Below are 279,753 nucleotides of genomic sequence, written 5' to 3' on the forward strand. Positions count from 1 at the left end.
TGCCCTTCAAATTCAGGCTTATTGTGTCTCTCAAAACTTAGGAACTTAACAAGCTATATAAACTTATCCCACAAATTCCAGAAGAAATAAGTTTTATCTCTGACTCATGAGCCAAAAAGAGTAAATGATCCAAAATGTTTTGTGACTGTTCCTTTCCTGGTACCCATGAGTTGATCACTGAAGCCCTTCTAGAAAACTATCCCTCATGCCATGTTAATACTTGCAGAAAGGATTGAACATGGTTGGGATTTCCCTGTCATACATGTATTTCATCTACATATTGGGAGCCTCTCAAGTGACACAGCCAAAATGCCAGCCCTGGGTGCTGGAAGCAGGACACTTTGAAGCCTGAAAATAGAATGTAGTTCTGGAAATCATCTTGTTCTTCCTATTTGCTTCCATATTTAAGCATCCCTAGCTCCTGAGTCTCTTTTAACTTCCTCCCAAGCGTCACTTCAGTAAAATATGTGCTGGTTCCTGGCATTGGGGACCTATCATGTGTGGACCTTATTAAAATTGTAGAGTCTAGGCCTCCACTCTAGACCTACCCAAACTCTCTGGCATCTGATTTTTAACACACTTTATGGTGAGTCAAGATTCTTAGGCCAACATTTGAGAACCATTAAAATGGTGGTTAAGGATATGGTGTTGGAATCAAGCCCACATGCACCTCAGTTATCTCATCTGTAAAATGAGAGTCAAATGCCTTGTAGATCAAAGAGCAATTATGAGGGTGAAAGAGAGCACACAGGAAGGCCGTCGCCCCATACCTGACACAGAAGTGCTTGTTAATTTCATCGGTTGTTATCCTTGTCGTCCAGGCTCCCGAGTCCAGAGTAATCACAGGCTGCTGACCAGACCTGGGAGGAAGGAGGAAACAGCTTTGTCATCACAGTCTCAAACGTTAGGTAGAGCTCGAGGATTCAGAGCTCCTTTCTTATCAAAATGGAAATGACCCAAGGCTCTGGTTATTTAAAGAAATCTAAAGAAAGGCCCCGTGGAGAGACAGCTGGGCTCCAACATCCTCTGGCCTGACAGTCGAAAGTAGCTTTGTCCTCTCAACATGACTCTGGCATCGGATCAGTTCAGTGGAAATGAATTAGTTAAACCAGACATGTAGCACACAGGGCACGAAAAGGTAATTTAACTGAATTCTCCCTTCTTGGCCCATTGGGCATTCACCATGAGATATGCTGAGCACCTCCAGACAAAGATTATTAAACCCAAGTCAGGTAACTGTTGTTCTTCATTTCTGGTGCCCCAGATCCTGTTGTGTCCCACATCCCGTTAGGCTGAGTTCTGAGCTGCAACTGGGCTTTGAGTTTGTTTTTCTTTTGTTTTAGAATGACATGTCACATTGACCAGCTGAACACTTGGTATGATATGAAAACTCATCAAGAAGTGACCAGCAGCTGCCTCTTCTCAGAAATCCAGACCACGCTGGGGACTTTCAGTCTGAATGGATTAGAGAGGCTTCTGTGCTTTATGATTGTCAAAGAATTACAGGTGAGCCTTTTGGCTTTTGCACAGGTTTTCTGCTACCCTGGGAGAGACAAAAGTAGATGAGTTAACTGTTCCTTCATGCTTTCTTATACTGACATCAAGCCCATGAATATAATTCTTATTAGGTAGTGAGAGCTGGGAATAAATAAGAATTTCTTTGGCCAGTGTACTATGGCAAGGGGTAGACTGTTTTTATGAGTTTCATCTTAAGACTCTTTGAAACCAACAACTTCTCCTGGCAGGGGATGTTTCTAATAGGAACCAGAATTTGCTTCTTCCCTGTCATCCTATTTGTAGAGTTGTGTCATTTAGACCAGTCTGTGTTCTACATAGCAGTTTAGATAACTGAAGTATTTATTCATTTTATTCATTACGTTTTATTTTCTTGTTCTAGAATTTCCTCAGTATGTTTCAGAAAATCATCCTAAGAGACAGAACTGTGCAGGATACTTTAAAAGCCCTCATGACTGCTGTCATCCCCCTAAAAAGCATTGTAGGTAAGTGTTCTGAAACTAGCCCGAGGTAGAGAGAACACTGTGGCCTTTCCCAATTTACTAAATAGAAAACTGTATTTTACCCTTTCAGCAAATTCAAATAAAATTTATTTTTCTGCCATTGCCAAAACACAGAAGATCTGGACATCTTATCTTGAGGCTATAATGAAGGTATGTTGTGGGAGAGGGTGATCATCAATACTCTATTTTTTAATAATTATTTCCTTATAACTTTGTTGCTCAAAGAAAGCCACTCTTTGTTTTGTCATCAAACCAAAAATACAATATTTCAGTTTCTCATTATTTCCAAATTGATTTTTCTTTAGCTTCCTTTCTGGGGCCATTTTTGATTATGCTTTTCATTGGCCTAGTGTTTTTCTTTCACTAAAGAAAACTTCTTAAAATGCCTCTTGGCAAAAGATGCTTTCATACAAAGAAGTAGAATCCTCCCTTAGTGATCCTCCATCCTTACATTCATGTAATAAACTGCTCTGTGAGCTTTCAGCCCTAGGATGCTCTGAGGAGCGGTTAGAGTACAACATTTGTCTTCCTCCCCTCTTGCACCTGCAGATATTAGAAAGACAGGTTCTTTGGACATAAATTATCCTTCACTGTGAATAGAGCACTATGTGTCTTTGGGAGTGAGTGAAAAAGTGCAATGAGGAGATTAATTTGTTGGATGGAAATCCCAGTCACTTTAGAACCCGCTCATCTCCTCTCTTGCCTTTACACCCTGCATTGGCTCCTGGGGACTGTCTTCTAGATACAGGGGTTATTAAAAATGTGCGTCTTTCCAAGACATTCAATAAGCTTTGTTGAACACCTGCTGTGTACAAAGCATTGTCAGTTGGTGTGAGACACAGAGTTAAAGGAAATGTTAACTGTCTCCTCAGAAAGGCTCCTTACAATCTGATAAGAAAGAGTAGACTTCCTGGTAGAAAGCTGATTCTTGGTTACAAGTATCACATACCATGGAAGAGTCTGGGCTGCAATGGGGATTTGGAGAAGTTCCGTTCTCCTATTCCCAATTAAATGTGTCACTCATTAGGACAGTACTCATTGGTGCCTCAGCCAAATTTACAATGTATTTCCTATAATTTTAGTGAGTTTGGGGGCTTTATTTCAATTTGGAAACATGAATGGAATAGGTAACACAAGGAGCCTTTGGCCCTGCCCGATGTCTGGATCTTGTCATATATGCCTGGCATTCCCTTAGCCAGGTGATTTTCAGAGATTGAGAGCTTCGCAGGCCAGCTTTCTAACTGCTGGGGAACCATTAGGGGAAGATTGAACAGTTGCCTGAAGTTGGACGGGCCTGAGTCTCACCTCTCTAGGAGGCTGAAGTTGACGTCAGGGGTGCTTTGAGGAGGCGTGGGGTTTCCCAGTGGCTGTTACAGGCCTCCCTTAGTTGTAATTGCTGGTAATTCAGTAGTAGCCAAGCATTGGGTCTAAGTCAATTGTTTTTACATGAAACCCCAGGGACAAATTTGTCTTGAATTAGGGCCCTTGTAATCACCAAACCAGTGCTAATGGCCTGGAACAGCAATGGAAATAATTCTGCATTATTAAACAGTGACAGTAGCCACATGGAGTTACTGAGCACTGAAAACTGAGTTTGCGGGCATGAGGAAGTGAATTTTATATTTATTTCACTTTAATCAGTTTAAATCTAAGTGGCCATTCGTGGCTAAGTGGCTGCTGTATTGGTCAGTCAGACTCTAGAGAAAACATGGAGAAAGCAATCGAAACATCTCTAAATGGGCAAACAAGTAGGTAGAGTGAGATTATCACCTCCAGGCTCCTTAGCCACTCCAGAATCTTTTTAAAGGCTTGTGGTAAAGAAGCCTTAAAAAGAAAATCTTGGCCACCAAGGTTCAACATGCTTTAAATAAGAACAAGGTACATTAAAGTGCCTTTGTTTCTGCTTCCGTTTCTAGACTGGTATCTTCAAGAGAATTCTTGACCCAGAGTATCTAGAATTAAGCAAGGAGTTATATGGGCAGATACAAGTTCAGAGGAACATTTTTGAATGGTCTAAGAGAACCCACTATTTTCTTGGCCTTGCCCTATTCCAGTATTTAAATAGTGTTTTTCTATTAATAAAAGGTTTCTTACTTAGAAATAGCATTCTTTGGATTGAGTTTTATTTTCTTCACATAAGTAGAATAATAGTCTAGTAAAAATGGTAATCAAAGGTCCTTTGAGGCCATTTAACACTTATAAATGTTACGCTAAATTTATCCAAATACCTTTTCTTTGCTCTTAGAGAAGGCCACTTTTTTTAATTGAAGTATTATTGGTATACAATCTTATTGGTTTCGTATACAACACAGTGGTTCAACAATTACCCGTATTATTAAATCCTCACCCCCTCCAGTGCAGTTCCTATCTGTCAGCATAGGAAGATGTTATAGGATCAGTGACTATATTCTTGCTGTGCTACGTGCTACTCTCCCTGTGATCAACTTATTTGATGATTGAGAATTTTTGTAAGGCCACTCTTTTCTTCCTTTTTTTTTTGATCTGCTCCCAACAACTCACAGGAAATGTGTTCATTTCTACCTCATTGTTACTGACATTATCAAACAGCCTTGCCTCCTATTCCTCTTCTCCCCCTTGCTGACCTTTTAGGGGTAGCTTGCCTGGAATAGAAAAGGTGAAATTTACTGGCATAAAAACTTAGAGTATACTAATGGCTTTATGATGCCAACAAATTCAGCTGGCTTCAATCATATCTCCAAAGTTTATGCTCATTACTACCTGGAAATTATGGTGGCTGAGCCATCAGAGTCACATCACTGTCACAAGTCTGTTTTCTTCATAGTTTGAGAATTATATTTTGTTACAGTTGGCTCCCACTATTATGTATGTTTCATTTTGTATATTTAAAAGAATTACTCTAAGACAGTCTCCACCAGACAGGCTTTGAAAGGAAAGGAGTGACACATAGCAGCGATTCACCGGAGAGTTCCGCTTTATTAGGGAAAGGTGCTGGGTTATACAGGAGGGGGCATGAATTGATTGAGGTGTCACTTCTACGGGGCCAGTGGCTGTTGGCTAGGTGCTGGGATTGGGAGGGGGGCGAGAGGTGATTGGGCTTCAGGTGGCGCCGGCGGGAACTGAGGACCCCGAAGAGAAGCTGGAAGTTTGCCATCTTACTGGTGGGGACCCTTCATTCCCCTTTCTCCTCTATGGGTTTGTGGACGTTGCTTTCTCTCTGGCTGCTTCTTGCTGAACAGGGGTGGAGAAGGGAGTGAGGGCTTGAGGATTGGGAGGAAAGGGTTGTTAGGACTTCCCACAGTAAGGATGAGTAGATGTGGACTTCTTCAGGTTTGGAAATCAATGAAGGTTCCTTGTAACCATAGGTTGGCTAAGAGGATATGGGTGTCAGGAGCCAGGTGTCTGCGGCTATTGTTTCCAGGAACAGTTTCCAGTGGAGAGAGGGGTCCATCTCAGCGTGTGGTGAGGAGGTCACGTGAGGGTGAGGGATCTTCTGTGGCTAGAAGCTGGTAGTTCCTGAGTAAAAGCTGGTTGAAAGCTTGATTAGAGATTTTTCTGACTTGGGATTTGATGAACTTTATTATACAGGGTAAGAAGAGACAGGCGAGAAGAATGATTATTATGGGGCCTGCAATGGGCCAGAGCCAGGTGAGGAGGGGGTTTGTTAGTATTGAAGAGAATGGGTTGGAGTTGGAAGCAGAGTGGAGACTGGAGGCAAGGTCAGTGAGTTTGGTGATGTCAGTTTCTACAATGCCGGATTCGTTGATATAATAGCAGCACTCTTCCCGGAGGAAGACACAGGTGCCGCCTTTCTCAGCTGTAAGTAGATCTAGGGCCCGCCGGTTTTGAAGGGTAACTTTAGCTAGCGAAGTGACCTGTCTTTGGAGAGAGGCTAGGGAATAGGCAGTGGATGTCAGGGCTCCCTCAAGTTTGGCGTCGAGATCTCTAACTGCCCATAGAGAGTGACCCAAGGCTTCTCCCGAAAACCCTGCCCCAATGGCTGAGGTGATCAAAGAGCTACTGACCATGATGGGAAGGAAAGCAGCTCTTTTTGTGCGAGAGGGCAAGGGAGGTTGGAGCTCAAGAAATTCTGCCATGCTGTAAAGTGTAAGCTGTGGGATTAGGGTGACAAGAATGCAGGGTGTATCGGAGTTGAGAGGCAGTGAGTTGAAAAGACTGCCATTACACCAAAAGAAGTGTCCCGGTTTCATAAAAGTCTTAGAGCCGGAGGTAGGGGTGTAGATAGAGAGGCAGTGAAGTGCACTGGAGGGGGGGTGGAGTTGGGCCTACACAGTGGTGGATGGTGAGATTATCTGCGTATTCTGGTTCCCATAGGGGTATGTCTGCCAGGGGGCAGAGGGGTTGTCTTTCTGCATGGAAGGAGTAGTTGGAAATATTAAGGGGCACGGCGGCCAGCAGTGGGCGCTGTAGTGATGCGCACAAGAAACAACTGGCTGTGTTAAGGGTATGGTTGAGAAAGATGGTGGTGTCTTGAATGAACTGTAATGAAGAGTAGGAGAAATGGGAAGAGGGGTGGGGATAAGAAGATGAAGAGGCGCCGTCAAGAGTTTGGATAATGACTTTTTCGGAATGTCTGCTATCTGATGCAACTTGAGAGATCTGGGAATGAGAGGGAACATACTTTTGAGAGATATGAAGGGTACCGTGGGGGGTCGAGGACCCCCCCCCCCCCATAGTAAACTGAGGCTGTGACTCTGGCAGCTCATCAAGAGTCCCAGGGATCTGGGATTGATAAGGAGAATGAGCCGTTGGGATATTTCATGAAACGGTTGGAGGAGTAATACTGTGGGTACTGGAAGTTACTCATGTAGTGAATGGCACAAGACCAGTAGGGACATCTCCTGTAGGTGTCTGGCCATCGCCTGCAATAGGCTTGTTTTTGGCTATAGAGGAAGCAGAGGTAGGGAGAATAAGGGTAGCTGCTAGTGAACACTTGGGTGGAGGGAGGAAAGTGGAGGTATAAAGGCTCAGAGCAGCTTTTCAGAGGGCAGTCTGGTGTGGCAATGAGGGCAGTAACTTTTGTTTGATGCTGTGTGTAAGTCTGTCTGACTTTGAATCGCCATACAAAGGAGGCTGGGGTGGCGGGGAAGACAATAAGAATGAGGAAAAAGCGAGAGAGCAGTAAAGGGGGAAAAAGTCATGATTCGGGTATGGATGGCAAAGGGGGTGAACGGGATTTTGGAGGAAAGAGGACAGTAAGGTGAGGAGTCTGGAGGGAGGGAGAGTCTGTAAACTTTTGTAGGTTAAGAGATCTTTTAGGTGATGTGGGGACAGAATGGTAAGGGGTGCCTTGAATGTCAGTTTATGAGCTTTTTTCTGCAAGAGCTGTCTAGCGGCTAATGCTCGTAGGCAGGGGGCCCATCCCTGAACTGTGGGGTCTAATTGCTTGGAGAGATAAGCTACTGGGGCAAAGGATGGGCCATAATATTGGCTTAGGAGTCCTAGAGCTTGACTGGACCTCTCATGAATGTATAATGAGAAGGGCTTCGACAAATCAGGAAGATGGAGAGCTGGGGCTTCCACAAGGGCTTGACGGAGCTTAATGAAGGAGTGTCGGGGTGAGGAGGATAATGGTTTTTTAGGGGGGCTCTTGTTGAGGTCGTATAGGGGTCTTGCCAACAGGGAGCAGGGAGAAGTTAGGGATCTATGCTCTAAAATATCTAGCTAGGCTTAGAAAGGAAAGAATTTCTGTCTTGGTTTTGGGAATGGGCAGGTCAGAGAGGAGCTATTTTCTGTCTAAGGTAATGGACTTTCTTTGTTGAGATAGAAGGAATCTGAGGTAAGTGACAGAAGGGGAAGAGATTTGAGCTTTGACGGGGGATACTCGGTAACTTCTGGAAGCTAGAAGGTTAAGTAGGGAGGCAGTGTCAAGTTGAGACTGTTCCCACGAGAGACTGCAGAGTAGAAGATTGTCTATGTATTATAAGGTGGACTTGGAGTGATCATGATGAAACTGTTTGAGGTCCTGAGCTAGGACCTGTCTAAAAATATGGGGACTATCTCGGAAGCTTTGTGGCAAAACTGTCTAAGTGAGTTGTTTAGAATGTCTTGTGTATGGGTCCGTCCAGGTGAAGATGAAAAAATCATGGGAGCAGGGGTCTAGAGGAATAGAAAAATGGGTCTTTGAGATCTGGGACTGAGAAGTGGGATGCTGAGGCAGGGATCTGCGATAAAAGGCTGTATGGATTTGGAACTAAGGGATGGATAGGGACAACGGCCATGTTGATGAGGTGAAGGTCTTGGACAAGGCGGAAAGATCCGTTGGTTTTTTTAACAGCTAATATGGGGGTATTAAATGGGGAGTGAGTGGGTCTGAGGTAATTTATGTTTAAGAGATCTTGAATGATGGGTTGGAGGCCTATGAGGGCTGAAGTGGTTAGGGGGTATTGGGCCTGACAGATATACTGAGAGGGGTCACATAATTTGATAGAGGCAGGGGGACATAGGGCCACAGAGGGGCTTGTAATGTCCCAAACTTTGGGATTTACAGGGTGTTTGAGGGCGGAACCGGAGCTTTCATTGGGTAGAGGGGGGTTGTCGGCTATGAGGGCCATCAGAAAGGGAGTACTGGAGGCTGTGGGAGTGGATATAGTTATGGAAACGTGGAGGAGGGAAAGGTTGTCTCGTCCTAGTAAAGGGATGGGACACTGGGGCATAACTAGGAAGGAGTGGGAGAAAGGTATGGGACTGTCTAGGATTGTGCATAAAAGGGGGGGAGGTTTAATGGGAAAATCTGTTTACTTCCTACCCCGACTATAGGAGTAATGGCTGGCATGGTAGGGCTCCGGTATTCTCACAAGACTGAGAAGGTGGCTCCTGTATCTAGGAGGAAGGAGATGGGGCGACCATCTACTGTTAAAGTAACCCTGGGCTCTTGTTTGGTGATGGAAATGGTCGGGCGAGAAGCCCCCGGGCCCCGTCAATCTTTTTCTGCCAGTCCCAGTACGGCGGGCTTAGGATGGGGGTTGTTCGTCCAGCCTCCCCTTTGGGTGGTTGGGCAATCAGACCCCCCAGTGGCCCTTTTTGTGGCATCTGGGGCATGGGGTGGTAGGAGATCTGGGGGAGGGGCACGCCCTTGACCAATGTCCCTCTTTTCCGCACTTGAAACAAGCTCCTGGGGGGGGCTTGTCTGGAGAGGGGAGCCCAGGTTGTGGTTTTATCAGCTGGGCCAACATCTGGAAATTGGCCTGATCAGCCTTTTGTTTACCGCGTTCTTTCTCCTCCTTCCGGTTATGGAAGACTTTAAAGGCTACTGTTAGGATCTCAGTCTGTGGGGTAGTGGGGCCCTGTTCTCACTTTTTGAGTTTAGCTTTAATGTCGGGGTAGCTTTGAGCTAGGAAGTATGTCATAAGGACATGTCTTCCTTTAGGTGTTTCTGGGTCTAGGCTGGTATGCTGTAATAGGGCTTGAGTGAGTCTAAGAACTCGGAGGGGGTTTCATCTCTCTTTTGAATTGTCTTGGAGCTTTTGAAAATTGACTACTTTACGAGCTGCCTTTTTCAGACCTGCTATTAAGCAGGAGGCAAAAATATCTCGAGAGCGGAGACTTACGGCGGTGTTATAATTCTAGTGTAGGTCTTGTTCGGGGACAGCAGTGGGGCTAGGGGGATAGGTGGGGTCAGTCCTGTGGGTTTCGGTAGCGTGCGTTTGGGCGAAGTCCTAAACTCATCTATGCTCTTCAGGGAGAAGAGTATTGGCCAGGAGCATGAAAATGTCATGATGCGTGAGGCTGTAAGACTGGAGGGTCCATTGAAACTCCCTGATGTATGTCGTGGGCTTAGTGGAAAAGGAACTTAGGCATTTCTCTAGTTGGGCTAAATCTCTTAAATGCCTTTGGATCCTGCTACCTCCAGGAGGGGGGCGATAATTTTGGCAGGCTCTCGGGACCAAGTCTGAGGGGGACTGAAGGGTTCTGGCTCAGTCTGTGGGGGAGTGACGTGGTCTAGCTGCGCCTATTCAAGCAGGTCCTGAAGTGTGGAAGGGGGGCAAAGAAAATAAAGAAAGATAGAATCAGACCCACGTGTTGCCAGCCTGCAGCCCAGCTGCTTGCCTCTGTTGCTTTAGTTGGGCTTGAACTCATGACTCTGAGGTTAAGAGTCCCATGCTCTACTAATTGAGCTACAGCAGGGCTTCAGTTAATTATTTATGGAATGTGTTGTTTTCTATTTCTGCCACATTGGCAAGTGGGGGAAGGGCATAGCTAGAAGCAGGGGCGGTGTTTCTACACATCTTCAAGGTCTCCCTATTTTCAGAGTGAGGAGTCTTGGCAAGATATGTTTTTGTGGACAGATAACTTCTAAGGACTGCACCGGTTGTTCTCTAGCTTGTGCTTTCCCATGCTGCGTTCAGACATGGGGGGAGGTGCTTTCCCATTCTCCCTACAAACATGTGAGAAGACAAAGGCGGTCCCTAACAGGGGAGAAACAGGTGATGAGGGCAAAGACGGAGGAGGCCCTTGGGACCTAGTTAAAGGGGGGGCTGAAAGGCTCAGGCTTAATCTGCGGGGGACGAAGGCGGAGGAGGTGAGATGGGGGAGGAGATGGTGGGGGAGGAAGGGAGAAGGGCTGTTGTAGGAGAAGAAGGGGAAGGGAGTGAACAGGAGGCTTCTGCGGGGGCAGCGGCTTGCAGGCTAGGAGAACTTGGGAGGGGGCTGGGGGAGGAGGAGGCGGAAAGCTTCGATATAGGGAATCTCCTTCCATTTTTTCAGGCGGTGGCAGTAGTTAAAAAGATCGCGAGTGATGTTAGGATCAAGAGTTCCCCCTGCGGGCCATTGGTTGTTATTGTCTAGGGGGTATATGTCGGCCAATCTTGGGAGCAATATTTACGGAGAAGTTTTGGTTTTATATCAGGCGTCAGGGAGAGGGTAGCCAGATGCTTAAGCAGGCATTCAAGAGGTGAACTTTCAGGGAGGGATGAGGAGGCTCCCATGGCTAAAGGACAGAGAAGGAGACAAACAGGGGAAGATGAACGGAGATCCTCGGACTGGAAGCAGACCGCAAGGAGACAAAGGGCGTCCCCGATGATCTTTGGTGGTCTGCAGAAACTCATATATGAGTCGGAATTTCTTAGGAAGTGTGGGTCGTCACCCAGACTTCCCTAAGAAGGCAGAGTGCCAGAGTCACGAGGTACCTAGCACTAGGCATTTTCGGCGGACGGAGCAGAAGGAGGAGGGTGGGAAAAGGGAGCGTTCTCATCCACAAAGGAGTCACCTCATTTATGGCTGTTGGAGAGGGGGTGCCTGAGAGTCGGCCGCAGCCATGAAGGCCTGAGGCGGGGAGCGTTGCCTCCTCATCCCCGAGCGTCAGGGCCTTGCCGGACGATCACGGTCAATGGCACTGCGATAGCTCGGAGAAGAGTGGCCCACTCCGGGGGGAAAACTTACCTAAAGGCCAGAGAGGAGTGGTGAGTGTGATGAGCCAGCGCCGGAAAAAGAGGATGAGGGCAAGCTGCTTCTGGTGTCGGGGGGAAGATGGGGCCCAGTTGGGGTGTCCCGTCTCCCGGGTTTCGGCACCAATGAAAGGAAAGGAGCGACACATAGCAGCAATTCACCGGAGAGTTCTGCTTTGTTAGGGAAAGGTGCTGGGTTATATAGGAAGGGGCATGAATTGATTGAGGTGTCACTTCTATGGGGCTGGTGGCTGTTGGCTAGGTGCTGGGATTGGGAGGGGGGCGAGAAGTGATTGGGCTTCAGGTGGCGCCGGCGGGAACTGAGGACCCCCGAAGAGAAGCTGGAAGTTTGCCATCTTACTGGTGGGGACCCTTCAGGCTTCACCAGGTTTCCAAAGAGGTTCAAGGTCAAAAAAAGAAAAATGGGTGAAGAACCCCTAGATTAAGGGTTATCATTAAAAGGCCTTCTTGGAAGATTTCATGTAGACTATTTTATAACCCAGATTATTACATGATCTGTAATCCTGAGTGATTTTAGAATATTAGAGTAAAATGGCAACCTTAGGACTTAAAGAAAATTCAGTTTAGGACAAAGCAAGTGGGACTTCTCATTAGCAGCTACTAAATTTGGACAACTTATTCCAAAAGATCAAGAGTTTCAAAACAGACATCTTTAGTACATGAACAGCTGAACATTAGTGGACCCACTTTGTAAAATATTTGATTTTGGGGAATATCTTGAGGTTGGCCGGAGTCTGTCCAGACGTGCCTTGAAGGGTCTCTTGGGCTCCAACAGGGATGATGCTTGTCTTAGCCCTGGATCCAGTCCAGGAAATCCTTAAATTTCTCTGCAGTGTTGTAATCCTTCCAATAGAAATGATCATTTTGTGTCTGCCTCCTACAATCACTTTGAAATGCTTATGTTCTCCATGTTCTTTCTCTTGCTAATTTGTAGGTTGGGCAGATGCAGATTCTGAGACAACAGATTGCCAATGAATTAAATTATTCTTGTCAGTTTGGCTCCAAACATCTGGCAGCTGCTCTGGAGAATCTCATTAAGTAAGTGCTAGTGTTTGAAATGGTCATCTGTGGGCCTGGATTGTTATCATAAATGGCACCCCAGTTTCTTTAATACCTACTCTTTTACATTCTTTTTGAGTAAGAAGTCTTTCTGAATTTATAGGCTTCCTTCCCAAGAATTACCAAATTGGTCTTTAAAAGACTCCTTCCTCAGTATTGTCCCTTGGTGCCTCTCTCTCCTTCCCTCCACCCCACGCTGCTGATGTATTCATTTATTCAGCCAATATATTGATCACTTAATACACACCAGACACCGTGCAGAGAGTTGCACTGACTGAGAGAGCAATTATTACCCATTTCCGTAGGACAGTCACTAGCCATCCAGAGGGCAGTTAGAGGTGTGTTAATTACCTGGAGTGGTTGGGCATGCAGCCTGTGCCTCACCAGCAATTGCTCTCATTTCAAGCCTTCTCCTTAAATAGTCTGTGCTTCTCGGCACAGGACAAAGTCAGTGTAAGCAAGTCAGTGCTTTTGACAAGCTAGGTATTGAAAACAGTAAGTCAATTCATAAAAATTTGAATGGTGAAAGCACTTGATTTAACTCCAAAAGACAAAGTAATTCTGGATCAGACTTTCCACTTAAAGCCAATCACAGGTACAGAAATTGAAAATTAGAAGGATCAAGCCCTCATTTTACCGATGAGGAAACTGAGGCCCTGAAAGATTCTTTCATAGCCTGTGGTAACTGCTGTCTGAATTCAGTTACTCTCTAATGCTTATCACTCTTGTTTTTTCTCCTTCGTTTAGGGCTCTCCTAGCGGACATCGAAGCCCACTATCAGGACCCTTCACTGCCTTACCCCAAAGAAAATAACACACTCTTATACGAGATCACAGCCTATCTGGAGGCAGCTGGCATTCACAACCCACTGAATAAGGTTCATAATTAAAATACATAATGGTGTGGTGGGGAACCGTGTGGCACAGAAGGTGATTTGGCCCAGGTACATGAGACACTGGGAGAACCTGGGTCCCAGTCCCGGTCCCAGAGGCTCCATTCTCCCAAGTCCCCCCTTGCTGAGTTCCAGTTTCCCTGGTGGAATATGAGGGTGATCTTACCTTCCCTGTGTGATTCAGAGCTGGGAGAATCAAGTGATACAATGTTCAAGCTCCCTAAAAAGGAAAAGGCACTGTATCTGTAAGAAATTAGTTTTAGGTTTGTCTGGCATTTGGTGTTTGAACTGCAACTGAATGGTGGCCGTGATCCTTCTTGCCCAAAAATGCTTCCACTGGTGACTGGCAGCAGTCATAATCATAATCTGGGGCTAAATACTCTTTTCTGCAATTCTGATCTCCACAAACCTCTGAGAGCAGAAAGATTTTTCACAACTTGGTGTTAGGTCTCATTTGGTGGCAAAACTTGTCATGACATAAGACTCTTTGTACTTCTGTGAATATTCGTGTTTTAATGCAGCAGTACTGGTGACTTTGATTATAGGGTGAGACCCTGGGCCCTCTTTCCCTTTTCACGAACTAGGAAAAGTGAAGTTCTGAAATCTCTGCCATCCCCTGGGTTTTGGGTGAAGGATTATGAGCCTGTGTAGCAGCTGACGTTATTCTGAGGGCTTATTACATGCCAAGCACTGTGCTAGCCCTGACCGTGGGTGATTCCACCTGAGCTCACAGCAGCCGCGTCAGATGTGCCACTGTCGGGTTGGCCCGGAGGCTGGGAGGCTGGCGACTCCCCCGGGCTCCACACTAGCAAGCCTTGGAGCCCGGCCGTCACCCTGGACCCGGACCGGTGTCCACACCGGAATGCCCTCCTGCCTCCCAGGGAATTGGGGCTGGCTGGGTAGACCCTGACTGCCGCGGGAACCGGGCAGGAAGCTGCTCTGTGACATTGCCCAGGGGTCAGCAAACAGCGCCCGAGACGTCACCCGCTTTTCATGACGGACTCCTGCTCACTACTCTGTGGACTGCCGCTCCTCCTTTCTGCCTCTGCCCTCCCCTCACTTTGCCTTGACTGTGGCATCTGGCTTTCCCCCCCTTGCTCATCACCCTTTGTCCCCATCCCATTGTTATAATCATAATCATAATCTGATTATGAGGATTAAGAGGATTCAGAGGGAAAGTAACTGCTAATCTCTAAGCAAAGTTGTTCCCTTCCCAGAAGGGTTCATTATTTTATAGGTATTTATGTTTGGGAGGTCAGTGATGTTACACAAAACTCAGAAGTCAGTAAGTCAATGGAACCATTCTAGTCTTAGGTAGTGTGAAGAGTAAACTGAAATAAAATAGAAGCTTTCCACTTGAAAATGTGTTCTGCAGTATTGTGCAATAACTTTTCTTACCTTTGTCTTTTTAGATATACATAACAACAAAGCGCTTACCCTATTTCCCAGTTGTCAACTTTGTTTTTGATCTCCCAGTTGCCAAAACTTCAGTACAACAAAAACCTAGGTACTGTATGACATTTATTCTTTTCTGTATTGAATTTATTCTATCCAATAAGTAATAACAGGTTAATAATCTAACCAAACAACTCTTGTATAGAGTGCTATTCACATATGAGATCTTTGTATAGAGTGCTATTCACATATGCATTTAGTTAAATGCATGTTTATAAAATCCATGTCTTTGGGCCTCTGAAACATGTATCCCTTCATGAAATGTAGATAGTGGATTTAATAGCAACAACGTATAATCCACCTTTAATTTCCAACAGATTAATTATCCAACTTGTAAAATGTGTGGAAACTTTGCTTCTCTCCTTTCTTTAATGTATGAACAGCTGATTTTATATAAAAGAAACTTCTTTTGGTTAATATCTTATCCACTTAACAAGTGTCATGTGCCTACGGTGAATATGGAACTGTGGTGTGAAGAGTAACAGTACAGCAACAATACAGGAGTGAACACTAAGACAGGAATATCTAGGACTTTAAGATACATCTGATTACATGCGAAAATAATACGAACAGCAGATAACAAGACTTCCAGTGTATTTCTGTCCAGGAATATAACCCTAATTGTTTTGTCATTAATCAGTTTATCCTGAACTCTTTTATAATCACTTTTCTAATAGATTCCCAAGTACTTCCCCATCTCCAAACTTTTTATCTGAGTTTTAAAAAACCCACTGTAGAGTGTAATTTAGCTTAAAAGCATTATAAGAGGTTTCCTGTAAATGTAACCATGTAATTTTTTTTTGAAGTATAGTTGACATAATATTATAATAGTTTCAGATGTACAACACAGTAATCCCAAATTTATTACATTACAAAATGCTCACCACTGTCAGGGTAGTTACGTGACACCCATCTGTCACCATACCAAGTCATTACAGTATTACTGACTGATTCCCCGTGCTGTGCCTTCATCCCCGTGATTTATTTATTCTATAACTGGAAGTTTGTTCCTTTTGATCCCTTCATCTTCACCCTCCTGGCAACCACCAGTTCGTTCTCTGTATTTATCTGGGTTTTTGTTTGTTAGTTTTGTTGTATCCATGTTATTTTTTCAATCAGCAATTTCAAAGTGTATTTCTTCCTTGAAGTATTTCCCTTGCTATTTCATAAACCTTTTAAGGATAAAGATGTAGAGTCTCTGTAAGGTTCTTACTCTCTCATATGAAAATGTTTCTTGAAAAAATAGCTCTCATAGCAACCCCTGTTGGTGCTACAGAATGCAAAGCCCAGGACTTGCTGTAGGAGGGAGGGAACAAATGTGTGTTTGGATTCTGGATTCACCACTTAATCACCTATGTGACTTTGGCCAAGTTCCTGAACCTCTCAGGCTGGTCAGATTTTTTAAATGCCTGATACAGTACCTGGTACAGAGCAAGTGCTCAACTGATGCTAAGTCCTGTTCTGTATATTGGTCAAAATCAATGTAAAGAACCATCCCAAGGTGAATTTAAGGTTTCATCTCAAGATTCAGAGAACCATGCTCCCCCTCTGTGGTCCCTGTGTTATTACTACATAAGAATATATGATCCTTTATAATGATGGCTTGTCAGTGCATAAACATACCTTGTTTTTATTAAAGGCTAGTCATTTACTGGTGTCATTCTTAGGTAATATATCTTTCATTGTACATATGGTTAAGATCAGGCATGTCACAGGAAGCATGTCACTATTCCATGGAATTGCCAGATCTTTAAATAAAACAAAGCTTTTAAATGTCTTAGAAATGTATCTGTACCTGACTATAGTTCTTTTCATGGATTAGTCTGCTGTGGTAACTTGAGAATCAGATTAACAGTAGAACTGAGGAAGAAACATCAGCATGTTTGTATACCCTGAACACATGTATTTAACCTTGTGAGCATTACTCTCAAGAATTGCATGCCTTCCTTGGTCTGTCTTAAGAAAGAATCTGTGGTGCTGCATTCATAGAAGTTTTTGTTGTAAACGTAACTATTGCTCTCTACCTGGGAAGGATTATTCCTCAGTGTTCTGAGTACTGGCAATGCAGTGGGCATTAAATAATTCAGAATTTCCAAAACCTATGTTGGGTTAATCAGGATAACTTGTTTTGGCATCCTGATCTAAGTAGAGATCTCCCAGTCATCACAAGAACCCAAATGTAGGATATGGGGGGTCTGTCTGACCAGTTTAACTTTAGAATAAGCTGCCAATCCTTTTTCCAAAGTCGTACCATATTACACACCCATCAGCATTTGTCAATGTCCATCTTTTAATATTTAACCATTCTAATGGGTATATATGGCATCTCATAGTTAATTTGCCTTTCCTTGATGTTGAGTACTTTTTCATGTGCTTTTTGGACTTTATATCTTTCTTGGTTAAGTGTCTGTTCAAGTCTTTCACTTGTTTTAAAATTAGGTTGATTGCTTTTCTCTCACAGTGTCATAGGAATTATATATTATGGATATAAATCCTTTCTTAGATTTATGAATTATGTATTTTTTCTCAAGAACTGTGACTTACCTCTTCATTTTCTTACTGATGACTTTAATGAGCAGAAGTTTTTAATGCTGATGATGTCCAATGTATCCATTTTTTCCTTCACAATTAGTCCTTTCTGTGTCCTAAGAAATCTTTGCTTACCCCAAGGTCCTGAAGATATTCTCCTAGTTTTTTTTCCGGAAGCTTTGTAGTTTTAGCTTTAACATTGAGATCTGTGGTCCATTTCATTACTTTTTATGTACAATGTGAAGTAGGGGTCAAGGCTTATTTTTTCTTCATGGGATATCCAGTTTCAGTGACATTTGTTGAAAAGATATCTTTCTCCATTACATTGTTTGAGTATTGGTGTGTAATGTAACGAATCACACAGAAGTTTCCACATGATACAAAGCTTGTAAGCCTTTAATTCTCCCCTCCTCCTCACCATGTGGCTTTTCTGGGACAGAAAAAAAAATGTATTTACATGAGGCGATGGGTCCTGAGCCTCCTTCTCTTTTACCCTGAAGGGTTAACCCAGCTAAGTAGATTTTCCTGTTGTGTTACATATTCAAAATGTCGAAGATTACCACTTGGTCATTTTTGTCAATATAACTTAAAGACACTGCTAATCAGACATGACTTCAGAGGCCATTGAATTTACCTCCCACCAAGGGCATGAACAAGCTGTCAGATGACCCTGGCAGGTGGTCATCCAGTCTCTGCAGGGACGAGGTACTCTCTGCCTCTCCAGACAACACAGAGCACTGGTAGAGTCGTTCTCATTGTTAGAAAGTTCCTGGTTGCAGTGAATGGAAAATTTCATCCCATCTCTGAAAATTTCACACACGGGCCTGTTTGTAGTCTTTGCGGTGAGACGGAATAAATGCCGCCTCCTTCCTCAGCACCACTCGGCGCTCTTCGAGTTGGCTGTAGTTTCTAGAGCTCTCTTTTTAAGATAAGCCCCTCCAGCTGTTCTGCGGTGCAGTGGCTCAGAAGCTGCTCCATATCAGGGGTTCCAGTTTGTTACCAGCCATCTTAAAAGTGTTCTCTCAAACTTGTACCAAAATTCCAAATACAGCCCTCCCCTTAGAGTGGAGGAGTTCCTATCCTCCTTCGTTCTGAGTCCTAGGGAGCAAAGTACAACGAAGGCTGCAGTGCTGAGATCTGATGTCCATTGTATAGGAGTGGCTCTGAATGATTTTGCATCATCTTTAAATCCTGACATCTCTCTCCCATGAGCCTCAGTCAGGCCAGTTCTTCCCCATCTTAATGAATGGATTAAAGATCAAATAAACAGGGAATTTTCTTTTTTTAGGACATATGGTCCAATTTGCTTCAAAGAGTAGATTTTCTTAACAATTGAAGAGCTCAGAAGGAAGGGGAAGTCTCAAAATGAAATTGTAATAATCACGAAAAGGTCAGTTGCAGAGGAAAGCAGTAGGCACCTAAAAATCTGGTGCACCTGCTCGGGACCAGGGAGAGGAGACCAAGGACTCCAGTCCAGGCATATGAGGTGGTCAGAGAGCAGCTCCACACCTGGCCACCCCCAGCCAGTGCTCCCCATCTGTCAAGAGCTGGCAGGTCCTTCATCCTCTGTTTTTCCTTCTGCAAAGGATTTAGTGTGGCCTTAGTCCAGGATGATAGTGGCAGCCCTGAGAGAGGCCGTCGGGGTATAGGAGTAGAGCAGAAGCTCGGGTTCCAATTCAGCTAAGTGAAGGGTCATAAGGCACCTGAGAAGCATGGACACTGCCTCCTTCCCCTCGTCCCAAGAAGAGCAAATATAAATACAGCCGTGGTCACACAATGACAGATGGAGAGCAGTGGAAACTTTTCCAGGTGTTATCACTCGTAAACCCTTTCAAAAGCAAGAAGTTACTAGAGAAATAGATCAGTAATACAGTACCATCTTATGGTACCATTTGCTAACTAGAGAATGCCGATATGTAAATTGGAAATAGTTTTAACAGTTAAAAATTCATTCTGATATAAAGTAAGAGTGTAAACTCCATAAGACTATTGTATACTTTGTGGCATTCCCAGTTCTAGAACAGTGCTTGGCAATACAGTTGTCATACAAATGAATACCTGAGTGGGATCCCGTGTGGAAAATTGCTAGATGCTGATTTTATTTGATACCCTTAAGTATACAGTAATGTGCCAGGCACAATCTCAGACGCTAGACATAGGAAGATGCAGGTTTGACCCAAGCCCTCAAAGAAACCAGCGTACAAGCAACTGAAAGTTTAAGAGGCGTGGAAGAAGATCCTGAGGCTAATGAGAACATGAGAAAAGGCCACCTGCCCAGAGTATCAGGGAGGACTTCACTAGGTTATGTGCTGAAGATGTGCCAGCAAGATAATGACTTGCTATGAAGCAAGAAGTTGGTCTATAGGTTTGTTTCTTCTCTGACCTCATTTAGAAATCCGCCATTGATTTAGTCTGTCAGCATGTTGGCTGAGGGTCCGATATGTGCAAAGCAGTTCATTGATCCGGACTGTTCTTTGTTACAGCCAGAAAATACCCGAGATGCCTGCAGATGTTGTGGGTGCCCTTCTGTTCCTGGAGGATTATGTTCGGTACACAAAACTGCCCAGGAGGGTAAGCAGCAGATAAAGACAGTGTTGATGCCCTTTTTATAAGGCCCTTTGAACTTGCTAGGAGTGAGTCCAGCAGCTCACTCACCTTGGCTGCCTCCGAGCCCCTTGCCGGGGCTCTGCCCCACAGCTCTAAAACTCCCCATCCTCCCTGGTAAGTGCTTTGCAAGGAGACGGTTTAACGCACCTTCCTTGCTCTTCTCCCTCTTTACCCCACCTTCCTCCTGTCAGCAGCTCACCCAGTTCAGGAGTTGGGATGGGCAGTCCAGGAGAGAATTTCTTTAGTGGCAGGGATAGAAAGGTAATTGTGTGGTTGTTTCCTTTCCCCAGTAATGGTTCTCAAGCAAGTTTGATTATTTTCACAGCATGGCGAAAATTATACCATCCATACTACTGTTCCCAAAAATGACAGACTGCTTTTTACCTTCTAAGATATTCTTCCCTTTTCCTTTCTTACTAGTGAGTCTGCTTTGGTAAGTTTTAGCTGAAAGTGGAAAGCTTGATACTAAAATATAAAAGACTTCCAATAGATGCTGAACAGCCATGCCGATTTTTTAAAAATTAGCTTAGGAATTGAACATCTTTGTTTATAACAAAAGCCAAAGATGATGTTTTAAAAATTAACTGCCATGTCATACTTAATAGTGAAATACTAGTGGCATCCTTATTAAACTCAGGACTGTAGTGATCATGCAGCAGTACTGATACTTCAGTGCTACTTTTGTTGCACAGGTTTGTTAAAGAGAGCAGTTGTATATTTTCCTTGGTTCTTGTCCCTGCTGCAACAAAGAATTGAAGGGCAGAGACACAGTAGTGAACCAGAATAAAAGTTTTATTTAAAGTTATGCACTTAAAGAGAGAGAAAGTGCAGGCGACCTCAGAGAGGAGGTTCCCAGAAAGGTTGAAAAGTTTTATTTAGTTATTGTGAGTTTGTTTTGGAGACACAGGGAAGTCCCAGTACAAGATGAGGAAGGGATAGATTAAAGCAAGAGTGTCAGGGAATGACAGAACAGAGTGATAAAAGAAGTTCAGTAAACTGCTGCTCAGCATGGGACCCATCCCCTGCTAACTCCTTAAGCCAGTGCCAGCTGGCATCCAGTGTCCACTTGGATCTGCAGGGTGTGGGAACTGAGTCCCTACCACCCCAGGATTTCGGGAGCTGCAAAGCACTGGATGGAGTGAGATTACATTCTGTGAACTTCCTCAAGGCAAAGAAAGGAGACTTTCTGGCAGGCTACTAAAAAACATGACAGTATAGCTGCAGTTTCATCCGGGTCACCCAGGCCATGGTAATTTGCAAGCCTGGATCTGAGCTCTCAGCAGCCCCTCCCTACTGACCTGAAATAGGACAGAGTGAAGATTTGAGCTTAAATCCAGAGTATTAGAATGAAATAGCAAAGTAACGAAGACACTACTGGAAAAGCGCAGAGACAAAACATTACAATTTGAGCAGTGAGAAGTTTATTTAAGGCAAAAAGATGCACACTTGGAGAAAGGAAAGTGTGGACAACCTCAGAGAAGAGGCGTGCTAAAAGGTTTAAGTTTTATTTAAAGAGAGAAAGTGTGGGTGACCTAGAAAAGGAGGCCTGAAAGGTTGAGAAAAAGTGTGGGTGTCCTCAGAGAGGAGGCATGCTGAAAGGTTGGGGGTTCTCCCTTTTAAGGATTTTTCAGGAATGTGACAAAAGGCTACAGGGTGTAGACTTGTTAAGTGGTCTCAAGATATTTATCTTTGGTGAGAGACATTAAGTTTCTTCTCTTCTATTATCAGTTCTCTAGGTAATTCTGCAAAATTAACACAAGCAGTGTACTGATCCAGTTCTTCCCCAGGATAGCAGGTTCTCTCTGGGACCATATCAATCAAGACAGCCTGCCCTGCCTCCAAGGTGGGCTGAGTTATTGTCTGTTTCCTAAAGAATAAGTTAAGAATCTTATTTCTTAACTTCATGGGTTTTAAAATGCAATCTTAACTTTAAGATGGAATCTTTCCTGTTTTTACTATGCTGTTTATATCTGGGCTTGTTTGCTAAATTAATCATAATGCTTGTCTCCTGCCCAGGTTAAGGATTACTTGATTAGGGGCCAGAGGAGGAAAAAATAGCATATACGTCAAGTTAAATAGTAAGCTAGGCCTTTTAGCAGACTAAAGTAAATCTTACAACGGCATGATCTAATTGACACAATGAAGACATGGGCTGCGCTCAGATACTTTTCTTTACCTGGGAAATATTTGGGCTTTCCAAGTTACTCCCCGCCTTCGGAGCTTCAACTGATTAACTCATTAACTCTGTGAGTCTTTTCTGGCTCTCTAGTTTTAACTGGTTAACTCTTTGAGTCCCTTCTAGTGGGTTTTACTGGCCTTATTCTCCCTCCACCGCACTTATATCTATCCTTCTACCTAATATGTTCAAAACAAATAAGAAATGAAAAATTGTAAATGTATTTGCAAAGAAGACAAATGTGTATTCTTTATCAATGATGTAATTGCCTACCTTGAGTGCCCAACAGAATCATGTGGAAAAGTGCTAACATGAGAGTTTATAAAATAAGCTGAGTACAGGATGTACTAAGTAAATCCACAAATAAGATCCTATTCACAAAATTAACAAGGAAATGATAATAATTAACAAGGATAATCTACAAGAAGTTATTTAAAAACAATTTGAAAAACTTTAGGAAAAAAACAAAACTTTTTAAGTCCATGTTTCTGAATGAGAAGTCAAATATTTGTTCTTCCTAGCTTATAGTTTTATTGTAATTATGATCAAAATCCATTATAAAAATTTTTCATTAATAATCATTAATATTAATAAAATGTTATTTTAAAATACAACATTTTTTAAAACTTCACAGAACTTAGGCTAAAGCAGAATTTTTAAAAAGAAGATATTAAAACTATCAAATATTAAAATATATTATAAAACTACAAAAAACAAAATAGTGTGGTAGTGGTATGAAAGTCAATAGATGGGTTGAAACTAAAATATGTAGCCTAGAAACAAATACCAGTACATAAAATAGTATATAAGGAAAGGTAGCATCTCAAATTAGGGGAGAAAGGGAATATTAGTCAATAGTGCCAGGACAGTTAGTTCAATATGTGGTTAAAAATAAGAGGCAAGTTTGTCTTTTTATATTTTCCATGTATCAAAATAAATTACAGATAGTATAAAAAATGAAAAAAATTAGCAGAAATTTTAGACAAATACTTTCAGCTCTCAGAATTTCCTATATATTCCAAAAGCAGGAAACATAAAGGAAAAGATTTAGAGATTTGATCTCTTATAAATGTCAAATGTAATGAAAGAATTCTGTCAAATGTCTCTTGATTTAATAAAATGGGGGAAAATTACAAAGGGAAAATAACAAAGATCCGTTTCCTTGATTTATAGGATGTTCTTTTAGATCTATAAGGAAAAGATAAGCAATCTAACAGAGAGGAAAAAAATAGGCAAAGGCTATTAACAGGCAGTTATCAGGAAAAGAAATACAAATGGCTGGTAAATTTGTAAAGATGTTCAACCTTATTATATTCAAGGGTCACAATTCAAAATACCTGTGAAATTAGTTTCAACACATCAGATTGATAAAACCTACAATGCTGGGCCCCCAATGTTTAGAAGGGTTTGGAGCAATAGGACTTTTCAGTACTGTCAATGGGAATGTAAATTGCTTATCCTCTGGGGTGTGCAATTTGGCTTATCTATTAAAAAACTTTTGTAATACACTTTCCCAATCTCAGCAATTCCACTGCTAGGAATCTACCTGCTGGGTATAGGTGCAAAAGTTCAAGATATGTTTGCAAGGATGTTCATAAGATTTAGCAGGACACAAGATAATGCAATCCTAATTTTGAGGGTGTGTGTGCATGCAAACATATGTGTATAAATTGAAGGAATTCAAAGCAAAGTAACTATCAATTTTAGATTCTCCAAGGGACAGGGACTAGACTCAATCTCTGTTTTTGCTGAATTTCCTCTAATTAGGTGATACCTTTATAATCAGAAAAAAAAGAAACACTGCTTTTAGAAAAAAAACTATTTTCAGCACTTGGAGATCACCTCGTTCTACACCCCATCCTTCACCCCCCTTTCCCCCAGCGCTTCCCCTAAGAACAGTGAAGGAATGAATGCCTTTAAGGGTCCTCCTCTCTTCCCCCTCTGGCCTGAGTCACTTGCCAGACATGCTATTATGCCTAGGTTATTCATCAATTAACTGTGAGGTGACCTGAGACTAACCTTCGTACTTCCCAGAGGCATGTGTATTCCTAGCCGATCCCAGGGCCTTTACGAGCCAAGGAGCTCACATGTAGAGATAGGTGGAACTGAACAGCATCCCCTCAGATGTCAGCAGTGCCAAGAAATTAAGACACCAGTACGAGGAACACCAGAAACAGAAGGTGGTGGTTCTAAGGAGTGTTCCACCCATGGGAGGCCAGCACTTCCCTGTGATACACCTTGCTCCAAGGTGGTCTTCATCTCTTTAATTTTCATGTGGCAAATGTTGAATTTGTTCTGAATTATGACACCATGAATAATTAAACTATTTTGATTTTTTAGGTTGCTGAAGCACATGTGCCTAATTTCATTTTTGATGAGTTCAGAACAGTCCTTTGAGTTTGATTTCTACTTCTTCAATGAAAAGGATTGTCCTTCTACTACCACTAAAATGAATTCAGAAATGAAAAGAAACTCAATGGCCCATAGAAACTGCATTTTTTCCCTTCATTGTGGGAAACATCAGACATTCTGGGTAAGATGTATCTCACCGCACTAGTTAATATAATTGTTTAAATCATGGTGTTATATACAATTTTTTTTTTTTTTTTTTTTTTTTTTTCAAAGTTTACTTTTTAACTTTATTTTTGATAAATCAGTAATATGAGAGAAATAGAAGGCCAACTTGCTGGTATATTTAAATACAAACTTGTCCCAAATAGACAAAACTAAAGGAATATGAACTAAGTTGAAGCATGTAATCGTATCAATGCTTTCTTAATAAAACAAAATTGACCTTTGTGTTACACAAAAATTTGAGCTCTACTTCATTTGAAGTTTAAAAGTCTATGTTTAATCTCAGTTTACTGATCTTGAGATGACTGGTACTGCTCTCTAAAAATGTAACCTTCACAAAACTGATGCAGCATCAGATTTTAGTTAGAGTTTTCCAGAGACACATCTCACTATCACAGGTGACATTTAGAAACATCATCTGGATATTCAAGATAAAAGTATGTGCAAGAACACTGACCCCAAAGTACAGCATCAAATTATAAAATCTGCAGATGTTGTGCTTATAAAATTCTGTGTTTCACATTTTTGAAACAACTAGAATGGGGTCAATCAAGTATTATTGAAAGTGGTATCCTGGTAACGGACCTTTTTTTTTTTTTTTTTTTTTTTTTTTTTTTTTTTTTTTTTGAGAGGGCATCTCTCATATTTATTGATCAAATGGTTGTTAACAACAATAAAATTCAGTATAGGGGGGTCAATGCTCAATGTACAATCATTAATCCATCTCAAGCCTAATTCTCGTCAGTCTCCAATCTTCTGAAGCATAACGAACAAGTTCTTACATGGTGAACGAATTCTTACAGAGTGAATAAATTCTTACATGGTGAACAGTACAAGGGCAGTCATCACAGAAACTTTCGGTTTTGATCATGCAATATGACCTATAAACCATCAGGTCAAATATGAATATTCATTTGATTTTTGTACTTGATTTATATGTTGATCCCACATTTCTCCTATTATTATTATTATTTTTATTTTTAATAAAATGCTGAAGTGGTAGGTAGATGCAAGATAAAGGTAGAAAACATAGTTTAGTGCTGTAAGAAGGCAAATGTAGATGATCAGATGATCAGGTGTGTGCCTATGGACTAAGTATTAATCCAGGCTAGACAAGGGCAGCAAGACATCCACGGATGCAGAAGATTTCTCTCAAAGCAGGGGGGGTGAGGTTCTGAGCCTCACCTCTGTTGATCCCCAAATTCTCACCTGATGGCCCCCCTGCGACTGTGCCTGTCTTAGGTTGTTCCTCCCTTGAGGAATCTTACCCGTCTCTGGCTAACCAGTCATCTTCCGGGGCCATACAGGGAAATGTAAAGTTGGTAAGTGAGAGAGAAGCCATATTGTTTGCAAAGGTTAGCTTTTTACTTCTTTGCAGATTTATGCCCTGTGGCTTCTATGCCCAGCACTTGTCTCGAGGTATCTTTACCACCTGGAGGAATTATGATACTCGGTAAATTCGATATGAGGCACGAATTCTATTTAAAGTTTGTAATTAGGAAGGAAGAAGAAAAGCTATAGATGTAGCATATGAAGGAAACTTGGGAGGATTGATTATTTCTTTGACATATCTTCTTGTATAGTACCTTAAGTATGTATAGGTTTTAAACTACTAACTAATTTGCACACACATATTGACATAATAGGAATACGGTGACATAAACAAAGCAAATCTATAATTACCAGCCATCTCCAGTGAAGCCAAGAAAACCATTTAGGCACCCTAGGCATTTGTGAAAATTTATGTATGATATGATGGATATTTTCCAACTGTACTTGAACCATCAGACAAATTAAAGCAGCCCATTTCTGGGATCTGTTCACATCCCATATGTTCTTTTAACCATAGATAGTCTATATATACAATTTATATCATGTAGAAGCAGAACATATTTCTGTACTGCCTCTTATAAATGCTGAATGTAATTGTTATGTATAAATCCATTTAGTTTTATGTTCTAAAGAACTATTTGTGCAACTCCAGATTTTCAGTAAAATAATATTGCCAGTATCCAAAGTTGTCCTTCTTCCTGTGATTCAAAAACTATATATTCCCCTGCAAAAAACCTTGTCTGGAAGGTAAGATTCATATGGTAGGTCTGCTGTACATACCCATGACAGACTGGCAGGTGTATGGCGATAGACAAAGTAGCAGCGAATGTAAAGAACATGTACCATAGAAGGTAATTGGATTCGAAGGCTTGCCATACTCTTACAATCCCGGATATTCTGGGATTCCTAGAAGGGTTTCTAGCATCTCTTCTATAGGACTTATTTCAGCTGCTGCATCCACCCTTTCCTTCCTTCCTCAGCAGCCCGATCCTCACCCCAGCAGCCCTGCCTGGTCGAGGCCGAGCAGAATTCTAAAAGTGATGTTGCCCAGCACCTAAGGAGTTTGGAAGTCAACTTTGGAAGTTCAGCAATCCTATATCCACATGTCAAAAATATCTTGCTATTTTCCATTTGTAATCAGGTAACAGTAACTGCATGATGAGATCTTTAGATCTCTGTGAAAATGGCTCCCCAAAGAAAGCCAGCTGGTAAAGAGGCCAGATCTAGGAAAGTGAGGAGTTTTTCACCGGGAAATAGAACTGCGGGACAAACTAGGGGAGAAAGTGTCCACCATACACTGTGCTATAACAAGGCAGCTGAAACAGGGCAACACATACCAGTTGGAATAACTGCAACTGATTCCACTCGTGATTTGGCTAGAGAAACTTAAAAGCTGAAAAAGAAATTTCTACTATGAAAGCTTTATAAGTCATTTTAGCCATAATCATTAGAATCTGAAGTAGCCCTTTAATATTTCAGGTTATGTATTACTACTCTTTCAGGGGGAACAAATTACTTCAATGGTATTACAGAATTTTCTGAAGTCTTATGATACCTTCTGAATGTCCATAATCCCTTCAAATATACTGTAAACTCAGTAAATTCAAACTGATTTTAAGGCATGGTGGCAGATACTGCAAGTGCTTATTTGTTCATTCACTGTTCCTTGAAGTAACCTTAGCCTGGGTTGTTAACATACAGAGTGAAACTTGTAAAGCCCTTGACTGCTTTCCTGTATGAATGTGCTATTTTCAGACAACTCAGAAAAGAACCTTATCAGATTGCCTCACTAGAAAGATGAGGAAAGGAAGGTCCAGAGACATTAAGGCAACTTCCCCCAAAGTCAGATTTAACAGAACAGGTTTCCCTGTATATTTTGAAATCCACTTTGGTTTTCTTTTCCATTATCATGAAGCTATGTCAAGAAGTCCAGAACAAGACAAAAAGACATGAGAGTCCATTCTTCATTTTATTGAAGTGACCCACCCACAGTGACTCATCCCAACTACTGAATTTCAAAAGATAAACTGCAGGTCCTTGGTGTTAGCACTAATTTATGGTAACAGTCATTTCCTTTAAACAGTTATTTTCCTTTGCCCTTCATTTTAATTTGCAAATAAAAGTATATATTTACATGTTTATATACAAATAACTTCAAAAACAAATTAATTCCAATCTTAGTCCAAGAGTTTCCACTTTAGAAGTGGTATAGTACTATGCTATATATACCCTTTCCAAAAGTCTCTCAGGACTTGGTGAGTTCCAAATACTCATCCACAAACTGTTCCCCTTTAATAAACCAAGTACTTCATTTCTGAGTAAATTAGAGGAAATATTACAGAACATGCTTTGTACAATATAATACCACTACTGAAAATGGCTCTGGGTTTTGTAATCCAAGGTTCTGATTTAAAGCAAAAATATGTGGCATGGACTGCAACGGCAAAGAAGTGTCCAATTACAACTAGAGGGTTAGGAGACAATCTGTAATAGAAGAAAATATATATGTATTAGTAAGACCCAGAAATTAAAGTTTACTCATAAAAAGACATCCCAGTTATGTATCATCTACAAAGCTAAATACACAGTCTGCATTTTAGAGAACTTTACAAGCTTGTGTCTTCCTGCTGAATTTGATGGCAGGGACAGACAAAAAATGTTTTTTACAAGACACTACTTAGAATATACCTCCGTCAGAGAAGCTAGTAACTCCTCTAAGTATAGTTTATATAAATTCTATGTTTTGAGCTGTTTTCTTTCACTACTCTTGACATCCAGTCCGCAGTACTAGATGGCCTGGCACAGTACTGACATTCAGATTATAGATGAATGAGGAAACACAGAATTTCAATTTTAGACTTTGCCGATAATTATCACTCTACATACATCTGTTTGTCAGAACTATTAGCAAGTTTCTTGAGTCCCTAAACTTCAACCAAATTAAATTTTAAATACAAATTTCTCTTATCCATGGGTTCCATATATCAGAACATTTATTTAAACCCACAGGCCCAAAACAAGTTTCTATTTTAATGAAGGGTTTTAGCTTCACCTACCACCAACTTCTAATCAAAACTGTTTCTCAGAAGTAAAACAAAAGATGAAATACTGCCTTTTTTTCATTTCTCTGAGCTAGTGGATAATAAAAATGGTAGAATGTATATGAAAGATTTGCAGTAATTCATAAACTGAACAGTCCTAAGAAAATTTGCAATTTTTCCCTTGTCACCAAAGCAACTTACACAGAAAGCAGCCCAATGGGACCAGTAACACATTCTCTACCAAGTTTGAAATTAAAAAAAACAAGCTTTTCTTAGTTGATGCAGGGAATCTAAAATAAAAATTTTTTAATTACTCCCAGTCAAACTGTTCACACATTTGTGTTAGGGTGCTAATGATATGTCAGAAAAAATGAAGCTGTAACATATATCAAACTTCATAGATAATTTTTAAAAAATCTAGTCCTGGAATTTTAATGACCGAAAAATTCTTTTAAATTCCATAATCAACATTATGGACAGTAGCTTTACTATGAATATATATACATTTTTATTAATAAATAATTACTATACCAAACATGCAGGTCCTGGAAGTTGTTTAAAAGCTATTTCCTTGATTATATTGTAAATTCATTAAATGATACAAAATATTTTATAAACTTTTTGTTTAAAAATACAATTCTAGAAACCAAATTCCCAATCACTCAAATGCCCAGCTTGTATCTCTGAAATAATAATAATGCCTTTTATTGGTATAGTATTTTAGGCTTTTCAAAGTAATTCATTAAACCCTCACAACATAGCATGATCGATCAGTAACCTTTTTAATAGTTAAGCATTAATGTTCTTTTCAGGTATGCCTACATTTGTATTTACAACAGAAAGAAAGAGGTGCGCTAGGCAAACTTTTATTCCAATAAAGCTCTTCCCTCCTCTAACTCTCATTATTTTCTTTATGTTGTTTTGTTGGCAGATTCAAATTCATAATGTAAGACACTCAAGAGCTTACAAAAGCTTAGGAAGAAGAGCTTAGAAAGACTCAAAACTTAGTATTCTTTTTACTTCCCCAACCAACCGTTTTAACTTCCATTCCAAGTAGCAAGGAAGGAGTAACTGGCAAATCACAATCAATGAGTTGTTTTTTTAGCAAGAATGATGGTTATGGAGGCTACCGAAGGCATTTGTACAGTATCATCCTTTGTAATCAGATCACCAAAGGGTGGATCACTAGGGCCTCATCTGGGTCACAGAAATAGCTTTGTTGTCGATATATGAAGTAATGGGATTTGAGTTACATGTTTTCTTGGAAACCTAAAGGTCTAGCTTCATTAGCCTACCATTAACTAATTTGTATGCTGCTGTAGTTGTCTTTTTCTCCATCTCTAACACTGCTTCTGCTAGGTCATGTTCTCCTTAATACACAGATCGATTATCAACTCACTACAATATGTTAACAAAAACAAAAGCATGAGAATATTCAAATGACTAAAAGGTGGATGCATTTTGCTTCTTGGGCATGGTTATTTTATAAAATGTAAGCTTCACATTCATTTTATAAAATACTACTTTGAGAAGAAATTGAAACTAGTATCAGAAAGAAATATTAACAATGGCATTATATTTCAATTCATGGCCAGAAAGATCGATCCATCACAACCTTATGCATTTGGGGATATGTATGGTCCGATTGGGACCAGAGGAATTAATAACAGTGAATTATTGAGGTATTGTTATTAAGGTTGTCCAAGAGAAGACAATAGCCTTCCACACAAAGTAGTGGATATATGATGATTAGAAGCTAAAAATCTTACTCAAGGATGGAGTTAAAGGACTATGAACTTGTGAGTCTGCAAACTCAGGAAACATTTCTATTTGACCTAATCACTAACTTTTGAAAATTAAGTTCCCTCCCTGTGCTAAAAATTTGCAATTCAGTAATGTTCATTAAAAAATATCTACACTTACCATCTGGAGCAGAAAATAATTCATAAAGAGCCTGAGCAAGGATATTCACAACAAAAGAATGAGACATTTTTCTTGTCCAATAGAATGATTTTTTGGCCAAAAAAGAAAAAGATCACTTATTATATGGTAACAGGGGAAAAAAAGAACAAACTGCTGTTTACCTTAAACTGTTATTTACCCTATGCCTTATGTTCAGCATTTACACACACACACACACACATTTCCAGAGCAATGAGTTATGACTCTGAAACTAAATTCACAATCACTATGGGCAAAGCGAGCCATGCAAGCCAATGTTATATAACACCCAAATACAGAAATTGAGAAGATCTGTGAGATTCACCAGTAGCAAGTCAGGGTCTGTAAGCCTCAACAGACTGCCTAAGAAGCATTACTAAGGATCAGACTCCTAGGTACTTTCCTCCAGCAAAGTCCCATTCCTCTGAAGGTCCAGAAAGAAATCTGTTTTGAGACATTTTTGCCAAAGAGTAAATTTAGTATCTTACCTGGAAAACAGCAGCATCATTATAAAGGTCAGGAATACCAGTTAGCGTGTTTCTCCACAGCTTAATGTCTTTAAAGACAACAGTCATCTCACCCCTGTAAGAGGGTGCCTCATGTTGTAGGCATCTCCCAAAAGAAGAACCCCTGTAAAGAGAATGTCTGGGTCATGGCACCATCTGAGTGCATCCCTTAAGGCAGAAGCTGCTCTACTAATTTACAAATGTTACGAATGAGAGCTAGACAATTAGAGTGTGAAAACACAAAGGAACAAATGATAAGTTTGCTGAGGCAAAATTTCCAAGGGTTGGCTCAGTTAATAGTTCCTGTGTACCTACCATGCGCCAGACAGTGGGAATACAGTGAGAACAAGAGCATGTTTCCCACCCTTATGAAACTCACACATGAATCAAAGGGGAAGTCAAAGTCAAAATGTTTGTTTATAAGGCCTTTCGTGACAAAAAAAGTACCTATAGGCAGCCAGGCATAAAAAGCAAGTCTTCGAAAGAAAAAAGCAAATCAAAAGATCTCTAACATTTCACTTCAAAGGTTATACTTCAAACTGAAAAAAAAAACAATAGGCAGCTATTCCAAACCCATCAGAAGTTAATTTAGGAGAATGTAAACCTGGACTGAATCTTATCCGAAATCTTACCCTTGAGTCAAAGCAGAAGAAGGAAGCTCCCAGTTTGACTCAAGGTGCACCTCCTGACTGAGCTGCCTGACACTGAGATTCCCAGTCTGTTGTCAGACTGGTTAGACCTAGGACTTAGATTTTAAAAAGCACTTAATAATTTTGTCTGTGAGAGAAATTAAGACAACAATAATAACAGTGCTGAGGTGGTAAAATTATGGATAATTTTGTTCTGTAATGTCACAATATACTACATAACTACGGAATATGTTAATATGTATTAATTTACAAAAAAGTAGCTTCTAAATTTAATTCAATTTTTTACATATTACTTGAATACCTTCACTAAAAAACCATAAATTATAACTAGCTTTTATTCCTCCTTCTCCATGGAACAGTCCTCATCCCTCCAACTGGGATATGTTCCCACAGCAGGTTGTTAATATTGTTTTGGCATTGGCTTCATTCCCCTTTGCATATGGTTTATTGACATGACTGAGAGTTCATTATGCTTGTTTTTATGCAGCAAATTACAATCTGTTTAAGTTCAGTAACTACAGCATATTGACAGCTCCCATTCAGACCTCTCTTTGAAGCTCCCCACTCAGGTTTTTAATGGTGCTCCCTCCACATGACACCTCCAAATGCCTACCGGCTCACTTCATGCCCAGTATGTCCAAAAGTGAACTCACCACTTCTCCCCACACTTCCCTAAACTTACATTCTTTTTCCTTTCTTTCCAGTGGCAGCAAATAGCTGGCCAAATTATCTAAGCTTGAAACCTGGAATCCACTAAGAGGCTTCACTCTCCCTTATTATATTATCCAGTTAATCATGGAGTTTCATGCATTCTACGTCCTAGATATTTCCCAAATCCATTCCCTACCTTCCATTTTTATTGCCACATCCTAGTTTAGGCCTTTCATTATCACTGATAGAGAGTAATTAAATAGTCTTACTATTAGCTTTAGTCTGAATGAACTTTCAACCAAATGACCCTCCACAACATATCAGAGTAATTATCTCTAAAATAAAAATCTTACCATGACACTATCATGTTTTAAACTTTTCAATGAACTGTTAGAACAAATGAGTTCTGCAAGATTTTGAGATACAAGATACATATGTGAAAATCAATTTTATGTCTATACACTAGCAATGAAGCATCTTGAAATTAAGAAAACAAGTTCATTTACAGTAGTATCAAAAGGAGTGAAATACTTGGGAGTAAATTTAACAAAAGAAATGTAAAACACTCTGAAAACTATGGAATGTTGTTGAAAGAAACTTACATTTATAGTCAACTGAATTTTGACAAGAGCGCCAAGGAACTCCAAAGGGGAAAGAACAGTCTTTTCAACCAGTGGTGCTGGGACAACCCTGGACCCCTTCTTCACACCATACACAAAACTTAATCCAAAATGGATCAAACACCTAAATGTAATAGCTAAAACTATGGAAGTCTTCATAGGAATCAATCTTTATGACCTTGGGTTAGGCAAAGCCTTTATAGATAATAGCATCAAAAGCATGAGTGGCAAGAAAAACAAATCAAAACTAGACCTCATGAAAGTTAAAAACATCAAGAAGTGAAAAGACAGTCCATGGAATGAGAGAAAAGTTTTATACATCATATATCTAATAAGGGACTTATTTCTTGAATATATAAGGAACTCTTAGAACTCAACGATAAAAACTTCCAAATTTGTCCAGTTAAAAAAATGTGCAAAGTCTGAAAGGACATTTACACAAGTGGCCAATAAACACATGAAAAGATGTTCAAAATCATTACCCATCAGATAAATGCAAATCAAAACCACAAAGAGATATCACTTCATACTTACTAAGATGGTTATGAGCAAAAAGACAGATAACATGTGTTGTGAAAGATGTAAAGAAATCAGAACCCTCATATATTACTAACAGGAATGCAAAATGGGCAGCCACTTTGGAAAACAGTTTAGCAGTTCCTCAAAGAGGTAAACAGAGTCAACATATAACCCCAAAATTCTACTCCTAAATACACACCATGAAAAATGAAAATATATGTCCACAAAAACTTGTACACAGATATTCACAGCAGCATTGTTCATAACTATAATTGGAAACAACCCAAATGTTTATCTGATGAATGGATAATCAAAACAAAGTATATCCACACATGGAATATTATTTGCTTATAAAAGCAAATGAAAGGCCGGGGGGGCTGGAGCGGCGGCCCGGGCTCCGCCGGGGCGGGGCGGGCTGGGTCCGGGGAGGCAGGAGGTCCGGGCCTTGGCGGGTGCGTATCGGCCGCCGGCAGGGCTCGTGCCTGCTCGACCAGGCTTGGCCTCGGAGCCCCGGGCCACTTCGCCAACCCGACCTCCAAGCCAGCCTGCGCCTCCCGGCCCGGCCTCCTCCCCGGGCCCGCGCATCCTCCGGGAGCTGAGTCCGCGCGGAGACCGCCCGTCCGCAGTGGATCCCGGGGAGCCTGACGCGAGGGGCCCGCGCGCTGCACACGCGCCCGGGGTTTGTTGTTTATACCCCATGTTATCCCATCACCAGAAGAGTCTGGGCAGAGACTGGACTGCACCGTGGGAGAATCTGCAAAGGTGTTGCTGGAACAGACATATTTCTAGTTGTGTAAGGTGGCCTGGACATTATTCTCGTGCTCCTTACCCGTACTTCAGCAGTAGGCACTTTTCACTAAATTGGAGACCACCTTGTCTGTTTGAGTCTAGAACTCAGTTTCCATACTGGAACTGGAGACCTGACAACCTGAGCCAGACATCTTTGATTCATCTCTCTAACGGCATGCACTCTGAGGGAGATGAACCTTCGTCAAAACGAAGAAAACACCAAGGCGCAATAGAATGGCATTGGGAATACATATGTAACCATAATAAAGAAAAAATGACGATCCTAGGAGACAAAAATGTTGACCCCAAATGAGAAGACAGTGACAACAAGTTTGACTTTTCCGTGATGTCCTATAACATACTTTCACAGGATTTACTGGAAGACAATTCACATCTCTATAGACACTGCCAGCGGCCAGTATTACACTGGAGTTTCAGGTTTCCCAATAGTTTGAAAGAAATTAAACACTTTGATGCAGATATACTTTGTTTGCAAGAAGTTCAAGAAGATCATTATGGAACAGAAATCAGGCCAAGTTTGGAATCATTTGGTTATCACTCTGAATACAAGATGTGGACGGGAAGGAAACCTGATGGCTGTGCCATTTGCTTCAAACATTCCAAATTTTCACTCTTTTATCAGTGAACCCAGTGGAATTCTACCGCCCTAATGTTCCTCTGTTGGACAGAGACAATGTTGGATTAGTGTTGCTCTTGCAGCCCAAAGTTCCTGGTGCTGCGTCTCCTGTGATGTGTGTAGCTAACACACATCTCTTGTATAACCCAAGGCGAGGTGATATTAAGCTGACGCAGTTGGCAGTGCTGCTGGCAGAGATTTCCAGTGTTGCCCATCAGAAAGATGGTGGCTTCTGCCCTACTGTTGTGTGGTGACTGTAATTCTGTTCCTGGTTCTCCACTCTAGTTTCATAAAGGAAGGAAAATTGAACTATGAAGGACTTGCCATAGGAAAGGTATCTGGCCAGGAACAGTCTTCACGGGGACAAAGAATTTTATCTATTCCAATTTGGCCCCCAAACCTAGGTATCTCACAGAACTGTGTGTATGAGGTACAGCAGTTACCAAAAGTAGAAAAGACAGACAGTGATTTGATGCAAACCCAGCTGGACAAAGCAGAGGTCTTGGTGACAACTGAAAAATTATCTTCAAATTTACAGCACCATTTCAGCTTGTCGTCTGTTTATTCCCATTATTTTCCTGATACTGGAATTCCAGAAGTGACTTCCTGTCATTTCCGAAGTGCCATAACTGTGGATTATATTTTCTATTCTGCTGAAAGGAAGATGTTGCTGGGCAGCCAGGAGCTGAAGTTGCTTTGGTTGGTAGTTTGAAACTTCTAGCTAGACTGTCACCTCTTACAGAACAGGACTTATGGACTGTTAATGGACTTCCTAATGAAAATAACTCTTCAGGTCATCTGCCTTTGTTGGCTAAGTTCAGACTTGAGCTCTGACTCTTCTGTGATTACATACTGTATTCTCTTTCAAAGAACCTTAAGTTCTTAAGAGTTTGCATGTTGCTTATTTTTGTGCTGTAAGAAAACATTGTTAAATGTTTGAAACAAATACCAGAAGAAAAACGTTTACATAATTTTCTTTTTAATAATGAAAAAATATTTTCAGGACAAGTGTGAGATCTAAATGCTCTTTATTGTAAAAGAGTTGTATTTTTTATTAAATCCCAGTAAACTGACAGTGATTTTTAAATATAATGCAACTTCTTTAAAAAAAAAAGAAAGCAAATGAAGGACTAACACATGTTACAACATGGATGAACCTCAAAAAAGCCACTTACAAAGGACCATATATTATGATTTCATTTATAGAAAATGTCCAGAATAGGCAAATCTATAGAGATAAAAAGCAGATTAGTGGTTGACTAGGGCTGGGGGTTAGAAGGAAATGAGGAAGGCTGCTCATGGGTACAGGACTTCTTCTTGGGGTGATAAAAATGTTCTAAAATTGACTGTGGTAATGGTTGTAAATACCTGTGAATATACTGGAAACTAATGAACTGTACACTTTAAATGGGTAAACTATATAATTTGTGAATTATATCTCACTAAAGTAATTTTACTGAGGTATAAAACTTTTAAATGGCTTCTAGAAAAACCTTTTCAATGACTTTCCATCGTCTATAGTATTAAACTAAACTTTCAGTAAGTATCTTACCTTTCTTCTACTCTGACACCTATCCTTTGCCCCAGCCATGGGCAACCTGAGTTCACTGAAAGTGCCACCATTCCTCAGTCCTCCTGGCCTTTGTGGATACTATCCCACGTACTCAGAAGTCCCTCATCTCACTGTGCAACTCATGAACTCCCACTCGTCCCTCAGGCCCCAACTCCAGCTTCACTCCCTGAGCAGTATCTTCCCTCACCACCCTTCCCAGGTCACAGGCTCCCCTCCCTGCCTTGCAGCTCCCTTCACGGTGAATCAGTGGTTCTGAGAGCAGGCTTCTATCATTACAGCATTTATCAACGGTGTTCTGAAATTACCTTCACTAGAAAACTGCGTTCTCTAGACTATATGTAACTGTTGTAGCCTCAATAGCTAGCACAGTGACTTGTATACACTCAATATTAAATAATAAAGATATAAAATTAATCTTGATTATTAGTAACATATTAATCCACAGTAACCAATTCTCTGTCCCACAAGTTATTCCCAGCAGTATAATCACATATGGCATTTGGAATACTGAAATTGAGTATTTGGAATATCCTTTATAAAATCAGTCCAATAAAAGAATACCTCGTTTGTTTACTGGTGAAGAAGGAAGGAAGCTTGCTGGCATAGCTCTCAAATGAGAATCCTGAGTGGCTTCTAGGAATGGTTCTTTCAGGTGATCTGCAAGAAATCCCACCCCACCATATAAATGGCTTAACATTTCAATATCAAATTATCACATTTTCTTATCAAGTATAAACAAATACCTGCTATATGTCTGTTATGGTTGTCACATATATCCTTGGTGACAAATCAAAAACTAATTATTTCAATAATAAATTGTTCACTATGTACCTAGTTATTCATGCTGAAAAAAAAGGAATCTAAGAGAAAATTAATGTAAATCAATATATATCCAGTTGAATGAACAAAAAACTAGAGAAAGAGTGAAGCAAATTTAGATGAAATGGGACAAGGAGAAAAACCACCTGCCCCTCCTCCGAATGTTAACTGATAGGTGTCATATTTAACAATTTATGGTCACCACCATATTCAGATTAAATATACCACCAATTCAGAAACAGCAGGAGAGTATGTACAGTAGAAGAAGGATAAGATGTAGAGAGCTCTACCTGAGCTTCAATTTCTTCATCTATAAAATGAATGGATTGGATTAGCTCATCTCTGAGATACTTCCCAGTTTTAAAGTTTTGTGCTTCTACTTGTATAGAAAATGAACTTTCTTTTCATATAGTTCTCATTGTAATCTGGGAATACAGGAACAGAATGCCTAGTACTGAAATTATTCTATTCCTTAAGGAGTAGAATTTCAATAATCTAATATTAACATAAACCTGTAAATGGTTTTTCCTTCCATGATCTTAGGGCAGTCTGCTCCAACTAACCTCTGAATTGGAAAAAACAATCTATAGTAAAAGAAAAAAAATGCTAAGAATATCATGATACTGACTATCCTTTTCCTAAATATGCCTAACTCATTTTTCCATCTGAAATCTTCAAAAATGTCTTAACTGAGTGAAAATGTATTGAAATGTTGAAAATGTCATTATTAAAAATCTAAATTGATCCATCTATACCTTCATTTCTGTTAATACTCTGTTATAAAAGAGTGCTTTTGCTTAGTTAAAAAAAACTTGAAAAAAGAACATTTAAAAAAAATTCACTTATACCAAGGATTGTTTCCTATTACTATATTACTATAATCATATAATTAGCAAGCAGGACTTCCCTTCAATTTTTCCAATATTCTTAATAATTTTTTACATTCTTTTCTTACCTGCATCTTCCCATTCTCAAAAAAAAAATCAGAATATAATTTTTGTGTCTGCAATCTCATGAAGCCTTTCTGTATTCAACTCAAAACTAAAAATCATCTTAAAGACTCCTTATAGCTTTCATGTTCTGAGGGCAAGGATGTATTAGCCAGGCAGACCTGGTTTCAAACTTGGCTGTGCCACTTCCTAATAGTTTGTTCTTGGAGAAGCCAAGTAATCTCTCCAAATCTTAGTTCCCTTATGTGTAAAATGGGGGTAATGATAATGCCTACCTCGGAGGGTGGTTGGTAGATTAAATGAAATTGTGTTTTCTTAAATAGTACACATTCAATAAGTGGTAGCTAGCGTTTCTACAAAAGCTAAGCACAAAAATAATTAAACATAAGACTTTAGGTTGCTCTTCAGACTACCTTAAAAAGTACCATATATGCCAATATTAGTATTCTAAAAACTATGCTTTGTTAATATGAATAGATTGAAACTTTTTTTTAACTTTGCAATTTTATGTGCTAAATGGTTCAGCTCAGAGTACCTGACTGACTAGATGCATTTTTTCATGCGCCATCCTTACCTCTGGCCCAATTTAGACACAGCTTTAGTGAAAACTGGAGATGGAGAACCTTTTGTGAAATTTGCTTTCAGGCTGTAGATTACAATGGGAAATGAAATCTTTTCTTACCAGGTAATTGTGGGTAAATTTTTTCGACCATGTATTCTCTTAAATTCCTTGGCATTTCTCCTCGAATGTCAACAAGTACTCGAGTTTCATTAGATGAAATCTGGTAGATGAGAACTGGGCTTGGGTTAGCTAAAATAAGTTCAGCATGATGTGCCTTAAATTGTGGTGCATTCTAGGGAAGAAATAAAATATTTTAACAATTTTCAAATTTCAAGTTGCCTTTATTTTTCTATAATTACATTCGTACAGTACCTTCATAAGAAAGCCAACAAAATGAGATAAAACAGAAACTTTATTGGAGGTCAGGCTTTTCCTGAACTTGGAAAAAAGTCCATCTGCAACAACAGTCAATGGAGCGTGCAGTTCCTACAGCAAACATAAAGCATATTCAGCTAAGTGGTTAGAAATACAGAGGAAAAGGACTGTTCCTTCAAAATGTGCATGAAGAAATTTAAATATATAATCAGACAACATTATAGAGGCTATTTGAAGATAATGCTTTGAAGAAACTATTTTATGGGCTTAAGTTAATGCATGACCAATCTTCAGAGGTGCGTCATCTGAATCCCTAAGGATCACCATCCTTCAAAGCTCTACCATTCAAACCATCTGGGATTAAGCTACACTTTAATAAACAACTACTAAGCAAGCATAGACCTTGAAAAACTGAATATCATTACAAATTTCAAGTACAAGCCAGATATTTTTATTCTAGAATTTTCAAGCCTCATACAGTGCTTTCAATCAGTGGCTAGGGCTAAGAGAATTTTGTATATATGGACTATGTACAAAATTAAATATACAATACAAATGATACAAAAACATATTGGGCAGTTAAAGCCCATTTTGTTCAAGGGTAAACTGTACTGGAAACTATTTAATTCTAGTATTTCCCCAGAGAATCTCTTACTTGTACCTTTCTCCTTTAAATAATTGCGTATTTTATCCTAATACTTTCTTTTATAGTGAATCCTTCCTTTTCCACCTTCCAGTTCCCCTCTGCTTCTCTGCTAGGGTATATTTCTCATGTCCGGTTTTAATACTGTTAATATAGTGGGGTTTGCTTATGAAGTTATTTGTATAGCAATGTGTTGCGATCTAAAATCCATCTTATTGCAGAGGGCTTGGAGGGAACTCAATCCATCTGAGAAATGAGAAATTGCTGAGCCTACTTTTTTAAAGGAGTAGAAGAATAAGAAGGAAAAGAACCTCTTAGGAAGAGCTATCATTTGATATATCGCACCCTGACGTCTCCAGTTTCTTTACCTTTGTACTGAACTCCCACCACAGCATCATCTTCTTCTAATAACTGCAGCACAATGCCCTCGATAAACTTTGTACTAAAAGGTAAATAGAAATCAATTCTATAAGAGCACATTTGAATAATTTAAATGAGGAATCATAAACTCCTTAATTCTTATCTCCAGTTTGCTCTTGTAAACTGGACACACATGCTTTGTGAACACATGTCCACAGAAAAAGGTCTAGAATGACAAAAAGCAAAAACATCATTAATGAATTTTAGAATTATGTGTAGTATTTTCTAATTTCCTAAAATTGAAGACATGTTACAAATGTAATGATTAAAAGAATACTTTTTTTTTCTGAGACAAAATCTGTAATAGTGTGTCTGTAGGTAGGTATTTGATATGCCCTGCTTAATTAGCAAAAAAATGATATCCAATGAAAAGTTACACAATAGAATCATGAAATAAGGGTAAGTGATTGAAAGACTATGGATGACAATAGACTAGAACAGATTGAGCATGCAGAATTACATAGTCATTATGAATTCTATATTATATATATATAAATATGTAAAGCAATGTTACAATGATATAGTATATTAATAATATATAAAAATAAATATATATTAAAAATAATATAGTGCTCCTGGGTTGAGAATCCTTGTAAGATCTTTCCAACAGTAATGGAATGTTATTTTGTATTTCTCTTTCTATTCTTTCATTAATTTGAACAAATATGTATGCGCATTTAATAATATGTTATTCAGTGATTTTAAAATATTTACTCTGCAACCTAAGTAAATGTCACCTTTATAAATTCTTCATTATGCCACAGCAATGCAAATGTGCAACTAATACTGGTTCTGATGATTCCAAATGTCTACGTGTACTTAAGTCACTTAGCAAAATTTTGATTTTCAAAAATGTTGACATCCAGAAAGAAAAAAATAGCCAGTTTCAAGAAACCTTTGTTACTCTATTTTACAAGTTTAGTTTTCCATTCTCAAAGTCATTACCTACTCAAAACTGTTCAGGGTTAGGGCACTAATAAAATCTGAATGTAGAAAAAATTCCATCATAAGAAAGAAAAATCACTTTATGTTGAAAATGTTTGACAGTGATTAACCCTGGATATTCATTCCTATGAATTCATTATCTCTGGTCATAAAGTCACTGGTTCTATAAGTATTTTAGTGGACTAAATTGCATAATGCCAGCCTCTAGTTTATAAACATACCTAATTTATGGTGAATGGAATCTGTGATGAGTGAGCTTTTGAGCTAAAATACAGAGTGCTCAGAGCATCCAGAGAATCGAGGGCAGCATGTACACATTTTAAAGAGAAAGAATCCTATTTTCTTAGAAAGCCTAAAGCCCTCCATGGCTAACATTTCCTTATAAAAAAGCAAGATCATTTTCTAAATGAAAAGTAACTTCCATTCCCTTTACTACTTAGCGTCCAAATGTAATGGGCCTGCAGGTACAGAGTTCAGTAAGATAAGGCCTGTTTCTTCAAGGCCTTAGGATCAAATACGGTATTCAGCGGGAGAGATGTCAGCATCTCTAACCCAGTATTTGGTAATACATAATAATGTTGTTGATGAGGAGAGGAGTACTTAACAAGCATAAGCTTATCACAACAGTATGCATGTGGGTGTGTACATAAGATAGTAGCAATATATATAACCTTATAATAGTAATGATTAATATTTTCATTGTTAGTGACCATAGTCTATGCTAGCTTTAAAAAATGTTACTTTTCCAGTGTTTTAGAAGTTTTTGTTATAAAATATATATCTACTTCCTTTTGATAAAAATATAAATTCCTAGGTCTACCTCCTATAGACCCTGATTTCTGAGTTCTTCATCGCTGGACAGGTATTGCCTATGACTCAGATCTCTGGGCCACTCTCTCAACAGCATTCCCTGTGCAGTGTGTTCTGGGGTGCATCTGCCAGGAACTGTGAGGCTATCTGTTCTCCCCACTGCCGGCTATTTAAATGGAAAGTTCCTCTGAGTCTTTCGTCAATTCAGTAGGCTTGGAAAGATGACAACATCCTCTTACAACAGTTTTCCACATTAGACGTAAATGTGCACTTTTTTAAATTCTCTCCTAGTTGAACATAACCTTCTGCTTGCTTTCTTCAGTATTTTTATCACGTTCCAATTCTTTCTTCATGTTTCATTCTCACATATTTATTCCTACGTTTAAAGAGCAGCAGTCCTCTTTAATCTTGGCCTCGCCCGCGTCCGGGAGGCCGGGTCCCGGCTCGAAGGCGGCGGGCGGCTCGCGCGGACCCGGCAGCAGCGCAGCGGCGAGCAGGGAACACGCCAGGGAGGAGCCCAGGAACTGCGTGGTGGACGGGCGGCGGCGGCGCGGGCTGCAGCGGCGGGGCGGGGCGGGGCGGGCCCCCTCCGGGCCCCTCCCCCTCCCCTACCCTCCCCCTCCCCGGGGTCTCCGTGGGCCCGGCGAGCTTGGGCGGCGTGAGCGGGTCCGGCCGGCGCTGCCCACGCCGCGCGTCGCGCTGCAGCCAGGGCCTGGCGGGCGCGCGTCAGGTGGCGTCGCACAGGAAGCCAGATGTCCGAGCGCCCCTCATGCGGAGCCGCGAGGTGAGGCGCAGGCGGACGCTCCTCGGGCCGCGCTCCCGCTCGCTCTCCGGGAAGGGGGACCCCGCCACGACGCCCCGCGTTGCGCGGCCCTCCGGCCACCCCCCGACCCGCGTCGCCTCCCCGCCCCCTCCCCGAGGCGCGGCGGCCGGGGGGGGGGGGGGGGGGGGGGGGGGGCGGGCGCGGGCGGCGGGGCCTGGAGAACGGGGCGGTGGCGGCGAGGGGCGGGCATCAAGAATTTTTTAAAGTAACAGATTTTTATCTCAATTCATTAAAAAATAAAATACATGCAGACAGTTTTACATACCCACACAGATTCATACCCAGATTGGAAAATACAACCGGACTTTATCCACCAAATATTCATACTAGTTACTTCTAGTGAGAAGGATCATGGATAATTTTTATAGTCTTCTTTATGATATTCTTAACAAAGGCACTGAAGATCTAACATTCTTCTAACTTATGGTTAACATAATATCTATATTCCAGCCTATACCCAAACACTCACAAAAATTTATAATAGTGTGTTAACAAAGGCCAAGGTTAAATGTGTTCTTTAACATTACATCTTTGAAGCTGGAGTCTTACTTGGGCTCTGCCATGGCTGCTTTCCGAAGACTCATGATCAATCCTCCACGATGGAAAGCTCTTCCGCTCTGCACTTGATTGTTTTCCGATAGAGGGTAAGGAATTTGAACCTCTGACTTGCTTTCATGATCATGAATTATGTAGCCATGTACATCCTGGGGATCAGTACCTTGTACGTCATCTGCAAAACTATTCAGTTCAAAAATACCGATTTCATTAACGTGCCCAGAATTCTACTAGGCACCAAGAGGACAAGGAGGCATTGAAAATGAGTCTCTGTCTTCATCAAGCTATGAGACCGTTTGGAAGACTGGACATTAATGTATTTTGAAATCTTAATGCTTCTGGAAAAGTACACAAATATCCTAAAAAGTTGCCAATTAGCAATATCTTCCATTTGGATCTCAGTAAATTGCCAGTCTTTACTCAGATGTTAGTAAAGTTTGTAAAAAAAATACTATATGCTTGAAGCCCATCTAGTATTTCTATAATGTTTTGTCCAACTACTAAGATAGCTTGTTTTTCTCAACCCGTAACTGTATTACAGATGTACTTTATATGCTAAAACTGACCAATTTAGAACACACCAGAAAATGTAAAAAGGATAGCAGCATAATAAAATTTTGCCTTGGGTAAACTATCTTAAGTACATAAATAAGGTCTAATTTAAGATTTCTGGGACATGTCTCTATCTCAACTTTATTGATGGAATCAAATACGACAGACTTTGGACACTTAAACAGGCAGAAAGACAGAACCTTAAACTTCAATGAAATTCATGCTTCAAGAATAATAGATATTAATAATTTAGAAGCCAGTGACATTAACTACAGTTATCACTAGCCATTAATCATAGGGCTCCATAATTGTGATATTTGACTACTTACTGGTTAATATATCAGATAAAGTAACATGGAAAACACTCTTCCACATTAAAAAGTACAGAACTGCTTTCCATTAAAAAGCAAGCGAAAAAGCAAAAACAAAAAACCATATATGCAAAACATGAAGAGCAACTTCAAAGTCAAACCAGTAAGCAAGTTTTAAAGGCAACAGCATAAGGGTATCAGAACTACAAGCCAAGAAAGCTAGAGTTGTAAAGGGCACTCCTGGAAAGCAAGTAAGGGTCTCATATGCAAGGGACATTGGAATTTCACACCATATATAAATTTCTTGTCAATAAAATAAAGATCACAAAACTCAATTCAATGACCTGAGACATGACATGGAATTAAGCCATCTACCCAGGACATGACCCATAAGAAATCCAAACATAACTTTGTGCTCAAACTGAGTATATAGTGCATATTAAAATATGTATCATTTATGAAAGCCCAAATATAAACCAGAGTCAAGGAATAAATATAAGAAAAGATATGGAGGATTTATGAAACTTTAAATAAAGACCTAACTGAATGCAGGGTATACCACATTCATGAATAAGAACTTCAAATCAATTTTTCAAAATTGAGCTATAGATTCAGTATTTTTTGAGTCATAATCTTGACAGAGTTTTTTAGTTTCATGGAAATTGAGAACCTAATTATAAATTATATACAGAAAAGCAAAAAGACCAAGTAAAGTCAAGATGATCCTATAGAAAATGAGGTGAGGAGGAGGTCCCCCATTAATTACTGAGACTTCGATACATAAAGATAAAGCATTTAAATTATAATATTCATTTTAAGAGTTCTAGATATTAATCTTAAGCCAAAGGACAATCAGTTCACTTAATAAAAACCCACACTCCATGAGGGATAAGGTCCATATTATATAAAAAGTCCATGCTCCAAAAAGTAACTATTCAAAGTGTTTCTATATTCCATATCTCACACCTGAGGGGAAATTAATAGCATAAGGAAGATTAAAAGGACTTGATACTAAAGGATTTATGGTATGTGGACTAGCTAAAATACTTCATAGGTTCTCTGACACTTGATGAACTACATATAACAATCCATTGAGGCTTGTGCCATAACCTTGGAGTTGTCTCCTGAGGCCAGATCTCTAAAGAATATAGTTGGAGAGCATTTCTGGTTGCCTCATGGTCAACTAGAAAGGTAACGATCCTTCTCAGCAGTGTGTCACCCTGGCCTCAGGAAATCTCTTGTAAACTGGTGGTTTGGAAACCCATAAGGACAGAGATGGAATCTCCCTTCTTCATAAGGCACTCTCTCCACATGGGTCCTTACCCAGTAGTCTTTTGCTTTTCCTCCTCACCGACTGCTCCTTCTCGGTCCCCTTTTCTAGTTCCTGCTCACCTCACTGATCTCCAGATAGTAGAGTTCCCCAGGGTTCATTCCTGGAATGGTAATGTCTTCTAGTCTCATTTAAATTCTAGGACACCTCTCTCTCATACCAAACATTGACATCAGTAAGTCCTGCTGACTCTTCCTTTAAAATACATTTCCAGAATGTACTCACTTCCCACACCTCTACTGCTATGACCCTGTTCCAGTCTAGCAACTCTCATTGATTCTGCAATAACCTCCTAACAAGTCTCCTTGCTTCTGACCTTGCCACTTTATGATCTATTCTTTTTTCTACACAATAACAAGAATACTTGGAATATTGTTAATCATCCTTCTAAAATGTGACATTGAATAATTCTTCTTAAAATTCTCCAAAGGCTTCCATGTGGAGTCAAAGCCAAATCCATACAGTACGTTACAAAGACCTTTTAGAATCCAGCCCCGATAATCGACCTGACCTTTTCTCTAACTATTCTCACTCCAGTCAACACCACTCTCTCTCCTCACTCTTTTAAGAGGCCGGGCTTGCTCCTCCCCCAGGCTTTTCCCTTGATATTTTTTCTTGCCCCATATATCAAGGGCAACTCTCTTACCTCCTTCCATTCTTTACTCAAATATCATCTCTCAAAGAGGCTTTCCCTTCCCCAACCACATTATTTAAAATCACATAGCTCCCTATCTCCCTTTTTTCCAAAGTCCTTATAACCATTAACATATATTCTTAATTTTATTTTTACCTTTTATCACCAGCCTCCAAACTACCCACTAGAATGTGTACTTTCTGATGGCTGGGATCATTTTCTGTTTTGTTCACCACTGTAGCCTCAGCATCAAGAACAGTATCTATAATATGATCAATGCCTAATAGATATTTGTTGAATGAATGAATGAATGTCAGTTCTTTAGTCACCTCCCTCTCTTGCATTATCGCGTTCTGCCTCACTACTTTCAACGTCACCAAACATCCTGTGGTATCAAGATGCACCTCCTTTGCCTTCACATCCACATCTCACTACTGCCCTATTTCTGTTTTTTATTAGTGAAAAACTCCTCGAGAGTAGTTTTCTATTCTCCAATTTTTTAATCTCCCACTCACATCAGTCTGATTTTGTCTCCACAACTCCACCACATCTCAATGTCACAAGCAAATTCCAAGTTGCCAAATCCAATGGCTGTTTTTCTATACTCATCTTACCTGACTTTGAATAGCAAACCAGGACACATCTGTCCTTTCCTTTATTGATACATACCCACTCCTCCTACTAGAAACATTCTCCTCTCTTGGATTAAGTGACACCAAACCCTGTGGCTTTCTTCTGCCATTCTGCCAGCTACTTCAAAGTCGCTTGTACACTGTCTTCTTCAAAAGTCAGCCTGGATTGGTTTATTCTGTTTTCTCTTTTCTCCCTACATGATCTCCTTAAATGGTTTTAATCATTGCTGTGGCTTTTAAGTGCTACAAGTATGCTGACATCTCTGAAATTTCTAACTCCAGCTCAAACCTCTCCTCTGCACTCCAGATTCATATATTTAACATGTTCACTTGATCTCAATGTCCTCCAAATTTCCTCCAACACCTGTTCCTCAACAGGTCATCTTCCTGTCAGCAAATGGTACCATTACCTACTGGTTGTTCAAACCAGAACCTAGGAATCATTTCTAATACCTCCCTCTTCCTTCTATCTCACACCAATTCTTCAGTGACTCTTGCCATTTCTGCCTCTTAATTTTATTGTGAATCAGTCCACTTCTCTTTATATCCTCTGCTACCTTGCTAGTCCAAACCACCATTATCTATTGTTTGAACTTAGCAATGAGTCCCCACTAGACTCCTTGCTTTGATTCTTGCTACTCCCACTGCCGCAATCTTAGTCTACTCACCACATCATATCCATGTATTCTTTCAAAATAGCATTCTACAAACTGCAGGGTATGATCAGTGATAAATTGTGAAATGAGTTTCAACCTGTGAATTGTATACTTGGGTAAAATGACAAGTATTTATAAAGTAAAATAAGACAAATTTCATTCCAATTTAAATATTACACGTATGTACTGAGGATGGTCGATGTGTTTGTTACTGTAAGTAGCTGTCAAAAGTTTAAGCCACTTTATAGAGGCATAATCCAGATCACATCACCTCCTACTCTACCTACAAAACTGTACAAAGCGGTATCTGCTTACCTCTCCAACCTTAATCTCAAGCCACTCTCTGTAACCCATCACTCAGTACTTTCTACCTACACTGGTGTCCTTGTTGGTTCCTTGAATAAAATAGCAAATATTTACACAGTGCCTACTACATACCAGGCACTGTTCTGAATGCTTTGCATATAGGAATTCATTTAATTCTCATTAACAACCTATGAGGCAAGGACTCTTAGTATGGCCATTTTACAGATGAGGGAACCAATACACAAGAGTTTCAAAACTTAGCCAAGGTCATACAGCTTTTTAAGCACCTGAGCTGGTATTCAAAACAGGCAATCTAGTTTCAGCATCAATGCTCATAATTACTCCAGCATTCCACCTACCACATATGCCAAGCAAGCTCTTTCTCAGTTCATAGCCTAGACATATCTTGTACTCTGATCCTCAAGAGTATAGTTGATCTGTTTTGTTCCCCAGTATAAATCTGGTATTCAGTACAGCACCTCACAAAGTGGACAGTGAATAAGTATACCCTAAATAAATAGTTAAGGGCTTAAAAAGCATTGGCTTAATGGATGAATGATGCTTAAAAGATTCTACAACAGGCACATAATAATATGCAGTCTACACATGATAGTCCCCTTCACCTTTCCCTAAAGTTTATGCCCTCATTCTATTTTTCCAGTCCTTCATTTTGATTATTACAATTTTTCAGCCACTTCATTGTATCTCACTAAGTCTACTTCATGTCTTCTCATACTACTAAATGCTTTTTTTCTCCTTTGCTCTCATTTTCATGGAAATTTGTTGGTAAACGAGTACAGTAACTTTTATAAAGAAAACAGAATACATTTTTACCATCGCAGGATAGAGTACAGTGCAGAGTGCTTGTTTGCAGTCATAACTCCTAAAGATCAATATGAACCTACCTTCAAGTCCAAGGTCTTTAAGGACGGGATAACCACCTGGCTGCAGAAATTCTCCAACTATCCTGTCAGGCTCTTTTAAATCTCTCTCAATTACTGACACCTTTCTTCCATCTCTGGAAAGGACTGCTGCCAAAGCAGAGCCAAGGACACCAGATCCCACAATGATAACTTCTGGATCATTTTGAGAAGGTGTTGATGCAGAGGCTGCTGCTCCTATCAAGGCTGTTTCTGAAATACCGGCTCCTTTTTTGCGCTGGTTAAAAAAAAGAAAAAGTGAATTACGTATCCATATGTGTTATCCTTAAATCATACTACTACTATATAGACACACTGGACTTTTGCATCTTGAGCAAAAGCTTTACCTTAAACAACAGCAAATCAAACGAACTATGAAATCTTTAAATACAGGTCATATATAAAAACCAATGATATAAAATACTGGCTAAAGAAAAATGTATAATATTATCCCAATAAGAGTAAGTTTAATATTTTATATAATAATGTATTACTAATAATATGTAATACATAACATATAGACTATATAATTATATATAATAATATATTCTGTTTTCTCAATATATTTAGAAAATGCTGTTCTACAGACGTATTTAGAAATCCACACCAGGCCAAATATAAAAAATACTTTTAAGGGGCTTCCAGGACTATTATAGGGAAAATTCCACAATTAATTATTCAATTCTTCAAATACATACCGAAGATCTACAAAATGCAAGCCATGTACAACTTCTGATACGACTTCACGTTGCAAACTATTCAGCACCTTTTAGGTACTTCCACTATTCATCTTAATTTTCTCCTTCGAGGTTTTCATCTGAACATCTATCTTAACCTAAAATCACTTTTATATAATGAAAAGACTGTCAAATCCTGGCTACTAATCTACTAATTGGGAATTATTTAACACAACAAAATTCCAAAGGAGTAAAATGACTATTTATCCTTTGGAATTCAACCTGATCACAATTTTATTTCCTTAACATATAAGAATATATTTAATTTACCCTTTCCTTTTCTTCTGATACTCTAAAGAGGGCCTGATCTAACATCTGGTCCTCCAATGTATAAATAAATATTAAACCTATTCCTTGCTGGGCTGACAGTAAAAACTTTACTTGATCATAAGATGACTTTTTCATGAAAAAGGCCTGTTTTGAGAGATTTATGCCCATTGAGAGTAACAGCGAGAGTGGGTTTTTCTTTTCAATGAATAATTCAATATTGTAATAAGTATTTTTTTCTTGGTATATGGATTCACAAGTGGGAATGTATTTCAGATACAGAATTCCAAGAAACCGTCTTTCTTGAGTTCTCTGACCTTAACGATTAAAATAAGATCAAATGCCATTTTCAAAGGGTTTTAATAAGTCCCAAGGCAAAAAGCTGAAACCATTTAAATAAAAGACTTAACCTTCTAAAAGATAAAACCCAAAACCTTTTAGAATTTTAATTCTCTGTGATTTTAATATCCATCCAGTCTTCCTTTATCTCTATAATGGACTGGGGCATTGTCCACTCCATTTTTAATAATTTCTCTTGGAGAAATCACCTTTTTGTCCTTTAAAGAGAAGATAATAGAGTTGACTCTTCCCATCACTATTTCTTAATGACCAGAGCTGATTATCCTTAAATTACTGTTCACAGAGCAAAATAAGGCCCTTTTCTCCTCTTAGCTATTTTTTAATAGTTTTTCTTCCTAAAATTTCCCTGTTAAACACACACACACACACAGACACACACACACACACACACACATACACACTTGGAAGGTCAGAATGGGAAGCACTAGTGGGAACTCAGTACTCAATACACAGCCTACCAACTCTGGTGTTTAGAAAATGAGCATAAAGTCTGAGGCATTCACAAAGTGAAACCCATTACTGACTACTGGTGATCCAATTCCCAAGTTATCTCAGACAATACCAAAGTATTCAAATTGAGAATTAAAGATTCCCTCCCCTTCCTTTTCCATTCCTCCAACCCACACCCATCATGTGTCACGGAATTCAGCACTACTCAAATGTGCCTAACAGATGTGTACTACCTTTAGACTAGTATTAATAGCTGCTATTTATTAGACAGTTATGAACCAGGCATTTTCCAAACATTAAATCATTTAATTCCCTAACAGCAGGCTATGCCACCCCCATCTAACAGAAAAGGTAAAAACTGATTCTTACAGAAACTAAGGTCTTCCAAAGGTCTGACAGCCAGAAGTGATGGAGCAAAAATTCTAGACCAAGTCCTCTGTTCTGTAAGCCTTGCTCATTTGTGTAAGTAATGTAGACACAGAACCCTAAGAGCAAATTACTTGCAGGCCACTCACCCCAACTCCAGATCATCATTATCCCCACCTGGCCCACTATTTGGGCTCTCTGACCTGATATCCCTGCTTCCATTCTTGTACTCCTACAATCCACTCTCCAAACAGTAACCAGAATGCTTTTAAAAACTAAAAATCAAATATTGTTACTCCCATGCTTAAAAATCCCCCCAGTGCTCTTGTGGAAAATCCAAACATCCATGGCCAACAGGCCTTATATATTCTGGCCTCAAAGATCTCCCTCATCCTTTACCACTGTCCCCTTCGCTGCTGTCTTCCCAGGGATTCTCATACTAAACATCACGTGAAAAACAGCCTTTGATTTAGGAACATGACTGAACTCTGGACAGTAGCCAATTACTCACTTGATTTAGTATATTACTACACCGATTTACTCCAATTATTCACTTGATTTAGGATATTACCACACTGATTTACTCAAAGCTCCGTTAATGTGGGGAGAGGAGGGTGTTTTGTCCAAGACTAAAGTGCTGAGCATTTTTACTGTGCCAGCTCTTCCAACTGTTCTGTCACTTCCCCCAACAATCACTTCTTACAAGCAGCAAACTTTACCTGCAGGTTTCTTCTCAGGTACAAACACAATTTTTACCCTAAAACATTTGTTTTTACATCACAGAAAGTGATTCTGTCCTCCTTCAAAATGAAATTCTAACATTTCCTTTCACCTTTCAAAATCAAATCAATATTCATAATCAATTTCATTTAGGTTGGCCCAACCAAATGAAACAAATGTTTTCAATCATCCCTAACGGTGTCAAGGATGCAGCCACAAACAGTCAAAGACTTAAAAAGAAAAACTGAGAATTCGTATCACTGTATCTAAATTATTGCCTTTTCCCCTTAAGGAGAGTGACCCCAATCCTAATTTAAAATAAGATACTCATTTGTTTGACCACTTTGAATTCAACCTACCCGCCTGGACTCAAGCTGCTCTTTATTTTCTGATCCAGGAGGGGATTTGGCCCAGAAGAAGCCAATGAAGGGCAAGGCTGACATAATATCCGAGAAGACGGCAAACTGGGACCCGCTCCGCTGGCGCCCGAGGGAGATCCCGTTTCCGTAGCGACAAAGGTACGAGAGCACCAGGCCCAGCGAGAGGAACACCAGCACGCACAGCAGGAGCTCCTTGTTGGCCAAGGAGACGAAGTCTCCGCATTTCTTATAAAAATAGGTGAAAGTAGCAATGCCAAGAAAAGTGCACATGGTTCCAAGGCTACTTGGGTGACTCTGGGTCCGTGTTGGGATCCTTTTTTTCCTTGTAGGGTTTGGGTGATGACAGGTTTTCCCCGAAATGCTACCAAAAGGAGCACAAGAAACCGGCCAAACTCCAGTAAATACCGTAAAAAAAAACCAGGATTGCAGTTCAAATCAGAGCTATTTACAAAATCATATAAAGTTATTACTACAAAAGTATCTGAAGACAGGAAAGTTGTCCAGGACTTAGAAAGCAGTATTTAAAAATCGCCTACTCCAACAGCACCCGACCGGGCTCTCCTCTTTCAGCCAATCCATTTATTTCCTTTTCTCTTGTTTCCTGGATGGGTTTTTCCTGGGGGTTATTGCAGGTGCTGTTTTTAATTTTGATGTTGGCTCCTAGTGCTGAAAAACCTTTCTCTCTAACCAGCAGCAGGTGCCCTTTCAGAAGACGGTGAGGGGTAAAAAAAAAAAATCAAAGAAATCTTGGCGCTGCGAGAAAGGTGGCCTCGCCTCCTGAGACCGCGATGCCCGGGCCGGGCTGGCAAGCGCGGAGTACGACTCGCCCCCCTTCGGGCGGCCAGGCTACGCGGCCCAGGTGGAAATTCTGGGCTGCCGTCTCCCACCAAAGATGGCCTCGGCTTCACCACTGCGGCTCCGGCGCAGGGAGGGGCAACCCCTGCTGAAAATCTCCCCACATCGGCCTCCGATACACCAGCCCCCGAACCTTCCAGTCCGCGATTCCGTTTCCCCGCAGGTGAACGGCGATCTCCAGACAACTTCCCTTAGAGGGCGGCGACTCCCGATGGCCTGTTCGCCAACATCCCAAGCTCCGGCGCCGCCGCGCTAGTAACCAGAGTAACCAGCTGAGCTCCGGAGGCCTGTCACCCACCCCGCGCGCCCCGCGGCCCAAAGGCTCCGCCCAGGCGAGGGACCAGGGGGCGGGGCTAAAGGAGGAGGGCCCGCCCCGCCCTGCGCGCAGGCCTCGCCCGCCGCCGCCGGCGGCCAGTGAGGGCGCCCACCGCTCATATGCCGAGAAGGCGCAAATCGCCGTTTGGTCAATCGCGGACGCCGTTGCCAGATCGGGGACGCCAGGTGAGGCGCTAGGGCGATGTTGCGTGATGGTGTAGGGTGGGACTGCGCTCGGGGGGCCCTGCCACCTGGTGGGCTGATCGGAGGGCTTGAATTGGCTCCGGCGGAGGTGGGGTTCGAGGGGTTCGTGCCCTCGGGTCCGCCTTCAGGTTTTTGGCTGCAGCTCCCGCTGCTGGGGTCCTTCCTACACAGGGAGAGGCAGAGTTGGTGCCGAGGACGCCCCTGCGCCACCTAAAGTCGAGATGTTTCCATTCATTCCGTGGACTTTACTGAGCGCTTACTACAATGCCATCCCGGGGCCACAGGGATGAATCAGACACCACCTTTTTGTCCGGTGCCTAGTGTGTGTAGAACCTAGACGGCGGTAGAAAGAGCTACCGGTGTGTGGAGAACCGGGCGCTCAAGCTGAATCTGGAAGGACGAGTAGGCAGCAATTGCCAGAAGAAAGGAAGAAGAGATGGTGTGCCGGGTTTTCCCTTCCTCTTCCCCAAATTGTCAGGCAACTACGCACTTGTCGTTGTGCTCAGGCTAAAGACACCCTGATGCTCTTAGCCCCGTTCTCTCAAGATAAGAAACGTGGGAATGGGCGTGGGAGGACGAACGTGAAATAGAGATGTGCCTTAAGTGCCCGGAGAAACTGGGTAGACAGGGAACCATGGAAACCGGAGGCTGTCTTTCACTCGCCCTGGAGGGAGGCTGGGAAAGTCTCCGAGGAAGTTGCATGTACCCAAGACAAGCATTCTGGAGGAAACAGTAAAAGAGTGTGAGTCAAAAGGTGAGAGACAGCCCTTGTTATGAAACGATGAAACCTCCCCAGGATTTACTGACTCCTGATAACAGTGCCTTTGCTGACCTAGACTGCCTTGCCTACTTTAAACTCTATGACTTCATGTACAAATTCTGCCCTCTGGAGCACTGCTGAATTGTCACCTTTTCCATCAGGTCTCCACTGACCCACACCAAGTCACATGATAGTTTATTGATACCTATTATCCCAATCTCTGACTACACCTGTAAATTAAGCTTTATCATCCCACTCATCCTTGAGGGAAGGCCCTCTGTCTAATGAATCAGAATCACCCACAGCACCTAACACGTGTTGCACTTAATTTATCCTCCGTAACAAAGTTTTGATGAATGATGAATGATAGGTAGTAGGAAGACCAGATGACTTGAATCAGGAGAACTAGATTCTGGCAGCCACTAACCAGCTTTGTGACCTTGGACAAGTCAAAAGTCAGTCAGCCTCTTGAGGGAAAGGTCAGTATCTCCATGAAATCTAAATTCTTTGCAATCCTGAACCTGACACTTTGCTGAGTTCAAGATAGTATGGCACCTGCCATCATTTTTCATCCCAAATATTGTATGTTTTATCTGCTAATAAAATATTTTACATGTCAAAACATTTTCTCAGGTGTCATTTGACTCTCAAAATCACCTTGATTTTAAAAAAATACCAAGCATGAAACTTAAAGAGGTTAAATGCCTTGGCCAAATCACAGCTTGTAAGTGATGAAACCAAAAGTTAAACTCCTACTCTCCAAATTCATGTTCCCCAATACTCTTAACTATCAATAACTGCTTTAACTTTCCTCTATCATAAAACCAAGACTTTCTCTCCCTAGCAATATTGCTCAATGTTACCAACAAATTCAGCTGTTTGAAATATATATGTAATTCAAAAGCATTCATGAAATAATCAGTTTAATGTGTGGGAAATCATTTTCCTGAAGACAAATCTTCAATACACTGCTTGTTGGTACCTTGAGTTCCTATATTGCTAAAATTCTAGAAGGCATCTGACTCTTACCAGATGAAAACACAGTATCACCTGGATGATTGTTACTTGATTGTCATATTTGAGATTATCATAGGATTGTTTCCTTTTTAAGTAATTTAAAAATCTTTTGAAAGCCACTTCATCTGTTTACAGTCCAAGATCCACGTCTGTACTTGGGGCAAAAAGAACATTTGTAATGCCTAGCATAGGGCGCACCCTGAATGCTTATATTGCCTGGGCTTAATTAAAGGCTATATAACCATCACTCAAGTATGTTTTAATCTTTGCATGGCTCCACTTCTTCAAAAACAAAAATCTGTCACTCAGGCTAGCAATATGACACAAAGTTAGCCACTTACTGACTGAAAGTAATAAACTACAGAGTAAATTCATCAGAAATATTTTGGTAGTCACGACAAGAGCTAATACTTATATAGTACAGGCAGTGGTCTAAATGCTTTCTTCATATATTAGCTCATTTTGTCCTCACAATCACATTATCAGGCAGGTACAGTTTTAGCCCCATTCTATAGACAAGGAAACCAATGTGCAGAGAACTGGTCACATAGCTAGAGACTGAATCCAAGCTGAGGACTCTAGGAATGTTTAAGTAGAATGTGGTTTTTTTCCTCCGCATACAAATATCGTACCTTAAAACAAACAAAAAAGCCCATGTGCTCTTTTCACTACATTGCTTAACTGCTTGTCATCTCTTTTGACATAATTTGGCATGCCAGGCCTCAACTGTGTCTCTTGAAGTGCCATTCTCAAGGCAGGAAGAAGCCTTGCCCTCCTTTCTTCAACTATCCGTTCTCTAAAATCCACATTAATCATCATCTCTTTCTTTTCAAGTTTTCATAACTCCACCTCTTTGTCATACCAGTCACCAATTCTTAATTAGCAATTTACATATAACTTTTTCAAGAGATTCAACTTCTTAAGGGAACGACTGTCTTATTCATAGGTGGATTCTCAGCACTTAGTATATGGTAAGCATTTTTCAATGTATTAAATGCAACCTTTCCTTTCTTCATTTTATCCCTTTTTGTTGTTGTTTTGATACCAAACTGAGTAATTTCTTTTTCACTCTTTTTATTTGTTGCACATTAGAAACACATACACTGAAACCCTCAAAACTTTCTTCCTATTGTGTTGTCCAAAAAGACTTTTAAGACCAGTTATTTGTTCTAGATCCCCCTCAGTACTTATGTAATCTTTTGCAAATTCTAGTTGCAAGTGGAGACAATTACATTAATTTTGAACTTTCATTTTCTTTCTCCCCTTCAGTTCTACTTGTAAAGCCATAATTAGCATATACATCAAAGCAATTCAATGTAATAATATGTAACAACTGTCCACTTTGTAACAGGCATTATGCTTAGAGTTGGGAGTAAAGCAGTGAACAGAGCAGACAGTACCTCTCATTTGAGAGTTAGTTTAATGGAGAAAACAGCAGCAATCAGGTCAAGATGACATTGTCCAAAAAAGAGCAAGTACACATTGCTCTGGAGGGTAAGGGCAGATAAACTAACCGTGGGGTCAAGGACGGCCACCCAGAGGAAATTATCCTTACACTGAGGTTTGAGAATTCATAGGAGTAACCAGGTGTATAACCTCTGATGTCGCGTGCCCTGTCCTCGCCGGCAAGAACAGCATGCAACAACAGCAGGATTCTTCTGCAGAAAGCTTTATTCTTCAGCTCTTTGTGAAACAAATGAGTTGGGCAGGACCCAGAGGGGAAGGAGAGGCTTGCTTATATAGTTCTCATGCTCTGACCTGGTTGGTGCGGCTCCATATGCCTTATTAGCATAACCATTTGGTGGGTCTCATTGGTCCTTATGCCAAGGCGCAATTAGCATGTAGTTTAGTGGTGTGGGATGATTTGTCATTAGGAAGTTCGGGGCCTTCCGGCTGCCCTGCATGGGGCGCTATTTTCTGAGCGCGGCTGCCAACATCTCCCCCTTTTTTGTCTAACAGAAGCTCAAGGCGGAACTTGCCAGCAGAGGCGGAGACAGAGGCCTGACCTCCATCATACTTCCTGATGCCCCCTTTTTGGAGAGGGGTTCTGGGCATCTACCCCTATGCAGTCAGGCATGCCTCTCAGAGGGGTCCAAGACCTCTTGCAGTGCTTTGCCTCGCATCCTCTGGCTGGCGTTGGGACCGCTTGGTACAAAGGGTTTGGACCCTTTTTCTCAACCCTCTTGCACCATGAGCTTCTTAAAGAAAGCTGTGATTAAGCATTGAGGTACTCGGGCCTGGTGCAGTGCCACATGGGCTCAGGGTGCAAGAGCTACCTCAAGCTAAAGCCGAGCTTCCTTCTTAAGCATGTTGAGCCACACTTGGGGAGAGGCGCCAATGTCTATCGCCATTAGGGCTTGAGCAAGGATCACCTTGTCCTGCTTATGTTGGTTGCGGAGTCTGCATAACAACCAGAGTAAGAGCATGAGACCTCCAAGCAGGAACACGCCCATCCCAGCCATGCCCGCCCACTCCTTGACGTGGGAGAGAGCTCTGAGGAACCAGGAAGAGAGTCTTTCCGCTACGGAGATATCTAGACGGGTGGAGTTGATGTGGATAATTTCTCGCCGCAGCTCTTCTAGTGTCCCATCGAAGTCTTGGGACCAGTTTCCTGAAAGATACTGGGACAGGTCTCGTGACAGATTAGCTGCCCGTGTAAAATTTTTATATTGAATGCTAGTGATGCAGAGGGCACGATATTTCCGCTCACATCCCAACTGGGCCATTTGCCAGAGCACCTCCATTTGTTCCTCCACGAGATCTATGCGTTGATTGAGGATCATTATTCCTCCTTTCAGTTTGCCATCAAGTGTGGACTGTTGGTCCAGGGCAGAAGCTACTGAGGCTGCAAGGTTATTGAGCTCTGTAGCCGATTTGATGGAGGTGTCTAAAGCTATACCAGCGGCGGTGGCTGCGACCGCGGTTGCGGAGATCAGGAGCACTATGGCGGCTGTAACACCGAAATCGCGCCTTTCTCGAAACAGAGTCATGGTGTTAGGGGCGTCTACGGGAACAGGGACCCAACGGGGGATGCGGACTACTAAAGCATTGGTAAAGTTACGCGCATCCCAACACTGAGACAGAAAGCAGGTTTCATTGGAGCAGGAGTCAAAGCTACTATTGGATAAGATAAACAGAAATGGGGGGTATACGCATACTGGAGAAGGTGGAAAAAGGGAATTAGGTGACTCTGGACCTGATTTTGCTGAACACGTGTAGTTCTCGTTGTTATGGGTCATGATCATGTTCCAGTGTGCGCGCATGTGGTTATTCTCGCACCAAAAGGTGATATTTTTTACACCGATTCCCCCACCCTGGAGGGCGGAAAAGGGGGAGAGGTCGGTACACGAGCCATTGACTCCACACAGCATCCATTTATGGAAGGGGTTCATGCTCAGCTGCTGACGAAACTCGCCTTCGAGCACCTTTACTGGCCACCAAGCCTCATTGGCTGGCCGTCCCTCCATATCTGGGGAGATGGTAAACTCCTGCCTCTCAGTTGCCCACGTTACTACAGTTGACTGACAGTCAGTCCAGGGCCACAGCTCTCCCTCATAGTCGCCCACACAATGGGAGGCATATTTGGGTTGACGAGGCCTGTCGGTGGAATTGTTCTTGGGAGAGTGTACAAATGTGCCATTGATCCAGAGAACCATCTGGTGGATAGTCATGTTCTTATAGGACGGGCTCCCTTCCTTATTAGGCCCTTCAAATTTAGCTGACATAACGGGGAGGCTACTGGCCTCTAGAATTATGTCACTGAACCATCCGTATTTCCTCCGTTTCAGGGAGATACAGCCAGCTAGATTCTGAGTGGTGAAGCATAATGACCCATTAGTTACGAAGGATCGGTTTTCTCCCAGGGGAGCTACTAGGGTGTCTTTAACTAAGTAGGGCAAGTTCATACTAGAGTTGGTGGTGAAAAAGCGGGGAAAAACGGCTGCATTGAAATGGACAGGCATAGGCTTAGGAAAGGCAGACAGGATTCCCCATCTCAATACTCCCTGAGTCGGGGTCTCCAGTGTCAGGAGCAGGGTCAGGAGGTACAGCGAAGTCATCTCCTTTGTTTAGGACTTTCCTCGTTAGGCGCTCCGGGATCCAGAAGGGATTTTCTTCACCCTGGGGGAAAACACACACAGCTCCCCTGGATCTGATTATGATTGGATCCGGGCCCTTCCATTGGTTAGATAACACGTCCTTCCATTTTACTAGTTCTTGTGGGTCTTTTGGCCACTGATTATGGCGATCCGCTGCTGTATGGTCTTGAGCATCCAGATTCAAAAAATTTATAGTGAAAAGTGCTAGGGCTATGGCAGTTTTTGGTGTGGGGGGTATATCTTCAATTCCCCCTTTTTGTTTAAGTAAATAGGATTTGAGCGTGCGGTTCGCGCGTTCCACAATCCCTTGACCCTGTGGGTTGTAGGGAAGGCCAGTGATATGTTTTATCCCCATGTGATGACAAAATTGAGCAAATTTTGTAGAGGTATAGGCTGGGCCATTGTCTGTTTTCAGAATCTGTGGTAACCCCCATGCGCTCCAAGCTTCAAGGCAGTGCTGGATGACATGGGAAGCTTTCTCTCCTGACAATGGGGAGGCAAAGATGACTCCTGAACAAGTATCCACGGATACATGTACATATTTCAGTTTCCCAAAAGACGAAATATGCGTCACATCCATTTGCCAAACTTGTAAAGGCCTAATACCTCTGGGGTTGATCCCAACATGAGGTGTGGGAAGGAAGCTGCAGCAATGTTGGCAGCTAAGGACAATGTTCCTAGCTTCGGCCCTGGTTATGCTAAACCGCTTGCGCAGTGTTTCGGCAGTGACATGAAATTGTGTATGGAATTTTGAAGCTGTGGTGATAGGGTCTAGCAGGGGAAAAGCTATATTTCTGGTTGCGAGGTCTGCCAGGTGGTTGCCTTGGGTCATAGGCCCGGGAAGGCCTGAATGTGCTCTGATATGAGTTATATACAAAGGAAATTGCCTATGAAGTAGTGCTGATTGTATCTGTTTGAACAAAGTGGCTACTGGGCTGGACGCTTTGATTAGCCCGGCCACTTCTAGAGATTTGACTGCATTAACTACATAACAGGAGTCAGACACAATATTTAAAGGTTCAGGAAAGATTTGTAGGACCTCTAAGACTATGCGACATTCCACTATTTGTGGAGTGTCAGGCGTGTAGCCTATTGTCACAACTTTGCCATCATGGACATAGGCACCTGTGCCTGTCTTAGACCCGTCCGTGTAAACTGTTTTTCCATGAGGCAGCGGGGTTAGGCTAGTGACCCGAGGAAATACTAGGAGATGATTTTTGGCGAAGTTGATGAGGGGATGTTTAGGGAAATGATTATCAAAGGTTCCTGAGAAACTGTAAGCAAGTATGGCCCAATCATCGTTCATAGCACATAATACTTGTATCTGTTCTACGCTGTAAGGGGTTATAATTTTAGCTGGAGCCTCTCCGAAATGTGTCATGGAGGTTTTTACTCCTCTCAAAGCAAGTTTGGCCACGGCTGCTGGATAGTACTCTATTGTCCTAGCCTGAGAGGCTTGGGGATGAATCCAGATCAGTGGGCCATGCTGCCATAAAACTGCTGTTGGCAGCTCCGGGGTGGGAAGCACACACAACTCAAAGGGTTCATTCGATTGCACTCTATTTAATTGTGCTGTCATCAAAGCCTGTTCTACTTTGCGAATGGCTTGTAATGCCTCAGGTGTGAGGGAGCGCGGTGACGTTAGTTGTGGGTCTCCTTCTAGGGTTTTAAATAGTGGAGTCAATTCAGTGGTGGGTATCTTTAAGTATGGGCGCAACCAATTAATATCCCCTAGGAGTTTTTGGAAGTCATTCAAATTTCGCAATTGATTATGTCTTATCTCAAGCTTTTGGGGGCAAATTACATCTGTGTAAATGGTTGCTCCTAGGAATTTGCTAACACTAGATTTTTGGACCTTCTCGCTTGCTATATTCAGTCTCCAATTTTCTAGGGATCTAGTGAGATCTATATATGCTTCTTCTATTTCCGCTGGTTGTGGGGAGCAAAGAAGGATGTCATCCATGTAATGGATGATCTTTAGCGTGGGATAGGTCTTACGAATTGGGTCTAGCGCTCGCTGAACGTACAGTTGACATATGGTGGGGCTATTTGCCATTCCTTGAGGGAGGACCTTCCACTGAAATCTGGCATCGGGTTGTTCATGGTTAATAGCTGGCAAAGTAAAAGCAAATCTTTCCCTGTCCTTGGAGCTTAGAGGTATAGAAAAGAAACAATCTTTAATATCTATTATGAGCACTTTCCATTCTTTGGGTAAGGCAGAGAGGAGTGGCAGTCCCCGTTGTACGGGTCCAAGCATTCTCATTTGAGCATTTACTGCTCTCAGATCATGAAGCAACCTCCATGATCCTGACTTTTTCCTGATTACAAATATGGGTGTGTTCCATGGGGACACAGAGGGTTCTAGGTGTCCCACTTGGAGCTGCTCTTGCACTAAGCAATGAGCTGCTTCTAATTTTTCAGAGGATAGGGGCCACTGAGGAACCCATACGGCCTCCTCTGTGAGCCAAGGTATGGGCATGGCATCTTCAATGGCCCCTATGAAAAACCCAGGCCGTGACGGTCATTCTTTACTTTGGGCAGGATGGGCTCTATGTGTCCCTGTTGGTGTTTCCCCAGCCCCTTGCCAGGGATGTATCCCATGTCCATCATCATGCCTTGGGCGGGGGTGGAGTATTCATTAATGAGTTTGAGGCCTAAGTGTCTCATGACATCCCTCCCCCATAAATTGACCGGTAGAGGGAGTACATAAGGGGTGACTGTACCCTCTTGTCCTTCAGGGGCTCGCCATTTCAATGGTTTGGCACTAATTGAAGGGCTTGACTCATATCCTAAACCTTGTAATGAATGTGAGGATTGGGTCACAGGCCACTTGGAGGGCCACCAGGTTGCAGAGATAATACTTTTATCTGCTCCAGTGTCTAGGATTCCCTCAAAGCTCTTTCCCTCTATTTGAAGAGTTAATTTTGGTCTGTCTGCTAAATCTAATACTATGAAGGCTGAATCCCAGTCAGAGGAGCCGAAGCCCCTTTCTCCCCTCTCCGTGTTGGTAGCAGGATAATTGGCGTGGAGACTAGGTAAAACTAAGAGCTGGGCTATGCGGTCTCCCGGGGATATAGGATAGATTCCTCTGGGAGCCGAACACATGATTTTTACCTGTCCTTCATAATCTTGATCTATGACTCCGGGATGAACTACCAGGCCTTTCAATGCAGCAGAAGAGCGCCCTAGGAGTAACCCAATGGTATTTGGTGGTAGGGGGCCTTTAAAGTCTGAAGGGATAGGCTGAACTCCCATCTGTGGAGTCAACACTATTCTGGTGGTGGCACGGATGTCCAATCCCGCGGAACCTGAAGTGGCTCTCCTTGGGGGGCCTGGTTGTTCCCGAATGACACTTGCGTGCTGGTTGCCCCATATATTTGCGGGCCCTGGTGACGGGGGCCCCTCTGGGCGTTTTTTGGCAACTCTAAGGGTTTCCCTTCTATATCTTTAATAGACCGGCACTCATTAGCCCAATGCCTGCCTTTCTTACACTTAGGGCACAACTCAGGGGTCTTTTGGGTTGTTTGTTCTGAAGCTGGGCTCCTACACTCTCTCTTTATATGTCCTAATTTCCCGCATTGAAAGCATTTGATACTTCTGTTAGTGATCCTGGCTTGTTTGTGGCTCTGTAATATGGCCGCGGCTAGGCCCGCATTGGTGAGTGGCCCTCCTATTTCTCTACAGGCTTTCAACCAGGCATGTATCCCTTTTTGTTTCCAGGGTGTTATCGCCTGTCTGCATTCCTTGGTACATTGTTCAAACACTAATTGCTCCACTAGGGGCATTGCTTGTTCCTGATCTCCAAATATTCTGCCTGCGGCCTCTATCATACGAGCGACAAAGTCAGAAAATGGCTCGCTCAGCCCCTGAATAATTTTTGTCAAATTGCCTGATACTTCTCCTTTGTTGGTGAGGGCTTTCCATGCCTTGGCGGCGCACATGTTTATTTGTGCATATACCTGTAAGGGGAAGGCGGTCTGGTCGGCTACCCACTGTCCTTGGCCCGTCAGCATATCATATGACCATGCAGGCTGTCCTTCGGCCGCGTTTGCGCGTGCCTGGGTCATGCTGATATCATGCCACAATGCCTTCCATTCTATGTATTGCCCCATACTAGAAAGGCATGCCTTAGTTACATATTGCCAGTCTGCGGGTGTCATGGCTGTCTCTGTTAATCTCTCAACTTGTGCTATGGTATAGTTAGCACTGACTCCATAAGCCCGAACGGATTCTGCTAACTCCTTAACTTGTTTATGGCTCAGGGGCTGGTGAGAGCGTACACCGTTATCCTCAAATACAGGAAACATTTGTCTAATTGCCTGAAGAGTATCTGGGTGGCAAAAGGAGAGTGCGCCACTCACGTAAGGTGGCGGGGCAAAGGGCGTCGGGGGACACCCTGCTTTCATTTTTTCCTTGGTCCGCTTTTCAACTTTGCTGGTTCCCTTACTTCTACACTCTGCGGTTTTATTTTCTTCCCCTTCCTCTGCGGACGTTAATTCCTCCTCAGATTCCCTATTGGAGAGTTGGAGGTCCCTCAACTCTTTCCAGGGGTATTTACTATTTTCTCCGAGGCGATTGTCACTCGCTTCTCGGGGCTCTTTCGCTTTTGCCCTAGGCGGGCTTTCTCCCTCACTCTGAGGTTTCTTTACCTTCGTTTTTGTGGCCTTTTTTCGGCCGCGCGCGCTCTCTGTTTCCCGTTCCGTTTCTGACATGCTCTCTTGGATATCTGTCAATGCTCTCTGACCTTCTTTTATTACCTTTTCACATCTCTCATCTTGCAGACAAGCTCTAATCAGTTTCCAGAGGGGCCTGGTGCCTCCCCTCAGGCTACCCTCCTCCTCCTCTCTATCAAGATCTTTCCCCAGTTTGTCCCAGCTCGGGATTGAGAGGGACCCTGAACAAATGAACCAGGGGGCCACACGGTCTATCTCCTTCACAAAAGATCCTAAGACTTTGCTGGAGACCTTCAAGTTTCGCTCTTTGAGAGCTGTCTGCAGCGCCGTGACTAATGACGGTGCATTCCCCATGGTGCCTCCTTATTTACAGAGAACCATCAACCATCATCCTAAAAAGCAGGGGCCTCTCGGAACTTACCCCTCCGGGCTTTCTTCTGACCTGCAGTTCTGAATCCTCTCCAGATGTCTGAAGGGTCCTCCCTGTGCCGGTGATGTTCTGGTTCCCGGGTTTCGGCACCACTTGTCGCGTGCCCTGTCCTCGCCGGCAAGAACAGCATGCAACAACAGCAGGATTCTTCTGCAGAAAGCTTTATTCTTCAGCTCTTTGTGAAACAAATGAGTTGGGCAGGACCCAGAGGGGAAGGAGAGGCTTGCTTATATAGTTCTCATGCTCTGACCTGGTTGGTGCGGCTCCATATGCCTTATTAGCATAACCATTTGGTGGGTCTCATTGGTCCTTATGCCAAGGCGCAATTAGCATGTAGTTTAGTGGTGTGGGATGATTTGTCATTAGGAAGTTCGGGGCCTTCCGGCTGCCCTGCATGGGGCGCTATTTTCTGAGCGCGGCTGCCAACACTCTGACATGGCAGTGACCACACCTGACATATTTTTTCCCTTTCCCAAGTGTTTGTGTCTGTGGATGTTTGTTTCCTTTACCAAAACTCTAAAGCCTGCAGCCAACAATACAAGTTTTTTATTGAATTGTTGATGACAGTAGGATAGGAAAGATGAGGATTCTAATCATCTAAGCAGTCTAACCTGATAAGCCTCCTTCCAGCTTTTCCCTCAACATAAGTTGTAGAAACATTTGCCAAACCTGAATTTACTTTAGTCATTTGGTGTGCCCTTCATTTTCTGACTCAGATGACAGTAGATATTGCACTAGCTAGACAGCCCTTCCTCTTAGCACTTCCCAGGCTTTGGGCCTCTCTGCATTTCCCCAGCTCCTTAGAACAGCTTCCAGCACCACCTACTGCAATTGTGCCCATGGCCGCACAAGGAAAAGCCCAAATAGTTCTTAAAATCAATGATTCAACCCAAGTGACTCTCAGCGGATCCTAACCCAAGACAGGGGGAAGGAAGGCTTAAAAAAACAGGAAAAAAAATAACCAAACAAGCTACCTTAAAAGAGATTTTCATCATTTAAATGTATGGGCCTCAAATCACCTTTTTTCCCCTAGCCCCTCTGAAAGGAAAGGTGTTTAACAAAATTATTTCACTGAGGTAATTTAAATTGATAACTATCTTAGGAAAGTGATTAAGCAATATGCCTTTAAAAACATTTTTGCCCTTTCACTCAATATATCACTTCCCTGAACTCACTCTAAGGAAATAATTTGAGATATCCAATAAGACTTGTGTACCAACAAAAATCAAAAAAGCAAAACCAAACAATCAGAAGCACAATATCAAAACATAAGCATAACAACCAAAAACACATTGATCACAGTAATGTTATTTTAAATAGCAAAAAATTAGAAACAATATAAACATCCAACATCAGAACAATTAAATGATTATCATACACCATTCAGTGTATTATTATGAAGATATTAAAAACCTCCTAATTTAAAACAGATGAATGGACAAATGATGTAAGATTGGGAAAAATCAAAACACAATACTATATATTTATGCCATACGATCCAATTTTTAAAAAATATTCAGATAAATCCTTAGAAAAGAGGTTATAGGGGAGGATCTGCAAACTTTCTGGTGAGTGAGCTGTGGAAAAAATAGTCACAGTTCATTTTTATTTTAGTCTTCATACTTTTATGTATTTCCTACTTTATACTTCTCTATATTTCACAGTTATCAAGCATTACTTGAATGATCGGAAAGTAAGCTATTTGCAAAGGAAAATCTTTCGCCTGTGTTTGTCAGTATAATTAACTGATATTTTCTTTAATCTGCCCGTTTGTCCATATGACCCAGCGTGGCTCAAAATTAATCATGATCCTTTTTCAACCAAAGCTCCCACTTCATCCCTCACTGTGTCAAATCCTAGAAGATCTAATGATTTGACCAGTCAAGCAATATTGTATCAGCAACCTAGCTATCTTAGCACCAACAAGCTACCTGTTTCTCAGTGGCTATGTGCCCATGGAGTCATGATTGCCAGGCATCCTGTTTCCATCTATATCTTTGTAAACAAGCATTTGGACCAGCCTTAGCCCTGACTTGATTCCTACTTCATTGGGCAGGGAAGGAGGGAGGACAAAGGAAGGGAACAAAATAAAAGGTAGAAGAAGAAAGCCTAAGTTTAGGTTAGAATATGGATGGACAAGGCAGAAGAGGTTAGGGCCAGACAGAGTTATGAGAACAAAAATGAAATAAAATACATAGGGGAGTGAAAGGAAGGGTAATTTTTGATCAGAAAAGGCAACTATTTGCCATATTATAATAACAATGTGCTACATTATTAGCCTACACACTCCTGGTCATACCTCTTCATGTTAATGGAATAAACGATAACAAAGGATTGCACCATTTTAGTGGCCACAGAGGACACCCAGGTCTCTGAGGCAAAGATCCATGGTTGTCTAGAGCCTTCAAAGATGATGCAAAGATCCATGGTTGTCTAGAGCCACTGTGTGATGGTGATAATAGCTAACATTGAGTGATTACTAGGTACCAACAATACTAAGCACACGGCACACATTATCTCACAACAAACCCATCAGCTAAATGTAATTAATATCTTTATTTTAGAAACCTAGAAATAATTGACCAAGAAATAACCAAACATTTCTGTACCTAGAGTGTATCCTTAGCAAAATTATGAGCAAATAAGGGTGGACAGGTAAGAAAAATAGTATTTCCTTAATGCCTATGATATGATGGGTACCTCACCTCACTCACCACTTACCAAATCTTACAAAGTACAGAGTCCAAAAACAGTGACTGAAACATGAATTCGAAACAGGTTTTGAACCTGTCCTAGATAGTCTGGATCAAAAGCCCAGGGTCTTGCCTCCATCCATGACTGAACAACTGGGACATTGTAGGAGTCCTCTAGGGTTAGTGTGAGGATAGACCTAGCATCCTAGGGCAGTGACTTCCACTTCCAACCAGCCCAGCCTCTGTGGACTGGACAAGTAATGGCGTTAAAGAGTCCTGCGGGGACACTGAGGCTATGTAGCCTAATCCAGTAGGCTTCATCCATTGGTGAATACCCCTCAACCAAAACCAATAAACACTTCACACACCAGGCTTTGTGTTGGGATTACAAAAATGGAATCCATTCTCTGCACTCAAGGAAATGACTATCTACTAGGAATGCACATCCTGTAAGGACATACTCTTGGACGTTAGTGTAAATCATGTAAAGCATATTTCACCCATTCAATAACTATTGAGCACCACTGTGTGCAAAGTATTGTGTCAAACCTCACCAAGCTTGCATTTTCAGAAAGCAAACCTAACCACTTTAATCCTTGGTGAATTCTAGCTCCTTGGATTATCAAACTATTAAAATTTGAAGATGGAAGGTTAGCATGTTAGTATAGTTCAAGAACTGGCAAGGAGGAAGTAGTCATCTGAAAAGCTGCACATTTCCCTACTACCAGTCCATCCTTTCCTTAGCCCTTCTTACTGTCACTGGACCTCTGCTAAACACAGATTAGGCATCACGTAAACTGTTGTTGAATGAATGGATGACTGTATTGTTTGAAAGGAGTTATATAAACCCAAATACAGAATAAAGAAGAAAAGATAATTTTCCCATGGCCATGATTTCAGAAAGTGAGAGACTGGCGAAGATCGTGGAGTAATGTATTAGGGGCAGAAGTCACAGACCACACTCCCTACCTCTCACCATTAATGAGGGAACTTCTACAGCACTGAGAAGAATGTCCATTTGGTAGATCCAACTTGGATGACTTGCAATGATGGGAGTACCTTTACCTCAGATACTATTATACATTTGTTTGTATGTCTTCCGGCAAGCTATACAGCAGCTAGGGAGTGAGTTCCCTGCTATATTGTGAGTATATGCATCGACATGGATTTCCCTACTCCACTGTAGGAAAAAAACATATAAGCCCCTTCTTTGAGTAGTAAAAAATGAACATAGGAGTCTTTCCTTTAGTTAAAAAGAAACTGAAACAAATCACTTGTAAGTAAGAATGCTTTATTTATTCAGTTGCTGAATCCTTTGTGACGGCAAGAGAAATAGAGAATACAAAAATACTTCTTGGGGAGCTAAACAAGGAATGTATTTGCTGATCAATGAAATAGAGGCAAAGGCATCAAATATGGTTAAATTTCACTATGTTATGCTCTCCACCATAAACAACAAATGTCTTTTGTTTTCCTAGTTTTCAATCCCAAGAGACAATGAATCTTGACAAATTGTTTTACTAATGAAGCCCATCTTAACACACCTAAAATTTGAATGTCTATATTCCCATACACATCAATGTCTATGAAATAGGTTTTATGTAATTGTGGGCAATAGTGTAGTTGATGATGACAGGACATAAACTACCTGTTGTTAAGCTTTTCAGTTACAAATTAACTTAAACTAAACTTGCTATTTTGCTCTTACCTGACTTAAAACTGAGTCTTTTGTTTCATGAACAATAAAAATTTTCAACACTCTGAATCAAATAAAAGTGTTTTAACAATCTGCCAATGTGACACACAACACAGTCTTGTGCTTTTACATAACTTATTCCTCAGTGTTACTGAGGTTGGTCATAAAAAATCTGCAATAGAACAAGTTGCGGCTGTATTGCTACTTAGAAAATACGTGGAGGACGTTTTTCAATTTGTTTCAATTAATAAGGATCAATGACAACTTATGTAGACCCTTTTACGTTTTAAGCACTGTGCTAGCTGCTTTGCAAACATCTATCTAATCCTTACAGAAGCCCTGCGAGGTCCTCATTATCTCTGCTTTACAGATGAGAAAACAGGGACAGAGTAGTTACTTGCCACACTTAATGTGGCTCATATTGGGCACCCCCCCACCCCAACAGCAATTACTGCCTTGAAATTGAATATCAGCCCCAACAGCAAACACCCAAATTTAATTTTCAAACATCAAACTCTTAGTTCTGAACACTTGTCCTCAGGTATTATAGGTTAAGACAATTTGGGCAATGCTACATAATATACAAAGGTAAAAAGATGCTTAGGTGAGGGTCACATAAAAGCCAGTGATGCCCAATAAAGTTCTCCCAGTGTTTGAAAGCAGAAAATCACCCCAAATACTACTTAAATACCTTTATCGGTTAGCTTTTGCATTACTTTAAAATTTTGTAACAGTAAAAAAGACACGATTACCTCGCCAATATCAGGCACACTACAATCATGAAAGAAGAAATAATCCCATGCAGTTCAGTTACTGGCCAGATCTCAGCCTTTGCAGCAGCTCCGCATTCCTAATTTGTAACTACATGTTCTGCATATGATACACTTAGAATTGTAAAATGAAAAAAAATCCTCAACAACTCAGGAGTCTTGACCTTCCTACACATCTACCTTTTGCACTGGCAGAAAAAAATAGAGGCTGGGAGTATAGGAAATATCTTAACATTTTACAAACATATTGGACAGACGGGCAGGGAGAACAGGTCTGAGTTATCAGATCTATACACCACATGAAAGAGACAAAAGAAAACTGCAGAGACTAGAACTAAGGAATCTCAGTTTCCAATGCCAAACTGTCCCTGCACACTGGCTCAGACTCAGTGGGTGGATTATTAGAAAAATAACCCAGTTTCTGATCTGACAAGAAAACATGTAATAGAAAAACTGAGGGGAATGGACAATTTATCAACAATTTAAAAACAAAATTTACGAATCCTACCTCCTAATCTGGCTTTGGCCAAGACAATGAACGGTGTATCACTAGATAACCAAGATGGGTTGAACATAAAACATACAATCATTAGAATAGCCAATCTCTAGACCCAGTGCCTTCAAAACTCTAGCCTATTTCTACACTATATTGCAATTCCTCTTAGAAACCAGAAACACCATAGCACATTTCATACAGTCTTATAGGAAATTTTTATGAATCTGCCAAGAACGATGACCTTGGAAGAAAAACTTTTTTGTGATATCCAATAAAGCAGCCACTAGTCATATGTGACTAGTATAAATAAGGAAGTGGATTTTAAGTTTCTTTTGATCTTAATGTAAATTTAAATTTAAATAACTATCATTGGACAATGCAGTTCTAGATATTAATTTTCAGCAAATAAAAATGCATTTTTAAAAAAAGACTCATTTCTTTAAGACACAACAAAACAGCCAGGAAATCACATTATTTGTTCAAAAAGAATCTTTCTCTGAGTAAATCCCTGAGTAGTAATGATTTATTGCCACCAAATCAGGCATGAGGAAATAAGGGAATTCAATGGCAATCTCAGCTTCAACCTCTCAGGTGTCTGCATTCCCAGGATTTCTCATGTATTCCTTTGAAGCTATTCCTATCTTTCTTAAAAATAAAAAAATAAAATCTTCTCCATCTGTGGCAGTACTCTCCCTGGGCAGATCCAATGACCTGGTGATCTGGGCCTTCCCATCCTCTAAACTTCATAGCACCATGATCAGAGAACACCTTAATTGTCATGGTTCAATAAAAAAAAGGGAAAGAAAACAGGCTTTGGCACTAAGAAGAAGAAAAATCAGGAACTGAAAAAGAAGAAATGAGGGCCATTCCCCCTAAACAGTTTTTCCAAGTCCATTTATGAGGAAAATCTTCAACTTCAGGAGACTCAAAAAGCTTTTCTATATGAATTTTCCGATGCTGGGATAGGCACTTCTGTTGAAACATTTCTCACAGTCAGTACATTTTTAAGGTTTTCTCCTAGGTGGGTCCTCTGGTGCCTGATAAGGTTAAAGCTTTGACTGAAGCATTCACCACAATCAGGACATTTATAAGGTTTCTCTCCTGTGTGAGTCCTTTGATGAATCACCAACGTGGAACTCTGACTAAAAGTTTTCCAACACTCAGAACATCTGTAAGGTTTGTCTCCTGTATGTGTTCTCTGATGTCTAATGAGATGGGAGCTGAGGCCAAAGCTCTTTCCACATTCCCAACATTTATATGGCTTCTCTCCTGGTTGGATTCTGCATTCTCCTATCATACTGCCATTTTGACTCAAATTTTCTTCAAATTCAGAACTTTCATAGAGTTTCACTCCTATATGCATTTTCTGGTGTGTAATAAGGCTTAACTTCAACTGAATTTCTTTCCGCATTCTGTACATTGATAGGGTTTTTCTCCTATATGTATTCTCTCATGCTTTATTAGAGTAGAATTACAACCAAAGCTTTTTCCACTCAAGACATTTGTAGGGCTTCTCACCTGTGTGTGTCCACTGGTGGCAAATCAGGCTGGAACTCTGACTAAAACTTTTCCCACAGTTGGGGCACTTATAAGGCTTTTCTCCAGTGTGAATCCTCTGATGTTCTATTAGGACATAACTATGGCTGAAGCATTTCCCACAAACAGGACATTCATATGGTTTTTCACCTGTATGTGACCTATGATGCTGAATGAGGTGAGAGCTGCTACTGAAACTCTTCCCACAGTCAGGACACTTACAGTTTCTCTCCTGTGTGAGTTCTTTCATGAATAATAAGATGTGAGGTATTGCTGAAGCTTTTCCCACATTCTCCACACCGGTAGGGCTTTTCTCCTGTGTGTGTTCTCAGATGCTGAATCAGGTGAGAGCTGTTACTAAAGCATTTCCCACACTCAGAGCATTTATAAGGTTTTTCTGAGTGGGTCCTCTGGTGTGTACACAAATGAGAACTATTATTGAAACTTTTCCAACATTTGGAACATTTGTAGGGTTTGTCTCTGAAAGAGGAGATCTGCTGGACAGAGGCAATGCAGTGTTCTGGATCCCATCCCCAGTGGCTGGGTTTCTCCTCCTCTTTTCCTGTTGAATTTCCTTGATTCTGTGGGTTGCCATTGTTCTCATAGGAATCATCACCTCTTTAAGTTGATCTCCTTTACAGTTATTGTGTTGAATGGTTTCCAAATTATCCTTCCTTTCATTTCCTGCAAGAATAAACAAATATTCTAACATATTCCCTAATCTCTGCCAGGGGAAGGAAATTCTAAGTTGCAACAGAGGAGAGGAAATAACAAAGTAGAGCTTCATAAATTATTTTATGTTCATTATTTTAAAGCTAGTTTTTACTTCTTTTACTCTGTGTTCATCAGAAGCAGGTGAATTTTTTATACTTAGTAACAATACTAATGAAGTTTTGTATGATTGTCAGCAATTGCCAAGGGGGATACCAATCTAAAAATAGTTTCCTTAAACTTTATTAGAAGACTGAAAAGAAAAAAAGGGATCTGAACTAGGGGAGAAACTGAATAAGCTACATTCTGAGATGAAAAAAGACAATACCTTAGTTAAAATCTGAGCAAATATAGGAATAACAATCATGCCCATTATTCATTAAGAAATAAATAAATTTGTACATGGTATCTCATTAATCCTGAAAAATATGTGAGACAGATATTAACATTCACTTAAACATGAAAAAAGTGAGGTTGTAAGAGTTACTCTAGCTTGTAAGTGACATAGCAGGGACTCAGATTAAAGTTTCTCTCATTCTAATGTCCTAGTCTTTCTATGTACTCTGTAGCACATCTTAAGATGAATCTCCAAAGGATTCATATCATCTTCTTGACCCCTCACCTGTAAAAGGGCTTTTCAAATTCTCCCTTTCCATGAAGCCATTAGAATCTGAGACCAATAGCTTTTGTTCTTTCTCCATCACAGTGATCACAGCCAGGTTAGGGATCACAAATCCTGTGGAGGGAAAGAGGTTAGGTTTGCAGGCATTTGTTAAAATTTATTCTTCCTTCCTTCCTTCCCAACCATTGTAACATAACAATTGTAGGCACACAATGGTTTGTGAACCATCCTCAAAATAAGAAACACAGTCTTTAGAAGTCCTTTTAGAAAATCTTATCTCAGATGCCAAGTGTTTAGAATTAAGGGTTAATCCAATTTACCTTTTCTAAGGAAATAACAATAAAAAATTCAATCTTCACATTAAAGTCTGAGGATCAAGCTTCAAAACTAGAATGCTAATATTCACTGTCCACTCAGAGATCAAAAATATTTATAATTGACGAAACAAATCTGTTTTGTGGATAAAGCACCAAGAAGACTTTAAAGAATCAATATGCCGCTATAAGCAGCAGCTACAGAGAAAGCACACTGTATAGAAAGAATAACTTCATCCTTGATGGAGAACAAAAACTTTGTCAATTTCAAAACTTAAGATTTATATAACAAGAAATTAGGACAAAAGAGGGCTGGAATAATCACAGCCAATAACCCCTAAATACAAAAGGGGGGCTAATGAAGGATCTTTTCCTTGTCTCTGACTCTCTAAGTTCATAATCACAATGTGTCTTTCAGCCTAAACTTTAGCTTTTGTAGGTAACTACAATCCCTGACCTACTTTAAGAGACTGAAAAATGTGATCTATTACTGAAAGGCAATATATGGCCTTGACATCCATTTCAGGATATAGAGACTAATATAATACAGGAAAAATGAGAGTCTAAAAGGATATATAAAGGCACACATATGGAAAACAAACAAAAAAAGGTATATTTATCATTTTCACCCTACTACTGCTTCTCATGTGCCAGGCACCGAACTAAATATGTGTATTTCTCATTTAATTCTCACAACAGCCCTCAGAGGTATATGAACAATAACCAGCATTAGGTGAGCAAAAAAGGCATTAGGAACCTTCCCACGGGCAAACGGCCACAAAGTGGGAGAGTAGTACTCAGTCCCAGGCCTGTTTGGACATCGTCTTTCACACTTTGATCTACTACAGTAAACTTAGAGCAGGAAACAGAGCGGGGAATAAACCCAAACTGCAAATGATCCTTAAGGAGGACCCTTACTTTGGAATATATTGACTGGATTTCTAAAAAACAGATTTACATTCCAAGACGTTAGGTCAAAGGGAGCTAGCATTCCCTAAGCACCGTCAGCAATTAGGGATTTGTTATCGGAAAAGGTGAAACTAGTCTAAATCACAAATATCCCCAGGGTTTGAGTAGGATAAAAAAAAAAGAACTATACATATTAATTTTTCAAGTGTTCGAATGGAATAGTGTTCCGCCGCCCGAGTTACACGTTTCCATGGAAGTCTTTACAAAGGAAGCCGCGCCATCATTTTCCCTAAGAAACCATTAATTTTGGTAGTAGATGAACCCCCAGGAACAGTGGCTCAGCAAAGCGGTAGCCTACTCAAGGCCATTAACAGTATTAAAAGGCTGTCATTCCACAGAGAAGGGCTGCTTTCAGTGTCTTCAAGCAGAGTGAATAGGATGGGGCCATGCTTGGGATGAGAATGTCTTCCAAAGATGCGCTGCCTGAAACTTAGCTTTAAGAACCATTGACAGGAAGCACAACTGGGGTACACTGCGGGGTAAGTTCCAAGAGACCAGATCCAGCCGACAAGATCCTTTAGGGACCCCGCAGGCGCGGCGGCCTCGCGACGGGTGAGTCTGGGCCCGCGCCCCTCGCAGCAGGGGGTCCCCCTCCGGGCGGACACCGCAGCCTGGGCGCTGCGGCTTCCACTCCTCCTGCCCGCAGCCCTCGACCCGCTTCCCCCCGAGATGGAACTCACTGTTCTGGGCGCTACCCAAAAGGCGCCCTGCACCCCCAGCAGGCCCAGCGCTCCGGGAGGAAGGAGCCTCGGCTCCCTCTGACCCCACCACCCGAGGGTCCCACACTCCCAAACCCGGCGCACGGAGATGGGAAATTTCCCCACCTCCCCGGCTTGGCCCGAGCCTCTCTAGGAAACGGTGCAGGCTCGCTCTCGTTGATCTTAACCCGCAGGGTCCTGGACCTGAAGGAGCGCGCTGGTGGATCGCCGTGCCTTGCGCCCTCTGATGTTGGCGCGCGGTGATTCTCATTCCTCACCCAGAGTCCTTACAGTAGGGGCCCGACTGGAGCTTGTACTTTCCCTTGCCATCAGAGCATCATCGGATTTATCATCACCGTCAGAATAAAAATGAATTATTTCCTAAGCGCCTGTTGTTTCTGTTCCCACCGCTGTGAACCGAGATACACACACACACACACACACACACACACACCTGTCTGTGAAACAGGCATCCTTCCATATATAAAGCAATTAGTTTACAAGACACCCTTATTAGTAACACCCAGAGAAGCAAACTCTCCTCTTTCATTACAGAGAAAATAGAAGCCAATCCCTTCATCTCCCCCATATCAAATATGCAAATCTTAAGACTGCTGCCCCGCCACCCTCTTTCTTCCCTTCTGTTCAAAAGAGGATTGGTCCTTCCTATTTAAAACAAGCCCTTCTCAGGTATTCACTTTCCTTCCCACCTTCTTGGAATTCCTACACTATCAACTAACTGCACAATTCTCTCACGCCCATCTCAAAATAGTCCTTCAGCTTTTCTTTTTTTTTAAATCTCACAAGGTTTCCATTTTATCTCTTCCCACCTGCCTTTTAATCCATGTCTCCTGCAGCAAAAACAATAAATCACCAGGATCACCAATGACCTCTGTGTAGTTAGTGCAGTTGGTATTTTTCAGTTCCCTAGTCCTTTTCCAGGAGTTTTGACACTGCTGAGAACTCCTTTCTTCTAGAAACACTCTTTTGAAGTGACACCACACTCTTCATTCCCCTCTGATATCTCTAGTCAGTCCTGTTAGTTTCTTACAAGCTTGATCTTCGCTAAATACTGAGGCTCCTCAAGGCCATTCTAGACCCTCTCTATCCTGGAATGTTCTCTAGGAACCTCTTTCATTCCCACATTTTACAATATCAGCTACACAGACAACTTGCAAGTGTTTATCTCCAGCCCAGGCTACCTATCCAAGTTCTTCACCATATAACCAATGGTCTACTTGACATCTCATATCAAAGGTCTCAACAACACCTCAAAAACAAAATGTCAAAATTCAAAATCTACTCTTACTTCTCCCAAATATACATTAAACACAAAATAAAATAAACCTGTTTCTCTTCCAATATTCTCTCTCAACCATCCATCGTTACACAAAAGTCCCTCCTTTTTCCTTACCTCCTGCATACAATCCATAGCTAAGCTTCATCTATCGTGTACTCGTACACAATTCTCAAATCCAGGCCCTTCTCCCAACCACCAGGGCCATCCTGAATTCAAGCAACTATCACCCCTCATCTGCAGGATTTCTGTAGCATCCTAACAATCCTACAGCTGTCCATCTTTGCCCCTTCTCATCCAGTCTCCTCAATGAATCCAAAGTGTTCTTTTCAAAAGATAATGTGATTCTGCCAGCTCCCTTTACCAAGTTAAAGCCCATTCATCCTTCAGACTTCAGCTCAGACATCACTTCTTCATGTATGTCTCCTCTCCTTGAACCTGCATAACCTTGTGTAACTGCCTCAAACAACAGAGTGTGGAGGAAGGGAAGAAATAGAACTTACTCTTCTGCCTGCTCTTAGAACCAGCCACCGGGCTGCAAGGAAGCCCAGGCACTCGCAGAAGCCATGTGAGGCGCTCTGGCTTGCGTGAGAAAGGCTTCAGAGGACTTCAGACCCCAACCATCATCAGACTGCAACCACGTGGAGTCCAGAGTGAGAACCACCTAGAAGAGTCAGTCTACCCCCAGAACTATGAGAGAAAATGCTAAAATGATTATTTTATGTTCCAAGCTACTAGGTTTTGGAATGAATTTGTTATACAACCACAGACATATTTAGTACATTGATGTGTGGTGCTGCCTTAACAAAAACCTAAAGAAAGTGTGGTATTGCCTATGGGAACAGGAGGCAGGCAGGAAAGAGAAATTCCTCGAGTAGTGTTAGTGGAAGACTAAGGACCTTAAGGAGCTTGTGAGTGACACCATTCTGTAAAGGTGTAGAAAGTGATCATTTCATGCTTGTAAGCTATACCAACTACTCAACTCTGCCGTAATTGCACAAAAGCAGCCATCTGCAAAACTAGCAAATAGGGGCTGGCTTGTTGCAATAATACTCTATTCACAAAAAATTGGGCAGCAAGCCCACCAGAAGTATTTTGCTGACCCTTGTTCTAGCTAAAGAGGTTTCAAGATAGAATAATAAAAGTGCCACATTGCTTCTTCTCACTGCCTAAGATTAAATGCAAGAGAAGAGAGACAAGCTAAAACAACAACCCTTGAATATATGAGCTAGAACCTGCTCCTTTGAAAACAAATTTTTTTCTCTCATCCCAGCCTCTCCAGATAGAAAACAATGTTAAAATTAAGAAATGGGAAAAGATAAAATATCAGGCACTTCTAGGAAATTTTGGTTTAAATAAGGGTCAGCAAATTACCAAAGTCCTTTTACAGGTCCTAAGGATGTGTCTTGATGAATTTCTATGTTAAACAATAGGCAACTAAAAACTCCAAAGGATCTTGTCCCATAACAACCGCACAAAGAGGCCAAGGCAGAGAAGGGTTATAACATGAAGATGTGTAGGCGTCACTTCTATCTAATAGAGTGTCAAGATTTCTGAAAGTATTGTATCAGCTGGGACTGAGAGAGACAGACACTACAACATGATAAGACGTCTTTGGAGTCCCCAGATTTTATTGGCAGGAAACAGGTGTTGAAAGCTACTCAGTCACAAACATGGGTCACTGTTGAAGAAAACCAGAATGTGTCATCTCAAGATATGCCTCTGGAACAGAAAAATTATTTTAACCTGAAAGTAATTACGAAGCAACAAATGAAGGAAAGCTCTCTCTACCCTCCTGCTTCCCTGCTTAAAAGCAGGATATAATTTCTCCTTAACTGGAGATGATTCTAGACTATTCCTATCAATACGACAGGAACCTGCAAACAAATATCACTATATGAGTTTCTTTCCATATATTTATTTTCTATGGTTTGCTGCCTTTGGAAACCTAAAACTGCTTTATTTTGTCTTCACATTTCTCTACAGATTTATTGTTTGTCAAAGATGCAATATAAACCAGACTTCTAAGACACCTCTTTGAGTTACTCTTTCCCTGAGTCTCTTGCATATAAAACTGAGTTATACATGTTAATAATCTTGCTTGTTTTTCTTTTGTCAGTCTGCTGTTTGTTACAGAGGCCCCAGCTGAGAACTTCAAAAGGCAGAAGGCAAAGAATTTTTTTCCTTTCCTACACTAGCAAAAGGCTACCTAAATTTCCAGACCTTTCTGTTCAGCCTTGTTTTGAGCCACCATGCTCTTCCCACTGGATGCCAAGCTGTTTCGCTTCTCTGAACACAGCTTGTTCTTTCCTATGCCTGTGCCTTTAGTTTCTCCTACAGTGTCATAGCTTCAGGCACCCCTACCCTTCTCCCTCTCCCCTACCTTCCCTCTGTCTGTATAGAACTCACCCACTCCTCATTTCAGCTTAAGTATTATTATCTCCCTGGTTTAGTCTCCCATGACTCTCCCAGGAAGACTTAGGCTGTTTTCCTTCCCAACTTGCACCACGCTCATCATACTGTATTCTACACCCCCATAGGCCCTGACCGATTAAGAAATGGATACGGGTATTAGATAAGGTTCAAAATCACCAGCTTGTCGCAGGCAAAGCTGGAGTGGAGAGCTGGTTTTGTGTCCAGGGCTTCCTATGCCTTCTCATGCATTAGACAGGCTTTGCTCTCCTGGTTGCAGAGCAGAAAAAATTTGCCCCAGAAATTCTAATGGCCACATTCACAAGAAGCAGAGAGCAGCTGAGAAATGTTCTATGGACAAGAAGACCTTACAGAGCCCAAGGGGGGCTGAACTACACACATGCGTTCAGCATTGTCTACCCCATCTCACCTACCAAATAAGTTGCTTTTCTTCACCCCATAAATGAGTATGGGGTAAGGACTGAGGCAGAGGGGTGAAGGATAGAAAGTGCCTTCCACCAGTTACATAAAAATAGAAGTCCTTATTTTATGGGGTTTCAGGAACATGAGGAGCAGGAAAGAACGGCTTTCCTTTACATCTAAAAGCTTCCTGAGGATGGCATTCAATAAACATCTTCGACTGGACTAGAAAATGAAGCCATGAGTGAACTTGTTCACCATATTGTCTTCTATTATAGTGGCTATGTAGACATGTAATCCAGGTTAGCAGGAGAGCTCTCTGAACGCAGGAACCTCATCTTATTCGTACAGTCCAAGTACATAGAACATAGCAGCAAACAATGTGTAAGTCCTGGGAGAGGAAATCCCAGAGCAAAATACCTCTGAAACTGAAATAGCTCAAAGGGAGAAATAAAGTTTAAAATCCGTTTATTGCCTTCAAACTGCAGTCTGGGGCCATCTCTCTTTCTTGCTCAGGCAGAAGCAAAACCAGCCGTCCCCCTCACCTCTGAGGTTCAGATAAGCCCTCCAGTTGCCCAGGTAATTACCCATGGATATGGAGATGAACAACTCTCCTCCCCTGAGGAATGCCTATTGATATGCAGATGCACTAAAGCCAGGTCACATCTTCTGGAAATATTACAGTTTTACTTACACAGTGAATATTGCATAGTTAAATAAACTCCTAGGATAAAAGATCTAGTATGCTTTGGGGACATATTCAATTGTGCAGCTTGGAAAATTTACCAAATACTATTATTTTTCCTTCTATTTCCTTGTCTCCTTTGTTCTTTCACTCACTTATTCAACAAACATTTAGTGTCACCTGCTATTGACTTCCTGAACAGGTCAACCTGAGCAGGAGTTTGGATGGTGTGGGTAAAATTGCAGTATTTCCAGAATCTCTTGCCTGGCCTTAGTGCATCTCCATATCAATAGCGTTTCCAAGGGGTGGAGAGAAGTAGTCCATCTCCATATCAATGGTAACTACAAGGGTCAGCAGAGAGCATCTCTGGACCAGAGAGATTGGGTGGGCCCCCAGGCCCCCCAGGCCCCCTCTCTGGCAGCCAGTTGGGAGAGACAGGGGAAAGCAGAAGTGGACGACTGCTTGTAAGCAATAAATGCGTTTCTCCCACTTTATTTCTCCTTTTGACTGATTTTGGTTTCAAGGGTATTTTGCCCCGGAATTTTCCCCCTGAGTTACAGATAGATTGGCCTGGCCCCTGGCTAGCTGGTACAGGGTACTGATAGACTGAGCTTCTGCCTTTCTCCAGCCATGACTGCTTCCAGACATCAGTGCCAATGAGAGAAACAGCAGAAACTGTCTGCATGTGGGATCCTCCGCGAGTGTTTTTAGCTTCACATTACAGAAGACCTGACATACGGTGCTTTAAACCATAAGGACTTACTATTGACTTAAGAAATGTCTAAGGCAAGCAGTCCTGGGACGGTGGACTGAGCAGCCCAGGAATTCTGGGTCTCAGAGATAGTGGGTCTCTGAACCGACCTACCCCAACAATAGTACTTGCTATGGACTGAATTGTGTGCACCCCTGCTCCCCCCTACTCCCCTTCCTGTTCATATGTTAAAGTCCTATCTCCAATGTGATGGAATTTGGAGGTGAGGCCCTTGGAAAATAATGAGGTTTAGAGGAAGTCATGAAGGTGTGGCTCCATGATGGGATTAGTGGCCTTAATAGGAAGAGCCACGGAGGACTTGGCTTGCTTGCTCACTCCCTCTCTTTCTCTCCCATGTGGTGACTCAGGTCAGAAGGCGGCTGTCTGCAAGCCAGGAAGAGAGCTTCTCACCAGAAGCCAGCAGTGCTGTCACCCTCATTTCAGACATGCAGACTCCAGCCAGAACTGTGAGAAAATTAATTTCTGTTGTTTAAGCCACCCACAAGTCCATAGTATTTTGATATGGTATTTTGCTACTCAAGTTTACTAATAGAGTTCTGGTCTGACGACATGATCAGAACACCTTGCACTTGGTTGTCAGTTGTCAGGTTTTATCCTTTGCAGGGATGCTTGTGTTTTGCAACAAAGGTGATTAAAGTGGCAGGCATTTCTCCAAGCCTCAGGAATGTGGGCACAGTGATGCCCATCTCCCAGAACTCTGAGGATTATTTTGATCACTTTGAGTGGTGGGCTTTCTGGTGCTTTCAGCAGATCTCTGGCTCCTTTTCTTCATCATCCCCCTGCCAATTCTCCCTGCATTATTTGGCCTGGGACTACACACAAAGAATTGTTACTAAAACAATCGCTGCTCCAAATTCCTGTTTGACTGACTCGGCACCTCCAGGGTGGAGTCAGAGAAGAGACTTGGCTTAGGGAGGGCATATAGGCTGGCTCAGGGCAGCAAAGATATCAGAAACCCAAGAACCATAGATGCCCCAGTGCAAAGGATCACCTGTATCAAAATTGATACCAAGGAGATTGCACCATCTTTTTTGAAGGTGGCCAGGGGAAGCAGGCGTAGAGGTCGGAGGGAAAATAAATGTCCAGGATCATTTGATTCTGGGACTACAGCAAATCAAAGAGATCAGCAAAGCAGAATCTAGATTGTGCCCATCTCATACCAGCTTGGATGGCTCTGTTTTTGTCATATTAGATGCTCAAGATTCTAAACTGTGTCACAGGTGGCTCCAGAGACAGCCGTTTGGTGAGACTGCTGCAAAAGGTACATTATGCTTCTCAGCAACCCAACCTTCTATAAACTCAAACACTCTTTAGGCAAACATAGAGTGATATTTGTACCAATTAGACTGAACAAGTATGAACCTGGATGTAACGGGATTATGAGCACTGATACTCTCAGTGTGAACCATTTGGAATTAACTATCGGAGGAGGGAAACAGCCAGGTACCACTCTCCAGAATCTTAAGGGTCACGCCTCCTCCTTGGCCACATATTTTCTTTAAGATTAGTTGTCTTCATATCTGCTCATCTTGGCCCCCACCCTATGTAAACCAATCTTCCTCCAGAAGACTAAAGATCAAGATTGGGCAGGCCTCATTCCTGACTATGGAGAAGTCCAGTTCTCAGGGCCAGTTCTAGCTCTTGCAGCCACAGAGCTGTAGAAACCTACAAAACTGGACTCAAATTATGCAGGAACCTGTAACACAAGACACCATCTGGAAATTTGAGTCCATGTTACAAAGCATGGCCCAAGGGCTCGATTCCTTTCTAAATACACCAAATGCTGGGAAGCAGAGTAGTTACCGGTCAAAACTGTGAAAACAGCAAAATTTCTCCAAGACAATTTCACCTGCTTTCTCTTACCAACCCCCTACCTCCAACTCTGCCCCTGCCCTCTAGTTTCAAATTGATCTACCATTAGTGGGCACCTACCAATTGTTCCCTCATTCAGCGCCTGCATTTTATCCTTTGTCTCTTAACCCATCCCTGTAGATAGTGGTATTCTCAAGGGCCAGGTTGAACTGCATCTGTGGAATCATAGGCCCGGAGTTGGAAGCAGGAAAGTAGGTGAAGAAGAATAGTATCTGGTGAGGCCTTCCTGGGCCCAGACACTGTCAAATATATTCACCTCATCCCCACAAACCCCTATATGATACAGGGCTTAGTATTCTAATCTCACATTTTGAGGACACAAAGAATTTGAGGATAATTACAAAGCCTCTAGGAGGTAGAGGGATTGAAGGCCCTCAATAAAATCTTTTCATGCCCTGTAGCTCTCTTTTGAATTCATGAACCCATTCCTTCTCCTGTATTTCCTACTGCAGTGGATGCCAGCCCAGGGGACAAGTTACCCAAGTCACACCCTGGACACCATCTTTGACTATTCCCTTACCCCGTAACCAACCAGTCACCAAATTTTGACCCACCTCCTAAATAAGTCTCGAATATGTCCATTACTCCTCACTCCCACTGTCACTCTCCTAGGTTAGTCCACGAGCATTTCTCATTTAGGTGGATCTCTGTCTCCAGGTTGGCTCAAGAGGTACGTGTCTGCGTGAAGATGAAGAGCTGCAGAAATATACTGATATTTTAATTGCCTTTGAACAATATTCAATTAAATTATAGCATATATGGAATATTCATATGACTGTGCTTGGTAGTAACATGGACTAGTATTAATAAGGAAATTACATGCAAAATACTTCCTGGTTAATAACGTGTTCCATATCATAATGGCAGCTTGGCTGGAGAGTCATACTTTACTTCTATCCAGAACACACCTTTAGTTCCCCCAGACCCCTCTTCCCCAAGACTCTAAATTTCTCATTCAATATTTTTTAGTTTAGATCTCAGCACAAAATGTTATTGATTTTTATGATATTCAGTTGTCAAAAAAGGTATTCAATCTAGGTAGGCAATTGTATAAATAATATTTTTAAGTCTGTCGGCCTGAGTTTCACAGTATATTGCTTTAGGGCAAGCAAACTCTGAAAGAGAGATGATATTATCAGCTTTACCTAATGGGACAAGTAATGCATTGGATTTCCACTGAAGTCAGTAAAGGAAGCACTTTTCTCAGAGAATCATCACACCTGTCATCAGAAAATAATGGCCAAAATTGGCAGGCAGGCAGGGGTTTGTAACTATTTAAAGTAGATGTGGAAATTAATGAATCTGTAGAACAGCCTTAGCAAATGAACAAAGATATCAAGGAACAGGAATGCTAAATGCCCTGCAAAATACAGGGCAGCAATTCTGCAGACTAAAAAATTGTCCTGCCCCAAATGCAAACAGCGTTTCTGGAGAAACACCGATCTGGTCCCGACTCTTCATCTTACAGATGACCCCATTAGACTTGCCTTTCAGGGAAGGTGCCACATATTCAACTTTGTTCTGCCAGGAACCATCACAGAGTCTGGCACTCAAAAGAAGCTTAGTAATTGTGAGGTGTGATATCTTTAAAACAATTCATGTGCTTAGGCATTTTACCTTTTGTCTCAGTTCACAAGAGCCAGTCATCTCCTTGGGGGGATATCAAGACTCCTTACTGAAGGACTGCAAAGTGACAGACTAGGCTGATATTTAGCTTTTGTCATTCAAAAACAAGGTTTTGCTACAACAATGCTGACATTCTTTGCCAGGCTCTTGTCCTGAGAAACAATTATTTCAATTTATTTTCTTAGCATATCAATGGCCTAGTTTGGTGTTTAGAGTTCTTGCTATGGGAGTTCCAGAAAGATGAAGCCCTCTGTCTGAAAGTGAAGAGTTTTAGATTTAAAAAGTGACCCTAGGGGCAGAGGGGAGGTACTATTACCCCCTCATCTCTTCTCTGCCCACCTAGTCTCATATGATTACCTGACATTCCATTTTATATGTCTTTGTTTTTTTTTTATTGTTTTCTTCTTTGACCAGATTGTCAACTCCATGAAGTTCTTTATCTATTTAATTACTGCCGTGTTTCAGTCTCTACAACAGTACCCGGCAGCTCAATAAATATGTATTGAATCAATGAATGAGTTTTCTTTTTTCTTCATTCTCTTCCACGTCAGAAGAAGGAGAGCAAGAAGTAATTTAATTAGAGAGGCTATCTTTAAAGCTTGTGAGCTCATTCACTGGATTTCCCCTGCTTGCAGAGGAAATCCCAAAAACTGGTTCCTTAGAATCACATCCTGAAAGGTCTAAGGACAGGCTCATCTCTGACTTATTCCTCGTTGTTCTGCACTCCAAGTTTACTTCCTCTGCAAAGTTTGTAGGGTGGCAAATGACATCTCTCAAGACACTGAGCCACTAATTCTTCAGAAAATGCCCAGATAAAATAGAGCCAATGCTCTGGGTCCTTGCCTGTTTCTGGCAAACAAACCTACGAATTTTTGCCATGGATGCTGACCCCTTCTCAGTAGTGGAACCTAATGGGTACTAGATCTTTGCAGACCTGCCCAGAGAAGCACATCACATCATTACAGGAAGTCAGAACTCCTTTCCTATATGGTGAAAAGGTGAACACAGGATTTGGCATTAGAAGACAATTCTATTAGGAAATTTGTGCAGTCAGATCCCTGAGTTTTACCGACCAATGTTCAGACTTTTCTTAGCCACAGAAGAATAAAGGTCCTAGAAAACTTCAGGCTCAGTGACCAAGAATGTACATCTTCACAAAGCATTTGGACCATCAAGTTCTTTGATAGTATGCAAAAATATCAGCCATGTTGTTCTGGGATGAATTCCATGGTGACCCTTTATTAGGGTGGGAATGGGAAGGAGACAGAATTTGCAAAAGGTGGGAAACCTTACAGTATGAGATCTGCACAATGTCAGGTGTAGACAAGTCATTTGTTCCCGATGGTAGTCTGTATTCTAAAATGGATTCTTCTCAACTGCATAACAGAAAAACCTCCAAGTAAGTTATTGGATAATAGAACGAAATTATGGGCTCCCGATCTATAGTGTCATCCTAAAAAGATCTTTCATCTAAATTTAGTGGTCCAAAGCTGATCAAGTGCTTTCACACCAATATGCCACTTATTTCTCACCACAAATCTGTGAAGACATCAGCCGGAAACGTGTCCATTTTGCAGACAGGAAAGCTGAGGATCCAAGAGGGGAAAGGAGTTGCCTAAGCCCCTGGAGCCAGTGGTGGAACCGGGTTTAGTGCCCTGCTCCTCCAGCCCCCACTCTCAGTGTGTCTGCACCACCCCCGGATGCAGCATCCCAGAGAGGATCATAAATGGACTGACCACATGATTTATCACCCAAACCACAACACTTTGGAGAGTGGGAAATGCTCTGTGGATAATTATCTTGAGACAATAACTGGACCCCAGGACTGATGAATAATCACCTTAATCACAGGGCAGAAGCCTGGGGGACAGGCGAGTCTGCACCCTGCTCTGCTCATCTCTTTTCTTTGGCAACAGACATAAATCTTCAGCTCTCCTTTTGAAAGTGAGTGACTTTTCAGTCTTGAGCCATGCAGTTCAATAAACAGACTTGATTGAGTCAAGTAATGAGGAGCCAGTTCTCTTTTGTTTGGTGCCACTGTGTCTGATCAGTTTGGAGACCAAAGCTTGGGAAATATGGTCAGTACTTGGGACATGCAATCAAGAATAAAGGAAAGATAAAGCCATGTGGCTTCCGTAGGACAGAGAGTAATGGGCTGATGAGAGTAGTCAGAAATGACAACCTGGGCAATTTAAGGTCTGACAGCTGTGCATTAGGCAGCTTGTCAGTGTCGTGTGCTTCTGCTGGGGAAGGCAGATTCTATCATGTGGGGAAGGCCACGAGGCTTCCTAGAGTTAGTATAGCTTGTCCCATCTGCCTGGCTAGATCATTTGTTTCCTGGTCACCATTACTACCTCAGTGGTCACTGCAATGTCTTGTTATAGCAAGAACCTGCTCTGGATATAATTTCCCATGCAAAAGGGCATGAGAACAATAATTAGTAATTTTATTTCTAATAATCGCATATTACCTTCACAGAATGTTTTTTATAAGTTTTAATGTTTTACCACTGTTACAAGTTTATGCATGTAAAGTGCTTAAAACAATGCCTAGCATGTATTAAGTTCTATGTAAGTATTTTCTATTATTATTATTTTATTTGATTCTTACAAACACCCTACAAAATAGTTTGAATAGGTGAGACAAGGAGAAAACTGCGCATGACTGACTAAGTTAGTTTTCCTTCATTACTCAGTCTGTCTGTTTCAGCAACATGACCCTGGTCAGAGTTCTTTTGGTTCTGCTAAGAGCAATGTCTTCAGTCCCATGATCCCATAATTTTATCATTTAAATCCAGACTCCTTCCTGGTCCATGTCACAAGGTAACATATTCCAGGAACACTTGGATATTTGGAACCTTGAAGCAAGTTCTCCTGCCCCCCAAAGCTCCTGGGCACCCTGAGGCTCCAGTGCCCCTGGGTGATTGGCTGTGTTGGTATACGCTGTGCCCTGTCTAACGCCTTCTCCATCACCGGGTGGTAAAGCAACATCTAGTCACAGGGGCCACGTTTTGAGCAAAGGCATCAGAATACATTTTTGCTGCATTTCCAAAAATGCTCAATGAGCTAGAGAAGAGTTGTCCTCTCTCAGTCACATAGCAGGACAAGGGCATTGTCAATCTCTATCAGCTTCCAGCGCTGAAGGTGAAGTGAAAACAGTACACAGGCAAGTTGTAGTTGTTTCTAGGGTATATATGGAGAGTTTGCCAAAACCATGTCTTTAGAGTAAAAGAAGAATCAAAGGGGAAGGTCACTGTGGGTTTGCCCACTGAGAAAGGTCAGATCTGAGTAGGGCTAAGCAACATGGTAGCCAGCCCAGGGTCAAAGCCTTTTGAGAACTAGATGTGGAAACCAGAGTAGTGAGTCTTGTGTTTGATTCTGATGAATTTACAAGGCTGGTGACATCTTCTCATGGAGTTTTTCTGGAAAGGCCCAGTCCTTGGGCCTGGAGGTAAACCTTTATTGGTGTATAAGCTAGTGTTCTGCAGAGAAGAACAAACATATATATAAGTTCTTATGAGGAATTTGCTCATGCAGTTACAGAGACTGACAAGCCCCGAGATCTGCAGAGTGATTTTGCAGGCTGGGGATCCAGAAAAGCTGATGGTTTAGTTTTCAGTCTGAGTTCAAATACCTGAAACCTAGGAAAAGCCAATGTTTCTGTTTGAGTCCAAGACAGAAACAGCACTGATGTCCTAGTTCAAGACTGTCAAACAGGAAAATCCTCTCTTACTCAGGTGGCGGTCAGACTTTTTGTTCTAAGTAGACCTTCAACTGATTGTTTGAGGCTCACACACATTACACAGTCTGCTTTATTCAATCTACTGATGTAAATGTTAATTTCATCCCCAAAGACCCTCAGAGAAACACCCAGAATAAGGTTTGCCCAAACATTTGGGCTCTCCATTGCACAGTCAAGTTGGCACATAGAATTAATCATCACGGTTGATATCAAAGGTGCAGCAGAAATTACAGTCATTTGGAAACGGCTATAAGCAGAAGTGGATGATCTTGATACACACACCCAGGGAGATGTGCAGCTAGCCAAGGCCCCTGCAGAGTGCTAGAACTCAGGGAAGGTATAAAGGAAATGAAGAACCACACATCAGCCCACCAGGGAGAAGTGGTACTGCCAGAGAATATTGCTAGTATCCTTGGGCTGAGAGCTCTTCCTAAACTGGACTGTTTAGAATGCACATCTTAAAAATGCACTGTGTTTACTGATAAAATGATGAGAAAATTGAGAAAAGAAATTGTAATCAGAATTCTATTAATATGGTGTCTGGAAGCTGCTTCTGGTGAGGTTTCTCCCTGAGTACTAGGTGAAACCTCAACCTGGACAGGGGGGTTTTGGAGGGAAAGGAGGTTAGGGGTGTTGGGTGGGGAGGGCTCTTGACTCTGAACAAGAAAGAATTCTCAAAGAGGTCGAAGGAGTGTAGGTAAGGAAAGAACTCATTAAAGTGAGAGTAATAGTGAATGCAGCCGCCCTGCAGGCAACAGAGATCAAGGAAGAGCAGAGGGAGGAAAGGGATACTCACTGAACTCCTGCTCGGCATAAGGAAATTCCCTTGCTAACTCGTGAAGCCAGACTCTCCTGGCGTCCAGTGTCTACTTGAATCTGCACAGTGTGGGAACAAAGGCCCTACCACCCCAGGTTTTGGGGGAGCCACAGAGCATTGGTTGGACTGAGATTATGTTCTAAGAGCTTCCAAAAGTCAAAGATTTTCAGGCAGGCTACTCAAGAGCATGATCATACAGCTGCAGTCCTGTCCCGGTCACCCAGGTGATGGTAACTTGTAAGCCCAAATCAGAAATCTCAGTAGCCTTTCCTTTCTTGTCTGGAGTAGAACAGAGACAGAATGAAGACATGTACTTCAGTCTGGAAAATAGAATGAAATAGCCAAGTAACAAAAACACTTACTACTGGAAGAGCATGAAGACAAGACACAGTAAGTTGAGCAGTGAGATGTCTTTATTTAAGGCAAAAAGTACACACTTGAAGAAAGGAGAGTGTGGGCAACCTGAGAGAGGAGGCAGACTTAAAGGCTTAGGATTCTGTCTTTTAAGGCTTTCAAGATGGGGGCAAAGGGAGGTGGGGGGAGGTGGTGCAGGCTTGACATGTGGTCTCATGATGTCTATCTCTGGTGAGTATCCTCATCTATAGTCTATCTTCTCGATATTCTGTAAGATAAACTTAACACAGGGAATTTCTTAATCCTGTTCTTCTCCAAGGTAGTGGTTACCCTCAAGCAATGGGGACACATCATTTAGGACTACTTGCCCTGCCTTAAGATAGGGTCGGTTATTGGCTGATTACCATAAAATATGTTAGGAATCTCACCTCCTAACTCCCACGTTAAAAAAAAAAAAAAGGATCTTAGCCTTAACATACAGTTCCTCCTGTTCTTACTATACTATTTCTATCTCAACATTTTTAGGAAAGTTAATCATGATGCTTGTGCCACTTCCCTGCCCTACCTCAAATAATTATAGCAAGTAATACTTCCTCATTGTTTCTCCCCATTTTTATTCTTTTCAATATTGGTTTTTACATAGTTGTAGTCAAACTATATATAGAATATTGTGTTATATGTCAAATACACAATATACTTGACCAAAGCAAGCCTGCCCCTCAGGGGACATGTGGCAACATGTGGGGATGGTTTCAGTTACCAAAACCAAGCAGGAGGGTGTGCTGGCCCACTGGTGAAGGTCAAGGAGGCTGTGAAATATCCTGCAGTGTGTAGGACAAACCCCTGGCCCCCATGGAAGCATTACCTGATCCAAAATGTCAGTGATGGCAGCAGTTGAAAAACTCTGTTATACTTTTTGCAACTTATTTTACTTCACATATAGAGTTCAATATTACTGCAGGGTCTTTGAACTAATTTAGTCTATGTGCTAGCTTGTTGGCACATTGTGGGTACTGAGGGAAACTTAATAATGGATGCATCATAGTCCATTGAGTTAATGTGAAGAAATTTCCACAAGTATTCCCCTATTGTGGGACATTACGGTTAAGAGATTTTGCTCCTAAAAATAACACTGCAATGTACATTATGAAAGTATCTTAATTTGAATTACTTCCTTTGGATTAACTCCCAGGTGTGAGATAGTCTGCTGCAGAAAAGACTCTAAATGTTTTGTGAGTAATATCACATGTTTTAGGTTCTTCAGAGCAGGAATTTGCTTTATTTAATGTTTGAATCACTAAAACATAACACGATGCCTTGCATATGCTGTTTCTCAATAAGTGTTAATTAAATAGAAATTTTTATCATGCAAAGGAAGTACTCCTCAAGATTCAGTTTACTAAGACCTTAAAAACTAGGATGGTCCTGTTTTTCTCCTCTGATCCATGAAATATACTTCATTAATATTAACCAGTTTTCTAATCATCCTTCTTGATAATTCATGTTATTCTTATTATATATTGACTGATTGGAGCTGTTATTATTTCATCTAACTCTTGCTCTCCAAAGAGATTGGTTTATAATTTTGTGTGTGTGTACTAACTTTTCTTAGGCATATAAAAAGGGAGGGGTATGGTGGCAAAATGTCCACATAGTTGGAGTGGGGAATTCGCAGAAGAAAGTATAGGAGAAAATCATATGGAGAGGTAAATGTATGGGGAGAGAAAAAGCAATAATCATAGCCTCAACACCTGGCTCCTTTTTCAGGATCTATAAAGTAACAGCAGTATTCACAACAGCCAAAAGGTGGAAACAACACAGAGGTCCAGCAACAAATAAATGGATAAGCAAATGAGGGTATGAGCATACAGTGGGATATTATTCAGCCATAAAAAGGAATTTAGTACTGATACATCCTATACAATATGGATGAATCTTGGAAGCATGCTAGGTGAAAGAAGCCAGATACAACAGGTCACATATTATATGAAACATTCAAAATACATAAGCCATAGACAGAAAATATTTTGATGGTTACCAGAAGGAGAGATGGGGGAGCAACTGCTTAAAACACACAGGGTTTTCTTCTGAAATATTATACATGTTTTGTAACTAGATATGGGCAGTCTTGCAAAACATCATGAATATACTAAATACTACTGAATTGTTTACTTTAAATGATTAATCATACATTATGTGAATTTTGTCTCTAACAATCCAGTTTGTACATTTTTTTCATTATAGTCAGTGTTTTTGTGTCCTACCAAGAAATATTTGCTGACCCCAAGGTCATGACAATATTCTGTGTTTTATTCTGCTGTATGACTCTGGATTTTAGGTTTAGGTCAAGTGACTTTTCAAATTAATTTCTATATATAGCATGATTAAGTATTTATTTACTTTGAATACAGAGAACCAGTTGTTACAGCAGAATTTGTTAAAAACTTTCCTTTCTGGGAACCCTCCTACACTGCTGGTGGGAATGTAAATTAGTTCAATCATTGTGGAAAGCAGTATGGAGGTTCCTCAAAATGCTCAAAACAGACCTACCATTTGACCCAGGAATTCCACTCCTAGGAATTTACCCTAAGAACACAGCAATCAAGTTTGAGAAAGACAGATGCACCCCTATGTTTATCGCAGCACTAGTTACAATAGCCAAAAATTGGAAGCAACCTAAATGTCCATCGGTAGATGAATGGATAAAGAAGATGTGGTACATATACACAATGGAATAGTACTCAGCCATAAGAAGAGGGAAAATCCTACCGTGTGCAGCAACATGGATGGAGCTGGAGAGTATTATGCTCAGTGAAATAAGCCAAGTGGAGAAAGAGAAATACCAAATGATTTCATTCATCTGAGGAGTATAAGAACAAAGGAAAAACTGAAGGAACAAAGCAGCAGCAGAATTACAGAATCCAAAAATGGACTAACAGGTACCAAAGGGAAAGGAACTGGGGAGGATGGGTGGGCAGGGAGGGATAAGGGGGGGGGGGGAGAAGAAAGGGGGTATTAAGATTAGCATGCATGGGGGGAGGGAGAAAGGGGAGGGAGGGCTGTACAACAGAGAGAGGACAAGTAGTGATTCTACAACATTTTGCTATGCTGATGGACATTTACCAACTTTTTATGCCCCTTCAAAATATTGGCTATTCTAGGTCCTTTACATTCCCATTTAAATTTTAGAACCATCTAGCTTGTCTGTTTTTTCAGATGAAATTTTATTAGAAGCTGTTGACTGGGATCTCCTACATGAATTACCTACTTAGTTGATAGTAGACTGGTCTAAGATGGTTTTGAAAGAAAAAGGTTTTGCTTTGTTTCATTCTTTCCTCTCCATTGTTGTAGGTTACAAGGCAAATGCCAGAACATGAGCAGGAAACTCAGCTCAGAGAACAAATGTCTGGATACTAGAGGGTGCCACATACAAATATGAAATGTCAAAGGAGCCTGGTTCAAACCCAAATCCCCAAAACACATTACAAAGGGTCAAGTGAAAATGAAATGAACTCATCAACCTTCCTGAAATATATTCCAAAAAGATCATAAACATGACCATGGAGGTACAGAAAAACATTCAAGAACTCAGGAAATAAATCAGCACAGAGATCCATTCATTACAGAGTACAAAGGGGGTATTTAAAAGTGGATTAGATATGGTGGGGGAGAGGATAAATGAAAAAGAAAGTGGAGAAGAGGAAACAAAGAAGCTGAGGCACAGAAAAAAGGATCTTTAGGAATGAAAGAATATTGAGAGAACTGTGTGACCAATCCAAATGGAACAATATTCATATTAGAGGGGTACCAGAAGAAGAGAGAGAAAAAGGATGGAGGAGGAAAAAAGGCAGAGAGAAAAAAATAACAACCTTAAGATTGTGTTTGTAATAGCATACTAACTGAGTTTAGACTCTTAGATAGTAAGGAAGTTACCCTTGAACCTTTGGTAACCATGAATCTAAAGCCTGCAATGGCAATAAGTACATACTTATCAATAATCACCCTAAATGTAAATGGTTTGAATATACTAATCCAAGGACATCGAGTCACTGAATGGATAACAAAACAAGACCTGTCTATATGCTGCCTACAAGAGACTCACTTCAAGCCCAAAGACATACACAGACTGAAAGTAAAGGGGTGGAAAACGATATTTCATGCATCTAATAGGGAGAAAAAAGTAGGAATTGCAGTACTTGTATCAGACAAAGTAGACTTCAAAACAAAGAGTCACAAGAAACAAAGAAGGACATTACATAATGATAAAGGGATCAGTCCAACAAGAGGATATAACCATTATAAATATCTACGTACCCAACACAGGAGCACCTACATATGTGAAACAAATACTAACAGAATTAAAAGAGGAAATAGAATGCAATGCATTCATTTTAGGAGACTTCAACACACCACTCACTCCAAAGTACAGATCAACCAGACAGAAAATAAGTAAGGAGACAGAGGTACTGAACAACACATTAGAACAGATGGACCTAATAGACATCTATGGAACTCTACACCCAAAAGCCACAGGATACACATTCTTCTCAGGTGCACAGGGAACGTTTTCAAGAATAGACCATATACTAGGCCACAAGAAAGAGCCTCAGTAAATTCAAAAATATTGAAATTGAACCAGCTTCTCAGACCACCATAGTATGAAACTAGAAATAAATTACTCAAAGAAAATGAAAAAGCCTACAAACCCATGGAGGCTTAACAACATGCTCCTAAATAATCAATGGATCAAAGACCAAATAAAAACAGATCAAGCAATATATGGAGACAAATGACAACACTAACTCAACACTGCAAAATCTGTGGGATGCAGTGAAGGCCGTGCTAAGAGGGAAGTATATTGCGATACGGGCCTGCCTCAGGAAAGAAGAAAAATCCAATATGAACAGTCTAAACTCACAATTAACAAAACTAGAGAAAGTAGAACAAATGATGCCCAAAGTCAGTAGAAGGAGGGACATAATAAAGATTAGAGCAGGCCTAAATAATTTGATGAATGGAATCATGACATTATGTAATGTCTCTCTACTCCTTGTAATTTTCTTAGCTCTGAAGCTCTGAATATTTCATGTAGTATTAATACAGCCTTCAGCTGTCTTTTGTTTGATATTTTACATTTCCCTTAATGGAGGTCAGATTCTCTTAGCTTTCCTTCATCTAAGTCTTTCTCTCTCTCTGCTTTTTGCATTCATTCTACAAGACTTTTGCTTAGATAAAGGATTCTCTTCTGGGTTGGCAGTTCTTTCCTTTCCTCACCTTAATCATTTGACATTCTGTGGCCTCCACTGTATTTTATGAGAAATCTGTGATCATTCAAATTTTAGTTTATCTTTGCTTTTTAGCATTATGACATGTCTAGGCCTTATCAGGCCTAACTGTTTGTTACTGATTTTAATTTTAGGCCTTATCAGGCCTAAACTCTTTTGAATTTGCTCTGTTTGGGGCTTGCTGAGCATCTTGAATCTCTAAATTTATGTTTTTGTCAAATCTGGGCTCTTTCCTGCTTTGAGTAAGAATTATTTTCTCTAAAAAAATAAAATTCTCTCTCTTTTCCTTTATATAACACCTATAATGTGAAGTTTAGACAGTTTGATACTGTCCCACAAGTTTCTAAGGATGTATTCATTTTTTCCAGTGTTTTTTCCTGTCTTTCTTCAGTGTAGATAATTTCTGCTGCTCTGTTATCTTCAAGTTTACAGACCCTTCTATCATCTCTGTTCAGCGGTTGAGCCCATGCAATTTCTTTTGTAATTTCTGGTAATTATATTTTTCAGTTCTAAATTTCTCGATGTGGATCTTCTTTTATAGTTCTTATTTTTCTGCTAAGAACTTCAGTCTTTCCAATTATTTTGAGAGTGTTAACCATTACTGCATTTACTATGGTTATAATAGCTGCTTTAAAGTCTTATGTGACAATTCCAACATTAGGCTTCTCAAAATAGGCATCTGTCCTTTCTTTCCCTTGATAATTTGTCACATTCTCCAGTGGTGTGTGTGTGTGTTGTTTGTTTTAGCATGTGCAGTAAATTTTGGATTTTATTCTGGTCATTTTGAATATGATATTGTCATTTCTGAGTCATGTTTGCATCTTCTGGAGGTTGATTTGTTTGTTTTAGCAGACAGCAACCAGTGTAGATGACACGTTCTGTCTCACTTTCTGTGGGTGGCGGTTCTAATACCAGTTCTACTTTCAAAACTTTCCCTGTGCTCTTTACATTTGGCCTGTGCTATGTCTCTCAGTGATAGTCTAGGACTTAGGCAATAGTACATATCGTACATTAGTTCTCTTTCTCATAGCCTTTGCTATACTTTCTGAGTCTATTTTATACAAACACAAGTTACTTGTATTACTTTATACCCAGGATAGGCATGTCTTTTCCAGTTGTTTCCTCTCCATGATTTTCCCCATTCTCTTCAGATTCCAGTGGCCTTTTCCCAGTTACTTTGGTCAGAAAGACACAGACGCCCTTAGACTTCTGCATTGTACAGTTCCCCGTAACTGGGGCTGTCCTTGCATACAGTGCAGAAAGGAGAGAAAAGGAAAAAAAACATAATGGCAATTCTCCTCATACTGTTTGGGCAACAGAGGCCCTGTTTCTAGCTTTTCTGGCCTGAGAGAAAGGTTTTTCTCACAGGGTTTTTCTGTTCCTCTGGCACTGCAAGTCTAGGGCGAAGAGGAAAAAGAGTAGGAAAAAACCCCAGCATATTTCCTCACCATCTCCAGGTCACAGGGTCCCCTTGGGGATAGAAGAAGGGGACTCCTTTTAAGGGTTTTCTTGTCATCACCACTATCAAAATAGTTACTCAGGCAACTCTTAGGTCAAAGCCAGGAGATAGAGGAAAACAGAATCAGAAAACTCATGACTACACCCATTATGCTTCAGGTTTTGACTTCTCCCAATTATCTCTATTACCTGTTTATGGAATGTTGAAATCCTTTGGCCATTTATATATTGGCAGATTAGGTACTTTCTGAGTGATTTGAATGATATGTATATATTTAAGGAACATTAACCCTTAATCTGGATGTTTCTGTTCTTGTGTTTGATTCAAATTTTTTGACATAGTAATTTTTTAAAATGTGTTAGTCTTTTGTGGATTAAAAAATTTGCTAATAGCCATTTGGGTAGTCTTCCTAATTAGAGTATGTGTTGTGGTTTTTAAAATATTCTGTTTTATTTTTCTCAAATTTAGAACAAAATTTCTTAAAATTATGAGCGATTGCTACAAAAATTTAGGTAATACAGATGTCTAGGCTAACAGGCAATGCTCTTCACAGCCCTACTTACTTTAAGAGAGAAATATTAGCATTTCATACAGATCCTTCCATACGTTGTTCAGAAGTTTGCACTATATATATATATATATATACACATATATAATTGAGGTATGACTTACATGCAGTAAATGCATGTACAGTTGGTTTTGAAAAGTGTACATTCGTATAATTCACTATCCCAATAATATGTAGAACATTCTATCATCCTGTGAAGTTCCTGTGGTTCCTTTTGTTCTCACATCCCCTTTTCTGCCCCCTACTAGTCCCAGACAACCGTAGATCTATTACTTTAGACAAATTTTGCCTGTTAGAGAATTCAGGGAAATTGTATAGTGTGTGCTATTTTGTTTCTGGATTTGGCTGAACATAATGCTTTCCATAGTCACCTGTGTTGCTGCCACGTATCAGTACTCTACTCCTTGTTATTATGATGCATAGTATTTCACTGTGTGAATATACCATAATTCTATAATACATTAATTTATTGATAGATATTTGTATTATTTGCAGTTTTTGGCCATTATGAATAAAGCTGCTGTGTGCTAGTTCCTGTGTGCCAGTGTTATAATTTCTTTTGAGTAAATGATAACTAGTTAAGGACTTACTCTATCCTAGTAAATGTTTATTTAACTTGATAAGCATCTGTTAAAGAGTTTCCCAAATAGTTGCACCATTTTACACTCCCATCAGCAATGTAATGAGTTTCAGTTCCCCACCTGGCACATTTATCATTTTTTTTTCTATTTTATTTTTATTATTTTTTGGTATCATTAATATACACTTACAATGAACAACATTGCAGTTGCTATACTGCCTTCCCCGTGGCCCCCACCCACCACATTATGTGTGGTAATCATAATGCTTCTTTTTCCCCTTATCCCTCCCTTCCCACCCATCCTCCCCAGTCCCTTTCCCTTTGGTAACTGTTAGTCCATTCTTGGTAACTTGTGATCTGAAGACTACCATTAGGCCAAATGGTTTCTCTTCCCTTGTATGAGTGAGATTTTGTAAATCTGAATATAAATGAGGGAAAAATTAGGCCATGTGACTATAAAGAGGGCTACCAGAATCCAGTAGAAATTATAAATGCACAATAAAGGAAGAGTTCAGAGCTTCAATTTCTTTTTCTAGACAGTGTTCAATAAAATTAGTTTTTCACAAAGAAGCATTTCCAATGCAGACCTATTGTAATGATTTCATAAAAGTTCAGACAACATAACCAGAGACACAGCAAAATACACTTCAGTCAGAGTCCTTGTGCACTAGAGGCAAGTCTGCTACATGTACAGCACACTCTTCATCCTTTTAAGGAATCTGAGCATGGGAAACTTCCAGTTCTTACCAACTTAGAGGGCCTTTTCAAAGGCAATGCTACAAACTGGTGGGAGCCCTATCACGTTAGATGAGGCAAAACAGAAGAGCGAATTTGTTTTTCTTTAATAATGACCTGTATTTTGGTAAGCAGCTCCAAGATGGCAGCCCAAGATGTGACTTTTCCCCTTAGAGGAAGAAGTTTATCTAAAAAACAGAAACCTCCTTATATCACTAATAGCGATTCATACTTATATACTTAAACATATTATTTCCTGAATTGAATACACACTAGACACTTTACATTGGGAGAATGGGACAAAAATATGCAGGACCATATAAAATTCCTCGGAAAGGGCTGCTGTGTTGGGCCAAATCTGTGCTTATATAGTAGTGGCTCAGAAGGGGCAGAGGTGCGGGAAGAACTATTAGCAAGCAGGAAGAGGCAGCTGGAGAGAGAAAGCCCCCTGCCAACCCCATATCCCTCCCCCAGTGGCCATGGCCTGTTGACTTTAGTTTAGGAGAACCTTAGATGCCATAACCGCAACTCCTTTCTTGGCTATTTTGGTCCTTAGCAAAATTAATAGTTATTAGTATTAATGGAGTACAGAAAGTACAAGGATCAACGGCATCACTAAGAAAAATGTAGAGATAGCGCACATGAAGATTATGTGATTGGCTATCATCTTTGCAGAGGTATCACCACCAGTGTTTTTCAATCTCCATGGTTCGTTTCTCTCCGCATCACTTATTTTTTACTGTATCACGACACAGACCCATGGAAACACTAACTGGCTCCATCCCCAGTACTTTTTACTGCATTGCATCTTATGGATCCACATTTTACCCAGTTTTCTTCCCACCCACACAAGTGCTAAGAGGGTATTAAAAAAGAAAAGATAGCATCTAATGACCATCTTTTCATAAATATCAACCCAGAGTACTCACTCTTAAGAAACACATGCATTCTTGCCTTAACTGAGGACTGAAATAACCAAGTAACAGAACCTTAAGTGCCCTGATGGAAATGTACAGTATGAGATACATCCACCTATCTATACACACATATGGGCACTCATGTGTATATACAATATATACATACAAATGATAATAGCTATACCAAAAATGTGCATACTTAACAGCTTTTTAAAAAGCCAGTAGATCATGGTATAATACAATTCATCTCCACTAGTGAATGGCACAAATGGAGAAATGCAAAAGAGGTGTTTCAAGTACAATAAAGTCATATTTCACAGGTGAAAATGAAGAGTATTATTCCAGTGTCCAACACAATGTACTCTATGAAAGTTTAAAATGCCAGATACTTAGTACTTAAAGCAGAAAGTTACTAAAGTCTGCCTTATGGTCTGAAAAAGACACTCATAACAGAGGTTTTGGTTTTTGAAAAGGGGGTGAGGAAACAGGCGGGAGTGGGAAGGAGTGTCAAGGACAGTTTCTTAGTTTGCTGAGTGGTGTTTATCTGATGTCTAGGCAGCTGAACATCATGATGGTTATGCTAAAAAGTTCAATTTACTGGTAAATCCTTGGCTTAGAGTACTAAGCGTATTATACCTGTGGGTGTGGCTTTAAATGCAGGACTAGTCATCTCCAGGTATAGAGATCACTGAAAAGAATGGCAGTTCTGAATAAAAATAATATAAATACATTTTCCAGCTAACCTTATATATCAGTGAAAATACCTGTAGATACTGTAATTTGGGGATACAGCTGATTTTAATAAACAGAAAAAAATATGTATGAAAGGAAGGGAACCCAATTAAGAATTATCTCAAGGTATGAGGTTTTACATTTTCAAAATGTTAACTTAAAAGAAGGGAGAGACAGTGAACACAGGAAACTTTTTACTGCCAAGTTCTGGATACCAGATATAGCATTTACAAATTTCTGATATGCTGGACAAATTTCCCATATTTATTATTTTCTTAAACACATACATATTAAGTGAACACCAGCACTGGGGAGGAGGTAGTATTAGTTTAATCGAAGGTTGACATTTGTACACTGATTGAGAAAGTGCCTGCTTCTTTCTTTAGGATCTTTCAAAATCCTTCAGATTTTCCTGCTTTTACTCTTTGATGATTCCTACCATGATTGAGATTCCTCAGAAGTTAATCTTACAAACACACACAAACCAATCTGAATGATTAATCTGAATTAATTTGAATCTTTTTGCAAACTATATATATTTTATTCATTTTATTTTTTTTTCAAACCATATATATTTTAATTCAAATTAACTTAATGGAATAATTCAGGTATAGTGATGTAAAACTGGCTCGGGTCCTGTGGCAAAAACGAAGCCCTACTGGACAGACATTTGGAGTCAGTGTTCAATCACGATTTTACAAGTACATGTAGTCTGCATGAACTCAGTAATTCAGTTTGACTAATTTAAGTCCATTTCGATTTTAGAGTTTTATATGCAAAACTGATCTGCTTCAGTAAAGGAGCCAGATCTAGTAAGAATTTTTTAAAAGGTATCAAATTCCATTATATTTTTGGACATTTTATAAATTCTAAAGGTTGGTCCTATCACTTTCCTCTAAACATGTAGATATCTCAATTTGTCTGAGATACTGTACAATATTTGAATGCAGAAGAGCTATTGAAATAATTAAGTCCCTTTCAGTAGAATCAAGTACATGTTATGTCCACCTAAAAACTGGTGATCTCAACCGTGGCCAGGAGGACGACGGACCAGAGCGCTACATGAAACACTGCCTATGACTGTGTGTGAATTCTACTGCGATCTTGGTTTTAAAAATATTTACACTGAAATATTAATTTTTCTCCCAGTTCCCATTAAATGAATGCTAGAAAGTCCTAAAGGGGTGGATTCAGGCAGACTGGGCTGACGTACCTGGAGAAGACTTAAATTGGTTGAGAAAACCAAGATTTCAATGGTGATTGGTCTGGTCTAGGCGGAGAGCATCACTGAGAGGCCGTGGAGAATGCTACCTTGGAGCCCTCTGTGAAAAGCAGGAGTCTGTCAGCAGCAGGGCTCCTGGTTCTTCAAGACAACTGGGGAGAGGGCAGGACAGCAACCTAAAGGAACTTGGAGCGCTCACGGGGAAGGACATTTTTTCCCTTCAAGTCATATTCATGGCTCCCCACCCACCTGCAGCTCAGTCTCCACACTGGCGGTGGGACCCCAAGTCACATCTGTCAGCATCAGGTGGATCCTTCATTACAAAACAAAACAAAATAAAACAAAACACACCCCTCTCTGGAAAAAAGAAGTTAGCTTTCTGTTGGCAGCCGCGCTCAGAAAATAGCGCCCCATGCAGGGCAGCCGGAAGGCCCCGAACTTCCTAATGACAAATCATCCCACACCACTAAACTACATGCTAATTGCGCCTTGGCATAAGGACCAATGAGACCCACCAAATGGTTATGCTAATAAGGCATATGGAGCCGCACCAACCAGGTCAGAGCATGAGAACTATATAAGCAAGCCTCTCCTTCCCCTCTGGGTCCTGCCCAACTCATTTGTTTCACAAAGAGCTGAAGAATAAAGCTTTCTGCAGAAGAATCCTGCTGTTGTTGCATGCTGTTCTTGCCGGCGAGGACAGGGCACGCGACAAGTGGTGCCGAAACCCGGGAACCAGAACATCACCGGCACAGGGAGGACCCTTCAGACATCTGGAGAGGATTCAGAACTGCAGGTCAGAAGAAAGCCCGGAGGGGTAAGTTCCGAGAGGCCCCTGCTTTTTAGGATGATGGTTGATGGTTCTCTGTAAATAAGGAGGCACCATGGGGAATGCACCGTCATTAGTCACAGCGCTGCAGACAGCTCTCAAAGAGCGAAACTTGAAGGTCTCCAGCAAAGTCTTAGGATCTTTTGTGAAGGAGATAGACCGTGTGGCCCCCTGGTTCATTTGTTCAGGGTCCCTCTCAATCCCGAGCTGGGACAAACTGGGGAAAGATCTTGATAGAGAGGAGGAGGAGGGTAGCCTGAGGGGAGGCACCAGGCCCCTCTGGAAACTGATTAGAGCTTGTCTGCAAGATGAGAGATGTGAAAAGGTAATAAAAGAAGGTCAGAGAGCATTGACAGATATCCAAGAGAGCATGTCAGAAACGGAACGGGAAACAGAGAGCGCGCGCGGCCGAAAAAAGGCCACAAAAACGAAGGTAAAGAAACCTCAGAGTGAGGGAGAAAGCCCGCCTAGGGCAAAAGCGAAAGAGCCCCGAGAAGCGAGTGACAATCGCCTCGGAGAAAATAGTAAATACCCCTGGAAAGAGTTGAGGGACCTCCAACTCTCCAATAGGGAATCTGAGGAGGAATTAACGTCCGCAGAGGAAGGGGAAGAAAATAAAACCGCAGAGTGTAGAAGTAAGGGAACCAGCAAAGTTGAAAAGCGGACCAAGGAAAAAATGAAAGCAGGGTGTCCCCCGACGCCCTTTGCCCCGCCACCTTACGTGAGTGGCGCACTCTCCTTTTGCCACCCAGATACTCTTCAGGCAATTAGACAAATGTTTCCTGTATTTGAGGATAACGGTGTACGCTCTCACCAGCCCCTGAGCCATAAACAAGTTAAGGAGTTAGCAGAATCCGTTCGGGCTTATGGAGTCAGTGCTAACTATACCATAGCACAAGTTGAGAGATTAACAGAGACAGCCATGACACCCGCAGACTGGCAATATGTAACTAAGGCATGCCTTTCTAGTATGGGGCAATACATAGAATGGAAGGCATTGTGGCATGATATCAGCATGACCCAGGCACGCGCAAACGCGGCCGAAGGACAGCCTGCATAGTCATATGATATGCTGACGGGCCAAGGACAGTGGGTAGCCGACCAGACCGCCTTCCCCTTACAGGTATATGCACAAATAAACACGTGCGCCGCCAAGGCATGGAAAGCCCTCACCAACAAAGGAGAAGTATCAGGCAATTTGACAAAAATTATTCAGGGGCTGAGCGAGCCATTTTCTGACTTTGTCGCTCGTATGATAGAGGCCGCAGGCAGAATATTTGGAGATCAAGAACAAGCAATGCCCCTAGTGGAGCAATTAGTGTTTGAACAATGTACCAAGGAATGCAGACAGGCGATAACACCCTGGAAACAAAAAGGGATACATGCCTGGTTGAAAGCCTGTAGAGAAATAGGAGGGCCACTCACCAATGCGGGCCTAGCCGCGGCCATATTACAGAGCCACAAACAAGCCAGGATCACTAACAGAAGTATCAAATGCTTTCAATGCGGGAAATTAGGACATATAAAGAGAGAGTGTAGGAGCCCAGCTTCAGAACAAACAACCCAAAAGACCCCTGAGTTGTGCCCTAAGTGTAAGAAAGGCAGGCATTGGGCTAATGAGTGCCGGTCTATTAAAGATATAGAAGGGAAACCCTTAGAGTTGCCAAAAAACGCCCAGAGGGGCCCCCGTCACCAGGGCCCGCAAATATATGGGGCAACCAGCACGCAAGTGTCATTCGGGAACAACCAGGCCCCCCAAGGAGAGCCACTTCAGGTTCCGCGGGATTGGACATCCGTGCCACCACCAGAATAGTGTTGACTCCACAGATGGGAGTTCAGCCTATCCCTTCAGACTTTAAAGGCCCCCTACCACCAAATACCATTGGGTTACTCCTAGGGCGCTCTTCTGCTGCATTGAAAGGCCTGGTAGTTCATCCCGGAGTCATAGATCAAGATTATGAAGGACAGGTAAAAATCATGTGTTCGGCTCCCAGAGGAATCTATCCTATATCCCCGGGAGACCGCATAGCCCAGCTCTTAGTTTTACCTAGTCTCCACGCCAATTATCCTGCTACCAACACGGAGAGGGGAGAAAAGGGCTTCGGCTCCTCTGACTGGGATTCAGCCTTCATAGTATTAGATTTAGCAGACAGACCAAAATTAACTCTTCAAATAGAGGGAAAGAGCTTTGAGGGAATCCTAGACACTGGAGCAGATAAAAGTATTATCTCTACAACCTGGTGGCCCTCCAAGTGGCCTGTGACCCAATCCTCACATTCATTACAAGGTTTAGGATATGAGTCAAGCCCTTCAATTAGTGCCAAACCATTGAAATGGCGAGCCCCTGAAGGACAAGAGAGTACAGTCACCCCTTATGTACTCCCTCTACCGGTCAATTTATGGGGGAGGGATGTCATGAGAGACTTAGGCCTCAAACTCATTAATGAATACTCCACCCCCGCCCAAGGCATGATGATGGACATGGGATACATCCCTGGCAAGGGGCTGGGGAAACACCAACAGGGACACATAGAGCCCATCCTGCCCAAAGTAAAGAATGACCGTCACGGCCTAGGTTTTTCATAAGGGCCATTGAAGATGCCATGCCCATACCTTAGCTCACAGAGGAGGCCGTATGGGTTCCTCAGTGGCCCCTATCCTCTGAAAAATTAGAAGCAGCTCATTGTTTAGTGCAAGAGCAGCTCCAAGTGGGACACCTAGAACCCTCTGTGTCCCCATGGAACACACCCATATTTGTAATCAGGAAAAAGTCAAAATCATGGAGGTTGCTTCATGATCTGAGAGCAGTAAATGCTCAAATGAGAATGCTTGGACCCGTACAACGGGAACTGCCACTCCTCTCTGCCTTACCCAAAGAATGGAAAGTGCTCATAATAGATATTAAAGATTGTTTCTTTTCTATACCTCTAAGCTCCAAGGACAGGGAAAGATTTGCTTTTACTTTGCCAGCTATTAACCATGAACAACCCGATGCCAGATTTCAGTGGAAGGTCCTCCCTCAAGGAATGGCAAATAGCCCCACCATATGTCAACTGTACGTTCAGCGAGCGCTAGACCCAATTCGTAAGACCTATCCCACGCTAAAGATCATCCATTACATGGATGACATCCTTCTTTGCTCCCCACAACCAGCGGAAATAGAAGAAGCATATATAGATCTCACTAGATCCCTAGAAAATTGGAGACTGAATATAGCAAGCGAGAAGGTCCAAAAATCTAGTGTTAGCAAATTCCTAGGAGCAACCATTTACACAGATGTAATTTGCCCCCAAAAGCTTGAGATAAGACATAATCAATTGCGAAATTTGAATGACTTCCAAAAACTCCTAGGGGATATTAATTGGTTGCGCCCATACTTAAAGATACCCACCACTGAATTGACTCCACTATTTAAAACCCTAGAAGGAGACCCACAACTAACGTCACCGCGCTCCCTCACACCTGAGGCATTACAAGCCATTCGCAAAGTAGAACAAGCTTTGATGACAGCACAATTAAATAGAGTGCAATCGAATGAACCCTTTGAGTTGTGTGTCCTTCCCACCCCAGAGCTGCCAACAGCAGTCTTATGGCAGCACGGCCCACTGATCTAGATTCATCCCCAAGCCTCTCAAGCTAGGACAATAGAGTACTATCCAGCAGCCGTGGCCAAACTTGCTTTGAGAGGAGTAAAAACCTCCATGACACATTTCGGAGAGGCTCCAGCTAAAATTATAACCCCTTACAGCGTAGAACAAATACAAGTATTATGTGCTATGAACGATGATTGGGCCATACTTGCTTACAGTTTCTCAGGAACCTTTGATAATCATTTCCCTAAACATCCCCTCATCAACTTCGCCAAAAATCATCTCCTAGTATTTCCTCGGGTCACTAGCCTAACCCCGCTGCCTCATGGAAAAACAGTTTACACGGACGGGTCTAAGACAGGCACAGGTGCCTATGTCCATGATGGCAAAGTTGTGACAAAAGGCTACACGCCTGACACTCCACAAATAGTGGAATGTCGCATAGTCTTAGAGGTCCTACAAATCTTTCCTGAACCTTTAAATATTGTGTCTGACTCCTGTTATGTAGTTAATGCAGTCAAATCTCTAGAAGTGGCCGGGCTAATCAAAGCGTCCAGCCCAGTAGCCACTTTGTTCAAACAGATACAATCAGCACTACTTCATAAGCAATCTCCTTTGTATATAACTCATATCAGAGCACATTCAGGCCTTCCCGGGCCTATGACCCAAGGCAACCACCTGGCAGACCTCGCAACCAGAAATATAGCTTTTCCCCTGCTAGACCCTATCACCACAGCTTCAAAATTCCATACACAATTTCATGTCACTGCCGAAACACTGCGCAAGCGGTTTAGCATAACCAGAGCCGAAGCTAAGAACATTGTCCTTAGCTGCCAACATTGCTGCAGCTTCCTTCCCACACCTCATGTTGAGATCAACCCCAGAGGTATTAAGCCTTTACAAGTTTGGCAAATAGATGTGACGCATATTTCGTCTTTTGGGAAACTGAAATATGTACATGTATCCGTAGATACTTGTTCAGGAGTCATCTTTGCCTCCCCATTGTCAGGAGAGAAAGCTTCCCATGTCATCCAGCACTGCCTTAAAGCTTGGAGCGCATGAGGGTTACCACAGATTCTGAAAACAGACAATGGCCCAGCCTATACCTCTACAAAATTTGCTCAATTTTGTCATCACATAGGGATAAAACATATCACTGGCCTTCCCTACAACCCACAGGGTCAAGAGATTGTGGAACGCGCGAACCGCACGCTCAAATCCTATTTACTTAAACAAAAAGGGGGAATTGAAGATATACCCCCCACACCAAAAACTGCCATAGCCCTAGCACTTTTCACTATAAATTTTTTGAATCTGGATGCTCAAAGCCATACAGCAGCGGATCGCCATAATCAGTGGCCAAAAGACCCACAAGAACTAGTAAAATGGAAGGACGTGTTATCTAACCAATGGAAGGGCCCGGATCCAATCATAATCAGATCCAGGGGAGCTGTGTGTGTTTTCCCCCAGGGTGAAGAAAATCCCTTCTGGATCCCGGAGCGCCTAACGAGGAAAGTCCTAAACAAAGGAGATGTCTTCGCTGTACCTCCTGACCCTGCTCCTGACACTGGAGACCCCGACTCAGGGAGTATTGAGATGGGGAATCCTGTCTGCCTTTCCTAAGCCTATGCCTGTCCGTTTCAATGCAGCCGTTTTTCCGCGCTTTTTCACTACCAATACTAGTATGAACTTGCCCTACTTAGTTAAAGACACCCTAGTAGCTCCCCTGGGAGAAAACCGATCCTTCGTAACTAATGGGTCATTATGCTTCACCACTCAGAATCTAGCTGGCTGTATCTCCCTGAAACGGAGGAAATACGGATGGTTCAGTGACATAATTCTAGAGGCCAGTAGCCTCCCCGTTATGTCAGCTAAATTTGAAGGGCCTAATAAGGAAGGGAGCCCGTCCTATAAGAACATGACTATCCACCAGATGGTTCTCTGGATCAATGGCACATTTGTACACTCTCCCAGGAACAATTCCACCGACAGGCCTCGTCAACCCAAATATGCCTCCCATTGTGTGGGCGACTATGAGGGAGAGCTGTGGCCCTGGACTGACTGTCAGTCAACTGTAGTAACGTGGGCAACTGAGAGGCAGGAGTTTACCATCTCCCCAGATATGGAGGGACGGCCAGCCAATGAGGCTTGGTGGCCAGTAAAGGTGCTCGAAGGCGAGTTTCGTCAGCAGCTGAGCATGAACCCCTTCCATAAATGGATGCTGTGTAGAGTCAATGGCTCGTGTACCGACCTCTCCCCCTTTTCCGCCCTCCAGGGTGGGGGAATCGGTGTAAAAAATATCACCTTTTGGTGCGAGAATAACCACATGCGCGCACACTGGAACATGATCATGACCCATAACAACGAGAACTACACGTGTTCAGCAAAATCAGGTCCAGAGTCACCTAATTCCCTTTTTCCACCTTCTCCAGTATGCGTATACCCCCCATTTCTGTTTATCTTATCCAATAGTAGCTTTGACTCCTGCTCCAATGAAACCTGCTTTCTGTCTCAGTGTTGGGATGCGCGTAACTTTACCAATGCTTTGGTAGTCCGCATCCCCCGTTGGGTCCCTGTTCCCGTAGACGCCCCTAACACCATGACTCTGTTTCGAGAAAGGCGCGATTTCGGTGTTACAGCCGCCATAGTGCTCCTGATCTCCGCGACCGCGGTCGCAGCCACCGCCGCTGGTATAGCTTTAGACACCTCCATCAAATCGGCTACAGAGCTCAATAACCTTGCAGCCTCAGTAGCTTCTGCCCTGGACCAACAGTCCACACTTGATGGCAAACTGAAAGGAGGAATAATGATCCTCAATCAACGCATAGATCTCGTGGAAGAACAAATGGAGGTGCTCTGGCAAATAGCCCAATTGGGATGTGAGCAGAAATATCGTGCCCTCTGCATCACTAGCATTCAATATAAAAATTTTACACGGGCAGCTAATCTGTCACGAGACCTGTCCCAGTATCTTTCAGGAAACTGGTCCCAAGACTTCGATGGGACACTAGAAGAGCTGCGGCGAAAAATTATCCACATCAACTCCACCCGTCTAGATATCTCCGTAGCGGAAGGACTCTCTTCCTGGTTCCTCAGAGCTCTCTCCCACGTCAAGGAGTGGGCGGGCATGGCTGGGATGGGCGTGTTCCTGCTTGGAGGTCTCATGCTCTTACTCTGGTTGTTATGTAGACTCCGCAACCAACATAAGCAGGACAAGGTGATCCTTGCTCAAGCCCTAATGGCGATAGACATTGGCGCCTCTCCCCAAGTGTGGCTCAACATGCTTAAGAAAGAAGCTCGGCTTTAGCTTGAGGTAGCTCTTGCACCCTGAGCCCATGTGGCACTGCACCAGGCCCGAGTACCTCAATGCTTAATCACAGCTTTCTATAAGAAGCTCATGGTGCAAGAGGGTTGAGAAAAAGGGTCCAAACCCTTTGTACCAAGCGGTCCCAACGCCAGCCAGAGGATGCGAGGCAAAGCACTGCAAGAGGTCTTGGACCCCTCTGAGAGGCATGCCTGACTGCATAGGGGTAGATGCCCAGAACCCCTCTCCAAAAAGGGGGCATCAAGAAGTATGATGGAGGTCAGGCCTCTGTCTCCGCCTCTGCTGGCAAGTTCCGCCTTGAGCTTCTGTTAGACAAAAAAGGGGGAGATGTTGGCAGCCGCGCTCAGAAAATAGCGCCCCATGCAGGGCAGCCGGAAGGCCCCGAACTTCCTAATGACAAATCATCCCACACCACTAAACTACATGCTAATTGCGCCTTGGCATAAGGACCAATGAGACCCACCAAATGGTTATGCTAATAAGGCATATGGAGCCGCACCAACCAGGTCAGAGCATGAGAACTATATAAGCAAGCCTCTCCTTCCCCTCTAGGTCCTGCCCAACTCATTTGTTTCACAAAGAGCTGAAGAATAAAGCTTTCTGCAGAAGAATCCTGCTGTTGTTGCATGCTGTTCTTGCCGGCGAGGACAGGGCACGCGACAGCTTTCGTCAAGAGATTTCCTGACCACCATAACTCACTGTAGTGTTTTTTTTTTTATTTGCCAAACTTGCTGGTTCCTTTTCAGTAGTACGTTAGCACCGAGGCTTTAGACTTCTGCAAGTGGTATTTTCTGTCGTGTGATGTTAACATGATGCCAAGCAATCACTAAGTCTCAAGAAACTAGAAGTTTGTAAAGTATTGCAGCAACAAAAACAGCAATCAACAACAGAAAAAAAAAAAAAAAAAAAAAAGGAAGAGGACCTGCACATGCAGCAAAACCTACAGTGGTGCTGAGGGTTAGTCAGCCCTGGTAAAGTCACAGGCTCAGTGACTCCTGGCTCACTCGGCAACTAAGCACTTAAATAACGGGCTATTCTACTTGTAAACAGGAAACCCCATAAACCAAAAGGGGGTAATCGAATTATGTCTAAGTAGTGTGATGAGAATTCCAAGAGATGGTGGTCTGTAAATACGGCATCATTCAAATACCTCTGGCCTTTGATTTGTATTGGCTACATGTCTTTGTTTTTGTATAAACAAAGTAAAAGTACTGTTTGGGGTCTTGGAAGTTAACAGAGCTTAGCTCAGCTAGGATGACGTATCACAGCATAAGCAACAAAACATCAGGATATACATAGGCTTCATCTCCTCACTCTGCTACTGAACATACCCCTCATATGAGCTTTCAGGGGCCCCTCTCACCCTTTTTGTCTTCCCCTTTGGAGGCTTACAAGTTTGACAATGTAATTTCCACAAAACTTGGGATCTCCTGAAGCACCTCCATCTCACCATACCACAAAGAAGGCACAATAGAATAGACCAAAAAAAAAAAAAAAAATCCCTGACAAGCTTGCAGCATTCAGAAAAAGAATTAGGTTGTCTTCTACTCTCTGAAAGAGTCAATGCAACCCTTTAGTGTTCATGGATTTCCACTTTTTTCCTACTCCAAATGAGGCCAATTTAATAAATAAAAGTCAGACAAAATACATTTATTTAATAACCAAAATACATTGGTGAGGGGATACAGGTGTGTTTCCATAATAACTTGTTTTAGCATATGCTGGCTGCTGTGAGCGGCTCATAAGAACCTGGGGTATACAGAGAAAGGCTTTAGATCTTTGCACAAATTTCTTAGGATAGACTTGTCCAAAAGTGATGAGTCAAGCCACGTTGCTGAATTGTTTTTGCAGTTTTCAGAAAATACCCCCTATCTAACCAGTTTCTTTTTACCACGTGCACTGTATGTGTGTGTGTGTGCATATTTAATAAACACACATACACACCAATTCCCCTTTATATAAAATTTCCCCAAAAGTTAAAAACAAAACAAAGCACAAAACCTGACAGCTAAATACTATGACATCCCAATTAGTAAACACAAAACAGAACGCTTTACAAAAATGAATAAAATATACCATCTGTACTCAGCTTCCACATGGTAGCACCCAAGCGAGGAGGCTGCTTGTGATGATGTCTACAGGGAGTTTCCTTTGCTGGACTGTTCCAGCAGAATGGCCATTCTCAATTATTTTGATTTGGTTGTTGATCCATTGATTATTTAGGAGCATGTTGTTAAGCCTCCATGGGTTTGTGACCTTTTTTGCTTTCTTTGTGCAATTTATTCCTAGTTTTATGCCTTTGTGGTCTGAGAAGTTGGTTGGTAGAATTTCAATCTTTTTGAATTTACTGAGGCTCTTTTTGTGGCCTAGTATGTGGTCTATTTTGGAGAGTGCTCCATGTGCACTTGAGAAGAATGTGTATCCTGTTGCTTTTGGGTGTAGAGTTCCATAGATGTCTATTAGGTCCATCTGTTCTAGTGTGTTGTTCAGTGCCTCTGTGTCCTTACTTGTTTTCTGTCTGGTGGATCTGTCCTTTCGAGTGAGTGGTGTGTTGAAGTCTCCTAAAATGAATGCACTGCATTCTATTTCCTCCTTTAATTCTGTTAGTATTTGTTTCACATATGTTGGTGCTCCTGTGTTGGGTGCATAGATGTTTATAATGGTGATATTCTCTTGTTGGACTGAGCCCTTTATCATTATATAATGTCCTTCTTTATCTCTTGTGACTTTCTTTGTTTTGAAGTCTATTTTGTCTGATACTAGTACTGCAACACCTTCTTGTTTGCATGAAATATCTTTCTCCATCCCTTGACTTTTAGTCTGTGCATGTCTTTGGGTTTGAGGTGAGTCTCTTGTAAGCAGCATACAGATGGGTCTTGCTTTTTTATCCATTCTATTACTCTGTGTCTTTTGATTGGTGCATTCAGTCCATTTACACTTACAGTGATTATTGAAAGATATGTACTTATTGCCATTGCAGGATTTAGGTTTTGGTTACCAAAGGTTCAAGGTTAGCTTCTTTACTATCTTACTGTCTAACTTCACTCACTTATTAAGCTATCATAAACACAGTCTGATGATTCTTCATTTCTCTCCCTTCTTATTCCTCCTCCTCCATTCTTTGTATGTTAGGTGTTTTTTTTCTGTGTGTGTGTGTGTGTGTGTGTGTGTGTGTGTGTGTGTGTGTATGTGTGTGTGCTCTTTTGTGTTTTCTTTGACTGCTTTTGTGGGTAGTTGATTTTGTTTTTTGCCTTTAGTTAGTAATTGATTGGTCCGCTTTCTTTGCTGTGATTTTATTTTCTCTGGTGACATCTGTTTAGCCTTTCCCTCAATTTTTGCTTTTCTGGGAATTGCTTAATCCCTCCTTCATATTTAAATGATAATCGTGCTGGGTATAGTATCCTTCATTCAAGGCCCTTCTCTTTCATTGCATTAAATATATCATGCCATTCTCTTCTGGCCTGTAAGGTTTCTGTTGAGAAGTCTGATGATAACCTGAAGGGTTTTCCTTTGTAGGTGACTTTTTTTCTCTCTCTGGCTGCCTTTAGTACTCTGCCCTTGTCCTTCATCTCTGCCATTTTAATTATTATGTGTCTTGGTCTTGTCCTCCTTGGGTCCCTTGTGTTGGGAGTTCTGTGTGCTTCCATGGTGTGAGAGGCTATTTCCTCCCCCAGTTTGGGGAAGTTTTCAGCAATTATTTCTTCAAAGACACTTTTTATCCCTTTTTCTCTCTCTTCTTCTGGTACCCCTATAATGTGGATATTGTTCCATTCTGATTGGTCACATAGTTCTCTCAATATTCTTTCACTCCTGGAGATCCTTTTATCTCTCTCCCTGCGTCAGCTTCTCTGCGTTCCTGTTCATTGATTTCTATTCCATTAATGGCCTCTTGCATCTCGTCCATTCCGCTTTTAAATCCTTCCGGAGATTGTTTTATTTCTGTGTTCTCCCTCCTTAGCTCTTGCATATTTCTCTGCAAGTCCATCAGCATGGTTATGACCTTTATTTTGAATTCTTTTTCAGGAAGATTGGTTAAATCTATCTCCTCAGATTCCCTCTCAGGGGAGGATGTCTGGGTTAGTCTGGTCTGTATCAAATTCTTCTGCCTTTTCATGGTGATAGAGGTAGTCGTAGGCACTTGGCATGTGTGTCAGCTGGGAGATCAAAGTCCCTTTCCACTTGCTCCTGACCTTTCTTTCCTGGGAGAACGGTGACCCCTAGTGGCTTTTACTGGGCAGCTGCGTGCAGATGGGGTCTCTGATTCTTGCCCCGCTACTGTGGAGTAAGCTCCATGCGGTTGCTGTGGGCGTGGCCACTTTTAGGCTGCTGCTCTGCTCTGGTGGGGCCGCGCCAGAGGGGGAGTGGGCGGGAGGCTGTTTATCACTGTGGGGGGCCGCCAAGCTATGTTGTCGCCCATGGGGTTGGGGCACCTGGAGTTCCTGGGGATTCCCAGCTGCTGGGCTATATGCCGGGATGCCTCCATCCAGCTGTGAGGCCCCTGTCCCTTTAAGACCTTCAAAAAGCACATGCTTTTCTTTTGTCCCAGGTGCGCTGGCCGTGGGGACCCGCTCGCAGTTTTTACTGTTCAGTTTCCCTAGTATCCAGCACACCACGCACTGTGTGTCCATGCTCTGGTGCGGATGGCTAGGGCTGGGTATTTAGCAGTCCTGGGCTCCCTCTGGTCCTGCTAGGCCATGGCTTGTATCTTATCCCCTTCGTGAGGCACTGGGTTCTCGCAGATGTAGATGTAGCCTGGCTATTGTACTGTATCTTCTGGTCTCTGTTTTAGGAATGGTCGTATTTCTTGTATTTTCAAAAATATATATGTTTTTGGGAGGAGACTTCTGCTGTCCTACTCACACCGCCATCTTGGCTCCTCCTCACCATTCTCAATTATTAGGTCACGTGTAAGACATGTGTGACCCATTGGATATTTGTCAAGTGACACTGGTGCTTCTGTTCATGCCCTGTTCCGTCCATCCCCCGGCAGCTGTCTGCCTCAGAACCCGAAGGCTATTGCGAACTCACATACTGCTACCTCGGGGTACCCCATGCATTGGCTCAGAAGGGTGACCTGCATCGCTGGGGACCCACCTTGTATTGGATGGCCCCAGGCTTGTGGTAGGCCACCTATGGGATGCGCCCTGTGAGGAGGTCCAGGGGGGGTTTGGCTGAATGCCTCAGGGGCAAGGTTAGAGAGGTCGTTTCCAAAACCTAGTCCCTCGCTTTCAGATTTGAAAGCTTTCATCTCTTTTGCTCGACGCTCTAGCAGGCTTCGTATTCTTTCACTGCACTCATTCTGAAATGTCAATATCTCTTCTTCCATCTGTTGTGGGTTGGTGGGGGGAAGCAAAAAGAAAGCTCATTTATTTTAAAAAATATATAAACTACAGAAGCAATAATTATTCTGGTTTAAAGTGAATCATAAAAATGTCCACTCTGGCTATTTTAAAGGATGTACATTTAAAAATCAAAGAGATGTACTGTAGGAATCATATATAACTTATATTGCTAAAATGTGTAAAATTAAGTTCTTAAAAGCAAAGGTAATAATCTCTATTGAAATAATAAATCAAGGCAATTATCATGAATGGCTACCAAAACCATTAGGTAAAAAGATTGAAGAAGAAAATGTGTAAGGAGAATGTAGCCTTATTAGATACACCATAAGGTCACTCTAATGTAATAAATATGGTATTGGTGTAGGAACCAGTAATTAGTAAAACAGAAACAGAATGAAGTTTGTAAGTTTTTAATGCAGGACAAAAGCACTAATTAATTTAATGGGAAAAACAACACAGGCACAAGTGGCTAACCACCTGGAAGAAAATAAAAATGGAATCTCATCTGATACCATATTCCAGAAAGATCAGAGCATTAAGTGAAAAACAAACAGAAACCATAAAGTTTCCATTAGAAAGTTAGGAGACTCTATGTACTTAGAAATCAGTGGTTGGGTAGCCGTCAGAATCAGTTTTGGACAACTCAAAGGTTTACAAATATATATAGCTGACTAGAAATAGTTTTAGTGTGAAAAAATACACAATAGTCAATGACAATGGGAAGAAGTTGATGGAGAAATTGTTGATGAATGAGAATATCTGAGCCCACTCATCAAATATGACTTCAAAGTGGGACAACTAGACATTATATAGCTTTTGATGTGATGCAAAAGGAAGTGTAACACAGTAACCCTTATGAACATTCCTCGCAAAAATTTTTAAAAGGAAAAAAATTAATGTAAATATAATCATGCCCCTAGATCTAATGACCAGTTTACAGGAAATGCAAAGTAAAGAGGAATGCATTAAATGACACCATGAGGTTGGAATCAGCCAAATTCAAATGCGAGAATTCCTACAAAGCAAATGACCCAGTCCACAGTAATAAAAAAAAGGGCACAGGAGACTAAAAGGCTTAAAAGACAATGAAATGCAACGTCTACACCATGTTTGGGCCCCAATCTAAATAAACCAAGAAGACCTTTTTTTAGATAGAAAGGGAAATTTAAGTATGGACTGAGTATTAGGTAATCTTAAACATTTATTATAATTTTGTTAGTTAACACAATGGAATTATGACTATGTTGAAGTAAAAGAGTCCTTATTTCCTTATCTGTGTTTGCAGTGAAATGATTCTATGCTGGCATTTGCTTTAAAATATTTCAGATACTCTGCCCCCTATCCTGCTCCCCTAAAAGGCTGCATGTGGAGTTGGGAAACAGACGAAATATAAGCAAGATACTGATAGCTGTTGAAGTTGCGTAATGAGTATTTGGGGACTTCATTGTACTAGTTCTTAATAATTTCACTAATACTTTTTGTTTGAAAATTTCCATGATACAAAGTTTTTAAAAAATAGGAAATAAAGAGTATTTGTAAAGAAGTATTAAATTAGGTTTTAAGATATTTGAGGACTTAAGCCAATAGTCATTGTTCTCTACACAGAAATCTAGCTCAACAAATGTGCTTAATTTTTATGTATCTTTTTTTTATACTAAGTTATCATTGATATACAATCTTATGAAGGTTTCACATGAGCAACATTTTGGTTACAACATTTACCCATATTATCAAGTCCCCTCTTATGTATCTTTTTTAAAGTGCCCTTTTAAAAACACACAATTTAGCATGGAAACACCTGGAGGACCTGGAGGACAATTCTTGTTTCATTTGGACGCTGAAAGCAATCTTCAAACAGAATTATTACACATCTAGAAACAACTAACATTCTCTCTGCTTCCACCTCTATTTTCAGATGACTGTTTCTTATCTGTACAACCAGTAGGCACAAAGTACAGAAAATACAGATGTTACAATGTTTTCAAATCATACCATGGGTATATCACTGCCTTGGTAGTTGCCAACTGACTGACCCCAAAGTACTTTATAGTCATGCACTTCACTTGAAATATAAACATGAGCCCTAAAAATCAAGCAGCAACTCAAAGCACTGTAGATTTATTCCACTGTTTCTTTTATTATTTTTAATACTAAATCTTATGCATGTCTATTATCAAATACAAACCACCACAACCAATCTACCATATTAAAAGAGCCATTATAAGTATTAGTTCAACTCACTTTAAGTGTGATTTGTCTTTATTTTATTCAACACCTCATAAGCATTTTTCCACATTAATACTATTTTTATAGGCATTATTTAAATGGTTGAGTAAGATTTTATTAAGTGGCTTGGTCATAAGCACTTAATTATTTTAGATGGTTAGGTGTTTAAAACCATTATAACTATGCTATAATTAACATATTTATGCATATTGTTTTTCCTGTATTCAGGATTTCTTTTCTCTAAATTCTCTAAATTCTTTGCTTAACATTTTCAAAGATCATTGATATACTTCCAAATTGCTTTCCAAAATGCATTAACAATGTATGAGAGTGCCACTGCACTTCTGGCAATGGTATCAGCCCTATGCCAACATTTTACCTGGTTTCGTAGAACATAAAGGCCTTAGTTCATATATTGAAATGACTACACCTAAGATACTAATTAGCACTCTTTAACTCGGAGCCACTAGGTGGAGCTAAAAATACAAATAAAACAATACCAATAATTCTCTCATGACACTGTTACTGAAATACTATAGGTTTCTCTTTGAGTGATAATTTTGAAGCATAAGAGATGGAACTTTAGATTCAATTTTAAATATGCAAGTTGAAATCAGGCAGATTTATGAATTCTGTACATGGGACAACTACATTTTTCTAAAAATTTGTATGTGTTTCTGTCTTCCCACCTTGAATGAGAAACACAATTGAGATAATTTTTAGAGGCAAGTACCTCTTAAAGGAGCCAGTAATGAAGACAGCTGTGCCAGAGAAATAGCAACACCTTCTTTTGGTGGAGTTTTTAAGAACATTTATTTTTAATAGAAATGAGGTATTCTATTTTTATCACAAGAACTGTAGAAAGTAGAGGAAAATCTATGCGCCAATTAATGGTCCAGAAGCAATGACAATTTTTAACAGACAAAACCATTAGGCATGTGTTAACTTACAATGGACCTAAGACATGCCAGCTGCTGGGAACTTATGGCTCAGGAATTCTGGAACAGAGCATTCAATCCTGGATACAAGTGGTATTCTACTACTTCTCAAAACAAATGCCTTTCCTCTCTTTCTTTCTCAAAAGCTTATACCCTTTGTTCTTTCTTCAACACACACACACACATACAGCCTCAGTACCTTAAAGGACACAAGTGAATTTAGGGATTCTACTTCTAATATATATGACAAAGAATAAGTAAAATAAATAAAGCTACATCTAGAAATATTTTCAGCCTGACACTTCATCTGTGTAAAACTGGTCTTACCTTCTCTTTTCTAGTAATGCATCAATCTGTACAGTTTCAGACCAGGAATGAATGAAGTATATTCCTGATCCCTTTTCCTTGTCTCTCTCAAGCAATTACTAAAGTTTTTTCCTTCACTATCCAAGTTTCTCTCCAATTTCTTTAGGTACAACTAGGTACACAAAAGAAGGGAGGAAGACGGAGCCAGAGCTATCCTTTTACAATTCAACTGTCTTCACATAACTCCACATCATTCCTCTAGTAATTACTACTTAAGTATATATATTCCTTTAATACATCACACTCATTAATTTTAAGGTTCATTACTGAATCAGTAATTTTAAAGAAAAAGAAAACACTACCAAAACTAGAATTAAGGAAATATGGTATTGTGAAAATAATCTAATGCCACCTCTGTCATCACAAAAATATATTTATGAAATGATTTTGATGAAAGCAAATCCTGGCACAATTACTTTTTTCTATTACGCATACCTGTTGTTTCAAGAGTGCCTTGCGGAGGGAGACCCTCCGTTTCAGCTCCCGAAGCTCTTGAGCGTGTTGTGCCTCAGCCTGCATTTTGATCTTGCTCTGAAGTTCAGTCAACAGCTCCAGTTCCTGCTGCAGCTGCGTTTTCAAAGCCTGGCACTCTGCCTCCTGCGCTTCATCCAAATGCGGCTGAAAGAGAAAGAAAACATACATCCTCCTGTGAGCTACCTTCTCATGACCTATGGAAAGGAGGACGTGTAAGTTAAGGCAGACTACTCTTCTATAGGGCACAACTGTTCTCTTTTACATCTTGGGGTAAACATCTCTGGAAAAGGAAAACACAGCAACCAATGACGGCATTATAAGAATAAAGCTATCATAAGCTATTTGGATGATGCCTAAATAATCATTATTTTTTAAAGGAAAACGGAATCTGACTGATATAAGACTGGGAATGTCTTCTCTCCAATGGAAATAACTACAGAACAGGGACAAGCATGCCACAGCTTATGGGCCAAAGCTGAACAGCTACCTGATTTTTTGTTTTTGTTTTTCAATAGTCCACTAATTAGGAATGGTTTTTTACATTCTGAATTGGTCACATTTTAAACGGCTATGTAAATACCCACATAATAACCTCAGTTTTTCCTCCTAAAATATTTACTATCTGGCCCATTAAGAAAAAGTCTGTAAACTGACATAGCAACTATTTTGTGCCTGCACTCAAATGTGACCATCTGGATTCCTGGTAAAGTGCTACTTTTTGAACCCTGCTTAACAAAGCTGCTTCTCCAATCTTGATGCACTGTTGGTATACCTACTAAACCTCTGCAAGGCACCAGCAGAGAGCCTATGTGGAACCTCATGACCAAGTGTATCAAAGAGAATTACATATGCATCCTGCATATTTCCAAGCAATGCTGAGAACAAGAAGAATATAGACCACCTTCACTATTTCCCAAGGTACAGCAGCATTTTCATCTCCAACTTAATATTTCAATTGTTGGGATTTTATTCGGGTGGTGGAAGGAAAGGGGCACTAAATTTGTTTTGCCTAAGTAAAATAAACTTACAGCTCGAGTGGAGAGCATTTCATTAATGTGGTCATACTGCTCAGTTAAGATGGCTAAGTTTTGGATCTGCTTCTCCTTAGGCTTTACTCTTTAGCACCACAAGCAAAAACCTGGAAGTCAGCTAACTAATCTTTCAAAGGTCAAAGAAAAGTTATGAGGCAAGAGAAGGGACAACCCTTCTTGTGGAAATGATAACAGACATGAACTACATAAACATTTTTGAGATAAAATAATTTGAGTTCAGAAACAGAATAACTCTGGCTTTAAATCACAGGTTAATTATTCTATGAACTCAAGTTTCAACAAAATGTAGTAAGATGAGATATATTTGATAAGGTATAGCCATCAAGCCTACAAGTAACAACACTCATTTGCTACACAAAGGCAGAACCTATAGTTGAAATTATTTACCTCAATATATATACTGCCAGATATTGAATGGTTGACTAAGTGTGCAAATGCATGTATGACCAAACACTCTTGTCAAGGAACTAGTTCCCACTCTTTGCTCCCATACTACAAAATCAAATATATATCTTTGTCAGCATTTTACACCAATTGAGGTACTAAGTCATAGTCATGTACCTTTATTCTGTGAAGGGTCAAGAAATGTCTAGCTAGAAAGACAAACTCTTGGTTTAGTTACACTTAGCACTGCCCTTAAATACTGCCCTTGGTTAATAAAATTCCTCCAAGTTAGCCAGAAATGGAACAGTGAAATTTAGAATTCTCTTCTGACTTTGTGTAACCACCTCCATTCTTTAAAAAACTTTTAAGTATTCAAATATATTGCCAAGAAAACTATAGACACTCCATATCACTAGCTAATGACAAAAAGGAATGCCCTGGAAAATTTTTTCAAGAAGATTAATACTTATACCAAGAATAAACTATATTCCTCAATGTTTCCCCCAAGTGAAAGCAGGATTAACATGTTCCAGTTGTTTCTTAATCACTTAATACTGACAAAACGTCACCTAATGGCAGATGAAGAAATGGCAGATAAACAATAGGTGTTTACCCAAGTCATTCCTCAGAAATGGTGCCCCAATGTCTACAAATACTGTCAGCTCACCTAAGTGTGCAAACTGAAGTCCTCCTATCCCCCTTAAAGTCTTGGAGAAAGTTGGAATAGTTGCAACTATTGAAGTTGAACTACTACATAGTAAATACAAATTTATCTTAAAAAGTTGCAACTATTACTTATGTAAATGAAATGACATGATGTTAAAATAGTCTGTTTTCTCCAAGAAGGGACTAGGGTTACCAAAAAGGACGGGATTGGGGAGTATGGGTGGGGAGGGAGGGAGAAGGGGATTAAGGGGCACTATTATTAGCACTCACAATGTAGTGGGGTCATGGGGCACGCAGCACAGCGCGGAGAAGACAGTACTAACTCTATAGTGTCTTACTACGCTGATGGACAGTGACTGCAGTGGGTTGGGGGGGACTTCATAGTATGAGTGAATGTTGAAACCACAACGTTGCTCATGTGAAACCTTCTTAAGATTGTTTATCAATGATACCTTAATTTAAAAAAAAGAGTCTATTTTGTTCAAATTGGGCAAGTAGATACATATATACAACTAAGAGGAACATGGTGATTTTCTTTCCCACTGAAGTAACAGAACAATTTCTTTTACGGAAAATCTTGAGCTTATGTATCATGAGAAGGACGTTTTCTATCTGAAGTCTGCCTATGACTGTGAGACATTATTTTTCCCCTTGATTTTTTAACAGTATCTGAAAATCAGACTAGTGTCTCCAAGCTTTCAAACGGAGAAGGGGGCCACAACAGGGAACCAAAAGGAAGGGTTAAACAGCAAACAACTAACCTATTCCAAGCCCCAGAGAAATGAAGTCCTATCAGATTCATGGTCTGACCAAAGAAAACTAAACAAGCTTTCAGTTCGGTTTACTTCTGGGTGCTGCTCACTTTAAAACTGTAATTCATTTTATAGACATGCTTTAAATATCTTTTGGTGAGAACCTCTACTATGTAACCACTACAAAGACAAAATAAATCTGGAAAATCATTATGAATTCTGATTGTGATAAGCATTAACTAATGATGGTTATGAGGGTAGTCAACGTACGAGCCACTCTGTAAATGATGTTCATTAGCTGTTTTGAAGATACAGCAAAGTATAAAATTTTACTTAGATTCACAAGAAAGGATAAATATTAGCTTTGCTTCTGTGTTTTGTTCAGGACAACTTGTATGAATGGAGTTGAATAGGAATCAGAGACACCACTAGGTAAGGTTTAGCTTCTGGTTTGGACACAGATTACTTCTGTGAGTGAATTTCACTTGACTTCAGGAGAGTTATTCAGGTAAGTGTTACCTGATAGTTTTATAGTTAAATTGTCAGAGATCGAAAAAGAGGGTAAAGGAGATACCGTGGAACCGGGCTTCATTGGATGTAAACACAAGTTTACAATGTGCAGACATGTACAGATTAACTGAGGTACTACTGTGGGTGACAACATATATAGGGGGTCATTTTGGTTTTTTGTTTATTAAGATTCATGTGATTATACTTCACGTATTTATTACAAGTTATAAAATTAGAAAATTCCTTGGAATTGTTAACTCTGGTTGATTTTGGTAGAGGGGGCTGGACCAGGTGGCCTAAAGAACAAGGAGAGGGAAACCTTTAAGTTTATAATACATACACTTTGGCATCTTTTGAATTTTGTATCATATAAATAAATTTCTCTATCAAAGCAAATACAAAATTTAAAGTCCTTTGATATGATATATCACCAACACTTGTCTTTCCTTATTTGTCTACAAGAGAGCATGTAGTACCTTCCTTAACTCTGATGTACTAATTAAAAAAATACACTCCAACTACACATGCCCTGGTCTTACCTATGTTACCAAACACAGAAAGAATGGGAGTAACAGTGTGATAATTCCACTATTCCTCTAAAGATGAGTATTGACAATGAAGGGAGAGGGGGTAAAAAGGCGTTTTTCATTCACTGGTTTCTGTACTAATTAAGAACTTACCGCCTCTTTTGGATACAAATCACATTCAGAGGAAATAAGATTCCAAAACTATAAAACTTGGAACAACAGAGAGAAGCCAGCAGGTTAGGATGTTGATATGTAGATTGCAGTATCAACACTGGACATTTGGGTACACTTAAAATGAGAATTTCGAATCTTATTTATGACACTTTCTACAGTTAAAAAGTTCTGGCCATTTTTTTTGGTACTCTGCTGAGAAATACACAAGCTGAAGTCTGCAGCTATAGACCCTCTACACCAATACTAACCAAACATGCTTAAAATGAAAAGAAAAAAGCTTATTCAATTTCTTTATGACAGACATCTGGCTTAGACTTTTACTGTTTACATGTGCCTTTTATGTGTTCTCCTTTGCCAAGAAGCTTAGGCTAAAGGTACCTTCAGACTCTTAGGCTGCTGTCGAGCCTGCATGACGTGCTTCCGCCTTAGTTCTCGCTCTCTCCGCTTATTACGCTCCAGCTGGTCAGTGAGCTCGGCTTGATGCTGCAGTCTCATCAACTCACAGCGCATCTTCTGCACTGTGTTGAGGTGGCGGAACTCCAGTTCTTGCGTGGATTTATGCTGTCGCAGTAACATTGCATGCTCTAAGTCCTTTTGAGCCTGCCTTTTATTTAATTCCTAATCCATAAAAAAAGACAAAGGCATAATTTGATGATGTACAATGCCAGGAGAAAAAAAATCCTAAGAAACAGAATAACCAGGATATAGATGTAATTCTCTGATTCAGTAATGGCTGCACAGTAAATATTAGAGTTTTATTACTGGAACTGTAGAAAATGGGCAATTAGTAGCACAATTGCCTTATCTGTTCATTTACTATTTATACTACTTTTAGCAATAAGCTTAAGACATATCACATCTGTCCCAAGAGACTTAATGTCCTTTCTACTCTCTTTCCGTCATTTATGTTTCCTAATTTTGTATCTGAACAGGATTTCTAAGTCATCCTTTGACTTTCTTCAGAGTATACATTCAATTCTACTACATGCAGTGTACCCAGTATAGTGCAGGGGTTAGGAACACAAGACTCTAGGGCTAGGCTGCCTGCTTTCGAAATCCTGGCTCTGCTACTGACAAGCAGTGAGTCCTTGGGTTAATTACTTAAACTCTCTGTGCTTCCATTTCATTACTTCTCAAATGGAGACCATAACACAGCTGTTTCATAAAATTAACGTGAGGGTGAAATGAGTTCATACGTGGAAAGCTGTCAGAATACCTGCCTCATGATCAATAAATGTTACTACAATTTTTTTCAGTTTAAAAGATCAAATGTACAACACACACACATACACTCACACACTCTCTCTCTTTTACTATGTAGAAGGAAGTCAGACGTGCCCCCTTTGCCTCCGCTGCCCCTTCTCCAGGGGCCAACATTTGGTGCATATGTTTCCCAACCTTCCCCACGCTTATCGTGACACAACCATTACACAAAAACATACAGTTTTAAAATTGAATAACAATATATATTATAGGCATATAATATGCTTGCTTTACCTAAAAATATAATGGACAAATACAGATTTTTAAAGAAATTTTTATTGGAAGCTTCTGCTTTCTGATGCCATAGTTTTTCTACTTTTTGCTTTATGACAAATTTTCAATAAACATCTACACATGATACACCATATAATTATGTTACTATTTCTTTAGGATAGAATTCTAGAAGCGGATTCGATGGGTAGAAGATACATGCAAATTAAATTGTTAAAGCTGCTGAATTATGCTCCAAAATGGCAGTATCAATTTATATTCTTACCAACATTGACCACTTTCCATGCCACTACTAGGACTCATCAATTTTTTAGACCGATCTTATCTAATTGATGCAATTGTCTTAACTTGAATTTCTTTATTAGTGAATTTGAATAATTATGTTATACTTGAAGTTTATTTTAGGCCACTCTTGAAAATAAATTGATCTATGCTCATAGGTATACCTGATAATGAGTACCGTTGTTTTCATTGGCATAAGTTTCTACATATTCCCAATGAATAATTTAATGTTTATAAAATTATGTTAAATGGTAGTATATACCTCATGGCACCCATTTTGGATGAAAAGGCATAAGTTATCCAATTAATTTTCTCATATTAAAAATTAACAGTTCTTTCATTCGTGGATTTAATATTCATTAAATATTTACTTAATACATATTTATTGAATACCTATTATGGGCCAGCCACTAGCTACAAGGCCTGGATATACCTAGCCACTGGATATAAAAGCCCTGAACAGAACCTGGGACTTGATCTAATTTCCATTCTACTTGGGGAGAGAGAGATCCCCATAAAAAGTGTGTGCACGTATGTGTGTATGTGTGTGTGTGGTGTGTGTGTGTGAGAGAGAGAGAGAGGAGTGCAAGAATATTTAAAGAAGGGAGGAGGATTTGGAGATCAGAATTGAGGAGATATGAAGTGAGGGAGAAGGTGAATCGTGTGGGTTGGGTTTCCAGGGAAGAAGGACTTAGGCAAAGGCAAGCAGAGGTGCTCTAAGGCCCTGAGGGTGGGATGTGACTGACATATTTTCAGGAAGATTCTGATTTCACACCATTTAAACATACCTCCTTGAGAAGGTCCTGCTCCAAGTTATGGCTCCCAAGTAGCAACTTTCTTTTTAAGCGACGGCATTGCAGCTCTAGGTACCGTTTCTGATGTTGAAGAAGATTGGTCTTCTCCTCTTCTTGGAAATGCTGTATGTTCTGTTTCTGGCTTGAAAGCCATTCCTGTTTTTCTTTTCTTGGGGTGCTCTTGTTTTCATTCAGCTCCTGGCAAGATAAAAAACAACTGAGTTCAAAATACATAAAAATTAACTACATGAATATACTATTTGGTAGCTGGTAATCTTCAGTAAAAATACTTAATTTGTGCCCTCTCTCATGGGCAGGCAGGGCAATGACCTTAAAGGAGGTAGGTAGTATTTTTCTGTTTCTGGAGTTATCCATGAAGTAGGACAGAAAAGAGAAAAAATACACTAGAAAACATGCATATTTTTAGCTTTGCACAGCTATATTTAGGATGGCTCGTAGCTTTGAAAGCACGCAATGATTGGTGAATGGAGTAAAACATCTTTGTTTGAAATCCTCCCAAAAGGGGGAAGAAGACAGTGCTTTCAAGTAAAAATCACACATGAATTAAAATTAAGGTTAAAATATAGTTATGTCTCACTTCTTGGCTTTCAACAATTGAAATACTAAGTTTTTGGCAAAGTTAAGGATGGGCTCAGTATAAAAGACCAGAAATTAAATGGAAAATCAACAAAACCACAGGAAAATAGAGACCGTTTAGAATAGATTTAGTCTTCAGCACTGTAACCACTGAACAAGGCAAGACCAATGTTTTTCTACAGCATTTTAAACATCATCTCACAAACTACCTAAAAAATTTATTTATACTGGATAGGATGAGAATACTGACAATACATTCAATGATGCAAACCCAAGGATGCTAATCAATACTAGTATATTTCAACCTACAATGCATCAACCTTGCAGAGAATATAAATCAGCCATCTTTCCTAGGTCTAAGATGATTTTTTAGAGACTGTTAACCTTATGGTTCTTCATCTGTTGTTCAAGAAAGAAACCGATGATTCATTACTTTCATTGATAAGATATTCAAACACATAAAAATAAAAAGCACATAAGCTTGTAGTTCTCAACTTAAGGATGTCAATGAGAAGACAGGGATAATACAGGCATATACAGAAAGAATCACTTGCCTATGTTTTTCAAAATCTTTGGCCAAGGAAATTTCCCACCCACTAAGACTATAGTAGGTCCCTTCCTCTATACTGATAATAATCATTCTAAATGAACACACACACACACACACACACACACACACACACACACACACACACGCAGACACAAAACTACCTTCTAAAAGAAAACGAGCTTATTAGTTAGACTATGAATTATATGCTTAAAGGATTATCTAAACCAACACATTCATTTATAAAACTAAAACCTGATTTCACTAGGAAACAACTATAGAACTGCATTTTGTTGGATATTTATTTACAGTTGGGAATCCTGTTTACCATCTTTTCAAATCCCATGTTCTGGGTATTGAGTTTAGCTTTTAGATTACAGTAATGGGAATACATAGCAGGTTACACTCTTCTAAAGTTGGAAAAATTTTATCAATGAACCTCACTCGGCAGGGTATATATAGCAAGGCTTTGTGCCACCAATATCCTTAATAAGACTTAATATATCTAATTATAGGTCAAATTCCTATACACAAGAAAGCACTGTACCAAAGAGATTATGGTTATTTTATCAAGATTAATTTATCTGCATGCAAATAATTAATTACATGGACTAAAAATTTCAGTCCATCAGTCTGTAAAAGAGGGGTGTAAACTGGGGAAGTCTCGGTGGGTGGGGAATTTCCTTGGCAAAAGATTTTGAAAAACATAGCCAAATGATTCTTTGTGTATACGCCTGTATTATCTCTGTCTTCTCATTGACATCCTTCAGTTGAGAACTGCAAGTTTATGTGGCTTTTTATATTTATGTGTTTGAGTATCTTATCCACAAAAGTAATAAAGAATTGGTTTGTTTCTTGAATAACAGGTGAAGAACCGTAAGGTCAATAGTCTCTGAAAAATCAATCTTATACCTATGAAAGATGGATGATTTATATTCTCTTGCAATATAATAAAGATACTATAGTTGACACAAATCATTTTCCTGTCCTGACCACTAATCCTGAATAATAATCCCCTTTCAGAAATTGCCTTAGGACAACATGGCTTTCCCTCACAGTTAGACTAGATCTGCGATAAAAATAAGTTCAAGAAAGCAGCACATAAAGGGCAAACACACATGAAATCCTGTAGCCATAAAGACATAATTAGCATGCTTTCCTAGTAAAGAAAATGGGATGAGAAGAAATGTCTCTTATCCTTATTCTGTGTTAAAATCAGAATAAGAACAAATTATTGTAATCTGAGCCCAAAGTAAGAAGGTATGACTTACTTTTAAAGGAAGAGATGTATGGCTCTTTTTCATAGCTAAAATATTTTTATTTCTAGTGACTCAGTTTCTTAAGTGCTTAGGAAAGCTACTATAAATAAAAGCTTTATAAAATAATTCACATTTTAAAGAGATCACTCTTTGTAGATCCCACTCAACTGAGGATCTCAGCCATTGAAAAGTAATAGGTTATAATCAATGTCCTCACTTAAACTGGTATATTGTTAGTGGCCACAAACAAAAGAAAATTTTATCTTAATGGTTCTACGAGTAGATCAATATTTGGATATAATTCAGTAAGCAGGCAAGTGGCTTGAAAATTTTTATAAAGTAAATACCTCCTTAAGTTGTTCCTTTCGAAGTTTGTATTCTCTCTTCTGGGACTTCAAAAAGGCTATTCAGTTCTTTCTTCTGCTCAGCCTGAATACGTTGTTGAAATTTGTTCTCCTCACTGGACATCAGTTCAGCCTATAGGAAAATTTTTAAATGGATCAAATTAGCTAAGCAGATAAGCTTCAAAGCAGCAGTTTTAATACACATTAGCAAAGATATTTCCCTCCACCTAAGAATATAAAATCAGCAGTATAATCATTACCAAAACAAGAATATCCAATAAATTATTAACAAATATTACTCAGCATCCTTATGATTTGAATTTCAGAGAACCACTAAAATGGAACTCATCTTTAAAATGCTGATCTTTTACAGGGTCAGTGTTTTCACCGTTCCCCCCCATTTAACTAGAGTATGCTGCCCCGACCCCCCTCACTAATAAAACAAAAACAAATGTAATTAAGTTTATGACCTTTTATCTAGCTTGACTTGTGTATTAACTACTAAAAGCATACTGCTGACTGGCCAGCCTTACCAACAACATGAACAGATATTCACACATATTCTGTATGTTTGTATAAATTATATACTGTATTCTTACAATAAAGAAAGCTAGAAAAAAGAAAATGATCTTTTAAACTGTCTCCCAAAACATTTTCCAAGACCTTTATTGAAAAAAATATGTGTATAAATGGGGCCTGTGCAGTTTCAATACCTGTTATTCAAGGGTGAACTATACATATTCATTGTAGAACATTTAGGAAATACAGAAAAACACAAAGAAGAAAAATCTTGCAGGGATTTTACCACACAGAGATAACCAATATAAACATTTTGGTGCATACCCTTCCTAATTTTTTCTAGGCATGTATAGATATTGATATAAATACTATAAAACAAATCTAAAGATCATATTGTACATCCTGTTTCATGAATTCCTTTCCTAAAAATGTTAGTATCTACCTGTTTACAAAGTATTCAAGAAAGTACAACACCAAACAGGAATCTAAATATTTCTATTATTCTTTTGCCAAATTATTTCAAAATCAAATATTCATTTACCACCAGAAATTATTTTGCTAAATTCTCTATTACTGTGAGACGGTGATTCTTCTTTTTTTGCAGACATATTTGAAGATATGGTGTAAATTTATTGAGAAGTTTACATTTTACTTGACAACTGTGATTATCAAAATAAATTGAAACTAAAGGGACACCAAGGAAATTAGAAACCAGTTTTCACAAAAGACTCCTAAAAAAATGCACCTTTATCATACAGTAGAATGATACTTATTTGTAGTAAACAAATGGGCTAAATGTGAATCTGAAACCCTCTTAATTTCTCTTAATGTAACATTCTCTGTATATTACAGTACTCTTCAATTCTTCTGATATAAAAATGCTACTATAAATTTAAGGTTTCCAAAAAGTACATAGAGAATGATAAATTTTTTTTAGAACCTGAATCACCTACTAACTGATTTATCAAACTCCTCAGATAGCCAAAGTACCCAAGGCCTAGAACAGAATACTTGACTTTTTTTTTCATTAAGGTATCTTTGATATACACTTATGATGGTTTCACATGAAAAATAATGTGGTTACTACATTCATCCACATATATCATCGAGTTCCCCCCATACGCCATTGCAGTCACTGCCCATCGGTGTTGTAAGATGCCACAGTCACTACATGTCTTTTCTGTGCTACACTGTCTTCCCCATGATCCCCCCCAACACCATGTGTACTGATCGTAATAGCCCTCAATGCCCTTCCATCTCCCTCCCCAACTGCCCTCCTGCACACCTTCCCTTTGGTAGCCGCTAGTTCCTTCTTGGGAGTTTGTGAGTCTGCTGCTTTGTTCCTTCAGTTTTGCTTCGTTGTTATACTCCACAAATAAGGGAAATCATTTGGTACTTGTCTTTCTCTCCCTAACTTATTTCACTGAGCATAATACCGTCTAGCTACATCCATGTTGCTGCAAATGGTAGGATTTGTTCCTTTCTTATGGCTAAAAAGTATTCCATTGTGCATATGTACCACTTCTTCTTTATCCATCCAACTACTGATGGACACTTAGGTTGCTTCCATATCTTGCCTATTGTAAATAGTGCTGTGATAAACATAAGGGTGCATGTGTCTTCTTCAATCTGACAACTTTTTTCTCTGGGTAAATTCCTAGGAGTGGAATTCACGGGCCAAATGGAATCTCTATTTTTAGTTTTTTGAGGAACCTCCATATTGCTATCCACAATGGTTGAACTAGTTTACATTCCCACCGGCAGTGTAGGAGGGATCCCCTTCCTCTGCATTCTAGCCACCATTGTTGTTCCTAGTCTTTTCGATGTTGGCCATGCTAAATGGTATGAGGTGATATCTCATTGTGCTTTTAATTTGCATTGCCCTGGTAATTAGTGATATGGAGCATCTTTTCAAGTGCCTCTTGGCCATGTGAATTTCTTCTTTGGAGAAGCATCTGTTCATATCCTGTGACCATTTTTTAATTGGGTTATTTGCTTTTTGGGTGTTGAGGTATGTGAACGCTTTACATATTTTGGATGTTAATCACTTGTCGGATATGTTGTTTACAAATATATTCTCCCATACTGTAGGATGCCTTTTTGTTCTGCTGATGGTGTCCTTTGCTGTACAGAAGCTTGATGTAGTCCCATTTGTTCATTTTTGCTTTTGTTTCCCTTGCCCAAGGAGATGCGTCCAGGAAAAAGTTGCTCATGTTTATATTCAAGAGATTTTGCATATGTTGTCTTCTAAGAGTTTTATGGTTTCATGACTTACATTCAGGTCTTTGATCCATTTAGAATTTACTTATGTGTATGGGTTTAGACAATAATCCAGTTTCATTCTCTTGCATGTAGCTGTCCAGTTTTGCCAACACCAGTTGTTGAAGACACTGTCATTTCCCCATTGTATGTCCATGGCTCCATTATGGTATATTAATTAACCACATTTGCTTGGGTTTATATCTGGGATCCCTAGCCTGTTCCATTGGTCTTTGGGTCTATTCTTGTGCCAGTACCAAATTGACTTTGCAGTAGAGGTTGAAGTTGGGGAGCATAATCCGCCCCCAGCTTTATTCTTCCTTCTCATGATTGCTTTGGCTATTTGGGGTCTTCCGTGGTTCCATATGAATTTTAGAACTATTTGATCTAGTTCACTGAAAAATGCTATTGGCATTTTGATAGGGATTGCACTGAATCGGTAGATTGCTTCAAGCAGGGTGGCCATTTTGACAATATTAATTCTTCCTATCCATGAGCAAAGGGATGTTATTTCCATTTATCGCTATCTTCTTTTTATTGAATGTCTTGTAGTTTTCAGGGTATAGGTCTTTCACTTCCTTCATTAGGTTTATCCCTAGGTATTTTATTCTTTTTGATGCAATTGTGAATGGAATTGTTTTCCTGATTTCTCTTTCTGCTAGTTCATCATTAGTGTATAGGAATGCAAGAGATTTCTGTGTATTAATTTTGTATCCTGCCACTTTGCTGAATTCAGTTCTAAGTACTAGTAGTTTAGGGGTGGATTCTTTAAGGTTTCTTATGTATAATATCATGTCATCCGCAAACAGTGACAGTTTAACTGCTTCTTTACCAATCTGGATGCCTCTTATTTCTTTGTGTTGTCTGATTGCTGTGGCGAGGACCACCAGTACTATGTTGAATAAAAGTGGAAAGAGTGGGAATCCTTCTCTTGTTCCCGACTTAGAGGAATAGCTTTCAGCTTCTCACTGTTCAGTATGATGTTGGCTTTGGGTTTGTCATATGAGGCCTTTACTATGTTGAGGTACTTGCCCTCTATACTCATTTTCTGGAGATTTTTTACCATGAATGGATGTTGAACTTTGTCGATTGCTTTTTCAGCTTCTATGGAGATGATCATGTGCTTTTTCTCCTTATTTTAGTTAATGTGGTGGATGATGCTGATGGATTTTCAACTGTTGTACCATCCTTGCATCTCTGGAATAAATCGTACTTGATCATGATAGACTATCTGTTTGATATATTTTTCACTATGATTTTGTTGAGTGTTTTTGTGTCTATGTTCACCAGGGATATTGGTCTATAATTTTCTTTTTTTGTGGTGTATTTGCCTAATTTTGGAATTAGAGTGATGCTGGCCTCATAGAATGAGGGTGGAAGTATTCCCTCCTTGTCTACTTTTTGGAAAGCTTTAAGGAGGATGGGCATTAGATTTTCACTAAATGTCTGATAAAATTCAGCAGTGAAGGCATCTGCTCCAAGAGTTTTATTTTTAGGTAGATTTTTATTACCAATTCAGTTTTGCTGCAGGTAATTGATCTGTTCAGGTTTTCTGTTCCTTTCTCGGTCTGCCAAGGAAGGTTGTACTTTTCTTGAAAGTTGTTCATTCCTTCTGGGTTATCAAGTTTCTACGCATACAATTTTTCACCATATTCTCTAATAATTCTTTGTATTTCTGTAGTGCCCATAGTGATTTTTCCTTTCTCATTTCTAGACACTCTTTTTTTCTTGATAAGTCTGGCTAGGGGTTTTTCTATTCTGCTTATTTTCTCAAGGAACCAGCTCCTGCTTTCATTGATTCTATTGTTTTATTCTTCTCAATTTCATTTAAGCCTGCTCTAATCTTTATTATGTCCCTCTTCTACTGACTTTGGGCCTCATTTGTTCTGCTTTTTCTAGTTTTGTTAATTGTGAGTTTAGACTGTTCATATCGGGTTTTTCTTCTTTCCTGAGGCAGGCCTCTATTGCAATATACTTCCCTCTTAGCGCAGCCCTAGCTGCATCCCACAGATTTTGCATTGCTTGATCTGTTTATATTTGGTCATTGATTCATTGATTATTTAGGAGCATGTTGTTAAGCCTCCATGGGTTTGTGGGTCTTTTCATTTTCTTTGAGTAATTTATTTCTAGTTTCATACCTTTGTGGTCTGAGAAGCTGGTTGGTTCAATTTCAATATTTTTGTATTTACTGACATTCTTTTTTGTAGTCTAGTATATAATCGATTCTTGAAAATGTTCCATGTGCACCTGAGAAGAATGTGTATCCTGTGGCTTTTGGGTGGAGCATTCTGTAGATATGTTAGGTCCATCTGTTCTAATGTGTTGTTCAGTGCCTCTGTTTCCTTACTTATTTTTGGTCTGGTTGATCTGTACTTTGGAGTGAGTGGTGTGTTGAATTCTCCTAAAATGAATGCATTGCATTCTATTTCCTCTTTTAATACTGTTAGTATCTGTTTCAGATATGTAGGTATTCCTGTGTTGGGTGCATAGATACTTATAATGGTTATATCCTCTTGTTGGACTGATCCCTTTATCATTATGTAATGTCCTTCTTTGTCTCTTGTGGCTTTCTTTGTTTTGAAGTCTACTTTGTCTGATACAAGTACTTTAACTCCTGCTTTTTTCTCCCTATTGTTTTCATGAAATATCTTTTTCCATCCCTTCACTTTTAGTCTGTGTATGTCTTTGGGGTTGAGGTGAGTCTCTTTTAGGTGGCATATAGATGGGACTTGCTTTTTTATCCCTCATATTGACTCTGTGTCTTCTGATTGGTGCATTCACTCCATTTACATTTTGGGTGATTATCAAATAGGTATGTACTTATTGCCATTTCAGGCTTTAGACTCGTGGTTACCAACGGTTCAAGGAAAACTTCCTTACTATCTAAGAGTCTAGGCTCACTTAGTGTGCTATTACAAATACAATCTAAAGGTTCTTTTTTTTTCTCCTCCTTTTTCTTCCTCCTCCATTGTTTATATATTAAGTATCATATTCTGTACTCTTTGTCTATCCCTTAACCTACTTTGGGATAGTTGATTTAATTTTGCATTTGCTTAGTAATTAATTGTTCTGCTTTCTTTAATGTGGTTTTATTACCTCTGGTGACAGCTATTTAGCCTTAGGAACACTTCCATCTATAGCAGTCCATCCAAGATACACTGCAGAGACAGTTTGTGGGGGGTAAATACTCTCAGCTTTTGCTTATCTGGAAATTGTTTGATACCCTCCTTCAATGTTAAATGATAATCTTGCCAGATAGAGTATTCTTGCTTCTGCTTCATTGCATTACATATATCATGCCACTCCCTTCTGACCTGTAAGGTTTCTGCTGAGAAGTCTGATGACAGCCTGATGGGTTTTCCTCTGTATGTGATCCTTTCTCTCTCTCTGGCTTCTTTTAATACTCTGTCCTTACCCTTGATCTTTGCCATTTTAATTATTATATGTTTTGGTGTTGTCTATCTTGTCTCCCTTGTGTTGAGAGATCTGTGCCCCTCCATGGCCTGAGAGACTATCTCCTTCCCCAGATTGGGGAAGTTTTCAGCAATTACCTCCTCAAAGACACTTTCCCTTTTCCTCTCTCTTCTTCTTCTGATACCCCTATAACACGAATATTGTTCTGGTTGGATTGGTCACACAGTTCTCTCAATATTCTTTCATTCCTAGAGATCTTTTTTTCTGTGCCTCAGCTTCTTTGCATTCCTCTTCTTCAATTTTTTTCATTTACCATCTCCTCGACCATATCTAATCTGCTTTTAAATCCCCACATTGTATTCCATAATGAATGTATCTCTATTCTGGATTTGTTCCTGCATTCTTGAGTATTTTTCTGTACCTGCATGGATGTGTTTATGATTTTTTAAATCTCTTTTAGGAAGATTGATGAGTTCATTGTCACTTGACCTCTTTTCTGGTGTTTTGGGGATTTTGGTTTCAACCAGGTTCCTTTGACATTTCATCTTTGTATGTGGCACCATCTAGGACCCTGAAGGTGTACTCCCTGCAATTACTTAGCCCATGGAGCCATGTCAGGGGTCTCAGAGGAGCGGCGCTGGTGACTGGGGGTTGGGAAGAGCTGTTTCCTGCTTCCCAGATACTGTACGTCTCTACACAGCCAGACTAGTCAACCAAACACACAGGTGTAACCCTCTATGCTTTGCATTTGTAACTGCTGTAGGCAGGACCTCCCTCTGGCTGGACTGATGCCAGGGCAGGGGCAGATGGTTTGTAAGCCAGTGCCAGCCTGCCAGAAGGTGCAGCAGGCTGCATATCATGGAGGAAGGCCTCGGAGCTGTATAGCCACCCAGGGGGATGGAGTGCCTGAAGTTCCTGAAAAGTTCCCAACCTGCTGGGCAGAGTGCACCTGAACAGTTTTGTCTACCTGTCCTTTTTCCTGAACAGCAAGCCCTGTGCAATATTTGCCCATTTAGTAGCCCTCTCACTGTTAGGAAGTCTCTCATACTGCCTGCCTTTCTTTTCTCCCAGAGCAGCTGGATGTGAATCCCTGTTTTCCACAACAGCTGGAATCTCAGTCTGTCCAAGTATTCTTCCTGTCTTAGCTTTCCAACCCCACTGATCTCCAGAGGACCATGTAATATAAGTTCTTGCTCCCACAGCAGATCTCCAGGGCTGGGTGTTCAGCAGTCCTAGGCCTCCACCCTGTCTCCACTCCATTTCTCTTCCTTCTGCCAGTGAGCTGGGGTGGGAGAAGAGCATGGGCCCCCCAGATCATGGCTTTGGTATGTTACGTTTTTTGAGGTCTGTTCTTTTCTCCAGGTGTAAGAAGTCTGGTGCTGCCTTCTTTCCTGTTGATCTTTTAGGGTTAGTTGTATTAACAATATTTTCATATTATATGTGGTTTTGGGAGGAGGCCTCTGTCTCACCTCTCACGTCGTCATCTTTAATCTGATCTACCTGACTTTAATCGCTGTTACATGATAAAACTATCAAGTTATCAGGACATAATTCCGTACCTACTGGTTCCCGACCCAGCACTTGATATTTAACCTATTATGTACATATTTTTCCCTTTCCCCATTTGATTTGCTTGGTTCTGGGGAACAGATACCCTAACATCAAAATGCCATCTTGGTTAATTTTGAAATAGCCACAAGTTAGAATAAATACATTAGTAATACCGGTCAACTACCTCTTTTTCCACAGCAGCCTGATGTTTCTTGATCAGTTTCTTCATTTTTGCAGCAAAGTTGTTACGCTGCATTTCAAGATCTTTCTCTAACCTGAGATGATGCTTATCCATCTCAGCCTTCAGCTTATCTTTCAGAGACATCAGCTGTTTCTGATGCTCAAGTTTTCTGAGCTCATGTTCTTCCATTTCCCTTGTAACCTACAACAATGGAGAGGAAAGAATGAAATAAAGCAAAACCTTTTTCTTTCAAAACCATCTTAGACCAGTCTACTATCAACTAAGTAGGTAATTCATGTAGGAGATCCCAGTCAACAGCTTCTAATAAAATTTCATCTGAAAAAGCAGACAAGCTAGCTGGTTCTAAAATTTAAATGGGAATGTAAAGCACCTAGAATAGCCAAAATTTTGAGGGGATATGAAAAGTTGGTAGATTTAAATTCAGTAATCAAAACAGTGCAGTATTGGTATGAGGACAGGCTGAAGAGAGCAAAGGAACACACTGAAATCTGGAAACAGACCCACATATATTCAGTCAATTGATTTACTACCAAAAAGTCAAGTTAATTCAAAGAGGAAAGGAAAGTGTTTTTAACAAATCCTGCTGTAACACCTGGTTCTCTGTATTCTAAATAAATAAATGCTTAATCATGCTATACACAGAAATTAACTTGACAAGAGTCACTTGACATAAACCTAAAATCCAGAATCAGAGAGCAGGAGAAAACACAGAATATTATCATGACCTTGGGGTCAGCAAATGTTTCTTGGGTAGGACACAAAAAACACTGATTATAATGAAAAAAATGTACAAACTGGATTCTCAAACAGAGGCAAAATTCAGATAATGTAAGATTAACCATTTAAAGTGAACAATTCAGTAGCATTTAGTATATTCATGATGTTCTGCAACCACTGCCCCATTGTAAAGAAAAAAATGTACAAACTGGATTCTCAGAGACAAAATTTATATAATGTAGGATTAATCATTTAAAGTAAACAATTCAATAGTATTTAGTATATTCATGATGTTCTGCAAGACTGCCCGTATCTAGTTACAAAACATATATAATACTTCAGAAGAAAACCCTGTATGTTTTAAGCAGTTGCTCCCCCATCTCCCCTTCTGGTAACCACCAATCTATTTTCTGTCTATGGATTTATCTATTTTGGATGTTTCATATAATATGTGACCTGCTGTATCTGGCTTCTTTCACCTAGCATGTTTCCAAGGTTCATCCATATTGTACAGGATGCAACAGTACTTCGTTTCTTTTTATAGTGAATAATATTCCACTGTATGTCCATACCCTCATTTGTTTATACATTTATTTGTTGCTGGACCTGTGTGTTGTTTCCACCTTTTGGATATTGTGAATACTGCTCTTGTGAACATTTGTGTATATGCATTTGTTTAAGTACCTGCTTTCAATTGTTTTGGGTATATATCTAGGAGTAGAATTGCTGAATCATGGGGAAATGCTATGTTAAACTTTTTGAGAAATCATCAACTGTTTACCACAGCAGCTGACATTTTACATTCTTACCAGCAATATATAGCAGGAGTTCCAATTTCTCCACGTGCTCTCTAGTTGTTATTTTCCATCTTTGTTTTTGTTTTTCTCTCTTAATAGCTAACCACCTAACAAAACAGCAGCAGACTCACACAGTCCAAGAAGGGACTAGCAGTTACCAAAGGGAAAGGGGTGGGAAGGGTGGGTGGGAAGGCAGGGAGAAAGGATTAAGGGCCTTTATGATTAGTACACATAGTGTAGAGGGGGGAGATGGGGAAGGCAGTAATAGCACAGAGAAGACAAGCAGTGATTCTATAGCATCTTATTACGTTGATGGACAGTGACTTCAATGGGGTGTTAGGTGGGAACTCAATAATATGGGTGAATGTAGTAACCAGTGTTGCTCATGTGAAACCTTCATATGATTGTATATCAATGATACCTTAACAACAACAACAAAATAGCTGGCCATCCTAGTGGCTGTAAGGTGGTACTCATTATAGTTTTAATTTGCGTTTCTCTAATGACTAATTATATTGAGTATATTTTCATGTGCTGTTGGCCATTTGTATACATTCTTTGGATAAATGTCTTTTCAAGTCTTTAACACATTTTTAAAAATTGAGGTATAGTTTATATATTAATTTGAATAGTTTTTTGGTGGAGTCTTTAGGGCTTTTTTTATGTAGCATCGGGTCATCTCCAAACAATGACTGTTTCACTTCTTCCTCACCAGAGTGGGTGCCTTTTATATTTGTCTTGCCTGATAATGTAGCTAGGACTTCCAATACTCTGTTGAATAAAAGTGTTGTGAGTAGGCATCCTTGTCTTATTCCTGATTTTAGAGGAAAAGTTCTTAGCTTTTTCATGGCCTTCACTCATTTTTAATGGGTTGTTTGAATTGGATTTTAAAACTAAAAATTTTAATTTATCACAGATGGAGAAAAAATATTTGCAGGACATATCAGAGAAAAAATACCTGTATGTTTCTTATGAAAGTCAAACATACATATGCCCTATGACTCAGCCATTTTATCCTATGTATTTGTCACAGAAATTAAAACATCATGTTCAAAGACATGTACATGTTTGTAGCATCTTACTATGCTGATGGACAGTGACTGTTCTGGGGTATGTGGTGGGGACTTGGTAATAGGGGGAGTCTAGTAACTGTAGTGTTGCTCATGTGATTGTACATTAATGACACCAAGATCATAAAATAAATAAATAAATAAAAGTATTTATTTCATCTTCCACTTGCCCCTCAGAAACCTCTAATCTACTTTCTGTGAATTCGCCTATTTTAGATATTTCGTATAAGTGGAACTCTAATAATATTTTTCCTTTTGTGTCTGGCTTATATCACTTAGCATTTTTTCAAGGTTCGCTCACATTGTAGCATATATCCGAACGCCGTTCCTTTTCACAGCTGAGTAATATTCCACTGTAGATATATATATATATATATATATATATATATATACACACACACACACACCACACACACTATGGTTTGTTTATCCATTCATGTGTTAATGAACACTTGGGTTGTTTCCATCTTTTAGCTATTGTGCCTAGTAACTTTTGGTAATACTGAAAGCAGTGAAGTTAAAAAGGAAGCATTCCTATCAATTGTGAAAACGAGTTACCTGACCTTCCAATGTTTTCAAGAAAATTTAAAATCTTACACATGAAAGTGTAGCAAACATCCACATTTCCTAAACTGAGAAGTTGTAATTTCTACAATTACACCCAGTTTTATTTAAAAAATGTAAACATTATGGAAAACACAAAAATCACTTTCCATTATCACCCACCTTAAACCTTTCTCCACGTCCCAAAGGCAACCATTATCATTAATATCATGTTGAATAGTTACTATTTTTAAATACCTTCGTTTTCATCTAAGTAACTTCAATTAATACATTATATGGTATTTATTGATTTAATTATTCTAAGATTTAAAAAATATTCTTTTTGCATTCTCAAAACACGTTTCCTAAATGCAGACATTAAACTGGGAATTAAAAAGCCTTTTGCCATTTTAAAATAAGTTGCCTAAAATTATGTTCCAAACTTCTGATACATCAAAGGAAAAAAAACCCCAAACTCTTAAACAAACCAGACTAGGAAAATTAGTTACCAAAGTTGAATTTTTTTTCACTGAAATCCAAATACTTACAGATTCCGGATGGATGGCAGAATTATTAGACATGACTGTGTGGATTCCCTCCGTCACGTGTAGCTCACTCTTGTAGCTTTGACTCCTGGTCTTGTTGGACACACGGGGAACAGACTGATGATTTCCAATATTCACTGCTCCTGTCTGTCCAACACCGTGATCTTGGTCCTGAGGGAAAAGAGTATTAGATTCAAATATCTTTATCTCCTGAATTCTTGATTATTAGCATCTAGCACACCGCTTGGCACACACAGTCTTCAGAATGTTAGTGGTCTATTTTGAGAAATTCCTTGTATTTGCCAAGACCAGAAAGTTTATCAGTTGTTAGTTGACAGATTAAAAAAATGACCGACAGTAAATACCAAAAAGCCCAACCAACTAAGTGAAAAAGTTAATCAATTCAGAGTTATTTCCAAAGGGTAGTCTTTTCTCTAAAATTTTTGACATTATTTTGAAATCCATTTCTACTACACATCTCATGGGGTATACACAGAGATGCTGCTCATTTCTCAGTGATTCCAATGGTGAAACCAAACCCCAACCTTTTTTTTTTAATCCTATAAACATCCCTTTTAGTTATTTTTTATTGAAGCCTTTTATATTTCTTTTCTTCTCAGAATATAGTCTTTAGCCTAAACTTCTTCCACTAAGTAATTTAATATTAATTCCTACCTATTTTTATGTAAAATTAAAAATTGTATATATATTTAATCATAATTAGAAGACTGTTCTTCCCAAGAAACCCGGCAAACTTTGGTATCTGGGCACCAATATTACAGTCTTACCATACCGAAACTCTGTCAGATATGCAGAATAATAAATACAGACCCACAGTATATGGAGGATCTTTTCTTACATCCACAGCCTTAAACTGGGCACCAATATTACAGAAACTCTGTCAGATATGCAGAATAATAAATACAGACCCATAGTATATGGAGGATCTTTTTTTACATCCACAGCCTTAAAAAGTTGCTGTTATTCTAATGTTTAATGACATTAGAATTTTATTAATTTCACTTTACTAAAGTAATTCATATACCTAAAATAGCCCCAACTTTCTAGTGACTAGTGTTAGAACTAAAAAACAATATCAAAAATACCAAAACTGTATGTAAGAAAGTCTTCTATTTTATAGTTCATTAATTATGTAGTGTTATTAAAAAGAAAAGTAACTACTACTGTTTTAAGAATGCAGGGATCTTTCTCAATAGAAAGCAATAAAAAAGAATCAAAGCTTTGGCATTGAGACATGAGCAAAGAAGAAAACAGAAAATACTTAGACTAAAAAAGATAGCTCCACAAATCATAAGCTTTATATTTTCCTTTGAGGAAGTTTTGTAACATTTCTACTGCAAACTTGGAAACATGGTAACATGGAAACAACTTGGTCTCAAGAGTAATATATGAATCTGAACCCATATGCTTCTACAGTAAGTTAGTTAACCACTCTGAGCCTTACTTTACTCACCTATAAAATGAGTATTTTAGAACCATGTAGAGGAATGAATTCCTATACACAACTGAAAAGAATGAAGTGTTCTCAGTAACAGAATAAGAATCCTTGGTAATTTTTTTCCCCCAGGATAAATTTAACTAAGTCACATGTTTATTTCATTCATTCATTCATTCATTCATTCATTTATTTATAAAAAAGCAAGAAATTTCCAATTTAATAAACATGTATCAAACATTACACAAAAGGCACTGGGGGAGAGGTTTATACAATAAACAAGATAAGGAGAATGGTTGGTAATTCTAATGACTTCTCTGTGAGCACCGTCAACTTCCAAAACGCGTAATTTCAAATACTTCCAAAGCGTGTCCCATGCCATCAGACAATCAGGCAAAAAAGTGTTCAGTAGACCAGAATTTTGAGAGGGACTAGATTAAATAAAAGTTGAACAGGTTTCTCTAATAAAAGACTTCACACAGCTTTACTATGCTGATGTCCACTACCGAGAGTTTGGTTTAAAGAATGCAAAACCTTTTTCTCCACCTGGGACCTCAGAGAATCACTGTGAAGACACAATCTGGAAACCACTGATATAAAAGATTCTTGGCAAGAAAAGTTCCATAAGGAAAGAAGCCAATAAAGAGACCCCAATACTTGAGCCGTTTCTAAGTTATTACCTTTCCTTCCTGTGCTTCTACTGCCGGCCCTTTATGTGCCTCCTGGGAAAGGACCTTCTTGTTTCGATTGTGCAGATTGTCCAGCACTCTTTTTTTTTCTTCCTTTGCCCTTTGAAGGAGATCTATTAACACCGTTGTAGGGTGCTCCCGAAGCACAAAGGGGTCCTGGTTAAGAGTAGAAGGCAAAAGTCAGGTTGAGACCTATATATTTTTTCATTCAGAACAAATGAATCCCTTCTTGGACCCTAGAGTTACTATCCTAAATAATTATAGATAATGCATGTAATCTATGGTTATCTAATTCTGCTATGCTTTTTACTTCTTAGATTTATAAATTTTAATTTACATGTATACACTCTGTGCCTACATAACTTCCCCTGTACTTTTTATGAAAACTTTGAACATATGACACCTTTGTTGGCCAAATGAAAATGCAGAGTTGAAATAATCAGAGTCTAAGTAAACATTAAGAATTAAGTCCAATTAGAGCTCTAAGTAAATGCTTACAAATTCTTAGAACTGGTTTCATAGAGGAGACACTATCAGTTCTGAATTACATTAGATTTCAACAGGAATGTGTTTACTGATGGTGAATTACATAACATACTACTTGGGTATAATGGGCTCCTTTATGTTGCTTAAATGAAACTTCATAAAACACTAGCAGTTGATTAAAAGACGTTATGTATTAGTGATTTTTACCATTAATATTTAATAAAGCTTAACATTATCAAATACAGAAAAGTAGAAAGAACAATTCTACTATAAGATTATCATCATTACATTTGGTATTTTTTGGATATTTATGTCTTCTCAGAAATTTTCCAAGTATAGATTTTGTTTTGTAGTGAGCACACAGATTGCAGAAAGATGACTTGTGCGCTGGAGTTCATGAGATGATCTTGAATTCTTTTAAGACTTTTACCCCCTTTATTAGCTCAGATTTATTTCTTCTCTGAAGAGTTGTAACTATATATTATTCTCTTTTTATTGCTGTAAGTATTATGTTATTTCAACTCATAATGCCTACAGACTATTTCCTCAAATGTTCATGCCAAAATTACATAACCATTATTTTAATTCTGATAATTATTTTCAATTTTTCATTCTGAGATAAATAGCTTCATACAGTAAGTCACTTTTTTCCATTTTATTCTTTTTCCTTATGACAGACTGCAACAGAAATGTGGTTAGGCCAAAGGGAAGGATGCACTTGACAGATTCTTCCTATCACTTTCAATAATGGCAATATACAAAATGGACCAGGTAAATGAATACATATGCAGGTTTGGCATCACCCAAGGTCAAGTATGCATTCCTGGTGGGCTGGGTTATTACCAAAAGAGCTTCTTTTGCCTTCATTAGGCAAATGTAAGAAGCCAGACACATTCTTCCTTTTCCTGAGCCTTAGCTTGGTATGTACCACTATTTATAATATTCGGTCATTTTTATCTGAAAATAATATATCTTGTAATTCTAAGTTATTTAATAGTTTTCTACAAATGGATCCTGCTTATTTTTCACTTACATAATTCATAGCTATACTAAACCTTTTGTTGCTATTGTGAATACCTAGTTTTTGGGCTTGAATTTGAGACTGTAAGTGTGCTTAGGGCCTAGAATTCCCTAAGTGTTACTGAAACTTTATACTGCTCTTCTACATACTGTAGTTGCAAATAACCCTACCTAATATGTACATGATCCTTGCAATATCCTTGTGTACTGAACTGCGTGTTGGTGAAAATAAACTGAACTTCTTTGAGATTCTAAAACGTGCATGCTGAAAGTCTAATTTTCTAGTGAAAAATCCACAAAATTCCTTAGGGTCACAAAAAGATAGTCAACTGCTACTCACGAATGCCTTATCTAGATGTTTTAAGAACTATATTAAATTGAACAATACTATTATTGCTATTCATAAAATGTGAACCTCTAAATGAAAACATTTTTGAGAACAGAAAGCATATACTAAGAATTTATTTAAATTAGGTAACCAAACCTATTGAAAAATGAATAGAATTCACATTACTTTTAAAATACTTTCATTGCTAAGTTAGAAAAACATATTTCTCAAAAGGAAACAAAAATGTGATATTCATTTTTAACAGTTCTTTTGCAATCTCTTTTCTCCCACAGTGTTTATATAAATGTATTACACATCATTTCTCTTCCTTTCATATTACTTTATATAGGACAGAAGGGTATATAAAGTATGGTAGATACAAAAATTAAATCCAAAGTTAAACTATGCTTTGCCACCTCTGAAATGACATTGTTCCATATGAGTTAAAATTTGTAGCTGTAACTCATGAATATATTCTTGCACATATAAAAATTAAGTCATTTAGTACTACTATATTGAATATTTAACTATATATTCTATTCAGACATGGTAAAAGCAGTTAATTTTGAAAAACAAAATGAAAAAACTTAGCAACTAAGAAAATTTCCAAGAAAGAATGGTATTATGAAATTAGTATTTTAGCAAAACCCAGTACAGCGTACTTAATACTGATTCGGAATCAAAGAAGAATAAAACACATTCTTTCAAATAATTTCTTAGGTGTACAAAACAGAGTATAACTGACCTTTAAAAGTTTCTTTGATGTAGGGCGATCTTTAGGGTTTTTCTGGAGGCAAGACTCTACAAAGTTGCGAAAAGAACTGGACCTATTGTAAAGGAAAGTATTAAGTGAACATATTGCTATTTCCTTTAAAAACACATCCACAAATCAAGGCATGTCCCTATGGGTGGGAGGGAGAATAGAAATCATAAAAAAAAGCAGACACAATACACTATATATTTCATCATGTAAGTCTATAAAAAGCTATGCAAAGCAACTAATGAATCTTTCCCATTTTCCAAAGATAGATGTGCACACATTATTTTAAAATCCTGCTCTCACATACTTAAATATCACAACTCATTCTACGTTGTGGTAAATTAGGGAAGTCAATCATTTTCCTTTTTGCATTCAAATCTAAGATAATATTCTTCTTAGTATTTTTTTTCTTTTCTCTAGCCACATCTCTTTCTTGCTTGACCCTTGGATCATCTTCCATATAGCATGTTTCAGAATATCATGCTATTTGTTTTGGAAAGAACATTTTTTATACCTAAGTATTTAGTGTCCTTGAGCAAATGGACAAAAGTTCCAGAAAACAGTAAAATTTTTTTAAAATTAGAATTCTGTAACCTACTATTATATAGTGTTACTGATGAGAGTTCAGTAAGGCAGTAAGTAAAAAATGTTCCACCAATGTTTGTCATCAATATTCAAATAAGATTTAATTCTTTTATACAAGAATTCTTTTTTGAATCCCTAAAGTATCAACCAGTGTAAAGACAGCCTGTGTTTAGTGTATTTATTATTCAGATGTACCATCATAAACTGTGCCAAGATTTCTTCGAAACATCTCTACAGAAGCAGCAAAGACCTGTGAACTTGCCTTAATAATGTAATGATAAAAAATAAATTATTGCTAATTTATGCATCTTGTGAATTTTAAAGTATTTGTTAAGTACAGTAGATAGTCTTCTCGAATTTTTCAAATGCTAGATACACCTGAAGACTTTCCCATTAAAATTTTCTATCACTGATAAAAATCCTTTCCTAAAATTGTCCATCTGTTCTCAATAAACTTCTTTACATGAATAACAGTATTATCAAAGAAGCACTAGGAGATGCAACATCAAAGCACATTCTGAATAATAAATAATAACAATTAGAATCATCCAAAAATTATGAATTATCTGGTAATTCTGATAAATTATCAAATCATTTTTACCTATGTTTTATACCATATCAATTATAAACCATTCCCCAATTAGATATCTATACAGGTTGTGGCAATCTATATATTGCAGTTTTAAAATATGAATGTTTAAATCATGCTATTTATTATATAATCAGGGTTCTATGTGTCGCTAAGGTACAAAAAGTATATTACTTTTTATACAAAAGCCATACTTTTTGCTCCCATGTAGCATCACCTATCTTTTATTTCTGAACTGAGTTATATATATGCTATGAAAAGTAGAGATAATAAAGGATAAACATGATGCAAGGATAAAATAAAGCTATTTTAATATTTCTTCAGGTTATATACACTTCACCTCATTGAAATGAAATCATTTTGATAACATTATGAAAAAGTATTTAAATTTTACCATGTTGAACAATATCTCTCTCAGCCATACTCACCATTCATTAGACTGCAGTGTAGGGGGGTTATTTCTGGTAATGAGATATAAGGCACGCCTTGCATTCATATGATATAAAGGAGGGTCTCTTTCCGCTATAAAAGAAAGAAAACTTCCTGTTAAATATGTGCCTGTTATATAGGAGCATGGATGCACTGTTAGTTTTTTTTTTTTTAAATAAACCCCAACTTAGGAAAAAAGTTGCAAGTAGAGTTCAGAGAACTTAGTTAAGTGAGTCAATAGAGAGGAAATTGCAGCCCTGATGCACATCTCTAAATAGTGTATTTTTCCAATAAACAAGAACATTCTAAGAGAACCTAATACAGTCATTAAATCAGACCATTAATATGAATGAATACATGACTATTATCTAATCTTCAAGCTCCATTGTAGTTTCTATCAAATGTCCCAATAATGTCCTTTGTAGCAAAAATGACCTTCAATCATCTGCATCCTTAAAGGAAATTGTCCATTTTTTCTAAGTTTTAAACTTACATAAAATTGTTCATAAAATATCTCTAAAATCCTTCTAATATGTGTAAAATCTGGAGTCATGTCCCCTGTCATTCCTGATATTGGTTGTTTGTGTCTTCTTTCTGTTTGATCTAGCCAGAGGTTTATTAATTTCATTAATTTCCCCAAAGAACTAATTTGTGACCTCATTGATTTTCTCTATTGTTTTCATTTTCTATTTAATTGATTTCTGGTTTGATCTTTTCTGGGTCTCTTTGTTCTGTTTACTGTGGATTGAATTTGCCCTTCTTTTTCTAGTCTTAAGGTGACAGTTGAAGTCATGACCTTGACAATTCACAAGTATACAATTTTGACTCTCGAATATCCCTAAGTTTGGCTTTGTGCTGTTATTAAATTTAGTTTACACATCTCTGGCAGGAATATCACAGAAGCAAGTGTCACGCTTTTCTCAGTGTATTCTATGATGATCCTATAGAACAGGCCCGTGGTTTCAGATCGTCTTGTCATTGATGGCGTTCACTTTGATCACTAAAGGCCATTCCACAAGGTTTCATGGTGAAGTTTCACTTTTTTCCTTTGCAATTATTAAGTACTTGTGAAAAGGTACTTGAGTCTATATAAATATTCTGTTTTGCATAAAGATCATTTTATTCTCTTATTGTATAGATTTAGATTCTTCATTTAATAATTTATGACTTGCTACTATCATTTATTTTGATGTTGAAATGGTTTCATTTTTGAGCAGTTGAGAATCTTCTGAAGCCGATGTCTGCCTTTCCGGCATGGCTCCAGCATTCCCTGCTCAGCTCCTTGCTCTCTGGCCCACTAAGATGTTCCAGGATCATCTTATGCTTTCCCTACTGCAGACACGGCTCCAAGGAGCCGTGGCAGGCAGTGTGCTCACTGCTACTGCCCGTGTCACTTCTCTTAGATCCTGTCAGTGGATAAAGGAAGGGAACACACACGTCCCTCATATATTTGTATTCATACTTGCACATTAAATATCTTTAGTTGTTTATTGAAAACAACTGAGTTCACTACAATATCTCAAATCCAATGCTATGGTACTATTTATTCGAGCCTTCTCTTCCCGTTGTTTGTAGCACCCTTCTCTGACAGTAGGAAACCTCACTCTCATTATCCTTAATATATTTGATGAATCGCCCCTGTACATAGCCAGTCTCCCATCTAGGCCACACCCTTTCCCCTTTTCCCCATCAAGTTTTCAAACACCATTCCAAGCCTGTCTACAGTGTGAATGTCCACTTCATCCACTCAGGTTCTGACACCCCATCCAAACTGGATCACTTTAGGCAGTGACGCCCCCCTCATCAGCCCTCAGGAGGGAAGCCCCCTTCCTTTCAATCAGGCACTGCCACTGTGTCAGGTGACCCACCCCCAAATATGGACGTGCTCCTTGGCCTCTGACACCCCATGCTGGGCTACTTCCAGGTCTGAATGCTTTGGTTACCCCACCAGGACTCTGAATCCCCAAACTTGACTGCCGCCCTCCCTGCACAGGTTCTGCTTCCACATACAAGGCATTCTGTCTGTGGGAACTCCCTCCTCTCCTCACAGGACTCTGACACACCATGCCGGGCTACCATGGCTCAGCAGGTGACATGGAAACCTACTTTATACTGTCCTCCCAACAGCTTTAAGAATGAGTAGTTTGATCCAGGAAGGAGAAGGGATTACTGAAGAAATTCTTAATGAATAAAATAACTTGTTTCTACTGTGATTTATTAAAGTATTCAAAAATTCTAAGTGGTGTACCATCAATATATCAAACCAGAGTATGATTTTTGATCTGTCATTTACTATAAAGCTGAACATCTCTATTTAGTCAAAGAACACTGAACTTAGCTAAAAACCATAGAGATTTACTAAATCTAGAATGCGGTAGCCTTCAGTGGATTCAAGGGATATTTTCCATTTCAAATACGTTTTTAATTGAAGTATCATTGATATTCAATCTTATATTGGTTTCAAGTATACAACACAGTGGTTCTACAGTCACCCATATTAAATCCTCACCCCCGCTACTGCAGTTACTGTCAACATAGCAAAATGTTACAGAAGCAGTGCTTATAGTTTCCATGCTATTCTACTATCCTGGTGACCAGCTTATGACTGAAAATTTTTGTGCCCTTTTACTGCCCTCACCCTCAACTACTCACCCCAATCCCTCCCCCACAGTAACCACCAGTCACGACTCAGTGTCTATAAGTCTACTGCGATGGTGTTCCTTTTGTTTTGTGTTTAGATTCCACAAATAAGTGAAATCATATGGTGTTTTGTCTCTGCCTGGCTTATTTCACTTAGCATAATACCCTCTAGGTTGATCCATGTTGTTGCAAATGGCAGGATTTCTTTTCTTCTTATGGCTGAATAATATTCCATTGTGTATATGTACCACCTCTTCTTTATCCACTTATCTACTGATGGACAGTTAGGCTGTTTCTATAACTTGGCTACTGTAATGCAACAATAAACAGAGCGGTGCATCCATCTTTTTGAATCAGGGATTTTGTTTTCTTCAGGTAAATTTCTAGAATTGGAATTACTGGGTCATATGGCATTTCTATTTTTAGTTTTTTTTAGTAACCTACGCACTGCTTTCCACAGCGGCTGGTCCAATTTACATTCCCAACAAGAGGGTAGAAAGGTTCCCCTTTCTCCACATCCTTGCCAACACTTGTTTTTTCTTTTCTCTTGGACAGAGGCCATTCTAACCGGTCTGAGGTGATATACTATTGTCGTCTTAAGTTGCATTTCCCTGATGATTAGTGATGTGGAGCATCTTTTCATTGTTGGCCATCTGTATTTCAGCTTTGGGAAAATGTCTGTTCTGGTCTCTGCCCATTTTTTAGTCGGGTTTTTTTTTTTTTTTTTTGGTGTTTAGTAGTATGAGTTCTTTATATATTTTGGATGTTAACCCTTAATAGGAAAAATCATTTACAAGTATACTCTCCCACACTGTAGGTTACATTTTTGTTCTGTTGATGGTATCCTTTGCTGTACAGGAGCATTTGGGTTTCGTATATACGCCCACGTGGTCATTTGTTATTTTGTTTCCATTTCCTGAGCAGTTGTGTACAGGAAAAAACTGCTCACACTTATGTTTGAGAGATCTTTGCCTATGTTTTCGTCTAAGAGTTTTATGGTTACACGTCTAACATCTAGATCTTTGATCTACTTTGAGTTTACTTTTGTGTGTAGAGAGTCATAGACAGTAATCTAGCTTCTCTCTCTTGCATGTAGCCATCCAGTTTTGCCAACACCAGCTGTTGAAGTCTGTCCTTTCACCATTGTATACTTATGGCCTAAGAATGCAGCACCCCAGTTTGAAAAAGACAGATGCACCCCTATGTTTATCACTGCACTATTTACAATAGCCAAGATATGGAAGCAACCTAAATGTCCATCAGTAGATGAATGGATAAAGAAGATGTGGTACCTATACACAATGGAATATTACTGAGCCATAAGGAAAAAACAGATCCTACCATTTGCAACAACATGGATGGAGCTAGAAGGTATTATGCTCAGTGAAATCAGCCAGGCGGAGAAAGACAAGGACCAAATGATTTCACTCACATGTGGAGTATAAGAACAAAGGAAAACTGAAGGAACAAAATAGCAGCAGAATCACAGAACCCAAGAATGGACTAACAGTTACCAAAGGGAAAGGGACTGGGGAGGATGGGTGGGAAGGGAGGGATAATGGCGGGGAAAAAGAAAGAGGGCATTACGATTAGCATGTATAGTGCGAGGGGGGCACGGGGAGGGCTGTGCAACACAGAGCAGACAAGTAGTGATTTTACAGCATCTTAGTATGGTGATGGACAGTGACTGTGAAGGGGTATGTGGGGGGGACTTGGTGAAGGGGGAAGCCTAGTAAACATAATGTTCTTCATGTAATTGTAGATTAATGATACCAAAAAAAAATCAAACTGTACAATAAGCTATGCAGCCTGATAATCTAATCCTCATACCTAACACAAAGTATTAAGTAACCTAAGTAGCGGTAAGTAATTCATGAATGCTTTAGAGACCCTTCATAGATGGTAAATTTATAACCACAGACATATTCTAGGTGTTTAACAAATACTCATTAAATGTTACACACAGATACCTCAAAATTAATACCACAGTAGAAACTATTTTAGACCTAATTTAATACAGCAAATGTAATATGCCTAAATTTACATATATATATATACACACACAAAATGCCAAATAACCAAAGTGACAACCTTGATAGATATATTGCTCCCCTTAAACACTGACATAAAAATAAAAATCTGTAATTTGGTACAGAAATTGAGATAAAACATTGATCAAAACTTACTACGCAGTAATAAAGAGCAATGCTTACCTAGTTCAATGCATGTTATTCCAAGAGACCATATATCGACTTTGTTATCATATTGTTGTTCATTCCTGCCTAAAATTATTTCTGGGGCCATCCTAAAACATAAAATGTTACTTAAAGTTAAAAGAGAAATGAAAAGTATACTGTTCTATAAAAACGTAATGACCATCCACATGGAGAATCCCTGTGTGAATTCCAGATGATATATCTGGACATAAGAATTCTTATAACGGGAAATGCATTACAGGTTGTGAGGTAAATATTTACCATTGCGCACACAGTGTTAGACTTATTCTCACCATTTGTCATGATCAGGTACCAGCATCCTGGAGGAAAAACTCCCCAGAGCAGGGTTGTATTCTGCATCAATTCAAGTTTGCAGATTGTAATATTGTATAGCCTTTATGCCAGCAGTTCTCAAACATTTTGGTTTCAGCATCTTACTATAAAAGTCTAAATTTTGCTCGAAAGAGGGCATTTTATCACTGGCACTTGTTTTCTTGAAGTAAACAAACTCACTACATTTAGCTGAGAAAATATCTACCACAATAAGCAACCATGAATAAGCCATTTGTCGGTCTTTTTCGCAAATAAGAGTAGTGTTCTGTGATAAAAGTGGCTAGGACAGCCACTCATAACTAAATAAACCATACAATTATTAACTTTGGAGGCGTCTTGGTTATAAAATGAAACGTTAAGTCGCATCTTCAGGTAGACTCTAATGTTCTCACTGGTGCTTCACCTTATCCTTCCTTTGTACTTGTTAAGCACAGACAAACATTTAGAACAGTTTCTGACTGCTTAATAACATTGTCACCAGGCGTATGTGTGTTCCTGTGTGTAAAAGTATGTAAATACATAGTGCTGTGTTCCTAATATACCATATACAAATTAATACATCTGTAACTTTCAATTGCCGATAACAGAGGGCTTCTAATGTGTTAAGATGTTGAAGTAAGCTTGGGGAGTCACTAAGTTCAACAAAGTTAAAAAAGTAGTTTTGTTTTTAATGCACAACTTTCTAGCTCCTTTCTAGTATCTAATATTGATCACTGATTTGTAAAGAGGGGGACCATTAGTAAGCATTATTTGTCCAAAGAACCCTTTTTTTATACAGGGGAAGAGGATTCTATCTAAACTAGGGTTCTACATAAGAAATTTTTGGTCATACAGAACAGTAGTCTTCAAACTTTTTATTTTCTTACTTCCAATGAATTTATTTTAAAAATGTATCCGCTTATACATTTTTGAGTTGGTATCTAAATTTTATAAACTTAATAGTTGCAAAGGATATAATGCACACATATGTATATACATTATTTTGTATATGTGCTTTACAGATATTTACAACTTGGAGCTGAGGACTTCACTCATTCAATTCATTAAAAACACTGCTGTATAATAACCTAATTAGCAAACCCAGTCTGCATGGTCATATCAGCCATTCAAATCAGAATTATTTTCTGTCAGGAAATGCCAAACTTCATTTTTCATTGTAAATAACATGTTAGTGTGTCCTCACGACAATTGTCCCAGTTATAAATGAGATCATTTTTGATTCCCTAGAAAAGAAGATGGGAGGAAGGATAATTGGGGAAAAGAAAGAGCAAGGAGCCAAAGGAACTGAGGAGAGATGACTGTGAAGGCAGAAGGCCCTGTGTCAAAACTTGGTGTCCTAGCTCTTCAATATTTCTGATGCTATATATTCTAGATGTTACGTGTTCTCAAGTTGTCCCTCTGGTGACGGTTTGAGGCTTTTAATTCTCAGAGCAATGCATCACTCTACTATTCAGGATGGGTGAGAAGCCTTTCTTTAACAAACTGGGAGTTGGGAGATTTGAAACGTAGGTGGAAAAGAAGATGCAGTAGACCTGAGACACTTCTCAGCATGTACAGAGAGAGGACATCTATGGAAGTTGAAGATGTGGAAAATTATTCCCTTCAGACTTGCTGCCATTAATATGGAATTATTTATGAATAAAATTAGATGATGTCTAGAAGTTGCTTCAAGTAACTGGAGGTGGGAGGGAGGGCAAGAAGATCAAGTACACAGGGCAGCCAGGCCCTGGGGTAGTGCTGTTAGGCTGAGCTGACCGCTGTGTGAGCCTTCGTTATATTTTTGTCTCTTTCCCTGTATACTAGAAATTCTCCACAATGAAAAATGAAAACAAAAAGTTCCTGATCAGCTACCAGTCTTCAGGGACTCTTATTCAGAAGATACTGACACACAGTAAGTACAAATCTAAAGAAAATTTCCACTTAGCATTTCTATCTTCTCCCTTCTTAAACAATTAAATTTTTTCACTCCTACCCCCAATACATGATGTAGATGATAACAGGAAAGAACCGTAGGGGGGACAAATGATACAATAGGAGGTACAAGGGCAGCGCCTCAAATCTGTATCTGAAACTACAGTGCTTAGAGGAATATCTAAAGCAGCCCTGTATTTCCAAGAGAAACATAAAGCACCTGATAAAAGGACAAGCACACACTGCCTATTTCAATTATGAGGATCAATACCAGATAGGACTACGCTTACCAATGCGGCGTCCCCACAAAAGACTTGGCAGAAGAGGCCATGGAAGCAAATCCAAAGTCAGCAAGTTTCGCCTGGCCTCCTGGTGTCAGAAGGATATTTCCTCCTTTGACGTCTCTGGGTTTAAGGAACACAGAAAATTATTTGTCTTTCCTTTGTAAGATTCTACTGAAAATGATAAAGATCATATAAAAATGTATAAAAGAGGGAAGGAGAAATCAGAATCATTAAGGCCTTGGGTAATCTCTCAGTTGGGATAACGAGAGCTAAGATCCCAACTAAGAAATGAGATACACAGAATTCCTCTAAGTATATAGTAACAAGTTTCTAAAAGAGAAGATAAAATACCAGTAGAAACAGAAGAAAAAAATTAGCTAATTAATAGTACATACTCGATATTTGAGTGCCTGTTTATTGGTACAAGTAATGGTTTAAAAAATTTAGCTGAACATTCTTATATGATTGTAAGATTTCTGAGTATACCCTTAACAATAAAATGGAGTAAGAAGAACCTGATGCCCCAAATTTGTTTTTTTTTAATTACTCATATCATTCCAAATTTTAGCATAGTTCTCCTACCTAAATATGAAATGAAAACTGAAAACACATGGGTAAGGTAATATCAATGATCCCAAATTTACTTTTAAGCTCTTTTCTAAATCAGCAACGTACATGTGAAATAAGAAAATTATAATGGGATTGCATGCCCAATGGGCACCATAACATTCAAAAAGAAAGAACTTTCTAAGCACTTGTCAATTCATACTATATAGAATTATAATGGATGTAATATTAAGTTAATCTATTTTCTTCCATTTGTTTTTATAAAAATGAAAGGTTCTTTGAAGTTGAGAAGACCTTAGGTTCTGCTTCCAACTCTTTCATTCTCTTATTTACTATGCATGTGGATTTTTCTCTTGGACCTTACTATCCTCATCTAAAAAACTGATACCCATTAATTTGCAATGACTCTACTATATAAGTTTACTTTGTATTGTCTGGTTCACATAGATAATTTAAAAAATGCTAGCTTCCATCTAAAAACAGGCAAAACCAATACCAATGCTAAAAATGTACTTTATGATGGTTTAATCTTTAAATTACTATCCATTATCAAGGATTATCTCAAAAGCATAGAATGCTAGTAGCTTTCACTTGTCCCTGTCATGGAATCAATGGAACAAATCCGGCATTAGGAGTCACCAGGAGGACAAAAGATCTAGGTTAGTTCTAGTCTAATCTATCTTGCTTCATCAGCTTTGAGAAGTGAGTCACAAATTGGGGCATCAGTTTCTGCATCTGTAAAATGAAACAAGTAAGAATACATAATCCCTATCGTCTTTCCCACTTCACAAATTCAACTTTTCTATAATTAAATTTCTATCACAAATCTCTAAAGTGCACATACTTTGGAAAGCCCAGCAGCATGTGTAGAAAAAGATAAAAATTATTCTCAACCAAGAGATCAAATAAATTAGTATATTCATTTTAAGACACGGATAACCTAAAAAAATATGAGTTTGTAAAACTCCAGAATACTTTTATTTAGCTAAAACCAACAAAGCTTTCAGGATTAATAAATTCTAGGTCTGATTTGCTTATTAATGTATGGTAATTTTTAAGGTACTTACCTATGGATCATGGCACGGGAATGTAAGTAGGCTAATCCCTGAAGAGCACCATGTATAATTGCTGCTATTTCCATTTCTTGTAATGGCTTTTGGTAAACTTGAAATAAGATTTTATTTGAAAATAATTATTCTATAGAACATTTCTATTTTAAAATATATATACACATATCTAATATATGGGCCAGTTTAAAAAAAGTAACATTTAGCAAGAAGGAATTTTTTGCTTTCCAAGATAGTAAAACAAAGCAATTGAACTTAGTAAGTGCACAGTTGTGCCTATTTATTAGAGTTCACAGCCAATTTTCCTCTAAGTTAACATTTAACAATTATTTCATGATTATAAAAACAATGAAAGAGCTTTCCCTTTTTATATTCCTACATATCTTCATTCTGAACAGAAGGAACAAATTAAGTTTAATGATAAAGAATGCAGAAAAATGCCTGTTAAATCACAATGAAAGAAAACTCATCTGTTATGCTAAAACGTAGTATTTAATGAGGACAGTGCATACCACGCTGAGAATCTAGAAAACACAACGGTTTTACTCTTACGGGAAAGTTTTAACATTATTTTAAAAATCTCTCAGTGAATGAATTCTCATTTTATTATACTAATACTTTTCTTTTCTTAATAAATAAAGGAGGCTTACCTTTCAGCAAACCTGAAGCAGATCCTAAACAATATTCCATTACAAGCTACAGGGGGAAAAAATGATAAAAAACATTAAAATACACTATTAAAATAAAAAGATTCTATATGAGATAAAATAAATTCACCAAGGAGATCGAGAAGATAGTTTGAAGTGAAAAAAACTCTAGTTATCAATTACCTTTAAATATAAGTATACATTTTGGAACTTGTTAAATGCATACATGAAGTTTAGCCAATGCTACATTAATATTTTATAATGCCGACCTATAACTGCTTGTAGAAGATGTGTGTTTCATGTAATTACTAACTAAAGCTATAAAGGAATATACATATTCCATTCATATTAACCTATAGTAGCAATACTGGTATTGTTAGGAAGCAGAAAGTCGTCCTCTGGTTCTATATATACCAAGTTTGGGTTACCGTTTAAATCTTTCCTATAAAGCAAACACAGAGCACCTCGTATGTGCCAGGTATGTTATATATATTAACTAATTTAATCCTCATAACCACCTCTGGAAGGAGACCCTATTATCATCCTTGTTTGACAGATGGAGAAACTTGGAAGACAGAGAGGCAGCCTGCGCTCTCTGCCACTGTTTGTGCTTCAACCACAGCCTCAAATTTAGGAGTACCATCACCACCAAATTAAAGCAAACATTGCAAATCTAAATAAATCTAAGTTCTGTATACTAAAATGATAATCAGCTGTAGCTTATTAAAAATAAAAGGTCATTCCTGTTTAAAGAAAAGTTAGCCTTTCTCTGAAAAGACATAATTACTGTGCCTATACTGTTGTAAGATTACTACCTTATCTTAGTTTCAACAATGGGGCAAAATTAATTTCCATTTTTCTGCAATAAAATGTCCCAATTTTCTACCCTTAGTATTATTCAGCCAAAGAATCACAATCAGTTCAGATTTCACCAGGATTCACCACCAATATTCCAACCAAGGTACTTGTGGTTAAATAGCTTACAATACATTTATGTCAAAAATATATGCTGATTTTCATCCTTTGATAGGATTGTTCTCACACAAATGTTTGATAAAGCATTTGAAGAATGATACCGCTAACACACATCAGAACATTCTCCCGTGCACGTAACGGTCAGCTGAATCTCTAGTCAATTGGCAAAGTTCTATTCTCTCTCACTGCCTGAGAGTTTCAGGTAAAGCTGCTCCTTTCTCAGTGTGAACTGACATTTCAAGGTGTTTGCGCATGGCTTTACACAACTATTTTGAGACATTTTTAAATTAATCATAAACCAAACCTACTAAAATTACAGCAAGGGGAGAGCAGATACCTACCCATGCTCGGTGCTCACGTAAATAGCAGCCTTTGTATTCCACGATGTTGGGATGTTTCAATGTTCGGAGAAACCTGACTTCCTTAATAATACCCTGCCATCTCTGTGGGGAGAAAAAAAAGAATAAAGGAAAGAATTAGGAACAGTTGCCTTTCCTTAGAAAACTATATAAGTACAAAAGTAATTATTAGATTAAAAAGTTAACAAGAACATAAAACTTTGCTTCATTTGTAATATTTAAATGTCAAACTAATATATTTTAAAGAAATTACATTCATATAGTTTACAACTCAATAACATAAAATTCATTCCAGGTAGTACATATTTTCATTTTCATAAAATTTATTATCAATGAGTCTTATAAAAATTTTACAACCACACACCAAGTCTGTTGAAAGCTATATACTACATATAGTGGTTTTTCTTCAAAATTTCAACCTCCCCCTTCTTTTTTGCAGCTTTATTGTTGTATAATTTACATACCTTAAAGTTCAGCTGTTGTGTTTTTGGCTTATATTGTCTACCAAATGTTGTTTTTTCTGCTGTTTAAACTCAAATCAATTAATTACCTAAATTCCTAAATGCTCATATTCTAAAATGCTAGTGAACACTTAGGTTATAACAGAGGGAAGTTCACAGAAAAACCAAGCAGCATGGAAACATTTTCCTACAGGATTTCACGAAGAGCCTTCCCACTGACGCCTACTAGTAAATAACAGATAAACCTTCAGCAATAAAAGCTACTCTATGACAACTTCAGAAACTTAGGCCATGTCCTAAATACAGTTACTTGTCAGAAGCAATCAGGGAACTCTGAAAACACAGGTACTTGGGTCCATACCCAGAGACTCTGGAGGCTTAGGAGATGGGGGATGGGAACGTGGAATCTGTTTTTCGTTCTTGTTTCAGTTTTTCCAGGCTTTACCGCTGACTTGTATCATATTTCTAAAGGTAGGGGAACTAGAATACAGAACTTTAAAAAATGTTTTGCACTAGAATTTAAGATCCTATATCTCCTATGTTATTTCATAAGCCCTCAAGAAAATATACCAAGATATTCACTGTGTAAAATGTGTAGGCTGTAAGATGCTAACTTCAGAAAGTGTCATATGGGCTTTACATTTCAAAATTGAGTGCTCTGGGAGGCAAACTCTCAAAACAAAACCAAGCTAAAACCTGTATTCTTCAATGAAAAAAAAACTTCCAGGAAGGATACACTATTAGATGAGAGAAGATGATGCCCTAGGTGAAACTTTTTGTTCTAGGCATGACTAATTAAACAGACTCCAACACAAGTCTGCTATGAAAGCTGGTTTTAAAGTTATACGTAGAATGGCAAATAAAATTAAACTTGTAAAAAATGGAGGTGTTTTAGGGGTTTTAGAAATTATTAAGAGTTTTTTTAGGTATCGACATAATGAAACAGTGATCAACCACAACAGTGTTATCATACCCATAAGTATGATTATCACAAAAACAGTATTTACAAAACAGAGATTACAGAAATGTAGAAAGCCAAAACCTTTAAAAATTAAAGACTGATCTAGCAATTCTACCTCTGGGCATATACCTATGTGCATAGCAGCATTATTCACAACAACCAAGGGGTAGAAGCAACTTAGTGTCCATTAACAGATGGTAGATGGACAAACTGTGGTGTTTTTACACACACACACACAGGAATATTATTCAGCTTTTAAAAAGAAAGGTAATTCTGACACACTACAACATAGATGAACTTTCAGGACACTATATTAAGTGAAACAAGCCAGTCACAAAAGGGCAAATAGTGAATAATTTCAATTACATGAGATACCTAAAGTAGTCAAATTGATAGAGACAGAAAGAGGAGAGGTGATCTCCAAGGGCTGCGGGGAGGAGGGAATGAGGTGTTACTGTTTGATGGGTGTAGAATATCACTTTTGCAAAATGAAAGAATTCTGGAGATGAATGGTGGCGATGGTTGCACAGCAATGTGACTGTCCTTAACACTACTGAACCTACACTTAAAGTGGTTAAGATGGTAAATTTGTTTTGTGTACTTTATCACAATTAAAAATAAATAAAATTTTTAAAGAATTAAAGAAAGACAAAGAGAACAGACTTAGAAAGTAATTTTATAAACTTATGCAATTAAGGAAGAACTAATCAGAATACTGATGAACTAAAGTACATGCAATACAGTATCAGTAATTTTATTTTTCAGATTATTACCCACTGCCTTATTTTTCAGACTAGATACACTGCTGCCAATGATTATTTGCAACAGCCGTTAAATAATTTCTCAACCATTAAAAATTTATATCCAGTATACTTACTATTAAATGTACCTTATTCTAGTTTACTTTCTCAGACATGATAATCCCTCTATTATAGAATAATCTGCTAAACAACAATTTAAAAAATTAAACTCATGTCAGCAGCACATATCTAAAAAAATTAAGAGTAAGGGACGCAGTTGGGAGGTTTCTGGGATGTCATGAATGTTGTTTATGGCTCTAGGTACAGGTTAAATGGGCACACGGAGTCTGTGGAAGAAAATTCACTGAGATAAACCTTAGTATTTGTATATTTTTCAAGATTTTTTGAAAAAATTCCCACCTATCCCCAATTAAAAATGGTATGGCTTTCTTTAACATGCCAATACGAACATATATATTTCACCTACCTCCATAGCCTTCTTTCCACTGAAAGGTATTCTCTTGATAGCCACCGCGTCATTGGTGTGCACATCTCGTGCCTAAAAAAGACAGAAGATCACTGTAAAACCTAACATTTATAAACTACCATGTCCAAAAAGATACCAAAACTGCTTTTAAAGAACATTAAAAACATAAGTAGTAAAAAGCATATCAAATTATCAAGGAACTGGTACTTTAGAAATAAAAATAATGCATGTTTATCTTTGAATGAGCTAGTTGAGAGGAAAAATATAGAAATTTGAACAGAACTATAAACAAACAAACAAATGACTAGTACAAGTCTATGCTAGGCCTGTAAATGTCAAAATTTCAATGAAATGGATAATTCTCTAGGAAAGAACTACTAACATTGATCTAGAGAAGAAAATCTGAGTAAAACAGTGGTGGAAGATTGAAAAGAATACTAATCATCTTTAAATTAGTTGTGAGGGGAGCAGTTTCACCAGGGGAACTTCCCAGGATAAAAGGGGAGGGAAAGGAAAGCTGTCCCACTAATCGTATGGAGGCGGTCTGACCCAGCAACTAAACCCTCACAAGCAGCACAAAATAGAAAGTCAGGGACCAATCTGACTTACAAATGTAGACAAGGGAACTCTAAATAAAAATTTAAAACCAAATATTACAGGGCATTAAAAGAATATTTCATTTGGATAAAATTTATTACCACAGAAATGCAAAATTTTGATACAGGAAAACATTTCATAATTTGCCATATTTTTTACAAATCAAAGGGGAAAAATATATACTTATACATATAAATGCTGAAAATGCAGAAAGAGCCCAACTCCAAATGTATTTAATGCCGGGAAGACCAAACTTAGAAAACCCACATGGGAAAGGTAATTCCTCAACATGATAAATCATGCCTATTGTAAACAACTATTAACTAGAATTAAGACAAGACAGCTAAAATGCTATCACCATTACTATATTTACCACTGCTGTGGAATTTTCATAAAAAAATAAAAGCATAACAGAAACATGAAAGTTAACTCTTTAGAAAGTAAGAGCCAAATTGTCATTATGTGTTTAAAAAAAAAAGATGCTATATAAAGAAGGCACAAGAGGATAGCTGCAAACATTTCAAATGAGTTCAGTAAGAAGGATTAATCATCTCTAGACATCTGTGGAAGAATTCACTGTATTTAAGATAGCCATTAAAATGAAAAAACTAAATCTGTAACACTACCAAAATATTAAACATCTATACAAACTTGTTGCTGAGAAAAAAAAGCAATCTTAATAGGAAGAAATAATGAATGAATAATCATAAAATGTGTGTATGGGACTTCAAGTAAGTCAGTGTTTTGCAATATTTGATTCAATAACAATGTAAGTCATAAAACTGCTCAAGTAGTGGAAACAACATGGAAATTAAAGCCGAATATCTTTCCCATTTTTTCAATAATCTAAGAAGCTCAATAAATAAAATGATCTCTTTTTATGTACCTAATGCAAGTGACTCTAAAATAGACTACTGCATATGTCTTTTTGTACTCCTGATTTTTACTCTGCCAGGACTGGATATTAAATAAATGCTGGTCACTGACATTAAGCCTTTAACACTTACAAAAAACACTGCTCCAAAGCCTCCCTGGGAAACTTTTTTGAAATCTGTGAAGCACTTCTCTGGATCTTCTTTGGAGAAGAGCTCTGCAATCTCAGGGTCCTTCAGGCTCTGTGCTTGGATAGTTGACGACATCCTGCTGGGCAGTCAGCAGTCGGATTCTAATTTTATGCTGCTCTCCCAATCCTTGGGAAATCGGTATGAAGGAAGCCACGGTGGCATAAGCAATTGTAGAGAAATGAGAAAAGAAAAAAGGAAAAGCAAAAGTTGCTAAGAATAATTAGTATATCATTTTCTGACTACATATATAAAATTATCTTAGACGTGGAATTTCACTGAAAAAGTGTTGCCTACTAGCACAGGAGTCTTTAACCCAGCTCATCATCACAATCACCCATGCTGGTTTAAAAAAAAGATTCCCACTATACATAGTATGTAAGTACATACTATAGATACACTTCTAAAAATTACATAAATCTATATGTACTGGAAGGCTTTCTGTATCAGTACTTAGAGATTTATCTAACTCTGATGCAATAAGCTCATCAGCAAAAGAGATAATATAGAAGGAAGACCATTAAAAACGTGCCCAACAACTCAAAATGTACCCATAATATGTTTCTAACAACAGGAAGATTCCCATCTATTAAGGACCTTCAAATGCAAGAAAATAGATAATAGATTTAATTCAGTAAGATTTCTTTTCCTTTCAGATACCACATGGTAGTGTTTAATAAACTCAACAGACATTCCTAAGAAAAATGCAATGGAAGAAAATAATGAATTTAACATAGATAACTGTTTCCTCCATAACCTAATTCATATTAAAATATGGCCTTATCAAATCTGCTTCATTATGTAAGTAGACACACTACAGAATTCCCTGGTGATTCTGGTATCAGTTCCTTTATATCAGATTACCAAATTTCAAAAATGGCAGCTATAAATGACAGGCTTCAGAACCTGGTTCTGGAATGACACTGCCTAGATAGGAATCCTGACAACAATTATTTGCCAACTATGAACTTGGGTAGCCTCATTTCCCAAATCTATAAAATGAAAGAAATAACCTACCTCCCAGAGTAGCTGTGAGGGTTAAATGAGGCAATAAATTTTAAGTGCAGACCAGCACTCAGGAACAGTAGCCAGTACACTAAATGTTAGTTATCATGAACTCCCTAAATTTACCAATTAAAATTAAAAATTCCAAAAATTGATTTCATTAAACTGATAAGGGAAAATAAAGCTCTAGCGAGTGTTTTCTATGCCCAAAGCATATTTTTTAAATTTTTGAATGTTTTTAATTTTATTAATTTCAAAAAATTTGTAAACCACAGAGAATTTTTTGAGCCTGTCTCATTTTTAGTGAAGTCAACTGAACCAATTATAATGCTCGTTATTAAATTTCTAACAACATAAAACACATTTACATATCTTTTGCACTTCCCTAAATTAATACTACATTGCAGTAAAAATTCAAATTACTAGTTTGTATTCCTTTTCTAACATTTTTGAGGCTACATCATATTCTTCACATCTACCAATCACTCTGATCTGGAAGATAGTTCCCTGGAACAATGCTTCAATAACAATTCTTCCAAGAACATGTGACGACAGGAAAGTCATTTAGCTTATCACTCCTAAAATGAGATCGAACTAAATTCTATATAAACTGTTCCTATTCAATTTATACACCTGTGTAAAACAAACAGCCTACTATGTACCTAAGACCTTATTTAAGAACTTTCAATCATCAAATTACAGTACCTTTATTACAAGCATGACTTTATATAAAATTTTGAAAAAATTTTGAAAAGAAAGAAAAAAAACATTGTAAAAAATGAATACATCCATAGAAACTTCTGGAACAGTATGCGATTGCCTATATTTCAGATTAAGGTGTTATACAAAGGAAAATAAAATTTTACTTTTTTAGAAAAAGAAATCTTACTAAAAGCAGAAGAGATCCCAGATTTCACAAAAACATAAATTTAGAGAAACAAGATGCTCATTCTAAAGAACAGAATGGAAATCAATGAAACTAGACAACAAAATCTGTAAAATCAAAAGCTAGTTCATTGCAGGGAAAAAAATGTCAATAAAACTGAAAGAACTCTGCCAAGCTAACCAAAGGAAACAAGAGGAAATTACCCAAAAGAGGGCATATTACTATATTCCTAAAGACATTGAAAGGATAAGCAAATAGCATAAACAGCTCTAAGCTTGTAAACTTGACAAAATAGCGGAAATAGACAAATTAGTTGGTAGTGGTGCTTATAAAATACCAAAACTCAGTCAAGAAGAAATAGAGAGCTGCCTCTCCCACCCAGACAGAGCAAATTCAAAGAGTTTAGGCCCAATAAGGCGTAAACTCAAAATCAGTAACAAACACTTACGTCTGATAAGGCCTAAACATGTCATAATGCCAAAAAACAAAGATAAGCTAAAACTTGAATGATCACAGATTTCTCATAAAATACAATGGAGGCGACAGAATGTTCAATAGTATCTTTAAAGTGAGGAAAGAAAAGAACTGCCAACCCAGAAGAGAATCCTTATCTAAGCAAAAGTTTTTTGGAATGAATTCAAAAATAATAGAGGTGGGGGGGAGAGAGAAAGAGGGAGAGAGACAGAGAGATTTAGATGATGGAAAGCTAAGAGAATCTGACCTCCAGTAAGGGAAAAGTGAAACATTAAACAAAAGAAACCTCAAGGCTATATTACTACCACACAAAATACTCAGAGCATCAGAGCTAGGAATATTACAAGGAGTAAAAAGGGGCATTACATAATGTTATGATTTCATTCATCAAATTCTAAATGTATACTCACCTGATAAAAGAGCTCAAATTACACAAAGCAAAAATTGATACAACTGAAAAGAGAAAAGTCTGTAACTGGAACGCCACCACCATAGACCAACACTACCAACCAACAGGTCCTGATGACACTCCAGTATGTAGCCTGGCCACAGAATGTACAGTCTCCTCAAGTGGGCATTATGACATACACTGTGAGATCACATACTGGGTCATAAAACTAATCTTAACAAGTGAAAAAATTTCACTTAATACAAAATGTTTTCTGTTAAGAGGGTAATAAACTTAAAATCAGTAACAAAACAGTTAAAAGAAAAACAGGACCTCAAGCGTGGAAATTAAATACACCTTGAGATAACCCATGGGTTAATAAAGACATTTCAAGGGCAAAGAGAAAACAATATGAATTGTGTGAAAATAGAAATACAACATGAAATTTACAGGATTCTTACACAGAAATTAAGGCACTAAATCACAGTAGAAAGAAAACTCCAAAGAATAATCTAAACTCCCATCTTAAAAATCTAGAAAGAGAAAAGCAAATAAAACCAAAGCTAAATATAGAAGGAAATACTAAAGAACAGAATGGGAATCAATGAAACTAGACAACAAAATCTGTAAAATCAAAAGCTAGTTCTTTGCAGGGAAAAAAATGTCAATAAAACTGAAAGAACTCTGCCAAGCTAACCAAAGGAAACAAGAGCAAATTACCCAAAAGAGGGCATATCACTATATTCCTAAAGACATTGAAAGGATAAGCAAATAGCATAAACAGCTCTAAGCTCGTAAACTTGACAAAATAGCGGAAATAGACAAATTAGTTGGTGGTGGTGCTTATAAAATACCAAAACTCAGTCAAGAAGAAATAGAGAGCTGCCTCTCCCACCCAGACAGAGCAAATTCAAAGAGTTTAGGCCTAATAAGTCCAAAATTTAAAATCAATAACAAACACTTACGTCTGATAAGGCCTAAACATGTCATAATGCCAAAAAACAAAGATAAGCTAAAACTTGAATGATCACAGATTTCTCATAAAATACAATGGAGGTGACAGAATGTTCAATAGTATCTTTAAAGTGAGGAAAGAAAAGAACTGCCAACCCAGAAGAGAATCCTTATCTAAGCAAAAGTTTTGTGGAATGAATTCAAAAATAATAGAGGGGGGGAGGAAGAGAGAGAGAGAGAGAGAGAGAGAGAGGCAGAGACAGAGACAGAGAGACTTAGATGATGGAAAGCTAAGAGAATCTGACCTCCATTAAGGGAAATGTAAAACATTATACAAAAGAAAGCTCAAGGCTATATTACTACCACACAAAATATAGAGAGCTTCAGAGCTAGGAAAATTACAAGGAGTAAAAAGGGGCATTACATAATGTTATGATTTCATTCATCAAATTCTAAATGTATACTCACCTGATAAAAGAGCTTCAAATTACACAAAGCAAAAATTGATACAACTGAAAAGAGAAAAGTCTGTAACTGGAACGCCACCACCATAGACCAACACTACCAACCACCAGGTCCTGATGACATTCCAGTATGTAGCCTGGCCACAGAATGTACAGTCTCCTCAAGTGGGCATTATGACATACACTGTGAGATCACATACTGGGTCATAAAACTAATCTTAACAAGTGAAAAAATTTCACTTCATACAAAATGTTTTCTGATAAGAGGGTAATAAACTTAAAATCAGTAACAAAACAGTTAAAAGAAAAACAGGACCTCAAGTGTGGAAATTAAATACACCTTGAGATAACCCATGGGTCAATAAAGACATTTCAAGGGCAAAGAGAAAACAATATGAATTGTGTGAAAATAGAAATACAACATGAAATTTACAGGATTCTTACACAGAAATTAAGGCACTAAATCACAGTAGAAAGAAAACTCCAAAAAATAATCTAAGCTCCCATCTTAAAAATCTAGAAAGAGAAAAGCAAATAAAACCAAAGCTAAATATAGAAGGAAATACTAAAGAACAGAATGGAAATCAATGAAACTAGACAACAAAATCTGTAAAATCAAAAGCTAGTTCTTTGCAGGGAAAAAAATGTCAATAAAACTGAAAGAACTCTGCCAAGCTAACCAAAGGAAACAAGAGCAAATTACCCAAAAGAGGGCATATCACTATATTCCTAAAGACATTGAAAGGATAAGCAAATAGCATAAACAGCTCTAAGCTCGTAAACTTGACAAAATAGCGGAAATAGACAAATTAGTTGGTGGTGGTGCTTATAAAATACCAAAACTCGGTCAAGAGGAAATATAGAGCTGCCTCTCCCACCCAGATGACAAACTGTGGCGGCTCAGGCTCAGACCTCAAGGAGGCACCGGCTTCCACTGCCTCAGCCCCTACAGCACGGCCATCAGCGCACTGCTGCCAAAAAGAACAAGGCACAGTGACAGTACGGGTGTCTGGGGCTGGAGGCGCAGCAGGGGGCATGGGAAGCAGGGTGGCGCAGGCTGGAGAGCTGGCTGAGCTGAGCGGGGAAGCTGTCACTAGGCGGTGCGGCATCCTCAGAGGGGGCCGTGTCTAACGGGGTTTACCCGCTGCTCAACACTGCCAATGGAGCAGTGAGGCCGACAGTGTTCAGCACACCTCCAGTGGACTTCCTGATTGCAGCTGGAGGATGCCACATCTCTATTCCCAGATGTCATGACTGGATACTGCCTGAACCATGCTGGCTTTGAGGCCTTGAACACACATGGAATTCAGCTCATCTCCCTAGCTGCGCATAAATTCATCTCAGATATTGCCCACAATGCTCTGCAGTACCACAAAATGAAGGGAGTACACTTAACCATGGAGGAGTTGACCCCTGCCCTCAGTGAGTACAACATCAGTGTAAAGAAGCCACACTACTGACAGGATTGGTTTGAAGATGGCGGCATGAGAGGTGAGACAGAGGCCTCCTCCCAAAACCACATAGAGCATGAAAATATAATTAACACAACTAATCCTGAAAGAGCAAAAGGAAAGAAGGGTCTCTAGGAATGAAAGAATATTGGGAGAACTGTGTGACCAATCCAAACGAACAATATGCATATTAGAGGGGTACCAGAAGAAGAAGAGAAAGAAAAAGGCAAAGTGTCTTTGAGGAGGTAATTGCTGAAAACTTCCCCAATCTGGGGAAGGAGATAGTCTTTCAGGCCGTGGAGGTGCACAGATCTCTGAACACCAGGGACCCAAGGAAGACCACACCAAAACGTGTACTAAGTAAAATGGCAAAGATCAAGGATAAGGACAGATTATTAAAAGCTGCCAGAGAGAGTAAACAGATCACACACAAAGGAAAACTCATCAGGCCATCAGCAGCCTTCCCAGCAGAAACCTTACAGGCCAGAAGGGAGTGGCATGATACATTTAATGCAATGAAGCAGAAGGGCCTCGAACCAAGAATATTCTACCTGGCAAGGTTATCATTTAAATTTGAAGGAGGGATTAAACAATTTCCAGATAAGCAAAAGCTGAGAGAATTTACCTCCCACAAACCATCTCTACAGTGTATTCTGGAGGGACTCCTATAGATGGAAGGGTTCTAAGGTGAAATAGCTGTCACCAGAGGTAATAAAAATGTACAGAATGCGATACCCAATATATAAAGAATGGAGGAGGAAGAAAAGGAGAGAGAGAAAAAAAGAACCTTTAGCTTGTGTGTGTAATAGCATACTAAGTGAGTTAAATTAGACTCTTAGATAGTAAGGATGTTACCCTTGAACATTTGGTCACCACGAATCTAAAGCCTGCAATAGCAATAAGTACATACCTATCCATAATCACCCTAAATGTAAATGGTCTGAATGCACCTGCACAAACATGACTCACAAATGACATGATCATATTCAAAATGGCCAGAATAAAATCCAAAATTTACTGCACATGCTAAAACAAACAACACACACATACACACGCCACTGGAGAATGTGACAAATTCTCAAGGAAAAGAAGGGACAGATGCCTATTTTGAGATGCCTCATGTTGTAATTATCACATAAAGACTTTAAAGCAACTATTATAACCATATTAAATGTGGTAATGCTTAATACTCTTATAAACTGGAAACACTAAATTTCTAGCAGAAAAATAAAAACTATAAAAAAAGTCCACATTGAGAAATTCAGAACTGAAAAATATAATTACCAAAAATGACAAAAGACATTGCATGGGCTCAACCACTGAACAGAGATGATAGAAGGGTGTGTAAACTTGAAGATAACAGAGCAGCAGAAATGATCTACACTGAAGAAAAGACAGGAAAAAACATTGGAAAAAATGAATACATCCTTAGAACCTTGTGGGACAGTATCAAAGTGTCTAAATTTCATATTATAAGGTGTTCTATGAAAGCATAGAAAAAATCTTATTTTTTAGGTAAAATAATTCTTACTAAGAGAAGAAACTTTGACAAAAACGTAAATTTAGAGATTCAAGATGCTCAGCAAGCAGCAAACAGAGCAAATTCAAAGAGTTTAGGCCCAATAAGGCGTAAACTCAAAATCAGTAACAAACAGGTAGGCCTGATAAGCCTAAACATGTCATAATGCTAAAAAGCAAAGATAAACTAAAACTTGAATGATCAGAGAATTCTCATAAAGTACAATGGAGGCCACAGAATGTTCAATAGTATCTTTAAAGTGAGGAAAGAAAAGAACTGCCAACCCAGAAGAGAATCCTTATCTAACCAAAGTTTTGTGGAATGAATTCAAAAATAATAGAGAGCGGGGGGAGAGAGAGAGAGAGAGACAGAGAGAGAGATAGAGAGACTTAGATGATGGAAAGCGAAGAGAATCTGACCTCCATTAAGGGAAATGTAAAACATTATACAAAAGAAAGCTCAAGGCTATATTACTACCACACAAAATATTCAGAGCTTCAGAGTTAGGAAAATTACATGGAGTAAAAAGGGGCATTACATAATGTTATGATTTCATTCATCAAATTCTAAATGTATACTCACCTGATAAAAGAGCTTCAAATTACACAAAGCAAAAATTGATACAACTGAAAAGAGAAAAGTCTGTAACTGGAACGCCACCACCATAGACCAACACTACCAACCACCAGGTCCTGATGACATTCCAGTATGTAGCCTGGCCACAGAATGTACAGTCTCCTCAAGTGGGCATTATGACATACACTGTGAGATCACATACTGGGTCATAAAACTAATCTTAACAAGTGAAAAAATTTCACTTCATACAAAATGTTTTCTGATAAGAGGGTAATAAACTTAAAATCAGTAACAAAACAGTTAAAAGAAAAACAGGACCTCAAGTGTGGAAATTAAATACACCTTGAGATAACCCATGGGTCAATAAAGACATTTCAAGGGCAAAGAGAAAACAATATGAATTGTGTGAAAATAGAAATACAACATGAAATTTACAGGATTCTTACACAGAAATTAAGGCACTAAATCACAGTAGAAAGAAAACTCCAAAGAATAATCTAAGCTCCCATCTTAAAAATCTAGAAAGAGAAAAGCAAATAAAACCAAAGCTAAATATAGAAGGAAATACTAAAGAACAGAATGGAAATCAATGAAACTAGACAACAAAATCTGTAAAATCAAAAGCTAGTTCTTTGCAGGGAAAAAAATGTCAATAAAACTGAAAGAACTCTGCCAAGCTAACCAAAGGAAACAAGAGCAAATTACCCAAAAGAGGGCATATCACTATATTCCTAAAGACATTGAAAGGATAAGCAAATAGCATAAACAGCTCTAAGCTCGTAAACTTGACAAAATAGCTGAAATAGACAAATTAGTTGGTAGTGGTGCTTATAAAATACCAAAGCTCGGTCAAGAAGAAATATACAGCTGCCTCTCCCACCCAGATGACAAACTGTGGCGGCTCAGGCTCAGACCTCAAGGAGGCACCGGCTTCCACTGCCTCAGCCCCTACAGCACGGCCATCAGCGCACTGCTGCCAAAAAGAACAAGGCACAGTGACAGTACGGGTGTCTGGGGCTGGAGGCGCAGCAGGGGGCATGGGACGCAGGGTGGCGCAGGCTGGAGAGCTGGCTGAGCTGAGCGGGGAAGCTGTCACTAGGCGGTGCGGCATCCTCAGAGGGGGCCGTGTCTAACGGGGTTTACCCGCTGCTCAACACTGCCAATGGAGCAGTGAGGCCGATGGTGTTCAGCACACCCCTAGTGGACTTCCTGATTGCAGCTGGAGGATGCCACATCTCTATTCCCAGATGTCATGACTGGATACTGCCTGAACCATGCTGGCTTTGAGGCCTTGAACACACATGGAATTCAGCTCATCTCCCTAGCTGCCCATAAATTCATCTCAGATATTGCCCACAATGCTCTGCGGCACCACAAAATGAAGGGAGTACACTTAACCATGGAGGAGTTGACCCCTGCCCTCAGTGAGTACAACATCAGTGTAAAGAAGCCGCACTACTGACAGGATTGGTTTGAAGATGGCGGCATGAGAGGTGAGACAGAGGCCTCCTCCCAAAACCACATAGAGCATGAAAATATAATTAACACAGCTAATCCTGTGTGACCAATCCAAACGGAACAATATTTGTATTAGAGTTGGGGAAGTAATTAAAATGGCAAAGATCAAGGGTAAGGACAGAGTATTAAAAGAAGCCAGAGAGAAACACCTGCTTGGGGATAAAGCTCAGTGAAGAGGAAACACGTATTTACCAGGTGAAGGAGGCCTCGAGTTCAATCAAATGCGTTCTCCTCTGGATTTACTCAGCATGGCAATTACAAAATGTCACAGAATCTTGGTATTAATTAAATACGTTTTTTCCCTTTTTACATGTGTTTGACAAAGAGTATCAAGATTTGTTTTGACCCATTGAAAACTACTTCTTTATGGTGGCACAATGTCATCATGTTAATGAAAAAAACAATCTCCAAACTACATTCAGTATGGAAGGAGTTTTAAAAAGTCAGAGCCTGAGCGCCCACATCTTGTAAGGCTTGGTAATACTATCAGCAACACAGTCAGCAAGGCCCCCCAGAGGCAGCTCAGCAGCCCCGCTGGCAAAGTGCTCAGAGCCAGTCAGGGCTGCGCTACCCGGACTTCAAGGATAACGAATCTATAGACGCTCTGCCATCTGTTTTCCACTTTCAGGGTCGTGTGAGAAGTTATCCTAACAGGAAACAACCCCAAAAGCCCCTTGCCGACTGGAAGGAGTCAGTAAAATGGGGTGTATGTATGTAGGAGAAGCATAGAGAGGGGGAGGGAGGAGGAGGAGGAGGAGGAGGGAAGGAAGGGAAAACAAGCGGGAGGGACAGGGAGAAAGAAGGCAGAACGTTAGGAAGGAGCTAAGGATGTGGGGAGCCTTCACCGGCACAGAGCCCAGGAGGAGCGCCAGACTCGCACACCCCAGAGCCAAGTGTTCGTCTCTAAACTGCCACCTCCTCCACTCCCCACCCTGTTTGAAACCTTCCCCACATGCAAAGGAAGACACATGACTTCAAATCGGGACCAGCTTAGGACGGAGCTCTTCTGAATGTGTACAATAGATCTGAGTCATTTGTTCGTTTTGTAAACATGAAGAAATCACACTTTTAAAACTTCCTCCTTCATGACTTCACAGTACTTGATAATATGCTTAGCATGGAACATTTACCCTTTTCCTTATCCATACCCAAAGATGTCAAGAGGTACAGATTTTTTTCACTCATTGAGACAGGTGACAATTAAGAGAGAGCTCAGTAGGGCGGCAGAAGCGGGAGGGACAGTGGCCGTGGTGTCTAAAGCCTAGGCCGGGCCACACAGCACTGAGGAGCAGCCCAGGAGAGCATTTCACCAAGGCCGCTGCCTTCCTCTAGGAAACCATCCCACTCAGCTCCCCAACCCCCAAGTGCCCACTCAGTCAATCAGTGGTAATGACCTGTTTATGCCACTGTCATCCCCCCCCGATCTGTAAACAACTGAAGAACAGGGACCATTTTTGTTCATCTCTGTGTCCCATGCATGGCACATGGTAGGGGCTCAGTTTCAGTAGCTGGAATCCAAACTTGTGGCGTCTTTGGTGGGTTAAAAATTGCTCCCTCGCTTTTCTGTGGAAAAGGAGTTCTGCATAAGACCTAGAGAAGAGTTCTGGGAGCCATGGATTCAGGAGGGTGGGTCACCTCTAGACCTAGGTACCACTTGGCTCTATCATAAATTGGGGGATACATGCTAAATTTCCTGTTTCTTCCCATTTATTTCATTAGGATAATTAAGATGAGATAAAATGAGGAAAAACTTAATGTATGTATCAAAGTAGTAACAAAAACATCATGAGTATGGATAACCTGGCGGGTGGGGTGGGGGGACAGTTTCTGAAAAGGCAAAGCAGGATGACTGGTTGATCTTGTTTTCATCTGCAAAGCCTACGGGTGTCCAAGCGTTAGCACTCGTGTTCAGTCCACACGCTTCATTCATGGGCGCCAGATGACAGCCCGGAGGCAAGGGCAAGAAGAGACTGGAAGGCAGGGACAAAACAAAGTAAGCATAAGGAAGGCGTGGAGAAAAGAGGGTCTCAGAACTTATTTTACAGACTCGATAGGAACATAAAAAGGTCTCAAATCTCTGCCTTTATGAGCTTGTGATGAGGATGATGCGGTTGGGTCACAGCTACTTCCCTTTTCTTAATTTTGCTCCATTTCCCCTACTCTAGACCTGGTGGTAAACAGCGAGATGCCACGGGACAATCAACACACGACGCCCAACGCTGCAGGACATGGCCAGCCTCCGCCTCCCCAGTGTCTCTGACTACAGCTCTCCTCCGTGGCTAGAAATTCCCTTAAGACGCAAGAGAAGCACGGTGAGGGAACCGGATGGGGGAGGCCTCCCTCTCTGAGGCCCTCAGCTGCGAGCCCTGTGAAGGAGAAGGTAGGATATTCATATCGAAATTTCACAACAGTCTAGAGAGCGAATAAAGGAGGCAGGCCAAAAATACATGAAGGGTGACTATCAAGGAGGTAGGGAAATTATGTAGGGGAGGTAATGAGCACACTAATTATAATAGTCCTAATTAGGGGAAAGGGAGCAAAATAAAGAAAAGGGAAGTTTCAGTGTTCAGGAAAAACTCTGCTGGGCCCATTAAAGGAGCGATGAGCTCCTCAGCCTCTTCACACAGACCGAAGGCCATTCAACTTGACCAAGTTGCTTCAGAATGAGCTAAAATTATTTAAAGGGAATTTTATTTTTGTTACCCAAACTAGACTAGGTTACTTGATGACACACAGAAACCTCTTGTATCTAATTTTATCATTCTGTTCTCAATTCTAAGTTAAACAGTACAGTAGCTCATGATAAAAAGCCTGTGACTATTTCATTCCAAAAATATGATTTGACATGTAGGGAGATCAAAACTGGCAAAGCGAGAACAAGGAAAAAGAATGAAATATAGTCAAATATGCTTCAATTCACAACAGATTTACAGATGAGAGCTAGCAAAAAGGAATATTAAAAGTAGGACTTGTTTCTCTTATTTTTCAGAACTAATTCAATTTCCTTATTTTTCAGTTAATACATAGATGGCAATTAAACTTGATCCTTGTCAGTAAACAGTAAGGAACATTAGCTTTCAAGTTTTAACCTAATTTCATAATGACAGTCTAGAACAACTCTCACACCAGTTGAATAACTGACTTGGTTAACCTTCATGTTGTACTAAGAGACTGCAGTATTAGAGTTTATGGTTTCTTTCCTAGCATCAGGAGTAAAACTTTAAGAAAATGTATTTTTTCTTCCTCATTAGCCCAAGGTATGATTCGTGCCACTTTCATTTGGTGAATGTTTGCTGACCACCACTATTTCTGAGGCACAGAGGATATAGAGGCTGGGGACTGAAACATACAAGTAAACCGGTGACTACAGCCTAGCATGCGGGGCACCAGTGTAGACATGAGCTTAGGAGGCTGTGGGAGCTCACAGGAAGGCTCTAAACAGGAAGGCAGGAGGGATGCTGACACTGGGAGGAATCTTGAAGGAAAAGGAGGTAAGATGAACAAAGGCCAAGAGTGAGTGAGAGAAAGCAGGCTTGCACCCATCATCCTCAGCGGGCGTTCAAGAGCAGCAACTCCAACACGTACAGATACAGTTACATACACTGTAATAAGTTAAGTAATAAACACCTTTTAAAGTGGTTTTCTGATGTTACTTGGTATTTTAATCCATATAATTATTTAAATGTCTCCTGAAATGTAAGCTATATACAGGTGCTTGACTGCTTCCTCTTCCACCCACCCACCTACCACCATTAACTGAGGGTTTATCATGCCTGGTGGGCCCTGCATATACCAAGGTCAGAAAGACATAGCCCCTGATCTCAAGGACTAACTGTCTAGTGTTGGAACAGAAAGTACCATTAAAATACAGTGTGGTAAGTAATATGAGTTTCAGCAGTGGGCTCCAGAGGAGAAAGATGATTCTAAGCAGGGTAGGAGGGCTGCTGCTGGGCCCCTGGGTGGGAGTGATCAAGATGCCTTTAGAGACAATGACTAAGGCTACTTGCCATCTCTGTATTAGTTCTGAGTGTGTGGCTCAGGAATGCCAGGGGAGGATGGAACACAGCTAGACCTGAATGACACCAGATATTGCTAAGTGATGACCCTTCCATAGCAGCTAAAGTGACAGGGCACTTAAAGAAATTTATCCTCTCTGCATGTGAATTACAAACATACAACATTTTTTGACAAGATTTCTTAGGGTAAATCATATCTTGTGAGGAGGTACTCGGAGCTCTCCCCAGCTTGTCTGCTCATGCTTGCTCTTTATGTCAGTAGTAAATTCAGGGCTAGAGCTATAAATAAGTTTTCAGAGAATGCTTTAAAAACAACCTTTGGTCTGATTTCAGATCCTAAGATGTCTTAAAGCACCCCGATGGCCTGATTCAGTCTTTATCAAAAAACCTTTTCCATAAACATGCAATTTCATCATACATATTACTCCTGTAACAAATTTCATTTAAAATCCTACTTCTGACAACAGGCACTATATTTTGAAAGGATAGACAGCCTGCAGGCAGATTTTAAAGCAGAGTTTACAACACTCAGGATTTTATAATGCAGGTTTTCATCTTGTACAAGATTAACTATATACTTGCTAACTTGATTTTTCTTTTCTTTTCTGTATTGCTTCTGAGGTTCTGATGAAATGTTTGCTGCCACTGCTAATGAAATTCAGAAAAGGACCATTGGTTTTTTTACTTTGCTTGGGAATTTTGATGCAATAGATGTTTTCACACTGCTGTCAGAACAAATAAGATTTGTTATTTCTAAGTGTAGAAAGAACATAGCTTTTCAAAAGAAAAGTGAAAAGAGAATTCAAGCAAAAGGGACTTAGGGAAATCTGGCAGGAAGAAAGTTTTGTGTTCTGTTGATCTGAGTGCATGAGAAAAATGTTTTTAAGAGCTTTTATATCAAAGGCAATTTTTTTCAACCACCATCTAGAAGAGAAAAACACAGTGCCTTGAAGTCAACTGTTTGTTAATTATAAGAAAATAGTGCTTTGGTGGAAAGTGCACCAGAATGACTGAAAGTTCCCAGCTCTGCAAGCAAACAGCTGTGTGACCTGGGAGCGGTGCCACTTAACACTATTGTTCTTGACCTTGCCCTTCCTCCAATCTGAGAAAGGGCTGAGAATAGGAAGGAGGTAGACTCTGTAGTTTCAAAAACCATTCAGTTTTAAATCCTCTATCCTTGCAGTCATTGTCAAAATTATGCCCAGAGAGGAATCAGGGTACAAACAAACAAAGATTTTCCTGAATATTTAGGTAGTTGCCTCCAATGACTTCATTTGATCGTAAGGGAAACCCGCTGCCTTCAAGAGTCAATCTATTTGCAAACCAAACTTGCACAACATCCTAATTTGTTACAGAAATAAGTGGCCATTAGTAACTTAGGCCACTCGGCTAGAATCTCTCATGCTCTGCAGTGGATTAGAACCTTAGCTCTACATCTGCAGGTCACTGTCTTAGCCACAGACTGGAACTTTCTAAACCAAGTCCAACAAAGGAGCTGTGAGTAAAGGGAATATTCTTTCTTTGGGGAGTTTTATTTTTTAACAAAGTGAGAGTACCAAAAAACAAATTTTTACTCTCTGAAGTTTTATTTTAGTCATTTTTAAGCCAATAATATTCCAATACTGTGTTGTGGTTCAATGTTGTGAGCGGAAACTGAGAGACAGGCAATTCAACCTTGGATTCCTCTATGGTCCACATGTTAATTATGCTGTGTCATGAGGGCCATGTTCCATCCCTGAGCTGTTATGCTGACAGCCCTCCTTGACCATCAAACCATACTTTTCATCTGTGCATCTCTTTATGTATTGTAATACATAATTACATTTAATTGTCATATTATCCTAACCTTACTGATATTCACAGAGGTTAAGTGCTTTTAAGTTGATCACAGTTACTACACAAGCAGAATGAGTGTAAACCCAGTTCTCTTTATTCTAAATTCAGTGCTTTCCTAATGAAATGCCAGAGGACCAGTGGTTAATAATTACTGTGCATTTACTATGTGTCAAACATGGGCTAAGAGTTACATGTCAGGTTATCTTATTCTATCATGATAATAATTCTATGCTGTAGATATTATTACTAACCCCACTTACAGATGTGGAAAGTGAGACCACAGAGAGGTTACATAACATGCCCAAGGTCAGAGAATTATCAAGAAGCACAATCAAGATTCAAAGGCAGGTGGTTTGCTTTACCAACTTGTCTTTCAACAATTAGGCCAGAGTGCCTTCCTACGATAGCATAGCCACCCTCATCAGTTTCCGCCCATAATTTAAGTGAAAATATCTGCAAGAGTCCAGGCCTGCCCAAAATAGCTGGACACTAGAGCTCCGAGTCATGTGTGACACAGGTCGCTGTGTCAGTTCATCCTGTTTTTGCACAGCTGACGATTACTCACAGTGCCCAGGCACAGTGCGCTACATACAGATGATGCACAGTAACTGTGCTGAATGGAACCCAGTGAAAATTACCAGGTCATCATCAACAACGACTGACCTCCTGACTTTTGCAGGCTTGTATCTGTTTTAAAATTAAGAGACAAACACCTGAGATCACATGTAAGTTCTGACTCACAAATCAAGGGAATAAGTAGAACAGAGGTTAAGTGTGTGACCACCAACTATATGTAGCCTGCAGACAGGTTTTGTTTAGCAACACATTGCTTTTAAATTTTCAATCAATAGCTAATATTTAAAATTTAAGCTATTTCATTAAAAAAAACAAATTTCCAGTTTCTATAGAAAAGTTGGAAGCTATAAGACACTAGACAAGGGCATCTGTTCTCTAGAGCATCAATTTCAATGGGAGGGGTTTTTATCCACTTACTTTCTTCCTTGTCCCCAATACGATCTGAGTTTGCAAGCTATGAGCTATAGAGAATGTGCAAGAAGACTTCTAAGTCCATCTGAGTCTTCTATAATTCTTGAATCACTGTTTCAAAACACGCGATAGCCTTGCAGCATACATGGCACATGGAAATTTTAGTCACTTAGCCCCTGAGCTTTCATTTTTGCCTCAGATAGCAAAATAAACAGACAGCTCACACTTAACTTGGTTTAGCCGTCTCTAAAATGAGAATGTCTCCAGTATTAAAGCACCACCACAAAAATGACAAACCAGCTTCGTGTCCTTTCACTGGCTCCAGGTCAAATGACCTACACAGTTTTTTGCCGTGCTCTGCACAGTTGGGGCAAATAGCAAATGGTATCTCACTGATGTGTTTTAAGGGTGAAATGCTATCATTAGCAAAAACTCTGAATGTTTTTTAAAGTCATCTTCATCTACTTATAACTGTCAGAGTTGTTGGCAAGAAGTTGACTTTGCATTCACTGACCTCTTTGGGGTAGGTGGGCAGAGCTCCTGAACAAGTCCGTGGTCTCTGCAGCTATGCTACTATTCAGGAAGACTGGAGGTCTGTACAGCAGCAGCCAGGTAGGTAAACATGAAGGTGAGAAAGTCTTAAATTACTAAACATGTTTATTCAATCCAAATATAGTCACAGACAAACTACAACAGTATAAAACGAGATTTCCCTTACCAAATTTTAGATTTTAGATGTAATAAAAATCTTTTCTCCATTAGTCAGTTAATTGCTATTGAATCCTGTGTCTTAAATAAAAACATCTAGAGACATTTAAAGGCTTTCTCCTGTCTGGGTCCCAAACAAAAATGTAATGAAACATACTAGGGGTCAAAAGCATTGCTGCAAGTATATTCAGTATCAGTTTATATTATAATCAGCTATATTATAATCAGACTTCAAATAATAGAGACTTTCTTTTTTTAAATGAGGTTAATAGGATCATTCTGAACAGGACTATTTGTGTTACTATCATGTACGATGATAGGGAATATGCAGTGTCTTCATTGTTAAAAAAAATTCCTGCTTGTTAGAAAGTCTGCAGTCAACTTAGCTTTATTGCATGAAATAAGCAGTTTGCACACACAACAATAAAACTGTTTAAGAGAAGAACGTAATAGGCTTAGCAGATGTTGCAATCACAGAACATTCTAGATAAACGGTTTTAAAAGACATTTCCTCAGTTTAGAAACTCTTTGGAAAATCAAATTTAGTTGCTGAATTTATGCACACTCTCTCTGAGGTAGTATTTGGGCCTGTTTTTCTCTAGTAGAAATACAAGACTAAGTTTACAATGAACCAACTTCCAGCAACGGTAGCTCACATTACCCAAGTTCCTGCTTGTGTTACTAACAAAGACATCTTGGTGGTTTCTTCCAAAAATCATCTTTACCATTTGTTTGCTGAAAGCTTTTGGAGAGTTAAACTGTCACTTTCTTAGTTATGAGTGCTTCAACGTTTATTCAACAACCACTAAATGAGGACATAGAGATGGTTCCTGCCTGCAAGAAACTTATGCTTTACCAGGAACACCAAATACGACAAATAAAATACATGCTTGTTGTTATACAGTTTAAGCCATTTCTTGCTAATCTGTAGGGAGTGTAAAAGACTGTGCTGGGTTTATTACGTTCATCCTCTGCTAATAAACAATGCAACGTTCAAAAGGACAAGTTTTTTAAGGCTGATGAATGAAGAAAAGGATTTTAGCTCAAACGAAAGAAAAAAGTGTTACAATTTTAAAATGTGGCTTAATGCAAACTATCTACAGGCAAGCATGGAAATCAGCCAACATTTTAAAGGTACATGCTTCTTTCCTAACAACAAGGTTGGATGATGTGTTTGATTATTTTCATAAATTATAAGTTATTATTTATATGTCTTAGTGTCTCAACTATTAGCTTCGAAAAAGAAAAATATCAAGCCATCTTTCCATCTTAATGCATCCGTTCTCCTTATGACCACTACATGCACTTTACCTAAACATTCATGCTGTATCTGAAACAAGTTTAGGCAGACTTTACTTACTCCAGTCTACCAGTTTGATTCTAATTATTACTCTTACCTAACAAAATGCTTGTTATCATAACATACTCCACTCTAGTTTATTTGTGAGGGAAGTCTTAGAATGGTCATTACCGTTCTTAAATAACAAGACCATTTCTCACATGGAAGTTATTCTTCTGACAGTGGCATAGAATATGTTAATGTTCACACTGCCATAATCAACCACTTGCAATATATATGCAGAAGGGGGCAACCCCTGATATGTCTCAGTGTTCCATCTGTGCTGCCTCAGGCTCAGCCGTGTTTCAGCTCCCAGGCGCAGTGACCCACAGCTATCAAAATATTTACCCCTAAAATAGCTTTGTAATAAGAGTGGAATGTCCTTTTTCATGATTTCCTTTGAGAAATACATATGTATTTAACTGGCAATTCTAAACTTTTGGAGATGATAAATCACGTAAATCTACTTATTAAAAAAAAATCCCTTCATGGTGGTTATGGGTGATGTATTATAATACCCACACAAATACACAATATGTTTAACATGCTTTACATTTTCACCTTTGATGATGGCCCTATCCTCCAGCTATGCCTCAATTGCAGTCCCATCCTGGTTCTCACTGTGAGCTGAACCGTCCCTGATAGATGGTTAGTAAGCCGACAACATTAGGTATGAACCTTCCTCTTCGGTCATCAAAGGCATACCAACACTATACATAGCTAGTGAAAGGTGAAGGGTGACAGAGGATTTTGACCAGATATAAAAGCAAACATCAGTAGTGGAACTGCAATTTACATTACAGAATGAAAAATGAAACAACACCCAAAATAAGCAAAGGGGAAACATCCCTCCTGATTGAAGCAAAAGCATACCCAAATCTACCCAGGTTACAAATAGCCAATCCTCACTGCTGAGGAAAATACCTCTACCATCTGTATACATGGTCACTGCATAATCAGTACCTAAAAACAATGGGTGGTCACTTTGGGTTACCCTGAATGTGAAGGGCAAGGGGAAAGGTCAGTTCCAGCAAGGCTCACACACACACTGCACTTGCCTTTGTTCCTGACTGTTCCCAGGGCCCAGCCGGGGCACCCCCTTTGCTTCACCTGGTCTAGCATTCTGCCTTCAGGGCTTCTTTGCCATCCCCAACTTCCAATCCTTGGAAGAAACCAGACAGGGTGGCAAGGAAACCTGACAGTAGGCCAGGACAGGGCATTCAAGAGCCTCTAACTGGTACCACCCGAGGGCCCCAAAGATTTCTCAGTATCTCCACGGGAATGTGGCACTTGTTCTACATAAATAGGAAGAATTCTCTTAACTTTTTTCTTTTTAACAACACAATAGAAGTAAAATAACAAAATATCCATGCTTACTTCTCTCCAAAACAACGGAGACCACCATCATATAATACAATCAATGAAAATCCAGCAAATATTTGTTGGGCTATATGCACGGCATTGCAAACCCAGACAATTTAAGAGGTCAAATATGTTTAATTTTTGGAGTCCCTCACCCTAACATCGTATCAAACATACTAAAAGCTATACTCATAACCCACACGAAAAATAAGTTTATGGCCAAAACATTTTTGAAAGAATTATTCTATTTTTGTTTTTTAAACTATTTGGCTATGGGTTACTCATTTATGTTTGCTATAATTTCGCAGTAATCACTCCCAAGTTTAACATTTAATGAAGATAACATAGTTAGTTTTATATTTGTTTGCTTAAACACTTATTTTTGATCCTATACTTTTTTTTTTTTTGAGAGGGCATCTCTCATATTTATTGATCAAATGGTTGTTAACAACAATAAAATTCTGTATAGGGGAGTCAATGCTCAATGCACAATCATTAATCCATCTCAAGCCTAATTCTTGTCTGTCTCCGATCCTATACTTCTTTGTGTGTTTCAGCCAATCATTTTTCTTTCAAGATCTCCAACATTTTTGAGGTTTCTGAAAAGTATGATATCATTTGGTCATTGTGCCCCTACTGCCTAATGAATACCCCGGTGGCCTTGACTGTGATACCAAGAGAGAGGCAACTTGAAGGGGAGATGCCTTCCTCAGGAACTGGCAGGAAAGATATTGAGCATCAAGAGCAGGAAACCGAGGTGAGGCAGAGGATGGCTGACAGATCTCACGTGACAGAGGTACAGGTTCGGCCAAACAGCAAACAGGATATCCAACCATTCAGCAATCACTCTGTGTATGCCCATCAAGAGACACAGATGAAAAAAGCACTTTCCTCCCCTCAAGGAATTCATAACCTAGTAGGGGCAACAGGACTTTAATGTAGAATGCAGGGGCACAGTGTGAAACCTGATGTAACAAAGACCTCAAGCACCACAGAAATACAGAGGAGGGAGCTTTCACCAGGGCCACCAAATTGCACAACTGCAGGGGTGTCATTCACACTGTCATCTATGTGAATGGTATTCCCCATAGTTGTGCAGGGTGGTGGTCATGGCTGAAGGGATAATAAAAGGTTTTCCAGAAGAGATGGAATTTGGGCAAGTCTGTGAAAGACCAGATGCTCCTCCAATTATAAGCAGTGTAACCTCCACGAGTGTCCATTTATTCATCTCTAATAGGGATAATAATACCGACTTCATTGAATTATTACGAGAGAACAAAAAGATGTATACAGTATACTATCCATACCAACTCCATCCCTCCTTCCATTTTCCCTCCTTTCTGTACTTGAGCTTCTACCACATCTGGCACTCTACCAGGCACTTTATTTTTTATTTATTTATTTTTTAAAATTCATTTTATTATCATTAATCTTCAATTACATGAAGAACATTATGGTTACTAGACTTCCCCCTTTACCAGGTCCCCCCATACAAACCCCATTACAGTCACTGTCCATCAGCGTAGTAAGATGCTGTAGACTCGCTATTTTCTTCTCTGAGTTGCACATCCCTCCCTATGCCCCCCCTCACATTATACATGCTAATCGTAAGGCCCCCCTTTTTTTTCCTTGCCCTTATCCCTCCCTTCCCTCCCCTCCTGCCCAGTCCCTTTCCCTTTGGCAGCCATTAGTTCCCTCTTGGGTTCTGTGAGTCTGCTGCTGTTTTGTTCCTTCAGTTTTTCTTTGTTCTTATACTCCACATATGAGTGAAATCATTTGGTACTTGTCTTTCTCCACCTGGCTTATTTCACTGAGCGTAGTACCCTCTAGCTCCATCCATGTTGTCTACCAGGCACTTTATATATGAGGGACGATACACACAGTTTGTCTTCATGAAATGTACAGTAAAATGACGCTACTCTATTACTAATTATTCTACAGAGAGTGGTAGGAGGAAGGTGGGTCAACTAAAAGCATAAGCAAACAATTAAGTCATCCACTTTTTCAGGAGAAAGAAAGAGGGTTTCAGGGTGTTAATAACTCTGCTGGTGGTAGGACTGAGAGAGAAGCAAGAGACAACTGCTCAGCAACAGCAAGTTAGGGGGTACAGCAGAGTGGCAAATAAGTGTTATCTACTATCTTAATTCTCATCAACTGATTACCTGGAAGGCTGTGAATGAACTCATGACTGTCCGTATTCACGATGGGCACTGCAGAGGCTTGGGGTGCGATGTGAGTGGTAAACCAGGCATTCTTTGTCTAAATGATATTATGTTGCCTGTCTTTGTAAAAAGCCATGTCTGGAAGATCTGTGTCATTTCTTCAGCAGAGATCTAGAGCACTAGAGCAGGCAGGAGACCCAGGAGGGAGGGGGGTAGACTGCTGGTCAACTGCTGGCACAGTACCAGGCCAAGAGATCAAAGGAATACAGGTTTGTGGTGCCTGCTGTAATGAATTGGTTTGGTATGGAATTCATACTGGGCTGAGTCACCAAAATGGAGCCAATGGATTGGAAAAGTGAAAGAGACCGAGTTTTGGAGGCAGAGAGTCTTGTGTTCAAATTCCAGCTCTTCCAATTACTAACTTCTTATGGCACTTCATCTTTCTGAACCTTAGATTCTCTTGATAAAACATGTGGATGTTAATACTTACCCCATAGGGTTACGGGAATGGTTAAAACACACTGTGCAGCACCTAAAATACACTGGAAGTTCAACAAATAATACTTCTGTTTTCTGAAGGGACTGGAGAGCCATACATAGAAAATTCTATAAGGAGTGAAACTCTACTGATGGAGTTCATAGCTCACTGGGGAAAGGTAATTTTTAACCAAAAGTTTTAATGTAAGATGACAAGTGGAGGCAAGAATTAGGTACAAACGACATGGGATCAGAAAACGGGATGGGAGAGAAATCAAGGGAAGTTTCACAAAAGTTGCTTCAAAGGACATCAATTTTTTTCCAAATGGAGTGAAAGAAAGACATTATTCTATGAAGAAGTAAGAGTAGGTAGAAGAGATGAGAGGTGTGAAGTGTTTTAGGGGCTTTTCAGCTGAGATGTCAAACTCATACAAGACAAAAAGCAAGAAAGAAGATGGGAAAAAGGAATGAGTCATGTGCTGAAGCCAGTGAGCATAACTTATTGTTTGTTGTATTATTATTATCATTATTTTTTATTTTGGTATCATTAATCTACAATTACATGAAGAACATTATGTTTACTAGGCTTCCCCCTTCACCAAGTCCCCCCCACATACCCCTTCACAGTCACTGTCCATCAGCATAGCAAGATGCTGTAAAATCACTACTTGTCTGCTCTGTGTTGCACAGCCCTCCCCGTGCCCCCCTCGCACTATACATGCTAATCGTAATGCCCTCTTTCTTTTTCCCCACCCTTATCCCTCCCTTCCCACCCATCCTCCCCAGTCCCTTTCCCTTTGGTAACTGTTAGTCCATTCTTGGGTTCTGTGATTCTGCTGCTATTTTGTTCCTTCAGTTTTCATTTGTTCTTATACTCCACTTATGAGTGCAATCATTTGGTCCTTGTCTTTCTCTGCCTGGCTTATGTCACTGAGCATAATACCCTCTACCTCCATCCATGTTGTTGCGAATGGTAGGATCTGTTTTTTCCTTATGGCTGAGTAACATTCCATTGTGTATATGTACCACATCTTTATCCATTCATCTACTGAGGGACATTTAGGTTGCTTCCATATCTTGGCTATTGTAAACAGTGCAGCAATAAACATAGGGGTGCATCTGTCTTTTTCAAACTGGAGTGCTGCATTCTTAGGGTAAATTCCTAGAAGTGGAATTCCTGGGTCAAACTGTATTATTATTTTTATTATCTTCAGATTGGCCCAAAATTTCAAGACCAATCAAGAACAAATAGATTAATACACTAGAATTCTAACCTTAGTGAAACTAAAGATGCATTTATCCTGCATAGAAAACAACCTAATTGGCAAATAAATAGCGTAGAATTGGAAATGTCATGGCCCATATGAAAAACACCTGCCCAACTGAAAACTGGTATGTGACATCCAGTTAAATGAGAGAAGAGCTTGACAACTCAGAAAGCAACTAGTTTTTGAAAGCTAGTATTGTCTTTTAAAAATTCAGTGACAGAAAAATAAAATCACTAAACTGACAGGAATTACAATGAAATTAATACAAGGAAATGTCATTTAATTTTAAAGGGTCCTATTTTGCTCATTTACTTTGGGACTCCTTATTTTAAATAAGTTAAAACTTTTTTTGTTTTATTTTATTATTTTGCTGTTTTAAAATCCTGAGTGCTTGAAGCTTTCATTTGTGTTTGGGATCTCCAATCCACCACACAGTATGTGTTGCACTTCACCTGTACAAAGGGGGTGGGTGGGGAGCAGGTACAGAGCAGATAGGCCTTAACACAGTCTGAGAGGTCCTTATCTCAGGAGCACTGGAAGGCCTCTGAGAATGAAATCATCAATGAGGTGAATCATCGGCAACACATTCCACCTTGCAAAAGGAGACGCACCTGAACTCAGCGTGAATTGTGCTGAAGAGGGCAGAAGAGGTACCTAGCGGGACTGCTTTACAAAACCGAGGCACCCACTAACTCCGGGTTTCTCATCAGGAGCAGCAGATTATCAAGGAATGATCACATTCCTAAAACTCTCACACTGACCATCCAGCGACCCCATGTCCCACGTACAGAAACAAAGTCATGGGAAAGATACCAGCTGACCCAACCTGCCATCTGAGCCAGGAATGGGGTCAGAATTTAAAAACCAGTTTCCAACTTCACCATTCATTTCTTAGCTCACCCTACTAAACTGAAAGATACAGTTCAGAGGATCATCTGATAAATCATGATCATACTGTGGTATAAATAAAGAATTAAATAAAAACCAATTGTAACCTCAAATGTGCCCATAAATTGTAAGTTGGATAGGTAGTTTTGAATAACACTTTCCAATTCTTTTGAATTAAAATAAAATTTAAGATGTTGTAGGAAGGCAGTTCAAACAAAAGCTAATTTTGTTTAATGAACTAACCAGGAAGGCATTGTGAAAGTACTGTGCAACTAAATGCTTAGCTAATTACTGTGAGATCAAATAACTGTTACCATAGTTACTGGACACTGTTTTCCATAATAACTTTTATCACTTCAATAAATCTTTGTGATGCAAGAAATATAAAAAGTTTACTGTAACATGACTATAATGTTTTGGAAGGCACACACTGATGACTGACCTACTGAAATTACCTTCCCATATTTGTCAGTGAACAAGGGGTGATACTGTATCTAGTTGACTCAATATCAGAATGTTTCACTGGCTTCTTTTATAGACTGTAATTCCTCAAAAGTTGAATCTACCTGGTCCTGTCATTCAATGGAAAAAATCAGAGTGCACCCTCAGTGTTATATCTTCTCTTTGAATGAGAATAAAAATAACAGCAACTATTTATGAAGCAATAATTGTCGGGTTCCACACTAGGAAGCTGACATACATCATCATCTAATCCCTCCCACACTGTTATAGCCCAATGTCATTTCAGTTCCCTCTTGGGAGTGATTTCAAATCAGGTCTCTACAGCTCCAAAGTCAGTTCTCTTTCCATTATACCACAGAGCCTTATAACACAAAAGAGACAATTTCACTAACCGCTTTCTTGCTGCTAGTTTACAGAGTTAAAAGTTATACCAAACTGCCACTGAAGTCTCCCTGACATAATGACTGACTGCTCTGCTGGCGGAAATGATATCATCGCTCCACTGGAAAATGGGCATTCATTCCCTGGATATACTGGAGTGGAGACTTGGTTATACTGCTAGGGTTATATTACTATTCCTGGCTCCACCTGCTCCCCATCCACATATGCAGGGCTTAGTCATTTGGGCACTTTCACTCATATCCTGCTTGCCCTTTTCGAGACCTAAATGCAGAGATTTTTGAGTAAGTGAAATGGTGAAATGGTCTAATAAGTTAAGACTAACAATAAACTTGTAGTATGAGTGTGATAAGAAAAAGGAAACTGCATATTCCAAATCCGGTTCTGTCAGTGTGAGGCTGGATAGCCTTGGGCAAGTCACTGAGGATCTCTCTGGGTTTTCCCATCTGAATAATGGGGCAATAATCTCCACCTACTAACTCACAGGGATATTAGGTAGATAAGTTATTTAATGTCGTTGAGTTCTTTGAAGATACAAAGTACTAAGCATTACAATCATTATCAAGGTGAAATGAAAACCATACATATGATTACAGTTATTAAAAAGAATAAAAGGGCGGAGCCAGGATGGCGGAGTGAGTACAGCAGTGGAAATCTCCTCCCCAAAACACATAGATCTATGAAAATATAACAAAGAAAACTACTCCTAAAATAGAGACCAGAGGACACAGGACAACATCCAGACCACATACACACCTGCAAGAACCCAGCGCCTTGCGAAGGGGGACGGGAAGGCCACAAACCAAAAAGAAGGGAAGCTCTTCCAGCAGTCACTCGTACCAGCTCTGCAAACTATCTCTATCACCATGAAAAGGCAAAACTACAGGCAGACAAAGATCACAGAGACAACACCTGAGAAGGAGACAGACCTAACCAGTCCTCCTGAAAAAGAATTCAAAATAAAAATCATGAACATGCTGACAGAGATGCAGAGAAAAATGCAAGAGCAATGGGATGAGATGCAGAGAAAAATGCAAGAGCAAAGGGATGAAGTCTGGAGGGAGATCACAGATGTCAGGAAGGAGATCACAGAAGTGAAACAATCCCTGGAAGGATTTATAAGCAGAATGGATAAGATGCAAGAGGCCATTGAAGGAATAGAAGCCAGAGAACAGGAACATATAGAAGCTGACATAGAGAGAGATAAAAGGATCTCCAAGAATGAAACAACACTAAGAGAACTATGTGACCAATCCAAAAGGAATAATATTCGTATGATAGGGGTACCAGAAGAAGAAGAAAGAGGAAAAGGGATAGAAAGTCTCTTTGAAGAAATAATTGCTGAAAACTTCCCCAAACTGGGGGAGGAAATAATTGAACAGACCATGGAATTACACAGAACCCCCAACAGAAAGGATCCAAGGAGGACAACACCAAGACACATAGTAATTAAAATGGCAAGGATCAAGGACAAGGAAAGAGTTTTAAAGGCAGCTAGAGAGAAAAAGGTCACCTATAAAGGAAAACCCATCAGGCTAACATCAGACTTCTCGACAGAAACCCTACAGGCCAGAAGAGAATGGCATGATATACTTAATGCAATGAAACAGAAGGGCCTTGAACCAAGGATACTGTATCCAGCATGACTATCATTTAAATATGATGGCGGGATTAAACAATTCCCAGACAAGCAAAAGCTGAGGGAATTTGCTTCCCACAAACCACCTCTACAGGGCATCCTACAGGGACTGCTCTAGATGGGAGAACCCCTAAAAAGAGCACAGAACAAAACACACAACATATGAAGAATGGAGGAGGAGGAATAAGAAGGGAGAGAAGAAAAGAATCTCCAGACAGTGTATATAACAGCTCAATAAGCGAGCTAAGTTAGGCAGTAAGATACTAAAGAAGCTAAACTTGAACCTTTGGTAACCACGAATCTAAAGCCTGCAATGCAATAAGTACATATCTCTCAATAGTCACTCTAAATGTAAATGGACTTAATGCACCAATCAAAAGACACAGAGCAATAGAATGGATATAAAAGCAAGACCCATCTATATGCTGCTTCCAAGAAACTCACCTTAAACCCAAAGATAAGCATAGACTAAAAGTCAAGGGATGGAAAAATATATTTCAGGCAAACAACAGTGAGAAGAAAGCAGGGGTTGCAGTACTAATATCAGACAAAATAGACTTCAAAACAAAGAAAGTAACAAGAGATAAAGAAGGATGCTACATAGTGATAAAGGGCTCAGTCCAACAAGAGAATATAACCATTCTAAATATATATGCACCCAATACAGGAGCACCAGCATATGTGAAGCAAATACTAACAAAACTAAAGAGGGAAATAGACTGCAATGCATTCATTTTAGGATACATCAACACACCACTCACCCCGAAGGATAGATCCACCAGGCAGAAAATAAGTAAGGACACACAGGCACTGAACAACACACTAGAACAGATGGACCTAATAGACATCTATAGAACTCTACATCCAAAAGCAACAGGATATACATTCTTCTCAAGTGCACATGGAACATTCTCCAGAATAGACCACATACTAGCTCACAAAAAGAGCCTCAATAAACTCCAAAATATTGAAATTCTACCAACCAATTTTTCAGACCACAAAGGTATAAAAGTAGAAATAAATTCTACAAAGAAAACAAAAAGGCTCACAAACACATGGAGGCTTAACAACATGCTACTAATAATAATCAATGGATCAATGAACAAATCAAAATAGAGATCAAGGAATATATAGAAACAAATGACAACAACAACACTAAGCCCCAACTTCAGTGGGATGCAGCGAAAGCAGTCTTAAGAGGAAAGTATATAGCGATCCAGGCACACTTGAAGAAGGAAGAACAATCCCAAATGAATAGTCTAACATCACAATTATCAAAACTGGAAAAAGAAAAACAAATGAGGCCTAAACTCAGCAGAAGGGGGGACATAATAAAGATCAGAGAAGAAATAAACAAAATTGAGAAGAATAAACAATAACAAAAATCAACGAAACCAAGAGCTGGTTCTTCGAGAAAATAAACAAAATAGATAAGCCTCTAGCCCAACTTATTAAGAGAAAAATAGAATCAACCCAAATCAACATAATCAGAAATGAGAATGGAAAAATCACGACAGACACCACAGAAATACAAAGAATTATTAAAGACTACTATGAAAACCTACATGCCAACAAGCTGGAAAACCTAGTAGAAATGGACAACTTCCTAGAAAAATAAAACCTCCCAAGACTGACCAAGGAAGAAACACAAAAGTTAAACAAACCAATTACAAGCAAAGAAATTGAAACAGTAATCAAAAAACTACCCAAGAACAAAACCCCGGGGCCGGACGGATTTACCTCGGAATTTTATCAGACACACAGAGAAGACATAATACCCATTCTCCTTAAAGTGTTCCAAAAAATAGAAGAAGAGGGAATACTCTCAAACTCATTCTATGAAGCCAACATCACCCTAATACCAAAACCAGGCAAAGACCCCACCAAAAAAGAAAATTAGAGAGCAATATCCCTGATGAATGTAGATGCAAAAATACTCAATAAAATATTAGCAAACAGAATTCTACAGTATATCAAAAGGATCATACACCATGACCAAGTGGGGTTCATCCCAGGGATGCAAGGATGGTACAACATTCGAAAATCCATCAACATCATCCACCACATCAACAAAAAGAAAGACAAAAACCACATGATCATCTCCATAGATGCTGAAAAAGCATTTGACAAAATTCAACATCCATTCATGATAAAAACTCTCTGCAAAATGGGAATAGAGGGCAAGTACCTCAACATAATAAAGGCCATATATGATAAACCCACAGCCAGCATTATACTGAACAGCGAGAAGCTGAAAGCATTTCCTCTGAGATCGGGAACCAGACAGGGATGCCCACTCTCCCCACTGTTATTTAACATAGTACTGGAGGTCCTAGCCATGGCAATCAGACAAAACAAAGAAATACAAGGAATCCAGATTGGTAAAGAAGAAGTTAAACTGTCACTATTTGCAGATGATATGATACTGTACATAAAACACCCTAAAGACTCCACTCCAAAACTACTAGAACTGATATCGGAATACAGCAAATTTGCAGGATACAAAATTAACACACAGAAATCTGTAGCTTTCCTATACACTAACAATGAACCAATAGAAAGAGAAATCAGGAAAACAATTCCATTCACCATTGCATCAAAAAGAATAAAATACCTAGGAATAAACCTAACCAAAGAAGTGAAAGACTTATACTCTGATAACTACAAGTCACTCTTAAGAGAAATTAAAGGGGACACTAGTAAATGGAAACTCATCCCATGCTCATGGCTAGGAAGAATTAATATCGTCAAAATGGCCATCCTGCCCAAAGCAATATACAGATTTGATGCAATCCCTCTCAAATTACCAGCAAAATTCTTCAATAAATTGGAACAAATAATTCAAAAATTCATATGAAAACACCAAAGACCCCGAATAGCCAAAGCAATCCTGAAAAAGAGGAATAAAGCAGGGGGGATCTCACTCCCCAACTTCAAGCTCTACTACAAAGCCATAGTAATCAAGACAATTTGGTACTGGCACAAGAACAGAGCCACAGACCAGTGGAACAGATTAGAGACTCCAGAAATTAACCCAAACATATATGGTCAATTAATATTTGATAAAGGAGCCATGGACATACAATGGCAAAATGACAGTCTCTTCAACAGATGGTGCTGGCAAAACTGGACAGCTACATGTAGGAGAATGAAACTGGACCATTGTCTAACCCCATATACAAAGGTAAACTCAAAATGGATCAAAGACCTGAATGTAAGTCATGAAACCATTAAACTCTTGGAAAAAAACATAGGCAAAAACCTCTTAGACATAAACATGAGTGACCTCTTCTTGAACATATCTCCCGGGGCAAGGAAAACAACAGCAAAAATGAGCAAGTGGGACTACATTAAGCTGAAAAGCTTCTGTACAGCGAAAGACACCATCAACAGAACAAAAAGGAACCCTACAGTATGGGAGAATATATTTGAAAATGACAGATCCGATAAAGGCTTGACATCCAGAATATATAAAGAGCTCACACGCCTCAACAAACAAAAAACAAATAACCCAATTAAAAAATGGGCAGAGGAACTGAACAGACAGTTCTCTAAAAAAGAAATACAGATGGCCAACAGACACATGAAAAGATGCTCCACATCGCTAATTATCAGAGAAATGCAAATTAAAACTACAATGTGGTATCACCTCACACCAGTAAGGATGGCTGCCATCCAAAAGACAAACAACAACAAATGTTGGCAAGGCTGTGGAGAAAGGGGAACCCTCCTACACTGCTGGTGGGAATGTAAATTAGTTCAACCATTGTGGAAAGCAGTATGGAGGTTCATCAAAATGCTCAAAACAGATCTACCATTTGACCCAGGAATTCCACTCCTAGGAATTTACCCTAAGAACGCAGCAATCAAGTTTGAGAAAGACAGATGCACCCCTATGTTTATCGCAGCACTATTTACAATAGCCAAGAATTGGAAGCAACCTAAATGTCCATCGGTAGAGGAATGGATAAAGAAGATGTGGTACATATACACAATGGAATACTACTCAGCCATAAGAAGTGGAAAAATCCAACCATTTGCAGCAACATGGATGGAGCTGGAGAGTATTATGCTCAGTGAAATAAGCCAAGCGGAGAAAGAGAAATACCAAATGATTTCACTCATCTGAGGAGTATAAGAACAAAGGAAAAACTGAAGGAACAAAACAGCAGCGGAATTACAGAACCCAAAAATGGACTAACAGGTACCAAAGGGAAAGGAACTGGGGAGGATGGGTGGGCAGGGAGGGATAAGGGGGGGAAGAAGAAGGGGGGTATTAAGATTAGCATTCATGGGGGGGGAGGGATAAAGGGGAGGGTGGGCTGTACAACAAAGAGAGGACAAGTAGTGATTCTACAACATTTTGCTACGCTGATGGACAGTAACCGTAATGTGGTTGTTAGGGGGGACCTGATATAGGGGAGAGCATAGTAAACATAGTATTCTTCATGTAAGTGTAGACTAAAAATTAAAAAAAAAAAAGAAAGAAAGAAAGAAAGAAAAGGGGGATTACTCCTTGACAGGATAAAACTATTGGTAAATCAAAGATCAACACATGCTTTAAATATCCTTAATGTTGATCACTTAAAGGGTGTCAGATGATCAGCTATGGAGGTACTCTTTTCTGATAATATTCCTTTCTCTTAATAAAAAAAAAAAAAGCAGTTCCTGTGTGCTGACCTCCAATGAGTTCTGCACAGTGGTATAGAGGGCATGTCAAAGTGTGGGCAAAGGGTCTGTTTGTTTCTATGCAGAAGATCAAGGCCTAGCTTGGCTACCCAGAAAATGAACTAAGATACGATATGAGGAGGAGCTTCCGGCATCAGCACTCTCTGGAGGACTCGTGCCGGGGGATGATCATCAAAAAGCCTCCACAGGGATCTGAGCAATGCTGCGGTTGTGGCTGCATCCACCCCACCGTCTCCTGGACTTGCCATTGGAATAAGGAGGAAGATGTCTAGGCTGGCATGTGCATACAGTGAGACAACGAATTTGACCGGATCTGTACTGTTGGAACTCAACCAGGAGTTGGGAGGGGTGCAAGGTGTAGCACTCCAAAATCTTATGACTATAGACTATCTATGGTTAAAAGAACATATGGGATGTGAACAGATACCAGAAATGGGCTGCTTTAATTTGTCTGATTTCTCTCAGACTGTTCAAGTACATTTGGACAATATCCATCATATCATAAACAAATTTTCACAAATGCCTAGGGTGCCTAAATGGTTTTCTTGGCTTCACTGGAGATGGATGGTAATTATAGATTTGCTTTGTTTATGTCACCGTATTCCTATTATGTTAATATGTGAGCGCAAATTAGTTGGTAGTTTAAAACCTATACATGCTTAAGTTACTCTACAAGAAGATATGTCAAAAAAATAATCAATCCTCCCATGTTTTCCTCCATATGCTACCTCTATAGCTTTTCTTCTTCCTTCCTAATTACAACCCTTAAATAGAATTCGTGCCTCATATCGAATTTACCGAGTATCATAATTCCTCCAGGTGGTAAAGAAACCTCGAGACAAGTGCTGGGCATAGAAGCCACAGGGCATAAATCTGCCAAGTAAAAAGCTAACCTTTTCAAACAATATGGCTTCTCTCTCACTTACCAACTTTACATTTCCCTGTATGGCCCCGGAAGATGGCTGGTTAGCCAGAGACGGGTAAGATTCCTCAAGGGAGGAACAACCTAAGACAGGCACAGTCGCATGGGGGCCATCAGGTGAGAATTCGGGGATCAACAGAGGTGAGGCTCAGAACCTCACCCCCCCTGCTTTGAGAGAAATCTTCTGCATCCGTGGATGTCTTGCTGCCCTTGTCTAGCCTGGATTAATACTTAGTCCATAGGCACACACCTGATCATCTGATCATCTACATTTGCCCTCTTACAGCACTAAACTATGTTTTCTACCTTTATCTTGCATCTACCTACCACTTCAGCATTTTATTAAAAATAAAAATAATAATAATAATAGAGGGAGAAATGTGGGATCAACATATAAATCAAGTACAAAAATCAAATGAATATTCATATTTGACCTGATTGTTTATGGGTCATAATGCGTGATCAAAACCGAAAGTTTCTGTGATGAATGCCCTTGTACTGTTCACCATGTAAGAATTTATTCACTATGTAAGAATTCGTTCACCATGTAAGAACTTGTTCGTTATGCTTCAGAAGATTGGAGACTGACGAGAATTAGGCTTGAGATGGATTAATGATTGTACATTGAGCATTGACCCCCCTATACTGAATTTTATTGTTGTTAACAACCATTTGATCAATAAATATGAGAGATGCCCTCTAAAAAAAAAAAAAAAGTATGACAGAAAACCACTATCAAAAGGGTGTCCTACTGTAGTGAAAGCAAGCATACATCCTCCAAAATCCTGAGGTAGGAACCTTAAGGCTCCCAGCAATGAAACTGGATTCATATCTATTCAGCACTGTTCCAAAGGTCTCAGTTTCAAGAGGTCAAAAGCCATTTCATCGTTGGCCTCAAAAATGAACTGGCAGGAGTCATGTCAAAGACTGAATCAGCCTTGGATGACTCAGCAGCTATAATCTTGCTCAGTTGAGAGATAACCAAAGGCTGACACCTCTGTCTTTTGTCCCGCCATTACCTGGGCATAGAAGCCGCAAACTTGTCCTTGACTCTCCTCTTAGTTCCTCCTGTTCCTTCCATTCAGTTGGTGCCTGCTGCCTCCCAAATAGCTCTGTATTCAGCACCCCCTCTCCCAGCCCATGTAGAAAGGACCTTCAGTAAGACCTTCCCCACTTACCACAATTTCTAGAATAGTCATATAACTGTCTTCCTGCCTCCAACTTTCCCTCCCCCTTAAATCTGTTATCCTACCCAGAATGTAACCAAATGCTTATCATGACTTGCTTCTGCTTAGAATAATTCAATGGACACCATTGCTTTCAGGATAAAATTAGGATTCTTTAGCAAGTAATGTAAGGATTTACATAAACTGTAAATACTGTCTCCAATTTCATTTGTCACCTCTCCCTTTATCATATTCTAGTCACACTCTCTCTTATAATTTCCTGTGCTCACTGCTACTACGTCTTCTACACTGCATTGAGACTGTCACTACTTGTGAAGATACTAGTCTTGAAGAATCCTATGGGCAGTGACTGGTCTTCTTCAGCCTGGAGTAAGTATGTATGTACTCAATCAATGTTAAATGAATGCCTGAATGAATGAACAAAGGCTTCCAGAGGACATGTTAGCCAGTTATGCTCAATGCTCTCAGCTGGGTGAAGGGCTCTTGAGCAATTCACTAATTAATTTGATTGATGTTTTAACTATGAGGAGGATGATAACTGATGCAGGATATCTTGTTACTAAGACTTGAGTGAACTAAGTTATCCTTTGTAATACAGACCTAAATGATTTAACTGTGCCTCTAAGATTTTAGATTCAGTCAGATCCCATGAACTATTGCCAAGAAGCAAACACTCAAAGTATAAAACAAGAGTGTTAATGATTTTTAAGAAAGCTGTGATCTTGGGATGTTCACATCAGAATCCCTGCTGTAAAAAACCTCTCTTTATCAAAGTCATGACAGCGACAGGAAATAAATCAATCAAGCAGTGAGTGGCATACAGAGGAGTATCATTCTAAAGTGGTAAGGTTTTCTTGGCTCCACAGATAAGAGAAAAAGTGAAGGACAAACAGCATTTTACTCCCTTGCTCTGGAATGCTACTGGACACATAAAGCCAGATCGGCCATATATGAATCAGCTTCTCCCACTTAAAGTCAAAGAGACAAATCTCATTTTGGGGAATGAGTGAAGACAGTCATATACAAGATTGTATTTTATGGAAATAAAAAAAAGAATTATGAAACATAAAGTACATTAAACATAAGACATGCTCTCTTCCCCAATTTCTGCGAATTGTAGAAGTCTTTGAAATTGATAAAACCTGAGAGATTTAAATATCTATTAGTCAATTAGTCATCCAGGAAAAATATCTATCAAGTTAACTTCATTTAAAGTTCACCCACTGGTCACCCAATAGAATCACCTCTTATTTTACTGTCCCTTTTTTTTAATTAAGGTATCATTGATATACACTCTTATGAAGGTTTCACATGAGCAAGATTGTAGTTACTATATCAGTAAATATAAGATACCCTTATTATCAAGTCCCCCCCATACATTGAAGTCACTGTCCATCACCATAGTAAGATGCCACAGAGTCACTACTTGTCTTCTCTGTGCTACGCTGTCTTCCCTGTGACCCCACACACACCATGTGTACCAATCATAATACCCCCTCAATTCCCTTCTCCCTCTCTCCTCACCCACCTTCCCTCACCCCTCCTCTTCAGTAACCTTTAGTCCCTTCTTGGGTTCTGTGAGTCTGCTGCTGTTTTGTTCCTTCACTTTTGCTTCGTTGTCACACTCCACAAATGAGGGAAATCATTTGGTGCTTGTCTTTCTCCACCTGGCTTATTCACTGAGCATAATACCCTCTACCTCCATCCATGTAGTTGCAAATGGTAGGATTTGTTTTCTTCTTACAGCTGAAAAATATTCCAGTGTGTATATGTGCCTCATCTTCTATATCCATTCATCTACTGATGGACAGTTAGGTTGCTTCATGTCTTGGTTATTGTAAACAGTGCTGTGATAAACATAGGGGTGCATCTGTCTTTTTGAATCTCAGATCTTGTTCTCTTTGGGTAAACTCCTAGGAGTGGAATTCCTGGGTCAAATGGTATTTCTATTTTTAGTTTTTTAAGGAACCTCCATATTGCTTTCCACAATGACTGAACTAGTTTACATTCCCACCAACAGTGTAGGAGGGTTCCCCTTTCTCTGTATTCTCGCCACTATTTGTTGTTCCTTGTTTTTTGGTTGTTGGCCATCCTAACTGGTGTGAGGTGATATCTCATTGTGGTTTTAATTTGCATTTCTCTGACAATCAGCGATGTGGAGCATTGTAGGCCACCTGAATTTCTTTTCTGGAGCAGTGTCTGTTCGTGTCTTCCGCCCATTTTTTAATCAAGTTATTTGCTTTTTGGGTGTTGAGGCATGTCGGGTATGTCATTTACAAATATATTCTCCCCCACTAGCTTCCTACTTGTTGACACTCTTCCTCCTCCTGGATCTCAATTTTTACTATCTAAGCTCAAGTCTACTTCTGTGACCATTCATTAGTCTGTATCTGCAGGCCCTGACACTGCTGGCCATATCATTTTTCCTGAAATTAGTTCCGCCTGTGGCTTTTATATTCCTATGGGATCTTACATCTCCTCCACCCCAGACTATTCTTCCCTTGATGGTTCTTCCTCTTTCTAGACAATGGACCTGTGTCCAACTCAGACATTTGTGTTATTCCTGCTCAGGCTTCAACATTACATCTGGATATAGAACTTTGAGACTATTCATTTTTGGCTTTGATCTTTCTCCCAGGTCCAAGTTTGCATCCCCCACCACCTAAGGGATATTTTAGTTGCTCATCACACAATTTCTTCAAAGAAAACATGTTTGCAACCGCATATAATATCTTTTCCTTCCCTCTCCAAACAGTTTCCTTAGTGTTTTTCTACAATCGATTGACTGTTCTCTAGGGCACTCCTGATGAAACCCTTTTGCCTCTTCCTCCTTCTAACAACCAGTATAAGCCTCAGTGACTAGTGCCAAATTCCTCTACCACATATCTTACAGCCGTCCTTTCCTTGTATTTCTAATTTAGCAAATCAAAAACACTGCCAAAATACTTAATAGTTTTAACACAAAAATCAGTACTCTCCCTTCTCTTTCCTTTAGAATGCCACCAGCTTAAATTTTTTGTATATATACATTTTTGGTTTTAGTATGAACTTTTAAAAAATCTTAGTTTGATCAGGCCTTTCTCCAATCAAAAGTCTTCCAGAGTTTGATATCACCTATAAGACAACATATCATTTCTTAGCCTTACATTCGACTCCCTCGGCAGTTTGGTTTTGACCTTCTGGTCTCATTTCACACCATCTCCCATAAAAATACTGTATAAATAAAAGCCCCTGATCATGTCTCACCAAACTAAGGCAATAAAGAGAATATATGCTCAGGAATGGGACCTTTCTCTGTTTTTCTGTCTGGTCCTCAAACCAAATGTTCAAAGCCTTTATTTATAACCCAAGTTTTATCCTATGATATTCCCAGGGACACAGGAAGTCCTGACATCTCTTCTCCTCCTTTTTTTTTTTTTTCTGAGAGGGCATCTCTCATATTTATTGATCATATGGTTGTTAACAACATAAAATTCTGTATAGAGGACTCAATGCACAATCATTAATCAACCCCAAGCCTAATTCTCAACAGTCTCCAATCTTCTGAAGCATAACGAACAAGTTCTTACATGGTGAACAAGTTCTTACATAGTGAATAAGTTCTTACATGGTGAACAGTGCAAGGGCAGTCATATCACAGAAACTTTCGGTTTTGATCACGCATCATGAACTATAAACAATCAAGTCAGATATGATTATTCATTTGATTTTTATACTTGATTTATATGTGAATCCCACATTTCTCCCTTATTATTATTATTTATTTTTTTAATAAAATGCTGAAGTGGTAGGTAGATGCAAGATAAAGGTAGAAAACATAATTTAGTGCTGTAAGAGGGCAAATGTAGATGATCAGGTCTGTGCCTATAGACTAAGTATTAATCCAGGCTAGACAAGGCAACAAAACATCCACGGATGCAGAAGATTTCTCTCAAAACAGGGGGGGTGAGGTTCTAAGCCTCACCTCTGTGGATCCCCAATTTCTCACCTGTTGGCCCCCCTGCGACTGTGCCTGTCTTAGGTTGTTCCTCCCTTGAGGAATCTTACCCGTCTCTGGCTAACCAGTCATCTTCCGGGGCCATACAGGGAAATGTAAAGTTGGTAAGTGAGAGAGAAGCAATATTCTTTGAAAAGGTTAGCTTTTTACTTCTTTGCGGATTTATGCCCTGTGGCTTCTATGCCCAGCATTTGTCTTGCGGTATCTTTACCACTTGGAAGAATTATGATACTTGGTAATTTCTATATGAGGCATGAATTCTACTTAAGGGTTGTAATTAGGAAGGAAGAAGAAAAGCTATAGAAGTAGCAGATGGAAGAAAACATGGGAAGATTGATTATTTCTTTGACACATCTTCTTGTAGAGCAACATAAGCATGTATAGTCTTTAAACTACTAATTAAATTGCGGACACACATTAACATAATAGGAATACAGCTACATAACCAAAGCAGACCTACTCTCCTCCTCCTTAACAGACACTGCAGTGTAAATAATTCCAGGGTTGTTTCCTTGGTGTCAACTCTCTTTACCTCTACTAAGACTTAATTGCAAAGAAAAACAAAAGCCTACTACTGCTCCTTTATTGTACCTTCTATTTCTAATCTCAAACTCCCAGCACTTTCTTGTTTTGTGTATCCCCAACAGGTATAGTAGACATGAAATTCTACAGGTTGCCTGTAAATTATATAGAAGTAAGGCCAAGTATAAGGAAAATGATCAGTTGGGAGAGTTTTGTCCTTCTCAGCTACATAGCCAGACTAACTGATTAGAAAAACATCTGAGAAAGAAGACAGTTTACACTTTCATACAGTCTTACGCACCCTCGTCCCATAAAAGGTGAACACGGACAGGGATGTTTGTCCTTCTTACCATGCATTATTTTCATTACTCAAGAAACTTCAGTGAAGGGTAAAGTCTGTAGGAATTTTGACTTTACAAGACATGCTACAGAATTCTGAGTGCTATTCTAATCAGCATCTCAATCTACAACTTAATGGTGTTTAAAAAATAGACCTTCTTTCCCCCAGTTCATGCAGAGTTAGTGATAATCATATGTTCTTAATTTGAGTTGCAGAATTTAGTTCTAAGCAAGACAACAATTTTGTAGTGTGCCCGTGAGATAAGATTCATCCAGAAATACTTAGAAATCAAATAACTGAAACAATAGAGGTTGCATCATGCACATTTACAGAAAGAAAAATACATGAAAAAGTCACCAGGGAGTACTAAAGATACCCTCAAATAATGAGGCTTAAAAGCCTAAGAAAATTTAAGGAGTAACAACAGAAGACCAATAGATGTTCAGAGACAAAGATAATTAGGCATTTTAAGTGGCTGTGTGGTATAACAGAAAGAGAATGTGATGTGGAGTCAGAAAGCCTTGGTTCAAATGTGGGCTCTGCCACTCACAAGCCACAGGCCCTGGGGCACTTCATCTCTAAGACGGTGAGACTTGGAGGGCTGAGACCAGCATGAGGCCAGTGAGGCACAGGTCTCAGGGGAACTTTGAAGAGGAGGCAAAGAAACTCACTAATCAAGATAAGTAATATTTGAATGCAGCTCTCAAAATTGAAATTAATGCCAAAAATAGCCATTTAGAACAAAATAAAATTTTTTATCATGACAGGATCCAATTCTGCACTTACTTGCACGACTTACACAGCTTGCCTCATCTTAATCCTGGCCCTGTCAGATCCTGCATGAATTTAAATCTTTAAAATATTGCATGAAATGTTATTTATTTTAATTGTGTTGTTTTTTTGGCACTCCCTTTAATTTTGTGCCTGGGGTGAGTGCCTCATGTGCCTCACCCTAGTCCCAGGGCTGCTCCTGATCTGACATTTCTCATTTGTGCAAACAGTAACATTGGAAACCAAAAAACCACCATTTTCATGGGGTTGCTGTGAAGATCAAATGAGATACTTGCATATGTTAAGGTAAGGACTTTTTTTTTAGTATTATTATTATTTTAGGAAGAGTTGGAATAATCAATGAGGCTGAAAGATGGCATAACACAACTCCCAGAAAGCAGCTCTGGCCAGTTGTCCTACTTCTCTCTCCTATTCCGTGCCAGCTCTCTCTGGGCCCTTTAGTCTCCTACATGGTTCCGAAATGCCTTCAAGAACAGCCTGCTCTGTCCTGGGCCCCAAGCTGCACAGACAAGTGTTACCGAGTACAATGGATAAGGATGGGACCCAGCAGAGGACATACACAAGGCATCTTCCTGGCACATTAATTCTATCCATCTTTTTGAGAGGAACACACATGGAATAGAAAACCTAAAATAAACAGAAAAGCTAAGATTCAAAAAGAAACTTCAGTGACATTTCACATCTGTAGCAGGCCAAACTGGGCTATGCCTCAGACTTACTGGGAATGAGTTCCTCTCGTTTTTAGGGCTTACTCCAGGGAAAGATAGGGAAAGACTGAAGTCCTGGTCTTGGGGCATCCATCCCAGCCCTGGTTAGCTTGTCCATATGTTCATTTGACAAACATCCAGCCCACTGATTATGTGCCAGACACTGGAAATCTGGAGACAAAGTATAGCCCCTGTCTTCAAGAAGCTATCTATCTGGGCTATCAGAGTATCAGAAGAACTGTACATATGGTAGATGGAGGCTTTCATTCATTCAAAACATTCTCATTGGGTGACACTTGTTAGGCACTGTTCTAGGCACTGGGCAGAGAGCAGTGAATAAAACACAAACATTTCTCTGTACTGTAGAGCTCATATTTGAGAGGGATTCTTGGGTTAGTCCAAGACTAGTCTAGGAAAGCTCAGACTTCCTATCTCATTCCAGCGCATCAGCATGGTAGACCTAAAAAACCTAGTAGGAAATCAAACATGAAGCTACAAGTTTTCAATTTCTTCATAAGACGATCTGTTCCATGATCCAGTAGGGATAAATAGGCCCTCCAATATCTGAGAGAGAGGGCTCCTAGAATCATGATAGGGCCAAATGGACATCTCTGTACAGATCCTTGGGAAACTGCAACTAAGGTAATCATTTATTTTGGGCTACTCTGAATTTTCAAATACAAGTCTACGCTTCTTGAAGACCAATATCATCTCATCACTTATGTCTCTCTCTGCCCTCTTAGCCTGGGCACTTAATCAATACTTGATTTAATGCAGGATATGAACTGAATAATATTTTCTAAATAAGTTGTGTCAGCTGTAGATATCCTTCCCCTAGCCACCACATAATGAAGTCTGTGCCCGTGGATCAGAAGTAGGGTAGTTGCACATATGGAAGAAATGGTTAAGGCTGATGATCATATACATACAGTTCTAGTTCAAGAGCACAATGAAAATGTACTCATCCTCAACCTTTTCACAGAGGCAATAAAATGGTCAAAACACTGCCACAGTCATAAGATTATTAGTTGTCTTTATATAATGTCTAATACTTTTCAAAGCTCTTTCAAAATCACAATTTCATTTGATTCTTACATCAAAGCTATGAAGTAAATAGGGTGAGCAATACCATTTCAGGGATGAGAAAACAGATACCAAACAGGTCTCACCTACAGTCACATAGCTAACCAGTGAGTTTAGGAGAACAGCTGGACTCCCATCGTAATGCTCATTCCGTAACACCAGACTATGGAGATAGAAGCATTGGTTTCCCAAGTTTCAAAATGCCTGGCACACAGTAAGCTCGGACTGTCTTATTTATCTCTGTTACCCCAGCATCTAGAACAACACTTAAATGAATGAATGAACAATGAATGGATGAATGGTAATGAATGGAGGCATGAAGTAGTGGCAACGCTGAAAGAAGGCTTGACTCACACTGTAGCTTTACAGGCAGCAGCTTTCATAAAATGACATGAAACTGATTTCACAAATGCTTTTCAAAGGCTTCTAAATTGCTCTTTTTACTTCCTTACCTGATTAGCTTTAAACCAAAGGAGATGTTTTTCCCTGACCTATTTTCAAAGCTAATCTTTAAATCCCTAGGTTACAAAATCCTAAGGATGAAATATTTGTTCTGTGAAATAGTATAATGGTTCAGGCAAGAAAAACTTTAAGAGTGTAAGTATACTGATTAAATTCCCAGGATTCAAGATACTGAAAGTTATATTAAAATGCCTTAAGTGAGATGAGTCTCTATTGAAGATAGTTGAGCTGCCAGTATTTCAAAAGTTACTCAAATCATAAACCCAATTACATGAGAAGAGTAACAGCAGAGCGCAGAAGCCAAACTGAAAAAGTAAAAATCAGATGCTTCCTTTAACAATAAAGGCTTTATGATACTGGATCGTGATTGAATTTGAATACTTAAGTGCAGTTTTCTGATTGAAAACAAGAAGTTTAGCATTTCCAATCTTCTGAACTTCACCACTTTTCCGTTCCCGCCATAAATGAATGAAGCTGGGGTTCAGCTTGCATAAACTTGCTCTGCACAACATCCAGCACAATAGTCATTGTCAATAAATGTTAAACAACACATTTGGATAATTCCACAGGTAATTCTACAAATTTGGATAATTCCATGTCCTGCAAGTAAGGACATGATTCTGTGATGACTACTGAGTACGTTGATTGACTCACCAAACAGTGATTTTTCTCCCCTTCTTCACTGAAGTGTACACATCAGGCTTTCTCTGCTAGAGCTATCCAACTCTTTTCTCTGCAGGCTTCACTCAACACATTGTGCCTCTTTGTATACATGGAATAAGATCATTTCTCTACAGAGAACAGAGCCATGTTTGTCTTAAAATCTGTGCTATAGGATACTGGGGATTTAAAGAATTAACCCACGATAAAATTGGAAGAAAAATAAAAATAAAAATAAGAATAGGAAGGGACTCCCCTAGATCTAAATCCTCATTTTAGAGCAAACTCAAGCCCAGAGAGGAAGAATGAATGATCCCTGGTTCAACATCCAACTGGGGGAGTCAGCAAGACTACAATCCAGATGGGTGGGGGTGCACAAAAGTGCAGTCACATGTGTATATAAAATATATATTTAGCCCCAATAAATCAAAGTAACCTGTCCCGAACTGCAATCATCCTTTTGCTACATACAGTGCTATTTCGGTGGAGTACTGCCACTCAGATGACTTCATCTCTAATTTTCTCCTTTTGGTTCTATTTTAAAGAACACATTTTCACATTGAACTATAACACCAGTAACTTAGCCTAAGGAATCAGACTCTCCCGATAATCAGACATTATCAGACACTACCTCCACTACCTCCACCACAGTCTGACTCATCACAGAGCTATCTCCTCCCATATTCCTTGATTTGAAAGCTAAACCCAAGAGTAGTGTAGTTAGGATGCATTCCAGCTCTGGCTTTGATGCTCCTTTGGGCCCATAGAAAAGTCAAAGAATCTTCCTAAAACATTTTTTTTCTTTGTAATGATGTTAAATTACTCACAAAATGTTTATTAAAAACAAAACAAAAGTCTAAAAACCAGCACATGCCAATGGTGCTGCTTATTTAAGCAACTGGCGTTCCTCTATGCTTTTGAGGCGTTTCTTCCGGGGCTGTACAAAGTCATCATCTGTATCATCACTAAATTTATTATCTTCTGATTCATTCCTGAATTCTAGTTTAGGAAACCTTTTTTCTGGTAAAGGTTCTTGAGGAGTTCTTCAAAATAGTTTTCAAGTTTTATGCCAGCGTTGGCTACTTCTGAATCAGGCTCATTGAATTCAGCACAATTTTGAAAGATCAATCTAAAGTCAGCTACAAAATCTTCAGGGTTTGTGTACATAGAAAAATCTTCTTGTAGTCTTTTCTTGATGGTTGACAAGTCCATTGGATTTTTAATTATTTTGTAATAATCAGGCAGTTAGAGGAACTGGATCTTGAAAAGCCAGGCTCATTTCATGGCAGTAAAGAAATAAAAGTAGGCGCTCACACTTCCTTATATCTATTGGTGTTAATTTAACAAGGACTTCTGGTTTCTTTTTTTCTGAGTTGTGACTGGGAGCATCACAATCATATTCAACTTCTGGTTTAGATAAGTCTCGGCAGAAAGTGCAGATTCATTCTCCACTTGGTGGGTGCATGACAAGAAAGATGGAATACTTTGGGACACTTATCACAGCACAGGAGCTCCCCTCCATTCTGACAAACTGCACAACAGTCCTCATTGGGGTCGTCTTCTTTCTTTGTCTCTCCAACATGAAGCGGTGACTTCTGGGAGGCATCCAGCCACTCAGACTTTGCATATGAGGAATTTTCCTGGTGACGTCCAGGTTGATCTCCTGTGCTATCAGGAGCATCTGATCTTAGCACAGACTCCTCAGAAGCAGAGCTCTGACTGCTATTTAATAGCAGGGAGGTAAGTATGCTTCTTGGATAATTGGTATTTTGAGGCCTAGATTCTTCATCTGATTCTTGTTTCACTACAACAACAGGAAAATCATAATTTTCAGGTGGTCCACTGTTTTCTTGTTTTATTTGGATTGGCTCCAACATGACCACTGGGACTTTGTGTGTAGAATCGGCTCCCGTTGGTTTGCTGGAAGAGCCAGAGCTTCCTCTGCTCCCCACACTGGAGGCACTAGGTGAACGTATTGGTGGGTGTACACTAGTCATAGTAACAGGTCCTGCAAGGCCTGGAGATGGTACTGATGAATTTGGTGACTGGACGGTTCTGTTTGAGGGTGGTCTTGGCTGGCCATGATCTATACTAGGATCTTTCTTCACAATATTGTCCAGCATAATAGTACTTGAACAGTCAATATCTGGAAGAGAAGGAAGATTGTAAGAACCTCCCACTGGTGAGCTCAAATCAATCATAGGTGAACCAAAACCTTTGCCATCGTGTCCTACTGCACTAGTAATAGTGGGACTGGAAGGAGTAGAGGATATGCTGCTGGCAGTTGACGGGGCAGCCTGCCCACTGCTGATCTGCCACTGTTTTATGGCTTGTTGAGCCAAGAAAGCCATCTGCAGAGGGTTGGGCTTTATTGCTTGTCGTGGCACATTCTGGTTTGGTGGATATCTCAGCTGTTGAGGATGAGGAGGAAGAACTGGTCCATTAGGTTTGGGGCTGTGATTTTGAAAATTTATCAGATGTGGAGGGGTTTGCTGATGAGAGATGGAAGGTTGCTGGATGGGCCCCTGCACTCTAGGGTTTGGTAAACCCACAGGTGCTGGCCTCCGTTGCACCTGTTGCCTCTGAGCCATTACCTGTTGCTGCATATGCTGGAGTCGTAACTGAGCTAGGCTGATCTGTGTTGGAAACTTGGATAACTGCTTTGAAGATAAACCACCTGGTGGCTGTGAATTCTGTTCCACGACAGGGTTCTGCTTAGGCATTTGTAGCTGACTCTCTTTATCTTCGATTACTAAAGAACCTAAATTGATAATATTTTGAGCCCAGAAACTAGGATCACAGTGAAACTGGATGGTATTGTTGGTCACTGGGGAAGCATCACACCTTGCTCAAAGGAGGTGCCGTAGTCGGTATGTAATCAGTCGCTTGCTGTACAGTAATGCTGTACTACTGCCGCTGGAAACGGCCTATTTGGAAAAATGCATTACATGTTCCAGCTGTTTAGAGAGCCCAGCCACTTCCTGTTGCTGTTGCATGAGTTTCATGCGATGGTCCTTTGCAAGGCTCTCAAGCTGATGCAACAGAGCTTTTCCTTTTTTATTTATTTCTACCATCAATGTAAATATAGCAACTTTAATATCCTGTTTCACCTGCTTTGATTTTGATTTACTTCAATTATCCTGTTTTGCATCTGATTTCCTGTGAATTTTATGTATTTTGTTTTTTCCATCAGTTTTGTGATTAGGGTATGATCACTTTCTGATTCTGAAAAGCTTCTTCTATAAATTGGTATCTATGCTCTTTATGTTCTAATAACTGGCAGTCTCCACATGTCAGTTTGTCACATGTTTCACAGTAAAGCTTCAGCTGCTCCTTATGAAAAGGACAGAACACTGGTCGCTGACTAGTCATACCAACTGCCTCTGGAGATACTTCCTCTTTCTGTCTCACGGTGTGATCTTTTGTGAACTTCACCCTTTGGTGAGCTCGGATGCATGTCTTGCAGAGCCATTCAACACACTCGACACAAAACCCATTAGTTTCTGCATTGTCCTCACAGCTTGTACACACCTGATTAGACTTTTCAACTGTACTGCTGGGAACCTCAGTAGTGTCTTTCACAAAAAAATTATCTATGATGTGTCTCTCTGCACAGTCTTGGCTGCAAACTGGACATCGAATGACTCCAACTTGGGTGGCGAACGGCGAGGAGCCGCTGACCAGCGAGCCGGTGGCGGGGACGGGCGGCGGGGTCTCGGCCGAGCCCAGCATGGGCGCCGGCAGCAGGAGGTAGCGCCGGGGCGCGGGCAGGCAACGCTGGCAGAAGGAGTGCAGACAGGGCAGCAGCTTGGGCGCTCGGCTCTGGATGTTCTGGTGGCACACGGCGCAAGGGTCCAACAGGTTGAGCCGGGCCGCCTCGCCTCCGCGCTCCGAGTCCGGGCCCTGCCGACTCTCGGCCTCGTTCTCCCCGCTCGGCGCTGTCGGGGGCCGCCGTCGCCGCCTTCTCCACAGCCACCTCCATTGTCCTGTCCCGGTCCCCGCGTGCCGCCGCCTGCCGCCGCCCCCGCCCCCGACGACCTCCTCCTCCTCCTCCTCCCAGGCAGCTCGGGTGACCCGAGGGAGGAGGGGGGAGGCAGCGCCGGGCCGAGGAAGCCTTCTCAGGCCCCGGCGATCCGCCTCCCGGGTGGCGCGGCCGGAAGAACGGTGTCTGTCAGCGGCGACCGGCTGCGCCTCGTGAGCTTCGCCAACCGCCGTGGCGCTCGTCAAATCCACACAGCCCGAATCCACTAACCTCCCAGCCTTCCTCTGGGGGTACCCGGCCGGCTCAGGCCCCGCCCCCACCCTCCCTCTCCCAACAACTAAAACATTTTTAAAAGAAATACTGATTGAGCAACTTGCAGAGCAAATATTCTGTATCTGCTGCTGAACTAGACACTTTACATATGGTATGACAATTCATTTTCTAAAAGTGACAGGTACTCTGGGAAGTTTATGATCTTACCAGATCCTATTAACAACCAGAAGGATGGTATAATTATTTTTCCTATTTCACAAAGAAGGAAACCAAGGCTTAATTAGTTCTTACATTATCTTTCCTATTTTACAGTATAGGATCCTGAGGTTAAAGAAGCCTTACCGAACATATACACAATGGAATACTATTCAGCCATAAGAAACAAATCCTACCATTTGCAACAACATGGATGGAGCTAGAGGGTATTATGCTCAGTGAAATAAGCCAGGCGGAGAAAGACAAGTACCAAATGATTTCCCTCATTTGTGGAGTAAAACAACGAAGCAAAACTGAAGGAAGGAAATAGAAGCAGACTCACAGACTCCAAGAAGGGGCTAGTGGTTACCAAAGGGGAGGAGTGAGGGAGGGCAGGTGGGGAGGGAGGGAGAATGGGATTGAGAGGTACCATGATTAGTGCAGATGGTGTGTTTGGGGTCACCAGGAGAACAGTGTAGCACAGAGAAGGCAGGTAGTGACTCTGTGGCATCTTACTACACTGACGGATGGGGCCTGTAATGGGGTATGGGGGTGGGACTAGATAATAAGGGTGAATGCAGTAACCACATTGTTTTTCCTGTGAAACCTTCACAAGATTGTATATCAATGATACCTTAATTAATCAATCAATCAATCAATTAATTAAAGAAGCCTTACGGAGGATCTGCTTAACACAACCAGCTGACTGGCTAGGAGTGGCAGGGCCAGGATTTAAACCAATATCTAGATAACTCCAAAGTCTGCCACAGTGGACACCGTGAGGTGCCTTACAGATGGTTCCTCAAGAATGGAACAGCTGGGAGTGCTGCAGGCACAAAGTCTGCTGCTCTCAGCACCTCTGGGGTCTGCTTTAGTTAAAGAAAGCTGCCTTGTCCAAGATCATGTTCCTTCCTGGGGTGCCTGGAATCCAATGGCTGGTCAATGAGGTATAAATGGCCCTCATGTCATTATATAAAGCAAAACAAGTAATTCCCCAATTTTACACAGAATGCCCTATCTCCTTACCTTAAACAAAACTTTGTTCTTCCTGGAGGCCCTGCTTCCTTCTGTCTGGAGGTTACCTGTTTTTCCCACTTTCTAGGCCAACAGGGCCAGGAAAAAAGAGAGATGAGTGGGGTGAGTGGCGGTATTCCCTTGGATAAAATCATATAATCATGCTGATAGTCACTAGCACAAAACTAGTTTTCAACACCAACTGGGCTTTCAGGCTCACCTATTCTTCCTTTTGTCTATTACAAGCCAGCCCTTATTTCCATTTCTCAGATTTTTCTAAAACTCACCACTCTCTTCAATACAGCTGTTAGTCCCTGCTTTGCTTTCTTCTTTCAGTGCACAAATTTATCTCTTTTTTCACAGAAAAGAATGTCCATCAACTATGATCTTCAACTTCCTGCCCTAATACTATAAAATTATGTACATCTACACCTACCCTTGTTGCATTCCTCCAGTCTCAAAGGACTGCCCTTGACCCTACGCCCTGCTCTCTCTAACTGGCAGCTACTGCATGAATCTTACCTTCTTATTCTTCTCTCTTCAACCTCTTTCATTTTACTGGCTGCTCTGGTTAGTAAAGCATTTACTTATTTTCTATCCCCCAAAACCAACAGCACCGCCACCACCACCAAACCGTCTCATCCTTGTGTTCTTCTCCAGCTATTCTCCACTTCCTTGGCCGTATCAACTCTGTCTACTTTCTTACTTTTCATTCATTTACTTATTGATACCTGGCTTTGCCCGGCCTGCCTAAAGTCATCGCTGACTTCTCATCTAGCCCTATCTTACTTAACTGGTTGTTTGCATCTGATACCAAAGATTAGCCCCTACTTGAAACTACTATTTTGTTTGTGGGACAACATCTTGGTTCTCCTGGAACTTCTTGGATCATTCTTCTCCATTTCTTTTATGGGCTCACTCTTCTTTGAGCACCTTTTAAATAGCAGGGTACTCCCAGGGTTCATCCTCAGTCCTCTTATCTTTATTACTGAGCATTCTTGTCCTAGGAAGCTTACCCATTAGTAATTTCAACTATTCTCTTTGTGACAATGACTGCCAAATCTTTATTTGCAGCTTAAATCTCCCATAAGTTTGACTTGCATACCCTTCCTTATATTCTCCTTAGTTCGTTTCTACTGGTATTGGTGTCTACCTACCTAACTTAGAAACCTAACAGTCTTCCTTCACTTTGCCCTTTCTCCCCACAATCAGTAACTAAGTATTGCCCTTTTTAACTTCTAAATGCTTTTTAACCCCCTAAATATTTCTTGAACCTATTTTCTCTAGCCCCTCCCCATCATCACAGTGCTAATTTAGGCCCTTATTGTCCTTGCCTGAACTACTGCAATGGCCACCTAACTGGTCTTCCTGGTTCAAGCTTTAATATCTTCAAGTCCACTTTCCCACAGTCAACTGAAGGGTCTGTCTAAAACTCATATACGATTGGATTGCTCCATCCAATGCTACCTATAATAACAAAAACACCAAATGACCTGTATGCAACATACCTTTACTTGGCATGATTCAAACTTTGCCAGTCTCTCTGGCTACATCAATCACTACTCCCTATCTCCAGCTTTATGCTCAGCAACACCTAAGGACTCATAATTTCTCATGCACATCATGCTACTTCCTGACTTTACTTCAGGTCACACTGCTGTCCCTTCTGCCCAGAACATCCCCATTCTTTCTCCCCCTACCTGGCTAACCCTCTCTCATTCAAGACTCAGTTCACTTGTCATATTGAGGATGTCTTCCTTGATGCCAAAAGGATTAGGTGTCTCGCCTGTGTTCCTGTGATACCAGTACATATCGCTGCCATCATAATTCTACATTGCTTCAAAATGGTTTGTTTATGTGTCTATCTCCTTGTTTTGGCAACAAAACTTGGTAGCTTAAAACAAGAGTCACTTATTTTGCTCAGGAACCATCAATTTGGGCAGGGTTCAGTGAGAATGGCTAGTCTCTGCTCCATGCGGTATCAGCCAGGGCAGCTCTCCCAGAGCTGGAGGATCTGCTTCCAAGATGGCTCATCCCAAGGGCTAACAAGCGGGTGCTGGCTATTAGTTACTTTCCACCTGGGCCTTTCCACAGGGCAATTTAGGCTTCTTCACAGCATGGTGGCTGGGTTTCAAGAGTGAGTGATCCAAGAAACAGGAAATGGATCCTGTTAGTTTCTTAAATTGGGTACAATTTCTGAATAGAAAATGAATAGATCTCTGCCACACTCTATTGTCAGACAGGCACAAAGCCCAGGTTCAAGGGGAGAGGGCATAGCCCCATCTTTTGATGGGGGGAGTGTCAAAGAATTTAGGGGGGCATGTTTTAAAACTACCACACTCCTTTACTGGACTATGGGCTCTTTTAGGACTCACAGACATGGCATGTGTCTGCTGAATGAATGGATTCATTCCTGGACCAATTTGCCTACATGAAACTTCACAGTCTTAATCAGTCAATTGCACCACGGAGGTTCATTCTAAACAACTCAGCCACATCAATTAGTAAGAGGATTAAGGCTCAAAGGAAATTAGGCTTAAAGTCTCATAGCATTTTAGAAATGGGAGGGATTTATGAGCTAATCAAATTTTTTAGTCCATTTTACAAACAACAACAAAACAAAGCAAAAAAAAAACTGAGGTACATAGAAAAAAGAAACTATATGGGTCAGCTATATAAAATAGCAATGATTTAGATTTTGCTGAATATGGAAAACACATGCTATTCACTTGCTCAGTTTCTTCTAGCAAGTCAGAGCTAATTAAACTTAAGAATCTGATTGAGGAGAGCTGTTAATTTTCTCTTTTAAAGGAAGACACTATTTACTTTTGCAAATTCGGTCCCATTACAGCTATTATTGTAATTCAATTATTTGATGACACCCTATATGTCTTGGTTAAAATGTTTTGTGGCACCGACATGCATCTAGCCATTAAATAGAATATGAAGAAATGCATAAGACCTTAGTTATTAGACATCTTTAAACATGTCCGATTGAAACACATGTGAGCAATAGAAGTATCCGTGTTTGAATTATTAAATATGACTATTAAAGTCAAAAGAAATGAAATAATTTGACACCAGTAAGGATCAGGATACAAGCCTAATTCTAAAAGGTGAAATTTTGACTAAAAATAAATAAATAAATAAATTAGTTAACTGGATTCAGAGAGATATCTAGGTATAGCTTTAGAAGTGCACATTTAGACAGACCTAAAAATATTTAATCTCTTCTAAGGCTTTCTGAGGAGCCTCTAAAACACTAGGTAATCTTACGTAAGTTATGACTGTGACTACCAAAAAAAGAAAAAAAATCACTGGGAATTGCCAATTAACTGAACAAGCAGTAGCATTTTACCAAGAAAGTAAAATCATTTTTTCCAAAGAAACGAACCTTTTTCTCGGAATTCTTCCGTGTGGCAGAACATTCAGGAAATTGCATTTCCTAAATGTAATTATCTTATAAATTAGACTGCTTACATGACTTCATTTCAAGCAATCTGGTTCTAAGAAGGACACAATTCTAATTTAGCAATTCCATAATAAAGATAAGTTATATAGGATGTTGGCTTTACAAGACAAACTATGAGGTATATTAATATCATTATCTGCACTCCCTACCCACTGTTTATGCAGGTACTACTTTTCACCCAGTATAACATCTGAGAAGCTGCAAAGTCCCCTGGACCTTATCAGTGACAAAGGGAAAGTAAAAAACAAAAACAAAAAAAACCCCATTCCCCAAAACCCCTCATGTAACCTATCTGAGACACCCGAAACACCCATCCACAAAGACAGCATCTTTTTTGTTTTAAAAGACTGTTAGACTGCATCTTCTATGTTAAACTATTAAAACAATGGCAGATTTGTAGAAGAAAATTTTGCTTAAAACTTTGATCAACTTAGGCACTGAGTATTCGTGCTTTTGGAATTTTTTGCCTTCTAACCTAATTGGCATGGGAAAGGGAACTCAGCATGGGCCGTGCTTTGCTTTTAGTCACAAAGGGCGAAAAACCAGCCTTGCAAATGTATGTTGATGAAACGAGTGACATTCAAAGTCCACTCACTTGTTTTGGAGTAAACAGGGAAATATTTTACTCAAAATTTCTTCAAAGTGATTTTCTGGAAGTTATTTTGGCAACTGAGTGAGACTTGAGTTCCAAACACTCCACACAAAAATCTGGCAAAGACTGGATGTAGGTGAGAAAAGGATTCCTCACAAGCTCCCAGTGATTTTTCAGTCCTGAGTTGGGAAGCTACTGCCCAAATTTATTCTTTAGACAGACTGAGTTAAATTTCTCCCCTTGCTGAATTCACCTTCAGGAACCTGCTTTTTGAGAACTTCAGTAAGTCAGAAAATTTTAAGACATGTTTGGTACAGCATAATGGTTAGGAAAGCAGACTCTGGCAGCAGACTGGGTCTGAATCCTGGCTCTGCCAATTATCAGCTGGGTGCTCTACAGCAAGCTCCTGAGACCTCTCTGCACCTCTGTATCCTTACGTGTAAAATATGTAAACACTATCTGTACCTATTTCTGATGATCTTGAGTACTACATGAGGTAATACACATAACAAAAAGCATCAGAAAAGTATCTAACATGCAGGAAGCTCTTTAAAAGTGTGAGTCTCATTAGTACAACAGCTGGACTTTAGCTGCAAAAACATAGTCTATCAGGTAATGATGTTTGATTTTACCCCTTGAAATTTCAGTTCTTTGTATATAAACCGTAAAAGGGCATCTTTCAGAAATGTTATGCTTTGCTGAATGTTTGCAAGTTTGAAGCAGTTGCCTTTGTCCTTATTGATTGTCTCGGTAACGATACAACATAATCCTTCAGTTCGGAAATCTTTCCAAACACTTTTCCTTCTGACATGATTGAAAAGGTCCAACAGAATATAGAATAATATAAATAGTCACTGTTTATTTCTTCCTGTAGTTTGGTTTCAATTTTTAACATTAAACTCTTCAATTCATCTGGAATGTATTTTAATGTGAAGTATAAATTTTGGATTTAAATAGTGTTATTAAAATGTTAGCCAATGGTTCCAAAAATTTTTCTTGAATGAGCCAACTTCTCCACTAACTTGAAAATCTAATACATGCCAAAATCTTATACGTGCTTATTACAATAGTTGCCTATTTACTTATTACTGTTCTCCCACGGGAACTTAAGTTTCACAAAGAAAGAGACTCAGTTACTTTGGTTCACCACTGGTCACCAGAGTTCTGCTACTGGGCTTTTAGGAATGAATGGCTGAAAAAGGCTTTCCTCTCCCAATCTCTGAATGTGATTACTGTTATTACTGATTTTCTAAAGATAAACAGATGCAACATTATTGAAACTAATCTGAACTGATCATATCTATGATTCTTTCAATATGCTGCTATATTTCCTTTGCTAATATTTGACTTAAGATTTTGTATAGGTAGCTTTAAGTGAAGGTGTTCTTAATTTTTATGAACAAAACAAAGTAGAATTTGGTCATAGCCATCCTAGGTTCATAAAATAACCTGAGAAATTTTCCATATTTTACCATGCTTTCAAATAAATTAGATAGCACAGGAAATACCTGTTCCTTTAGGCTTTGACAGAATATGATAAATATATCTAGAATTTGCACTTCTGAGGAGGAAGGAATCTTTCTTTCAATCCGACTTTTGTCAATCTCATTCATAGTTTTTGCTGTATTAAGTCAATTTTGGTTATTTTAAATAATTTGTTTTTGCTTATTCATTTTGTAGATTGAATTTACTGTCATAGGGTTAAAATTCCTTTTTTATTTTTAAAAAAGTATTAAAAATTTTGCAATTTAAAATAAATTCTCTGTGCATCTATGGTCATACGTTTCTTCTTTTTTTAAAAAATATTTGCTTCTGGGTCATGTTATGATTGGATTTAAAAAATCAACTTAAATCCTTGTCTTCTAACAGAATAGGGGAGTCACTGTGGTAATGAATATGTTCAGTTTTAATGTTAAACTATATTCTTTTTATTTTATGCTTCCAAAATGTTTTCACCTTTCCCCTTCTCCCTGAGCCATACTGATTAAGAAGATCCTTCCCCCCAGCTTTTAGCCAATTTATTAGGAAGCTACTCGTTTTATTTCTATTCTAGTTCTGCTTATTTTTAACCTTCCCTTACCCTGCCTTTCTTTCTTGAAGCCAATAATAAAACAGCATTTTTTGAGTCTCCTTGCAACCTTCCCTCTTCCATCTGCCAAATTACTGAAATACTTTAGAATCCCAGATCCCTGTTATTATTGGTCCATTATATTATTCTTTTTATGAAGAATGATTATCAGTAGTATTACGGTTTACTCCTATACTGTTATTCACAGTTAATTCCATACCACTTGAAAATACTCTAATTTCTTCCCCCTATTGAGTTCTTTATTCTAATTATTTGTTTGTCTCTACTATACCTTTGCATAATTTTTTTCAGAGCAAGCACATCATGAGTGGGATATTCTGCAGGTTTTCAGTAACAAAGATGATCTTTTTGTTCTCCTTTCAAGAAAAGATGCCTCAGCTGGCTGTGCAATTTGAGTGACAACCCTTTTGAAGGTGATGCTTTCACCCTTTCATCCTTTCGACCTTTCCCTCTTCCCAAGGTGATGCTCCTTTGCTTTTCCTATACAGTGCTACTAGGTAACTGGATACAAATGTATTGTCCTTCTTTTGTGGATAACATCTGCTCTTTTACTCCTGCACTACCTCCACATATCTGGATGCTGATAGTTGATTCATTTTTAAGTATAACAATTTTGTTAGAATACATTTAACAGTGAATTTTCATCCTCATTATTTTTATTTAATAAAAGCTTTATTGAGATATAATTCACACAACATAAAATTTCTTCATTAGTATTTGCTGGCACCCAAGCCCTTTGATGTGATGATTCATGACTCCCTTTAGCTAAGGTGGGAGTGAACATGCGATGTTTAATATGTAAGCTCAGGTTATCGTCTTGAACCTGAAGCCTATCCAATGTATCCCGAAGCTGCCTGCTGTTGCCCTACTGCTCCTCCTCCCTGCTGTTCTACTGGCTGCATCCTGGAACTTACTTTACCTTTCTTTATACTCTCCTCGCTTTCTTACCAGGTTTCTCGACTTTCTCCATGGTTTTACCAGGACCAAGCCCCAGCCTTCCTCTCCTCTCATTCTCTATACTCTTCCTGGTAAGATTTCATCCACTTCCTGGCTCCAAATGTCATCTATATGAGAGGGTCTCAAGCCCCTCCCCAAATATTGCTTATACATAAACATTCTCTCATTACTAACATCTCTTATTAGACACAGTGATTCTCAATTACAGGGATATCCTGAAATCTCAGAAGGCGCATTTATAGCTTGAAGAAGCACTTCTGTTGAGGAACACGTGCCTGTCCCATCATCCAATGAGCTGACCATTCCAGAAGCCTGGGAGTCATCACCGTTAGACCCGAGGATGGTATCTCTCCAGTTCACCACCTTATCTAACAGAGAGTCTAACATATAGCAGCCCAACAAATACCTGTCATAGGGATGAATTCAGTCACTAAATTCTGTGGTTTCTAGTTCACATCCTTTCAACTCATCCTCTTTTCATCCACACTATCGATCCATGAATAGTTACTAAGAGTGCATGAACACCATGAAATTGTACCCAACATTTGATGTGTATATAAAAATTTTTAGGGTAATTTGCAGATTTCCTAAGGAGTCAATAATCCTAACAGTTTAAGAAATATTACTGTAGGGGCTTATTTGGTTAGAAAGGAGTATTTTGAAGAGTATTGCAAACTAACAAAAACAAATTGTAGATACATACACACAGCACATAGACACATACACACAGATACAAACATGGACTGACTTAATGACATCAAGCCTATGGTAAACGTTTTGTTGAAAAGGGACAAGAATCAGAAGAGCTAGAGGGCTGCAGGAATAATGAAGAAAAACAGAGGATGCCAGAAAAAGAACTGAGAAAGGCAGAACAGAGAGAGAAAAGGAACTTCTGTCCACTCTGCTGTTTTATATATGGCCCTTAGGCAGCCGGTGTGCGAAAGGTTGGCTGCAGTATGGAGGACGTCAGTGTCTGAAGATACCTGTGTAATTCTGAAAATTGCACACTTCAGCTTGCCACATGCTGCCCAACTTCAGGACAGTCTGGTCCACCAGTCCAGCTGTCTTTTCAATTCTGTCCAGTGAATCCCTTTCTAGACTCTGATCTTCAACAGAAGGAAAGAGAGAAAGAAAATAGAAGGCAGTGGCCTGGGCCCATGAGAAGAGGAAAGGGAAAGGAGGTCAAACACTCCCTACTTCTCAGGTGACCACCTGTCTCTAGCTCACTCTCCTCCTTTGTCTTTATTCACTGAACAGCTTATGTATGTGCCTGTGTGCAAAAATCGTTGACAATATAGGATGCACTTCAGTAAACAAGAACATCTTTATAAGTTCTGAAAAATACACGTGGTTTTCAGAGTTCCAGGTGTTTTTAATAAATGTTGGCTAGTTCATCCTCTCTCCATCAATTAAACACTTAATAAAGGAAGGGAATATGATCTTTTTGGGGGGGTAACTTCTCATATCAGCACGTAACATATTATACTGCCCGGTTTGCTTTAGCAAATGCTAACTTTTCTGTCATAAGATGTTGTTACTAATCTACTAAAGTAGGAAAAGTACATCAGAAATGGTGATAGGCTGGATTATTTTTGTTTTAAAGGCACCCAGCCTAACTTCCATTATTGCACAGTCCAAGGATAGCTACTGATCTTACATCTAAGACGTCTCTGGCTGTGAAATAAACGTTACTTACGTGGAAATGAAAACCGGACGCTTTCATCATTAGCATCATCTTTCATCCAAAGAAAATGAAAGCCTGAGGATGGTTTTCATTTGGTCAAAAGGCCTGGACAATTAACTGACTGGTTAATCTGCATCTAAATCCTCAGGAATAGTCCATAGCTACCTGTTTAGCGATTCAGCTTCACATGATTTAACATCAACACACAAGAACAGCTCTGCTGTGATGTACAGGGATAGGAGCCTCATGAATTTATCAGACATACTAATAATCCAACAGTGTCTACTTTTGCTGCAAAACTCTAATTGTGTAAAGGGACAAAACTGTGATTGTTAAAACAATATTTTTTTTAAAAAAATGTCTTTTCAAGATTCTATATTTACCTATACTATCTGAAATTTTCATGAAGCCCTAATCTACTAATAACAAATATGGTATTTTAAATCATAGTGACAACTGAAGATTCCTCTGGGTAAATGCCTGATAAATTTATGGTGAAATTTAGTGACCAGTTATTCTGGCTGGAAGTTAGGGTGCAAGGGGAGGAATAGGAGAGAAATGGGAAAAACTACTGCTCAGCAAGTCCCACCTAATAGTGTAATATTTGGAGCAATATCCACTTAAAACAAATTCCAGGATTCACTTAAGAGTTTTAATGGTTTTTGCCCTGTTTATTTAGTCTCATACCCTTTTGGCAAGAAATTGCTGTTAAAGATTTATTGAGATCTGGTTTAAGTCCATTCTTTTCACAGATAAGCTGAACAGGTCACTGAGAACTTGGGCTTCACTTTTTTCCACAGCAGGGTGTGGGATCTGAAACCCCTTCAAATGTTACTGGGATCCTTTTGAGGAAAGAGAGGAAGATGAGAATGGAAGAAAAATATTCTACAACCTCGTTCATTGCCTGCTCTACTTGCATCCTTATCTTTAACCTTGGCGAACTCATTGTGTCCTCCATCTTCTTTAGGTTTCACTGCTGCAAGGGATCCAGGTTAGGAAGTGATGCCAGGATCAGTGTTGACAATGAGATGAGAGCCACAAGTGAAGCCAAAAGAGGCTGTGAAGCCAGAACTAGAAATGAGCTGTTGGAGATCATATCATGTGGCATCTACAATATATATTCCATTCATCCATTCCGGTATGAAGTGTGCAAAACCAAACAAATACACATCCAGAAAAAAAGGGCCTGCTGGCACCGAGGTAATATTATTTGGCACTCTCTAGCTGAAATGTGCACATTGTTAAGATGTCCTTACTATAGTCCTTCTGGGAAGAATTATTTTGGTGAAGTGTGGAATGGAAAGCAAACATGGAACACGACAACACAGATGGGCATCACCTGGGAAACCCAGCAGTCCACTCCAACAGATGCCCTCAAGGTGGTATTTACCTTGATGAGCCTCGCAGACTGATACCTGATTGCACTGACTGGACACAGGAATGCAGACTCATGCTAGCAAAACTCCCAAGACACTAATGTATAAAAAAATTAGGTGACTTTATTATTTACAGTAAACAACAGAAGAATCAGACATACTTAAGGTCTGTGTCAGCCTGACAGTGAATGATCTCTTTGGGAAGGCAAGTTACCAGAGGGAAGCATGGTGAGTAAGTGGAATTAACGATGCAGGATTCTACTGCAAAAGGGCATGAAGCTCTGCAGCTCCTTATAACACAATGATTGACCTTCCAGGGAGGCTGGATGCTTGCCTCAACCTGGCAGGTGCTATTGGTCAGACAGTATTGTGTCAGGTATCATAACAATTACACTGATAGCTTTTCATTTCCCCCATAGTGGAGACAGAGAAAATGGTCTTCTGATGAAGATTTTATATGTTTGTGTGTTATTAAGATGTTGATACCCTCAATAAGGTTACAGTCAGATTTTTACTGCCCAAGAAGTCTTTAGGATTCTTAAGATCGTATTATCTTCAATCTATTAGGTATTCATTTCTTAGTTTAATTTTCAGAGAGTATTTCCATTGTCCTGCTTTCTGGATCAATAGGGGCACCACATGGTGGACCCCACATTTGCCTACAGGTTCCACAAAGCGTCAGTTAAATTCAAATCAACCTGTATTCACTGTGCCAACTTTATGCCCACTGCTGTACCAGGTACAAACTAATATGCAAAGTATAGTAAGAGCCTCTAAGAAAATGTTATATTTATCGGATGCCTACTGCCCTTTGCTCTTCATAAGGTACATTCATTCATTCCTATTTTGCTATATGTACAGACCCTCTACTAACAACCAGGATTTATTAGATCCAAGAAATACAAAGAAAAACATGACACTGCCATGTTGCTGCTGAGAGCTTACAGCCTGGCAAAGGAATAAGAAATGTTTTTAAAAAAAAGGTTCTATGCCAAGTGGTATAAAGCATAACAGGGGGAGTGCTTTTATATCTTTGGGCAGAGACAGAGGCTGTATCTTTTTTAAAGTCTGATTTAAAAAAGAAACTGAATAATAATGATGATTATTAAATCATTTAATGACAGTGGTACAACATACAAACGATAAGTTCCTTCCTTGTTACTTACTTCCCACCCCTGTTCCTACATTATTATCAAGGTGTAAAATGTATATATTACAAATCCCATTCATGTAATACACACATGTACACATCCATTTACTTAATACATATACATATGGATCACACTATATTTTCTTCTACATTTAATTCTTTGTTATAAATTATAACATGAATATAGCAAAAGTGCACAAAATAAATACGCTGAGTTGAGAAAATAAATTGCCCTGGACACTTACCAGGTCAATAAATAGAAAATCTGAGTACCCCAGAAACTCCCTGCATCTACCGGCCCAGATCCCCAAAATATCATTATGTTGAATTTGATGTTAATCATTTCCTATCTTTGAGTCTGTAGAACCTGTCCACCTATGAGGCAGGTAAAGTTCAAATTTCAAATGTTCTTAAAGCAAAAACAGCTTCAAATCTCTAAGCTTCTCTGAACTCTCATTTTTCCTTAGAATTCCTTAGATTTTTCAGCCCTTTGCTGCTCTGAGCAAGTTTTCCTATACATATTCAACATTCTCCATTATTTTCACCAAGAGGATTATTCAAATAACCTACCTGGCCAGATTTTCAGTAACAGAAATTTTCAGTAACAATTTCTTCCTTGTGTTATGGTATTATGTGTAAATATAAATCCTTAACAACTAGATCCTAACTCCCTGGCGTTTATGAGAAGCAAACGTCTCTAACTTCTTACAGCATAAATTGTGAAATATGCAACAAATGCACTAAAAGTAAAGAGGAAAGGAATGGAAATGAGACTCAATATGTAATTCCTCCTGCCCTTGAAGAGTTTCCATTTTCTTTTTTTGAAGGAAGATGTATATGCATAAAACAATTTGAAATGAAACAATTTTAAGGCAATAAAGATGTATGTTTAAATGAAATCATTTATATTCACTGACATGGAGAGATTTCTAAGATATATTGTCAGGTGAAAAAAAGAAAGTTGTAGGATGGTGTGTCAAAAAATATAGTCTGGGGGGGGGGGGGCGGACCCAGGATGGCGGCGTGAGTAGAGCAGTGGAAATCTCCTCCCAAAAACACATAGAGCTATGAAAATATAACAAAGAAAACTATTCCTAAAATAGAGACCAGAGGACACAGGACAACATCCAGACCACATCCACACCTGCAAGAACCCAGCGCCTCGCGAAAGGGGGTAAGATTCAAGCCCCAGCCCGATGGGACCCAAGCGCCCCTCCCCCCGGCTCCCAGCGGGTGGAAAGAAACCGGAGCGGGTTTTTTTTTTGGCGAGTGCTTTTTGGAAGCCATAAAGGGACAGGGACCCCGTTGCTAGGGAGGCAGGGCGGCGGGACCGGTGAGCGGGTGCCTGGGACCGGCGCCTGAGGACAAAGATTATCGCGTATTTTTCCCTACGGGACCAGTGGGCGGGTGCCTGAGACCGGCGCCTGAGGACGGAGGAAATCGCGCATTTTTCCCCTTTTTTTTTCTCTTTTTGGCGAGTGCTTTTTGGAAGCCTTAAAGGGACAGGGACCCCGTTGCTAGGGAGGCAGGGCGGCGGGACCAGTGAGCAGGTGCCTGGGACGGGCGCCTGAGGACAAAGATTATCGCGCGTTTTTCCCTACGGGACCTGTGGGCAGGTGCCTGAGAACAGCACCTGAGGACGGAGGAAATCGTGCGTTTTTCCCCTTTTATTTTCCCTTTTTGGCGAGTGCATTTTGGAAGCCTTAAAGGGACAGGGACCCCGTTGCTAGGGAGGCAGGGCGGCAGGACCGGTGAGCAGGTGCCTGAGACCAGCGCCTGAGGATGGAGGAAATCGTGCGTTTTCCCATTTTTTTTTTTCTATTCTCTTTTTGACGAGTGATTTTTGGAAGCCTTAAAGGGACAGGGACCCTGGTGTTAGGGAGGCAGAGCAGCAGGACCAGTGAGCGGGTGCCTGGGACTGGCGCCTGAAGACAAAGAATATCGCGCGTTTTTCCCTGCGGGACCGGTGGGCGGGTGCTTTTTGGAAGCCGTGAAGGGACAGGGACCCTGGTGCTAGGGAGGCAGGGCAGCAGGACCAGTGAGCCGGTGCCTGGGACCGGCGACTGAGGGAAAAAAAAAAAAAATCGCGTGTTTTTTCCTTTTTTTTTTCTGTTCCCTCTCTCATTGTTGCTGTTGTTGTTTTGGTTTGGAGAGTGCTTTTTGGAAGTCTTAAAGGGGCAGGACAGGACACTTAGACCAGAGGCAGGGAATCTGGGGATCTCTGGTCACTCTAACCCCCTGGGCAACAGGGAGCACAGAGGCCCCTTATGGAGATAAATAGCCTCCCGGCCGCTCCCCCTCCAATGGGGCTCCGCCACTCTGGAGGAGCAGCCCCAGCCAGGCGACGCCCACAGCAACAGCGGAGATAAACTCCATAGCAAACGGGCAGGTAGCAGAAGCCCTGTCTGCGCACAGCTGACAAGCATAAGCCACTAGAGGTCGCTATTCTCCCAGGAGAAGAAGGCCACAAACCAACAAGAAGGGAAGTTCTTCCAGCGACCACTTGTACCAGCTCTGCAAACTGTCTCTATCACCATGAAAAGGCAAAACTACAGGCAGACAAAGATCACAGAGACAACACCTGAGAAGGACACAGACCTAACCAGTCCTCCTGAAAAAGAATTCAAAACAAAAATCATGAACATGCTGACAGAGATGCAGAGAAAAATGCAAGAGCAATGGGATGAGATGCAGAGAAAAATGCAAGAGCAATGGGATGAGATGCAGAGAAAAATGCAAGAGCAATGGGATGAAGTCCGGAGGGAGATCACAGATGTCAGGAAGGAGATCACAGAAGTGAAACAATCCCTCGAAGGATTTATAAGCAGAATGGATAAGATGCAAGAGGCCATTGAAGGAATAGAAGCCAGAGAACAGGAACATATAGAAGCTGACATAGAGATAAAAGGATCTCCAGGAATGAAACAACACTAAGAGAACTATGTCGCCAAGCCAAAAGGAATAATATTCGTATTATAGGGGTACCAGAAGAAGAAGAAAGAGGAAAAGGGATAGAAAGTCTCTTTGAAGAAATAATTGCTGAAAACTTCCCCAAACTGTGGGAGGAAATAATCGAACAGACCATGGAATTACACAGAACCACCAACAGAAAGGATCCAAGGAGGACAACACCAAGATACATAGTAATTAAAATGGCAAGGATCAAGGACAAGGAAAAGAGTTTTAAAAGGCAGCTAGAGAGAAAAAGGTCACCTATAAAGGAAAACCCATCAGGCTAACATCAGACTTTTCGACAGAAACCCTACAGGCCAGAAGAGAATGGCACGATATACTTAATGCAATGAAACAGAAGGGCCTTGAACCAAGGATACTGTATCCAGCATGACTATCATTTAAATATGATGGTGGGATTAAACAATTCCCAGACAAGCAAAAGCTGAGGGATTTTGCTTCCCACAAACCACCTCTACAGGGCATCTTACAGGGGACTGCTCTAGATGGGAGCACTCCTAAAAAGAGCACAGAAAAAAACACACAACATATGAAGAAGGGAGGAGGAGGAATAAGAAGGGAGAGAAGAAAAGAATCTCCAGACAGTGTATATAACAGCTCAATAAGCGAGTTAAGTTAGGCAGTAAGATACTAAAGAAGCTAACCTTGAACCTTTGGTAACCACGAATCTACAGCCAGCAACGGCAATAAGTACATATCTCTCAATAGCCACCCGAAATGTAAATGGACTTAATGCACCAATCAAAAGACACAGAGTAATAGAATGGATAAAAAAGCAAGACCCATCTATATGCTGCTTACAAGAAACTCACCTTAAACCCAAAGACAAGCATAGACTAAAAGTCAAGGGATGGAAAAACATATTTCAGGCAAACAACAGTGAGAAGAAAGCAGGGGTTGCAGTACTAATATCAGACAAAATAGACTTCAAAACAAAGAAAGTAACAAGAGATAAAGAAGGATACTACATAATGATAAACGGTTCAGTCCAACACGAGGATATAACCATTCTAAATATATATGCACCCAATACAGGAACACCAGCATATGTGAAGCAAATACTAACAGAACTAAAGAGGGAAATAGACTGCAATGCATTCATTGTAGGAGACTTCAACACAGAACTCACCCCAAAGGATAGATTCACCGGGCAGAAAATAAGTAAGGACACACAGGCACTGAACAAACACACAGGAACAGATGGACCTAATAGACATCTATAGAACTCTACATCCAAAAGCAACAGGATATACATTCTTCTCAAGTGCACATGGAACATTCTCCAGAATAGACCACATACTAGCTCACAAAAAGAGCCTCAGTAAATTCCAAAATATTGAAATTCTACCAACCAATTTTTCAGACCACAAAGGTATAAAAGTAGAAATAAATTCTACAGAGAAAACAAAAAGGCACACAAACACATGGAGGCTTAACAACATGCTACTAAATAATCAATGGATCAATGAACAAATCAAAATAGAGATCAAGGAATATATAGAAACAAATGACAACAACAACACTAAGCCCCAACTTCTGTGGGACACAGCGAAAGCAGTCTTAAGAGGAAAGTATATAGAAATCCAGGCACACTTGAAGAAGGAAGAACAATCCCAAATAAATAGTCTAACATCACAATTATCAAAACTGGAAAAAGAAGAACAAATGAGGCCTAAAGTCAGCAGAAGGAGGGACATAATAAAGATCAGAGAAGAAATAAACAAAATTGAGAAGAATAAAACAATAGCAAAAATCAACGAAACCAAGAGCTGGTTCTTTGAGAAAATAAACAAAATAGATAAGCCTCTAGCCAAACTTATTAAGAGAAAAATAGAATCAAAACAAATCAACAGAATCAGCAATGAGAATGGAAAAATCACGACAGACACCACAGAAATACAAAGAATTATTAAAGACTACTATGAAAACCTATATGCCAACAAGCTGGAAAACCTAGAAGAAATGTACAACTTCCTAGAAAAATACAACCTCCCAAGACTGACCAAGGAAGAAACACAAAAGTTAAACAAACCAATTACGAGCAAAGAAATTGAAATGGTAATCAAAAAACTACCCAAGAACAAAACCCCAGGGCCAGACGGATTTACCTCGGAATTTTATCAGACACACAGAGAAGACATAATACCCATTCTCCTTAAAGTGTTCCAAAAAATAGAAGAAGAGGGAATACTCCCAAACTCATTCTATGAAGCCAACATCACCCTAGTACCAAAACCAGGCAAAGACCCCACCAAAAAAGAAAATTACAGACCAATATCCCTGATGAATGTAAATGCAAAAATACTCAATAAAATATTAGCAAACAGAATTCAACAGTATATCAAAAGGATCATACACCATGACCAAGTGGGGTTCATCCCAGGGATGCAAGGATGGTACAACATTCGAAAATCCATCAACATCATCCACCACATCAACAAAAAGAAAGACAAAAACCACATGATCATCTCCATAGATGCTGAAAAAGCATTTGACAAAATTCAACATCCATTCATGATAAAAACTCTCAGCAAAGTGGAAATAGAGGGCAAGTACCTCAACATAATAAAGGCCATATATGATAAACCCACAGCCAGCATTATACTGAAAGCATTTCCTCTGAGATCGGGAACCAGACAGGGATGCCCACTCTCCCCACTGTTATTTAACATAGTACTGGAGGTCCTAGCCACGGCAATCAGACAAAACAAAGAAATACAAGGAATCCAGATTGGTAAAGAAGAAGTTAAACTATCACTATTTGCAGATGATATGATACTGTACATAAAAAACCCTAAAGACTCCACTCCAAAACTACTAGAACTGATATCGGAATACAGCAAAGTTGCAGGATACAAAATTAACACACAGAAATCTGTAGTTTTCCTATACACTAACAATGAATCAATAGAAAGAGAAATCAGGAAAACAATTCCATTCACCATTGCATCAAAAAGAATAAAATACCTAGGAATAAACCTAACCAAAGAAGTGAAAGACTTATACTCTGAAAACTACAAGTCACTCTTAAGAGAAATTAAAGGGGACACTAATAAATGGAAACTCATCCCATGCTCATGGCTAGGAAGAATTAATATCGTCAAAATGGCCATCCTGCCCAAAGCAATATACAGATTTGACGCAATCCCTATCAAATTACCAGCAACATTCTTCAATGAATTGGAACAAATAATTCAAAAATTCGTATGGAAACACCAAATACCCCGAATAGCTCAAAACAGACCTACCATTTGACCCAGGAATTCCACTTCTAGGAATTTACCCTAAGAACACAGCAATCAAGTTTGAGAAAGACAAATGCACCCCTATGTTTATCGCAGCACTATTTACAATAGCCAAGAATTGGAAGCAACCTAAATGTCCATCGGTAGATGAATGGATAAAGAAGATGTGGTACATATACACAATGGAATACTACTCAGCCTTAAGAAGTGGAAAAATCCAACCATTTGCAGCAACATGGATGGAGCTGGAGAGTATTATGCTCAGTGAAATAAGCCAAGCGGAGAAAGAGAAATACCAAATGATTTCACTCATCTGAGGAGTATAAGAACAAAGGAAAAACTGAAGGAACAAAACAGCAGCAGAATTACAGAACCCAAAAATGGACTAACAGTTACCAAAGGGAAAGGAACTGGGGAGGATGGGTGGGCAGGGAGGGATAAGGGGGGGGGAAGAAGAAGAGGGGTATTAAGATTAGCATGCATGGGGGGGGAGAAAGGGAAGGTGGGCTGCACAACACAGGACAAGCAGGGATTCTACAACATTTTGCTAAGCTGATGGACAGTAACCGTAATGTGGTTGTTAGGGGGGACCTGATATAGGGGAGAGCATAGTAAACATAGTACTCTTCATGTAAGTGTAGATTAAAGATTAAAAAATAAAAGAAAGAAAGAAAGAAAGAAAAGGGGGATTTCTCCTTGATAGGATAAAACTATTGGTAATCAAAGATCAACGCATGCTTTAAATATCCTTAATGTTGATCACTTAAAGGGTGGCAGATGATCAGCTATGGAGGTACTCTTTTCTGATAATATTCCTTTCTCTTAATGAAAAAAAAAAAAGGCAGTCCCTGTGTGTTGACCTCCAATGAGTTCTGCACAGTGGTATAGAGGACATGTCAAAGTGTGGGCAAAGGGTCTGCTTGTTTCTATGCAGAAGATCAAGGCCTAGCTTGGATACCCAGAAAATGAACTAAGATACGATATGAGGAGGAGCTTCTGGCATCAGCACTCTCTGGAGGACCTGTGCAGGGGGATGATCATCAAAAAGCCTCCACAGGGATCCGGGCGATGCTGCGGTTGTGGCTGCGTCCACCCCACCGTTTCCTGGACTTGCCATTGGAATGAGGAGGGAGATGTCTAGGCTGGCATGTGCATACAGTGAGACAACGAATTTGACCGGATCTGTACTGTTGGAACTCAACCAGGAGTTGGGAAGGGTGCAAGTTGTAGCACTCCAAAATCTTCTGACTATAGACTATCTACGGTTAAAAGAACATATGGGATGTGAACAGATCCCAGAAATGGGCTGCTTTAATTTGTCTGATTTCTCTCAGACTGTTCATGTACAGTAGGACAACATCCATCATATCATAGACAAATTTTCACAAATGCCTAGGATGCCTAAATGGTTTTCTTGGCTTCACTGGAAATGGATGGTAATTATAGATTTGCTTTGTTTATGTCACCGTATTCCTATTATGTTAATATATGTGTGCAAATTAGTTAGTAGTTTAAAACCTATACATACTTAAGGTACTCTACAAGAAGATATGTCAAAGAAATAATCAATCCTCCCATGTTTTCTTCCATATGCTACCTCTATAGCTTTTCTTCTTCCTTCCTAATTGCAACCCTTAAATAGAATTCGTGCCTCATATCGGATTTACCAAGTATCATAATTCCTCCAGGTGGTAAAGATACCTCGAGACAAGTGCTGGGCATAGAACCCACAGGGCATAAATCTGCAAAGAAGTAAAAAGCTAACCTTTGCAAACAATATGGCTTCTCTCTCACTTACCAACTTTACATTTCCCTGTATGGCCCCGGAAGATGACTGGTTAGCCAGAGACGGGTAAGATTCCTCAAGGGAGGAACAACCTAAGAGAGGCACAGTCGCAGGAGGGCCATCAGGTGAGAATTTGGGGATCAACAGAGGTGAGGCTCAGAACCTCACCCCCCCTGCTTTGAGAGAAATCTTCTGCATCCATGGATGTCTTGCTGCCCTTGTCTAGCCTGTATTAATACTTAGTCCATAGGCACACACCTGATCATCTGATCATCTACATTTGCCCTCTTACAGCACTAAACTATGTTTTCTACCTTTATCTTGCATCTACCTACCACTTCAGCATTTTATTAAAAGTAAAAAAAATAATAATAATAAAGGGAGAAATGTGGGATCAACATATAAATCAAGTATAAAAATCAAACGAATATTCATATTTGACCTGATTGTTTATAGTTCATAATGCGTGATCAAAACCGAAAGTTTCTGTGATGAATGCCCTTGTACTGTTCACCATGTAAGAATTTATTCACTATGTAAGAATTCGTTCACCATGTAAGAACTTGTTCGTTATGCTTCAGAAGATTGGAGACTGACGAGAATTAGGCTTGAGATGGGTTAATGATTGTACATTGAGCATTGACCCCCCTATACTGAATTTTATTGTTGTTAACAACCATTTGATCAATAAATATGAGAGATGCCCTCTCAAAAAAAAAAATATAGTCTATCTCCCAGGTGTGTCAGTGTGTGTGTGTGTGTGTGTACATGCCCATGCATATTCTTGTTTACGCACAGAAATGTGATTATAAAGATATAACAGTAGTTACTCCTATGGGCTAAGACTGGGAAGCCAGGAACTATCTTTTCACTTTCAAATATCCTGTATAATACTTTTACACAGAGCATATTGTTTTTATTGTTGAAGGAAATTTTAAAATTACATTCAAGGGCAAACATCTCTGACAAAGGAATCAAAAAGAATAAATAGACAGGAAGACAAAAACTACTGGGGAAGGCTCCTTCAAAAAGGTAGGATCTGAAATGGGCCCAGTAGGACTGGTAGAGTTTGAATTGGAGAAGGGGGTGGAGGGAAAGGTGGTGAGGGGGACAAGAGCTGTGTTTTGAGCACACATTAGGGAGAAATGAGAATGGTGTCCGAAGGGGACCATAAGCAAGTTGACCTGGCTGAAGCTAACTCCAGTTTACAGTGAAAGAAATGATTGCGTGGACATAACAAAGCTACAGCATAAAATGTGGGATGTCATCCCAAAATATAAGCGTTTATAACTGGTTTGATGGGACACAGAAGTCATTAGAGGTTACTTTGCAAGGTGGTAGTGTGAGATCATCTTAACCTTATGAAGTAGTCTATGCAGAATGAGATCAAACGTGGAAAATTCCTGGTAATTTGTTAAGTGTTAGGTCAGTAATCTTAGGTTTTATTTAGTAAATTATCATATTAAAAGTTACATGTTAAGGAGATTATCTTGGTATTCTTGTACAGAATGTACTCCAGGGGACAGAAAGACTTAGATCAAGGAGATTCCTTAGCAATATAATACACTTGCAAGAGCTTGCCCCATCTTCACAATCTGAAAAGTGCAAATCACTATCCCACCTCTCAGGATAGTTGTAAGGAATAAATGTACAGGAAATGGGACGGTTGAAATTTATTAGCTTATTTCTTCTCAACTGCTATTATAGCCCAGATGTATGTTGATACAGCTGATGTGCTGGACATGGGAATGGGAAAGGTAAATCCAAGAGATTTTTCTAAAAAAATATAAGGATCTATTTATTGGATGTAGGGGATGACAGAGGAAAAGATGAAGATTTCTAGGTTTTCAGCAGAAGAGACTGACAGGCTGGTCGCTGACAGAAACCTTCCTGGGTCTGAGATCCACATTTTTGGAGTCATGACACTCTTACCATGTGAGTATCACCTCTTCTATCTCTGTTACTCCTGACCTGTGACTCCCACAACTTGGGATCAGCAACCTCCTTGTATTAGTACAAACATGGCTTGAGATATTTTAAAATAAAAGTACACTTATATTGATCTTAAAAAAAGTTTCAAGGACGCATTAAAAATCTTAAAACAGCTAAGACATACAAAGTTCCTGACTATTCAGTTATTGCAGTAGGCTAAAAAAATCCATATATTGACTTTAAGGAAGAAAAAAATCTACATAAAACCTGATGGAATTAAATGTCCTTAGGGTTTCAAATTAACTCCTAAATCACAAAATTATGAAAATCAAAAAGATCACTACAAATTAGTAACATAAGTGATTCGAATTAACTGTGCTTTTAAAACTCTTTTCTTCCAGGACGGTTCTGACTTCTGGCTTACATGCTACAACACTGTGAGCTGTAGAACAGAATTTATCATAGCTTTACAGTATTCCCAAAATCTGGGCTGGTGCTCTTTGTTGTCCACTTGAAGGTCAAAAGTTTGAGGACTATTACATGATAGAAAACAAAAATTCAAAAAGCTCAAAGTGATTTATCGTGCTTTAAACTCTTCAGTGTTCTGTAAGAGTTTTGTAGAAGATGACACTTTGTAGAAGATGACAGAGTTGGCAACTGTGTAGCTAAGCCTCCAGAACTAGCTACAACTCTGGAATGGGGTCGTTTTGCAATGCAGTTGGTCACCACCATGCGAACATCTTGGGATATAAAAGAGCTTGTTTACCTGCTAGTTCCTGTCAGAAAATAACTCATTCACACAACAGTACAACAGTACTTTTGCTTAAACTACCAATCTACATTTCTTGGTATTTATGATTGTATTTTAAAAGAAAGTTAAGAACATTTCTGCATATTTGAAAAGGTAGAAAGGAGGGGAAAGGGGGGAGGAGGAGGAGGAGGAAGACATACATCTTTGTTTCATGGTAATATGGGAAGGGGAGGCAGGGGAAGATGTAAATGAAACAATTGGCTGTGAGCTGCTGTTTGTGAAGGTCGGCATGAGACCACAGAAATCCATCTTCCACTGCACCTATGCAGGGTTCACAGTGAGCCACTTTGGCATGTGGATTATTTCAAGCTGAAGACAACCAAGGCCCAAAAGACTCAGAAAGAGCTTTTTACTCCCCCTTACTTAGCTCTAAGAATTCAGAAAGAGGGCCTGGTCCAGGAAGAACTGCTATCATCAGAGATAACTACAAAGAGCAAGTGAGATGGATGCGGTAAGCTGTGGGGAGCTGGCAGGGCCTATTCCTCTTGGGACGGTGTCCCCTTGTCTCTCTACCTGGCACGACAAACGTGTTTATCAAACAATTGCTCTTCCCATCTACCTGTGAACTGTATTCCTTGCCTCTGAAGCCCTAGACTCCTAGCGCCTTGTCCTTAGCTCAGGACAGCATATAAGCCTCGATTGCCTGCCTGTATTTGGGTCTCTCATGTCTTGTGGGGCTCCTGTACATACAAAATTAGATTTTGTTTTTCTCCTGTTAATCTGTCCTACATCAATTTAACTAATAGATCAACCAAAAGAACCTAGAAGAAAGGAAAAAATTTCCCCTCCCTGTATCTACTTTGTTATGTTGAAGTGTTACAAATAAAGTTTTAAAAAGGCACGGGCCTTTTTTTTCTCAAGATTGTCTCCTAACTCTTTACCTAAAAAGATACATCACAGTACTGTTAATAGAATTATAATAAATACGTGATCTTTAGAACACTGAGTTAAGATTTCAAGAGCTCCTGAGGCTCACTAGCCTAACAATAACAAAATTTATGCCAGAAAATTATCCTTATTTTGTACATAATGCTTACATAAAGCACTTTCTTATCCACTATCGCAACTGATTTTCATAATAATACTATGAGATCTGGTGGGTAACATTCTAATTTATGAAAAATAAATATGAGACTCAAAGAAATAAGTGGTTTTCATTTCTTTCATCCATTCATTCCATAAACATTTACTAAACACCTAGCATGTATTAGTCAGATTTGCCCTGGGTATTAGGAATTAAGAGAGAAAGCAAATGTGATTCCTTCTTTTAAGAGATGTGTAGTCCAGTAGAGGGGACAGATGTATAAACTGATAACTGTGTGATGATGTGGTTCATGCTACAATGAAGTATTTTTCAAAGATGCTTTCCGCCATACCTGCAGTAAGAAATATACATTACAACCCTGTGCGCATAAATGTAAGTTTAATGAAACAATTCTTCCTGTGTATGACACATATGGTATTTTCTAATCTACACTATTTGCTATCTTTTCTCTTTTAATAAAATGCTGGTCACAACATTTTACAATGGAGTGGGCTGTTACCTACAGTGTGCAAAAGTACTATGATGAGTATGATAAGAGTTCTGTGGCAACACAAATGGAAACAAAAACTCTGCTCCAGGAATGAGAAAAGGCTTTAAAGAGGTTGGTCTCTGAACACTTATTAATATTAAAGTGGCATAGCTAGAACAAAGGTCTTGGGATGCTTTCATCACTTTGCTCTTGCAGTAACTGTGCTGTTTTACACGAGCTAAACACAAAGCAGCAAGTCTGTGAACTTGCTGATAAGCTATGGAAACAAATTGTTTTCTTGAAGGGATGACAGCAATCATTCATTCACATTTACTACATCCTCATTATTGGCCCAGCACTTCCTGTACATTGGCTCACCCTGCTACTACCTGTACAACAACCATATAACCATCCTGCAGCTACAAGGTTTATTCTATGACTAATAGTCTTAAATATTCTCTCAAAAACTCTCTAGAACTAAAAGAGACCAGGATAATATGTGTTAAATGTAAGATCAGACACTGTAACTTTTAACAATCACCAATCTCTGTTGTGGTTTTGTTCAATGCCTTAATCCTCAGAGTCTCAAAAATCTGCTGTCCAACCAGGGCAGGCGTGCCTGCGATGTACATCAGAGCTCAGTGAAGGGAAGAGCGGGCAGAAGCTCAAGGCTCCATGAGTACTTGTATCTCATGCTGCTGCCCTCTGCTGTCTAAGACAGAAAGGGGCAAGATCAAGGGAGACCCACAGACTTGATTTTACTTTGCCATTTCTTCCAATAGGAAAGTTTCCATTTTCAGATACTTGTTTTGAGAATATATTTTGCCCAACTGCACCAAACATTCTTTTTTCGTGAACTTGACCTAGCCTGCTAAGTTCTTTGTGCTTTTTATCTGTTAAGCAAGAAAAAAGAAAGGTGCTTTTCCACAACAGCATGTGATGAACTTACAATAGCACTATTATTCTTTGGGTATTCAAAAAATATTCATCAAGAATAATGAGAGTGACACCGAATAGGAAACAGACAAAAAGAAAAAAGTTAAGTGGACTTCCTGTGATTTGGAGGAACTACAGCTGTTTCTCATCCCTAACTTCCCCAAGGGAAGCATGCTTTGAATATCAATGATAAAATATTTTGTTGGCTGAAGGTTGAAAACAGTATTTTTAATTAAAATTAAACCAATTTGAACCAACCCCAAAACACCAACCAGCATTTGTGCCCGATTCATAAAATCGTAGGGCCTTCAATTGTAAATCGAAAGTATTCTGGGGTAAGCTTTATAGGTATTAACCCAGTAATGGAGGATTGGGCAGAACAAAATGAGACTTACACTTTTGAGAAAGTTACTGAAAAGCAAGGGTCATTTATAAGGGTTTTCTGATCTTTACATGAATTCCTTTGTTTGGGAGACATGTTTAGGTTTGATACCTTTGAATATTCTAAAGAAGTCTCTGAACTATAATCTACAAGGTCTTCAAAAAGATTTTCATGTGTTACATTATATAGAAGATCTATTTTAAAAGAAGTTACTTTTTAATTCAGACCACAATGATAACATTTTCAAAAATCTGTAAATATTTAGTTGAGAATCAAATGATAAAATGCTAAAACAACCAATGAACAATCTACAAGGTCTTTAAAAAGATCTTGTTTTAGACTACATAGATCTATTTTAAAAGAAGTCACTTTTTAATTCAGACCACAATGATAACATTCTCAAAAATCTGTAAATATTTAGTTGAGAACCAAATGATAAAATGCTAAAACAACCAAGTGAAATATGTAGCTAACAATAATAAGACTCTTAACTTTTTTTTTGTTAAGGTTATCATTGATATACACTCTTATGAAGGTTTCACAAGAAAAACAATGTGGTTATTACATTCACCCTTATTACTGAGTACCCCACCACCACACCCCATTAGAGTCACTGTCCATCAGTGTAGTAAGATGCCACAGAGTTCCTACTTGTCTTCTCTGAGTTACACTGTCTTCCCAGTCATGACACCCCATAATCCCCTTCTCCCTCTCTCCCCACCTGCCCTTCCCCACCCCTTCCCTTTGGTAACCACTAGTTCCTTCTTGGAGTCTGTGAGCCTGCTGCTATTTTGTTCCTTCAGTTTTGCTTCATTGCTATACTCCACAAATGAGGGAAATCATCTGGTATTTGTCTTTCCCTGCCTGACTTACTTCACTGGGCATAATACCCTCTAGCTCCATCCACGTTGTTGCAAATGGTAGGATTTGTTTCTTTCTTATGGCTGAATAGTATTCCATTGTGTACATGTACCACCTCTTCTTTATCCATTCATCTACTGATGGACACTTAGGTTGCTTTCATATCTTGGTTATTGTAAATAGTGCTGCGATAAACATAGGGGTGCATATGTCTTTGACTCTTTATTTTTTAATCCATCATTATTCTTATACAGACAGAAAGACTAGGAAAAAATATATATAGTGAACTCCCTTTTGAGGATAAAGCTGAATTTCACCTAGAACATACGCTTGACACCATTTAAATTCCTAAAATCTTTAATACTTACTTCCAACTTTGTATGAAGCACTGTCAAAAGACTGTACTATTTTAGGCATCTTGAACACAGTAGGTCCAAAACCAAGACTCTCATTTGCTTCTGCCCTTTCCTCCTGCCAACCTCCCAAACACCCATTCTTCTTAATTAATTGCAGTGATCTCTAAAATGGCTATGCACAAGAAAACCCACTGTAAGGGGGGGTTAAAATATTAAAACTTTATACTGGAAAACATGCTCAAACATATTTAACTTTGAAGCTATTTAACTGGTAAGGGTCTGTGACTTTTCTGAAAAGTTGAGTTACTAATCTAGTCTCCTCTTTAGACCACTTAGAATCTAACTGCTTAGATTCTCTCTCCGGGTCTCTTCCACTTCTGTTTTCATTTCCATTTCCCCTGCCACTGCAGTGGTCCACGACGCTCCATGTCTCGCCTGGATTTCTGTGGTAGTTTTCTGTCTTGTCTCATTACTTGCAGTATGTTTTTCCAACTCATCCTTTGCTCCGCCACTAGAAATACCTTCACTAGCCAGTCATATCACTCATACCTACTAGCATCTTAACACAGTTTTCAGGGCTTTCTATACTCTTATTCCAACCTAGGAAGTAGTCAGGAAAAAGCATAAACTTCAGGCCTTGGATCGATTTTTGCTTCTGCCCCTTATAAGCTTTGTAACTTTGGGGGGAATCACTTAGGTTTTCTCAGCTTTTATTTCCATCTTTGAGGGGTGGTATTAACAGCTCACAAAGCTGTCATGTAAATCAAATGAGATTATACATGAGAAGGAACTTAGCACAAAGCCAGGCACACACTAACTGATCATCAATTGACCCTTTCTCGCTCTAGGTTCATCCACTACTACTGCCTTCTGCCTCGCTTCCACTACTCCTGCTCCCATAATCCTGGCACATTACACACCCCTCTCTGGGACATTTGCTTTTCTCAAATAAGACAGGGACTCTCAGGCCCCTGTGGTTCTGATGATATTATACTGTCTGCCTCATATGCCCTTTATTGCCTTCTCCGAGTGAAATTCTACCCATGCATCAAAGCCTAGCTCAAATGTCAACAACTCCCAGGAAGTCTTCCCTTTCTTCCATGGATCAGAATTAACCACTTTTCCTTTGTGTTCTCCCTTTACACTGCTTGCAGCTTTACTTTAGTGTTTATTTCTTTGTGCCATAATATTATTATTTAAATATAAAATTACATTTATATACATGTTGCCTGCATCAATTACAAGCTTCTCAAAGGCAGAAATCATACTTTTCTTTTTATTCTAACCAATTAACACCTTTTACTGGAAGGGATTTAAAAAATGTTGGCTAATTGAATAAATATATATATATATATATGAAAAACATATTCAAAAGGAGTTAACTTTTTTTTTTTTTTTTAGAGGGCATCTCTCATATTTATTGATCAAATGGTTGTTAACAACAATAAAATTCAGTATAGGGGGGTCAACGCTCAATGTACAATCATTAATCCATCTCAAGCCTAATTCTCGTCAGTCTCCAATCTTCTGAAGCATAACGAACAAGTTCTTACATGGTGAACGAATTCTTACATAGTGAATAAATTCTTACATGGTGAACAGTACAAGGGCATTCATCACAGAAACTTTCGGTTTTGATCACGCATTATGACCTATAAACAATCAGTTCAAATATGAATATTCGTTTGATTTTTGTACTGGATTTATATGTTGATCCCACATTTCTCCTATTATTATTATTATTTTTATTTTTAATAAAATGCTGAAGTGGTAGGTAGATGCAAGATAAAGGTAGAAAACATAGTTTAGTGCTGTAAGAGGGCAAATGTAGATGATCAGATGATCAGATGATCAGGTGTGTGCCTATGGACTAAGTATTAATACAGGCTAGACAAGGGCAGCAAGACATCCACGGATGCAGAAGATTTCTCTCAAAGCAGGGGGGGTGAGGTTCTGAGCCTCACCTCTGTTGATCCCCAAATTCTCACCTGATGGCCCCCCTGCGACTGTGCCTCTCTTAGGTTGTTCCTCCCTTGAGGAATCTTACCCGTCTCTGGCTAACCAGTCATCTTCCGGGGCCATACAGGGAAATGTAAAGTTGGTAAGTGAGAGAGAAGCCATATTGTTTGCAAAGGTTAGCTTTTTACTTCTTTGCAGATTTATGCCCTGTGGCTTCTATGCCCAGCACTTGTCTCAAGGTATCTTTACCACCTGGAGGAATTATGATACTCGGTAAATTCGATATGAGGCACGAATTCTATTTAAGGGTTGCAATTAGGAAGGAAGAAGAAAAGCTATAGATGTAGCATATGAAGGAAACATGGGAGGATTGATTATTTCTTTGACATATCTTCTTGTATAGTACCTTAAGTATGTATAGGTTTTAAACTACTAACTAATTTGCACACATATATTAACATAATAGGAATACGGTGACATAAACAAAGCAAATCTATAATTACCATCCATCTCCAGTGAAGCCAAGAAAACCATTTAGGCATCCTAGGCATTTGTGAAAATTTATCTATGATATGATGGATATTGTCCAACTGTACTTGAACCATCAGACAAATTAAAGCAGCCCATTTCTGGGATCTGTTCACATCCCATATGTTCTTTTAACCGTAGATAGTCTATAGTCATGAGATTTTGGAGTGCTACAACTTGCACCCCTCCCAACTCCTGGTTGAGTTCCAACAGTACAGATTCAGTCAAATTCATTGTCTCACTGTATGCACATGCCAGCCTAGACACCTCCCTCCTCATTCCTATGGCAAGTCCAGGAGACGGTGGGCTGGATGCAGCCACAACCGTAGCATCGTCTGGATCCCTGTGGAGGCTTTTTTATGATCATCCCCCGGCACAAGTCCTCCAGAGAGTGCTGATGCCAGAAGCTCCTCCTCATATCGTATCTTAGTTCATTTTCTGGGTATCCAAGCTAGGCCTTGATCTTCTGTATAGAAACAAGCAGACCCTTTGCCCACACTTTGACATGCCCTCTATACCACTGTGCAGAACTCACTGGAGGTCAACACACAGGGACTGCCTTTTTTTTTTTTTTTAATTAAGAGAAAGGAATATTATCAGAAAAGAGTACCTCCATAGCTGATCATCTGACACCCTTTAAGTGATCAACATTAAGGATATTTAAAGCATGCGTTGATCTTTGATTTACCAATAGTTTTATCCTGTCGAGGAGTAATCCCCCTTTTCTTTCTTTCTTTCTTTTTTTTTTTTTTAATTTTTAATCAACACTTACATGAAGAATACTATGTTTACTATGCTCTCCCCTATATCAGGTCCCCCCTAAAAACCACATTACGGTTACTGTCCATCAGCTTAGCAAAATGTTGTAGAGTCACTACTTGTCCTCTCTGTGTTGTGCAGCCCACCCTCCCCTTTCTCCCTCCCCCCCATGCATGCTAATCTTAATACCCCCCTTCTTCTTCCCCCCTATCCCTCCCTGCCCACCCATCCTCCCCAGTTCCTTTCCCTTTGGTACCTGTTAGTCCATTTTTGGGTTCTGTAATTCTGCTGCTGTTTTGTTCCTTCAGTTTTTCCTTTGTTCCTATACTCCTCAGATGAGTGAAATCATTTGGTATTTCTCTTTCTCCGCTTGGCTTATTTCACTGAGCATAATACTCTCCAGCTCCATCCATGTTGCTGCAAATGGTTGGATTTTTCCACTTCTTATGGCTGAGTAGTATTCCATTGTGTATATGTACCACATCTTCTTTATCCATTCATCTACCGATGGACATTTAGGTTGCTTCCAATTCTTGGCTATTGTAAATAGTGCTACAATAAACATAGGGGTGCATCTGTCTTTCTCAAACTTGATTGCTGCATTCTTAGGGTAAATTCCTAGGAGTGGAATTCCTGGGTCAAATGGTAGGTCTGTTTTGAGCATTTTGATGAACCTCCATACTGCTTTCCACAATGGTTGAACTAATTTACATTCCCACCAGCAGTGTAGGAGGGTTCCCCCAAAAGGAGTTAACTTTTATCAGAACAAAATACCAAGCACTTGTTCTGACTTTTCAAGTAGGTTTTAGAAAACTTCTCCCTGAAAAACACACCATTTTTTAATCTTTATAATACATTTATTAAAAATAATGAAGGCATGACCTAAAATGGTACATCTTCTGAAACTTCACACTCAGTGTATATAGCAAGGTATTACTTTCAAACTACCAAACTGATTTTAAAAATTGGTATCAACTGTTATCCACTGATGGGCTACCAGTGAGTGAATACTAATAGTGGGGTGATGATTCAAAGAGGAATAATCATGGTACACACATTAAAATGAATATTAGGCATTATTTTAAAATTATGTTTTCAAATACTTCATCAGCTCACACTATATGAGTGAAATAATCAGGACATAAAGCTGATTCCAATTTTGCAAGTATATAATTTAGAGAAAAAAAGACTAAGGAAATATAGAAGATGTTAAAATGTGGTTATTTTGGAGTGGGGAGATTATAGGTGATTTTAATTTTTTGTCCCTTGTATTATCTGAATGTGCTACATACACAATTATATAGTTAGCAAAGTAATTTCTGAAAGATTAAATATAAAGAAATTCTCATTAAACTTTAGTCAGATTTGCGAATAAGTAAAATTAAGTTTTATTAGCCCAGTAAAAGACTCTGATATTTAATATTAATTGCAACATATTCATGCAGACATCATTAAAAACCAAGTGTTAATGCTGTAGTTTAGCAAGTATTGATAAAAGTTGCCCTTAATTTAAACAGAAAGCAGAGTAAGTACCCATTTGACTAGTTATTTGGTAGGCAGAGAAGTCCTAGCTCCGGAGGGGGAAAGACTCAGCTGACATCCAGCCTGGCTGCTGCTTGGCTGTGTGACTTGCTCTCTCTGAGCCACAGCTACCCTATCCACAGACCAGGAAAATCCTCATTTTCTCTTGTTACTTGCAGAACTGATGCAGACATGGTTTATGGAATCTCGACCACAACGTCTAGGACGTGGCAGGACCTGGGTCTCGGGTCTCATGGACCTGGAGGCTGTCCCCTCAGTTGGAAGATGGACAAGGATGAGTGCAGGGGTACATTCTGCCTAAAAGGGAACACGGGAGGTCTGCCTAAGCTTGTTGGGTAGTAAAGGCTGATTGTAAAACTGACTCCGAGTCACCACAGGTATCGCCGACTGCACCAGCCACAGCCGTGAATGTGGCACGCAGTGGTAGACCCCTCTGGAGAGCGGATGACGGGCCATTAAAGGAAGCTGATGGGGGGTGAGAAGTTGGGAAGAACAAAACTGATGGGAGAGAGGAAGGAGAGAACAAGTTTCAAAGGGTAGTGCCACCAACAGGGCAGAGAAAAAATGAAGCCAAGGGAGAGACCAGAAATAACCAGACTGTCAAACAGGGATGAGTAAGGGGAGAGGCAAAGAGGTTCTTCCTTGCCTGTGACTTCCTCTCGAAATTTTCTCCGCCTCTTGTACTTATTCCCGTATGTCTCCCTCTTTTTAATTCCCACCACTTCATTTCTAAAACTACATTTTCATTCGCAAGAGTCACTCCCACGTGCTGTCTGACAAGTGGTATTCCTCCCACCAGGAGTCAGGAAGTGAAAACCCAGGGAAACACCAACCCAGAGTGGCTCCCCCAACCCCCAAGGCCCTCCAGCATCCAGGATGAGATCTAGAGCTGATCCTGGTTCCAGACAGGAGGGGTCCAGTGCAGAGGGAGCAGCTGCTCACCTCTCCACTTTCTCTTCCTGGCCATTGATGTCCTCATTTGCACTCTCTTCAATTACAAAGGATGCACTTGTCTTCAATTACAGGCGACCCACGCAAATGTCCCATGATTAGAATTTACCACCTGATAATTGGATGGTCACCTTCCCTTTCTGGCAAATTTATAAAATGTTATTTTAAAACGTCAGTATTGGACATGTTTAAAAGAAAGTTCACACAAAAACAAGGCCATGAGAATATGTGGTCAAAAGCCATGGTGCCCTCAGGGTGGGAATGCATTTATTTCCATAGTGCACCAGTTTGTCTCCCAGTCTGTCAGTTTAACATGCCAAGAAAATGCTCAAGTAAAATGTTTCATTCTGGTTTTCTTCAAGAAAGCTGTATACTTTAAAATAAATAAATAAATAAAGGTTATACTGAATCAAGAGTATCAATGACAGTTAAATGTTACCCATGTGGGTGCTCAGGGAGGGTGACTTCAAAGACACAGTGATGCAGTTTGATAAAAGTGTAACAACCCATGAAAAGTTCATCTTTCGGGAAATCTCTACTTGAAAAATAAGATGACACTAATATTGTCCCTGGAAATGCATTCATTCTCTAGTAAAAGCGTGTCATCCACACCTCATCAAAGAGATGCTAATGTCTACAACTGCCAAAAGCTGGGCTGCCTGAAGTGAAAGCTGCAATGTTCTCGCAAACGACTTTGTTCAGTAAATAAGTACAATGTTAAGAGACATTTTCTTGTAAGATACACCAAGAAATAAAAAGGGAGTACCCTACCAAATGAAAACAAATGCACCCCAAAACACAATATGAAACAAGTGGTGGGGGACCTCCCTGGAGAAGCTGATTTGCTCATTGCACCTTTGGACCCACCCTGCTTCTCAGGGAGGGGGTCCTGACGAACCACAGGACATGGGAACAGGCTGACTGATGCTTTGCATTTCTTCCACTTTGCTTGCGGTTCTCAGGAACTTGGACAAAGCCAAGAAAGAAACAAGAGCTGCCAGGCTCTGAATAACTCTTTAGAAGTGGCGCCTCTAAAAAAGAATCACCGGGTTTGAGGTGAATGGGATTGAGAGGACAGAAAGAAAAGGACAGAAGCGCTGTCAGAGAACTTCAGAGCCACAGACAGAAACAGCTCTGCCTTCCTCAGAGGGAAGCTTTACTTTTTGCTGAGCTGTCCCCAGGCACTGCCCCACGGGGCCCCCCGCGTGGCAGAACCCGGCGCTGGTTTAAGAGCTGATTTTAGTCTCTGAGGTAACGTGGAAGGACATTACGTTCTCAGGCGTGGCTCACTGTAGGGATTAGCACATATGGCCTAAGAAAGATATGCTGGATATGTGGTAAATCATTCTCAGAAGGAGCCCATCATGAAGCCCACTTTGTTTTAACAGCACAGATTTTAGCTAAAGTACTACAAAACAATCACTAATTAGAAAAAAAAAAAAGAAAATCCCACTAAGGAGATCACATTTTCACCGACTTCCCATTTTCTCCTAAGAGTTTTTTCCTTTTTCCTCAATAAAGCCAACCAACAAGAGGCAGTTTACATAATCATTAAGAGCATGAACTCTGCAGTCACATTTCCTCGGTTTTGAGCCAGAAATATGAAATTGGGCAATTTGTTCAACCTGCATAAGCCTCAATATCCCCCTCTGTAAAATGGGCATGATACCACCACTGACCTCATAGCACCCTGAATAGAGCTGGCACACAGTAAGTGCTCAGAGAAGGTCAGTATTTGTTAATGGTTATAAAAAGAAAAAAAGTTACTACTGCAAAGTCATGACATCCTTGTGCCTAGACTGAAAAAATAAGGCATATGATTAATGTGTTTAATTATCTGTATGTCTGCCTCTCAGAGTTAAGAATGTATTTCTTGAAGGCTTATTCATTTTTTGTCTCAAATGTCTCAGTTTCTGGCATATAAGAGCTCAGTAAATGTTTCAGTACAGAAGTGAAAGGAAAGGAACAAAACTTTGCAGACCAAATAATGTGAGCAATTGTTAATATTGTCATATAAATAAATTCAGATTTAATGAGCTTTTACTGAGTGCCTACTTTATGCTAGGCCCCACATGAAGACTTCACATTATCTTAATAGATTTCTACAGACAAGACACATCTGTGCAACTGTAAAAATAAGAGACTGGCTACTGAGCTGGACTGAGACTCAGACTATAACCAGCTTACAACCAGAAAAGGGTTCGTTAATTAAATATGAGTTAATTTTCAAGCTATACAAATAACATATTTATATGCTTCCAAAATGTAGAAGCAGAGGGTCCATGGACCACAACATGGGGGGATGCTATAGGACTACACTGTCTCCTCTAGATCTAGGGCAGGGTGATGGTACCCAGCTGGGATACAAAAAGCACCTTGGGGATAGTTCTACCACCCAAAGGGCCCACGTCAGAAAAAAGCCCTGTTTTAAAGGATCTCTTTAACCACAGAATAAAGAACTACATATTACATCCAAGACTCGGCAGCAACTCAATTTCCAAATGTTAGTTTTTTCATGAAATCATCATATATCCCAGGAAAAAGTCATACTGATCTCAGCTCTTTTACTTTTTACTTTTTTGGGAAGAATGTTAAGCCAGTGTAAAATGAGTAAGTGGATTTCAGTCTTCTGAAAGGGCTTTTGGGTATGGTTGAGAAAGCTAACTTTGAAAACTTAGCAACACAGGATACATTATGAGTAAGTTCCTTACTTTTTTTTTTAGTAATGATGCTAATTCACCAGATCCTTCTGAAAGAGTCCTTTTATTAATTTCAATGAAGTCAAGTTGAGAACAAGTTGTAATATGAAACACACTTTATGCAACTATGTTGAAATTCTCTGCCAGAGTTACATATTCCCATGTAAGAACTTTATGGTAAAACAATTTCAAAACAATATCAAGCATCAGGTTGGGTTCATTTTGGTTTTAGGTTGCCACAGGAAAACTCTTTCTATACAAATCATTGAAATCCTAAGGCAAAATGATAGTGCTTTTAGTAGGAAAAAAAATCATGTTCCCTACAGTTTATAATAAAAGAGCTGAAACTGAGCCCCAACTGAAATTATACTGTTAGGCAACTCCAAAAACTAAACATAAAAACATGCTAAAATGCAACACAGAAGGAAAACCATTCTCATATGCACAGTTTTAGATGCTTAGCCATTCCTGACCCCAGCCCAGATGAGATCGACTGATCCTTCACAGGGTTTCCTCCCATCAGCCAACAAACTCACGCGCTTCTCGGCCACACGGTTCCTCAGGAAAACGCGAGCAATACATTTAAAGGCCAGAAGAAATCCCGTGGGTGGGTTTGGTCTGCTTTTCAAAACCAATGAACTTCTCATTAAATAACCTTTAATAACAAGAGAGAAGTTTACAAGACATACACCCAACTTAACTACAAGGCAGGCTATGTTGCATATCTCACCGTATTTTTTTTTTTAAAAAGAGAAGCTTTCTGAATGGCACAATCCATTTTGCCAGGTAATGTCAGAAAATTAATGAGTCCTACTTGGAAGTACTACCAGGCTCATTTTTAGAATGATTTTCAGGAAGTATGATGTTTCGATCACAAAAGCCCAAGCATCTAAAACCTCCATGACACTTTATTAATTCTTTATAAAAAAATCTTTCATAAAATTCTTTATAAAATAAAGTCTTGCAACCACAGGAGAATTCTGAGAATCCAGCTTTTCCAGAAAGCTTAAGAGAAATACTTGCGTTTCACCATTCTCAAAATCATTTGAGTTTGAAACAAAATAAACATATTATTCTATTTAATATCGTTGCACAAGCAAATTCAAAAGAATGAAATGTGTTCAAAGTTACTAGAAAAAATGTAGCAATACAGGCTGCCAACTTGTTCAATGTCAAGCTCTAGGCAGTGTAGCCACACTAGCAGTAAATGACTGACTCAGAGTGAGTCACGCTTAAGCCATTTTTGCTTTTAAAGTACTGCCAGGCACTGTGTTAATATTCAACCCAGAGTAAATTTAGCCCAACAAGAAAACAAGTGTTTCCATGGTTGCTTCTTCACAGTGTTTATGGTATATATGCAGCCATTAGGCACAGAAATCCAGTCAGATAAATTAAGTAGAAATGCTCATCTTTCATTTCTATCAAGGCTTTCAGACACTGGGAATGTTAAATGCAACCCAGGCTATTCTTCCATCTCCTTTCGTCTACCCACCCCTCCAGACCTCAAAAGGCAAATATGTAGAGTATACTATTAGTTTTGAAGTTTGTACCATTAAAGTGCCTTTGGCAGATTGCTGTTTGCAGATTTTATTTGGCCCTATGTTAAGGGTCACAACCACTTATATTTCTCTGTGCAGCTACAGGGCTGAAATGCTTAAAAAGTATCTAGCAAGAACAGTAGAAAATGTGGACTGCAGATACCAAATGAAGTCATTATACAGTATCATGCATAGTGAATGGTCAGAGTCTGCTAATGTGGTAATGTGAACACTCAGAAAGTGTTAAAAAAATACTGGTTGGGAGAGATGAATGGCTAGCATCTGATTGATCTGAAAATATCTCAATTTCTTTCAAAATATGCTATTTCTGTTCCAATGCACATGGAGCTCTTAGACTTGGATAGCGCACTGAATGAGAAACAGTTGCTAGGATTCTTTCCTAGTGAATCCACCTACCTGTTTGCAATATAGAATCTCAGCACTAACTATATAGAACCTACACTATGGTCAAATAAGGGGGTTTGGCATTTTGCTCAGGAAAAAATCTTAAAGCTAGCTATCTCAGCTCTGGGTTTTAAAGTAGGATGTATGCCCCTTAGTATATAAACTCTCAGAATTGCTATTCAAAATTAGCTTTGATCTAAAAATGAAAAATAATTCGATTTCACTAATAATATATACTGGCATTAAGCAGGACATGCATAAATATGAATACAGCAAATATCAGAGGCCTATGCTCTTTCTCAGGGGGCAGAACAGTCTAAAATGTGTGGAGACCACTGTTGTACCAAATAAAGTCTCCTGGAGTTTAAGAGCCTTTTCTTCTCTTCGTGTTCTATCCTAGTACAATGTTTTTTACATTTAAATGGTCATTGGCACAAACGAAGTATAGTGGAAAAGTCTAGATCAGCAAGCAACTGGAGAAGACAGAGAAATGGTAATCTGAGTGAGGCAGGTCTGGAAAACAGCCACACGAAGGAGCTCACTGCAGCTCAGTGCAGCTGTAATGATACACTGGGAACACAAAGTCACACAGACCAGCCTCATCCAAGAGCCCATCTCTGAACAAAAACACTGACCTGTTCTCTTAACAAGACACCTCTACCTCTAGGACTCCGTGAACATTAAAATAATGGTTTAAAAGCTCTTTTCAATGAACTGGAAAAGCCTCACACAAGTGTAGTTAGATAACAGACATCTTTAAAAACACATGGCTCTTGGAGAACAACTGTGAAAGGGGTTCCCTGGTGGTGCAAAAGATGGAGACTCCTAAAATAGTCTCTGACTTGCTTGCATGGAATCTTTCAGTCCTATGGGAAGCTCTAACACAGGGCTTGGCCTAGAGCAGGTGCTTAATGAATCTCTGAGGAATAAACGGATAGAATACAAAACTCTTTACTCATAAAACACCTTATTTGAAGCCCACACATTCTAAAGCTCTGTGTTTGTTATGTGTATGTTTACTGCACTGGTAATTTTCCGACTCTGAAAGCCTAAGGGACTATATACACACTTCATCAGAATGTTTTGCTTTCTGACTCCTTCGATCACTGACTTCACTAACTCTACTTACAGTTCAGACAACCTATTACTTACCTGAAAGTTCAACATTATAGGATTATAAACAGTAGTTAAATCTCCACATAGGCAAAGACAGGGAGGGATGAATAGTTGAAGCATGAGATTTTAGGGTAGTAAAACTATTCTATATATTATATGGTGAATACACAACATTACACATTTGTCAAAAACTTATAGGCCGTTTGATCTAGTAATTCCACTTCTGGGTATAAAAATTAAAACTAGGGACTCAAACGGGTATTTGTATACCAGTTTCATTAGCATCACTACCGCCATGAGGTGGAAACAACCCAAGTGTCTATTGACAGATAAATCGATAAACAAAATGTGGTATGCGGACACACACACACACACACACACACACACACACACACACACACACACACACTGGAATATCATTCAGTCTTTAAAAAGGAATGAAATTCTGATATGTGCTATAACACAAATGAACTTTGAAGACATTACGCTAAGTGACATAAGCCAGACACAAAAGGATGATTTTGGACCTGGTCGGCTCCCTCCCTCCCCGGGCGGCCCCTCCGGCGGAGCGCGCCTACTCCAGGCCCCCGGCCGGGCCACGCGCTGACCGCCGAGCAACTCGCACTGCCGCCCCCTGGTCCGGTTTCCCCGTGCCCTCAGGCGGAGGCAGGGGTCCCGCCGCGCCCCGCAGCCACGTACCTTCCAGCCCGCAGAGCGGTCGCTGTCGTCTTCACCCCTGAAGTGGGGCCCGTTCTGGAACCTCCAGCGCAGATCCGCGGAAGCGGGAGCCGTTTCTCAGCCGAGGTCTCTGAAGTCCGGCCGGCCGGGCCAGCGGCTCCAAGTCCGGGCCGACCGCCGCCGTCCGTCCGTCGCGGGAGAGACGAGAAGGGGCGAGTGCGGCGCCGGGAGCCCAGCGGGTGCGAGGCGGCGATCCAAGGCTGGGGGGCGAGGTCGGGAGGAAGGCGCAGCACAGCACAGTTCTTCGCGGGCCCAGAACTTCGCGGGCCCAGAACTTCGCGGGCCCATCATCTGGTCTCCGCCGGCCCGCTGCGCAGACGTTACGGCGGGCCGAAGCACGGAAGGCGTGCGCCGGCTGGTGTCCCTGCGGCGCTCACGATGCTACTGACCGTTGAATAACGGCGGCGGCGGCGGCGGCGGCGACTGCAGCTACTACACCGCCCCCGGGGTTACGCTCTCTGCGCCCAATGGCTGCCCGTGCACGACAGACGGCCCTCAGGGCCAATGAGCGCGAGGCGCCACGACGCAGGCCCGCCCCCGACCGATGGCAAAAGTTAGAAGATAGAAAATAGAAGAAAAAAATGAAATCACGGTGAAAGTAAATGAAATAAACACTAAATAAAAAGGACAGGAGTCAAAATCAGAAATAGAATTTAAAGAGAAGTGAAGTGACACCACTTAAATACAAAGGATTGAAGAGATAAGTATGAAAAATTACATGGCAATAAATTTGACACCCTAGAAGAAATGGATAAGTTCCTAGAATCATACCATGTTAAAAACCTGTTCTGGAGGAAATAGAAATCTGACCAGACTAACAACTAGTAACCAATTGAATCAGTAATCAAAAACTCCACACAATCAAAAGTCCAAGATGTTTTCATTGGAGAATTCCACCCAAACATTGAAATAAGAGTTAATACCTATCCTTCTCAAACTATTCCCAAAAACTGAAGAGGAAGGAACGCTTACAAAATCATTTCTATGAGGACAAAATCACACTGTTACCAAAACAAGATTAGGACACTACCAAAAATAAAAAATAAAAAAAAGACAACTACCCACCAATATTCCTGTAAAGCATAGTTGTAAAAATCCTCAACAAAATATTAGCAAACTGCATTCAAAAATACATTAAAGGATCATTCACCAAACCAAATGGGATTTATTCTAGGGATGCACGAATGGCTCACTACCAGCAAATTAATACATGTAAACACCGTATTAACCAAAGGAAGGATCAAAACTATACAAACATCTCAATACATGCTGAAAGAGGATCTGACAAAATTCGTATCCACTCATGATAAAACATTTCATCAAAGTTGGTATAGAAAGAACCTATATCAACATAAAAAAGGCCTTATCTGACTTACCCACTGCTAATCATGGGGAAAAGCTGACAGCATTTTGTCTCAAATCAGGAACAACTGAAGGATGTCCAGTATCACCACTTTTATTCACCATAGTACTGGAAAGTCCTAGCCACAGAAAATGACAAGAAAAAGAAATAAAAGGCATCCAGATTGTTAAGAAGTAAAATTGTCAGCCTTTGCAGATTGACATGATACTCTATTTAAAAAAAACTCTAAAACTCCAAAAAAATTAACAGAATTAATAAATAAGCTCAGTAACATTGCAAGATGTAAAGTCATTATACAGAAAAATGTTGCATTTCTATGTACAAAAAGATAAACTACCCTACCCAAAACAGAAATTAACAAACCAATCCCATTTACAAATGTATCCAAAAGAATGAAGTTCTTAGACACAAATCTAAAGAAGGAAAATGAAAAAAAAAAAAAGGATGATTTTGTATAATTCCACATTTATGAGGTACCTCAGTCAGATACATAGAGACTGAAAGTAGAACAGTGGTTTCCAGAGTCAAGGGGTAGGAGAGCAGTTATTGTTAATGGATATTGAGCTTCCGTACAAGATAAGGAAAAAGTGCTAGAGACAAACAGTGGTGACGGCTGCACAACAATGTGAATATACTTAATGCCACTGAACTGTATGCCAAAAATAGCTGAAATGGTAAATTTCATGTTATATTTATACTTACCACAAAAGAGCCCCACAGAGCAAGACAGCACAAAGAATGAACTCTAATATAAATGATGGATTCTAGTTAATAGTACAGTATTAATATTATTGGTTTAACAACTGTAACAATATACCACTAAAATGTAAGATGCTAAAAATGGGAATGGGTAGGGGGAAACTTATCAGAAATCTCTGTACTATCTGCTCAATTGTTCTCTAAACCTAAAATTCTTCTAAACTATAGTCTACTCATTAAAAAGAAAAACCTAAGCAAAGGAGGTTGCTCTGTAAAGAAGCAGACATTTTTCTTTCATGTAATGCTGTGTACTCACTTCTCAGTGACCCATTTCCTTATCTGGGACCTTGGGACCCCCATCAGAACCCTGAGCCCCACCACTCAGCCTGGCTCCAGTCTCTTTTCCTGCTGATTCTGACCTTGTTCCTTAATGTTCATGTATGTCCTAATGTGAGGGACCCAGATGCAGGTTCTCTTGCTCCCATGGGCCCTGGATGCTCTTACTATGCCCCAGTCTGTCTGCCTTGCTGTGACCTATGACTTGTCTTGAACTCATTATTTGTGTATTTTCTGGCTGGAAGTGACTGACCTACTACTGACTGTTGGTACTCTAAACTTCGATACAGTTCCCTAATTCTGTCCACCAACCTTCTATTTATTTTGCTGTAAGGCCCAGACCAGCCCGGTAGTAATTAACTATGAACAGTGCTTGTGGGAATGATATTGATACAAAATGGTTAGGTTCAAGAACATTTCTTAACACTGAAAATAGGAGAGTTCTTTATTCAATGTAAAATGCCTCTTTATAAAGCTCTTAGGGGTACAACTATACTCTACCTTCTCATTTCCTGCCTTAATTCTATGTTCACAGGGTATCCTACACGTAAACGGAGAACTGCAAACTTGAATGCCTACCAGGAAAAGCAGTGAAAGTGTACCAGATAGAAGACAAAGGGAATGGTCAGAATGGTGTCTGACCGAGAAGTACAGCTCTGATCTAAACCATTTAAAAACAACAAATCCCAACACTGTGTGAGCCAAACAAAACTCACATTTCAGGCTAATGTGTGATTTGCAACATTAGAAAAAGAGAGAGAGAAGGTGGGAAAGCACGAGCACCTTAGGTAGACTCTGATATTCATGACACAAAATCTGGGCTAAATCACTCCATAAAAATGCTTATTTATTAAAATACCAGAGAGAAGCTCAGGCCTGTGAAGGAGATGGGCATTCAAATCACGTTTCAGGACACCTAACCCTTGCCAAGTGAGAATGTGATTAATAACATGACTTGCTTCATGTGTAATGTTGAGATGTTGGTAACCTACGAAGGCTGAAAGGACCTTCTTCTATGGCCTGATTCATTTTGCTTCCGGTGTCCTCAAAGGGAAAACTAGGTAGGGAGCAGAGAATAAAATCTTAAAATGAAAAAAAAAAGCCCCACAAATGTTCAAGATTCTTTTTTCGTAAAGAGGCATACTCTTTTAACACCAAATATTTAAGCTCTTTTCTTTCCCATTCTCATCATATAAAAGGGAATTGAACTATGACCGGTTGTTATCATTTACTGCTAAATGTAACTTTTAGATCAGAAAGTATTATTATGCATTGATCCTAAGATTATTTTTTAACAGATTAGAGAATGTCCTTCACAGTAAGCCTATGCCATGAGATACATGGAACAAAGCTTCTGCTTGCCTACCCTGAGCATTTGAATTAGCAGATGAATTAGAAAAAAGGCACATGTTCCTCCAGGCACACCAGGTACATACTTTGTGGATTAGAGCACAGGCCAGCACGTAGTCATCCCATGCCTCCTCGGCCAGGTGCTCAGGTGTAGTGCATAAGAAACTGTACAGCTGTATAGAGCAGAGACATCCTATCCCACAGTTCTGCTATCTTAATAAAGGGATTACTTAGATTCTGTGAGTCAGTACTTTCTAGCCCACCATCTCTTTATCTGACCAACCATCCCAAATTTATAACCCATGTAAAAATAATTCATGCCCTGGCAATGACTTTCAGTGATTTGATAATGAACCACTTTCTTGGATCCTCCCTCCCCTCAAACTTCAGCCTGGCTAACAACATGGTTACCTTCTCTGCATTTCTCACCTTGCTGTCTGTGGAGAGGTGACAAAATAGCCTGGTTATGAACTAGGTGTCCCTTCACAGTGGCCTGGCTCTCATGGCCTCAGCTCTGTGTGTGGCACCCCGTTAGCTCAACCAAGTCCCTGAACTTCTTCATTCTCCAAGAAGAGCAACTTTTAAGAGATTCTTCCCACCGAACTCACCCAGCTCTGCAGTGTAGACCCAGAAAGGCTCTATCAAGGGCTAGTGGGCAACCAGTCATAAATCTAATTGGTATCTTCAAGAGTTAGCATCTCTGGCAAGGGAAAAGTCAGTAGTAAATGGGGTGGCTTTGAGCACTATCAATGTTTCCTATATATGGGTACATATAACAGATACTGACAATGTAAAGTAAAATATTTAACACAACGGCAGTGACCATTATAAAATGTTTAGAAAGCAAAAGCCCTCTCTGCTACAAAATTACATATATAGATTCTGCACATATAAGATAATCAATCCATAAACAGTCACAGAGCACTATGGACGTCTAAGTAATCATGGAGGGAAACAATGCAAAGATGCATAATGGAATGATGATATTTTCTTTTCTTTCCCCATGCTTTACACGTCTTGAGAAGCCTTGCAGAGTCTAGCCTTTCTCTAGACTCCCCTCCTCTTTGCTGTTTTTCTTTAATTGAAGTGCTGTTGATAAACAATCTTATGCTGGTTTCAAATGTATAACACAGTAGTTCAACAGCTAAACATATGATTAAATCCTCACCCCCTCTAGTACAGTTACTATCTGTCAATGAAGAAAGGTGTTACAGAATCATTGACTATATACTTCACGCTGTACTACTGTCCTCATGACTAACTTATACTGTGATTGTGAATAATTGTGCCCCTTTATCTCCCTCACCCTCCTCGCCCACCTGTCCCAACTCCTCCCCCTTAGTAACCACTAGTTATTTCTCAGTGTCTATGAGTCTACTGGAATGAGTACATTTCCCACACCAAAACTCTGGATACATGGCCAGTGGGATAGAACATCAGAAACTAAAACTCTCCTAAAAGTTAAGGAATACAAAGTCAATGAAAATATCAGATTATCCTAAATTGCAAAGAGATGATAATATAAGGGAGATAAGTGGAAATATTCTGAAGGATAATGAACAATATGACACAGAGTAAGAGCACTTTATCTGGGACATGTAGGTGGCAAAGACCAAAATGTTCAATAACACCTGAGTTGACCATTATGTAGGAAATGGTCTCACTCATACATTGTTGGTAGGAATTTCAATTAATATAATCTTTATGAAAGGCAGTTTGCCCTTCATAGTATAATTTAAAATTTCACATATGTTTTGACTCAGCAATTTCACCAGCATTTACCTTACAGATATAGACTACTTAGGTGGAATTTTGTAGACATAAGAATAGTTATTGCAGCAATGTCGGTACCAAACAATTATCCCCAACATCAGGAGACTGGTTAAAAATTATGAGTTACTATATGGCCATTAAAAAGAATGAAGAAGCCCTATATGCACTGACATTGCAGAATACCCAAAATATATTAAGTGAAACAAGCAAATTAGAACAGTATGCCTAATATGCTACCATCCTCTCTCTCTCTCTCTCACACACACACACACAGAGTGATATTTCTACCAGAATACATAAGAAATTGGCAACAACTGCCTCCATGGAGGCAAAGACCCTACTTTTCACTACATAGTCATTTTACTTTGTGAATTTTATCAAAAAGATAAAAACTATAAAGAGGGGCAGGGAATACATATATACAAGAAGTGCTATAGAGAGGAAGGGGCTATCTTGAGCAGGATTGGTTAACAAAGATCTCCCACAGAAGGCACTCTGAATGAAATCTGCCTGGGAGAGACAGTATGGAAGGCTGGGGAGGTGTCCTGGAGGCCAACCGGGTGAGGAAGAAAGGAACAAGCCATTTTTGTCTACAAAGAGTAAGTGGATCAGAAAGGGACTAATGTTATGCCGATACTGAACGCTACTCCCTTTTCCACGTTCTTATATGGCACTTGTCTATTAGTAGGTCATATGCATGAATCTAGAATGCAATCCATTCACTTACTGAATATCTATTATGAGCCAGGAACTATGCTAGATGTTGAGGACAGAAAACGGTGAGACTCAGTCCTTGTCCACAACAGGTTCTCTATCTGAGGAAAATGCAAAGCTAGGAGAGAAGAGGAATTCCATAGAGAAAAACCTGAGCAGCATATAGCCCAGGGCAATTATCTCTCTGTTCTGCATGGTGCAGGGATAATGAAGGTGCTGATAAAAACAACAGCTAACACTTATATAACATTTAATATGTGCCAAGTCACTATTCTAAGTCACTTTCATATATTAATTCATTTAATCTTCACAACAACCCTATGAAGTAGGTATACTATTATTACGCCACCTTAAATGGAGTATGTAATGTACTGCAAGGTTTTTAAGAGCATACCATTGCTACACTGCTATTAAGGGGCTGAACCCAAATTTGAACTCAAAAAGTGTGGCTCTAGAACTAAGCAGTGAACTACTACTAGGGACCCTGAGAGAACAAGTGCCAATCTCGGAATAATAATGCTACCTTACACTTATTTGTATAGGACTTTGCAGTTTATAAGATACTTTCACGTGCTATTTTCAATTTAGAAAAGCCCCATGATATGTTCTCTTTGAAATGAACACACATTCCAGCTATTGAAATGGATAAAATTATAAAAACTACTATAAACTCTCAAAATGCCCATCACTAAAAATAACTGTAGTAGAAAAGTTCCTCAAGGAGTTCTACAGAAATTCATCATCTGGTAACATTCAAGTTAAGACAGTATTAGTTGAGCATCACTGCTTTCAAAGGAAAGGCACTGATAAACTAGACAATGGATTCAGGTTCTTTAAATGCCACTTAAACAGTGAAATACTGCCTTTGACTTACTAAATTAAAAACCATAATTCTTACATTCTATTACTCAATATATAGTTATTTGAGCACTTTGGCAACTGGTATAGGTTTAGATATTGTACTATTCAATTAGCATTAAGTGAAATGCACTTTAATCAATACCTCTCAAAATAGTTTAAATTGTTTAATTAGGACTAACTACACCAGAACATCTGAAAGACAAATTTACCTGTCAAATTTAGGAAAGGAATTTCCCCAGTTTCTTTTTACCAGCTTAGTTCTTAAATAGATCCAGACATACTTGTAGAAAGTACCAGCTGACATTACTCCATGGGGGTTTCCTTACTATAATTAATTTTGGATTTCCTTGTCAAGAGGGAGACATAATCTTTGCTTCTATTTTTTAATCAATACATGACTGAGCAGAGTACTACCCAGTGAAAATGAAATGGGTACTGCCCTTATAGAGTGAAATAAATATTCTCTACTCAGTTTTCCAACCAAAGAGCACAAATACTGCTGAAGGAAAACAAAGCCTTGGCACCGCTGGAGGGAAAAAAATTTGCCAGCTGTCTTCCCAGCATAATGCTTTCTACAGTCATGTACAGGATTATCTCATGCTCTTTAATATCTGCCACTTTAAACGACTCTCTTTAATTAAATAATTATCTTCTTGGGACAACACAACTCAATCCTAAACTGAGTAGGATTCTACCTCCCCACTTACTCAAATTCTACCTGATCTTCAAAGTCTTGTTCAAAACTCATTTTCTCTATGAAGCCATCACCCCCTGATTTCCAAGATCTCTCCCTTCTCAGGTGTTAATTATGTGAATCACACATCCTGATTCATTTGCTCACTATCTTTTTCTAATTCAATAGCACTCTGCTTGTATTTCTCTCACGGCACTTATCTTTCTTTGAACTGCAGTGATTTTAAATGTTTCTCTTGTCCACTAAGAGGACTAAGTCATACCCATCTGGGTATTATCTTTGATTAAAGCCCAGTGCTTGACACATTAACAATAAATATTTGTTGTCTTGAATAAATGTTGTCCATCCTATAAGAATACAAAAGAAAAAAAAAGCCACGTTTCTTTTTTCTGTATTCCTAGATACCTAGCCCAGTGCCAGGCATCAATAAGCCACTTGAAGATATTCAACGAATACTATATAAGTAAACCAGTTGTAGTTTAGTTTTACTTAAATCGGAATAAACATGTCCCTGATCAAACAAATGACTCAAAAAATTGAGGTCATTTCAAATACCTCTTGCTTTTGTGGGTTAGTAACACACACACACACACACACACACACACACACACACACACAGAAAGCCAGTACTGTTTCAGTAGTTAAAAACTGGTATTTGAGTATTCAAAATGAACAAACAAATAAGAGCTGGTTGGTAGCTGAAAACCTGGCCACAATACTTGCTATCACCTCTCAGCGAGAGGCAGTCTATTCTCCCACCCTTTGAAGTTGGACTGCCTTGTGATTGCTTTGACCAATAGTCTGACAAAAGTTACACTGTCCAGTTTCCTAGCCGAGGTCTCAGGAGATCTGCCTCCACTCTTGAGGCTCTTATCTCCCTCCTGCCATAATGGGAACAAATCTGAACTATTCTGCTCGGGAATGAGACCACCTGGGGTGCGGACAAGCTGTCCCAACTGAGGGTGTCCTAGATGGAGAGGCTGCAAGCCGATCAGGGAGCCTAACTGGCCCAGCAGAAGGACCACCCAGCTAAATTCAGTCCCAACGGCCAATCCATGGGAGCACAAGCCCAATAACAGTTATTTTGAGTCACTAAGTTTTGGTGTGGTTTGTTACACAACAAAAGCTAAGTCATCACCATTTAATTTAAAACTGAACACTTACATGGTGCCACGATGCTAATTTCTATTCCACGGAAGTTTTAGACAGCCAATGTAGATCATTCCTACATGTTTAATATTTATTTTTAAATAATATTAAAATCTAATTATGACTAAATAAAAACTCTAATTATGATTAAAGCAAAATTTCTAAATAGAGTATTTGCAATCTTTTTTGCTGATTTTTTTAAAACCTATTATTTAATAAATTAGTACACCTCATCACTGTCCCCTAATGCACCACGACATTTTTTTTCTTTACACCATGTGTATCTTGCTTACAAAATTGGATGGGGTAAGTCAGGTGTCACCTCTAGTCTTCATTGCTTTAAATACCTATAACTGGGAGGGGCAAAATAAGCAGTGAAACTCTAAATCAATACTACCAACAAGGAGTAGAAATGCAAAAAATTAAAAAACAAAAAGCTATTTCCATTTCCCCATCTCATTAGATTATGGAATTCAGTTAACAAATTTTGAGACATGAAAAAAATGAATAGCTTTCAGAATCAGACTGAGAGATTTGTGCATCCCTGGTAATAGGAAATTCAACTAAAATAGGAAAATTATGCAAAGAAGAAAAACTCTTTCTCCCTTTAATGTTTTTGACCCTTAAGCCCCTTTGCTCCTCCTTCCAGCCCCTGGCATCCCGTGCTGGCTCCTCCTTTTCTTCCTCTCCTTGACTCTCGGACTCTCCCCTTGCGTGGGTCATCTATCCCCATGACTCCAACCATCTTCTGGGAGCGTGTGGAAAGCCTTTATCTCCCTCTCATTAGCCAGAGTTTTGTACCAAAGCCTTCCTCATTTCCAACCATCCGGTAAAGATCTATGCCAAAACCCAGCACCCTAAATATAATATACTTTAATTAAAGTTATCCTCCCACGTCACTTAAAGACCAGATCCTCCATGAGACATCTTGCCTCTTTTAATGGCACCACCTCTTTCTTATCTACTCAAACTAGGAACTTGAGTGCCATCTTCAATTTCTTATTTGGCTATATCTATTGTTATTATTATTTTAAATAAGTTGACAAATCCTACAGTACCTCTTGTATTAATTCTCTCCTCCTATTTCCCAACATGATTCAGGATGTCATCAGTACTTGACTGGACCACTGTAACAAAACCTCTTCCCTTCTCAATTTATCCTATAAATACCATATCTGGATCTGTCTTGTTAAGGTTCAAGTCTAAACAGATGGTTCACCTAATGAAAAACTTAATGTACCCCATGACTTACTAATTAAACTATCCTATTCAAAGCAACAAAAAACTCTGTAACTCAGGCCCAACTTACCCTTCTAATCTTATCTCCCATGTACTTACGATGTGACTGGATCGCCTGCTGGTCCTTGGGTCCTACGCCTTTTCCTACTTCTGTTCATGGCTTACAGTACTTCCTTACCCGGTAATGGGGATCACAATACATATACAGTATTTATATTGCCTTAACATTTAACAATATATGATAAAGCATTTTCTAAACATTTTATTGTTTTGATAAATGATTTTCACAAATCTCTTGATTATTTTCAAATTTTCCTACTGAATATCACTGAGAAATATCTTTGTAGGTAAAGCATTCTCATTTTGGACTATTTTATTAAAACTGATTCCTAAAAGTACAATTACCAGGAAAGCATTCTTAAACATCTTGGCACACCTTCTGCACGTGATTTTCAGTTGACTATAGCTATCTTAAATCATCATTGTATTATCAAAGCTTAAGGTTGATCCTCATATACAGCTGGTGTATTCTATTAACTACCATGTTGGTATCTATAACCTATAATTCTAACATGCGTCTCCCAACCCTCTGTTCCTTTGGGGTTTCCTCTTCTCCTCCAACCATGACCTCCAATCTCCAGCCCATGCAATTACCAGAATTCAACTGCAGGCCAATGGCCATCAGAGCAAAAACAAAGAACAGTTCACAGGTTCTCAAAGCTTGGAATTCTGAAAACATAATAATATACTTTCTATTTTTAGAGGTGGGGTCACGGGGGAACTTGTTATTCAAGTCAAAGGTCAGTCAAGATGAGAAAGTTAGTATTTCAGTATGTCTGTGCCAGCATGTACCACCACCAAAAGCAGCACATGCATGCAGAATATTTTATTTTAAAGGGTGGTATTAATACATGTTCAAAATCACATGATAAATTGGATACTTCTGTAGTGGCTTCCATTTTGTACACTATTTAAACAATTAACATATTTCAAAGCTACCATAAACTTTGCTTCAAATTCCTCTTCTTGCCAAACAATCTTACCTGCTAATCTTCCTAATCTGCAGTTAAATTAGGAAGACTTTAAACCACTTTCCACATTAAAACTTCTTTAAAGGTCCCACATTCTAGATGTGTACTTACTCTACCTTGGGAAAGACTTCTTGAAATCAGTGATATCTGTGATAAGGCAGAAAGATGAACTTGCCTTAACCAAGTAAAGAGAGAGGGAGTAAACAGAATATTCCACAACGAGACCAGCTAGTGTAAAACCTGCAGGTGAAAGCGAACATAATACTCTCTGGGAATTGCAAATGTGTGGATCAAAGAGCTAGAAAGGAGAGTAGTGAGAAAGTAAAAGAAGAAACCTGGTGCCAGGAGGGCCTTTATTCCAGGAGGAACAGGGGGCCATGTGGCAGACGACCATGACCAGATTAATACCTTAGAATAGTCAATCACTGCGGCAGAAACTGGCAGGCAGCAAGTCAGGGGCAGGGAACAGGGAGGAGGCCGAAATGGAGCAGCCTCAGCAGTGGGAGCACATGGAAACTAAGAGGGGATTGGCAGAGGTTTTTTAGGATGGGCCCAGATAGCACATCTTGTTCAGTGGCTGAAAATTCCTATTCATCTCTTTGTAGGAATAATTTTTTGCTTTGGATAAATTTAAGATAAAAATCACTGTGGTCTGAAGCAGAAAGAAAATATTACCTAAATAAGCTGGTACTATATTTTCTTGACTCCACGATGCCATCAAATCTAAGAAGCATTGTCAACCTAATACACTGCGTATGGGGGGGGATATCTGATGCTACCACCTAACAGGAGAGACGGGGGTCACGAAGGCCGATGGTCGGGAGAAAGAATTCAAAGTTCTTGGGTATAACATGTATGTTTCCTGCTTTACGCAACTGAAATGAAGTCAAAGAATAGTGCCCCCCTTGCTAAGGAGGAAGGAAGTACTTTCCAGTGGTAAGCACCCAATGGTCAAACTGGGAAAGGAGAGTAGTCAGTAAGTCTGGGAACACCTCTAGCCAACCGGCAGTCACACTTCATCCTGAGAGCAAGGCTGCTGCCCAGGTCTGCTAAAGGAGCCTTGGTGAAAAGGGATGCACCTCCTTATCCGACCTATTACCTCACTCCCAGGACTACTGGGTGTCGAAACAGCTGCCATGGAATATTTTTCCCAGGGGAAAAAAAGTTCCATGAACTAAGTTTTAATCCCATTTTGTAGTCTTTCATTCATCCCCCAAATACATGTGAAGCACTGGTCCCATGCTGTTCTAGGCACCACAGACAGTATCTATCAAGGCAGACAAGGGCCTGCTCTCACTGAACTGACTGACTTTCTAACCAGTTGCAAGTTGCAAAATGAAGACTAAGGAATCCCACAGTAAAGGAAATTGACTCATTTATCTAACTCTGAAACCTTTACTATTTTATCTAAAAAAATTAACTACCTTTATTTTACTCCATTAAAACTCCACTCAGCACCTTTTATCTATGCCTCCTCCCCCCAGGCCAACCCCCACTCTCATTTCTTCTTCAAATTTTGCATGTCAAGTTCTAGGACCCTGCAATCTCAAGAGACCAGTATCCTTTTTCTCTCATTCCCAACACATTAATTACCTGCCTCTGTTCCTTGTGCCTAGCACAATGCTCTGCTTATAGGAGGTGTGTGTTCACTAACAATATATAATTTGAAATACGTTATCAGGTGATTAAAAGAAAAGCTAACTAAATAGGTAGGTGCAAACAGCAGAGCTGATTCTCCCCAGTTAAATATAATGCACATCTGTAAGAGAATCCCTAATATATTAAAGGCCATACAGCATATAGTGACAGCTGCAGCTCCATTGTACCTGCTCATTATAAGTACATTTCACTAGACACAGGATGGCTCATTATGAGAATAGTGTGGTTCTTGACTCTGCTTCCCTATCAAGAAAAGTTTGCCAAAACCAATATTGTGTTGAAAAGTGATTCGTTCCTATCAACATAAATTTTTTCACACTCTTTTCAATGACAGAACATCCTTAACTACTTGACAGTCTAGCAATACTTTCTACTTCCTTCATTAAAATCTTGTGATCCTTTAGCAAAATGACTATAACACTCTGAGCTTGCTTCCTTCCACTTGAGAATTTATGCCAACCATTAGTAACTCTAAAAATACAACTATTACTTGGCTGAGCTAGAATCTGAATTGATACTTTCTCATTCCAAACTCCAAGCTCTTTCCATGGGTTGGACAGTCTCTACCCCCTGAATACTGTTATCAATATATCTAAATAATTAAATAAGTAAACATAAGAAGTTATCTAGAAAACAATTTCATGACTAATATATACTTTTTAACACATACAAGGCAAATAACTTTGAAGGAAAGTACTTGAATACAACAAATACACAAATATGATTATTAAGGCTATCATTTATGCTTATAGGTGGATACCTTTATTTTAGACTTAGTAAGAGACGCACTCACTTCCATCTAAATAAGATAAAGTAGAAGCTAACTAGGTGCCATGAACACAGGAACTTGCCTATTCTGTTCACTGTTGTATTCCCAGCACAGTCAATAAACACTTGCTGAATGAATGAACGTTAAGTATAAGATGGAATATAAAAATGAAGCTCTCAGATACAGAATAATAAAGTTAGTTTATACTCAATTCCAGGAGATAAAATACAATCTAATTCATCAAATAATTACTGAGTAACTTACATATGCCCACAACTATGCTATGTACACACAGATCTTCACTTTTAGGTAATAAGCTGCAAGGGATCTGGAATTGCAAACCAGATTTGCATTCTCTAGAGTGCCTAGCTAAATAACCTTTAGCAGATTATTTTCAACCCTTGTACCTAAGCATTACCTGGAGAACTTTTAAAAAAAAGGCAGAGCTTTACGCAATTGAGCCCCACCAGACCCAGTGAAACCTGAATCTCTGGGGATAGGGACCAAATTCTGATTTTAAGGTTCATATCTGATACTGATACCCAGTGATGGGTGAATGGTTCTCAGATTCTGGTGCACAGGAGAATCACTTGGAGGGGCTGATAAAACTCTCAACCCCCACTCCCAGAGTTTTGGCTTCAGCAGGTCCTGGTGCCTAAGAAGCTTCCAGGTGCTGTGCTGCTGCTGGTGTGGGCCGCTGCTGACCAGATACACTAATCGGAAAACATGAACACTATATGATAATTTTAAATATAAAAAAGGAACTTCATGCTCAACATCATTGGTCATTAGAAAAATGTAAATTAAATCCACAGTAAGATATTACTAAGTACTTACTAAAACGGCTAAGATTCAAAACAAAACCAAAATAACCCAAGTGCTGGCGAGCGTGCATGGCAAGCACAATGCTCATACATTGCTGATGGGGATGAAGAATGGTACACCACAACGGAGAACAGCCTGTCAGTTCTTCTAAGTTCAAATATACTTAGCTTATTAGCCAGCAATCCCATACCTGGATACTTACCCAAGAGAAATAAAATGTTATAAAATGTTATATTCACATAAAAATGTGTACATGAATGTTTATAACAGCTTTATCCCCAAGCTGGAAACAAATGGAATATCCTTCAAAAGGTGACTTATGATAAATAAACTATGGAACATCCATACGAGGGAATACTACTCAGAAATACAATGCAACAAATGGCTGGTAACAGCAATGCTATGGATGAATCTCAAATGCATTCTACTCAGTGAAAGAAGCCACTTAAAAAGCTGTATGATTCCATGTATGCCACATTGTGGAGAAGTTAAAGCTGCACGGAGAAAAAAACAAAACCTGGTTGCCAGGTACTGGAAACAGAGGAAGGTATCCACTGCAAGGGGCACCCATTATATACATCTAACAATTATAAAACTTAGATCATTCCAACCTCAGGAATTAAAGATTTGACAAGATAATTATTTTCTTAAGTATGATGTGCACTGTCCGCAGAATATTTAGGATTTGGTCTTCCTATTCTAGGTTCAGGCTGCTTTCTGAGCATGGATGGCATCATACTCTCTCAAAATAAGCTACCACGAGAGAAACACTCATAGTTCAGTTTGTGTTTAAACTTGCTGCTGATTCATTTCTTCCTTGATAACTGAACCTTTCTTTCCTAATTACTTTAATTATAGCCATCTCTCATTCTAAAGCTTCCCTTTTCCTTGGGAACACATTTGTTATCCTTGTGACCTCCTGTGAGACACTGGGTAGGTATGTCACCTCCAGGATCCAGTCTGCTAAAAACAGAAGCTGCACTTTCCATGCATCCTTCTCCTGCACGTGGATGTTGCAAGGATTAAGAGAAATGAGGTATGCGTGTGGGATTATTGCCGTTATGCTTGAAATAAATTTCATGGAATTTGTTCTAAACTTTAGTGCAATAAATATTCTACTCTTCTTTGCCATAACATAGCAACAGTTCACACTGGAAATGGCATTCTTAGGTACTATTTACTGAATGCACTGCCAAGACCATGGTATCTGGTAAAGGAAGACCATTTCTGAATCTCACTCTATAACTTTCTTTGTGACCTTGAGCAAACCACTTACCTTTTTTGAGCCTCATTTCAACTAATGTTTCTCTAGGAACTACTGTGACATCAATAGGAAGCACACCTAAATAAACTACTATGTCTGATATCATTCCTACTCCCTGATCTCTAAATGGAAATGATTCAGATTCCAAAAAGCAAAGAGATTCTCTCTCAGCTAGATGAAGCAGATTCCCCAAATAACAGAGGACATCAATGCAGATCTAGGATCTGGGAGACCCAGAAAAATTATTTACTCTCAGGAGTCCTATGACAAACTAATTTTTCAAGAGATGAATAAAATGCTTGAACTGAGAGAAAAGAAAGCCACATGGTAGTCATTCCTAGAGTTGGTGCTTTACTATACAGAAGAAAGAATACGAGCTTTGGTGTCACCCAAACTTAAGTTTGAATTTTAGAATTCACGATTTTAGGGAAATTATATTACCTCTCTTTGCATATTTCCTAGTCCATAAAATGGGTATAGTTATCCTGTAGGGTTGTATGCCCATAGTTTTAATTCAACAAACATTTATTAAGTATCATATATAGTAGGTACTATACAAAACCTGGCTATTACTTTTATTATTACTATTTTCAAAAGAACCAGGGCAAACTTTAGAGGAAGGCAGAACAGATGGGGTCTCTACTGCTTAATATAAAAGGCATGCAGAAAAGCTAAGTTCTCACTCATAAACTCCTTGATCACTTAATGCCTTGAAACTCCACTATGATAAGATCAATCTAATTTGAATTAATCTTTGTTTTCTTTTCTTCTTCACTTATTAATTACTTACTTGGTACTCCAACTTTACCTTAAAATGTGAGAATTCCTGGAAAGTAACAACTTTATGAAACAAAAGAAAGAAGACAGCTCTCCCTAATGCTCCTGCTCTATCCCTGGTATCTCCTTTCCTTTAGTTCCACTGTTTATTAGCTTTGTAACCTTGGGAATGTCACCTAACTTCTCTGAACCTACTTCATCACTAAGATGGGAATGGTACCATTTAGCTTCACTGATGAGTAAACATGTATGGGAAGAGAAACTCCAAGGTGGGGAAAACACAAAGAAAGCAGCTGGGTATTAAGAAACACAAAAATATTTTAAAAATCTGCATAAGGCAGAAATCTCACTAAGTGAGCATGAGACCCCAGGCCAGGGATATAATCCAGCCTGAAAAAGTCAATCTCAATCTCTCCTGTGCAATTTACGATTTTTAGCATTTACCAACAATTCACGGTCATCCAGCAAGTGAACGGTGATGGGTTTACCAACATCATCAGGAAAGAAATGAAGTTCAACTGAGGGTCACAGGGATGATAAAACTGTCCACAGGAGAGCCAGCAAACTAAAGTTTTTATAAAGTTGCTTAAATGTTCCTAGCAGTCACACTTAGAGTGAGCCACATTCACTTAATTCCTGGGCATAATGATACTAGGGCATTAAAAACTGTATCTTACTATGTACACTACACATTTGCACCAAAAAGTAAAAGGTTATATACACAAAATCATGTATGTTGACTTTTTTGAGCAATGCAGGGATTTTTCAAAGATAACTGTTTTTCAAAGACAAATTGATTTTTCAAAGATAAATTGTTAACTTTTGTTGATTTCAGATCCTAATCCTAATTTTCTTTCCCCCTTATTCTCTTCTTTACTGATAATATATTATTGAAGGGAAAGGAGTTCTATCATCAGACTGCCTTAACTAGGTTCTAACCCTCTTTTTCTAGTTGAGTAATTCTGCTCTATAAATATTAACTGAGTCCTCATTATGTGTGGAATGAAAGGAACACAGAGATGAAGAAGAAATTATTCCAGCCTTAAAGGGTCTTGGGCTTTAGTTAATTGCAGGCCAAGGAACACTGTTTGGATAGACAGTTACCTTATGACAAAGAGATTTATGTGTTGAGGAGTATCAGGATTAAGTCAGTTTCGTCATCACTTTGCCCCGTTTAAATGCACTCAAAATATTTTTAGGCATAGCCAAACATTTTCCCTCTTGGCACCACTTGTGTTTCTTTCTCATTTCTTTCCTTGCAGGTTTCAAAACTCACACATGCCCTTCCAGCCTTCAAAGGAGCTAATCTTCCCTACGGCCCCCTGTTTACCTTCATGTGGGCCAGGAGCTCGCAGACCTGTCCTGTCTCCATAAAATCTCCATCTCTTTGCAACAGCACCCACTAAGCTTCTACTATATATTCTTAAATGACATTTCATGCACATTCTGGCCTTAGTTTGGAGTATCTTGAAAACAAAGCCACCATTTTCTCTGACGACATCGTAATTTTCTGTCAGTTGGCCAAATTAATGCTGATGTCCTTCTTCTGAGTGCCAACCAAGTCACCAAAAATGGTATTATGAGACGGGGAAGCCACAGGTCACAAATAGCTTTGTTCACAGTGTTTTAAAAAAACCTAGTAATGGAAATATAATCACCTAGATCTCTGGATTTTCCAAAAGAACCTGAAAGCCTGACAAAAGAACCACACCCACTCACAGTCACAACAGACAGGCAAGGGGGCAGGTGTCTCCCTACTTAGGGCATAAGCTCACAAGTGTATGGTGGTTTCCCTCAAGATCCTCCTTCCAATCAAGGGCCTGTGCTTTACATACTGTGCGTGTAGACTTCACGCTGGAGTTTAAGGAACACAGCAGTAAGCAAAACATAAAAGCCCCTAACTTCCTGGAACTACACGATGGTTTGAGCAGATGCTGAAGGAAAGGGAAAAGCAGCCCACTAGGAGTAGTGACATGAGGGTATTCTAACGTTGCTGAGGACCTCACTATTTAACGGCATCCTGAGTGAATCTTTTGTCATGTGAATGGCCACGCCCTATTTTACCAGTTTTGAGATCTAGATTGGGTATGCTTACAATGAAGGTACAAAGTTAATCAAACAGACCACGGAATTACACAGAACCCCCAACAGAAAGGATCCAAGGAGGACAACACCAAGACACATAATAATTAAAATGGCAAGGATCAAGGACAAGGAAAGAGTTTTAAAGGCAGCTAGAGAGAAAAAGGTCACCTATAAAGGAAAACCCATCAGGCTAACATCAGACTTCTCGACAGAAACCCTACAGGCCAGAAGAGAATGGCATGATATATTTAATGCAATGAAACAGAAGGGCCTTGAACCAAGGATACTGAATCCAGCATGACTATCATTTAAATATGATTGCGGGATTAAACAATTCCCAGACAAGCAAAAGCTGAGGGAATTTGCTTCCCACAAACCACCTATACAGGGCATCCTACAGGGACTGCTCTAGATGGGAGAACCCCTAAAAAGAGCACAGAACAAAACACACAACATATGAAGAATGGAGGAGGAGGAATAAGAAGGGAGAGAAGAAAAGAATCTCCAGACAGTGTATATAACAGCTCAATAAGTGAGCTAAGATAGGCAGTAAGATACTAAAGAAGCTAAACTTGAACATTTGGTAACCACGAATCTAAAGCCTGAAATGGCAATGAGTACATATCTCTCAATAGTCACCCTAAATGTAAAAGGACTTAATGCACCAATCAAAAGACACAGAGTAATAGAATGGATAAAAAAGCAAGAGCCATCTATGCTGCTTACAAGAAACTCACCTTAAACCCAAAGACAAGCACAGACTAAAAGTCAAGGGATGGAAAAACATATTTCAGGCAAACAACAGTGAGAAGAAAGCAGGGGTTGCAGTACTAATATCAGACAAAATAGACTTCAAAACAAAGAAAGTAACAAGAGACAAAGGACACTACATAATGATAAAGGGCTCAGTCCAACAAGAGGATATAACCATTCTAAATATATATGCACCCAATACAGGAGCACCAGCATATGTGAAACAAATACTAACAGAACTAAAGAGGGAAAAAGACTGCAATGCATTCATTTTAGGAGACTTCAACACACCACTCACCCCAAAGGATAGATCCACTGGGCAGAAAATAAGTAAGGACACACAGGCACTGAACAACACACTAGAACAGATGGACCTAATAGACATCTATAGAACTCTACATCCAAAGCAACAGGATATACATTCTTCTCAAGTGCACATGGAACATTCTCCAGAATAGACCACATACTAGCTCACAAAAAGAGCCTCAGTAAATTCCAAAATATTGAAGTTCTACCAACCAATTTTTCAGACCACAAAGGTGTAAAAGTAGAAATAAATTCTACAAAGAAAACAAAAAGTCTCACAAACACATGGAGGCTTAACAACATGCTACTAAATAATCAATGGATCAATGAACAAATCAAAATAGAGATCAAGGAATATATAGAAACAAATGACAACAACAACACAAAGCCCCAACTTCTGTGGGATGCAGCGAAATCAGTCTTAAGAGGAAAGTATATAGCAATCCAGGCACACTTGAAGAAGGAAAAACAATCCCAAATGAATAGTCTGACATCACAATTATCAAAACTGGAAAAAGAAGAACAAATGAGGCCTAAACTCAGCAGAAGGAGGGACATAAAAAAGATCAGAGAAGAAATAAACAAAATTGAGAAGAATAAAACAATAGCAAAAATCAATGAAACTAAGAGTTGCTTCTTTGAGAAAATAAACAAAATAGATAAGCCTCTAGCCAAACTTATTAAGAGAAAAAGAGAATCAACACAAATGAACAGAATCAGAAATGAGAATAGAAAAATCACGACAGACTCCACAGAAATACAAAGAATTATTAAAGACTACTATGAAAACCTATATGCCAACAAGCTGGAAAACCTAGAAGAAATGGACAACTTCCTAGAAAAATAAAACCTCCCAAGACTGACCAAGGAAGAAACACAAAAGTTAAACAAACCAATTACGAGCAAAGAAATTGAAATGGTAATCAAAAAACTACCCAAGAACAAAACCCCGGGGCCGGACGGATTTACCTCGGAATTTTATCAGACACACAGAGAAGACATAATACCCATTCTCCTTAAAGTGTTCCAAAAAATAGAAGAAGAGGGAATACTCCCAAACTCATTCTATGAAGCCAACATCACCCTAATACCAAAACCAGGCAAAGACCCCACCAAAAAAGAAAATTACAGACCAATATCCCTGATGAATGTAGATGCAAAAATACTCAATAAAATATTAGCAAACAGAATTCAACAGTATATCAAAAGGATCAGACACCATGACCAAGTGGGATTCATCCCAGGGATGCAAGGATGGTACAACATTCGAAAATCCATCAACATCATCCACCACATCAACAAAAAGAAAGACAAAAACCACATGATCATCTCCATAGATGCTGAAAAAGCATTTGACAAAATTCAACATCCATTCATGATAAAAACTCTCAGCAAAATGGAAATAGAGGGCAAGTACCTCAACATAATAAAGGCCATACATGATAAACCCACAGCCAGCATTATACTGAACAGCGAGAAGCTGAAAGCATTTCCTCTGAGATCGGGAACCAGACAGGGATGCCCACTCTCCCCACTGTTATTTAACATAGTACTGGAGGTCCTAGCCATGGCAATCAGACAAAACAAAGAAATACAAGGAATCCAGATTGGTAAAGAAGAAGTTAAACTGTCACTATTTGCAGATGATATGAGACTGTACATAAAAAACCCTAAAGACTCCACTCCAATACTACTAGAACTGATATTGGAATACAGCAAAGTTGCAGGATACAAAATTAACACAGAAATCTGTAGCTTTCCTATACACTAACAATGAACCAATAGAAAGAGAAATCAGGAAAACAATTCCATTCACCATTGCATCAAAAAGAATAAAATACCTAAGAATAAACCTAACCAAAGAAGTGAAAGACTTATACTGTGAAAACTACAAGTCACTCTTAAGAGAAATTAACGGGGACACTAATGAATGGAAACTCATCCCATGCTCATGGCTGGGAAGAATTAATATCGTCAAAATGGCCATCCTGCCCAAAGCAATATACAGATTTGATGCAATCCCTCTCAAATTACCAGCAACATTCTTCAATGAATTGGAACAAATAATTCAAAAATTCATATGAAAACACCAAAGACCCCGAATAGCCAAAGCAATCCTGAAAAAGAGGAATAAAGCAGGGGGGATCTCACTCCCCAACTTCAAGCTCTACTACAAAGCCATAGTAATCAAGACAATTTGGTACTGGCACAAGAACAGAGCCACAGACCAGTGGAACAGATTAGAGACTCAGGACATTAACCCAAACATATATGGTCAATTAATATTTGATAAAGGAGCCATGGACATACAATAGCAAAATGACAGTCTCTTCAACAGATGGTGCTGGCAAAACTGGACAGCTACATGTAGGAGAATGAAACTGGACCATTGTCTAACCCCATATACAAAGGTAAACTCAAAATGGATCAAAGACCTGAATGTAAGTCATGAAACCATTAAACTCTTGGAAAAAAACATAGGCAAAAACCTCTTAGACATAAACATGAGTGACCTCTTCTTGAACATATCTCCCCGGGCAAGGAAAACAACAGCAAAAATGAGCAAGTGGGACTACATTAAGCTGAAAAGCTTCTGTACAGCGAAAGACACCATCAGTAGAACAAAAAGGAACCCTACAGTATGGGAGAATATATTTGAAAATGACAGATCTGATAAAGGCTTGACGTCCAGAATATATAAAGAGCTCACACGCCTCAACAAACAAAAAACAAATAACCCAATTAAAAAATGGGCAGAGGAACTGAACAGACAGTTCTCTAAAAAAGAAATACAGATGGCCAACAGACACATGAGAAGATGCTCCACATCGCTAATTATCAGAGAAATGCAAATTAAAACTACAATGCGGTATCACCTCACACCAGTAAGGATGGCTGCCATCCAAAAGACAAACAACAACAAATGTTGGCGAGGCTGTGGAGAAAGGGGAACCCTCCTACACTGCTGGTGGGAATGTAAATTAGTTCAACCATTGTGGAAAGCAGTATGGAGGTTCATCAAAACGCTCAAAATAGACGTACCATTTGACCCAGGAATTCCACTCCTAGGAATTTACCCTAAGAACGTAGCAATCAAGTTTGAGAAAGACAGATGCACCCCTATGTTTATCGCAGCTCTATTTACAATAGCGAAGAATTGGAAGCAACCTAAATGTCCATCGGTAGATGAATGGATAAAGAAGATGTGGTACATATACACAATGGAATACTACTCAGCCGTAAGAAGTGGAAAAATCCAACCATTTGCAGCAACATGGATGGAGCTGGAGAGTATTATGCTCAGTGAAATAAGCCAAGCGGAGAAAGAGAAATACCAAATGATTTCACTCATCTGAGGAGTATAAGAACAAAGGAAAAACTAAAGGAACAAAACAGCAGCGGAATTACAGAACCCAAAAATGGACTAACAGGTACCAAAGGGAAAGGAACTGGGGAGGATGGGTGGGCAGGGAGGGATAAGGGGGGGGAAGAAGAAGGGGGGTATTAAGATTAGCATTCATGGGGGGGAGGGAGAAAGGGGAGGGTGGGCTGTACAACACAGAGAGGACAAGTAGTGATTCTACAACATTTTGCTAAGCTGATGGGCAGTAACCGTAATGTGGTTTTTAGGGGGGACCTGATATAGGGGAGAGCATAGTAACATAGTATTCTCCATGTAAGTGTAGATTAAAGATTAAAAAAAGAAAGAAAGAAAGAAAGAAAAGGGGGATTACTCCTTGATGGGATAAAACTATTGGTAAATCAAAGATCAACACATGCTTTAAATATCCTTAATGTTGATCACTTAAAGGGTGTCAGATGATCAGCTATGGAGGTACTCTTTTCTGATAATATTCCTTTCTCTTAATAAAAAAAAAAAAAAAGCAGTTCCTGTGTGCTGACCTCCAATGAGTTCTACACAGTGGTATAGAGGGCATGTCAAAGTGTGGGCAAAGGGTCTGCTTGTTTCTATACAGAAGATCAAGGCCTAGCTTGGATACCCAGAAAATGAACTAAGATACGATATGAGGAGGAGCTTCCGGCATCAGCACTCTCTGGAGGACTCGTGCCAGGGGATGATCATCAAATGCCTCCACAGGGATCTGGGCAATGCTGCGGTTGTGGCTGCATCCACCCCACTGTCTCCTGGACTTGCCATTGGAATGAGGAGGGAGATGTCTAGGCTGGCATGTGCATACAGTGAGACAACGAATTTGACCGGATCTGTACTGTTGGAACTCAACCAGGAGTTGGGAGGGGTGCAAGTTGTAGCGCTGCAAAATCTTATGACTATAGACTATCTACGGTTAAAAGAACATATGGGATGTGAACAGATCCCAGAAATGGGTTGCTTTAATTTGTCTGATTTCTCTCAGACTGTTCAAGTACAGTTGGACAATATCCATCATATCATAGACAAATTTTCACAAATACCTAGGGTGCCTAAATGGTTTTCTTGGCTTCACTGGAGATGGATGGTAATTATAGATTTGCTTTGTTTATGTCACCATATTCCTATTATGTTAATATATGAGCGCAAGTTAGTTAGTAGTTTAAAACCTATACATGCTTAACGTACTCTACAAGAAGATATGTCAAAGAAATCATCAATCCTCCCATGTTTTCTTCCATATGCTACCTCTATAGCTTTTCTTCTTCCTTCCTGATTACAACCCTTAAATAGAATTCGTGCCTCATATCAAATTTACCGAGTATCATAATTCCTCCAGTTGGTAAAGATACCTCCAGACAAGTGCTGGGCATAGAAGCCACAGGGCATAAATCTGCAAAGAAGTAAAAAGCTAACCTTTGCAAACAATATGGCTTCTCTCTCACTTACCAACTTTATATTTCCCTGTATGGCCCCGGAAGATGACTGGTTAGCCAGAGACGGGTAAGATTCCTCAAGGGAGGAACAACCTAAGAGGCACAGTCGCAGGGGGGCCATCAGGTGAGAAATTGGGGCTCAACAGAGGTGAGGCTCAGAACCTCAACCCCCTGTTTTGAGAGAAATCTTCTGCATCCGTGGATGTTTTGTTGCCCTTGTCTAGCTTGGATTAATACTTAGTCCATAGGCACACACCTGATCATCTACATTTGCCCTCTTACAGCACTAAACTATGTTTTCTACCTTTATCTTGCATTTACCTACCACTTCAGCATTTTATTAAAAATAAAAATAATAATAATAATAAAGGGGGAAATGTGGGATCCACATATAAATCAAGTATAAAAATCAAACAAACATTCATATTTGACCTGATTGTTTATAGTTCATAATGCGTGATCAAAACCAAAAGTTTCTGTGATGAATGCCCTTGTACTGTTCACCATGTAAGAATTTATTCACTATGTAAGAATTCGTTCACCATGTCAGAACTTGTTCGTTATGCTTCAGAAAATTGGAGACTGACGAGAATTGGCCTTGAGATGGATTAATGATTGTGCATTGAGCATTGACCCCCCTATACAGAATTTTATTGTTGTTAACAACCATTTGATCAATAAATATGAGAGATGCCCTCTCAAAAAAAAATCTGCATTAATAATCAGAAATGCTCTCATTTATTTTTGCATTTAAAAGTACCAACAAAACTATACTTCATATCAGATTATTTTAATACTTAGATTCACACAGTCAATTGTTTTTGACCACAAAGCGAAGACCGTGTATTCTGAAGACTTCTAAATATCAAATTATTGCCTAATGCCCCCAATTTTTGCCTTGCTGACCTACAGTAAAACTTCTGATGCCCACTAGATATGTAATAGGTACATGAATAAAGCACACCAGAAAACTGCTTGATGACTTGAGAAAGTATCTACACAGAAGTACCCCTACATTCTAATTAAGTTCTCCTTATGTTAAAATTGCAGGAAACCATGAGTTATAATAGTGGAGACAGTTTGAGTAAAAGAGGTTAGGAAGAGAGAAAATTACCTAAGCATATTGTTTAAAGAAATTAAAATAATTTCATCTAAAGAAGTCTGGTTATATACAACTTAAACCAAATCATATAATTGGTTTCACAACTTGGGTTAGTAAGAACATGATTGCCAGAATTCTTTTCCCTGAAATTACTTCCTAACTCAGTTATCACTGCCACCAATTCTAAGAATTATCTTCATTCAATTTTGATTTGTATAACTCCAAAAATAAGAACTAAGAAAAACAGTGGCATGCATATAGAGACCAGACTACATATTAAGTGACTCAAACTCAGATCTGGTGGTTAAGCTCACATACTGTCCACTATACTGCACAGGTTCTTTCTGAATAATAATTAAATCTAAAGTAAGCTTTTAGAGTTTGCAAAGATCCGCTATCTCACTTACTTTTGGTTAATCCTAGAAAGTTGGGGCACGCAATATATCTCTAATATACAGGATACTGGGTCCCAGGTATGGTATTTATAGAAAAACCTAAAGTTAAAACAAAAACAAAAAATGGCTCTTGTTTTTTATTATGATTTAGACCAGATATTAGCAAACGGTCCAAAGAAATTGGATAGAGTGCCTGGTAATATCCACAAGGCATATAAAACTACTAACGGAAATTAATGTGCACAACTAAATTATGTTACTTTTAGAGTAACCGTATCTTTAAAAAGAGTAGTAGAGTATCTGTTATGCTTGTATTTTGGGGATGGTAGATACCAGATATCTGTACTGCCCCTTCTCTTCCCTACTATAATGCTCCAAGCACACTCTTTTCTGCTAGGCCTGAACCCAGTCTCAGAATCTTTTTGAACATACAGCTCCACACAGTCTCAACCAATTGACTGGAAATATTAGCCACACATATAAGTCCTGCATTCCTATTTTGACTCTCTTCATTTAGGTCCACATTATGTAACATTTGCTTCTGGCATTTTTTTTTCTTTGCTTCTGATTCTATATTTGTCATCAATGTTTCTCATATTATTACGTGTTTGTATGTATCATCTTCTCCCAAGTACAGGGACTCTGCCTTTTATTCATCTCAGAGCACCAACTGCAGTGATTAATACACAGTAGGCACTCAAAGTGTTCTGAATGTATCTGAGATAAATATATGATATTTATGGAAAAATCTAAAGTTAAAAAAAAAACAACTCCCCTTGTTTCTGATTATGGCTTGGACCAAAGGTCAATAAACTTTTCCTGTAAAAAGCCAGAGAATAATTATTATAAGCTTTCAGGCCAGCTGGTCTCTGATGCACCAACTCGACTCTGACATTATAGTGAGAGCAACCATAGACAAAATATAAACAAATGAGCTGAGTCTATATTCCAAGAAAACTTTATTTATGGACACTGAAATCTGAATTCTATATAATTTTCACATCTCACAAAATATTTTTCTTCTCTTGACTTTTTCCTCAACAATTTAAAATTGTAAAAATCCCTTCATAGCCTGTGAGCCACAGAAAAGCATGAGGCAGGATGTGGACTTGGCCCACAGACCCAGATCTGTCACTCTCAAAGTGTGAACTTTGGGTGGCCTGCAAGATCCTGTCAGCAAGTCCAGCTACCTATATGTAGGCCAGATTTTCTTTGTATGCCTCAAACAAAACAATGGACCACACGGACTGAGTAGAGAAGCAAATAAGAGGATCTGGCTGTCTTCTGTGAAGCCAGAAATTGAAGAGATTTGTAAAACTGTAAAACAATGTCACTCTCCTCACTAATCTTTCTTTGTTTGGAAAATACAATTACATTTCTTTATGTTAACCTGTTATGGGTTTCTTATTGATTTTTTAAATGGATTAATATTTTTTAAATGCTTCAGTTTTGATTTTTAATTATAATAAATGTCAATAGCTTATAACCCATTCAAACAAAAGGTCTCTAAGAGACCCCAGTAGATTTTGAGAATATAAAGGGATCTTGAGATCAGACAGTTTGAGAACCCGCTGCAGATGAAGCTGGGCTGACTTACTCCTGCTGCACAAAGTGTTCTCGGGCCATATGCAGGGTACTTCCTCAGCCTGACCCACCAGGCGGACCACCTGATTTCAATCTCTACCTTGACTTCAACTCTCCTAAGAGCTTCCTGGCATTCTTTGATTAGATCCTGATTTGGTAAAACTTAATCCCATGCAATTTATGTTCTTGTATAATAAATTTGGTGAGAACATTATGATTATTTTCATCAAAGAACCTTTCAGATACATGCAGACCATAAAAATGCTTCAGCCTCTACTTTGCCAAAATAGGCAACTTGAAGCAAGTATCTCTCCCTGGCTTGTATTTTCTAATCTTTAAAAAAAAATTATTATTATAATTCTTTGCCATCAGAACATATCTCAAAACAGATTCACTTTATAAATTAAAGTGCTTCTGACATGGCTCCATGAAAATTGTGGGAGCTAATCGGGCATCCTAACGTAAACACTGTATCCAAAGGATTAAAATCCACTAGACATGGTACAAATTTAGTGCTAATAATAATGCACTAAAAATTACATTTTGCAAGTAAATTATACATATCTTAGCATTTTAAAAGTATTAATATTTTGCTTGTTCTGTCATTTGAGATTTAACCTTTGCTAAAGAATATTTTAGGAGAAATAAAAGGGAAAGTTATCTTGATTCCAGTGTTTCTCATACAGGGAACCTTACATAAGGGAGCATTTCTTTCAATATAAATCGATTTTGTCATAAGGTTTAACTGTCTATCCAAATGATACTGCTGGCCTGGGGGAACTCCGCTCCATTTTAGGGAGAATTAAGGCAACAATAATCACGATTCCAACCTTTATCATCTTACTGAATAATATATTCTTACTTAGAAAGTGTTTCTCATGAGTATACAATTGTAAAAATCTTCATAGTTTTCTTTTTTGGAATATTAACTTTGTAAACAATAACAAAGAAGGAAAAGATTTATATTTTGGGGCATTTATCCTTTAATCTGTCTTATAAAATGTCTAAAAAACCAAGAACTATGATCAGATGCTAAATCTACATAATAATTTGTGATTACTGGCTCCAAGTAGAAAAACAAAGTACATCTGGCTCTTCTGACCAACACCAAAACTGAAATTCACTAGCATCATTAGATCAGAAAGACACTAGCAAATCATTATTTCCTATTGGGGAGGTGATTACCTGTTTGGGGGAACAGTGCCTATTATAATAGAAGGATTTTGGTAGCTGTGATTTTCAGTGAAGAACAGAAAACAGACAAGATGTGGGGGAAAATGCTTACTGTTTAAATCTACAGTAAAAGCAAAAGTCTCACTATGATTGCAAAACATTCCAAATTGTGAAACTTAAGTTACTTGTAAAATAGACAAAAGTAAAGCTGCTTCCTCAGTCATTTTTGGAGATCTCAGCATCAATTTAAAGAAAATGCTTATATTTAAAAGAAAGCCTATTACAAAATATGAATCCTTACATAACTACAAATAAGGACATGAAGTAAATTTATATACCATATCATACAACATTCTTATTCCATGTGTTTGCACATGAAGGAGATGTGAAATTAAAGTTTAAAAAAAGTTATTTCCTTTACTATTGAATTCTTTAAGGAATAAAACAGTACAAGAAATAACCACAATTGATATTAATTGCAAGAACAATCAAATTATATAAAATTGTTATGTGGATTATATGAAAAAAGAAAAGGATGGATGGATTTCCTTGTGTGGAAAAGATACATTTCTGTATGTACTGTAAAATACTGCCTATGAAAATGTTTTTACATAATAAATAATTTTTCCCACTCTCATTTTTAAATAAAAATTATGTGCATTTAAAACCCTGGTTATAAGAGGTGAGGCTCAGAACCTCACCCCCTCTGCTTTGAGAGAAATCTTCTGCATCCGTGGATGTCCTGCTGCCCTTGTCTAGCCTGGATTAATACTTAGTCCATAGGCACACACCTGATCATCTGATCATCTACATTTGCCTTCTTACAGCACTAAACTATGTTTTCTACCTTTATCTTGCATCTACCTACCACTTCAGCATTTTATTAAAAATAAAAATAATAATAATAATAGGAGAAATGTGGGATCAACATATAAATCAAGTACAAAAATCAAACGAATATTCATATTTGACCTGATTGTTTATAGGTCATAATGCATGACCAAAACCGAAAGTTTCTGTGATGAATGCCCTTGTACTGTTCACCATGTAAGAATTTATTCACTATGTAAGAATTCGTTCACCATGTAAGAACTTGTTTGTTATGCTTCAGAAGATTGGAGACTGACGAGAATTAGGCTTGAGATGGATTAATGATTGTACATTGAGCGTTGACCCCCCTATACTGAATTTTATTGTTGTTAACAACCATTTGATCAATAAATATGAGAGATGCCCTCTCAAAAAAAAAAAAAAAACCTGGTTATAATAAAGTTTGTTGGGAAGGCAACAGATTTAAAAATCACATGGAATTTAAAAATCACATGGAATCACAAAGACAGAAGGGATCAAGAGGGTTTAGGGCCATATTTGAGAAGGAAAATATAGTCTGAGAAAACATGCTACTCCAAAGCAGCAAAACTATAATCAAAATGTGGTTGTTTGAAAGCATGGCACAGTAGTTTAACATCTGGAAAACACTGCTGCTATTTCAATTAGGTAGTTCCCAACTCCCCTCCCCAGTGGTGGGGCAATGCATTGTAATTTTCTCTAGCTACTGGGGTATTTTCTTAGCACTTTGTGGAAACTGTTGGCTTTCAGAAACACACAGGCTGATTTGAAACAAAAGTTAGACAAAATACAGAATTGTAACAACAATAAAAAGCAATTTAGAAAGAGGATCAAAGCCAAGCAGATAAGCAAACATTTTTAAATCAGCTGAGATTTTTTTTCAGATCAGTTCCCTAATTTCAAAGAGCCAAACCAAAGCAAAGCATGCTGACTTACACTGATTCTTCAGTTCTTTCAGCTGTTGTTTAAATTGTACAAATTTTTCATTGTTTTGGAAGTCTGCATCTGAATTCTTATTCTGTAAAGCCAAAAATTTCTTCTCCACTAATAATTTTAGATCTGGTATTTTTTCTGGACGTTCTTCTTGTACCTGAGGAAGATAATAAAAATAACTAAGTGTTAACGATAACATAGTTTTGTAACATTACTTTTATCTCAATTCATTCAAATGAAAATACTATGAGGTAGAAAACACAAACTCGCCACAGTGAACCAGAGAGGTCGGGACTAGTTGCAGAACAAACTGTTGGGAAAGAGTGGAGGGAATCATTCACCCCATCTACTCATCAATTTCTTAAGCCACTCTTCAAGGCCCTCCTAATTTGCTGTCTCCTGGCAACTACGGGGGAACAATCTCACACCAGCACAATTCCATGTCCTCTAACCTGAGCACTGCGGCTTCTGCTCTTTAGCCAGCAGTCTCTGTCCCCATCTGTCTCTCAACATGCCCCTCTTCTCTGGCAGGTGAGAGTGGTTCTTATTTCACAAGAGGTTGACTTGAATCTTGAGCTTTACCATCTGCTGCCACAAGAAGGAACAAGTGCCCCCTATTACATTCAAAATTAAACTCTCAGCCCATATTCCTTTTCTTCCTGTCAATATTTTATTATAAAAGGAAACATGTAGAAGAGTTGAAAGAACTGTATTTTGCCATTCATCTAGCTCCTCGATGCCACAATAACGTTTTGCTGTTTTATCACGTATCTATCCAACTTTCGGTTTTGCTGTCCACCCTCAACCAGGTTTTCAAGTTCATTCTTAATTTCATCTTCTTCATTTTCAGAACTCTTTTCCTCTCTAGAGGCTCTTACCCCTAAAATGTTTAATTTTGCCCTTTACTTCCATATTTAAAATCAGCCTCTTATAATCCCCTCAGTTATTTTCTCCTTACAGTCCAGCTCCTTTGAAAAAAAAACCATCTGTATCCACTACTGCTACTTGCTTATCCTCAAACTTTTGCCACTAGTGACGCTGCTGGCCTCACTACTACACTGTAACTGCTCTTCTGCAGGACTTCATAACCGGCCCACTGAATCACTGGCCTTTTCCTGGTGCTCCTGCCATCAAAAATTCACCAACCTCTCCCTCAGGCCCCAGCAGGCCTCAGCCACGCTCCTACCATAGCACCAGTAATATTAACTGGATTTATTTTTATATTCTATGTCTCTTTCCTCAAATAAATTCTAAAGTCTTTCAAAGGTGTCTGATTTATCAGTGTTGCCAGCACCTGACACATTAGAAGTAGTACTTAATATATTTCAAATGAATCAATCTTATTAGATTCCAAATATACATACCACTAAAACTCATGACTTACTGTTGTTATCATTAGTAGAGTACACAGCACAATTTCTGAGCTGGAAGATAACTTAGAGATCATGTGATCTTGAGCTCCACACTCCTCATTTTCATAAATGAATAAAATGATATACAAAGAAGTTAAATGACTTGTCTACAGTAATCCAGTTAATTAGAGGCAATGCTAAGACTACAAGGTAGATAAAGAAAATTCTTGGTTTTGGTTCTAGTCGGCAGGATATATTTCTGATCTCTGAATCTGAGTAGCAATGCATGTGAAGTCAAAAGATTATGTGCAGTTTATCTGCTTTGATTATCCTTTGTCATGGAGAAAAGAATTACATAATCTTCTTTTGCCTAGTTGTTAGGCATTTTAATTAGCTAAATGGAAAATAAAAATTAAGCATGAAACCAAAATACTCAAATTTATATTTATGGTACAATGTGTATATTGATGGTAATCAACCAGTGCTGAATCCACCATCAAAGAAAGTTGTGAAAAATACGGAGAGGCTTTAATGATAAGTCTTATATGTAATTTAAAATTTTAAATAAGTCCTGTAAGGCTAAAGAACCAATAAAGCTCAGTTGGGAAAAGAGAAGGTAGAAAGGCAATTTAATAATGCCTTTCCTCTAATAAAATGAGGAAATGAGCTCAAGAGTAAGAGCTATTATACGTGGTGACTAGAGCAAGAGCTATTATACGTGGTGACTAGAGCAACAGCTATTATACGTGGTGACTAGCTATCCTCTCCCTCTACAATGGCCAGAACAAGACGAAACAAGTTCAAGATTGTAGCATGAATAGTTCAGAATAGATACAGAAAATAAATTATGAGTTTTTACAAGAGAATTTCAGTCTTTCTGAATTTATAAAATAAAATTAACTTGCAGCCACCTGAGATGTTAATGGTAATGTCACAGGCAGGCATACAGATAAACCTTCTCAAGGTCTTTAATGAGTCTGAAATTATTTAATATGGGGTGATCAGGAGAGGTCTCATCTGAGCACATGATCAGTAAATGCAAAAGCTCTTTTCCTACAAGGTCTCTAATCCACTCTACATACATAATTTTCCTGGCTCAACTACAACTAATACTGGGAAGTTAAGGTGAGGGGTGGAGAGAACAGGTATTTTGCAGTTGACAACATGGCAACCTGAAGTATCACTAGGAAAACCTGAATAGACCAAATGTAGTGGTTCATAGTACTTTCTCCCCTGACAGCCAGACCTCAGAGGAACAGCTGTAAAGCACAGAAACTCACTGTAGTAAGTAGCTCCTCTGGAAATCTGAAGCTGCAGTGAGCATAGCTATCCACTGCAAAGAGAACTTAAT

At 39.5% G+C, this 279,753-nt stretch overlaps 5 protein-coding genes, 1 long non-coding RNA gene and 2 pseudogenes across 7 annotated transcripts; 3 read left to right on the forward strand and 5 right to left on the reverse strand.

The window, feature by feature from the left end:
* Nucleotides 1–827: 827 nt before the first annotated feature.
* On the forward strand, nt 828–25,089 carry LOC140849167 (WASH complex subunit 5-like). Its single transcript, XM_073235685.1, has 8 exons — nt 828–1,506; nt 1,898–2,000; nt 2,089–2,168; nt 12,360–12,463; nt 13,232–13,361; nt 14,789–14,883; nt 19,844–19,931; nt 24,484–25,089. Exons 1-8 carry the CDS (start codon nt 1,345–1,347, stop codon nt 24,538–24,540), a joined length of 819 nt encoding a protein of 272 aa, XP_073091786.1. The 5' UTR covers nt 828–1,344; the 3' UTR covers nt 24,541–25,089.
* A 2,910-nt stretch (nt 25,090–27,999) lies between these two features.
* On the reverse strand, nt 28,000–52,769 carry LOC140849281 (squalene monooxygenase-like). The gene is made up of 9 exons (XM_073236282.1): nt 52,479–52,769; nt 49,205–49,457; nt 43,873–44,053; nt 40,694–40,767; nt 39,680–39,793; nt 39,428–39,599; nt 37,538–37,633; nt 31,520–31,661; nt 28,000–28,533 (listed from the first exon to the last, which is right to left on the reverse strand). Exons 1-5 carry the CDS (start codon nt 52,767–52,769, stop codon nt 39,720–39,722), a joined length of 873 nt encoding a protein of 290 aa, XP_073092383.1. The 3' UTR covers nt 28,000–28,533; nt 31,520–31,661; nt 37,538–37,633; nt 39,428–39,599; nt 39,680–39,719.
* On the forward strand, nt 34,009–36,609 carry LOC140849269 (protein angel homolog 2 pseudogene; annotated as a pseudogene).
* Nucleotides 42,898–55,897, forward strand: LOC140849293 (uncharacterized). 2 transcript variants are annotated; one of them, XR_012131033.1, is made up of 5 exons: nt 42,898–43,284; nt 43,861–43,967; nt 52,517–52,637; nt 53,191–53,855; nt 54,045–55,897. It is a non-coding gene; the product is annotated as an uncharacterized lncRNA (long non-coding RNA). The 2 variants fall into 2 exon arrangements; XR_012131032.1 differs by having other exon boundaries at nt 52,517–53,855; nt 54,016–55,897.
* Nucleotides 55,898–57,314: 1,417 nt separating this feature from the next.
* On the reverse strand, nt 57,315–65,272 carry LOC140849169 (uncharacterized). Its single transcript, XM_073235686.1, has 2 exons — nt 64,842–65,272; nt 57,315–59,769 (listed from the first exon to the last, which is right to left on the reverse strand). The coding sequence occupies exon 2, from the start codon at nt 59,706–59,708 to the stop codon at nt 57,933–57,935; it is 1,776 nt and encodes a 591-aa protein (XP_073091787.1). The 5' UTR covers nt 59,709–59,769; nt 64,842–65,272; the 3' UTR covers nt 57,315–57,932.
* Nucleotides 65,273–68,817: 3,545 nt separating this feature from the next.
* On the reverse strand, nt 68,818–127,371 carry LOC140849264 (uncharacterized; annotated as a pseudogene).
* LOC140848633 (serine/threonine-protein kinase TAO1-like) lies at nt 127,329–221,217 on the reverse strand. The gene is made up of 15 exons (XM_073232901.1): nt 208,202–221,217; nt 177,175–177,254; nt 160,533–160,715; nt 158,929–159,000; nt 156,262–156,363; nt 154,949–154,994; nt 154,299–154,395; nt 152,671–152,784; nt 150,134–150,225; nt 145,280–145,373; nt 143,663–143,744; nt 141,075–141,239; nt 138,942–139,109; nt 135,249–135,446; nt 127,329–127,454 (listed from the first exon to the last, which is right to left on the reverse strand). The coding sequence occupies exons 3-15, from the start codon at nt 160,662–160,664 to the stop codon at nt 127,329–127,331; spliced, it is 1,488 nt and encodes a 495-aa protein (XP_073089002.1). The 5' UTR covers nt 160,665–160,715; nt 177,175–177,254; nt 208,202–221,217.
* On the reverse strand, nt 200,061–206,707 carry LOC140849255 (transcription intermediary factor 1-alpha-like). The gene is given in 8 exon segments (XM_073236244.1): nt 200,061–203,751; nt 203,754–203,968; nt 203,970–204,182; nt 204,184–205,217; nt 205,320–205,843; nt 205,846–205,935; nt 205,938–206,671; nt 206,673–206,707. Coding segments are annotated over 8 exon segments (2,985 nt in total). The 3' UTR covers nt 200,061–203,611.
* Nucleotides 221,218–279,753: the final 58,536 nt, after the last annotated feature.

The sequence above is a fragment of the Manis javanica genome, chromosome 4 (genome assembly GCF_040802235.1).
Source record: "Manis javanica isolate MJ-LG chromosome 4, MJ_LKY, whole genome shotgun sequence".
Taxonomy (NCBI): Eukaryota; Metazoa; Chordata; class Mammalia; order Pholidota; family Manidae; genus Manis; species Manis javanica.

Coding starts and splice junctions, on each gene's coding strand:
- LOC140849167 (XM_073235685.1), top strand. CDS start 1,345: ATGACATGTCACATTGACCAGCTGAACACTTGGTATGATATGAAAACT. Junction 2,169..12,359: donor ATCTTGAGGCTATAATGAAG/GTATGTTGTGGG, acceptor GCTAATTTGTAG/GTTGGGCAGATGCAGATTCT. Junction 19,932..24,483: donor ACACAAAACTGCCCAGGAGG/GTAAGCAGCAGA, acceptor TTGATTTTTTAG/GTTGCTGAAGCACATGTGCC.
- LOC140848633 (XM_073232901.1), bottom strand. CDS start 160,664: ATGTCGTCAACTATCCAAGCACAGAGCCTGAAGGACCCTGAGATTGCA. Junction 154,396..154,948: donor TGCTTCAGGTTTGCTGAAAG/GTAAGCCTCCTT, acceptor TCTTATTTCAAG/TTTACCAAAAGCCATTACAA. Junction 145,374..150,133: donor AATAACATGCATTGAACTAG/GTAAGCATTGCT, acceptor TTTCTTTTATAG/CGGAAAGAGACCCTCCTTTA.
- LOC140849169 (XM_073235686.1), bottom strand. CDS start 59,708: ATGACTTCGCTGTACCTCCTGACCCTGCTCCTGACACTGGAGACCCCG.
- LOC140849281 (XM_073236282.1), bottom strand. CDS start 52,769: ATGTGCACTTTTCTTGGCATTGCTACTTTCACCTATTTTTATAAGAAA. Junction 40,768..43,872: donor GCAGCCATGGCAGAGCCCAA/GTAAGACTCCAG, acceptor TTTACCTTTTAG/TACAAAGTTTATCGAGGGCA. Junction 39,794..40,693: donor GGTGGGAGTTCAGTACAAAG/GTAAAGAAACTG, acceptor TGTTTGCTGTAG/GAACTGCACGCTCCATTGAC.